Source organism: Pituophis catenifer, unplaced genomic scaffold, assembly GCF_029215685.1.
Source record: "Pituophis catenifer annectens isolate HBS135680 unplaced genomic scaffold, rPitCat1.0.hap2 SCAF_2, whole genome shotgun sequence".
Taxonomy (NCBI): domain Eukaryota; kingdom Metazoa; phylum Chordata; class Lepidosauria; order Squamata; family Colubridae; genus Pituophis; species Pituophis catenifer.
In genome coordinates, this window is record NW_027256882.1 from 184,137,741 (window position 1) to 184,408,551 (window position 270,811).

General features: G+C 41.8%; 2 protein-coding genes across 13 annotated transcripts; both read left to right on the plus strand.

Annotated features, from left to right (window-relative positions):
• The first annotated feature begins 25,449 nt into the window (after positions 1–25,449).
• Positions 25,450–149,208, plus strand: SLC44A2 (solute carrier family 44 member 2 (CTL2 blood group)). Of its 6 annotated transcripts, none has more exons than XM_070938303.1 (22): positions 25,450–25,521; positions 53,765–53,813; positions 55,491–55,564; positions 62,550–62,634; positions 66,745–66,829; positions 110,431–110,559; positions 110,671–110,731; positions 112,842–112,965; positions 115,228–115,311; positions 116,867–116,979; positions 117,479–117,610; positions 117,826–117,925; positions 118,418–118,510; positions 118,673–118,757; positions 119,575–119,837; positions 122,693–122,787; positions 123,058–123,161; positions 124,117–124,190; positions 127,955–128,025; positions 128,619–128,707; positions 136,596–136,680; positions 148,172–149,208. In XM_070938303.1, the coding sequence occupies exons 1-22, from the start codon at positions 25,485–25,487 to the stop codon at positions 148,273–148,275; spliced, it is 2,136 nt and encodes a 711-aa protein (XP_070794404.1). In that variant the 5' UTR covers positions 25,450–25,484; the 3' UTR covers positions 148,276–149,208. The 6 variants fall into 6 exon arrangements, with proteins under 6 accessions (XP_070794404.1, XP_070794403.1, XP_070794406.1 ...); XM_070938302.1 differs by having other exon boundaries at positions 146,605–148,264; XM_070938305.1 differs by lacking the exon at positions 136,596–136,680.
• A 15,992-nt stretch (positions 149,209–165,200) lies between these two features.
• ILF3 (interleukin enhancer binding factor 3) lies at positions 165,201–208,839 on the plus strand. 7 transcript variants are annotated; one of them, XM_070938308.1, is made up of 20 exons: positions 165,201–165,328; positions 166,683–166,762; positions 166,839–167,065; positions 176,995–177,175; positions 178,532–178,679; positions 180,043–180,134; positions 180,497–180,592; positions 183,164–183,275; positions 183,619–183,716; positions 184,002–184,113; positions 184,196–184,324; positions 184,532–184,731; positions 186,136–186,294; positions 200,012–200,149; positions 200,245–200,418; positions 200,598–200,748; positions 201,065–201,118; positions 205,179–205,526; positions 207,638–207,760; positions 208,204–208,839. In XM_070938308.1, exons 2-20 carry the CDS (start codon positions 166,760–166,762, stop codon positions 208,332–208,334), a joined length of 2,676 nt encoding a protein of 891 aa, XP_070794409.1. In that variant the 5' UTR covers positions 165,201–165,328; positions 166,683–166,759; the 3' UTR covers positions 208,335–208,839. The 7 variants fall into 7 exon arrangements, with proteins under 7 accessions (XP_070794409.1, XP_070794410.1, XP_070794411.1 ...); XM_070938309.1 differs by having other exon boundaries at positions 207,638–207,751; XM_070938310.1 differs by having other exon boundaries at positions 205,179–205,517.
• The last annotated feature ends 61,972 nt before the right edge of the window (positions 208,840–270,811 follow it).

Consider the following 270,811-nt stretch of genomic DNA (forward strand, 5'->3'; position numbering starts at 1 on the left):
GAAGGCATCCCTGGCATCAACAAGTGTAAAAACCCGTGCCTTAGGCAGCTTGTGCAAAACATCCTCTAACGTTGGCATTGGGTAATGCGATCGTTTCAAAGCCATATTCAAAAACTTGGGATCGATGCAAATTCGGATCTTTTCCAACTTCCTAATCACCACCATATTACTTATCCAGTCGGTTGGCTCGGCTACTGAAACAATATGTCCCTCTGCTTCATATTTATCCAACTGTGCTTTAACCTGTGCCTTAATGGCTATAGGGACATTGCGTGGGGCACTTTGTACTGGAAGGACAGCAGGATCAAGTTGAAAGTGAACCTCTCCTGGAACGGATGCAATAGGGCCCTCAAACACCTCCCTATAAACTTGGAGGACTTAATGCTTTATCAATGGTCTCCCCAAGGCTTTGGAGGAATAGGTTTCAACATTATGCAACTCCCTTGGAATGGTAAATCGCATCAGTCCCAAACGCTCACACGTTGAGCCTGACAGTAACGGCTTTTGATCTACATCCACAATTTCAAATTCCAATTTGTGAGTAACCCCACGTATGTTACACTCTATATAAAATAAGCCTAGTGACTCCATCAGTTCCCCCGAATATAACTTTAATGTGGCACTACTAGGCTGAAGGGGTGCCTCAGGTGCCAATTTCCTTTTATCCTTTAGGCTCATCACATCTCATGTTGCCCCCAAGTCCAACTGACAAGATTGAGTTATATTATTAAATTGAAGATTAACAAACCGCTTTTTGCCTTTTGAATGTACTGCACCAATGCATTCTTTCGTATAGATCGCATCTGTGGTAAACAGTGATACATCCTCTAAATCCGGCGTTTGCTTGACCATATGCAACTTCCTTGCTGCCAGACACACCCCACAAAATGGTTCAGCCTCCCACACACCCTACAGATTTTACCATACGCTGGACCATACGATCTTTCCCACGTGCATGCACATTGTCACAGTATTTACACGGTGTGTGGTTGTCTGCTGACAAATTGCGAGGCTTCTGTTTAAACTGCTGCTGTTGCTGACGATTCCTCACATTTGGCTGGTGCCTGGAAGCTACATTAACACAGTTGGTCTGTTTATCTCGCTCCAATGCCATCAGCAGTTTATCTGTAAGTTCAGTAGTCCGACATATTTCTATGGCTAATTGCAAAGTTAAACCATGTTCCCTTAATAAACGGCAGCGTGTACTTTCCTTGGCAACACCCAAAACTATTTGTCTCGGATTAGTTCGTCTTTTAGGGAACCGTAATCACAGCTCGCCGCTCTTTCCTTTAAGTGTGTTACAAAGGCGTCTATCATCTCCCCTTCTTCCTGTGTGCAGCTGCCAAAAAGATATCTTTCATATATAACATTCTTTTTTTTTAATTTTAATTTTATTTCCCCCCCCTTTCCCTCCCTAACCCTCCCTTACCCTCCCCTCCCCCCATGGCTTCCCCAGGCTGAAATCCAAATCCAAATCGCATTATATAATACTTTACCGCCCATCTACTCTACCCCCTGTGTAGTATACATTTCGTCCTGACATTCTAGTATTCTATCCCCTATATACTATACATTTCTACACAACATTCAACTAAAAGTTATCTGATACTTCCTAATTTAATATTTATTCTGCACATAATCTATCCATTTCCTCTACTCCCATACATAAATCTCTTGGGTCCAGTCTTTAATGTATGCTGATATCTTCGCCTTTTCTGCGAAACTGGCCACTTTCAGAATCCATTCTTCTATAATAAACATAACATCCCTTTTCCAATATTGAACAATCAGTAATCTAGCCTATCACCATATACCATATCAATTTTGTTTCATCCACTTTCCCGCAGCATATATAGTAATTTGTAACATCTAAACAATTACATCAAATCCTTCGTCCAACAGTGTATTTAATGTCTTTAGTTGCTATGCTCTTGTTCTAGGAGGCGGGTAAATGCTTCCAGGCTACCAGGTATTGCGTGGAGCTGTGATGTGTGCGGGACTCTAGGATTTCTTTAATCTCAAAATGCTGACCCCCTTCACCATAACAGGCATAGGAGGGGTGGCTGCTGGTGGCCTTAGAGGGGAGGTAATTTCTGGTTTCAGTAAGCTGCAGTGAAACACTGAGTGGACTTATCTAAGTCCACTGAGTGGACTTAGGGAGTAGTAACTCTACTGTTACTGGATTGATGACTGGTGATAGGGAAAGGTTCTATGAATTTGGGTCCCAATTTCTTTGAGGGTTCTAGGGACTGTAGGAATTTAGTGGATAAATAGATCTTATCTCCTATTTTGAAAAGCTTTGTCTCTGCCCTTTTCTTGTCAGTTTGAGCTTTAAAGGCAGCCCTAGCCTCACTTAGAGCCAGTTTTACTACTGGCCACGTGTTTTGCAGGTTTTGTATCCACTCCTTAATGAAGGGTATGGTTGGTTCTTCTACTGGTAGTTCTGGCATTTGGGTGAAATCTTGACCTGTTGCCACTCGAAATGGGGTGTACACCACTTCTGCAAAAGCCAGGAGGTCAGTCCAGTTATCTTGCTGATAGTTAATAAAGCATCTTAAGTATTGTTCTAGAACACCATTGGTTCTCTCTGCTGATCAGTTACTAGCTGGATCGTGAGAGGAGCTTAAGCCCTGGGCGGTCCCCAGTACGCTGAGGAATGCCCTCCAGAACTTTGAAGTTAATTGGACCCCCCAGTCAGATATTATCCTTTGCAAGGGCCCATGTAGTTGGTAGATTTGTTGTAGAAATGTTTTGGCAAGTGCCTTGGCTGTGGGGATTTTATCCCTTTTTGGCAAGGGATAAAATGGGACTGTTTGGAAAACAGGTCCGTTACAACCCAAATGACAGTATTTCCCCCCCACCCCCACTTTCTGGCAGCTCAACAATAAAACCCATAGAGATCTCTCTCCAGGGTGCTGAAGGCTCAACTACTGTCTATAAGAGTCCAGGGGTTTTTCCCTGTCTTCTTTTTGCTGCTGCGCAGATGGGGCAGCTAGTCACGTAGCTTTCTATGTCTTTTTTTGAGGGATGGCCACTAGAACTGACGTTTGATGAGGTGCAGAGTTTTCACAAGGCCAAAGTGGCCAGTAGCTTGGAGTTGTGGCACACTTTCATGAGAGGAAGTTTCTGGCTGGCAGGGACATACAGTTTCCCTCCCACCCAAGCCAAGTCATCTTTAAGGAAGCAGGTGTTTTTGTGAGCTTGGAACCATTCATCATTAAGCAGGGTTTGCTTAAATGCTTGAGTGGTGGCATTGTCCGTGGGGAGGTCTTGTTTAGCTTGCGCTCTTGTTATCACCTTGGCTCCCAGCTGGGAGGCTGGGAGCAGGGGTTTGATTACTTAGGATTTTTTGCTATTGTATTGTGGTTTTCTAGATAGTGCATCTGTCAAAAGGTTTTTCCCCCCAGAAAAATATTTGAGGGTGAAATCAAATTGTTTGAAGTATTGAGCCCAGCATACTTGTTTTGGGGAGAGTTTCTGTGGGGTCTTAAGGGCCTCCAGGTTTTTGTGATCAGTCCAAACTTCAAAAGGGATTTTATTTCCCTCTAGGAAGTGTCTCCAAGTGAGGACAGCCCAACGCACTGCATATGCCTCCCTTTCCCAGAGAGCCCATCTCTGTTCAGTGTTGGTTAATTTTTTAGATGTGTATGCACAGGGCTGGAGTTGGTCCTGCTCATTTTCTTGGAGTAAAATGGTGCCAATGGCCACATTACTGGCATCTGCTTGTATGATAAAAGGTTTTTCTGGGTCTGGGTATTTTAGGATGGGCTCGGCTGAGAACAGTCGCTTCAATTTATCGAATGCCACTTGGCATTCCATGGTCCAGTTTAGTGGGTGTTCGGGTTTTGGCTTGTCTCCCCTCTTTTCGTTTTCAAAAGATTAGTTATGGGCAAACGCTGGGATAAATTGGTGGTAGAAATTTGCAAACCCCAGGAAGCTTTGCAGTTGTGTGCGGGGAGGGGCCCAATCGATCACTGCTTGCACTTTCTGTGGGTCCATCTCCATGTCCTCATGGGATATCTGGTATCCCAGGTAGTCTTATTTTTTCTTGGTGGAATTCGCGTTTAGAAAGTTTTGCGTAAAGCTTTGCTGCATGGAGTTTATTTAGGATCTCCCAGATCAGTTTCATGTGTTCATTTTTCGTTTCGATGTATATTAAAATGTCATCTAAGTACACCAAACCTCCTTTGTATAGGTGCTCATGGAGCACCTCGTATATTAGTTGCATGAAGACAACGGGGGCGCCTTGTAGTCCAAATGGGAGCACTTTGAATTGGTAGCATCCCAAAGGCGTGTTAAAAGCAATTTTCCATTTGTCCCCTTCCCTAATTCTGATTCAGTAATAAGACTCCCTCAAGTCCAGTTTTGAAAAGATTTTTCCTTTAGAGAGGTGGGCTAACATATCTTTCATGAGGGGAAGGGGGTACACATTCTCTACACTTACAGTGTTTAAATTTCTATAGTCCACACATAGGCGCAAGGATCCATTTTTTCTCTCTCAGAATAGCACTGGGGGAGCGATTTTTGGTCGGGTTGGTTCAATGAACCCCCTCGACAGGTTTTTATCTATGAAAGCTCTCAGTTCCTCGAGTTCCCTGGGTGACATGCTATACATCTTGGGTTTTGATAGTTTAGCCCCTGGGAGAATTTCAATAGCACAGTCTGTGGGACGGTGCGTGTGGGGGAAACTCGTCAGAGCCTTCTTCGCTGAAGACTTCAGCTAGGTCTTTGTACTCCTTAGGGATGCCCTGGGTTGATGTGGCCCTTACAACCAGGGTGGATAAAAATCAATGATTTTTTTAAAAAAAATCAAAAAAATCAGTTTTTTTTATTTAAATCGGATTTTTTGATTTAAATCAGTTTTTTTTTTTATCGAATTTATTTTAATAAAAAACTTTTGGGGTAAAAATCTATCGTAAGATAGCTTTCTATTTAAGATACATAAATAATGTAGTTTGTTCAGCATGAAATGGAGCTTAGTTATGTAGCATAAGGCTGTATATTCTGCAACACTGGGACTATCGGTGATTCAACAGTGGGTCAAAGGAGTAGCAGAGATGACAGTTGCTCTTTAAAAATTATGATTTAAATCGAGTTGATTTAAATCAAGCCTTTTTACTAGTGATTTAAATCATGATTTAAATTGTGATTTAAATCAACTCAATTTAAATCAAATCCACCCTGCTTGCAACCGCTGCTGTTTCTTTGTTTGGGTCATCCCCAGTTCCTCCCTTCGGCCGTCTGGTCCAGTCACTCCCCACTGAAATCTTAGGGTCTCCTGCTTCCAGTTTACGCTGGGGTTCCATTTTCTCAATCATGTGAGTCCTAGAACTAGCAGCCATTCCATTCCAGGTGCCACAATAAATGTGAGTCTTTCATCATTGGTCCCCATGGCTATATCTAGGGGTTCTGTGGCAAAAATGGCCAGCTCTCCCTCACAACTGATCCATCTAACTGGCAGAATACAATGGGATTTTTTAGTTTTTGTAGGTGGATGCCCCATTTCCCCACCAGGTTTGGGCTAATTAAACACCGGGTGCACCCTGAGTCCAAAAGGGCTGAGTTTTACTCTTTTCCCCTGATTGGGGATGAACAGTCTTAGGGGCAGGGTAAGTGATTCGATCGGATCACTTACCAGTGGGTCATCTTCAAGGTCGCTTTCAGACTGCCCCTGTTCCTCTCTTGGCGGTGCCAGAGTTCCTTTCCCCGGTGTTGCAGGGACGGGGACTCTACTGCCTCTCTACTTCTAAGTGTTCTGTCTTTCCCCTGGGAGGTTGTTTTCACAGGCTTCCCACTTGACAGGCGCTCCAGCTTTCATGTGGGGGTTTTCGAATGGCACTCAGCTGCATGGTGCCCGTCCCTTCTGCACTTGAAGCAGGCAGATGATTTCAGCGTGAGGGCCGTCTGACTTGGATGGCTCTTGCTTCCCCTGGGGTGGGGATCTCTTCCACACTCTCCCCACCCAATACTGGTTTTTGGCCATGTCCATCTCCAGCTCTTCAGCCAGGACGTACCAATCATGCAGGCGGTTTGGGGCCTCTTGGGCTAGGCAGACATTGTAGAGATCATCATTCAGCCCATCTTTAAACCAGCTCACCAGGATATCTTCTGGCCAGTCTGTGCGGCAGGCAAGGTCTCGGCCACAGGTCAGTGGCTCTGCTTCACGGTTCTTAATGTGGTTGCGGGCTTTGCGATCTGCCAGGGGGTCTTCAAAACACCGGCACAGAGTCATCATGAAACGGTTGAAGTTCTGCAGCTCGATTGCGTCAACATTGTGGAGGGTCACCATCCACCGGGCAGCTGCCCCTTCCAGGGCTAAGATGATGACTCAGACCCGGGTGCACTGGGTTTGGAGATCCTGCCCATATTCTTACATGTAGGTGAGGACGTGCTTCAGGAAGAACCCCAACTGCTGTGGGTCACCATCATACTTCTCTCCAAGGAGGGTGGGGTTCCTCTCCAGTTGCGGGGCTCTGGGTTGGCCGGGGACTTTCGCAGGGGCCTGCGCTGCGCAGGGCAGGTTTGCCAGGATGGCTGCTGCTCCCATTTGGTCGGTGGCTGCTGGATCTGGAGTGGTGGCCTTCCTTCCTCTCGGGCGACAGTCCAATTCTCCTGTGCGCTGCTTGGTGAGTCCAAGCATGGGCATTCAAAGCATCTGATTGGCCAGAGACTGAGTTGGAAAATCTTTGGCCATGCCGCTTTCTGCTGGCCAAGCCTCAGTTTTTTCAACTCAGTTGGCGTAGAGAGACATAGCTGAGTTGTTCTGAGTGGAAAAATTACAATAATTACCAGAAATATTACAATTAAATATTGGATTGTTGGCAATTCATTTTGGAGCTTGCTGGGGAGCCATAGAGAGCGCGCCTTGGTGTAGGCGACACAGGCGGCCAGGTGAAGGTGATCTTGGTGCCAGAGCTTATTTCCTAACAGAAACAACGATTGGCATTTCCAGCAGGCCGCCCCAATTGGAAGCACCGCAGGACCACAGAAAGACGGAGGCTTCGGTCTATCGTGAGTGGGGGCAGCCGGTCAGAGTGCAGAGGAGCTGTGTTGTTGGTTCCGCACTGTTTGGAGGCATTGTCGCATTCTGTGACCATGTTTGTCAGTCTCATGTGTGCAGATAGTTTTGGTGATTTGAAAGAAAGTGCAGAGAAACCATATTGTTGGATTTGCACCAAATTGGCTGGGCAGCTGCTGCGAAGTCTTACTTGCCCATTTTCAAACCATTTTACCGGTTTTGAGGGCTATTTTTCTCTGCTGAGACTTGGAGCTTTATTCCCTTGTAGGACAGCAGCTCAAAGTGGGAGTGTGATCCCACACTCCCACTTGGAATTATTATATTGTTATTAGCAGTCTCCTGATTGCAGCAACAAGAAAAAATGGTGGAGTGTTCTGGCTCACACAGTGGTGATTCAGCCAGTTCTTCCCCCTTAAGGAGATCAGGGGCTTCTGATCCTAGGGGTGCTTGATCTGCTTCTAAAATGCCTATTACCAGAGCCTTGGTAGTACAGTGGTCTAAAGCACCCTGTTATTAAGACCAGCTGCCTGCAATTACTGCAGGTTCGAATCTCGCCAGGCTCAAGGTTGACTCAGCCTTCCATCCTTTCTAAGGTAGGTTAAATGAGGACCCAGATTGTAGGGGCAATAAGCTGACTTTGTATAAATATACAAAAGTATGAAGGCTATTCCTTAACGCATTGTAAGCCGCCCTGAGTCTCCGGAGAAGGGCGGCATATAAATCAAATTTAAAAAAAAAATAAAAAAAAATCTAAGTCTCAATCCCCTAGATCTACATCTGCTGCAGGTGAGAAGGATGCCCAAAGGGGGCAAAGGGCTTTGGAGAAGCAGTTTTCAAAGGCTCAACAGCGAGCAGAGGCAGCTGGAGCTCTACCAATCTCAATATCCAGCAACGTGGCTATTACCTCCAAAATTTTTTCCCTTTGGCACTTCAGCAGGACCAGCTAAATTGGTCTCCTAATGCGGATATAGCATTGCAAAGCCTTAATGCTGCACCACTTGGGGGGGATTTTGTCTCCCTTCCCCGTGTGAACAATTCTGGAGGGTATATTGTTCATAGGCCTTCAGCTCCATCAGCCACCTTTATGCCTACAGCAGCAGGGCTGCGCCCTGACCAAGGCTTGAATCCTGGTTTGTCTCAGGAGTTATCTACTCTGATTGCACAAACTATTTCACAAGGCATAGATTTTGCCCTTCAACAAAGGGGCATTACAGCTCCATTGTCATTAAGATCTTCTCATTTAACAACGCCTCTTCCACAGTTACATTCTGAAGTTAGCCTTGTTCAGGAACCTCCTTCCCCACTTCCTTCCCTACATAGCAAAGTTTCGTTGGGGGGTGAGGACGAAGTGATGGACTATGAATTGTCAGAGGAGGAAGAAGCCTCCCAGGACAAACCAACTTATTCAGGGCTATTGAGACCTAACTTGTTCCAGCCCTTGCTGATAAAAGCAAAAAATACAGCAAATATGGGAGTCACAGGTGATGTAGCGGGGGATCCTTCAGAGCCTCGGTACCCTCAAATCTGTTTATTTACAGAACCAGTGACAAAGCAGGAGGTGATTCCATCCCCTAATTTTTTTCTGGATGTAATTCACAGGCAGTGGAACCAACCAGGGGCCATTCCAGCTCCTAGTGGAATGGATAGAAGGATGTACACTGGAGAACAGGAATTGGAGGATCTTTTGAGGGTTCCATCACTTGATACTCCCTTGGCCAACTTCGCTTCGGCAGCACTTATTCCTTCTGATGCGGCTGAAGGCCTTAAGGCCAAGGACAGGAAAGCAGAACTTTCAGCTCATAAGACCCATCAAGCAGCAGCCTGGGCTATTAGATCAACCATAGCTGCATCCTTTTTTACTAGAACATCACTAATTTGGCTGCATCAACTGCAGGCTAGAGTAGCCCCTGAGGATACCAGACTTCATCAGGATATCTGTAAATTGATCGCCGCAGCAGACGCGACTTTAAACATGGCCAAATTTGCTTCAAGGGCACTGGCATCCAATGTCACCTCTCTAAGACTTTTATGGCTTCACCAATGGCAAGCCGATATGAAGTCAAAGTGTTGTCTGCCTTCTGCTCCATTCAAAGGCGGTAATCTTTTTGGGGAAGTCCTTGACTCTATCCTGGTGGAAAGTAAAGATAAGAGGAAATTCCTCCCCTATGTTTACAGAAGGGTGGAAAGGAGATATACCCCTTTCTATAGAAGGCAGTCCTTTTGGAGTCAGGATGCGGGGTTTGCTTTCCCACCCTACCAAAGACTCTATTCCCAGGGCATGGATATTTCACAGGATAGATCTGCCTTTCAGGACAGGACTAGACTGCCTCAATCAAGATGACCCTTTCGAGGGGCCAGCATCTGGCCTTATCACCATAGCAAGTGATCCTTTTTTGGGGATTCCCATTGCCAGCTGTTTAAGCAGTTTTGCCAGCCAGTGGCAAGAGACCGCTACAGATGCTTGGCCATTACAAACAGGCTTGGGCTCACTTTAGAATTTTGTTCCAATTCCCCTCACATATTCATTCAATGTCCGGTTCCCAGGGACTTCACCAAGTGGTCCCTCATGTAGGCCGAGATCCAGCACTTGCTAGGCGTCAATGTAATAGAGCCAGTGCCTTTAGGCCAAAGGGGTCTTTGATTTTATTCCATCCTTTTTTTCTAGTTTCCAAAAGATCGGGGGGGGGGGCAGAGAGCCATTTTAAATTTCAAGGAGCTCAATCTGCATATTACTTATAAAAGATTCAAAATGCAATCCCTACATAACATCTTAGGTTGCATTAGAAGGGGAGATCTTTTAACATCTATAGATCTCAAGGAGGCATATCTCCATGTTCCCATTAGATTGTCACACAGGAGGTATCTCAGATTCTCATATGCAGGGCTCCTTTGGCAACATAGGGCTCTGCCTTTTGGCCTTTCCTTGGCCCCAAGAACATTTACCAAGTTACCGGACATTGTAGCAGCTCATCTGAGGGTGACGCCCATGAGGCGGCAATGTTATTTAGATGACATTTTAATCCAGTCGTCGTCCATGCAACAGGCTCAACTAGACCTGCAGTTTACGATCTGAGCTCTCCAGGACCACGGATTCTCTGTGAACTGGGAGACAAGCCAACTGACACCAGTTACCAGGATCACGCACTTAGGGGCAGTCATAAATACTTAGACATCTCAGGTTTTCCTTTCTCAGGAGCGCAACACCAGCATAAAGTGATGCAGGTCAAAACCTTAAAATCAATTCCCTATTGGGAAAGATGATCTCCTGCCTGTCTCTCATCCCTTGGGCCCGATTCCATTCTCGACCCCTTCAATAGCTTCTGTTGCCCTTACAGCAGTCAGAGCACAACAATTCGGATGCCAAGATCAGGGTGCCCGGCCGGGTGCTCCAGTCTCTGGCCTGGTGGACGTCAGGGGCCATAGAAAAAGGCTGCCTCTTCAAGGAACCTACTCACCTGGTGTTGACCTCGGACGCCAGTCTGTTTGGCTGAGATGCCAACTCCTCTCACAAGTGACCCGTGGCTAGTGGTCTCAAGCGGAGCTGCTCAACGATATCAACTGGCTGGAGCTGAGAGCAGCGCACTTGGCCACCGCCATTTCCAAACCGCATTGGTTCTATTACTGACAGAGAATATTACAGCCAAGGCTCATGTGAACTGACAGGGCAGTCCCCGTTCCAGGGCTTTAATGTGAGAGCCGACAGGATTCTTAAGAAGGATTTTAATCAAATCCCAAACAAAGATATAAGTGAAGAGGAGGCGGAAGAAAAAAATCCTTTTATTGTGCCTTTGGAAAATGAAATAGAGGTTCTTCAAATTGGGAAGGAGTGTAACCAGGAAATATTGAAAGATATTCCCCCAAAGGTTTTGATACAGATAAATGGAAAATTGTCAGGAGGTGTTGGGATTTTTTATACAAAAAGGAAGATTCGAAGTGGAACTTTACAACTTTGTTACAAAAATGGATTCTCAATCGTAGTTGAAGAGGTGTTTTTGCCGGGGGGAATTACTTTGCGAAGAGAATGGGATTGTGGCGGAGGAATGAGACTGAAGAAGAAAGAAAGAAAGAAGAGGGTTTGCAAAGAAGCCAGAGAAAAATGGAGAAGGGAAAAATTCTCGAAAATAAAAGCAGGGGGAGGAGCAATGCTGAAGAAGAAAGTATTATTGAAAAAGAAGGACTGGAAAAAATATAGAAAGGAAGAATGGAAGATTAATTTCTTTTAATGTTTTATTGAGATAAAAAGACTTATTAAAACTGGATAGCTTTTTAAAATTTATTGAAGTATTAAAATGGTTAATTTAAAATTTAATGGATAGCTTTTTTGTTCTGAAACTTATATTTTGAAGAATGTTATATTGATGTATTAAGAGATTTTAAAATGTTTAATCTAAGATTATGGTATTTTTAAAAGCTATATGTGACGAAATGTTTAGAAATTGGCAAGTGGTTTATGAATGACTAAAGAGGATAAATGTTTAATTTAGAATTTTACTAGGGAGTAATGCTGAAAAAGAAGGTATGGAAAGGATTTTAGTAACAAATGTGAAATGTGATAAAAGAATTTATGAAAGGAAGGTTGATGAATAACTTTTAAAAGGGGAGTTAAAGAACTTGAGGGAGTTTTGAATCTTGTAGTAAGTTAGCATATTTTAGCTTAGGTTTGTTAAATGTTATACCCTGTTTTTGCTCTGGGAAGTCGGGGGTGTGTGGGGAGGGGGGTTGAAGGTTGTGTGGGGATAAAATTGTTGTAAAATTTTTAATAAAATAAAAAGATAGAGAAATGTATTAATAGAGAAGTAAGAAATGTGGGGGAAATGTCATAATAAATGAAATGATAATATTAAGATATGATAAATTGGAGGAGTAAGAAGAAGACACAAAAGATGTACTTAGATGACACAATGAATGATTGATTATGTACTGTTTGTTTGTTTATAAAATAAAAACTTTTGTTAAGGATATTGGTGTTGTGTTACCAACCAGCAGAGTAAATGCACAAGGAAACGTTGATGAGAGCAATGAATAAGAGATATGCAAACTGGTTTATTAAAAGCTTACTTTATAGTAGAAAAACAGTCTCATAGTCTTTAAACAAATTCCAAGTCTTTGCCAGTAAATCAGTCCAGTAGTTACAGAATCTTCTTACCCAACAAACAGTAGTTGGTTAGAATAACAAACTCACTCTGGTTCACAAACCACGATAGTTGCAGATCCATCAAACCGATGATTAGCAGATAGCATCAATGGTAGCGTATCATATCAGCTTCATCATCAAACTGAATACGTTACAGTACCTTTCTTAAATAGTCTCACAACAAGTCATTACCTAATTACAGCATGACTCAGCATTACAATGAAAACCTTTAAAGTAACATAATACATTTACAGATTAAAGTTACAGTATATTATATTGCCTGGACAACTGTTAGGCTCAAACCATATCCTAACAACTTTTTTTATAAAAAAAAAAAAAAAAAGAACAGTGATATCTCCATTTTAGGCCTGCAGCTTCAGCTAAGTGGCGATTTACACGTTACACAAATTCTGGGCCATTGTGAGAACTAATGGTAGATGGACATCCAAATCTAGGGATTATTTCTTTTAAAAGAAAGCGTGCCACTTGTATAGCTAACTTATTTCGAGTGGGGAAGGCCTCAATCCATCCAGAGTAAGTGTCAATGAAAATGAGCAATGCTTTATAACCATTGCATTTAGGCATATCAGTAAAGTCCACAACTAAGTAATCCATGGGCAAGAAGGAGATAGGCTGCTGTCCTGACGGTAAACGCGGTCCTTGCTTAGCATTCACTTGAGCGCAAATAGAACATTGAGAAGTTAATTTGGCAACCAGGCTCTGTAAATTGGGTATGTAGAATGCTGCCTGCAACTGTTGGGCCAAAGCAGTCTTGCCTATATGTGAGGTTTGGTGTGCCTCTGATACGAGAGGCCAGGCGAGTGAAACTGGCACCACTGGGCGATTATCAGGAAGGGTATACCATCCCTTCACAAGAGTGGCTTTCAAATCTCCTTCGGTCTTCTCCTTCTCCACAGGGGTATATGTGGGATGTGATCTTTCAATGTAGGATTCTATTTCTTGTGCCATATAGAGATAATAATCATTCTTATCTAGGGGCTGGTGTGCTGCCAGTTTGGCCTATCAGCAAATCGTTTGCCTTGTGCAACGAAGGTGTCCGTCTTCTGATGACCCGGACAATGGATGACAGCTAAGGATTTGGGAAATTGTGCAGCAAAAACCAACCTTTTAATTAAAGGGGCATGTTGGATTAATTTGCCTGTAGAGTCAGTGAAGCCCCTTTCCTTGTAAATAGCTGCATGTGCTTGAATAGTCAAAAAGGCATATTTACTGTCCGTGTACACATTAATAGTCTTGTCTGTGGCTAATTCTAATGCTCGGATGAGTCCCCACAACTCAGCTGCTTGGGCACTTGTACCTACTGGAAGAGGAGCATTTTCAATGACTGCATGTTGGCTAACTATAGCATATCCTGCATATCGAGCTCCATTTTCCACAAAGCTGCAGCCATCAGTAAACCAAGTAAGCTGGGCATTTGGAAGAGGGGTGTCAGTCAAGTCTGGTCTACAGGAATACTGATGATCTAACACATGTAGGCAGTCATGCAATGGGAGGGATGCATCAGGTACAGGCATGAGGATAGCTGGATTAATAGTGGCACATTGGTGAAGACTTATCTGGGGGTTTTCTAACAGCAGAACCTGATATTTATGCAACCTCTGGTTACTTATCCACAAATGTCCTTTGTTTTCTAGGATAGTTTGCAACGCATGGGATGTGTAGACTGCTACTTCTGAGGTAAAAGTCAGTTTGTTTGTGTCTCTCATAAATTCTGCCACAGCGGCCAGAATTTTAAGACAGCGTGGCCAGCCTTGGGCAGGGCTGTCCAACTGTTTGGATAAGTAAGCCACCGGCCGTTGCCATGATCCTTGCTGTTTTCTTTTTTTTTATTTGATTTATATGCCGCTATATATATTCAAATGCTGTTGAGTCAATACCCCTAATGCCACATTTTGACGAACATCTACATAAAGGCGAAAGGGCTTGGTAAGGTCTGGCAACCCTAATGCTGGAGAGGATGTGAGTGCTTCCTTTAAATGGCCTAATGAATTTGCTTGTTCCTTGCCCCATTGAAAAGGGTCTGTTTCTGCCCCCCCCCGGGTTGCTGCATACAAAGGTTTGGCAAGGAAGGCAAAATTGGGAATCCATAAACGGCAAAAGCCCATGAACTCCCAAAATGCCTCACAGTTCTTTTCTATTTTTCAGCAGGGGCAGTTGCAAGATTGCCTGTTTCCGAGGTAAGCCTAAATTTCTCTGACCTTGAGACAAAGTGTATCCCAAATATGTAACTTCTTTCTTTACTAATTGAGCCTTCTTCCTTGAAGCTCTGTATCCACAGTCTCTCAGTAATTCAAGGAGGGTTTGGGTATTTTTGAAACAGTTATCCTGAGTGGTTCCTGTTACTAATACATCATCTATATATTGGAGGAGACAGTCTCCTTCCTGAACTGGTTGAAAGTGCTGCAAGTCCAAGGCAAGGGCATGACCAAAAAGGGTTGGTGATGTGTTCTCGAGCAGATGATGAATTACAGAGTGGATTATAACGGTAAGTATTTATTTACCTCACAGCTACAGCTCTAACACAATTCAGAAGAAGTACAATACGAAGAACCTTGAACTCAGCTTGACAGCTCTTTTATACCAACTGTCAGACGGCTTAACCAATAGGAACATCCAACGTTACAAAGTATCCCAACAGGGGCCAATTCTCTTGAGCATGCTCAGAACACAACACCCCTTTCCCCTGGAATGGTGCATGCATAATCCTCGAGGTATGCGGGTCGATGTCGGAGATGCCCTGAGTGCCTCAGACTTGCCCTAGGCAGGTGTTCTGGCTGGACAGGGACATTCCTACCCCTAGGACTTTCCACAGACCGATCTTCAACTGGATCAACATGCGCTGGCCCTGGACTGTCTTCCTGTACCCTGGGTGAGTATTCTTGAACTGCCTCTCTGCTACTGGTAGGTGTTGGATTGCACGGTTCATTATTCCAATCGGGAGAATGGGTGTCCCCAAACCCTGGCTCAACCCTATCCATACCCCTGTCCGTCTGTTCACTAAGCTCGGTAGGCGGCACCTTCCTAGCCCTGATTTGATCCTGGTGCCGACGCCAGACTCTACCTTGACCCATATCTATTTTATAAGAACACGGCCCAGTTACATCTATCACCCGTCCGGGAATCCACAACGGTGAACCCCCATAATTCCTGGCATAAACTGAATCCCCCACCCCGAAGGGTCTGGTTGTACTATGGGAGTCCAGAGGTTTACTAGGGGCATATAGAGGATGCAAGCGATCCAAAACAATCCATAAACGCCGGCCCATAAGTAACTCTGCGGGGCTCCGGTTCGTGACCGGGCAGGGTGTCGTGTGCTGCACTATCATATACTTAACCAAATGCTCTGGCCACGCACCCGGGCCCATACAGCCAAGCGTGTCCTTTGCTGAGCAAACAGCCCTTTCTGCAAGGCCGTTAGCCGCTGGGTGGTAAGGCAAGATGAGGCAATGCCGAATGCCCAGCCTTGCCAGGAACAGCTCGAACACTGATGCCGTCAGTTGAGGACCATTATCCGACACCAGAAGGTCGGGCAACCCATGTGTGGCAAAAAATGCGCGCAAAGCCCTTATGACAGCGTCGGATATGGTGGAGTGCATTAGCACCAATTCCACCCATTTCGAATATGCATCTACGACCACTAAGAACATCTGCCCATGGAAAGGGTCAGCAAAATCTAAATGTATGCGGGACCACGGACCCATAGGTTCCTCCCACTCATGGGCTTTTTCTTTAGGGGGCAGTGGTCATGACTCCTGACAATGCTGACAAGAGGCCACCCAATCTGTGATGTTTTTATCTAGGCCGGGCCACCAGACATAACTCCTTCCCATAGCTTTCATCTGGACAATACCGGGGTGACCGGCATGTAGTGAGACAAGGACGGTCTTTCGAAGTGGCTGTGGGACCACCACCCGGTGACCCCAGAGTAAACAACCCCCTTGGGCTGATAATTCCAGTTTCCTGGAAACATACGGTTGCCAGAGGGACCCCAATTTCCCCGAAGGCCACCCCTTTTAACCCAGTCCAGGACTTGAGAGAGTTCAGGGTCACGAGCGGAGTGGCGGGCAATGTCAGCAGCAGTTAAGGCAAAAGAAGAACTGTCAATCAAAAACACAGCCGAAGCAGGTGCTGGGTCACATAAGAAGGTGGTCACGGGGCAACGACTCAGAGCGTCTGCATGGGCCAGATGCTTCCCAGGCACGTATGTAAGTGTATATTGGTAAGCAGCCAAAAAAACGGACCAATGGGTAAACCTGGGGGACAGGATTTGTGGGGTTTGTCGATCACCTGCAAGCAAACCTAGTAAAGGCTGATGGTCCGTAGCTAAGGTAAACGGGTGACCATAAAGGTAGTAATGAAAATGCTTTACCCCCGCCACAAGTGCCAAAGCCTCTTTGTCCAGTTGTGAGTAATTCCATTCAGCGGGAGCCAAGGTACGGGAAAAAAATGCCACAGGGGCTTTGGACCCATTCGGAAACCTGTGGCTAAGGATGGCGCTGACCCCATACGGGGAGGCATCACAAGCTAGAATAAGTGGAAGATTTTCACAATACTGAGTTAGAACAGAATTTGACACAAGTAATTGTTTGACCACTCGAAAGGCAGCAGCGGCTTTCGCGGTCCAGTTCCATGGAGCACCCCGGTCCAACAGCTGGTGGAGGGACTCTGCCACGGATGCCTTATGGGGTAGAAAAACAGCATAAAAGTTTAAAAGGCCGAGGAAGGCTTGAAGTTCAGATTTGCACGTAGGAACGGGAGCGTCCAGGATAGCTTTAGTTTTCGCTTCCGTAGGATGAATTCCTTTGCTATCGATTAAGAACCCCAAAAATTCAACTTGAGGTACAGCAATGCTACACTTAAGACTTCTTAACTTTGAGTCCTACACTCCTAAATTTGACACAATGAAGGCGGTCCATCAGCTGAGATGTGCTGGTTGCAGAGACCAGCATATCGTCAAAATACGGTAGCACTCCGGGAATTCCATGGAGGAGCCTCTCCATCAAACTTTGGAAAATTCCCAGGGCTACACTCACGCCGAATTGCAAGTGGCGGCATCGGAAGGCTCCCCGATGCGTGACAATGGTCTGTGCAGTGGCCGTCTCTTCATCCACAGGCAACTGCTGGTATGCCTGTGCTAAATCTAACTTGGCAAAGACTGACCCGCTTCCCAAGGAATGTAGCAAATGCTGCACTACCGGAACGGGATAAGCATGTGACAACAATGCCTGATTAATAGTAGCCCGGTAGTCTGCACAGATTCGGATTGAACCATCCGCCTTAATGGCGATGACGGTTGGGGTCTCCCAGGGGTCGTAATCAACAGGTTCTAGGACCCCCTGTGCAATGAGTTTGTCCAATTCTGCGTCCACCTTTGGATGCAACGCCAAGGGAACACGGCGTGGTTTTAGTCTTCGCGGTTGGACCTGGGGATCCAAACTAAAAGAAACAGGGGTGCCTGTATATTTTCCCAACTGGTCATCAAATACCCCTGGGAATTCCTTACATAATCCATCAAGTTCAGTAGACCTAATGGCATTTACGCCCTGAACGGTGAGACCTAAGGCATCGAACCAATTAAGCCCTAGGAGGCTTGGTAGGGGCCCATCCACAACCACCAATGATAAATATCCAGCAAATCCCTTAAAACGAACCCTGAAAGAACCAGAGCCCACCACGGGAATTGCCCCCCCTTGGTAATCTTGCAGAATCACATTGCAAGGGTCTAGCCTCCTTTTTTAAATCTTCGGAACAAAACGTTTTATGGTGGCCCAGGATATGATGGAGGTGGCTGACCCTGTGTCCACCTCCATGTGGCACAGCCTTCCCTCGATGTACACAGTGAGGTGGATTTTATTTTTAATGAGCCCTTCATCTGGAAATGACCATATGAACTGTGGAGAAGCTCCGGGCATCGCGGCTGCGCTCTGTCGTCGGGCAGAATCGCCGTTGTCCTTCCTGGTTACTAGGAACCCTCGCTCTAGACTGGGGCTGCGCGGACCGGCAGGCTCTTGCTATGTGGCCTTGCCGGCCACAGCGGTGGCAGACGGCGTCTTTAAACCTGCACGAGGCACATAGATGGTCCCCTCCGCAAGTATAACACTCAGTGACTGCTCCTCTCGGTGACTTAGCCACGAACGTTTTAGCTCTCGCCTCATGTACTCTGCAGACATCCAGCTCGCCATCTGAGTCGGATAGGCCGCCCTCACTTGTCTCATTCACTAATAAAGCTTCCCTATTCGGCTTGGGTGGGCTTTGTCCCCGGGGCAGCTCCGCAATTGATAGATTAGCCAATTCTGCCGCGTAGGCCTCGTCAAACGCCATTTGGAACGTCAGTTCATGGTTCACAATTAAACACCTTTTAAGGTTCTGATCTCTCACTCCGCTCACTAGCCTAAGAGATAGTCATCCAGGTTCATGAACTCGCAATGGCGCGCAAGCTTCCTTAACACGGCGACATATTGGTTTATTGTCTCCCCAGGGGCTTGATCCCTATGGTAGAATTGCTGTCTGCGGGCAATCCTAGAAGGCGCAGGGGCATAATGGCGTTTCAATTTATTCATAAAAGCCTCCCACGTTCCAGCATGTATGGATTGAGGGGCCATCAACGTCATAGTGGTATCAAACATTTTGGCCCCACAGAAACTGAGGAAATATGCGCGTTTGCGCTCAGCAGACAAGTTCGTGTAGTCGTTTGCGATTAAAAAACAGTCAAAATGGGTCACATATGCCTCCCAAGTCTCAGTAGCCGGATTGAATGGAGGAAATGTCTGTGAGGACGCCATTACGTTGTGTCTTAAGACTCACGCCTCTCCTCACCTCAGGCTGTCAGTTTACCTCAGGCTCAACTCACACCTACTATTGTTAATTTGGCAGATTCAACATCCCACCTTGGTCGCCAGTGGTGTGTTCTCGAGCAGACGATGAATTACAGAGGTGGATTATAAAGGTAAGTATTTATTTACCTCACAGCTACAGCTCTAACACAATTCAGAAGAAGTACAATACGAAGAACCTCGAACTCAGCTTGACAGCTCTTTTATACCAACTGTCAGACAGCTTAACCAATAGGAACATCCAACGTTACAAAGTATCCCAACAGGGGCCAATTCTCTTGAGCATGCTCAGAACACAACAGTTGGAGAATTCTTAAAACCTTGGGGCAGTCTTGTCCATGTATATTGACAATGTCTATGCAATTTAGAGTCTTTCCACTCAAAGGCGAACAAGTTTTGGCTATCAGGGTGCAAGGGTATAGTGAAGAAAGCATCTTTCAGGTCTATGACTGAGAACCATGCGGCTGAATGAGGGATGGTCCCCATCAAAAGATAGGGGTTCGGGACTATCGCATGGAGTGAGACCACCGCCTTATTCACGGGTCTCAGATCTTGTGCCGGCCTCCAACCCCCATCTGGTTTCCTTATGGGCAAAATTGCGGTATTCCATGGGAATTGAGTTTCTTTAAGTATCTCCGTGGCTAAGTATTTGTCAATTAAAACTTGAATGGCTTCTGCTGCTTCTTGAGGGACATAATACTGGGGCACTCGGATGGGCTTGTATCCCAATTTCAATTTGACTTCTACTGGGGAGGCAAATTTAGCTAGCCCAGGGGGATTGTCCTCTGCCCACAGGGTAGGAACATTAAATTCTTCCCATGTACTTTCCTGAATTGAGTCTTGCATTAACATTAATCGCCAAGTTTCCTCCACTGGATGTGACACTTGTCAAGTACTGTTCATTATCATTGAAGGAAATGGTGGCTCTCATTTTAAAAAGTAGATCTCTTCCTAACAGCGGAACTGGGCATTCAGGCATATACAAGAATTGGTGTTCTACTAGGCCGTTCCCAACCTTGCATTTAACTGGTTTCAGGAGGCTGTGTGTGGCTGGTGTACCTGACACTCCTTGAACTCTGACTTTCTTATTTGACAAGGGGGCCACTTGTTTATTAATTACTGATCGACTGGCTCCGGTATCAATCATCATACGGACTTGACGTCCTCCCACCCATAAATCCATCATGGGCTCCGGGGGTGGGTCCATGGGGCCCTGGCCTCTTCAGTTGTCCTATTCCATCTCGGCTAGGCCGATTACTTCCTCATCCTGATACGACTGGCTGGGTTGTCGTCTGTCAGTGCCTCTTCTTCCTCTAAAAGCTCCTCTCGGGGTTCCTCTCAAACTTCTTCCCCTAAGCATAGGTCGCCCACGCCCTCAGGATACTTCTCTTGATTCCATCCTTCTACGGGGGCACTCTCTCTGCCAATGTCCTTCTTCTTTACAGATGGCACATTGGTTGGCTCCTAAGGTAACTCTTCCCAGAGCCAAAGCTAACATTTCAGTCCTTTTTTTCTCTCTAATAACTTGCCTTTTTTCCTCTTCTCTATCTCTACTCAGGTAGACTTTTCTGGCAACTTCTAGGAGTTCACTGGTATTTTTTCCTAGAGCTCTGTCCAATTTCTGTAATTTTCTCCTGATATCCATGGCATTTTGACTGATAAATCGTTCATTCAACAGGTATCTATTTGCCGGATTTTCTATGTCTATCCCAGTATGGATTTTATAGGATTCTACTAATCTAGTCAAAAAGGTCTCAGGACTCTCATCTTTTTCTTGGAGTATAGTGGCGGTTTTGGCATAATTAACAGGACCTTTTGCTGCCTCTCGTAAAATGTTTATGCATAAGAGGCGGTAGGCATCTAATAGAATCTGGTGTTGGTTATTATTGGGATCCCAATTGGGATCAACTTCTGCAGCTGCGGCTGCTTTTTGCACTGCATTTCCATTACCTGGATACATTCGGGTTAAGACCTTTTCCTTAGCGATTTTGAATTTTTCTCGGTCCTCCAGGGAGAGTAAGGTGTTTAATAATTGCTGGATGTCTCCCCATGTGGGTCTATGAGTTTGCATTATTGTACTGAATAGATCCACTATTTCATTGGGCTTCTTGTAAACGGGCCATATTGTTTTTTTTTTTTTTTGAAAAAGTTTTATTTTAGATTAAAAAAAAACACACAACAACAATAACATAAAAATATCATCCTTACAAACAATTATAGACAGCATCTCAATCGGTTAAAATCATTTCGTGCTTACAATTCTCCAAATCTCCTCATATAGCAATTATTCTTTACTTAAACTGAAGATAAATATTTAAACATTTCATATATGCTATCTCATCTCCATACTTTTTTGTCAAACCATTGATAAAATATCTCCCATATCAAATAGTATTGTTTATCTTCCTGTTCTCTTATTTCAAATGTCAATCTACTCATTTCAGCACAGTCCAACATTTTCATAATAATTTCTTCATCGGTAATTATCTTCTCTCCTTTCCAGTTTTTGGCAAATACAATTCTGGCCGCTGTTAAAATGTTCACAATTAAGTATTGTAATTCTTTATTAATGGGCCATATTGTTGTTTCCAATTAAGTAGATCTGTAGTTGTGAAAGGCTGATATTGGAACAAGGGACGAATGATGGGCTGTCCCTGGGCATCAGTTCCATGACTCAAAAGTTCCCTCAAGGGGGCCAGAGTTTCTGCCTTCTTCAAACTCATCTGGCTTCGAGTTCGAGAACTAATAGGTTTAGATTCTTCTTCTGTTTCTTCTTCCCCCTCACTCTTAACTTCCCATTTGACTTGCAGTTGGCGTCTCCAAGGCTGGATGGTTCTCGGCACCATATCCACTGGCAAGGGTGGATAGGGTTTCGTTTTGGTGGCACGGGATGTGGTGCATATGGGGGAGGGCGACTAACTTCTTCCTCATCCTCTTGACTGAAAACTTTGGTTTTAACTATCTTTCTGTTGGTCCTACTTTTCTCTTTCATCCAACACACTCTCACACATTCCATCTGACATTTCTTAAGCCAAGGGGGAGCTGCCTTCTGAGTGATCTGCCACTGGTCTATGTATGGATATTGATCCCAACGGCCACCCCGCGTAATGATCTGGTGCACCTTGGATATCACTATTGGATCCAACGATCCTTCTTCTGGCCACCTTATGCCAAAGGTAGGCCATACATTTATACAAAACATCTTCAAGGTATCCGGATCACACAGGGGACCACCATAGTCTTCACTAAAGGCACTCTTAAAATTGGCTAACATGCATTGTAACGGTGTCCTGGGAACACTATTACGACCACCCATCCTAACAACACTACCACTGACCCACGGTGCCTGAAACTCAAAGGTCACCAGTGGAAACTGCAGCGGTTTAACCACCCACACAATCCTAACAGGAGACTTCAACTCCTGAGACTTCAGGACACCGCCTTGTCTCCTAGGAGGGTAATCAAACCCCCTCTTCCACCGGAAAGTCGGTGGGCTACCCCTTTTACATATACTTGCCTGCAGGCTTCCTTCCTGGCCACTCGTGGAGATTTCTGGATCTGGTCTGACTTGAGGATCCTTTGACTGGTCTGTTTCGCCAGCGGGTTCATGGCACCTCCTCACCGAAAGATTCTGTAGACTTCAATGGAGTCTTGGTGGCCGGCCAGTGGATTTTCCTTGGGAAGGCATCGGTCCTGCTGGGACAGCCGTCAGGCAGAACAATGGTCTCTGTTCCTCAGTCCCTTCGTGCAAGTTGCCAGAAAATGTTATGGAATGAAAGACTGAAAAACATTCCTGGGTCAGCCAGATACAGTTTATTGCGCAGGTTCAGAGGCAGATTTGTACCTGAAATTCTGAACCCTGGAAAGCTCTGATACAACTGCTTATATATGTTTCCAAGACAAAGGGTTTGGTGAGCACATGCATTTTTCCATATATGGTTAACATACACTTGTTATATGATAATTGACACTTCCTAATTACTAAACCATATATAGATATATTACCAATAATGGGATTTAGCTGATTTTTAATATAATCTCCAAACAAGCACATTTCTCCCTTATAATAATGTGAATAGAGAGGGTCCTTTAGTGTTCATGTAACTGACCCTGTATGATTCCTACTTTATTCACGTTAAGAGCAGCTATTGGCTATATTCAGACATCACAGAAAACAATGAAGTCAGTTAAATACAGATAGTCCTCAATTTAGGACCACAATTCAGCCCAAAATTTATGTTGTTAAGTGAGAAATTTGTCAAGTAAGTTTTGCCCCATTTTACGACTTTTCTTGCCACATTTATTAAATGAGTCGGTGCAGTTGTTAAATTAGTAACCTGATTGTTCAGTGAATCTGATTTGCCCATTGATTTAGCTTCTCAAAAGGTTGCAAAAGGTGATCACATGACCCAAGAACACTGCAACTGTCATAAACGTGAGTCAGTTGTTAAGCATCTGAATGTAAATCATATGACCATGGGGATGCTGCAACAGTCATAAGTCTGAAAAATGGTCATAAGCAGGGGTGAAATGCTCCCGGTTCGGACTGGCTCGGGCGAGTAGGTAGCGATGGCAGAGGGCAGTTCGGAGAACCGGTAGCAAAAATCCCTCCCCCCACCCAGCCTCCAGTTTGCTTACCTTAGCTGCTGGTCGCAATGCTTGCCTTGCTTCGCTTGCTGTAATCCCTGCAATCCATTGCATCAGCAAGCAACTGAATCTCCCTGCCTGCAATCAAGCTCATCGGTGAGCAGCTCTTTCTGCCTGCCTGCCTCCCTGTAAGTTTTTTTCCCCTTTGGGAGCTTTAAAAAAATAGTTAATTGGGGTTTTTTTTAGTTGTTCTTTTTTTAGACCTAGCCATTTAAAGTTTAGGAATTTTTAAATTTAGCTGCTTTTATTCTTCAAATATATATATATAACTTCAAATATATAAAAAAAATATTTCTGCAGCTTTCTGAGATTTTGTGTGTTTTTACACAAACACACAAAATCTCACAAAGCTGTATGTGGAATTTTGTGTGTGTAAAGTGTGAAAGTTGGGTTTTTGGACTTTTTGTGGCTGTGTGAGGTTCCTGCTTGTTGCAGGGACCATTTTGGGTCTAGTACAGCTGCTTTTACATTGTGGGTGAGCCAGTTGTGTTGTGTTGTGTTGTGTGTGTGTAAAGTGTGAAAGTTGGTTTTTTGGGGCTTTTTGGGGCTGTGTGAGGTTCCTGCTTGTTGCAGGAGCCATTTTGAGTCTAGCACAGCTGCTTTTACCCTGTGGGTGAGCCAGTTGTGTTGTGTTGTGTTTTGTAGGTTAAAAAGGGCAAAAAAGTGACGTCAACTTGGCCATGCCCACCTGACCAACAAGCCATGCCCACCCAGTCACCTGACCACCAAGCCCCACCCACTAATTAAGTTGGAGGCCATAGAACCGGTAGCAAACATTTTTAGATTTCACCCCTGGTCGTAAGTCACTGTTTTTAATGCTGTTGTAACTTCAAATAGTCTTTAAGTGAACTGTTGTAAATTGTGGATTACTTGTACTGCATAATCAATTTTTGGTTTAATGTGATATATGGATCCAGAAAAGGATGTGGAGTAATTATGTCTTAGTAACAGTAATTATTTGTGAATGTAGCCAAGGATGTAACAATGTGAGAATGACAGGCAGTAGAACATTTGCTCAAGACAAAATTGGGGCTCATGGGTGGGGGGGGCAGGTCAGATGGAGCCACTTGGCACTTTCTAGATGTGATGTCATTCTTTAAACTTCCATGGATCTTGGGAATTCTGAACATTGTAACCCTGGAATGCTGGAAAGCATCAACTTGAGCAAGGCTAGGTGTAACTGAGTGAAAAAAGAAGAGAGCTGGTTGCAGGCTCCTCTGTTTACACCAGCAGGTAGCCGAAGGATAACCAAATTTGTTCATTGAATTAACTATGCTTAACTCAGGATTCACACAACACATCAAACTGAACTGCAGCTGAGCATTTGTAACTCAGGCTACCTTGCAAACACAAAGTTCCAACGAATTTAGGAGCCCTGAAATACAGATGGAAACCCAAGTTCACTTCACCACAGTTGCTGCCCTCTTGTTTTGAAAACTACATCCCATGGTGGGGAGAGGTGGGGTAATTTCTTTTCGTGACCGAGATTTTTGGGGTTGCATTTGGTTCAGAAAATCGAGCGTCGAAGTCTCTCTTTGGAAAAAGACCGGCGTGGAAGACTAAACCAGGACTCTCACGAAGTCCTAAGGCTGTTTCTGTAGATGGCTGTTCGAGCGCAGGCAGGCGCCAGTCAAGGACCATTGGTCGAGCCGGCTCTTGGAAAGGCAACGCCGCCGCCTCTTCTTCTTCCCCCATCTTCTGCTGATTTGGTTAGTTCGGCCCCCGAAAGATCCAAGGCGCCTCATTGGGTAAACGCAGCAGCTGACTGGGAAGGAGGGTGGGGAGGGGAGAAAACGAGAACGCGAGCAAGGAAACCCAGAAGGCGGATGGGATGGCGAGGGAAGAGGAGATTTACTATGGCAAGCACGGTAAGCCCCAATAGAGCGCATTTGTTCCCCGCCCTCTTCTACTCTGGGCGAGGGACAGCAGCAGGTGGTCTTGGCCGGGTACGGATCTGGGAAGCGGTGGGCCAGGTACCTAGTTTAGGCTTAGCCGCGGGTCGCCTCTGGGCCAAAGGAAAGAATCTTGGCGATCTCTTAGGCTGACGCAGTCACTGGTTTTGCTTCGCAGCCGTGTAGCAGCTTTCCTCAGATCTGTCTTGGCTCTCAAGGCGGATTCGGAAGATATTGCAAAAAAATATCTACTGTGGAAAAGCACGCCTGCTTTTTGCTTGACTTTAGCCACTAGGAAAGTAGTAGGAGGGTAAAAGAAATAAACAAACCAAACAGGCTTACAATCAACGCAAAGGAAAACCCTTCTGTTCCGGTCAATTCGCATTCCACCACTCTCGTTTCCGCCATTCCCGATTTAATGTCTGAGTTTACAAGTGCCTGAGACTATGCGAAAATTGGAGTGGATCGTTTATGGTTCAGCAAGTTGTAAGGCAATCTCTTGGCATATTACACAAACAGATTTACAATAACTGCCCAGAATCACTATGAGTTTGGGTCATATAAATTTAAGTTATTAATTATTATTAAAGCTAAAGTACTGTAGTTCTCTTATTTGGGCATATTCCGCATTTTGTGTTCTGCCTATTTCAAAGGGTCTGGGTGATTTGTAACAATCATACATTTATACATCATACATTTATAATATACATTTATAATCATACAATTATACATCAACATATAATGAATGCCACAGTCCCCTGATGTAATAAAACCAACTTTTGCAAAATGGCCCGGTAAAAAAGCTCATCCCCACCAAGTGCTCCCTGGAACAGGATGTTGTCTTCTGCCTCATGAATGCCTGGGGCTACCTTGAGAAAAAACTATAGGGCTATGTGAATATAGCTGTTAGATTTTAACTTGGACTTTTTTTTCCTGAGTGTTGTGATAATCAAGTCTATCTCAGAAGTGGTAGGAAAAAAGATTAATCAAATCAGGATTATGTGGTCATCCCTGTTGATTTGTGTACTTGTGGGATCTTAAATATGATTGAAAGACAAAAAACAAAACGGGGGCCTAGATTTGAAATATGTTGTAAATATATATTTAAGGCTTAAATATAATAGACTATATATATATCCTAGACCACGGTCTGCATTACCTACAACAAGGGCTTCTGGTAAGGAATGGGGTAAGAATACGAACCAGGAAGAATCTATTCAAAAAAAGACTGGCTGAGCTTATCCAAAAGGCTTTAAACTAAAATTGTGGGAGGGGATGACCAATCTTTAGACTCTTTAGGACCTACCGGTAATCCCAAGCATAAATCCCAAAACAACTAATCAAAGAAGGAGGCAGAGAGGGATGGGAGGAAAGAAAAATTCAGATACAAACTAGGACAGTGATCACCAACCAGTGATCCGTGGATCACTGGTGGTCTGCGAGAAAATGTTGGTGATCTGTAGAGAAATCTTTGCATTTCTCTTGAGGAGCTGGCCGAAGTTCCCACGCCGCTCACACTTTAGCGCTTTTACTCCCAGGGACAGGATGGGAGAGAAGTGCCCGGGGTCAAGCTGTCCATTGCTGTCCATTGCAGCTAGAAATCTCAAATATGGCCGAGAATAAACATTTCTCTTGTAGCCAGCCCGGACGCTATATCGCCTTCCTGCAAACTCTTGTCTCTCAAGAAGTGCGCTCTGAAGTGGCACGGGAAACTTCGATCGGGCTCCTCAAGAGACGAGAGTTTGCAGGGGGCTGATCTAGTGTTCGCAATGGACAGCAAAGCTAGGCTTGACTCCGGCTGCTTCTCTCTGTTGTAGTGCTTATCAGACATGGATTACCGCTCCAAGCTCCAAGCAGCAGGAGACAAAGGCTACCTTTGCGCCACCAGCTAGCATAAATATACCACAGCGAAGGCGGAATGCTGATGCCACACAAATGCAAGTAGCGCTTTGCTCCCACACCTTCCAGCCATCGCTACCGCTGCTTCAGTCCGCTTGAGCTGCTCCCCCTCTACAACAGCATCATTATCTCGTTCCATCCAGCGAAGGCTGCACTGCATTTTGCACGTTGCACCACCTGCAAAGTTGTACATTGCACGTGCCACCCCCTATGGTGGAGATTTCCAGCCCCACCACAGGCCAGTCCCATATGCCAGAGGTGTAGTAGTCATAGGACTGGCCCTTTGGTCATCCCAGAGCAGCTCCTCCACCCAGGTGCAGTGGCCTGTCAGGGAACAGGCAGCTCCCCTGCAGGCCGGTGCACCTGGGTGGAAGAGCTGCTTCGGGATGACCAAAGGGCCAGTCCTGTGACTACTACACCTCTGGCATATGGGACCGACTTTCCCACCAATGTCAGCAAGCCACCGTCAGTCTGCCCATCTTTGTTTTCCTTCATACAGATTGACCAAGCTTCTTGACAGAAGGAACATAAAAGAGGTTTCCAGGCTGTGTGCCTGAACAGGCACTTTCTCTTGGGCCTCCCACCCGCAGGCCTCGCAGAAACAGACAGGTAGGCCCAAAAGGCGGCTGAGCCTCCACCCCCCCCCAGTGGTCTGCAGGATTTAAAATTATGAATTTGGTGGTCCAAAAGATTGGAGACCTCTGAACTAGCAGATGTGGGAAGTATACCTAGGGTCAGCCATAAAAGACTGAGATGCTGTACACTAACGCTTAAAAGTTTGGGGAACGAACAGGATGAACTTGAAGTATTAGTACACAAGGGCAAGTGTAATATAGTTGTCATTACTGAAACTTGGTGGAATGAAACTCACAACTGAAATTACTGATGGAAGGATATAAACGAACAAGGGCGATGACGAGGGCCGGATAAAACCCCGGGCCAGGTTTTTGTCCACAAATTCTCTTAATGCAGCCAATTCAGGGTCCGACATAAAATACAACCTCGCTACAGGGAACAGTGAGTCCGGGATTAAGTCAATGGGACAATAGTACGACCGGTGTTGGGGCAATTGGTCTGCCTCTTTCTCGCTAAAAACGTCCACAAAGTCTGAGAGATCAGCCGGCAAAGATACCGCAGGTGGACCCTGCACCTGGCCTGCGCAGACTTGACGAGTATGATCCACACATTGCAGGCTCGGGAACGACATAAAATTCTGGGACCAAAGGATGTGTGGATCATGAGTCCGAAGCCACGCCAGCCCTAAAACCAAAGGAAAATGTAATCTGGATGTGATATAAAATTGGATGGCCTCCTCATGCTTACTGATGGTCAGACGCATGGGTTGAGTGGCGGCCTTAATCGGTCCGGACAGAAGCACCCGACCATCAATGGTCTCCACGACCATGGGAGGATCCACTGGACACGAGGGAATGGCAAAGTGATTGGCAAATGCCTCATCCATGAAATTGGTCGTCGCACCGGAGTCCACCAAAGCATGAGCCGGTATCCCTTGGGGGTTATTGGCAATGAAAACTTTGGTGTTTAAAATCAAATGACGAGGGGGGTCCAGAATCCACCTCCGCAGGGCATGAGCCGGTGTTGGTATGTGCCTGACCCAGGGTCTCCCCTAGATCAGGCTCCGGCCGTTTCCCAACAGGGTAGACTGTGACTGTGGTATAGGACCAGGAGCCGATGCCCTCGGTCACTTCTTGGGGCAAGAGGCAGCAAAGTGTCCAGGCTCCCCACAATATAAGCACAACCCCCCTGCCCGTCGTCTGTCCTTCTCAGCTATGGACAGGCGGGGTGTGGCTGCACCGATTTCCATGGGCTCCTCCCTTGGAGCCAGAGCCTCACGTACAACTGGGTTCACATGGGGTTCCTGATGGGCACGACGAGAGGGCTGGCGCTGTAACCTCGCATCAATTCTGAGGCACAGACAAAACAGCTCGCTAAGAGTCAGAGGAATGTCCACTCTAGCCAACTCATCCTGTAATGCCTCCGACAAACCCTCCTGGAATACATCAAAAAGTGCTGCCTCATTCCAGGCTGAATCCTGGCTTAACAAACGAAATTCACTCATGTATTCCTGTAGGGGTAGCCGACCTTGCTTCAAGGACTTCAACCATCTGGTGAATATTTGTTCTTTGATAGGGTCCTCGTACATTTGCTGCAAGTGCTCACAAAACCCCCAAAAGTCATTAAGCAATGGACTGTTCTGGACCACGGGCGTGGCCCACTGAGCTGCAGGGCCAGAGAGCAGGCTGATAATGAAACCGACTTTGTCTCAGTCATTGGGAAAATCTTCAGCTCGCAAATTCATAAATTGCATTGTCCAAGGAAAGCTGGGAACATTTCCAAATTACCAGCAAACTTATCTGGCACAGCTACTGGGCAGTTTCTCCGAGGAGGAGGAGGAGATGAAGCCATTTGGGCTGAACCAGCCGGCCAGCCATCGCAGTTAACAGCTGCCGAAGCTGCACATTCTCTTCCCTCAGCTGCTCCATCTTAATCAAAGTTTGTGTGTGTTTTTTTTCAGGTAGGGAACAAACTGTTCTGCCCCAGCTACAGACCCCAAAGAACACAGCACACACAAAGTTTGTACAAAGCTTAATTTACTAAAATAACAGTCTTTCTCAAAACAAAGGCTGTTAATAAACTTTCTTGACAGCCTACAAGAAACCAAAGATAAAGTAATCACAATCTTACTAAGGTTGGCAGAAAGCCCAGAAGCAATTTTGCAGAGAATCTAGACGCGAAGTAGAGTGAAATAAAGTTGTTCCCTACAAATTACTTCAGTCAGGGTTCCTCCTTAAATAGGCTAAGGGAGTGGCCAAGCCTTACTCTCGAGGAGATCTCCTCCTGAGGAGCCACTCCTGCCTTTTGGCAGCTCTGCGCGCCCGTGCATCGAGAAGAGGCTCCTCCTCTTCGTCCTCTTCACTTAAAGGAGCTTCTGGGAGTTCTGAAGGCCCTGGCTGAATCCCTGCCTCTGGCATCACATCTTCTCCAGCCTCCTCATTGTCTGACTCGAGTGCCAGCTGCACAGGCTGCTGGCACAGCACCACACCAGCCCCCTTGCTGTCAGAATCAGCTACAATCCGCACAGGCCGCTGACGGGCCACAACAGGGAGAGGGAGCTGGTCTCAGGGTAGATGTCACTTCAGGTTTTAGCAAACTGCCATGGAAAATGGGGTGGACCTGCTTTAGAAACTTAGGTAATTGCAGTTCCACTGCCATCGGGTTCATAATTCGAATGATGGGGAAAGGTCCCACAAACTTGGATCCTAGCTTTTGGGATGGTTGGAGGGATTGCAAGAAACAAGTGGAAGATATATTCTATCTCCAACTTTAAACTGTTTAGATTCCACCCTCTTTTTGTCAGCTTGGGCTTTGTAAGCTGCTCTGGCTTCATCGAATGCTTTGTGTACTACTGGCCATGTTGTTTTCAACTGTTTCATCCACTCTTTTAAAGAGAGGGTAGTGTGTTCATTAGTGGGTAGTTCTGGCATAGCATTAAATTCTTGTCCTGTAGCTACTCTGAATGGTGTGAACTCTGTGCTGGTGTGGACCGCATTATTATAGACAAGCTCCGGAAATGGCAGGAGGTCAGTCCAGTTATCTAGTTGATAGTTAATAAAGCACCTAAGGCAGTGATGGTGAACATTTTAGGCACCAAGTGTCCAAACTATATGCACACATGTGTGAAAAGTGTGCATGCATGCACAGCAGAGACCTGAAGACCAACTGGCTGGTGGGAGGAGGGGCATCCCAATACCTGCAACTCTGCCAAAGGTGAGATCTTTTTCTTTTGGGAGCTTCTGTTTCATCATTTGCAGGGAAACAGAAGTTCACAAAAGAAATGCCACAGAGAGCTGAGCTGTGGCAATGGTGCGCGTGCCCACAGACAGGGCTCTGTGTGCCACCTGTGGCACACATGCCATAGGTTCGCCATCATGGACCTAAGGCCGTGACGGCGAACCTATGGCACGCGTGCCACAGGTGGCACGCGGAGCCATATTAGTGGGCACGCCAGCTCAGCTCTGGGGCGCATGTGCGCGCCGGCCAGCTGATTTTCAGGCCTTCTGGGCCCACCAGAAGTAGGGAAACAGGCTGTTTCCTGCCTCTGGGGGGGTGGGGAAGGCCCATTTTTCTTTCTTACCTGGCTCCAGATCCTCTCTGTGTATCTGGGAACGGTGGAAACAGCCTTTCCCACTCCCTTGGAGGCCCTACGGAGGCTGAAAGGGCCCATTTCCCCACTCCCAGTGGGACAGGAAGTGACGTTTTTTCCTGTCCCCAGCTTCCAGAGACTCCTAGAGAGACTCCTAGAGACTCCTAGAGAGACTCCTAGAGACTCCTAGAGAGGTTCTGGAGGCTGGGGACAGCAAAAAATGTCACTTCCTGTCCCACCGGGAGTTGGGAAATGGGCCCTTTCAGCCTCCGTAGGGCCTCCAAAGGAGTGGGAAAGGCTGTTTTCACCATTCCCAGATATACAGGATTTGGAACCAGGTAAGAAAGAAAAACGGGCCTACCAGGCCATCATGTGCCAGGAGGAGGGGGAGGGGGTTGCACATGCATGTGCGTGGGCATGTGCGCGCGCGACCCCCGCCTCCCCTCTCCTGGCACGCGATGGCAAAAAGGTTAGCCATCACTGACCTAAAGTATTGCTCCAGAATTAAATCGCAAGCCTGAATCTGATCGGGGTGTGGGATTGTTTATATCCTTGTTTACTCTAACATGAATTCAGTTTGACACAGTTTGGAGCTGAGGAGAATGGAGTCTTCAGCCAGAACAGCATAGCTAGCCGATGAGCCAATGGTTGGCTGGCCAGAGGAGGAGGAGAGAAGTCGCCAAGCAACCAGTTCTCATCTTGGTTGGACAATGTGACAGATTGTTTTGGAAAATTGAGAAATTCTTACTTATACTGCGGTGGAAAGCACGGGAACTTTCAGTACAGGCTTTCTACCAGTTCGTGCCAAGATGATGTATCTAAATAAATTTGTTCTTTGAGGAAACGGAATGCCTCGGAGTTCAATTCGTGATGGGTGCATTACTTGGAACCTGACACTGAATTAATTCTTTATGTTGCCCCATTCGTTTGAGGATGGTGACTAGAACTAAGGCCCTGCTCAGTTCCAAGAAGGTCCAGAAAGGGTTTCCAGAACTTCGATATGAATTGGTCTGATATAATCCGATGTGGGGCACCACGTAACCGATATATATGCACAAAGAACAGTTTTGCCAGGGTCCTAGCAGTGGGGATCTTTGAGCATGATATGAAATGGACCTGCTTGGAAAAAAGATCTGCAACAACCCAAATCACTGTGTTTCTGGAATACTCGAGCATTTCCATAATAAAATCCATAGAGATCTCTCTCCAAGATGCTGAAGGGTCTGCAACTGGCTGTAAAAGTCTAAGTGTTTTTCCCTTCTGCTGTTTGGCTGCAGGGAAAGCTAGCAACAGGGCAGCTAGCAACATAACTTTCTATGTCCTTGTTCAGAGAAGGCCACCAAAATTGTCTTTTCACCAAAAGCAGTTTTTATGAATCTGAAATGATCCACCAATTTGGAATCATGGCTAGCTTGCATAATTTTCCTAATTCCTCTCACTGGCAGGAACATATAGTTTGTGGAAACCCAGGGTAGGTTATCTCTTATTGTGCAGCTGGTTTTGTGGGTCTGGAACCACTAGTCCTTGCCCAACGCGTGTTTGAATGCTAAAATAGTTATGTTGTCCAGGGGAGAGGGATGCAGTTTCCCTTGTGACCTGGTGGTGACTTAGGCCGCTAACTGCAATGCAGTCAGCATTAGTTTCACTATCTCAGCTTTTATACTGTTATACTCTGGTAATCTAGACAAAGTATCTGCTAGGAAATCCCCCCACCCCACCCGGGGTAGGTATTAAAGAGTGATGTTGAAATGCTGGAAGTACTGTGCCCAGCAGGCTTGTTTAGGGGACATTTACTGTGGGGTTGTCAGGGCTTCTGGGTTCTTGTGATCATACTTGGAAAGTGATTTTGTTCCCCTCCAGAAAATGCCACCAGGTCAACAGAGCCCATCTAACTGCGAAAGCCTCCTTTTCCCATACTGTTCACTTCTGTTCTGTGTCAGTCAGCTTTTTGGAGGTATAGGCACAGAGTTGGAGTTTCCCCTTCTCATCTTCCTGGAGGAGGACTGCGCCCACTGCCACATTGCTGGCATCAGCTTGAATCACAAAAGGCTTTTCTGGATCCGGGTACTTAACTACCGGTTTGGCCGAAAAAAATCTTTTTAGTTTTTCAAATGCAGCTTGGCATTCCATAGTCCATTTTAGCGGCTGACTTGGTTTGGGCTTGTCCACCTCCCTCATTTTCAGCAAATTAGTGATAGGGAGGGTGATTTGTGCAAAGGAGGGGATAAACCGGGTAAAAATTTGCAAAGCCCGGGAAGCTTTGCAGTTGCTTTCTGATTCAAGGAGTTTCCCACTCAAGTACCGCTTACACCTTTTCAGGGTCCATCTCCACACTTGGTGAGATATTCAGTACCCTAAGCAATCAATCATATCTTGATGGAATTCGCACTTGGAAAGCTTGGCGTAGAGTTTGGCAGCCCTGAGTTTTTTCAGGACTGCCCTCACTAGTTTTATATCAGGGATCCCCAAACTACAGTTCACAGGCTGGATACGGCCCACCAAAGCGATTAATCTGGCCTGTGCAGCAACATGAGTTTGCCCCACCCACCTGACGGCCCCTGTCCTTTGGCTAAGTGCAGGCCTTACTTTTGCCGGCAGCTGCGGTGAGCAGAGCAGTGCAAGTCCTGCAGGATGGAACTGGAAGGTTAAGCCAATAGTGGGGGAGGGAAATCCACCCTGGACCTGCTGCGCTAGGCTGAAGGGCCACCTCGGGGGTGGGGAGCTGTGGCTGGTGAGCCTCAACCGCCTTTCAGGCCTGCCTCTTGGCTTCTGTGGGGGATGCGTCACCCAGTGCAGCACTCTTCCCTGAGGGCTGCCTACTCGCCCATCCACTGGCAGGACTGGTGCGGAAACAGTGCATCACCTTGCGCCCGTACTTGGCCTCTTCCCGCCTGGCCGCCGGCTTCTTGATATGAGCAGAGGCTGCTAGTTGGAGTGAGGGGAACTACAGTGCTGGGCTCCTGCAGCTGCGAGTGCCAAGGCATAGCTAGAATTGGAAAAAGGCTGCACGGCCGTGGTGGAAAGAACTGGAGCAACACCCAGCAGCTTGGATGAGAGGGTGTGAGCAAGGCGGTGGCTGTTCTCAATGGTAACGGAGCCCACTTCACCAATTCGCGCCTTACTACAATTGGCTGGGACAGGGCAGGTGGTTGTCCAATGCATCCAGCCTGTGGGACCACATTCCTCTCCCCTGTGCCTCTGCCTTCGGCTACTGCTCCCACTGCAGGCAAAGACAAGGTGAGGACAGTGTGGGGTGGCTGCTGCCTACTTATTCCCATCTCTTTTGCCGTGCTGTTGGAGAACAGGTCACCGCTGGTCATCTCCTTGGCCCCCTGGCAAGTCTTGCCCTTGGCCTGCATGTGAAGCATGTTTCCCTTGCGCACCTGACTGCAGAGGTGGGTGCAAGAGAGGGGTGCTTTGCCAGCAGGCCCTGCAGGAAATAGAGGAAAGTGTGTTATTTCCCTGTCTGCTTCCAGACTCAATACACGGCACCCAGCTGGGCTTCTCTGAAGTGTTGTGGGGGATGGGGTAGGAAGTGAAAAAGAAGTGATAAAAAAAAACACCACTTGGGGGGGCCGAAAGCCCTACTAAGCAGGTATATACAAAAGTATGAAGGCTATTGTTTAACGCATTGTAAGCCGCCCTGAGTCTTCGGAGAAGGGCGGCATATAAATTGAACCAATAAATAAACAATAAATAAATAAATGGCAGAAGAAGGCATTTGAGCCCCAGGCACTGGTTTGGGTAGCGCCCGGCCAACTTGCCCACTCGCACGGAAGGAAGCCTGGCTATGCACGAGCCACACCTTCCTGGAATTTGGCTGCAACCCTCCACTCAGAACGGAGATGCAGCGGAGTGGTGGTGGCTGCAAGGCAGAAGGCTGTCTTAAGTCCAGGGAAGGATCCTCAGCCTTGGGGCTCCATCTGAAGAAACTGCATTGCTCAGGCAGCGCCCTGAAAGCGCTGTGGAGCTCATGCAGGTCCATTAGGCCAGTGCTGTCGCCAAGGCAAAATGGCCAGCTAGAAAGGCTGAGTAGAGGTGGTTAAAATAGCCCATTCCCAGCACGCAAAAGGCAGCCACCATGAGCGGGGAAAGCTTAGCCTCCATCGGCGCTATGGCTGCCCAAGGCCAGCAGGGATTGCGTGCCTCCCTCCATTTCTACTGGGTCTGGGCAGCCAGGGCTCCGATGGAGATCTGGTTTTCCCCACTCCTGGTGGCCGTTTTTTGCCTACCGGGCCTGGGCATGATTTGTCACCTCTACTTGGCTTTTCTAGTTGGCTGCTTTGCCTCCTTCAAGCTGCGCAGGTCTGCCAAGCGGCGGTGGAGTTGCCACCCAGGAGCTGCCAGGTAGAAACCCCCGATGATACGCCTCCTTCACTGGGCTGTTCAACAGGGAGAGCAGAGCCCTGCCCTGATCTGCGAGGCAGCAGCTCCAGAGTGCTTTTGGGGCACTGCCCTTCAGATGGAGTCCCGAGGCTGCAGTCCCTTCCCTGGACTGAAGGCAGCCTTCTGCCTTGCAGCCCCCCCCTCCCCAGCTGCATCTCTGTTCCAAGATGAGGGTTGCAGCCAAATTAGGGGAAGACACAGCTCGTGTGCCAGTTGGCAAAGCAGGGCTGGCGAGACATGAGTGAGCTAGGGAGTGGGGGCCGCAACAGCGTTTTCACTCCCCCCCCCCGCTGTTTGGCTGCCTGTCGTTCTCCCGCTCAGCTGCCTGCTTCTGAAGGAAGACAGCCGTCTCTGCCACTGGAGAGGGAAGCAGGAAGGGCTGGCTGGCCAGTGGATCAGCGCTGCTGAACCCCCGTCTTGGGGTTTCCTCCCTGGGGCAGCCAGGGATTCCAAAAGAGGATTGAAACCACCATGATGCAAATGGAATGGAATTCAGCAAGGTTTCTCTCCCCCACCCCATTTGCTCTTCTAGTACACTTTTCTTTCCTGAGAAAGAAATAAGAGAGAGAGAGGTTGGAATGGAATGGAATTCAGCAAGGTTTCTCTCCCCAATCCCCATTTGCTTTTCTAGCATATTTTTCTTTCCTGAGAGAGAAATGAGAGAGAGAGAGAATAGAACGGAATGGAATTTAGCAAGGTTTCTCTTCCCTGCCCCCATTTGCTTTTCTAGGACACTTCTTTTCTGAGAGACAGATGAGAGAGGGAGGGAGAGAGAGAGAGAGAGAGAAAGAGAGAGAGATGTTGATTGTAACCTTGGGGCTGAGAAGAATTGCTGCAAAACTTGAGTTTTCTGAAGTGGAGCACTAGACTTGTAAACAACTTTAAAAATGATCTAGTAAAAAGGAAAGTCAAACAAAAGCAAATAAAACACCCCCAGGAGCAAAACAAATTAAAGTTTAATTTGTGTGTATTATTTAATGGACTGCTAAATTGGCAAAATAGACTGCTAAATTGGCCACGCCCACCCAGCCATGCCCACCTAGTCACATGACCCTAGCCATGCCCACCTAGTCACATGACCACCTAGCCATGCCCCCGTCGCATGATCACCTAGCCACACCCAGCCAGCCAGTCTGGCCCTCCAACAGCCTGAGGGACCGTGAAGTAGCCCCCTGTTCAAAAAGTTTGAGGCCCCCTGTTTTATATGCTCTGCCATCATTTCAGTCAAACGGTGTCATCAAGATACACTAGGACACCTTATACAGGTGCTCATGCAGTACTTCATTTATTAGCCGCATGAACACCATGGGAGCCCCTTGAAGCCCTAAGGTCAACACTTTAAACTGAAAGGACCCCAGCGGGCAATTAACAGCAGTTTTCTACTCATCCCCCTCCCTAATTTGGATCCAGTAATATGCCTCCCTCAATTCCAGCTTAGAAAAAATCTTTCCTTTCGAAAGGTGAGCCAGCATGTCCTTCATGAGTTGGGCTTGGTCTCTGGGTGTTATGTGAATTTCATTGTATGGGTATATGTACAATGACAATAAACTTTATATTTATTAAAAAATGAGAGGGAGGGGGTACACATTTTCCATGCAGACAGCATTCAGATTTCTATAGTCCATGCATAAATGAAGAGAGGCATCCTTCTCACAAAATAGGACTGGTGCAGTCACTTTGGATCTAGCAGATTGGATGAATCCACATTCTACACTTTTGTCTATGAATGTGCACAGTTCATCTAGCTCCTGAGGCGTCATTGAGTAGAGTTTTGGCTTTGGCAATTTTTCAATGGATTTTGATGGCACAGTCTGTGGGCCAGTGAGGGGGAAGCTCATCTGAGCCTGCTTCACTGAATACATCTGCCAGGTCCTGGTATTCCCTGGGAATGTCCTGCCCTGGCCCTTCCTGAGTGGCCATGGCTACTTGCCCTTTCCAGCCTCTCCCTTGATTTGGGAATCTGAGAGCCCCCTTAGTTCAGTCCACCCTTGGATTCCATTTCTTCTGTCAGGTTAGTCCCAACACTAAAGGCCACTCCATGCCAGGGGTCACTATAAAAGCAATAGTCTCAGAGTGACCCTCTGCCACGAGCTGCAAAAATTTGGTGACAAACATATCCAGAGTTCTTCCCACACTGGACCTGTCAAGTTGGCAAAAGGAAACTGGGGTTTTTAGCTGTCTGAGGCAGATTCCCAGTTCCCCCACTAAGGTCGGGCTGATCAGGCAGCGGGTGCACCTCAAGTCCAGTAAAGCCGTCAGCTTGACTTTTCTCCCTGTTATTGGGATCAACAGTTCAATGGGGGAAGGTGATGGGTTCGATTGTCCCACTTACCAGGAGGTCATCGTAGTAGCTGTCCGATTGATCCAGCACGTCTGCTGATTGGGTCAGAGTTCCCGGTTCTGGCTAGGAACTCTATGACCTTGCGGCTCTTAAGGACTTTGTCCCTTGGGCACTGCGATGGTTTTGCTGGCCTCCCCCTTGCTGGTTTCTCTCCCTTTCAGGTTGGGGTCTAGGCACAGCAGTCAGGGGCGTGATGCCCTTCTTTCCCACATCTGAAGCAAGCTGTTGATTGTGGTGGGGCAGAATGAGGCTTGGGAACTTCCCTTTTCCTCTCAGGTGGTGATCGTCTCCAAATGCAGCTCGTGCGGTACTGGTTCTAAACTTGGTAAATCTCCGCTTCTGCTAGAACAGCGGTTCTCAGCCTGGGGGTCGCGACCCCTTTGGGGGTCGAACGGCCATTTCACAGGGGTCGCCAAAGCCCTCTCTCGCCCCCCCCCCCCATGCCTTCACTCACCCTCACCCTCTGCTCTGTTGGATCGCCGGCCGTTCGCTTACCCCGCCCACTCCCAATCTATTGCTGCCTCCTGAGTCCCAGCTGGTGGCTAGAGGAAAAAAAATGGTTTAAATTCTTGCCGCGGGGCTTCAAAGGGCCGCCCTATAGCCAGTGGTGGGATTCTGCTGGTTCCACCCCGCCCCTTGCCCTGCCCCTCCGCACCACTATTTATTGCCAATAAATAGTGGTGGGCGAGGGGCGGGCGAACCAGCAATTTAACAAATGGTTTGGGTTTTTTTGTAATTTTATTGGCCCCTGGAGCTTCAGCATAGGCTAATTAGCCCTTGATTAGACCGGCTCCCGACTCTCAGCTGATTTGCTCTCAGCTGTTTTGCTCAGGGCTCTGCTGCTTGTTGGAGAGTTTTTTTTCCCCCAGCTATGCTGAAAAACGAAACTGAAACTGCTTTGCTGTTGCTGCAACGTTGGAAAATTAGGCAGTCAGATTTCTTTTCTTTTTCCTCACCAAAAAAGGTAGGTGCAAACAACGGGAAATTTAGGGGAAAAGAGAAGTTTTTAAAACACAAAAGAAAAAAAGGTCTATTTAACTAGGGAATTGTAATAATTGAGATACTATTAATTGTATATTTCTGAAAGCAGAAATGGTTAAGTTGTGGTTTGGAGGAATATATGGGGGAAATTATTTGGTTTATTATTATTGGTAAATATAATTAATTGATTTGTAAGAAATTGGATTGCATGGAAATAATTGGAATATTCATGTTCATATTGATTAATATACAAAAAAGGTAGTTATATAACTAATTGATTTATATTAAAATGTTGAATTTATATTAAACAACTGTAATATTACATAATTAACCAATGTGAGGATGGGTATAAAAATAGATGACAATGGGAAGGGGTATAATATAGAATAGAAGGGAAAAATTAAATTTGATTAAGATTAGAGATGAGGATGAAGGGTAATATTGGCTTTTTACAAAAATAGATGAGGAATAAATATGGCAAAAAGGAAATAAAGAAATTGTAAATTTAATTGAAATGACTAAACACTGTTTAAATTTATGAACCGGCCAAATACTCTGTTCAAAGAAAATACATTGTATGTTTGTATGTGTGTTTCTAATTATTGTTATTTATTTATATTTGTTCTCTTTTATTCTTTAAAGTTTAACAATTCATTCTTTATCTTAATATCTTTATATTTGTTTGGGGTTGGCTTTCTTCCCTTTCATTTTTTTTATTGTACAGCAATCTTTCTCCTCAAACCTACCACCTCTCTCTTTTCTTTCCTTCTTACTTTCTCTTCCTCCCCCTCTTCTTCTTCTCCCTACTTCCTCTTCCTTTCTCCTTCTCCTCCTCTCTTCCTCCCTCTCTTACCCTCACTCCTACTCTAATTTCCCTTCCCTTCCATCATCCCTCTCTATTGCTGTATCCTTTTATGCATATGGACTATTCAGAGAGCTGAAAAAGTTATTTCTGACTGGTCCTCGCACTTTTGACCAGTCCTCGAACTTACGACTGTCCTCACATTTTACGTTTTTGCCCTATCTTGTCACCATGGTGAAGAGAAGCAGTTGTGAAATGAGTGGTGGTTGTTAAGAATGCTACAATGGGCATAAATGATGACCAGTCATAAGTGCAAAGACCGGTCAAAAGTGCGAGGACCTGTCAGAAATCACTTTTTTCAGCCCTCTGGGTAGTCCCTATACACATAGCCATGGCCATCCGGTCACATGACCAGCTAGCCACGCCCACCCAGTCACATGACCTCCAAGCCACGCTCACAAAATAAGCCACGCCCACAGAACCGGTAGTAAAAAAATTTAGAACCCACCCCTAGTTGGGTGTCACCACAACATGAGGAACTGTATTAAAGGGTTGCGGCATTAGGAAGGTTGAGAACCACTGTGCTAGAACATACCAGTCGTGCAGGCTAGATGGGGCCTTGTGGGCAACACAGGCATTGTACAGGTCATCGTTAAGCCCGTACTCGAACCAGCTCACTAGGATCTCTTCTGGCCAATCCATGCAGCAAGCCAGATCTCAGAACCTCTTGGTGTATTCGCCAACCAATCTGCAACCTTGCCTTATGTTCCGGATGCGGTCCTTGGCTTTTCGGTCTGCCAGGGGTCTTCAAACCTCCACTTCAGGGCCATCATGAAGTGGTTGAAGTTTCAGAGTTCGGTGGCGTCCGCGTTGTGGAGAGTCACCATCCAGTGGGCAGCTGCCCCCTCCAGGGCCAGAGTGATGACCCTGACTCTTGCTCCTTCAGTGGGGAGGTCCCTCCCATATTCTTGCAGGTATGTGAGCACATGTACTAGGAAGAATCCTAATTGTTGGGGATCCCCATTGAACTTAATGCCAAGTGGGGGTGCCTTCTGCTTCATGGGGGGCAATCTCCTGCCAGTTCGGGCAGTGCACCCTAGGCCAGGGTCCCTTCGCAGCGAGTTTGCTGGGGTGATGACAGCATCGTCATTCCCTGCAGCCTCAGTAGATGTCCCTGCCACTGGGGATTCCATTCCCCTGTGGTTTTCTCTGGCCCTGTGTCAGGCCTGCCTCCAGGGACCCAGGCTGAATGTCCAGTCCACATCCCGCATAGTGTCATGTGGGGTACATCTTCAGGTGTTTTCATCTATCTGGAGTTCTAGGATGGTTGGCCTTGACTAGGAGTAAACAAATCCATTCAGTAGCACAGTAATTCTTGAAAGCAAACCTTCCTTTAGTTCACATGAGCCTTCATCACACCAGCACACTTCCCAAATCCCAATGCCATGCCCCCCTCCCCATTATTATGGCAGTCGATACCAAGCAAGCATCAAAGGGAAAACACATGCTGGAGATCCAGCTGATACCCCGTCTCCTCGCCTCTTTTGTAGAAAATTTTACACTTGGTCTTTGAGAGGAATGTTGGAGGCCACATTCTAAACCATATTGGCTGGTGTTGGAACACAGACACATTTGATTTCATTTCAACAATATTTAAATGAATTAAGACAGGAGTCCACAACCAGACCACATAGCTGGAAATGAGCAACGGGTGAGCGAGCAAAGCTTCCCCAGTGCTAGTATCACCAACTCAGTGTCACGTCAGATCATCAGGCATTAGATTTTCATAGGAATGTGAACCATACTCTAAACTGTGCATGCAGGAATCTAGGTTGCATGCTCTTCCTCCCCCCTCCCCAATATACATGGGAAAATTGTCTTCCAGGAAAGTGGTCCTTGGTGCCAAAATGAAACATAGACATGAATAAAAAGTTATGTTAAAAAATTACAGTAATTGCTTAGAAACTCTATGGTGCTTCAAAATTTGGAGAAAAGTTACAGGGTTATGAGCATTTCCTTAGCAAATGTTTAAAGTTACATGAGAAGTGCCTCCTAGTCTTTAGGAACAGGTTCCGAAACTAGGAATCTTGTAGCACCAAGGCAGTTGTTCACCCTTATGAACAACCGCAGAAGCTCTGCAACATTTGTTCTGCATGTTGCATGTCAAAATGGAGCTTCTAAGGGGCAGATCCACCCCTCCAATGCTCTGGGCTTCTGCTGGCCTCCCCCAGCACATTGCAGGCTGAAATGGAACTTCCAAGGAGAGGATCCGCCCCTTGAAAGCTCTGTTTGGGCCTCCGGGGACCTCCCCTGGCACGTTGCAGGTTAAAATGGATCTGGCCCTCAGAAGCTCCCTTTCAGCCTGCAATGTGCTAGGGGAGGCCCGCAAAGGCCCGAACTGAGTGTCAGAGGGGCTGAGAGGCTGGAGAGGAGACAGCCTACTAGATCTTCCCAAGGTAAATGACACAGCAGGGCAGGTTGGGTGGGGGTGAAAGCAATTGTGAGGAGCATGACGTTTTTCAATGGGTTGGGGAGGCCTTGGGTGGTCTTAGGCAGATGGCCTGTTCCATCACTAGCCCCCCATGACCTTACCCACCCTGAAATACCTCATGTGCACTTAACGAGCCTCACATTCGATTAGAGAATGCGTGGGCGAAAGGAGGGAGTGATCCCATTCAAGGTACGAGGTTCTTGATTACTTGACTTTGAGTATTAATTTCCAAATCTTTTTCTTGTATCTTAGTAAGGTTTTTGGTTATTAGTTTTGATTTGTTTTTTTTTATCTTAAGTCCGGCTACTTCTCCAAATTCTTCTAATTTCTTAATTAATTTTGGTCCTGATTCTAGCGGTTCTTCTACTATGAACACCATGTCATCGGCAAAGGCCTGAACCTTGTATTCTTCATTTTTTATTCTTAGACCTTTTATTTCTTGATTCTGTCTAACATTTTTCAGGAGCATCTCCAACGTTAATATATACAAAAGTGGAGAGGGTGGGCATCCCTGTCTTACCCCTTTTGTTATACTAAATTGTTCTGTTGTATCGTCGTTCATGATTACTCTTGCTGTTCGTTTTGTATAAATTTTCCCTATCATTTTTTCAAATTTTGTCCCAAATTGCATAAATTTTAGTTATTTTGTTAAAAATTTCCAATTCAGATTGTCAAATGCCTTTTGGGCATCAAGGAAAACCAATGACACTTGTTTTTCCGGGTGTGCTTCGTAGAATTCTAATGTATTTATTATTATTCTCATGTTGTTTTTGATTTGTTGCCCAGGAAGAATCCATTTTGATCTGGGTGTATATAGTTATTCAAAAATTTTTTGCATATAGTTATTCAACATTTTTAAAATTAATTCAGCTATAATTGCTGCAAATATCTTGTAGTCTGTGTTTAATAAGGAAATTGGTCTGTAATTCTGTATTAAATGCTGGTCCGTATCATCTTTAGGAATAATGGTTATTATCGCCTCCGTCCAAGTTTTTGGGATTTTTGCATTTTCCACAGCATCATTGTATAATTCTAACATTATTTCTCCCAGTTTTTCCTGTAAATTTTTATATAATTCCACCAGTATCCCATCCGGACCAGGTGTTTTGTTATTTTTGTTATTTTTGTTTTTTCAGTGCCAATTCTATTTCCAGTTTAGTTATTGGTCTATTTAGTATTTCTTTTTGTTCTTCTGTGATTTTATTCATTTCTGATCCTTCTATATATTGTTTAATTTTTTCTTCCTCTATTTCTTCCTGGTGATATAAATTTGAAAAAAATGTTTGAATGATTTTCTTTTTAGCTTCTCTTCTGAACTGCATAACCCCATTCTCATCTTTGAGTTGGTATATCATTCTTTTATCTTTTTCTTTTTTCAGTTTGTATGCCAGCCATCTACCAGTTTTGTTCGCGAATTCAAAATAATTTTGTTCTGCCATTTTTATTCTCTGGGCTACTTCTTTTTATGTTATTAGATTTATTTTATGTTTAATTATGTTCCTTTCCTCTTTTACTTTTTTGTTTTGGAGATCTTCCTGTAATTTGTATTCTACTTTCTTTAGTTCGTCATATAGTTTTTCTTGCTGTTGTCTTCTTTCCTTATTTTTTCTCCCTATATACGCAATCGTCAGTCCTCGTATATATGCCTTTGCCGTGTCCCAAATATTTTGTAAGGAGGTTTCTTCTTTTTTGTTTATTGTAAAGAATACGTCCAATTCATTTTCTAACATTTGTTTGTACTCTTTATCTCTACATATATTTTGGTTCATTGTCCATCTCCTAAATCTTTTTTCTCCCTTCCATTTAATAATTATTGGGTTGTGATCCGCCCATTCGTTTACCCCTACCTCTGTTGTTTCTAAGCCAGTCCGAATATCTGCAGTCATCCAGGCCATATCTATTCTGGACCAAGATTGGGCAAGAATAGAATATGCATTGGTTTTCATCTTCATGTATATCTCTTCATACGTCTCTCAATTTTAATTCCGATACCATATTAAAAAATTCTTTTGGTAGTGTTTCTTCTTTTTTTTATTTTTCTTGTTGCTCCTATAATCTTTTTTAACATCTACTGTGGCATTATAATCTCCAATTAGACAAACATTTTCATACTCCAGATCTATTACTTTGCTGTGTATTTTTTTTTAAGAATTCGTGTTGGTTTTTATTAGGGGCATATATTACTATTAATAATGATTTTTTTTCCTTCCATTTCTAATTCCACCATTACAATTCTACCTCTTCGTCTGCATAGATTAACTTTGATTTTATCTTTTCTTTTACATATACCGCTATTCCTCTTTTCTTTTTTTGTATCAGTGATGTGTATAGTTTTCCTATTTTTGGATTCTCTAATAGTTTTTGATATTCTTTTTTGATGTGTACCTCTTGAAGACATATCACATCTGCTTCTAATTTTCATAATTTTATAAATGTTTCTGTTCTTTTCTTTGGTACATTTAATTCGTTTGTTTACTGAAAAAAGTTTAATTGCCTTTTCCATTGCCTACTGTTGTTGTTTTTTAGTATTTCTTGTCTCCATCCGCATTCTTGCTTTCGCCCCTTCTCTTTCCTCTCATTCTTTTTCCTGGGTTTTTCTTATTTCTCTTTCTCGCTCTATTTCTTCTATTTGTTCTTCTTGCTGGCTTTTGCTCTCTGATTCCTCTTTGCTTTCCAGTTCTTCCTGTGTGAAATGTAGTTTATAAAATTCTCTTTCCTTCTCTAATGTATCTACTTTATATTTTTTATCTTGCCATGTAATTAAAATGCCATCTGGTGTCAGCCATCTAAACATTACTTTGTACCTAATCAGTTGTGTTGTTAAAAATTGATAATGTTGGCGTTGATTTCTAATCCTTTGTGGTATTTGTTTTAAAATTATAATTTCTTTACCTATGTAAGTCAAGGTTTCTTCTCGTGATTTCTTATATACTTCATCTCTGGTTGTTCGCTTTGTAAATCTAATATATACTTCCCTCGCCAATCGATGTCTTCTTATATAATTAGTATTTACCCGGTAAATTTCATCAATCTGTCCTCTTATTTCTCTCTTATCCCGCTGTATTATTTCTGACACTATTTCTGCCATCTTTTCTCCCAGGTTTTCTTTTCTCTTTCTCTTCAACTATGTTTTGAAAATACAGGAAATACGAAGCTTTCTCCCATTCCAACATTACTGTTGAATCTGATAGTTCCTTATTTAATTGTTGAGATTTCTGCTCCAATGTGTCCATTTTTGTCTCTACTTGGTCTATTTTTGTTCTGCCCCAGCTACGGATCCCAAAAAACACAGCACACACAAACTCTGAACAAAACTTAGTTTACTCAAATAACACAGTTTTAGCAAATGCCGGCTGTTAATATGCGTTCTTAACAGCTTGCCAGAATTCCATAGATAAGATAGTCAGAGTCTTACTGGAGTTGGCAGAAAGCCCAGAAGCAAGGTTGAGGAGACATCCCAACGCGATGATTAGCGAACTAAAGTTGTTTCCTGCAGCTTGTTACAAGCTGCGTAATTTCTTAAATAGGCTAAGGGCGTGGCCAATTAGCCCAAGCTTTACTCTCGAGGAGACCTCTTCCTGAGGAACCACTCCTGCCTTTTGGAAGCTCTGCGTGCCCGTGCATTGAGAAGAGGCTCCTCCTCTTCACCCTCTTCACTTAAAGGAGCCTCTGGAGGTTCCGAAGGCCCTGACTGAATCCCTGCCTTTGGCACCACATCTTCTTCAGCCTCCTCACTGTCTGACTCAAGCCCCGGCTGCACAGGCTGCTGGCGCAGCACCACATCTGCCTCCTCGTCAGGATCAGCAACAATCTGCGCAGGCCGCTGGTGGGCCACAACAATTTTTGTTTCCATGTTTTTGATTCTTTGTTCATTTTCTGTTATTGTTTGTTGAATGTCCCCAATTTTATCATTCATATTCTTAATGTCCTTTTTTACTTCTCCAATTTCATTTTTAATTTCTGTATGAAGCGTTTTCATTTCTTCATGATTGTCCGCAATTTTCTCTTGTGTTTTTAATAAGGTTTCTTGAATCATCTGGAACATATTTTGCATGGTATTTACTGTCATTTCCAGTTTTTCCTTTTCTTTTCCTATCATGTTAAATATTGTTCTCTGCTGTAGGGGTGATACCACTGTTGGTGTAGGGTTTATAGTTGATTTTTTTCCTGTTTTGGCTATAGTTGTTGTCGTTGACATTTTTAAAGCTCTTGTAGAGTTTTTCCACACTATCATATAATTATTTTTCCTTAATCCTTAATCACTTTTTTTGGTGGGGTACATGTATTTCTGTAAGTTTTTCTTATACAAAAACAATTTTAAATACACACACCTTTGCTTATATTCTGTATAAATTTCAACTTAATTTAAATTCATCCAGTATACAATATAATCAGGTTTTACTTCGCAGTATATCTAATCAGTACAATTTATTTAATTTACTTCTCTTCTGCTTCTCTATTATTTTTTCTTCTATTTTTTATACCCTCTGTATATTACTATACCTCACTTAATATCTTATTTATTCATTAATACTTTATACTCAATAACATTCCTCTCTTTCAAACTGTAGATTAACAATGCAATAATTACTTCTAACTTTAATACGATAATATTAAATAATTCTTACTTTACTACTTATATATATATATATTTGTATATAGAAAATATATTATATTCTTCTTTTGTTGTTCTTTGTCACCCCTTCTCTAGTTTTTAGTTGTAGTTGTAGTTGTAGTTTTCTGTCATGCTATTGCATCAATCCTCTTTCAAGTCTTAGTCTCTCCCCTCAAATCCGTCTATATGGTCTCGTCTTTTTTTTTTAGCTTTTAGTTTTTATATCTCCCTTTTACAGTCACCAGTCACAATTTAAATTCCATGGATTTTTCAAAATTAAACTCTTTAGCTTCTTCTTTACCTCATAAAGTCATTTAGCTTCTCTGGTTTTTCACCTTCTCCAGTTCTCTCTGTCGCAGGGGTCTTAACTCTGTTGCTATTCCTCCCGTTCTGCTGTCTCACTCTCTGGGCTCCTCCTTCCCTCGCACTGACCTCTTTTTCTATTTCATGCTTCTCTCCTAATCCGTCACCACTTGTTGGACTTAACTTGTCCATCTCTTTTGCGTCCTCCTCACCCCGCGCTTCCGATTTCAGTTTTTTCCAATTTCCTTCTTCTGGGTCTGTTTGGTCTGTCACTAGAAACTGTTTTCTTCATTCTTTGCTTCCTTTCTATATGGCCACCAACACTCCTAATCTGCCTTGCAGGCCAACTTCCTCTCCACCACTTTTAAAGGGATTAGTCCTTTGTCCTCCCGGGCTATAGCGTGTCTCTGAGGGGCTTCGGAACTTCCCCTTTTATTTCCCGATCTCTACGAGATCGAGAGTGCTCTGTAAGGGTTCCTGATACAGAGTTTTTGGATTTTGGATACAGCGTCCCGTTTCCTCACCCTCTCCACGATGATGTTACCGCCAGAAGCCTCGCAAACCTTCCTTTTAGTTCACATGGACCTTCATCACACCAGCACACTTCCCAAACCCGAGTGCCATGCCCCCCTCCCCATTACTATGGCAGTCAATACCAAGCAAACATCAAAGGGAAAATCCATGCTGGAAATCTGGCTGACACCCGGTCTCCTCGCCTCCAGCACAGGCGGTGTCACCTTGCTGTGGAGGGCTTCCCTTATGAGGCTCATGACATACTTCATGAGGTGATCTGACCAAGTTGTGGACTCCTTCTTGTAGTCATCATATAGAGTCTCCAGCTCTCACATCCATCTTGTTGTCGGCTGCCTTGGGTGAAGGTGAGTCCCCTGGTCTGTCCTTCCCAGTCTTCCTTCCCATGCCGGTAGACCAGCGTGGCTTTGTGGAGCTGCATGAGGTGAGGTTTCCTTGACCCATGCCCCATTGAAGCATCTCCCTAACATTAGCTTCTTCATGATCGCTGACTTGGTTAGACATTGTATGTATAGTCCCCATGGTAGGGCTGAAGTCTCTCCAGGTTGACTAAATTGCAGATCCTGCCTAATGTAAGGTCCCACTTCGTCAATCTTCTCAAGAAAGTAGAATTCTTTGAAACACTTAGCATTTCAAAAGGAACTTTTATTGAAAGATAGCAAAGGAGATCTAGGCAGGATCTGAGGTTTCCTGCTCAAAGTGCTAAATTAAACTATTGCAAGCAAAGCCCCTCCCATTGTCCAGTTCATCATCGAGCCAATCACAGGCGGCAAAGATGTTTTGAGAACCTCAGGCACAGAAGGTGATATCTGTCATTCAGCCGCTTTGGTTTTGCTTTCTCCGTTGCCGAGATAGCGCAAATGGCTCCAATCACATTCCATTCCTCCTCCCTAGGATGACCCAAGGCACATTCCTTCCCCCTCCCTATTTCTCTCAAGGTCCTGTACAACAAATCAAGTGAAAGCCTGCAAAAATTCCCCCTCAAGCCTCCCCCCTCCCAATATGGCAGAATCCCAATAGCTTTCTAAGGGACCTGACACATACAACTACTGTAGTCTCTGGATTGTTGTTTTTTGTAGCTTGGAAATTAGGGAGGGAGAGAACGCAGTAGAACTTCTTTACAGTTAGATTCTTTGCAGTAGATTTTCTTTGATGTGGAGGATAATTATGAAGGTTAATCTTGTTATAAGCAAACATCTTGTCAATTAAAAGAGGGTGGTGGTTTTCTTCTTCTCCAAGTATTAATTATGCAAAGGACTCAGCAGCTCTCCAGTCTCTTCAGAAGAAAACTTGGAATCTTTGTATTTTTGTAGTGAGACATTAAAGTTTGGATGAGTGCAGTAAATATACAAATTTCAATTTCTTTAGGGTAGTTTCTTTTATTTATTTCTTTTATTATTTATTTACTTTATTTAAGTCGCTTACTACCAAGATCTCTTAGTAGCTTACAATAAAAACAAATGTAAAACTGAATGATAAAAATAGTCAAATAGCATTTGAAACAAGTAGAACTTATATTAAAATTAACAGTTGAGGGTCAGAACAAAAGAGAGATGTTTTAATGGCCATTTACAAAACTGATAAAAATGAAGACTTTGCATTCTAAAAGAATTGGGTGGGCAATAGAAAGAGCTAAGTCCAGATTTACTGCCAGATGATCTTGCAATAACTGAGCAAACTGAGTTCCTAGTAAGTGTGGAGGTTCATATGGAAAAAGGAAAGAGCCTGGAACTAAGATTTTAAAGGTAATGATCAGCGCTGGGTATTTTACCCTGAAACAAATTGCTAATTTATGTGGTGCCCTAAGCCAGCAGCCCCCAACCTTTGGGGCACCAGGGACTGGTTCCGTGGAGAGAGGTTTTTCCATGGACCAGAGGTGTGTGGTTTCGTGTAGCTCCTCTTCACTTTCTGTCATTATGGTGCTATCTTCTGCATATCTGAAGTTATTGATGTTTCTCCTAGCAATCTTAATTCCAGTTTGTGATTTATCCAGCTCACCATTTTGTATGATGTACTCTGCATAGAAGTTAAATAAGCAGGGTGACAATATACAGCCTTGTTGTGCTCCTTTCCCTATTTTGAGCCAATAGGTTTGATGTTCAGTTCTAATTGTTGCTCCTTGACCCGCATACAGTTTCTCAGAAGACAGGTAAAGTGGTCTAGAACTCCCATCTCTTTAAGAATTTGCCCCCGTTTGTTGTAATCTACCCAATCAAAGGCTTTAGGATAGTCAATGAAGCAGAAGTAAATGTTTTCTAGAACTCCCTTGCTTTTTCCATAATCCCATGAATGTTGGCAATTTGATCTCTAGTTCCTCTGCCTCTTTAAAACCCAGTTTGTACTTCTGGTAGTTCTTGGTTCACATACTGCTGAAGCCTAGCTTGTTGGATTTTGAATATGACCTTGCTAATATGTGAAATGAATGCAATTGTATGGTAATTAGAACATTCTTTGGCATTGCCCTTCTTTGGATTGGAACATAAACTGACATTTTCCAATTCTGTGACAATTGTTGAGTTGTCCGAATTTGCTGGCATTTTGAGTGCAGCACTTTAACAGCACTCATCTATACTAAAGAGCCTGTTAATGAGGTTGAAAGAAGAGAGTGCAAAAGTTGGGTTGAAATTCAATATTAAAAAACAAAGATCATGGTATCTGGTCCCAGCATTTCCTGGCAAATAGAAAGGGAAGAAATGGAAGCAGTGACAGATTTTATTTTCTTAGGCTCCAAGATCAGTGCAGACAATGACTGCAGCCATGAAATTAAAAGGTGCTTGCTCCTTGGGAGGAAAGCTATGGCAAACCTAGACAGCATATTAAAAAGTAGAGATATCACCTTGCCAACAAAGGTTTGCGATTTGTGCAATATGGGCTTTGTGTTTCAAAAAAGATGTTGGGCAATTCCTATTCTGGCTAATGTCCTGTGTTGGATTTTGGGTGAGGGGCTGCTTGTTCTTATCCTACCATTCTGCTTTTGCTAGCTGTCAAACTTTGCGGCAAGGAGTTTGAAATATCCTGTCGAATGGATTTCTGGCTGCAGGGGGAGGTGTTTGCTTATGAATGGAGCCATCTAGATAATTGGCGTCCTCTTTCATTAAGCTCTTTATCTCCTTAAGTGCTGGCATCTACTGTGGGCTATTAAGAAAGACTGGTGGTTGCTTTCTGCCCCTAAAAACATTTTTCTCCATTTCTCCTTTAGAGAAATATAATATTCTGCCTTTTTAAATATTTCCCAAAATATTTCATTCTTCTGGGGAGGGGGAGTTTCCCACAAGTCCATGCACATCTTTGCACAAAACATTCCCTTGAGATCTCCAATTTTCTTGAAGAGATCTCTAATCTTTCCCATTCTGTTGTTTCCCCCTTTTCTTTGCCTTGTTCATTTATGAAGGCCTTCTTATCTTTCCTTGCTATCCTCTGGAAATCAGACTTTGAGCCAGAGGAGGGATAAATGAAATATACAGAGAAAATGGATTTGAATTGAAGAAGGAAAGAGATCTATTGATTGCAATGTCTGGGGTTGATTACAGTTTGTATTTCAGCACTTTTGAAAGGCAGCAAGTTGGTGAAGAGTGGCAAAATTGCTTTTTGTGGAGGCAAAGCAGCATGACAGAAGGAAAGTTTATAATGGAGATGAATAAGTAAACATTTTGGCAACAGCAGTAATTCTCATCTTTAGTATTATGATTCTACTGAAATGTACAGAATAATCATAGGTGTAGGAACTCAAACTTCTCTATTTCCAGGTAATTTGTCAAAATACTGCTGGAAACTACCGTATTTTCCGGCGTAAAAGACGACTTTTTAACACATGAAAATCTTCTCAAAAGTCGGGGGTCATCTTATACGCCGGGTGTCATTCTCCTGTAACCAGGCAGACCAGTCTGAAAGGCTCTAACGAGCCTTAAATGGCTCTGGTGATCCAAGCTCTGACGATCCCAGCTTTGCCTGCTAATCAGGCAACTCAGCTGGGATCGCCAGAGCCATGTAAAAGAAAAAAACTTTTTTCTTTTACATGACTCTGGCGATCCAAGCTCTGATGATCCCAGCTGAGTTGCCTGCTTATCAGGCAACGCAGCTGGGATCACCAGAGCCATGTAAAAGGAAAAAAGTTTTCCCCTCCAGCTTGCTTACCTTAGCTGCTAGTCGCAATGCTTGCCTTGCTTCGCTTGCCTGAATCCATTCCATCAGTAAGCCACTCCCTGCCTGCAATCAAGCAGTCAGGGAGTTGTGGACTTCAACTCCCAGAATTCCTCAGCCAGCAAAACAAAGCTGGCTGAGGAATTCTGGGAGTTGAAGTCTACAAGTCTTAAAGTTGCCAAGGTTGGAGACCCCTGTTCTATTGGGTAAGTTTTTTTCCCCTTTGGGAGCTTTAAAAAAAATAGTTAATTGGGGTTTTTTTAGTTGTTCTTTTTTAGACCTAGCCATTTAAAGTTTAGGAAGTTTTACATTTAGTTTTCATATAAAAATAAAATAAAATAATATTTGTGCAGCTTTCTGAGATTTAGTGTGTTTCTGTAGTGTTTCACTCTAACTACACAAACACACAAAATCTCACAAAGCTGTATGTGGAATTTTGTGTGTGTAAAGTGTGAAAGTTGTGTTTTTGGGCTTTTTGTGGCTGTGTGAGGTTCCCTGCTTGTTGCAGGGGCCATTTTGGGTCTAGCACAGCTGTTTTTACATTGTGGGTGAGCCAGTTGTGTTGTGTTGTGTGTGTGTAAAGTGTGAAAGTTGTTTTTTGGGGGGCTTTTTGTGGCTGTGTGAGGTTCCTGCTTGTTGCAGGAGCCATTTTGGGTCTAGCACAGCTGCTTTTACATTGTGGGTGAGCCAGTTGATGTTTTTTAATTTTTATTTGGTGTGCGTTGGAAGAGGGGTAGTCTTATACGGCGAGTATAGCCCAAACCATATATTTTAACAGGAAAAGTCGGGGGTCGTCTTATACGCCCAGTCGTCTTATACGCCGGAAAATACGGTAAAATGGATCAGAGTTCTGGTTATATACAGTATCTTTGTAGCTTTAAAGTTATACACTGATAATAGCTCTCCAAGTGTAGGTTTCTCAATTATTTGTCAATCATGGGATGGGGGAAAGTAATAATCCAGTGCTCAAGTTGCACAAATGATGCTTCTGTACTTGCAAAAAAAAAACAGGCATTTTGAGAAAAAGAAACCCTTCTATTGTAAACTTGAAATAATGTGACCATAATTTTGCCCTTCACTCAAATTTTCTCAAAAGAGAAAAATAGAAGACACAATCTATCAAGTTGTCCCTCCCCAAGACTAGCACAAAATTAGTAGAAATTCTCCAGAGACTTGGATAAACATGTTAGGAACTGGAACCTTTTGTTATATTGGAATTAATTTCAGTCATAACAAACAGATCATATCCTATGAGCAAATAGAAAAATGGTACAAACTTATGCACAGTGATACTTCAAATCCTGATTTTCTACTACAGAACCCCACTACCACCATCCTTTTTTCATATTCTGTTATCCCACCCCTCCTGCTTGCTTATATTTTCTGCATTCCTGTTTTGTGTAGGAAATTTCTACAAATTAAGCTGAGAATTGTCATGCCATTATTGAACATTGACAAAGAATTTCCCAGTGATATTTATCTTATTGGAATAGTGAAAATAAAATACCCAGTTTACATATTCTTGAGTTATATAAGTTGTCTAACTCAACAATCTCATTTTTTAGGGACACCACATAAATATGACCCAACTTTCAAAGGCCCCATTTACGACAGGTAAGACCACCCTATTGGTAAAAGATTTGAGATTTTTGCTGTTATTTTTCAGTGCACTATGGTATGTCTAGAGTGACCATTTATTACCATCTGTTGATTTCCCCCCCCCTTTGGAAAGTAATGAAAAGATAACTCTATTGAAAATCCAGGAGTTTAGGGGTCTTGATTATTTCTTTGGAATGCATCGGGTGGGTTTAGTAGCTCTTATTCTAGTTTCACTTCTTGCTTTGTGCATGGACATAGTTTGTTTTCCAGCTATAGTATTATTTAATTATAGTAGGATGATAATATAATTTTACTGACATTACTGACATATGATCAGAGGTTTACATTTCAATTTGTATCTGATATTACAACAATTCATAAATAATTTTATCAGCCAATTTTATTTTTATGGGGTTACATTAGTTGCCTTATTCTGATGATCAGATAAATATTTGTTTTGTAGGTTCTTAACGAATTATTATGCTAACTCATGACTAGCTATTGAATGGAGATTGCTCTTATTCTCTGATAATATGTATTTATCTGTTAGTTTAAATGTTAAATGTTGCCAGTATAATTCAGATTTATGGTAGCTTACAAACAAAAATTAGAATAACCATCCAACACCACTCTGAGCGATTGTTGTTTTTTTCTGACTGAAATTCAAACGTTAATAACTTCAGGAAAATGCTTCAGCAATTACCGTGCAGGAAAAAACATTATTTTTATACTAGAATACCTTAGATTAGCTTTTCTTTAGCCTACCCCAGCAGTGGGAGGTCTATAGAATGGAAGCTTTGTTTTAAAGATATCTCACTAAATGGTAAATTTTGTGTCATGGTAAGCAGAATAGGTGGATGAATCCTTTATTTCATACTGAAATAATTCTTTTTAAATGAAGGAATCACAAGATAGTTTTCATAAAGATATATATCATGATAGTAGCCATAAAGTTATGTATCATGATAGCAGTCTTCCAATATATGAGGTGCTGTCACCAAGAGGAGGGGGTCAGCCAATTTTTCAAAGCACCTAAAGGCAGGATAAGAAGCAATGGATGGAAGACTATTAAAGAGATATCCACCTAGAATTAATGAGAAATTTCCTGACAATGAGAACAGTTAATCAGTAGAATGGCTTGCCTCCAGAAATTGTGAGGACTCCATCTCACAATTACGGGAGGTTTTTAGGAAGAGAATGGACATCCACTTGTCCAGAATGGTATAGGGTCTCCTGCTTGAGCAGGGGATTGGACTAGAAGACCGCTAAGGTCTTCTCCCATTCTGTAATTCTGTTATTCTGTAAACCCAATAAGGTTATTTGATCTTAGATCTGGATTACTTTGTTTCCTATTAACTTTTTTGTGTGTAAGATTAACAGACTTGGGTTTAACATACCATCTTCTCTGAATTGTAGTAGTTAGTAATCAGCATCATAGTATCCCTGTGTACATCTCTAAAAGCTAGAGATGGTGGTTTACTACTTCTGAGGAATTAATGTCCACTCCCCATCTTCACTATAGGTTGAAGGAGGAATGTGTTGGTTATATTTGCCTGTCCATTATTCTTGAGATGGACTATAGTTTATTTGTCATTTGATTAGAGAGTTTTCAAGCTTTTCTTTTTATCACTACTGTGTGCCAGAGACAAATATATTGTTACTTACTCTCACTTAGCTTGTTTCTTCTTCCAGGGGCTGCACAGATATCATCTGCTGTATCTTGCTGCTGGTTGCAATTGGGGGCTATGTTGCAGTGGGTATTGTGGGTATGTATTCTACTGTTTATTATTTTTCTCTGCCTTGAGATATTATTTTTGTTACTGAAAGTTGGATATCAAAGTTAGATGGAGAAGGAGAATTATGACAGCCAAGAAGTAAATAAGTAGGATTCAACTAATGGTATCAAATCTTAAATAATGGTTTGTTCTTTAATCATATTGCTAATGTCTGCTGCCCCAAGGGTTTGACCCAGGGGTGAAATGCTATCGGTTTGGGCCGGTTCGCCCAAACTGGTAGTAACAAATGTGACTGGTTCGCCGAACCGGTATTAAAAATGCTTTAAAAAGTTTAAAAAAAGTTCTGAAGATGGTGCGGCACAGCTGATCGTCTGAACTTTTTTTTTTTTTTTTTACTTTTTTTAAAGCATTTTTTTTACTACCCATTCGGGCAATAGGTAGTAAAAAAATGCTTTAAAAAGTTTTTTTAAAAAAGGTTCTGACAGCTGTGACAATCAGCTGTGCGGTGCAATCCTCGGAACTTTTTTTTTTACTTTTTAAAGCATTTTTACTACTTATTGGGGGAAGTCCTTTTTTGTTCCCAGGAGGCTTCCCTGAGACCTACTAGGCCAAAAATGGGGGTTGGGGTCCATTTTTGCTCCCAGGAGGCTTCCCTGAAGCCTGTTAGGCCAAAAACGGGGGGTGGGTGGGGGGTGCTGCAGAAGGAAGGAAGGAAGGAAGGAGGGAAGAAAGAAAAAGAAAAGGTGGGAGGGAGGGAGAGAAAAAGGAGAGGAAGGAAGGACCACAAACCTGGCACTAGACGCAGCTTCAGAGGATACCTTGAAAGAGCACAGCAATCAATCCAGGGCTGGAAGGGACCTGGAGGTCATCTAGTCTAACCCCCTGCTCCAGCAGGACATTGTTAAACTGAGTTTCTGTCTTTTAACCCCCGTCACATGACTACATAGCCACGCCCACCCAGTCACATGACCCCCCCCCACCAAGTCACGCCTATCAAGCCACGCCCACAGAACCGGTAGGAAAAAAATTTAGATTTCACCACTGGTTTGACCCTTTTTTTTTTATTGAAAAGTTTTAAAAGTTTACATATATATCCCCCCCTTCCCTCCACCCTCCCCAACCCTCCCCCTCCCACCCACCCCCCTCCCTACTTCCCAGAGCAAAATACAGGGTATAACATTCAACAATCATAATCTAACATAGTCTAATTAATTATAACCTCTTACATCTCTCTAATACTTTAACTCCCCATTTACTAAACTAAATTTGAATACATAATAACATCTCTCTATCTATTCGTAAGCTATTTGAAATTTTTTAGTCCGGTATTTATTTTGAATATAATCTATCCATTTTCTCCATTCTATCATATATTTCTCATTTGAATAGTCCTTCAAATACGCTGAGATCTTTGCCATCTCTGCTAAATTTGCTACTTTTAATATCCATTCTTGAGTAGTAGGCAAATCTTCCTTCTTCCAGTACTGCGCCACCAACAATCTTGCTGCAGTTATTAAATTCAGGATCAAATTAGTCTCTATAACCTATAACCTCTATAACCTCTATTACAATCTGTGATTATACCCAACAAAAATAACTGTGGAGTAAACTTTATCCTCTTTTTAAGAATATTTTGAATAATCCACCAAATTTTTATCCAAAATGCTTTAACCTTTTTACAAGTCCACCATACATGAAAATAAGTAGCGTCGTCACAATCACATCTCCAACATTTAGATTGTACATTCGGATACATACAAGCTAACTTTTTGGGATCTAAATGCCATCTATAAAACATTTTGTAAAAGTTTTTTCTCAAATTTTGCGGTTGTGTAAATTTTACATTTCTTACCCATATCTTTTCCCATGTTTCCATCATTATTGGTTGTTCAAAGTTTTGTGCCCATTTTATCATACAATCCTTAACTAACTCTGTTTCCGAGTCTGTTTCTATCAATATATTACACAACCTTTTTATATGCATTTGACTCTGGTCTCTAATTTGTTTTACCAAATTTTCTTCACTTTGTATGATACCAATGTTCTGATCTTTTCTCCATCTAGCTTGTAATTGTACATACTGAAACCAAGTTTGGATTACCCTTTCTTCCTTTAGTACCCTCAAGGGCTTTAACTTTAATATACCTCTCTCTGTGTTAAGAATTTCTTTATATGTAATTACATCCTGTCTTTGTTCTATACTTATATTCTCTATCGCGTGTCTGGGTACTGTCCATATAGGTATCTTGTCATTTAATTTATATTTATATTTCTTCCAGACACGCAATAAAGCATTCCTTAATATATGTCTTTTCAAAGTCCTATCAACCTTCTTGTCATACACTAAATAAGCATGCCAGCCGAAAACCAAATCATATCCTTCTATATTCAGTATTCTTTCATTTGTTAAATTAATCCAATCACTAATTGCTGATAAAACAGCTGCTTCATAATGTAATTTTAAGTTGGGCATTTTCAAACCTCCTCTTTCACGTATATCTTGCATTATTTTTAATTTAACCCTTGGTTTCTTCCCTGCCAAAACAAAATTATTAATGCCCTTCTGCCATTCTTCCAAGTTCGCATCCTTTTTAAGTATTGGTATCATTTGAAAAAGGAATAAAAACTTAGGCAAAACATTCATTTTTACTACTGCTATTCTACCCAACAAAGACAATTTGCCTTACATTATTTTTCATTTGTCTCCCATGTATAAAACCAGATTGATCATTATGGATCATTTGTTGCATAACTGACATTAACCTATTTGCTAATATTTTAGCAAAAATCTTATAAAAATCTGTATTAAGTAATGATATGGGCCTATAATTTTTTGGCTGGGTATGATCTTGATCTTCCTTCGGAATCAGAGAGATAAAGGCTGTTCTTCAAGATGGTGGTACCTCTCCTCCCAATTGTATTCTAGTAAATAATTCCCTAAGGGGTTCTACCATTTCCAATTGTAAATTTTTGTAATAAGCCGCTGTCAATCCGTCTGTACCAGGGGCCTTACCAACTTTTAACTGCTTAATTGCCAGTAGAATTTCCTCCTCGGATATCAGTTGATTCAATCTTTCCCTTTGCTCACCTGTAACTGTAAGAGTATTCTCCTTCTCCAGGTATCTATCTATATCTATACCTTGTATTTTATCATCAACATACAATCTTGTATAAAACTCTAAAAAAGCCTTTTTAATCATATTTTGTTGATACACCTCTTTACCTTTCTAGTCTATTTTCTCTATAGTACGAGAGTTTTGTTTTTTCCTCAACATATATGCTAACCATCTACCTGGCTTATTTGCATTACAAAAGGTATTATGTTTCGCATATTGCAAATTAGTTGCAACCTGATCTGATATCAATATATTAAACTGCTTCTTTTGTTTTCTTATCATCTGGGTTATTTATTAGCACCTGCTCTTTCTTCTTTATTTCCTCTTCTAATTCCCTCCGTTTTTTCCCCTATCTACGTCTATATGCATTATTCAAATTTATTAAGACACCTCTCATATATGCTTTGCTTGCATCCCAAACCATTTCCATGGATGTTTCCTTATGCATATTTAAAACAAAGAATTCTTTCATTAATTTTTTACATTCTCTCACATTTCCCTCATATCTAAATAAATTTTCGTTTAAGCGCCAAGATCTCTTAGACACCTCTCCATGTTCCAATTCCATCCACACCGGATTATGATCTGTTAGAGTTCTTGGACATATCTTCGTCTTCTTCACCCTAGAAAAAAAATCATTTGTAATTAATATAAAATCAATTCTAGAAAAAGATTGGTGCCTATCTGAGAAAAATGTAAAGTCTTGTTCTTTAAAATTCCGTTCACGCCAAATGTCTCTCAGCTCCATATCCTCCATCATGTCAAAAAAGGATTTAGGCAATCTTGCTCGCATTTGAGTATTTTGCAAAAGTCTCTTCTTGTCCATTCTAGTATCCAATACTCCATTCCAGTCACTCAACATTATACAAGATTTATAGTCCCAGTTTATCAATTTTGTATGTAGCAACTTGTAAAATCTGTCTTGTTGTTGATTGGGTGCATATATTCCCACTAAAAGTACTTTCTTTCCTTCGATTAATAATTCAATTGCAATGTATCTACCTTGCAGGTCTGCTTCAATTAATTTAGCAATTAAGTCTTTCTTTAGATATATAACTATACCATTTTTCTTCTTTGGCGCAGATGCCACAAAATGTGTTCCCAGTCTCGCATTTATCAAATATTTTTGATCATTTGCCTTAATATGTGTTTCTTGCAAACAAATTACATCATTTTTAAATTGTTTTAAATAATGAAATATTTTCTTCCTTTTTTGCGGTGAGTTTAAGCCATTAACATTCCAAGTTAAAAATCTAGTTGCCATCTTTGGCCCCCTGAAGCCTTTTGAGCACCGACTGGAAATCCTCCTGGAATTTCTTCTTCGGTCTTGCCCCCCCACAGCTTCTGTATTTATGTTTGTACTTCCTTGGGTTGTTATCTGGGTTTGTTGCATCTTTAATTCTTGTTCCTTTTGTTTAGTTGCCGCTCATGTTTGGGGCTTCTTCTGTTTTTTCAAATAACTCCAAGGCTTGCACAGCCCCCGAAAGTTGCACTAATTCTTCTTGGGTACTCCAAGCCTCTCCCTGGGCTTGTGCTTGCAAGCCTTCCTTTCTAGCGTCTCCTGCTTTTCTTTTTCTGGCTCCTGGAAATGGTGGGTATCCAGCCTTTAATACATTGACATAAAAATCTCTTGCCTTCCAAATTGTATTGAGACGATATCGTTCTCCTGAATAAGTCACCACCAATCCGGCTGGAACCTCCCATCTATACTGTATCTTGACGATTTCTCAATTCATCCACTAGAAATGCATAGTCTTTTTTAGCTCTCAACATTTTAGGGAGAATTTCCTTGAATACTGCAACCTCCTGTCCTGCCACTTGTAGTTTGTTTTTGTAAGAAGCTTGTAAGATCCCATTTCTTATCTTCCTGGTAACAAAGTAGATCACAATATCTCTTGGTAGTTGTCTTTGCCTGGCAATCCATGAATTAACATGATAAATTTTATCAATTTGCCAGTCACACTCTGCTTTGGACTCTCCAGTTAACAGTGCAAGAGCTTCTGCAAAAATCTCTTTCAAATTTTCCTGATTATTTTCTTTTAAGCCTCTTACCCTCAAAGCAAATTCCATCACCCTATATTGTGTCATTATAAGTTCTGCCTCTGTCTTGTCGATCTTGATTTGAGTTTCATCCACTTTAACCTCCAAATTCACATTAGATTGATTAATTTCTTCAACCTCTTCCTCCAACGATGTAACATGACCCACCAAACCCTGAAATGCTTCCATAATGTCTTCTCTTATTTCTTGATTACGGGTTTGGATTAGGTCCTTAATTGCTGCCATTTCCTCAGAGACATCTTTAAATGCAGATGTGATTTTTTCTTGCAATTCAGAGGCTTGTATCTTTAAGATGCCTTGAAGAGCCTCCAGTGTCAATACTTGTGTTTGCATTTGTGCTTGTGCTTGTGTATCCACTGGGGCCAGCAAAGACTGCAATTTAGGAGTTTGAGCAGGAGAACTTCCAGCACTTTTTGGAATGCCTGTTTTTGTCTGCTTTGAAGCCATTCCCAAATTGTAATTTTCAACAACCAGCCCACTAAGTCAGTAAATATTTTAATCTTGATCTTTAACCAATAATATGGCTTATTAGTAAGTCAATACTTTATTCTTTTAGTCCCAGAGTCTTAATTCTTTAAAATAATGTCCATTAGAGTTAAACGGGGCTGACAGCTTTAACAAGTTAACAAGCACTTTCTTCTTTAACTTTCACTTTCTATGCCCTTAACAAGCCAGTGCCATTTTCTTTCAACTTTTTCCCGTTCTCATCAGACCCAGAAAGAAACAGTATTCAGCTGGAGTTAAAATTTGTTACTTGCAGTTATAATGTCTCCTGTCTTTGCTCTGCTTGCTTTAGTCCAAATGTTGTTACAAAGTTGCTTGCAGGGATGGTCGCGGCGTCTTGTTCTGCATGGAGCAGACACGTCTCGGATTCGGAGCTCTACCAGGTTCCTGGGGAGCTCTCACCCTTCGAGCTACAGGATTATTCCTGGAGCTCTTGGGGAGCTCTACCTGCACCCGGCTGCTCTCTTTCCCCTCTTTTCCCGAGGGGAAAGTTTCCAAGCCGCTAGAGAGCTGATTTTCGCTGTTCTAGCGGCTTAACGAAGTCTCGGGGCTAGCGCTCCCAAAGGAGCGACCGCCGATGCCTGCGGAGCCACTGGAAGTCCTGGTTTGACCCTTTTGTAGAAAATTTTATACTTGGTCTTTGAGAGGAATGTTGGAGGCCACATTCTAAACCATATTGGCTGGTGTTGGAACACAGACACATTTGATTTCATTTCAACAATATTTAAATGAATTAAGACAGGAGTCCACAACCAGACCACATAGCTGGAAATGAGCAACGGGTGAGTGAGCAAAGCTTCCCCAGTGCTAGAATCACCAACTCAGCTTCACGTCAGATCATCAGGCATTAGATTCTCATAGGATTGTGAACCATACTCTAATCCAACTCTGATTCCTCCAAATTGAAACCATATTGTTTCGAGTCTTTATCATATCTTGATTGTATATGCAGCAGATGGCCTGTTCCATCACTAGGCCCCCCATGGCCTTACCCACCCTGAAATACCTCATGTGCACTTAACGAGCCTCACATTCGATTAGAGAATGCGTGGGTGAAATGAGAGAGTGATCCCATTCAAGGTACGAGATTCACTCCCATGAATCTTCGGGTTACGAATGGAGTGGGCAGGCTCCATTACATTTGTAACTCGAGGACTATCTGTATTTTGGAATTGGGCAATGCCTAAAATAAATGACTTAATTTAATTTAATTTAATTTAATTTAATTTAATTTAATTTAATTTAATAATTTAATTTAATTTAATTTAATTTAATTTAATTTAATTTAATTATTTAATTTAATTTAATTTAATTTAATTTAATGTTCTTTTCAGCATGGACACAAGGAGACCCTCGCAAGGTGATTTATCCAACAGATAGTCGTGGTCAATTCTGTGGCCAAAAGGGCACACCCAATGAGTAAGTATCAAGGAGAAATTCTCTAGTTTTCTGCATGAAATCTGTGACAAGAAATTGGTGAATCTGAAAGGCTTCTCGTAGTTTTTAAGGATCTCATTGGTTGAAGCTCTTATTACTCTAAAACAATAAAATAATTGAGGGTTGATGTTATCCCTTTCTGATATGTGACTGGGTTGCCAGGTTCCAGGTGAATTGGAATAGGATGATTCTCTGAATTTGAACGAAGATGGCACTAAACATATCCAACCAAACAAAGGCTAAAATATATTTGAAGCCCCCACTTAATGATGATTATATTTTAACATTTCCATTGTAACTTTGCATTAGACATCTTGGGGGGAGGAAGGTCTTGATCCGAGGGAGGCCACTGTACCTCAGATAGCCGGATGTGAGTCTCTCCTGGTGAAGTGGGACCATGGGATGCAGGTGGGCCTGCTGATTGTGTACCTGGCTCCCTGCCACTTGACAGCGGCCCTGCCCGAGCTTCTCAACATTATTGCCGGGGTGGCGGTTGATACCCCCAGACTTTTGGTCATGGGGGATTTCAACCTGCTGTCTGCCAGTGAGGCGTCTGGGATGGCTCGGGAGTTTATGGCTTCCATGACAGCCATGGACCTGACACAATTAATTCATGGCCCCACTCACGCAGGAGGACACACTCTGGACTTGGTTTTTATCTCTGGTCAGTGGCTGAGTGGTCTGGATATAGTTACTGAACCCCTGTCATGGTCGGACCATTCTCTCCTGAGGCTGGACTTTTTGACCGCTGCACCCCACTGCAGGGAGGCGGAACCGACCAGGTGGTTCCGCCCCAGGCACCTGATGGATCCTGATAGGTTCCAGAGGGAACTTGGGCCAGTTCCTGAAACTCTGGCTCACGACTCGGCTGAAGACCTGGTGGCTGCCTGGGATAGGACGGCCTCCGGTGCTCTGGACCGAGTCGTGCCTTTGCGGCCTCTGACCCGACGCCGAACCTGCCCGGCCCCTTGGTTCTCCAAGGAGCTGAGGGAGATGAAGCGCCGGAAAAGACGCCTAGAGAGTGGTTGGAGGGCTAGTCGCTCCGAATCCGACCGAACACTAGTTAGGTCTCATATTAAGACCTATCTAGTGGCGATAAAAGCGGCAAAGCATAACCACTTTTCTGCTCTTATTGCATCGGCAGATAATCGCCCAGCCGCCTTGTTTAGGGTGACTCGCTCCCTCCTCCATCAGGGAGCGCGGGAAGACCCCTTGCAAGGGCAGGCTGAGGATTTTGCACAGTATCTGCACGATAAAATCGCTCAGATTCGGGAAGGCTTGGACTCTGACTGGGTAGATCCTGGCAGGGTGACTGAGGCTGGTCTTGAGAATGTTATCTGGGACGAGTTCGACCCTGTGACTCCTGAGGACGTGGACAGGATTCTGGGGAGGTTAAACGCAACCACATGTTTATTGGACCCGTGCCCCTCATGGCTGGTACTGGCCACCCGGGAGGTAACATGAGGCTGACTCCAGAGGATTATAAATGCTTCTTTGAGAGAGGGTTTCTTGCCTCCCACCTTGAAAGAGGCGGTGGTGAGGCCCCTCCTCAAGAAGCCTTCTCTGGACCTGGCCGTTTTGGCAAACTACCGTCCAGTCTCCAACCTTCGCTTTGTTGCGAAGGTTGTGGAGAGTGTGGTTGCGCGACAGCTCCCACAGTACCTGGATGAAACCGTCTATCTAGATCCGTGGCAGTCCGGCTTCAGGCCTGGGTACAGCACGGAGACGGCATTGGTCGCATTGGTGGATGATCTCTGGAGGGCTCAGGACAGGGGTTGTTCCTCTGTTCTGGTCCTGTTAGACCTCTCAGCGGCTTTTGATACCATCGACCATGGTATCATGCTGCGCCGGCTGGAGGGATTGGGGGTGGGAGGCACCGTGTTGCGGTGGTTCTCCTCCTATCTCTCTGACCGGTCGCAGTCTGTGTTGGCAGGGGGGCAGAGGTCGACCTCGAGGTGCCTTGCTTGCGGGGTGCCGCAAGGGTCGGTCCTCTCGCCGCTCCTGTTCAACATTTATGTGAAGCCGCTGGGTGAGATCATCCGTGGTTTTGGGGTGCGATGCCATCTGTACGCTGATGACACTCAGCTGTACATCTCCACCCCAGACCACCCCAATGATGCCCTCGAAGTGATGTCCCAGTGTCTGGAGGCCGTGCGGGTCTGGATGGGGAGGAACAGGCTTCGACTCAACCCTTCCAAGACCGAGTGGCTGTGGATACCGGCGTCCCGATATAGCCAGCTGGTGCCATCGCTGGCTATTGGGGGCAAGTCATTGACCCCCACAGAGAGGGCTCGCAACTTGGGCGTCCTCCTGGACACACGTCTGTCTTTAGAAGAGCATATGACGGCCGTGGCCAGGGGGGCTTTATATCAGGTCCGCCTGATACGCCAGTTGCGCCCCTTTCTGGATCGGGACTCCTTGTGCACGGTCACTCATGCCCTGGTCACGTCACGCCTGGACTACTGCAACGCTCTCTACATGGGGCTCCCCTTGAGGAGCACCCGGAGGCTCCAGCTGGTGCAGAATGCGGCCACGTGGGTGATTTTGGGAGCGATGTGGCGCTCTCACGTAACACCTCTCCTGCGCGAGCTACATTGGCTCCCGGTGGTCTTCCGGGTGCGCTTTAAGGTTTTGGTTCTCATCTTTAAAGCGCTCCATGGCTTAGGGCCAGGATATTTGCGAGACTGCCTACTGCTACCGATAACCTCCCACCAGCCAATACGCTCTCACAGAGAGGGCCTCCTCAGGGTGCCGTCGGTCAGGCAATGTTGGCTGGCGGCCCCCAGGGGGAGAGCCTTCTCTGTGGGGGCACCCGCCCTATGGAACGAGCTGCCTCCTGGAATACGATTGATCCCGGACCTCCGGACCTTCCGTAAATCCCTGAAGACATTTTTATTCCACCAAGCCGGCCTAGCTTAAATGGTTTTTAATTGGGATTTTAAATTTTATGAATTTGGGGGTTTTAAATTGGGAAGCTAATGATTTAATTCTTTTTTAATTATCTTAACTTTTGTATTTGTATGTTTTTTAATTTTGGCTGTTCACCGCCCTGAGTCCCCTCTGGGAGAAGGGCGGTATACAAAATAAATAAATAAATAAATAAATAAATAAATAAATAATAAATAAATAAATAAATAAATAAATAAATAAATAAATAAATAAAAAATAAATATTTTATGAAGATTTCATGATAGCATATTATAATCATTTTGGAAAACAGTTTGCCAAATTGTGCACAATCCTCCATAGACTAAGAGATTTTAACAATCTAATAATCTCTTTGCCAAGCCAGAAAAATGTGCCTTCGATTTGCAACAACTAGACTTCTTGGGTTACCATATTTCTGCAAAAGGCATCCAGATGGACACCCAGAAGGTCCAAGCTGTCCTAGACTGGCAAGTCCTTCACACAGCCAAAGATATCCAACGCTTCCTAGGCTTTATTAACTTCTACAGGAAATTTATAACAGGATTTGTTCCTAAAGCCAAGCCACTGACCTAATTGTCTAAGAAAGGAGTTTACATCTTGTATTCTGTTCTCCCTCTACTATGACTCACCTTTCCACCCACCCCCTTGCTACTGAAAGAGATAGTAGAGATCAATGAAGAGACCGCAGCAGGATACAGCCTAAATTTCAAGGCATTTCTTAAAATAGTTGGGTTTTGGGGTTTGCTTTTTTTGCAGGATAATTGCATTAAGCTTCTACATCAAAGTTCATACAGAATGTTATGAAGATAGGTTTACACTTAGGTCTCTCATTTTGAAGATACACTTCATTTATAGCTTACTTTTTCATTCATGCAAGCGGATGAGGTTTATGACAATAACCTAAACTACCAATTGGTAATAATCATACAATTAAAAGAAATACATTATCGCTCAAATCCATTAGCAGGATTAGCCCTGGTAAAAGCAAGAAAAATGCTTAAAATCAACTTGATTGTAATTCATTTAGAAATGATATCCAGCCTTTTCCAAAGGATTAGAGGAAACACCTTCCATTTTTTTTTGAAGTTTTATGTATCATATGGTATCACAATATGGATAGGAACAAATAGAAGAACAGTTTGTAATATTTTGTTCTGTTTCCAGGCAGAAGCCTTACTTGTTTTACTTCAACATCATGAAATGTGCTAGCCCTTTGGTGTTGCTGGAATTTCAGTGTCCTACTACACAGGTGAGGTTTTCTCTGATTTCATCCTTAATGTTTTCTGCAAGGGTGTCAAACTAGAAGAGTGTTGTGCCACTTTGTTTGGATGGATTTGTTGTGGCCCTGCCCTCTGAGCCTGTCCCATCGGAGGAAGAAAGCTCCGAGCATGAGAGGAGTCAGCCAGGCCTCCCTCTCCAGGCCCCTCCCCTCTGGCACTGTCTCAGGTGCCGGCTGAGGGAGAGGAGATTAGCAGGGAGACAGGTGGCTCGGATGAGAGCGAAGGAGAAACATCATTCCTGGACGCACGCCTCCGAAGGCGTGATAAACGATTGCAGCAGCTCAGGAGGCGTGCTAGGGATTAGAACTGAGTCACTGGACCACACCCCAGAGACTATATAATAGAGGGTGGTGGCCAGTGATCCTTGTGACGAACAAAACTAAACCTTGGATAGTCACTAAAGCCTCGTCCGGAACTGCTGGGAGGAATATTTATTGTTGTTGGACTTTTGGACGCTGAGTATATTATCTTTCTGTTTCTGTGGAAATAAAGCACTTGGCAGAGGGTGTGTATATCGCTGCCAAGTTGGAGATAAAGACCTGGGTGTGTTCCAAGTGCTTCCTTAACCCTCGGCTGGCTGTGTTTGTGTGTGTGTGTGGACGGGGACAGATCAGGATTCATGAACAGGTAAATACATAGAATTTGATATTGCTGTTTGATTTTTGGAATATATCTCAGGGGTGCAGCATCAATCTTGGCGTGACCTGAGAAGCTAAATTGAATTGGACCTGATTAATACTTAGATGGAAGATCACCAGAGAATATCAGAGTTATAGGCTATTCTGGTGTGAGGAAACGTAGTTGCAATACCCTCCAGCCTGTAGGAATAACTCATGCTTATTGGTGGGAAAAGCATATTTGACTTTGCTTCAAGTAGTTTCATAAGAATTCAGAAGCCGGGATTTGCTGTCACAGAGCTTCTTCACCAATAGCTTATCAGACTTTCAGTTTATTAGACTTTTGTTTATTGATTTGTTAGATTTTCTCCAAAAAGAAAAGTATTCCTTTCCTCAATTGTACTCCACAAGAACAACTTTGTAAAATAGCTTAATCTGAGGGAGTGGGAAAGAGTGTAGAAGGCATAAGGAATGGCCTTGAAAGAAGGTAGGAAGATCCATTACTAAGACAATGATCAGACAAATGCAGCTTGAACCCATTCCAAGAAATAGACTTAGGAAAAAGCCTCCGGCAAGCCTCTCCCCAATTCACACAAAGATAAAGTGAAGGAGGAGGAAAGCATATTCAGATTTGGAAGATAGCTATTTTATTAGGATATTTTTAGATCCATATGGCATCTGTTTCTTAATCTAGTCTATTTTATAAGGCTGACAGAGAGAGACTGGTCCAAATTCACACCATAAACTTCCATTGATGAGTCTGAACTTGAATTTGCAGTCCTCATCCAATATTTTAATCTGTATACCACACATCAAAGCAGGATATTTTGTATGTATTTGAAGAAGTAACATTCTTTTGATTTTATCACAGTAAAAGTTTGGTCAGTAAGCCTTTACTATTAAATTCCAAAATTAGTCAACTAGCTCTCTGTATGGTAAATTAAATTCCAGGTATCTGGCATGAATCAGGATGATATATTGAGGGTTGCATTCTACACAGGTAATCCTTGATTTAACAACAGTTCATTTAGTGACACACTTAGGACTGTTGCAGCATCCCCATAGTCATATGATCAACATTCAGATACTTGACACCTGATTCATATTTATGATGGTTGTAGTGTCATGGAGTCATATGATTAGTTTTTGTGACCTTCTGACAAGCAAAGTCAATGAGGAAGCCAGATTCACTTAATAACCATGTTACTAGTTTAACAATTGCAGTGATTCAACAACAGTGGCGAGAAAGATCATAAATTGGGGCAAAACTCACTGTCTCACTTAGCGACAGAAATTTGGGCTCAATTATGGTTGTAAGTTGAAGATGTAAATTTTTAGATATAGAGGATTCTAAGAAATACCTGCTAGAACTATTATTGGATTTCATTTTCTGACTTTTCTTTTTCCCTTTTTTTGCTTCTTGCTTAAATGCATGAGGAAAAAATAATCAAATAAGAAAAAGATATTAAATTTAAGAATTTCCAAATATCAAATCATATAGTTCAGGAAGATGGTGTCTTCCCCGCCGCCTTGAAAGAGGCGGTGGTGAGACCTCTCCTCAAGAAGCCTTCCCTGGACCCGGCAGTGTTGGCTAATTATTGTCCAGTCTCCAACCTTCGCTTCATTGCAAAGGTTGTTGAGAGTGTGGTAGCGTGACAGCTCCCTCATACCTGGATGAATCATCATATCTAGATCCGTTCCAGTCGGGCTTCAGGCCTCGGTACAGCACGGAAATGGCATTGGTCGCGTTGGTTGATGATCTCTGGAGGGCTCGGGACAGGGGTTGTTCCTCTGTCCTACTCCTATTAGACCTCTCAGCGGCTTTTGATACCATCGACTATGGTATCATGCTGCACCGGCTAGAGGAGTTAGGGGTGGGGGGCACCGTCCTACGGTGGTTCTCCTCCTTTCTCTCTGACTGGTCGCAGTCCGTGTTGACAGGGGCAGAGGTCGACCCTGAGGCCCCTTGTATGTGGGGTGCCACAAGGGTCGGTCCTCTCGCCCCTTCTGTTCAACATTTATGTGAAGCCGCTGGGTGAGATCATCCGTGGTTTCGGGGTGAAGTACCATCTACACTGACGACACTCAGCTGTACATCTCCACCCCGGACCACCCCAATGATGCCCTTGAAGTGATGTCCCGGTGCCTGGAGGCTGTGCGGATCTGGATGGGGAGAAACAGACTCAGGCTCAACCCATCCAAGACCGAGTGGCTGTAGTTTCCGACATCCCGATATAGTCAATTGGTGCCATCACTGACTATTGGGGGCGAGTCATTGGCCCCCACGGAGAGGGCTCGCAACTTGGGCGTCCTCCTGGATTCACGGCTGTCTTTGGAAGAGCACTTGACGGCTGTGGCCAGGGGGACTTTTTATCAGGTCCGCCTGATTCGCCAGTTGCGTCCTTTTCTGGATCAGGACTCGTTAAATACGGTCACTCGTGCTCTCGTTACTTCCCGCTGGACTACTGCAATGCTCTCTACATGGGGCTCCCCTTGAGGAGCACCCGGAGGCTCCAGCGGGTCCAGAATGTGGCCGCGCGAGTGGTTATGGGAGCGGCGTGGCGCTCCCATGTGACTCCCTTCCTGCGCGAGCTGCATTGGCTCCCAGTGGTCTTCCGGGTGCGCTTTAAGGTTTTGGTTGCCACCTTTAGAGCGCTCCATCGCATCGGACTGGGGTATTTACGAGACCACCTTCTGCTACCAATAGCCTCTCACCGACCAGTACGCTCCCATAGAGAGGGGCTTCTCAGGGTGCCGTCGGCCAAACAGTGTCGACTGGCGGCTCCCAGGGGAAGAGCCTTCTCTGTGGGGGCACCTACCATCTGGAACGAGGTCCCCTCGGAGATGCGGAGGATCCCGGACCTGCACACGTTTCGTCGTGCTCTCAAAACATTTTTATTTCAGCAGGCTGGCTGGGCCTAACTCTCCTTTTTAAATTTTTAAATCGTTAAATTTGTTTATAAATTGGGTGTTTTAAATTTGTTTTGGCCAAAAAATTTAATAATTTTAATGGATTTTTAATATTTGTATTATCTGTATTTTATCTTGGCTATTCACCGCACTGAGTCCTTTGGGAGTAGGGCGGTATAGAAATTTGAAAATAAATAAAATAAATATATAATTTGAAATTTTTCAAAAAGAGTAAAAATATTTGAACATCACAAATAAAGGCAAATTTGATCGATCTCACATTTTTTAACATGTCTATCATAAAAAGTGAAATTTGATTTGATTGCTTGGAAGTCCCCTTGTTCTTCCATTCAGTAATATTCCAGATATCCAAAATCTACAAGCCAGTGATCCATTGCAGCTGAACCCTTCTTTTCATTGTACATTGTACATGAACACCTGCAAATTCCAAAGCTAGGTATTTAAATAATTTAACAACTGCTTCTTCCTAATGACCGGCTGAGTGGGCGTGGCTGGGTGGGTCGTGTGATTGAGTGGGCATGGCCAACTCTACATCACTCGCGTGGGTGGTGCCTGTATGGGCCAGGTGGGGTTGGGGAGGGAATCTAGGGGTCCCTAGTGGGTGGGGCGGGAGGGGATGGGAGGAAAGAAAGAAAGATCCAACCTGTGTGCATTTGTGTGTGTGTGAGAGAGAGAGAGAGAGACAGGGAGAGGGAGCACCGCTGCCAGCCCTGATGTAGCTCTCTGAGATTGGATCAGATCTCTTTCTCTTTCTCCCTCCCTGCTTTATCAGGCTTAGAAAGTCTGCCAGGCTGAGGGAAAGTGCATGTGCTATAGCATCCTGCGGATGCCCCTCACTTGCCCCTTTGCCTGGCTTCCCTCCTCCCACGGTCTCTTCAGTGCTTGCTCAATCATTTGTGCTCTCTCTCCCCAGTGTAGCTTGATGCAAGAGGCAGCTCACAATTACTCTTTGCAAGCCCACTGTCGATGAAGCTGGGTGTTGGTAAGGGCTGGCTTTTCCTCCCGACAGCCAGACAAACCTAGGCAAAAAGGCAGCCATCACTGGCGTCTTGCGTGTACCGGCCGTCGCAGCCAGCATTTAAAGAAAAAAGGATGTTTTTGGCACCCAGAGGTGTTGTCATTGGGAGGGTGAATCACCCGCAACGTCACGAGGGGCGGGGGCTCCCGGACTCCAAATAAGGTTCCTTTTAAACCAAAACCCTTTTTCCTCAAATGTCACTCCTCTCATGCTTGTCCTTCATACAACCCCGCCCACCTCTCAGGCTCACCCACCCTCAAGCGCCCGTTGCTTCCAGTACCACTGTTGGGGCTTCTAGCTTCTTCACCGTCTCCAGTGGAGCACTCCATCGCACTCCGAAGCTTGCTGCCATTGCTTCCGCCCTCTCGGAGAGGCTGAGATGCGGGCAGAGGGTAATATTGTACATGTTTTTCCCCCAGTGCCATGGGTAGACCATGAAGTCACTGAAGCCTGGGCTGATAGGGATGAGTGGCGGCACGGCCACGTGGGTGGGATCCTCACTGCTGTCGAGTGGCGGCTTCACTGGGGTGGTTTCAATGACCAAGACGCGGTTCGGGGAGCTTCTCAGATGCACAATAATGGGGGAGATGGTCTGAGAGAAAGCACCAAGTTGCGCTCAGCCGAAGGGAGCAGGCCGCCTCAGGGGGGACGGTGAGGCTGGGGCCCATGCACCCTCCCATCTGCCTCGAGTCCTGCATCCAGCCCGTGACGGGGACATACCATTTCTGAGCCAGCCCAACTGATGGGTGGACGAGCGGGCAACCCTCGGGCGAGGGAGAAAAATGGGAGAACAGCTGACCTACGGGCGTGAGGATGAGCATGAAACAGGCAAGTGGCAAACGGGGAGGGAAGGCAAACATCCAAGGGAGACAAGCTGCTGAGGGAAGCAAATGGGGAGGGAGGCAAATGAGTGAAGAACAGCTGAGCCACAGGCATGAGGACCAGCATGAAGGCAGGCAAGGGAGGAAAACGGGTGAAGAGCAGTTAGGCCACGTGCGTGATGACGACCACGAAGGCAGACGAGATGAGAAAAGGAGTGGCTGGGAGAGGTGGGACAGGACCAGCCAGTGGTGGGATCAGCCGGTTCACTGAACTGCGCAAGAAGTTAACAACCAGTTCGGCTGAACCGGTGTGAACTGGTTGAATATCACCACTGGATATAGCCACGGAAAACGTATTTTATTGAACAGACATATTGACAATTCACTGTATCTCAGATTAAAATATGACAATGATAGAAAAAACTCAAGTGGATCCATATTGAAAACCAACGAAAAGAATAACGAAGGACTAGAGCGACAAGAAGGACTATCAGGAGAAGACAAGTAATTTTCGGAAATTTAAGATACAAAGAGACAGAAGAAGCACAAATTGGTGAAATTGGAACATTATTTTTCCCCCACCTTAGCATTTATAACCGAAGATACTGTAGAGACTAAGAACAGCCAAGTAACTAACCATATTCATATAAGTCTCTTATTACTACTGGTACATTAACTTTCTTATATTTGTTTTATTGTCTGCCAGTTGTTTATCTGTGCACATTTACAGCGAGGAGGAGGTTGTGGGGTTTTTTAGTTAAATTTTCATCTTGTATTTTAAAAGGGTCTGGGAGGGGGGAGGGGTTTTTAAGGGGACCCAGAAGGGGGGAGGGGGTTGTAGAGATGGACTGGGGGGGGTCCATATAGCTACTGTGCGGGGTGGTGGGTTGGTTGGGCGCAGCGGAGGAGGCGAGAAGGGCAATCTGACCGGGGCTCCGGGTGGCGAAAAAAAGGGCAGTTCCATCAATGTGATAAGTGGGAGGGGCAGGTATGGCGGACGGAGGGGGCCACATCAAGTGTCGGGGGTGCGCATGCGCTGTCTTTGAGCGATTGCGCACTCCGGCCCCCAGTGCGCAACTCGTGTCCTGGGTTGCACAGAGTTTCAGGCCCAGGGTCCGCGGCTGATGTTGTGTAATGCCAGGTCGGTGGTTAATAAAGCCCCCCTCATTTGTGATCTTATTTCGGAGGGGGGTGCGGACCTGGCAGGTATTACGGAGACCTGGTTGGGCCAAGAGGGGGGTCCCCCTTGTTGAAATGTGCCCACCAGGTTTCCGTGCATTTCATCAGCCAAGGGCCCAGGGGAGGGGTGGGGGAGTGGCGGTGATTATTAGGGAAAGTCTTTGTCCGAGGGAGACCACTGTTCCTCAGATAGCCGGATGTGAGTCCCTTTGTGTGAAGTGGGGCCGTGGGGTGCAGATGGGTTTGCTGACCACGTACCTGGCTCCCTGCCACGTGGCAGCGACCCTGCCCGAGCTACTCGACGTCATTGCCGGGGTGGCGGTTGATACCCCCAGACTTATTATCATGGGGGATTTCAACCTTCCATCTGTGGGTGAGGCGTCAGAGGTGGCTCGGGAGTTCATGGCTTCCATGACGGCCATGGACCTGACCCAGGTAGTTCAAGGCCCCACTCACATAGGGGGACACACTCTGGACTTGATATTTATCTCTGGTCAGTGGTTGAATGATCTTGGTAGAGGGGACCTAGACATCAAACCCCTGTCATGGACAGATCATTCGCTCCTCCACTTGGACTTTCCTACCGCTTTCCCCCACCGCAGGGAGATGGAACCGACCAGATGGTTCCATCCCAGGCGCCTGATGGACCCCGAAAGGTTCCTGACGGAGCTTGGGCCGTTTCCTGAGACTCTGACACACGACTCGACTGAAGAGCTGGTGGCCACCTGGGAAAGGGCGGCCGCTGGAGCTTTGGACTGCGTCGTGCCTTTGCGGCCTCTGACCCGATGCCGATCTCAATTGGCTCCTTGGTTCTCTGAGGAGCTGAGAGAGATGAAGCGTCGGAAAAAACGCCTAGAGAGCATTTGGAGGACTAGTCAATCCGATTCCGACCGGACACAGGTGAGGTCTTATATCAAGACCTACCTAGTGGCGATAAAAGTGGCAAAATCTAACCATTTTTCCGCTCTTATTGCATCTGCAGAGAACCGCCCAGCCGCCCTGTTTAGGGTGACCCACTCCCTTCTTTGGGGGGGAGTGTGGGAAGATCCCTTGCAGGGTCGTGCTGAGGATTTTGTGCAATTCCTGCACGATAAAGTCGCTCGGATTTGGGATGGCTTGGACTCCGATTGGATGAGTCCACTGGAGGAGACGAGGGCAGATCTTGAGAATGTTATCTGGGAGGAGTTTGATCCTGTGGCTCCCGAGGATGTGGACAGGGTTCTGGGTAAGATTAGTGCCGCCATGTGTTTATTGGACCCGTGTCCCTCCTGGTTGGTACTGGCCTCCCAGGAGGTTACACGAGGCTGGCTCCAGGGGATTATAACTGCTTCTCTGAGCGAGGGTGCCTTTCCTGCCGCCTTGAAAGAGGCGGTAGTGAGGCCCCTCCTCAAGAAGCCTTCCCTGGATTAGCCAACTACCATCGTTTTGTGGCGAAGGTTGTTGAGAGCGTGGTGGCACGACAGCTTCCCCGACACCTGGATGAAGCTATCTATCTGGACCCGTGCCAGTCGGGCTTCAGGCAGGGGTACAGCACAGAAACAGCATTGGTCGCGTTGGTGGATGATCTCTGGAGGGCTTGGGACAGGGGTTGCTCCTCTGTCTTAGTCCTATTAGATCTCTCAGCGGCTTTTGATACCATCGACCATGGTATCATGCTGCAGTGGTTGAGGGGGTTAGGAATGGGGGGCACTGTTCTGCGGTGGTTCTTCTCCTTCCTCTCCAACCGCTCGCAGTTTGTGTTGGCAGGGGGACAGAGGTCGACCTCGAGGCATCTCGCATGGGGAGTGCCGCAAGGGTCGGTTCTCTCGCCCCTCCTGTTCAACATTTATGTGAAGCCGCTGGGTGAGATCATCCGTGGTTTTGGGGTGAAGTGTCATCTGTACGCTGACGACACTCAGCTGTACATCTCCACCCCAGACCACCCCAAGGATGCCCTTGATGTGATGTCTCACTGCCTGGAGGCCGTGCGGATCTGGATGGGGAGGAACAGGCTCAGACTCAACCCTTCCAAGACCGAGTGGTTGTGGCTTCTGGCGTCCTGATATAGTCAGCAGGTGCCATCGCTGACTATTGGGGGTGAATCTTTGCTCCCCACAGAGAGGGCTCGCAATCTGGGTGTCCTCCTGGATGCACGGCTGTCTTTAGAAGAGCATATGACGGCCGTGGCCAGGAGGGCCTTTTATCAGGTTCGCCTGATTCGCCAGTTGCAGCCCTTTCTGGACCGGGACGCCCTGCGCACAGTCACTCACGCCTTTGTTACCTCCTGGTTGGACTATTGTAATGCTCTCTACATGGGGCTCCCCTTAAAGAGCACTCGGAGGCTCCAACTGGTCCAGAATGCGGCCGCGCGGGTGGTTATGGGTGCAACCCGTTGCGCCCACGTGACACCCCTCCTGCGCGAGCTGTACTGGCTCCCAGTGGTCTTCCGGGTGCAATTCAAGATGTTGGTCACCACCTTTAAAGCGCTCCATGGCACAGGACCCGGGTACCTTCAAGACCGTCTTCTGCCACCGATAGCCTCCCACCAACCAGTCCGCTCCCACAGAGAGGGTCTCCTCAGGGTGCCATCGGCCAAGTCATGTCGGCTGGCGACACCCAGGGGGAGGGCCTTCTCTGTGGGAGCCCCAGCCCTGTGGAATGAACTGCCCCCGGAAATTCGTAAGATTTCTGACCTCCGGGTATTTCGCTGCACACTCAAGACCCTGTTGTTCCGCCAGGCTGGGTTAGCAACATAATTTTAAATTGGAAGTTTTAAGTTTTGGGGGTTTTAAATTAAGCCAAATTTATTTAATATTTTTAAATTATTTTAAATTGATGTTGATTCCGTTTTTAAATAGGCTGTACACCGCCCTGAGTCCTTCGAGAGAAGGGCGGTATAGAAATATAATAATAATAATAATAATAATAATAATAATAATAATAATAATAATAATTATTATTATTATTATTATTATTATTATTATTGGAAGAACCTATTTAAATAATTGTGTATAAGCTTGATTATTTTTTTAATATTTAAATTATTGTAACTATTTGCATTTATAGTTAAGGCATATACTCTTTTACAAACTGATATACTATTTAGCATAATTACTGATAAATACTTGAGTCAGGGACTGATTAATTGACTGACTAATTAACTGATTTCTTATTTAATTACGTATATATACTAATGATTGTGTATAAATTTATTTATATTTATATTTAGGGAACTAATATAAACAAGAATACATTCAATTGTTATGTGAAATTAGTTAAACTAAGTATCACTATTTGTTATATTTGATTAAGTATTAATAGAATTATAACTGATTTAAATGACTGAATGCTATAGGATATAGGATTAATTATTAGTAGAATTGTATTTGATTGAAGAGAGAGACATATATCAACTGGATTAGTGAAAAGAGATCAGTATTTAAATAGAGAAAACTGGACTTAGATAGAAGAGACCAATAGACTTGATTAAATCATCATGAGATTAAGTTAAGGAATAGATAAAGGAGGCAGAGTAGACAAGAAATAATCAAGACTTATAGAGACCCTAGTAGAAGATAGATCAAACAAAAGGGAAAAATAAATAAATAACAACTAGTGGATGACCACCTGGAGAAACATAGAAAAGATAGTTAAAGACCAGGCAAGAGTGTTGAAGGAGATGACAAGCCTCTCATCTACAGTGATAAAAACTGGGGAAAAAAACAACTCAAAACCTATCTAATCCCACGATCACGATGTCATCACCAACAATGCAAAAGTCAACAGAAGGCTTATCAAAGACTGAAAAATCAGCCATGATCCCCACCATGCAAGCAATGCAGTCGACTCTTACGATGATACAAGAGACAATGCTCATGATGCAGGAAAAGATGACTAGCAATCATCTTGAATTAAAAACGGACATTAAAGTTATAGATCAAAAAATGAGTGATATACAGCAGACGATACAAATGAATGAACAGAAAATAAATAAGATGGAGTCCAAAATGGAGCAACAAGAAAAGAACCTGGAAGTTGTAGACCAAAAGCTAATGGCGCAAAACAGGGAGCTGGAGGTCTCGATTACGCAATTAGAGATGGACCGAGCTTCCTTCTATCTGCGCTTTCAAAACATCTCTGAGGATAAGGATGAAAATCTGGGCCAGGTTATGGCTGAATTAATAGCCGAGGTCTTACAACAAGACACAGATGAGATAATAAAAGAGTTAGATGAGGTATACAGGGTTCAAACTAATTATGCCAGACGAAATAAACTGCCTAGGGAAGTCCATATAAGGTTTGCGCGAAAAAAAGTCAAGGACATCTTCTACAATATGGTGAGAGAGGAACCAGTTAGCTACAAAGGAAAGGAGGTGATTGTATTGAAGCAAGTTCCGAGGAGGGTGAGAGAACTAAGAAGAGATTATAGATTCCTAGCTGTTCAATTAAGTAAGAGGAGCATACTCTTTAGGTGGATTCTACCGGAGGGTATGATGATAACATGGCAAGGGAAGAAAATTAAAATAGGAAGTCTGTTAGAGGCCCAGGAGTTCTTAGATCAACTGAGAGGTTCAGAGGAAGATCAGAGCAGCAAAGAGGAATTGGAAGTGATCAACACAGAAGAAGAACTCACCCAACTAAGAAGATCCAAAGAAGGAACCCCGGAAGAGACAGAAGAAAAGGAAAGCAAGGAAGTAAGGAAGAAACAAAGACCACAGAGAGCTACACGCGCGAACAAGAACTAAAACAACACCAGGTTACAAGAATGGACGATTGGAAACTTCTATCGATAAATGTAAATGGCTTGAATGACTATAAAAAAAGAAAAATATTCTTTACTAAATTAGTCCAGCAAAATGCGGATATAGTATGCCTCCAAGAGGTGCATATAAAAAAAGATGACGGAAAATTTCTGGAATTCAAAAAACTCGGAAACCTCTACACCTCCTTAGCAGAAAAAAAAAAGAGAAGGGTGGCCTTATATATTAAGAAATAAATAAAGGCAGAGCTGAAATATGCAGATTCAAAGGGTAGGATCCTGGCGGTTGAAGTTAAGAGAGGTAATTCTTCAATATTAATAACAGCTATTTATGCCCCAAACAAAAATCTGAGAGTATTCTACCACAAAGTGCGAGAAATATTATGTAAAATGGATAATAACAATATATGTTTAATTGGAGACTTCAATGGAGTGGTAGACCCAAATAAAGACTATAAAAGATTTAAAGGCCAAAAGAAAAAGAGGAAAACCTTACCAAAATCCTTCTTCGAGCTGGTGGACGAATTGAACTTGGTAGACATCTGGCGAACCTTACACCCATATAAAAGACAATATACTTTTTACTCAAGCCCCAAAAAATCCTGGTCCAGAATTGACATGATGTGGGCAAGTAGGAATGTAGGAATGGATATCATGTCAGCCGAGATTCTACCCAATATATGGGTGGACCACAACCCATTGGAGATCAAATGGAGGAGCGGATATAAAAAGAGTAATACACGATGGAGATTAAACATGCAATTCCTTCAGGATAAACAAAATATTGAGAGAATCAAGGGAGAATTAAAGGCCTTCTTTGAAGAAAACGAAAAGGAACCAACCGATCGAGGAATAATTTGGGATACAATGAAGGCATGCCTAAGAGGATTGGCAATGGCTTATGGAGCACATAAAAATAAAGAAAAAAGGGAGATCCAGAGGAAACTGTTGGAAGAATTGCAGAAAGCAGAGAAGGAAGTACAACAGAATCCGGACAACGAAACGGCGAAAGAAAATTGGATGATCATACAGCACAGAATAAATATAATTGATCAGGAAAAATTGGCATATGAAATCAAATGATCTAAACAATACCACTTTGAAAATGCCAATAAGTCGGGCAGATGGCTGTCCTATAGAATCAAAAAAAAAAAAAGAAAAAGAGAAAGGGATCATTTACCAATTAGAAGACCAAGAGGGCCATATCATAAATACAGAAGAAGAGAAATTAGAGATTATTCGTGATTACTATTCTACTCTGTATAAGGAAGAAGACATCCCCAAAGAAAAAGTAGTGCAATACTTATTGGAAAAAGAACTTCCAGTGATTGGGGAGGCAGAAAGAGAGATGTTAAACAAAGAAATTACAAAGACAGAGTTGAAGACTGCGATAGCTAAATTGAAAAAGAACAAATCACCGGGACCGGATGGACTCCCAGGGGAACTATACCAAAATTTAGACTTAGAGGATATCCTCCTACCGAAATTTTTAGATATTTTTAATGAGGCTTTGATAAAATCCAAAATACCAGAATCATGGAGGGAGGCATATGTTACACTTCTGCAAAAAGAAGGAACAGATGTTAAATTGATAAAAAACTATAGACCGATCTCCCTCCTTAACACTGACTATAAAATCTATATGAGTATCATGGCAGATAGGTTAAAGGGAATTTTAAACAAGATAATACACGGCGACCAAAATGGATTCCTGCCAGGGAGGCAAATAAGAAAAAACATAAGAACAGTTTTAGATGTGTTAGAGTACTATGAGGAACACCCAGATAAAGAATTGGCGCTGGTCTTTTTAGATGCCAAAAAGGCGTTTGATAATTTGAACTGGGAATTTATGAAGCAACAAATTAACAAAATGGGATTCGGACAAAATTTTATGAATACAATAAATGCGATCTATGAGAAACAAAGGGCCAACATATTAGTGAACGGAAAACTAACAAAAACTTTCCAAATCAGAAAAGGGATGAGACAGGGATGCCCCTTATCACCGCTTTTGTTTATCTTGGCATTAGAAGTGTTATTAAAAAGGATCAGAGAAAATAAGCAAATTAAGGGACTTAAAATCAGAAAGGAAACACTTCCGGTTGGTGACTCGTGGTGTCATGGCGTGGTGAGAGTGATCGCTCTCTCCCACTGCCACTTAGCGCAACGTTTTGGGGACCGTTCGAGGTGTGGAAGCCTGGAGGGCTTCGTGGACAATAGTGGGGCTTCGGTGAGTCGAGTGGTGGAGCGCAAACCCACCCGGCGCGACCGATTTCCACTGTCAAGCTAACGGGGCGCGTCTGCCTCTTAATGGCAGACTCGAAGCCACGATAGCCAACAAGAGGGGAAGCAAAGATTCCAGGAAAGAGAGGTGAGCGCACTCGTAACCACTTTCTTCAGAGCGCGCCTGAGATCGGCAAAACTTCGCTGGCTGGGTCGGAGTGGAAGGACTCATAAGAGGAAAAAAGTGGCGATTGAAAGAGAGGAGGAGGTTTGACAGCTAAAAAGATCGCAGACAGGCCGGCAAGAAAGAAGGAGGAAAGATCGGCAAGCGGAACAGCGGCACTACCTTTTTGGATCTAACTTGCTGTATAGATCGAGCGCTGAGGACGTGGGAAAGAGATTCTGTTGACTGGAGAGGAGAACGACCGGAAATTTAGGACCAGAAGTGCAACCATACTTAATACCAACGAGAAGAACAACGAAGAGCTAGAGAGGAAAGAAGGAGCATCAGGAAGAGATAAACGGAACAATCAAACTTACTTTTACAAGGTGTTGGAGATCTTGAAGAAGCGAGAAGTAGAAGGGTGATATTAAATTAATGTACCTTTCTGCATAGACTCTAGCAAGTGTGGTACTTGAAGGGACTAAGGAGAGCTGAATTTAAATTTATATTTATATTAACACATATTGTTATTAGTTTAAAAATAGTCTAAAATTATAATATATACATATTTATTCTTCTTTCTTTTGCTTCTCTATACATTTAAAGTATTTAAAATATTTATATAAGTATTCAAAATATTTAAAGTACCTATATATTCAAAGTATTAAAAGTAGTAATACAACATAGCTAATTAATATATTTAAATATCTGTATAGACATATTAGAATCTACTCTCTTCTATTTATCTATCTATTTATATACCCATTTATTTACATATTTATATATTTATATTTATATATCTACTTATCTTTATTTTTATATTAAATAAATATTTATCTATTTATATATCACTTATTCATTAGATACTTTTTTGTCTTGTTTTTCTATTTTCCATTGCATAGAGTGGCTATTGACTGATCACTGTGTTTAATATTACCAAGGATTAATTTTTATAAAATAGTGATTTATTCTATAACTTCAATTAATTAAGTGCTTACTGATTGGACACTGAGTATTAATTTATTGATTATATATATTTGTACTGAAAGGATTTATCATTATTATTACCTTTTTTTCTGTTTAAGAATTGAGAATCTAATTAATTAATATCAGGAGTTAAACTAAATAAGAAACACAGTTCCTAAATATTGATTAGTCAACAAAGCTAAGTAGTGGGAAGCATAGCGGAGAAAAGGTCGACTGTATTATTACTACCTGTTTTGTAAATTGGGAATACCCCAAAAAATTCTCTTCTTAGTCCTGGTAAATTAAGCAAGGGAAGTCAATTAGTGGATGACTGTTTGGAGAAACATAGAAAGGATAGTCAAAGAACAGGTGAAAGCGCTGAGGGAGATGACAAGTTTTGCATCCACTGTGGCAAAAACAGGAAAGAAAGTAACTCCCAGCGTATCAAGTCCCACAATTATAATGTCGTCCCCTGCAACCCAAAAATCGATAGAGGGGCTACCAAAAATCGAGAAATCATCAGTGATTCCAACAATGCAAGCGATGCAGTCGTCATTAGCAATGATCCAAGAGACAATGCTCTTAATGCAAGAGAAAATGTCTAATAACCATCAGGAAATGAAAACAGACATACAAGGCATTGACCAAAAAATGAGTGACATACAACAAGCCATACAAAAGAACGAACAGAGAATACAAAAAATAGAATCCAAGGTGGAACAACAAGAGAAAGATCTAGAGACAGTAGATCAAAAATTAATGGCCCAGAACAGAGATTTGGAGGACTCGATTACGCAGTTGGAAATGGATAGAGCTTCTTTCTATCTGCGTTTCCAAAACGTTACAGAAGACAAGGACGAAAATTTAGGCCAAGTAATGGCTGAATTAATAGCGGAGGTGCTCCAACAGGATACAGACGATATAATAAAAGAATTGGACGAGGTGTACAGAGTACAGACGAACTACGCTAGACGGAATAAACTACCCAGAGAGGTACGTATAAGGTTCGCAAGAAAAAAAGTTAAGGATATCTTTTATAAAATGGTAAAAGAAGAACCGATCAATTATAAGGAAAAGGAGGTGGTTGTCCTGAAGCAAGTGCCGAGGAGGGTGAGAGAACAACGAAGAGACTACAGATTCCTTGCCACACAGCTGAACAAAAGGAATATACTTTTCAGATGGAGCTTGCCGGAGGGTATGCTGATCACTTGGCAAGGGAGGAGAATTAAAATAAACAGTTTGGTGGAGGCTCAAGAATTCCTTGACCAACTGAGAGGGTCAGAAGACGAACAAAGTAGCAAAGAGGAATTGGAAGCTGTGATCACAGAAGAAGAACTCACCCAAAGAAGATCCCAAGAAGAGGTCCCGACGGGGAAAGAGAGCTCAGAGGAGAAAGAAAAGGAAGAGAAAGAAAGTAGAGAAGCAAGGAAGAAACAAAGACCTCAAAGAGCAGTCCGAGCAAACACCAACCTCAAATTTAAGTAAATTAACACAAGGCAAAAAGGATGAATGATTGGAAAATCCTATCGATTAATGTAAATGGACTTAATGATCATAAAAAAAGAAAAACCTTCTTTAACAAATTAGTCACACAAAATGCAGACATAGTCTGCCTTCAGGAGGTACACATTAAACAAGAACACAAAAAATATTTGGAATATAAAAAATTGGGGAATCTCTACACCTCCTTAGCCATGAAGGAAAAGAGAGGGGTGGCATTATATATTAAAAAAGAAATGAAGACAGAACTGAAATATGTAGACCCCAAAGGGAGATTACTAATTGTTGAAATTGAGAGAGGCAATTTGGCAATATTAATAGCAGCGATTTATGCACCAAATAAAAATCTGAAAGAGTTTTTCAATAAGACACGAGAAATAATAAGAGGATTAGATAACAACAATATTTGCATCATTGGGGATTTCAACGGAGTGGTCGACGTGAACAAAGATCACAAAAGACCCAGAGGTCAAAAGAAAAAAAGGAAAAATTTACCAAAAACCTTCTTCGACTTAGTGGATGAACTAAACCTTGTAGATATTTGGCGAACACTACACCCCAATAAAAGACAATACACCTTTTATTCTAACCCCAATAAATCATGGTCTAGAATAGACATGATGTGGATAAGCAGGAACTTGGGTATGGACATTGTATCAGCAGAAATCTTACCCAATACCTGGGCAGACCACAATCCATTGGAAATCAGATGGAAAAGTAGATATAAGAGAAAGAACACAAGATGGAGAATGAATACACAATTTTTGAGAGACAAAAAAAATATTGACAAAGTTAGGGGGGAGTTAGCAATTTTTTTTGAAGAAAATGAAAAAGAATTAATGGACCGGGGAATAATCTGGGACACGATGAAGGCCTATTTAAGAGGCCTAATGATATCATATGGAGCATATAGAAATAAAGAGAGGAGAGAAGTTCAAAGAACATTGCTAGAAGAACTGGCAAAGGCAGAGAAAGAGGCGCAACAAAACCCTGACAATGAAATAATAAAAGAAAATTGGATGAATATTCGTCATAAATTAAATATAATTGATCAAAAAAAATTAGCATATAATATTAAGAGAACAAAACAATATTACTTCGAGAACGCCAATAAGCCAGGAAGGTGGTTATCCTACAGAATTAAAAAAGAGAGAGAGAAAGGAATTATTCTCCAATTAGAAGACACCGAAGGCCATATCACAACTAAGGAAGAAGAAAAACAGGAAATAGCACGCGAATTCTATGCGTCTTTATATAAAGAAGAAGATATACCCAAAGAGAAAGTAAAACAATATTTATTGGAGAAGGGAATGCCACAGATTGGAGAGGAGGAAAAAGAGATGTTGAACAAAGAGATCACATTAACAGAGTTAAAGACTGCAATTGCCAAATTGAAAAAAAAACAAATCTCCGGGCCCGGATGGATTCCCAGGGGAATTATATAAAAATTTAGAATTAGAAGACATTTTACTCCCAAGAATGCTTGAAATTTTTAATGAGGCCTTAATGAAAAACAAAATACCAGAATCTTGGAGAGAGGCCTATATTACACTCCTACCAAAAGAAGGATCGGATACCAAATTGATACAGAATTATAGGCCAATTTCCCTTCTTAATATTGATTATAAAATATACATGAACATATTAGCGGAAAGATTAAAAAGAATCCTCAATAAGATAATACATAGCGATCAGAATGGATTCCTCCCAGGGAGGCTAATTAGGAATAATACAAGGACGATTCCGGATGTGATAGAATATTACGAGGAACACCCGGAAAAAGAGGTGGCATTAGTATTTTTAGACGCACAGAAGGCCTTCGACAATTTGAACTGGGAGTTTATAAAGCAACAACTGAATATAATGGGATTTGGACAAAATTTTACAAACACAATAAACACGATTTATGAGAAACGAAGGGCCAATATTTTAGTAAACGGTGAACTCACCAAAACATTTCAGATCAGCAAAGGAGTAAGACAGGGATGCCCAATGTCACCACTTTTGTACATATTGGCACTAGAAGTACTATTGAAGAAGATTAGAGAGAGTGATCAAATTAAAGGGCTTAAAATTAGGAAAGAAACATATAAAGTTCAAGCGTTCGCGGACGATGTCGTTTTAATCATGGAAGAACCGGTGGAAACAGGTATACAAATATTGGAAATACTTGATAAATATGGAGAAGTAGCGGGGCTCAAATTAAATAAATCTAAAACCAAAATGCTCACCAAAAATATGACGAAAAACCAGAAGGAAACCTTGGAGAAATCTATGGGAATCCAAATTGTGAAAAAAGTTAAATATCTGGGAGTATGGATTTCAACAAAGTACCTGGCCCACAAAGAGGATAACTATGTCCCCTTGGTAAAAAGCATTAAACAAGACTTAGAGAAGTGGGGGAAACTGCAAATTTCCTTCCTTGGGAGGATAGCGACAATTAAAATGAGCATCCTACCCAAACTGTTGTATTTGTTCCAAACAGCGCCAATTAAATTAGACAAAAAAAATTTCAGCGAATTTAATGCCACTATCAGGAAATTTATTTGGGGAGGAAAAAAACCAAGAATAGCAATCAGGAGTTTACAAGATAAAAAAAATGGAGGAGGGCTTGGATTACCTATATGGGAAACATATTATAAAGCAGCAATTCTTGTTTGGCTAAAAGAATGGGCGACTTTAGCGAACAAAAGAATCCTAACGCTAGAAGGGCATGATCTCCAGATGGGTTGGCATGCCTATTTATGGGAAACGGGGAAAAAAACCAAAACACATTTCAATAAACATAAATTGAGGGATATATTGAAGTCAACGTGGGAAGAAATAAGACGAAAACACTACTCCAAAATTCCCTGCTGGCTTTCAACCATGGAGGCGATAATTTACCCAAACGTTTTGGATCATGGTAAAACTGTAAAATATAAAGAAATTCTAGATGAAGCAGGGAATCTCAAAACAATAGAACAATTAAAAGAACAAGGCACTTTTGTTGAATGGTGGACATACGCACAGATAAAATCAAGATACAAAAAAGATAAAGAACAATATGGTATAGAAATGGGTAGCAAAGATTTTGATAAGATTTGGATGAGTACAGATAATAAATTATTAGCTAAATTGTATAACTACTTAGTAGAATATGACCTGATGGAAGAAGTGGTTAAAGACCCAATGTTAGCATGGGCCAAAAATATTGGGAAGAATATAAATCTGGAAGAATGGGATCAAATATGGAACAACAATATAAGATTTACTAAGGCAACCACTTACAAGGAGAACCAGTACAAGATGATTTATAGGTGGCACCTAGCACCAGCTAGGATTGCCAAGATTTACCCTAACTCAAACCCAAAGTGCTGGAAGTGTGGACACCAGCAAGGTACTTTTTACCACTGCTGGTGGACCTGCTCTCAAGCAAAAAAATATTGGAAGATGATTTGCAATTGGCTTTCAGAAATAATAGGTGAAACCTTTGAATTAGATCCTAAAATACTTCTCCTGGGAATTCTTAAGACGGAAATGGCAAAAAAGAAGAAATACTTGGCAGTGCATATAATAACAGCAGCAAGAATCGCTTTCGCTCAACAATGGAAAGAGGAAAAAATACCAACTAAGGAACAAGTAATTGGCAAAATAATGGAATGTGCCGAGATGAATAAATTAACATTAGAAATTAATGACAGAGAAGATTCTGATTATTATAGCGTATGGGACAAGTGGTACGGGTGGTTAGAGAAGAGGAAGTTGAAATAAAAAAAAAAGGAAAAAGACCAGAGCAAGTACAACGAATAGTTAAATGAAAAAGAAAGAGAAGATGTACTGCAGATGGTAGGAAATATAATAAGGCAAGGAAAGGTTACATGGGTAAGGAAAAGACGTGATTTATGTATTTACTAATTTATCGTAAAAGATTATTATATAAATATACACTAAGAATGATATGAGAACACAATTTCTTTGATACCATGTAACTGGTCTGCAGAGATTATTTATATATGTACAATATGTAATTTGTATTTATTTCTTTTTCCATACTATGTAACCGGATGGATAAAAATTGTATTATTATAATTTCTTAATAAAACATTAAAACCAAAAAAAAAAAAAAAGAAAGAAAGAAACATATAAAACCCAAGCCTTTGTGGATGATGTGGCATTAATCATGGAGGAACCATTAGAAACAGGTATTCAAACTTTGGAAGAAATTGGTAAGTACGGAGAGGTGGCAGGGTTCAAGTTAAATAAATCGAAAACTAAAATGTTAACTAAAAATATGACCGAAGATCAAAAGAAATTGTTGGAGGAGTCAATGGGGATACAAATTGTAAAGAAAATAAAATATCTGGGAGTATGGATCTCAACAAAATGTTCGGCCATCAAAGAGGACAATTACATACCGCTAGTTAAAAATATTAAACAAGATTTAGAAAAATGGGAAAAGCTCCAGATATCCTTTCTAGGGAGGATTGCTGCAATCAAAATGAGCATCTTACCAAAGATGTTATATTTATTCCAAACTGCCCCAGTTAAATTAGACAGAAAATTTTTCCAGGAACTAAACTCTATTATTAGGAAATTTATTTGGGGAGGGAAGAAACCTAGAATTGCAATTAGAAATTTACAAGATAAAAAAGACAGGGGGGGCCTTGGACTACCAATTTGGGAAATATATCAAAAAGCAGCAAATTTAGTATGGCTAAAAGAATGGGCAACGTTGGGAGAAACAAGAATCCTGACACTGGAGGGGCATGACCTCCAGAAGGGATGGCATGCTCATTTATGGGAAACAGAGAAAAGAAAAGGAACATATTTTTACAAACATAAAATTAGGGATACTCTAATGTCAACATGGGCAGAAATAAGGCGAAAACAATATACCCAAGTTCCCAGATGGTTATCTACGATGGAGGCAATAATCTATCCCAGTGGTCCCCAACCCCCGGTCCGCGGACCGGTGCCGGGCCGTGGAGTACCTGGCACCGGGCCGCGCAGCGGCCGGGGGACATGAACGCTGCAGCGCAAAGGCTTCTGGGCCGTGCGCAAAAGCTCCAGGGAAGAGAGCCCCACGCAGGTACGCACGTGTGGCCCAAAGCCCCCACCCCTGCGCGCGCTCAGCGGGCCACGGTAAAATTATCAAAGGCTGATTGGTCCGCGGCGATAAAAAGGTTGGGGACCACTGATCTATCCAAACGTACTCGAATTGGGCAAAACAGCAAAATACAAAGAGATATTAGATGGGGCAGGGAATCTTAAAACGATGGAAGAATTAAAAGAACAGGGCACGCATATAGATTGGTGGACATACGCACAAATCAAATCACGATACAAAAAAGATAAAGAAGAGCATGGCATAGAAATAGGTATCAGTGGTTTTGATAAAATATGGATGGGCACGGATAATAAAATTTTGGCCAAACTCTACAACTATCTGGTAGACTATGATCTGATGGAGGAAGTAGTTAAGGATCCTATGATAGCCTGGGCTAAAAATTTTGGACAAACAATAAATTTGAACGAGTGGGACCAAATTTGGAATAATAATTTAAAAATGACCAGGGCAACAATTTATAGGGAAAACCAATACAAGATGATATACAGATGGCACCTAGCACCGGCCAGGATTGCTAAAATATACCCAAACATGGCCTCAAATTGTTGGAAGTGCGACCATCAGCAAGGTACTTATTATTGTTGGTTGACATGCCCACAAGCTAAAAAATTTTGGAGGAGAATACATAAATGGGTGTCAGAAATAATAGGAGAAACAATTGAATTAGAACCAAAAATCTTTCTCCTGGGAATCTTAAAGAAATTGCAAGAAAGAAGAAATACCTCATTACACATATAATAAAAGCAGCGAGAATCTCTTTTGCTCAACACTGGAAGGAGAAAAAGTTACCATCTGAAGAGCACATAATTAGAAAAATACTGGAATGTGCCGAAATGAACAAACTGACACTAGAAATTAATGACAGAGAAGAAACTGACTACTATAGTGTTTGGGATATGTGGTACGAGTGGCTGAAGAAAAGAAAAGTGAAGTGAATTCAAGAGAACTAAAGGAGTTTAGAAGGGTGATTAACTAAATGGGTATACGGATAGGAGTTATACTACCGTAGGAGGATATAAAAGGGAATAAAGATGTAATTTCATGAAAAAGAGACGTAATATTATGTATCAAAACTGTCACAAGTAAATGCCTTATTCTTCATTATGTAAATAGTACATGACCAGGGTATCAGGGGTTAACTTATTCTTCACTACTTAATATATTCATATTTCACCACTCCCATATCTAGCTCCACCCCTTGTATATATAAGGAGCTGTATGCATTCCTTCTGTGCTTCTATCTGTGATTATTCAGTGAATATAGAATGCCTTCTGTAAATAAACAGTGCTTTATTTGAACATCTAATTCTCAACTTATTTATTGAGTCTGATCCTGAAAATATCGTAACAATCTGGTAGCAGAGGATGGTTGAATTGACTCAATAAAATTTTAAATATGTCTGAGAGAGAAAACTCCAGAAACAAAAGAGATAGGCCCAACACCAGGGCATACAGCAAAGAAATGGAAGCAGATCAAGAAATAATCGATGAGTCCACGAATGCAATATCGAGAGAATCTGAAGACTGCACTACAGACAACGAAGAAATAATGGATGAAACTGATGACCAAGAAGAAAACGAAATAGAAAACAACAAACTCAGGTCAGAGATACTAAAACTCTTAAAAAGCCAAAAGAACGATGAAAATCTCATCGCGAACCTCCAAGACATATTAAAAAACAACGGAGCAGCGAGAGAGAAGCACATCGTTACTGATAAATCTAAAGACTCAAAAACGGTGAGCGATCTGCCTGCAGATAAAAATACAGCAAAAAAGAAAACTAACAGTCCCGCGCAAAATTTCGAATGGCAGCCATCTTGGTTTCAACAGACCCCTAAGATGAGCGAAGCAGAGCCAATCAGAAAGCAGGATTCAAAATATCTGGTGCGAAAAGCCTTACTCAATGCAAGAAATGAAAGGGAGAAAATTTACACCTCAGAAGAATCAGACACAGAGATCGAAGAAGCTTCAATAGATATGCGAGTAAAGTCAGCAATGAAAACGCTCTTTGCAGCATTTGGACCAAAATTGAAAATCACTAAAGAATCAACGAAAAGACAAGCAAGCAAGCAAACATCTCAAAATCTACCCGCTTCTATCCAAACGACGAGAGCGCCGACGCCTGAACCCAGAGAGCCCTGCAGATACCACCCCACGCCACAGACGATCCCAAGGACCAGCGTCCTCAATGAAAGAAAGTGAGCGCCCGCTATCACCAGTACTCCCAAGATCGAGCCGGAGACCGATTCCTCGGAAGAAGAGCAATGCGAGGGAGCTGCAGCAGCGAGAACCTCTCACGACGGCTTCAGGAACGAAATGAACAACGCGCATGTGCAAGACTACGCAGACAGCTTCGGAGGACATGAGGAACAGAGAGAACCATTCAGACTCGTTGCAAGCATTCCCACGCCATTTTGCAACTTTCAACATTTACAAGATCACGGACTACCCCCAGTTGTAAGTAATGGATCCAACAATATTGGGAATTTGCCCAATGACTTCCCAAAACTGAGAATAGATGGTATTAATTTGCAAGAATGGTGTCAGCAGCTCCAGGTTGTCTTTCTAAAAGAAAACTTATTATTTTTTATTACTAACCCCCCAAAAAGACCTTGGACTCTAAAATTGGACTGCCTACACCATAGAGCATTTTTCTTATTAATTTCCAGTATATCTCCTGCCATGTATCACAGTATTAAGCAAAATCTGACTGTCTCAGAAATTATTCAATGCATGTTTAAATTGTTTCACAGTGAAAGTGTAGCCACTACAACAAGAATGTCTAAAGATTTCTTCTCATCTAGGATAAAGCCAGGGGTTACCATAAGTGAACATTTAATATCTTTAAACAAAATTAGAGCAGAACTGCATTTAAGGGGGGAGATAATTTCAGATCAAACAATGAAGAGTGTTATCATTAACTCACTAGACCCATCGTGGGATAACTATATATCACATTTAGACACAATCAATTTAGGATATTTATCCATAGAAAATCTATCTAATAAGCTAATAGCTGAAGACAATTCAAGGAGGAGTCGTTGTAACAATCACATGGAACATAAACAATATAAGAAGGTAGCATTTCAAGAAAGATATCATGAACCAATTGGATGCCACAACTGTGGATCCAAGGAACATAATAGGAGAGGTTGTCCTAAACTCCTAAGAGAAAGACAAAAATCAGACTATAGAAATAGATACCAAAACAGACAGTCATCCATTGATAGACATAGATATAGAAGTCCACCCAACCATAGAGAACATAGAGGGGGCAGGGATAATTCAAAGGATAGAAGGTCTGGTTCACTGAATGGGTTAAACAAACATGACAACACTAACATACAACAGCCAGAGAACAACGATTGGCTTATCGATTCTGGAGCAACTAATCACACTACAAATAATAAAAATATATTATCTTCATTTGTAGAAGATAAATTTGTAATTAAAGTAGCTAATCAAGAAAAGGTCCAAGTCATAGGTAGAGGGAATATAACCTTACCTGGCCTAGGAAAAATAGAGGGGGTATTGTTAATACCTGAAATACCTCATAACATACTTAGTGCAATAAAACTAAGCAGAGATTCTGACATAAATATTGTGTTCTCAAAAGGAAGAGCAACATCAGAGAAAAACAGAATAAGCATAGGTACTGTGGTTATCAAAGGAGGTCTACCTTATTTAATGACAAAAGAGAGATGGTTACACAACATTGATTCCAACATGGAAGATAACAATGACATAGATAATGGAGACAATAGTAATAGTGACAATGAGGAACATGAGGTAATTCATAATCTCAAAGACACACCCAATGACAAAAAACCTAAAATTGGTAAACCAATTCATGATGAGTGTGCTCATGTCTTACATAGGAAATTAGGACATGCCAGTTTTCCTGTAGTACAAAAGATGACTGAACATGCTGAAGGTGTTAAAATAAAAAATTGTGAAAACTATTTGGAATGCTCAGTATGTAAATCTACAAAACTCAAAACTAGTCCCAAACCCAGAAAGTCAACAAGATCAACCAACAAAATTTTTGACTTGGTACACATGGATCTAGTTGGTCCATTAACACCATCAATCACATATAGAAAACGTTATTTTCTAACCATTGTGGATGACTATAGTTGTTATGGGTTTGTCTATACATTAAAGCACAAAGATGAAACTTTTCAGAAATTTAAGGAGTTTTACAAACGTGTAGAAACGCAACATAATATTAGAATAAAACAAATTATGACAGATAGGGGATGTGAATTCATGTCAAAGGAATTCTCCCAATGGCTAAAAGACAAAGGAATGTTACATTACACATCTAGCCCTTTCTCTGCATTCCAAAATGGAGTGGCAGAGAGAAAGAACTCAACATTACAAACCATGATTAGATGCACACTAGAAGATGCTGGCTTAGGTAAACAATTCTGGTCAGAAGCTTTACAATATTCCAATTATACACAAAATAGAACTTGGTCCAGCATTGTAAACAAGACACCATATGAAGTAATGTATAGTAGGAAACCAAAAATAGCACACATGCACATATTTGGAGTCACTGCAGACGTACACATACCTAAGCAATTGAGACGTAAAGGTGAGAACGTATCCAGAAGACTTAGGTTCATGGGATACGAAACAGGCACAAAAGGGTACAGATTTATCGATAATAATAACAAATTTATAGTTTCCAGAACGGCTGTGTTCCATGAACAGGCCAACTGGTCTAAAATACATCTTAATGAAATATTCCCAAACACTAATCCAGACACTAAACATCAAGAAAAAAAGACTAGAGAAGAATACAATCACAACTCACATAAAAACAAAATCAAAACATGGACAAACAGTCAACACAAAATAAAGACAGATTCATTAACTAAAAAGGAAGCAAGTTATTTACATGACAATGATAGTAAACCAGAAAGAACGATCAGAAGTAACAGAAATCAAGTGCCAAACAAATACAAAGATTATGTAATGTATATGGATGGAGAAACATCAACACCAAACACATATGAGGAAGTGTTAAAGCTTCTCCCCGAAGAAAAGAAAAAGTGGGAATCAGCCATGACTAAAGAGATGGATAGTTTACGAGAACTAAATGTATTCACACCTACACCTGCACCTAAAGACAAAACTGTTATTGGCACTAGGTGGATATATAAAATCAAAAACTTAGAGGGAGGCAACACCTTATACAAAGCTAGACTAGTTGCACAAGGTTATGCACAAAAATATCCCGAGGATTATACAGACACATACTCTCCCACAGTAAGAACTGAGAGTGTTAAGACAGCTCTGGTTATAGCATCAGCACTCAACCTTGATGTATTCCAATACGACATACAGACTGCATATCTACATGCAAAATTAGATAAAGAAATATATGTAAGAGCACCTCATAGTCAATACACAAACAAAAATGAAACTTGGTTGCTAAACAAAAGTTTATACGGGTTGAAACAATCTGGCAAACGATGGTATGAATGTTTAGTAAAAGTACTCAAAACTATGAATTTCAATGCTACTACTGCTGATAACTGTTTCTTTGTCAAAAAAGAGGGTGATTCTCTAGAATTTGTATTAATTTATGTGGATTATATTTTGTATATAGGTAAACACAAAGGGAGGAGAGAGACATTTGTAACAAAACTAAATGAACATTTCTCTTTGAAATCATTAGGTAAAGTAAATAAGTATCTTGGAGTTCAAATCAGTAAAACAAAAAGGGGATTCAAACTTTCTCAAAGAGACAAGATTATAGAACTTCTGAACAAATGTAATTTAAATAATGCTAAGCCCTGTGACACTCCCATGCAAACTGATTTTTTGAAGAACACAGACGAGTCATCCCCTGAATTTAAAGATAATACACTTTGCAGATCAGTCATAGGTTCCCTTCTATATATTTCCAATTGGACTAGACCTGATATTGCTTTGCCTCTCAACTTGTTGTCTAGGCACGTCAGCAAACCATTACTATATCATTGGGAAGCTGTCAAAAGAATATTAAGATATTTAAAGAATAGTTTAGACTTCTGTTTACTATTGGAACCTAATAATGTCAAAGAGCCCATCCTCACATGTTACGCCGATGCGGACTGGGCTGGCGATACCACATGTAGAAAAAGCACATCTGGCTATATATTTTTCCTTAACGATTGTCCAGTTTACTGGTATACTGGTAAACAAGATTTAGTAGCCACCTCAACGACTGAGGCAGAATATGTTTGTCTGTCTAAGGCCTCAAATAACCTTATATGGTTTAATGACTTATTATCAAACACTTGGAAGAAACCTACATTACCATTTATCATGCATGAAGATAACAAGGCTGCTATTGAAATATCTAGATCTGATGCTATTGGACAAAGGTCCAGACATATAGATATAAAATTCAAACATGTGAGGCAGTTATCTCAGGATGGATTTATTAAAGCAGTTCATTGCGAAACATCAGAGCAAATAGCTGACATATTGACAAAGCCTTTGCCTTCTAAGCAGCATAAATACTTGACTTCTAAGTTACAAGTTTTATATTGTTCTGAATCTGAATGTAATTATTGTAATATATCGAATCGGCATTTAGAGGGGGATTTGTCACAAGTAAATGCCTTATTCTTCATTATGTAAATAGTACATGACCAGGGTATCAGGGGTTAACTTATTCTTCACTACTTAATATATTCATATTTCACCACTCCCATATCTAGCTCCACCCCTTGTATATATAAGGAGCTGTATGCATTCCTTCTGTGCTTCTATCTGTGATTATTCAGTGAATATAGAATGCCTTCTGTAAATAAACAGTGCTTTATTTGAACATCTAATTCTCAACTTATTTATTGAGTCTGATCCTGAAAATATCGTAACAAAAACTATAACAGTAAGAAATCCTATGGGTAGTATTCTTGAATTGAGATAATGAATTAATACCATGTAAATAACAATGTAAATAAAGTAAAGGTATAACTGTATATGTATATTAACACCATGTAACTGGAAATAATGAAATTGTACCGTAATTCTTAAACAATAAAAATTAAAAAAAAAAAACTCACATTATATTAATGTCATAGTTCTTTTCTTTTTCTTTTCTTTTTTTTTAATTACTACATGCAAAATTAAATATGTATTTCCTTTAATATATTGTTCTGGTAATATCCCCAGCAGGAATATTTCTGGTTTCAAATCTATGTGTTGTTTTATCATTTTTTCTAACCAAGTATCAACCAAGTATTAAGTCCAGTATTTTTTTGCCTTTGGGCATGTCCACCACATATGATAATATGAACCAGGTATCTGATTACACTTCCAACATTTAGCTGATAAGTTTTCAAACCTCGCTGGTGGTAAATGCCATCTATAATACATTTTGTGTAGATTTTCCTTATAGGCCGTTGACATTGTTAATTTACAGTTTCTATCTCACAATTTCTGCACATTTATCTACAGTAGTTCTATTGAATAACCAAAGTTTTGAGCCCATCTTATCATTGTTTCTTTCCCTTCCTCTTCTTCCATTTTAATACTCAGTAAGTAGCTATAAAAAATTTTAATTAATTTTTCATCTGTCCCTTTTCATCTGGTCTAATTCTTGTAAAAAAGTTTTTTTATTTTCAATTACAAAGATAAACATTCCATCTTTCCTTAAGCAGTGTGTTGTCTGGGTACAAGCATCTCTGTGCAACTTCTTTCACCATTTGCAATCTCATTTGCATTCACATTAACATTATTTCTCTAAATTTAATGTTATAATATATTAAACAATTAAAGATTGTAAAGCTCCTCATTTTCTTTTTAATATCTTCTAGTGATAATACCATATTAACATTAAACATCATTATTATATTCTGTTTGTTCTTTCTCTTTAATTGCTAATGTTAATCTGTTCATTTCTGCATATTCTAATACTTTCCTAATCACCTTCTCATCAATGGGAATCTCTTCACTTTTCCAATGTTGTGCAAATACAATTCTAGCTGCAGTTAATACATGAATAATTAAATATACATTCTCTTTATTATAAGTTTCAGGTAGAATTCCCAGCAGAAATATTTCTGGTTTCAACTCAATACGTTGTTCTATCATCTCTTCCAACCATAACTTAATTTTTGTCCAATACTTCTTTACTTTTCCACATGTCCACCACATATGATAGTAAGATCCAGGTATTTGGTGGCACTTCCAGCATTTAGGTGATTTATCTTTAAACATCTTTGCCAACCTCGCTCTGGTGCAAGATGCCATCTGTAAAACATCTTGTACAAATTCTCTTTAGACATCTATCTACTAATGATGTCTACTGTCTACTTTAGACAGTAATTAATTTATAATTAATTTATAATTCCTGTCCCACAATTAATTTATAATTCCTGTCCCACAATTTCTGTCATTTATCTAGTTCTATCATATAACCAAAGTTTTTTGCCCATGCTATCATTGTCTCTTTTACTTGTTTCTCTTCCAATTTTATACCCAGTAAGTAACTATACAGTTTCTTTATTAACCTTTCTTCTGTTCCTGTTAAGATTTTATCTAACTCCGTTAATTCTTTGTATTTAGCAAATTACTGTAATTTAGCATGTTTCTCATATCTAGACCGTATCTGCACTTGTGAATACCACATTATATCGATCCCTTGCTCATTCATTTCTTCTTTCATTTTAAGTTCCCCTTCTTCATTCAAAATGTCTTTATATCTGACAGTATTTCACATATTAATAATATTTGGGTGAATCAATGCTTCCACTGTTGAAAGCCAAACTGGTATCCTCAAATAGTGTTGTTCTTTAGTTTTCTCCCACACCAACATTAGTGCATTCCTTATATAATGTCTCTGAAAATATTCATCTATCTTATTTTTCCCATAGTATAGGAAGGTGTGCCAGCCCAATTTCCCATAGTATAGGAAGGCGTGCCAGCCCAAGGCGTGCCAGCCCAAATCATGTCCTTCCAAAGTCAATAATCTCATATTCCTCAATACAATCCACTCTTTCATCCATGAAACCAGTACTGCTCATCTGGTCTAATTCTGTTGATTCTTTATAGAAACCATACATTCTTGCATCTTTCCCATATCTTGATTGTATTTGCACATATGGCTCCCATACTAGATCGATCCATTGATTCTTGTTTGGATTTGAATTCCCCTTTATCATTTAAAATATCCTTATACCTTACTATTTTTTCCATATTAATCACATGGCTTGGAAAGGGAGTAAGATTTACGTGTCCCGCTGCATGAGACGGTGCTAAAGCGTAGTCATGATTCTCGACTAGGGGGCCACTTTGGATTTTTAAAAGCCCTCCATTTGGCTAGAAGACAAAGAGGGGGTTAAACAGTTTGATGTACAATGCATTAACCCTTTTGTGTTTTGTCTATTTTATTTCCCAGAGTGTGTTTTTTTTTCTTCGGGGGGGGGACGCCTGTCAGCTTTGGAAGCCATATTAGATCACAAGCTTCCACGCTGCCATCTTTTTATGTGTGGGAAAGTAGGAGGGGGAATTTAGTAGAGGGAATGAGGTTAGACAGAATAGCATTCTTCCTTTCAGTCAAGGTCAGGACAATCCTGCATCTGGAGAAGGAGTGGTTGGAGTGATGTCTCGAGATGGGACGGATGGTGATTGGACCATGTGATAGACTGATGAGTGAGGGGTTGGTTTTGGAAATTTTTATTTACTGAGGGTGTTATGTATGTATTTTGTGCGGGAAATTCAAATGCAAGAATGCTTGTGATTGGTTAACGGTTATTTCTGAACTGCATATAAGGAGGGCTGTTGCCTGTGTTGCTTTGCTGAAGTCTCACCCTGAATTAAAGAGCTGTTGTCACTAGCTTGCTTGTGCCTCTCGTTATTCCCACGCTACAACATTGGCAACGAAGGTGGGATTGAGGCCACAAAAAACAAAGCAAAAAGAGCTTTGAGTTTCAGCCAGGGTGACGAGCGGACTACAGAGACATACTGCGATGTCTGCCTACATTCCGCCAAAACCCTTCGACCTGACCCGAGAGAAGTGGGGGTCGTATCTGACTAGGTTTGAGTGTTCCCTGGAAGCCAGTGAGATGCAAGGTCTCTCCGTGAACCGAAAAAGAGCTCTCTTCCTGAGCCACTGCGGGCCAGACGTTTTCGAGATGGCCGAATCCCTCTGCGAACCTACACCGGTTCAGACAGTCCCCTGGGACATCCTGCAAGCGAACCTGAGAGCCCACTATGCTCCCATTCCTTCGAAGTTTGTACAACGCTACGAGCTCCGGCAACAAGTACAAAGAGAAAGAGAACCGGTCAGCGCATATGTGGCTGCCCTTCGAAAAGCCGCAACGCATTGCGACTACTGGTATCTAGACGACGCACTCCTTGAACAGTTGATTTGTGGCGTGAGAGACACTCGTTTACAGAGGCGCCTACTCACGAAGTCAGACTTGACATTAGCCGGCGCGCTCGATGAAGCAAGAGCACACGAAGCGTCCACTAAGGCTTCCGAAGCACTACAATGTCCACAGTCGGGCAAAGACGGCCCAAAGTCAACTCCTGTTCATCGAGAGGAGACGCAGACCAGTACGGAAGAAGAGTCAGACGAGGATGTCTTCCACACTGACAAAAAGAAGGGCGAGCAAAGTTGTCGCCGAGAAAACTGCTCAAGTTGTGGGGGAGCTCACGAGAGACAGTCCTGCAAATACCAAGACACCATTTGCAGGCGATGTGAAAAGAAGGGCCATTTGGCTAGAGTCTGTAGAGCTCAATTTCCCAGAAAAAACAAGTCACGTGACCATCACGACCAACCAGAACTGACACGTTCAAATCAGCCAACCAGAGATGGCGGCGCGAGAAAACGGCGCGAGAATCAAAAGCGAGACACCTACAGCACGAAAATCGGCCAAGCCAGCATGTCTGTAGAGGAAAAGGTCTACACGAGAGTAGAAATTGAAGGGAGACCATGCTACATGGAAATCGACACCGGGTCTACAATGTCAATCATGTCCTGGGCAACGCTGAAATCACTACTACCGAAGTTCCAGAGAAACCAGCTCTCACAACAACGAATTCGCCTCCTCGACTACCAAGGAAACCGAGTTCCTCTGGAAGGCGTGGGCACGTTCCGGGTCACCTACGGCGAGTTCCAGAAAGAACTTCCCCTGACAATTGTCAGCAAGCCGCTGCCAAGCCTTCTGGGCCTAGCTTGGTTTTGAGCCCTCGGCATGGGCTTCTCCTCTCGATGAACAGGAGTTGACTTTGGGCCTTGGCGGACCATCTCTAAAGGATAGCCTCCTGCACAAGTTCCAGGACGTTTTTGAAGAGACGCTAGGCAAGTACGTGGGGACCCCTATTTCTTTTAATCCAAACCCTAATGTAGCCCAGATCAGGTTAAAGGCAAGACGAGTACCATTTGCCTTAAAACCAAAAATAGACGCAGAACTTGACAAACTGATCAAGCAAGGGGTGCTAGTCCCTGTAGATGACGCTAAGTGGGAAACCCCAATAGTCACGCCAATCAAGTCAGACGGATCAATCAGAATCTGCGCTGATTATAAATGCACAATCAATAAGGCGTTCCAACAGAGCGCGTACCCCGTCCCGATCGTCCAACATTTGCTTCATTCCCTGGGCCCTGGCAAGATATTTGCAAAGTTAGACCATGCGCAGGCGTACCAGCAGCTGCCGGTAGATGACGCTACCGCAGAATCGCAAACTATAGTAACGCACAGAGGTGCGTTCAAATGCACCAGACTGCAGTTTGGGGTTAGCATTGCACCAGGACTCTTCCAAAGCACTATGGAGCGCCTTCTACAAGGACTCCCGGGGGTTGTACCCTATTTTGACGATGTCCTCATTAGTGGCCAGAATGAGGCTCAGCTTGGAGAAAGAGTTAGACTAGTGCTCACCAAATTTAGAGAAGCGGGACTTAAGCTCAAAAATTCCAAATGTAAAATTGCGGTACCCTCCGTAGAATTTTTGGGTACCGAATTGACGGCATGGGCATTCCCCTCACAGAAAGCAAAGTAAGGGCCATCCAAAATGCACCCACTCTGAAGTCGAAGGCCAACTTGCAAGCCTTCCTGGGACTTTTGAACTTCTATACCATGTTCCTCAGAGACAAGGCCACCATTGCGGAACCATTACACAGGTTGCTAGGGAAAAACGTTCCTTGGGTTTGGGGCAAGACTGAAGCGGCGTTTAAGGCTGTCAAAAAACTTTTGTCAGAAGACAGCTTTCTTATCCAGTACAACTCAGAATTGCCGCTTGTGCTTGTCTGCGATGCGTCCCCTTTTGGAGTGGGCACTGTGTTGAGCCATAGACTACCGAGTGGGCTAGAGGCGCCCGTTGCTTATTACTCTCGCACCCTGTCCAGTGCAGAACGAAATTACAGCCAGCTGGACAGGGAAGCCTTAGCGGCTGTGGCGGGGGTAAAAAAATTTCACGAATATTTGTTTGGCCGGACTTTTGAACTTATAACGGACCATCAGCCATTGTTGGGACTTTTGGCTGGCGACAAACCAACCCCGGCCGCTCTCTCCCCCTGGATGACCATGTGGTCTATTTTCCTGGCCGCTTACTCGTATCGCCTAATCCACTGACCGGGCCAGACTCTGGGCCATGCTGACACCCTCAGCCGATGCCCCTTGCCCAAACTGTTGGAAAACCCAACTCCAGAAGCCCCTGTCTTGTTGATCGATGTTGTATCCTTGAGGCCCCTCTCGTCTAGCGAGGTGGCAAGGGCATCTACCAAAGACACTGTTTTACAAACTGTTATGGGCTGGGTCATGAGGGGTTGGCCAACTAAGGTGGACAGTGGGGATTTTCAAGTGTTCTTTAACAAAAAGAATGAGTTGTCTATGTTGGGGGGCTGTTCATTGTGGGGCGATAGGGTGATTATTCCCTCATGGTTACGGCATTGGGTGTTGGAATTGCTACATGAGGGGCACCCTGGTATAGTCAGAATGAAGAGTCTGGCTCGGAGTTATGTGTGGTGGCCACAACTTGACCGGGACGTCACAGAGTGGGTAGGGAAATGCAGGCCTTGCCAGGAGTCCCAGCCAGATCCCCCTGTAGCTCCCATTAGAGAGTGGGAAAAGCCTAAGGGACCATATAGATTTTGCAGGGCCCTTCCACGGGCAGAATTTCCTAATAATTTTCGATGCCTTTTCCAAATGGCTGGAAATAGCCTTAATGCTATCAACCACTTCCGAGGCAGTAATTAAGGTCCTCAGGAAGCTATTCGCAACCCACGGGTTACCAGACACCCTGGTATCAGATAACGGGCCCCAATTCACGACGACTCAATTTGAAAGCTACCTGGCCAAGTTAGGAATACGACACGCATTATCTGCCCTGTTCCCTCTGGCTTCAAATGGCCTTGCAGAGAGATTAGTATTTCCCGGGGGATGCGGGGGACTGGCAAGCCAGGATTGATCAATTCTTAGCCATACAGCATGCAACCCCGTGCACTGCCATAGGGCGCAGTCCAGCAGAACTTTTAATGGGTCGGAAACTTAGGTGCACTCTCGATCGCTTACATCCGAACTATTCCCAAGAGAATTTCAAGGGGGAAGAGGGAGGATTAAGACAATTCCAAATCGAAACCCCAGTATTCACAAGAAATTATGCTAGCAGTCCACTATGGACAGGGGGAATTATTGTTGGAATCACCAGCCCGAGATCATACACAGTGGATGTGGGGCAGGTAAAATTTGGAGAAGGCACATAGACCAATTGCGTAAACGTTTGAATTGTGAAACCTGTGAAAGTCCCGATATTGTTAAACCTAACTTCCAAAGTTTCCCCAAAACAGCTATCTCAAGCCCGAGTAAACCGGATTACTTATCGGGTAAGCCTGAGTTCCAGCGCCACCCCAACGAGTTGACACTCCCAGCCGGGGATGGCCACGCCTCTGGAGAAATCCAGGAGGTTCCATTGGCGGAGCCAGGAGAGGCGGGGGGTCCCTCTGACTGGCTCGACGCCTCACCAACAACTGAGTTGCGCAGGTCAACCAGAGTGAAGTCATGCCATGGTCACCTGCGTGATTTTGTATGTAAATATGTAAATAGATAGGATAAGTGCCTTCTGGGAATGGAGGGGTGTTATGTACATATCTATTTTGTGCAGGAAATTCAAATGCAAGAATGCTTGTGATTGGTTAACGGTTATTTCTGAACTGTATATAAGGAGGGCTATTGCCTGTGTTGCTTTGCTGAAGTCTCACCCTGAATTAAAGAGCTGTTGTCACTAGCTTGCTTGTGCCTCTTGTTATTCCCGTGCTACAACAGAGGGAAAACCCGGAACTCTCATATTCGGGTTTTCCCAGATGCGCCAGTATACCTACTTTAATAAATGGAACTTTGAAAAAATGCTTGCCTCAGAGTTTTTAATTGGAGTTGGGTTTTTCTGGAACACTGACACACTGTTTCTTTCACCTCTCCCAACTCACTCTTCATCTCATTATGATTCTTTGTTATTGCCTCCTGTAAAGATTGGAACATCGTCAATGTCACAGTTCCTGAATTGCTTTGCTAACACTGAGACCTGTAATCTTTCTTAAGCATTTCCTGAAGTGTTCAAACAATGCCATTTTATGCCATTAAAATATTAATCATATTTTAGGCTCAAAATATACAGTGGTACCTTGGTTCTCATCACTTCATGTAAAATTCCATTTCAAAAATAATGTATTGACTGAATACCATAAATACCTTTTCTTTGATTTTCTTTGTTCTTTGTCAGGTACATAAATTTTGCCACTATATTAAATGTCAATTCCTTCTGATCTGTAGAGGAAGAATTTAAAAATAATAACTTGATGGGTGAATAAAAAACCAAATCCATTCTAAATATCTGACTTACTGGGTGATCAACAATAATTTATTAAATTTATACGCCACCCAATGATTCTGACTGGTTTATAGTTGTTAAAACATGTAAAAAAAAAAAAGCAATACAAAAAAATTCCCTCAAAAAAGCAGAAGCAAAGGAACAATGATATTATATTATATTTGTATATTATATCATATTATTTCAATTTATATACCGCCCTACTCCCGAAGGACTCAGGGCGGTGAACAGCCATAGAATAAAACATATAAATACAAAATTTAAAATAAAGTAAAATGAAATAAATAATTTGGCTGAAAATTTAAAACCCCAATAATTTAAAACCAAATTTAAAATTTCCATTTAAAAAGGGGAAAAAAAACTTAGGTCAGGCCAGCTTAATGAAATAAGAATGTCTTGAGCGCGTGACGGAAGGTACGCAGATCCGGGATCCTCCGTATCTCCAGGGGGAGCTTGTTCCAGATAGTAGGTGCCCCCACAGAGAAGGCTCTCCCCCTGGGGGCCACCAGTCGACATTGTTTGGCCGACGGCACCCGGAGGAGCCCCTCTCAATGGGAGCGTACTGGTCAGTGGGAGGCTATTGGTGGTAGCAGGCGGTCCCGTAAATAACCAGGTCCTAAGCCATGGAGCGCTCTAAAGGTGATAACCAAGACCTTGAAGCGCACTTGGAAGATCACCGGGAGCCAGTGCAGCTCGCGCAGGAGAGGTGTTACATGAAAGCGCCACGTCGCTCCCATTATCACCCGTGCGGCCGCACTCTGCGCCAGTTGGAGCCTCCGAGTGCTCCTCAAGGGGAGCCCCATGTAGAGAGCGTTACAATAGTCCAGACGGGAGGTGACGAGGGCATGAGTGACCGTGCATAGGGAGTCCCAATCTAGAAAGGGATGCAACTGGCGGATCAGGCGAACCTGATGAAAAATCCTCCCGGTCACGGCCATCAAGTGCTCTTCTAAAGACAGTCGTGAATCCAGGAGGATGCCCAAGTTGCGAGCCCTTTCTGTGGGGGCCAATGATTCGCCCCCAATAGTCAGTGATGGCACCAGCTGACTATATCGGGACGTCGGAAACCACAGCCACTTGGTCTTGGATGGGTTGAGTCTGAGCCTGTTTCTCCCCATCCAGATCCGTACGGCCTCCAGGCACCGGGACATCACTTCAAGGGCATCGTTGGGATGGTCTGGGGTGGAGATGTACAGCTGGGTGTCGTCAGCGTACTGATGGTACTCCACCCCGAAACCACGGATGTTCTCGCCCAGCGGCTTTACATAAATGTTGAACAAAAGGGGCGAGAGGACCGATCCTTGTGGCACCCCACATATAAGGGGCCTCGGGGTCGACCTCTGCCCCCCTGTCAACACAGACTGTGACCGGTCGGAGAGAAAGGAGGAGAACCACCGTAATACAGTGCCTCCCACCCCCAACTCTTCCAACCAGTGCAGCATGATACCATGGTCGATGGTATCAAAAGCTGCTGAGAGATCTAACAGGACCAGGACAGAGGAGCACCCCCTGTCCCGAGCCCTCCAGAGATCATCCACCAACACGACCAGTGCTGTTTCCATGCTGTACCCAGGCCTGAAGCCCGACTGGAACGGATCTAGATACGTCGTTTCATCCAGGTACTGGGGAAGCTGTCACGCAACCACGCTCTCAACAACCTTCGCCACAAAGCGAAGGTTGGAGACTGGACGATAATTAGCCAATACTGCCGGGTCCAGGGAAGGCTTCTTGAGGAGAGGTCTCACCACCGCCTCTTTCAAGGTGGCGGGAAAGACACCCTCGCCCAGTGAAGCATTTATAATCCCCTGGAGCCAGCCTCGCGTCACCTCCCGGGAAGCCAGCACTAACCAGGAGGGGCACGGGTCCAACAAACATGTGGTCATGTTCAGTCTACCCAGAATCCTGTCCACGTCCTCAGGGGTCACAGGATCAAACTCATCCCAGATAACATTCACAGGACCTGCCTCCGTCATCCCCGCTGGATCTACCCAGTCGGAGTCCAGATCTTCCCGAATCTGAGTGATTTTGTCATACAGATACTGAACAAAATCCTCGGCTTTTCCCTCCAAGGGGTCCTCCCTCGCTTCCTGGTGGAGCAGGGAGCGGGTCACCCTAAACAGGGCGGCTGGGCGATTATCTGATGATGCAATAAGAGCAGCGAAATGAGTACATTTTGCTGCTTTTATTGCCACTAGGTAATTCTTAATATGAGATCTTACCAGTGTCCGGTCAGATTCAGCATGACTGGCCCTCCAACTAATCTCTAGGCGTCTTTTCCAGCGCTTCATCTCCCTCAGCTCCTCAGTGAACCAAGGAGCCAGGTGAGATCGGTGCCAGGTCAGAGGCTGCAAAGGCACAACTCGATCCAGAGCTCCAGCAGCTGCCCTATCCCAGGCGGCCACTAGGTCTCCAGTCGAGGCATGAGCCAGAACCTCAGGGATTGGCCCAAGCTCCACCTGGAACCTATCAGGTTCCATCAGGCGCCTGGGGCGGTACCATCTTATCGGTTCCGCCTCCCTGTGGCAGGGTGCAGCGGTTTGAAGGTCAAGGCGAAGGAGAGAGTGATCCGACCATGACAAGGGCTCGATGACTATATCCCCTATCTCAAGATCACTCAGCCACTGTCCAGAGACAAAAACCAAGTCCAGTGTGTTTCCCCCCGTGTGCGTAGGGCCATGAATTAGCTGGGTCAGGTCCATAGCCGTCATGGAAGCCGTGAACTCCCGAGCCACCTCAGACGCCGCACCCATGGACGGCAGGTTAAAATCCCCCATGACCATAAGTCTGGGGGTATCAACCGCCACCGCGGCGATAACGTTGAGTAGCTCGGGCAGGGCTGCTGCCACGTGGCAGGGAGCCAGGTACGTGATCAGCAAACCCATCTGAACCCCATGACCCCACTTCACAAGGAGGGTCTCACAACCGTCTGAGGAACAGTGGCCTCCCTCGGCCTAAGGCCTTCTCTAATAATAACTGCTACTCCCCCGCCCCTCCCCTGTGACCTCAGCTGATGGAATGCGTGGAAGCCTGGTGGGCATATTTCTACCAGAGGGACCCCTCCCTCCAGGCCCAACCAGGTCTCCGTAATACCCGCCAGGTCCGCTCCCCCCTCCTGAACAAGATCACAAATGAGGAGGGCTTTATTTACTACGGACCTGGCGTTGCACAACATCAGTCGAAGGCCCGGGCCCTGAGGGTCTGTGCAACCTGGAGAACAAGTGGAGCCTTGGGGGCCGGAGCACGCTACCGCTTGAAGACAGCGGATGCGCACTCCCTTAACATGATATGGCCCCCTGCTCCAGCCATATCTACCCCTCCCCCTCACAGTACCGATGGTAAAAACACAATCTGGACAAGCTCGACCCCCGCCCATTTCCTCCGGATCTCCCCCCCTCCGCCGCACATAGTGGCCAGGCCCGACCTTCCCCTTGGTGGGTTATCCCCCAAACCCACAACCCTAGTTCCAATTTTTCCCTCCCCCCCCAGGACCCCTTAAAAATTTATCCAAAAATTTACATAAAAAAACCCTCAACCCCCTCTTCGCCGCATGCCACCTCTCTGGGTTCCAAGACCCGTCATTGAGGTAGGCCCTCGATAACATGGCGGGCCAGGCTTGCAAGAGGGGGGACTCTCGCAATGCAAGAAGCTGTGCCGTTAAGTACATCTAAGCTCTGAGGTAGTGATAAGGTATGGCCAAGGGCTCCATGATAGTCCAAATTGTCCTGAAAAAAAGGCAGGTTGACCATAAATGGGAGAATCTCCACAAAAGAAGCAAACAGAGAGGAACAAAAACAAGGAAATGGGCATCAATCACCCTCTTGAAAGGCCTGGGTAAAATACCAGTAGGGTGAAAGCTGTTTGAATTTCAGAGGCCAGGCATTGCTACAAAGAAGGCATGCCTCCGGGGTGCTGATAGGTAGCAGTATTTAATTGATCGATCCCAGAGTGCACCCATTTTGGCAGATTAAATCAGTTTAGCAGATTCTATGGGAGACTCAAGACTCTTCAATATAAGGAATAAGAAAATTTCCTTTATTGTAATATTACTTTATATAATAAACAGGATGCAGTGGCTCAGTGACTAAAATGCTGAGCTTGTCAATCAAAAGCTTGACAGTTCAGCAGTTCGAGTCCCTAGTGTCGCGTAATGGGGTGAGCTCCTGTTACTTGTCCCAGCTTCTGCCAACCTAGCAGTTCAAAAACACGTAAAAAATGCAAGTAGAAAAATAGGGACCACCTTTGGTGAGAAGGTAACAGTATTCCGTGCGCCTTTGGCATTTAGTCATGCTGGCCTCATGACCACAGAGATGTCTTTGGACAGCGCTGGCTCTTCGGCTTTGAAATGGAGATGAGCACCACCCTCTAGAGTTGGGAACGACTAGCACATATGTGTGAGGGGAACCTTTACCTTTTACTAATATTACTTTACAATATTAGTGACTTAGAGGGTAGAGAGAAGATCCCCATCCCATGTTACTTAGCCTCTTGATTTTTAGTTTCTTATTTAATCTTAGTTTTAAACATTTTTATTATCTTTTTTTACCTTTATATCATTTTGTAAACCGCCTGGAGTCATTGCAACAGTGTGATGGACAGCATATAAATTTAATTAATAAATAAATTGTAATAATCATAGAATCATAGGGCTCGAAGGAACTTGGGGGTCTTCTAGTCCAATCTCCTGCCCAAGGCCAGAGATTGCATTCCAAACAAATGGCTGTCCAGTCATTTCTTGAAGACCTCCAGGGATGGAGCACCCACAACTATGGGAGTATGTTCCATTGTTCTGTCAGAAACATTCTTCCTATTTCCAGATTGGATATCTGTAATTCAATAATAATATTTAGGATCTGGAGGGAAGATGTTTTCTGTAATTTTAGATATATGATCCACGATCTGTATCCAGTCCCTTGGCCTTTTTTATATTCTTAAAAAAATAAGAATTCCTCTACAGTTTGCCTATGCTTTTAAAAATTATTTCAGGATTTACATACTAAATTTTTGGCAACAATACACTGCAAAGCTCACTATAAACAGAGGCTGATTTTTTAAAAAATAAAACCCATGTACTTTTGATGCAATAGAATGTCAGTTATGTTGCAAAGGAACAAGTTTGTGGCAGTATATTAATGAATTTTAGGGAAAGATAAATGGCTAGAACAAATTCATTATTTGAGACAATCTTGAGGAAAATCAGAAAATGGGGAAATCATTGCAGGATAATATATACTTATGAAATCAAAATGAAAGCAGTTTATTTTTTCAGGTGGTTATAATAGTTTTTTTTACAGTTTTAACGTTTTATTAGTTTATAGAATAAAATACAAATATACAAAAGGAAATAGTAGGACACAGAGGGGAAGAGGAGGGGAAAAGTGAGGAGGGGGGGGAGAGAAAAAGGTGTTGACTTCTGACTCCCTCTGTTGGGGGTAAAATAAAGCATTAACATCGAACCACAACTTTTTACTTTTCCATAATACTATAAACTAGCCATTTCTATAACACCAAATCAATCTAATCAGTAAAACCCAAAATCAAAGTTTTATTTTTTTCTATCTCAAGCACAAAGTCCAGAAGCGATCTCCAAGTAGGAACAAAAGTACTTATATTCTTTTCTTTAATCAAAATGGTCAATTTAGCCATCTCTGCCAACTCCATCAACTTCTGTAACCATTCGTCCATGGTAGGAATCGAAATGTCCTTCAATTTTTGTGCCTACAGTAGTCTTGCTACCGTCAACATATATAAGATCAGAGTTCTAATTTTTTTTCCAAGTCTTTTATCATTAAGCCCGAAAGAAAAGTTTCTGGTTTCATTTTTATCTTCACTTTAAGAATTTTCTGTATTAAGATACGAATCCTACTCCAATATTTCTTTGCTTTGTCGCATGTTCATCATAAATGATAAAAGGTCCCTTCTTTACACTTACATTTCCAACATTCATTTGAAATACCTGTATACACAGTTCCTTAACCTTTCCGGGTTGGTGACCCTGGGGGTGGGAAGAGGAGATGGTTTTGCATGCTCAAGTACCCATTGCTCGCACAAATGGGGTCATGAATGTGTGATGCTTACGCAAATGGGGCTGCAAGCACCAGAAATGCTTGTGCGAGAGGGGCACAAGTGCCTGCAACACTCTCATGATGGGGCTGTGAGTGCCAGAGATGCGCAAGTGGGGCCATAAGCATTAGAGATGCTCATGCAAGTGAGGCTCTGAGTGCGCACGCAGCCCAGTTACAAATATAACTTGGAAATATCCCTCTGCCATTGTTTAAATGGAATATCAGTCGCAAGTATTGGTAATGCCTGAAAAAAAGAGCATCTTTAGTAAGATACACATCTTAATTACAGAAATTCTACCCAATAGTGATTAATGCAATTTTCCCCATCTTTGTAAGTCCTTTTTAATATCATTCCAAAAAGGCACATAATTACTTTGAAACAGTTTTATATTTGTGTTTGTCAACATAACCCCCAAATATTTCACCTTTTTCTCGACCTTAAAACCCGACTTTTTAATCAATATATCACTGTCCTGAGATGACATGTTCTTAATCAATATTGTTTCGTTTTGTTCATTTTAAAACCCCCAAATTCATTTAATTTCCTCATCAAATGTTTTATGTTATTTTTTGGATCTTACAAGAATATAATAAGATCATCAGCAAATGCCCTCAATTTATAAGCTTTTTTATGTTTATACCCATTATTTTCTCATCTTGCCTAATATCTCTATTCAAAACTCCCAACACCAAGATAAACAGCAGAGGAGACAAGGGGCATCCTTTTGAATTTCATATGAGTTAGTTAAGTCACCATTAATAACAATTTTTGCTTGCTGTGACATGTAAACCACTTTGACTCCTTGAATAAAGTTCTCTCCAAAGTCAATTTCTTCCAGCACTTTAAACATAAAAGCCCAATTTAGATTGTCAAAGGCGGTTATAGTAGTTTTTAAAAATTATAATACTATAACATAAATCTTACAGGATTAGTCTCTGCTGAAATTCAGAAGAGGGTAGCCAGTTAAAACAGCAATTATCCAAATAAATTTAATCAGTTTGTTTTCTTCTATGCACTTAGCCCTCATAACTTCATCAGTTCCCAGTTTATCTGTGTGGGGGAAAGGCAAATTAACATAATTCCAGACAAAGCATGAAGTGCTAAGAATGTAGAATCCAAGAAAAGAATTTCATGGACATTTTTCAGGATAGCACTTTATTTTAAGGATGACATTCTTTAAATTTTACTTAGAATAATTTTAAAATGAATAATGATGGGATCTTGCAGGCACCAAGGATGGCATCCATAAGCAGATTGATGCCCATGAATACATTTTTTTGGGGGGGGGCAGGGATTTTTCAGATAAATCTTGGATTGCAAACCAGAGAAGTTGTACAGTATTATGCTACACTGCAGTGCTTAAATTCAATCAGTAATCGAATTTAATAATTCTTTGGGATTTTTTCAGATCTGTGTGAAAGAGTGTCCAGATAGGTATATCACTTTTCTACAGGCCTCCAGTATCGACCACACAGCAACCCAGGAACTAAAATATTATCACCAGTTTTGTGTCCCAGAGTTTACCGATCTGAAGAAGGTAAGTGAGCTGAATTGTTGGATTCTTGCTGTGTTCTTTCTGAAAGAGAATATCCTTTTCTAGACGGAAATTAATCTTTGATGCACCCGTGTCTTTCAATCTCTGTTCCAGAGTGCACCTGAAGTGTTGAAAGATGGTGAATGCCCAGCCATGCTTATACCAAGCAAGCCCTGTAAGTGTGGAATTGGTATCGTAGAAACACCCAGGAGCATAGAAGAGTTCAGAGACAGATGCATAAATAAATGTCTTAAACGTATTTATTCATATGATAAATCATATTAACTATGTACAACAGAGATCAAGTCTCATGAGGAACAAACATGAAGAGAGAGAGATGGAGAGAGCAAGGTGGAAAAGGTTGGAGGGGGTTTTATACTCAGTGTAAGCCCCTCCTTTCCATATAGGCGTGGAGACACTCTCTGCCTCCACTGGTGTCTATATGACACATGTGCCAATGGCTTGCAAATACTTGACAGTAAGTCCTTCTGGAAAACAAGGCTGGTAGCAGAAACTCTGGGGATTTTATTCTAGTTTCAAGAGCAGCTGAACCACCTTAACACAACCAACAAGGGCTGTGACTGCCAACTTCCATAGTCATTCCATATACAAACTCTAGATTTGATGCTGATTTTGCTTGTTACTCAAGGATAAATCTCTGTGAATTACATAGCCTAGTTTTTCCTTACTCTAAGGTTTAAAATATCCAAATAATTAATACATAAACTCTGTAGCTGCTTGGACTTAGTAGCTAATTCTTAATCACCTAAACTTTATGACACTATTATTATGTAGCTTCAGTGATTGAAATTTGGAATAGAAAGTAAAACCTGTGATAATTTCCAGATTCTTAAGATATTTTTTTTATTTTCAAAACTTGGCAACATGGTTTGATTATGCAGAGCAGAGTTTGGTCTCTGCTTGTTGTTTTAAAGACCAATATATTAGATAGGAAGATCAAGGTTGTTGTTTTTAGCTATTCCCATCTATTGAATAGATGACTATGATTCCTGTAACTTGAAATGAGTATTTTTCTGTGTGCCAAGGGTGTGTGCCCTTTTTCAATTTTTTTGTTTTTGAGCCAATTCATTTTTGAACATTCAATAGTGAGTGAACTTCTTTCAGCCAGATGTTTGTAACACATGTAATTCTAATAAATTCACCATTTCACCGGAAGCTTTAATACAGCCTCTATTAGTAGTCACAATTGGATAGGTCAGAATGATGGGTATAAATCAGCTATATTAATAGTAATAGGAGTAATAATAGTTGGCATTTCTAAGATAGAAAACAAGTGGAAACAATAGAGTAATTACAAAAATTTCATCAATAAAAACAGTGTATTAATAAAAGTAATTTTAAATACCCCTTAAAAACCTTCAGACTCTTCCCAAAGGGTAAAGAGGAAACTAATTCTAGAGTTCTTAAAAGCTTAGAACCTAGAGATTACAATTCTGGATAGGGAACAGAAAGGAAGTCCTTCCCAGAAAATATAAAATATGAACAAGATTGTCAGAGGACATACAGTTATATACTGGGAGGGGAGGAGATGAGGTACTGGGAGGCTACTGGGAAGAACCAGTAGTTTAGTTTGCTCAAATAGAGAATGTGAAGGCCCTGCAACATTTATTAAACATGAGAATAAAACTGTATTTTTCGGACTATAAGACGCACCAGTGTATGAGACGTACCAAGATTTCAAAGAGGTAAGTAAGAAAAAAAAGGTTTTTGCCCTCATCTGCCCCCAGGAGCATTCTCCAGGTCTCCCAAACCCTCTGTGCGAAAAACGGGGTGCATAGAGAGTTTGAGAGGCCTGCAGAGTGCTCCTGGGGGCTGGGGGAGGGCAAAAACATCCCCATTTTTGCAAAAAAAACAGGGTCCACAGAGGATTTGGGAGGCCTGCAGAGTACTCCTGGGGACTGGAGGAGGGCAAAAACGGGCCTGTTTTTGCAAAAAAACAGCACGCAGAGGTTTGGGAGGCCTGCAGAGTGCTCCTGGGGGCTGGGGGAGGGCAAAAATGGGTGTTTTTGGCCTCCCCAACCCCTAGGAGCACTCTGCAGGCCTCCCAAAACCTCTGCGCATCCTGTTTTTGTGAAAAATGGGCCCATTTTTTGCAAAAATGGGACAAGCGGGATGGGGCTTTGGGAGGCCAAAAATGGCACATTTCCACCCTCTTTTGGGGGGGGGGAAGTGCGTCTTATACTCTGAAAAATACGGTATTTGCTCTAATGAGGCAGAGGAAATCACTGGGGTTAAGTGTTTAAATCTCTCTGATGTTTAAACAGTGGCTCGTAGATGTTTACCTGCAATCAATAGTAAGAAAGGTGTTATCATGGTTGGAAACGCAACAACTTTTGATGATGGAAGTGGGAAGAAAAGGAATGTGACAGAACTTCTGGAAGGGGCCAAGTGAGTTTTATTTGCCTGTTATGATAAATTTATTTATTTATTTGGTTTACATGGACAATAAGCAAAAAGTGACTCTGGGTAGGAGCATAAAAACCAAGTATTAGAAAATCAAATAATAATCTGGAATTGAAAAGAGGACAGGACATTTTATGGTGATACAGTTTTCTTTCTTTTTTTTTTTATTAAAAAGTTTTATCAAATATTACAACAATTTTTTCCACGTCCCCCCTCCCCCCTCTCCCTCCAACCCCCCTCCTCCCAATATTTCAAAAGCAGGGTGGGAAAATGAAGGGGCATAAAAATGCGTTTATCACGTTTTTCTTAGAACAATTAGCTGAACTCTGCCTTGTTTATCATTATTTTAGATAGTAAAACCTCAATATTCAGGGTAAATTGCTGTGTTGGCACTTTGCGATAAATAAGTGGGTTGCAGTTTGGGCACTCAGTCTCTAAAAGGTTCGCCATCACTGGCCTAGTCTCATCAAAACTACACTCTGCAGAGCTGTCTGAAAACCACCAGGTCCCCCAAATAATGTCCAAAATAACCAGTCGTGCCTGTCTCTGCTTATTTTCCAACTTTTACATTGAAGTCTCCAAGAATGTAATGTCTTTTTTGAGCACTTGTTTCAGAGTTTCTTGAGCATGGCATAAAAGCCCTCTTTTCAAGCTCTGCTGCAGCAGTTGTTAGGGCATAGACTTGGATAATTGTCATGTTGAGGGGCTTGGTACGAATTCTGATTGTCATAATTTGGTCACTTACAGTTGAGAAACTTTCCACTCCTCTAGCAAGTTTCTTGTTTACAATAAACACTCCATTTGTTTTCCTGATATCATGTCCTGAATAATAAACAGTGAAGTCCTCAAACTTGAAAAAGCCATTGTCTGACCTGACATCATGAGATCATTTCCCAGCCTGTTCATCATTTGATAATATCTAATTTACCCTGATTTATTCCTCTGACATTCCATGTGGCTGATGTATCTTTGTACAATGCAGACATTTGTTTCCGCCACCGGCTGCCTCAGCAACTCGAATTCCTGTTGCCCTGTCATTGGGTGTCCTATCTGACACATTTGAGATTTTTTCCATAGAATTTTCTTGGTGAGTTTTTTTGCGGACTAGGTCGTCAGGTCTTTCTCCAACCTTGTAACTTTAGTTTCAACAGCTGCTCAGGGACAGCAACTGCCATGGTCCTTGTTAACCCAGGTCAATCTAGTATTGGGTATTTTTTCTGTTGTCTTATTCTGGTTAATGGGTTTCTGGATATTCTTAATCTGGCTCCTCAACTGAGACCTGTCTGGCTTGAGTGATCCTTCTGGTATACTTTTTGGTGGCATATCTCCAGCATAGCTCTGAACCTTAAAAGAACATGCAATATCCCCCAACAAGAGGGTATCCACACGGAGGGGAAAATGCTCATTAGCCTCAGCCATGAGTGAGTGAAGCTCCTGCAGTGCTGATAAACAGATACAGTAACAGCAGGTGAAAGAGGATATCTTGATATGGATTGGACATCCTTTCTTCCATTTTCAATACTTGCTCTGTAACAGCTTTGCCTATGTCACATAGCTTCTAGGGATCAGCAGTACTCTTCATTTGGTCACCAAAAGGTGCTTTGCAGCATATATTAATTCAGTGGTGAAATCTAAAATTTGTTACTACCGGTTCTGTGGGCGTGGCTTAGTGGGGGCATAATGTGACTGGGTGGGCATGGCCATTTTTTTTTACTTTTAAAACCATTTTTTACATGTAAAACCATGTAAAAAAATGCTTTCAAAAGGCTCTGACAATCCAAGCTGAGTTGCCTGATCGGCAGGCAACTCAGCTTGGATCGTCAGAGCTTGGCTCGTCAGAGGCAGTTAAAAGAAAAAAAGCCTCTGATGATCGCCCGGCTCAACTGGGCATGGGGGCGGGGGCAGGGATTTTTGCTACCGGTTCTCCGTACTGCCCGCCACCATCGCTACCTACTCGCCTGAGCCAGTCCGAACCAGGAGCATTTCACCCCTGTATTAATTCCTAATTCCTGTTTGCAAAGGCTTGACTGCAATTCTGTTTTCTCTGAATGATGAGGAGACAGTTGGGAGCAACTTTCAAAGCTCCACAAGCCTTGGGTAAAAATGTGTGATTTATCAATATAAAAATAGGTGCTCAAAAGGGCTCCTGTGCATTCTAAAGCATCCTTTTAGATAGATTTACACATTTATAGAAATTGCATTTTCTTTCCTCCTGTTATTTTCACTTTATGCTGCTTTTAATTACAGAAAGGCAAATGTCCTTCTGGAGACAAGACAAGTAGCTATGAAAATCTTTGAGGATTACACCGTTTCCTGGTACTGGATAATAATGTAAGCATAGGACTGAGTAACCCAGCTAATCTATAGAATGAATTCCCTCAGTTTTGGGGAGCATTCTGCATTCATTTCTTTTACATAATTGACATTGTTTATCCATATCCATCCATATTGGCTTGTTTCACAATAAAATGTTTTTTAACACTTTTATTGAGTTATAAAGTAACGTAAAATACAAAGTAGATTCAAAAGTAATGGGGAGGAAAAGGGGAAGGTGGGGTGAGGAAAGGTAAGAAAAGAAAAAGAAAAGGAAGCATTAACTTCCGACTCTCTCTGTTACAGTAAAATAAGGCATTAACATCAAATCACAACCTTTTGCTTTTTCATTATTTATTTATTTATTTATTTATTTATTTATTTATTTATTTATTTATTTATTTATTTATTTTAAATTTATATACCGCCCTTCTCCCTGAGGACTCAGGGCGGTGTACAGCCAGAATTAAAAAACATGAAATACAAATATTAAAAACAATTAAAATATATATAAATTTGGCCCAAAATTAAAAATACAAACCAATAATGATAGGAACAAGCCATTTCTATAAAGATCTATCAGTATAATCAGTAAAACCCAAGGTCAGAATTTAATTCTTCTCCACATCAAGCATGAAGTTCAGAAGCGGTCTCCATGTGGAAACAAAAATACTTATGTTCTTTTCTTTAATCAAAGTGGTCAATTTTGCCATTTTGGCCAACTACATCAATTTCTGCAACCATTCATCCATAGTGGGAATTGAAGTGTCCTTCAATTTTTGTGCATACAATAGTCTTTTTGCTGTCAACATATATAATAACAAAGTTCCAAATTTTTTCTTTAGTTCTTTTTCCATTAAACCCAAGAGGAAAATTTCTGATTTCATTTTTATCTCCATTTTCAAAAAAAATTGTATTAAAATATGAATCATACTCCAAAATTGTTTTGCTTTATCACATGTTCACCATAGATCCCCTCTTTACTTGTACACTTCCAGCATTCATTTGACAACAAAATGTTTTAATTTATTTGGGGTTAGTATGACATGTAAATCAGACTACTCTAGTTTATTCAACAAATCATGCTTTTAAAAATCATGGTTTAGCATTAGGAGTGACTAGCTATTTTGTTAATTGATTCATGTAATCATAATTGTAAACAGCTGCATGGTAAAGTAGTATTTTTGGCCTCCTGATAGCCCTGCCCCAGATAAATGGGCCCGTTTTTCACAAAAACAGGGCACACAGAAGGTTTGGGAGAGTGCTCCTGGGGGCTGGGAAGGGCAAAAACGCCCCTGTTTTTCACAGAAACGGGGGAGTTTTTGCCCTCATCGGCCCCCAGGTGCACTCTGCAGGCCTCCCAAACCCTCTGCATGCCCCGTTTTTTGCAAAAAACGGGGCATGCAGAGGGTTTGGGAGGCCTGCAGAGTGCTCTTGGGGGCTGATGAGGGCAAAAACCTTTTTTTTCTTCAAAATCTTGGTGTGTCTTATACACAGTGCGCCTTATAGTCTGAAAAATACGGTAGTTTTCAATGCAAGAACTATTTCAAGACTTTTTGTCTTCCATATACAGAGGTCTCGTGATTTCCATGGTAGTCAGCCTTGTATTTATTGTTCTGCTCCGGTTCCTGGCAGGGATCATGATTTGGGTGATGATTGTACTGGTGATTCTGGTGCTTGGATATGGTGAGTTAAATCAAGTCTTGAATCTGATGGATTATGGCAAAAGCCTACTAGAAATTCTCATTCTCATTCTGGAGATTTAGTTTAGAGGTGCATAGTAATTAGACTTCCAAATATAGATTTCTAAAATATTCCAAATCCTCACAATTGTGAGCTAACCATGATGAGCTGCTGGGGGCTGGAGTTAACAGTATTTAGAAGACTATACATTAGTGTGGTACCCATGGCTGACTCTACAGTTAAGTCTTCAGCTGTACTAGCAGAGAATTCTGTGAGTTGTAACACAACATATCTGAAAATGTCAGATTGGGGAAGATTCTGCTAAGCCTTTATATGCTATGTCTGTATGAATTTGTTTTCTGTATCTTTTAATCACCACTCCACATTGAGGCTGCAATACTGTGGATATACAGTAATGAGAATGTTAAACCAATCCTTTTGGTTGCCAATCCTTTGGCAATCCTTTTCTGTGTCTTTTCCAAGTCCTGTTTTTGACTTTCAGGAATATTTCATTGTTATATGGAATATGCTCATCTGAAAGGACAGACTGGTTCTGATGTCTCCTTGATGGAACTTGGATTCCAGACAGATTTTCATGTCTATCTCCACCTGAAGCAAACCTGGCTAGCTTTCAGTGAGTTCCTGTTCAAATATACTACCTAGTGACATGGCCTTTTTATTGAGCAGTCCTAGAAGCTATTTAAAAATTGGAGACAATGTCTTCAAACCTCCAAACAGATGAAAGTATATTCTGAATAGTTCTAATAATTTTTCTAATTTATGTTTTTATTTTGCTCAGTAAAATCTGGAATCATGTCATTTCCTTTTCTTTCTTTCTTTTTGATCCAGTGATCATCCTGTGCATTATGGAAGTTATCATTATTCTACTGCTTATTTTCTTGCGCAAGAGAATCCTCATTGCCATTGCACTGATCAAGGAAGCTAGCAGGTGAGGCTAACTTGGACTCTTCTTGGAAATGTCATCCACAACCATCCCCTCAGTTTTGTAGTTCTCAAGAATTGGCTTGCTATTCTTGTCTAAATCTATTGCTGCTGGAAAATTGAGCAGATCTGTAGAGCATCAACAAACAGAGAAAACACTAAATTGAAAATAATTCTCTCTTTTTGCAAAGGAATAAACTGGTTGTCCATCTCAAATACTGTATAAAATATTCTTTTTATTCATTTCTTGCAGAACTGTTGGGGTAGAAAGAGTTAAAAGTATGCAGATACAATATGTAGTCCTTGAATAGAAACTATCTTGGATATACCATAGGTTAACTATGGCTTTACTATATACTATAGATAAATATAATATAAGTGAAACCAAGTCCCAATGTGGCCAAAGAACAAACAAGACTTTATTGTGGCTGGCTGTACTAAGGCACTGGAACAGAATCATGTGCTTTTTCTTTCTCCCCATTTCCCATCCCTGTTGCAGGGCTATTGGACACATCATGACATCCCTTCTGTTTCCCCTGTGTACTTTCTTTCTGGTGTGTCTCTGCATTGCTTACTGGGCTAGTACTGCTGTGTATCCTTCCATAATTTTTCTTTCTTTCCTGGGTGAAGGGGATGGGTGAAGGGGATGGGTAGCAATAACACCAAATAACCTAGTTCTCAGATGTTCATCTCAGGCAAGGAAAAATGGCATTTTTATTATTATTATAATTAAGAGTTCCTTGACTGCTTCTAGTTTCTTGTCTACGTCTAATGAAGCTGTCTACAAGGTGTTTAATGATACAGAATGCCAATATGCTGGAACAACTTGCAAACCAGAGGTAAGGAACTTAAAATAATTAACTAGTGAAAATATATTCAGTCAAGCTCTTTAGAAACCACAAGAAAATAGCAATCCGCTTCCTGCTGAATGTGTGACAGATCTTGCAAGGACCACAGATGAAGCTCATTCCTTCTAGTCAGAGGTGGTATTCAGCTGGTTCTAAGTGGTTCTGGAGAACCGGTAGCGGAAATTTTGAGTAGTTCAGAGAACCGGCAAATACCACCTCTGACTGGCCCCACCCCCATCTATTTGCTGCCTCCCGAGTCCCAGTTGATCAAGTTCCAGCTGATCAGCTGGGTCTACTTTTGTTGCCCTGCACACAGAGCTGAAAAGCAGGTTAGTGGAGTGGGGAGGGAATGGAGATTTTATAGTATCCTTCCCTTCCCCTGGAGTGGGGTGGGGAGGGAATGGAGATTTTACAGTATCCTTCCTCTGCCACACCCACCAAGTCATGCCATACCCACAGAACCGGTAGTAAATATTTTTGAATCCCACCACTGCTTCTAGTCCTTTCTTTGAAGAGTCTGAATCAAGCAGGTTTCCCTCCTATTCCAGAAAATGGGATGTTCAAAGACTATGTTTGTACTTTCTCCCAGGGAAAGAAACAATTTCTCTAGTTATATTAATTATTGGCACATTCTGGACATTCTAGAAGCCAAATTCTGGAAATTCACAAGGCAAAATTTCTGTTCTGCCTGGATTTTTGGAAGCCTGCATATATACTTAGAGAAAAAAAAATAGAAAAGCAATATTATTTTCAAGTAAGACATTTTAATGGAACTTTAACAAATAAACAATTCTCTTCCTTCTTTTAGACCTTCAGTACTTCCAATGTCACAAAGCTGTGCCCAGGAGCACGTTGCCTCTTTGCCTTCTATGGTGGTGAGACTGCCTACCACAAGTATCTCATCATCTTTCAGATTTTCAATATTTTCATGTTCTTTTGGCTGGCCAACTTTGTCATTGCCTTGGGCCAAGTCACACTTGCTGGGGCCTTTGCATCATACTACTGGGCTTTTAAAAAACCTGATGATATGCCAGCGTTTCCCCTCTTCTCCTCCTTTGGCCGAGCACTCAGGTAAAGGGACTGGAGTGCAGAGGAAAAAAACTCCATTTGCCTTGATATCAGCAATGTTTACCTTTTGAAGGAATAGGAAATTGTTATTAGGGACCACTAAATTCACAAAAAAGATTATTCTGAGCTTAGTATAATATTCTTTGCAATTTGGATAAGATGAGATAGCAAAATGTTCTTTGTTTTGTGGTTTGGAAAAGAGAGCTGATTTCTGAGTAGCTAGTATTACAACTGAAGTTGATATTAGGCTTATTCAAGGCCATTTAGATTCCCTTGGATGAAAAGTGCTGCAGTTTTCTTTGTGAGAGCATAGTCAACATGACGATGTTGTTTTGAGACTACATCACAGGTAGTTTCAAAAACTTTGAAAGTCTGAAGAGGCTTCTGCAAAAGCATAGTCCTACAAAGAAATCTCTCCTGGGCCTGGCAAGTCACTACCTCAGAATTACAGGGTTCTATGTGTGTTGCGACCATTTTTGGGGAAATGAGCCTTAAACATTTGAAAAATTGTACTGCTTACCCCATTGTACGTAGAAAGAAAAATTTTGGTATGTGAGCCTACTAACAAATAGTGCATGCAAGGAAAAAAAATGAGGCAGATGGTGACTCATCTTGGGGTTATACTGGAGTAGGGGTTTGCAACCTTAAACACTCAAAGAGCTATTTGGACCCATTTCCCACAGAAAAGAAAACACTAGGAGCCACAAAATCCCTCCCATGCCTCACTATTTCTTGCACAGCCACAAAACTAGCATATGTAGTTGAATTAAACATTGTTTTCTTCTGAAACTTTTCTTTTCTTGGATTTATCCATGGTTGGTCTGCCGCGGGTTGAAATGCTCAATAAATTGCGTGCCAGCGGGTGTTGCACATTGGCGGTTGTGATGCATATTTTAAGTGACAGGGAACCGCAGCAGAGGGGTGAAAGAGCCACATACGGCTCCAGAGCCGCAGGTTGCTGACCCCTGTACTGGAGGCTCCGAACATCAGATAGAACCTTGTCAGACTAAGTTACACCATAAAAATGAGAATTACAAAGTTTAATAAAAACTTTTTTTAAAAAAGCACTGAATTCAACTTGATATTAACTCAAATTTGTTTTTGTGACCATAAAATGCTTGTAAATTACTATTTGAAGGTTCAGCATTAAATGTAAGAATGTAAATGTGTGTCTTAATACCGAGAATTATTATTTAACCCCAGTTTTGCATAACAGTTTCTTCAAAATGGTGCAGTTATAGTCATTATTGACTTTAGGCATCCATTTGAGCATACTTTCTATGTCATCTTGTTTTGCTTTGGATAGTGTGTGTACCTGTAACTCTTGTCAGGCACAGGCAATGTAACAGATGCGGCAGGCGGTGTTGGCGAAGCAAGTTTTCTGCAAATACTCCTCGTCTTTTCAAAGGCATGGATGGTGACCATGTTCCAATTTTCCACAGCGAAGGTTGTCTTGAACCTTATTGTTGAATGGGTCTGGGTGAATTTTAGTTGTGAAACTTTACCATACGGCACATTACTGTACTGAAACTGCTTTGAACACATGGAGTGGCAATTTTATGTTCCTCGCAAAGGTCACAAAGATCTTTTTTGGGTACGTGGAATGTCAGGTTAAATTCATAGTTGAATACAGTTTGATAGTAAGAGAGTTCGGTTCAGTTCCTGTTTCGCTGCTTTTTTCTTTATACAGCTTGTACATGTTGCTTACGTTCAGTGAAGATTGAGGTACTCTTTTTTAGTTCTAGTACAACAATAATATGACTCCACCCTCGGAAATGAATTAATATGGTCAATTTCTGTTTGTCTGGCTGTAGCAAAGAATTGCTTATGAGGCTGTTTCCCCCTCTTATCTGTAGGTGGGGTATCTGTTACTAAAGCTTTCTGGCTATAGTCGTTGTACAATGGCTTTGGACTGATAGCCAATGTTCCTAGATAAAAATCCTTGCAAACACGAATTGCCCTGATTCACTGTATTCAGAAATCAGTGCCCTGAAACATGTATATTTGAGTGTGACTCATAGCCATATTTATTACTAGAATCAAAATGCAGGGCTCCAGGCCTGCATTTTTTTTTTTTTTTTTTTTTGCTTTAATTTATATGCCGCCCTTCTCCGGAGACTCAGGGCGGCTTACAATGCGTTAAGCAATAGCCTTCATACTTTTGTATATTTATACAAAGTCAGCTTATTGCCCCCACAATCTGGGTCCTCATTTCACCTACCTTTGAAAGGATGGAAGGCTGAGCCAACCTTGAGCATTGCATTGCAATAGTGTTAGTGAATGGTATAGTCTTAAAGCACAGACTACTCACTCTGGAACATACTCAGATCCACTCGGTTCATATAAGTCTGAACTTGTTACCATATTGTGGAAAAGAAACTTTATTTTGGTATTCACATGTCCAGAAATGGAGACAATGATAGACGCTGCAGGCTCCATCCTTGCTCCGTCATATGGGAGCAGCCAAGCACGACAATTGGCTGCTGCAAATAGAACCCTGTAGTTCTGAGTTTTTGTGTGATAGTGTCGATAGAACCTTGTAATTTTGCTATTTGTGGCAAATCTATTTAGAAATTTTACAAAATAAGTTGTTAAAAAATTAAGTCATGGTAGATAGGACCATGTCACACTCTTAACTCATTTTCGACAAAAATGTCAGTCAGAACCCTGTAATTCTGAGGTAGCAAAGTGCAGCTTGAGAAGACTCAGTCCTGTGTTCTTCAGTATAGTAGCTCCCACAGCCAGAAGAGACTCCAGTGAAGAACTATGTTATCCTCCCTCTTTCTTTAAGAAAAAATATACAGGTGTGTTGCAGCCTTCACCAGTGCAATTTCTCTGTCGCTGTTTTCTCCCTGCAGGTATCACACAGGTTCACTGGCCTTTGGATCCATGATTCTTGCCATTGTCCAGATCATTCGAGTCATTCTGGAGTACTTGGATCATAAACTAAAAGGTATTGACTCTTTCTACTGGCTAAAACTTTCAGGCATTTCTTTTGTAACCCTTCTCCCAAGGGATGGTGCTGTTGTGGTTTGTGGGGTGTTAGATTTTTTACATTTTTATTTTGATCTTTGTTGTGTCATTCTATAGCAGCTTAAGACCTATAGGAATTTTGCACTGCAGGAGCATAATTAAATAAATAATCAGAGGGATACATGACTCTTTCTAATGTGATAGAGAGAATAATAAGAACTTTCTCCTGTCCTGTTTTGCAATCCATTAGATTCTGAGAATATGTTTGCCAAGTTCCTTTTGACCTGTTTCAAATGCTGCTTCTGGTGCCTGGAGAAGTTCATCAAGTTTTTGAATAGAAATGCATACATTATGGTGAGGAATTCAAGCATCTGTTACTTATTTAGGACATTAATGCAGATTTCTGGATGCTCTGCACAGCAAGGGAACTGTTCTAAATACCTAGCCATACCTTTGGCAGAAGTTGAAAGTTTTCCTTTAGATTCTTCATTACTTGTTAAAACGTTTAAAGCAGACTTGGCTGCCAAATGCACTCATCCTGATCATTTGTGTAGTGTATTTACTTGTCCTGATGATGCCATGTCAATGCTGCAGCAGTTATTCATCATGCTAATTACCCATTCACGTTCATGTATTGATTGTTATTGTGAAGTTGGTTGTGAATCATGAAGTCCTTGGAAATTCCAGGAACTGAATAAGGGGAGAGGCATCTTTTTTTTTTTTTTTTTTTTTTAAATTTGATTTATATGCCGCCCTTCTCCGGAGACTCAGGGCGGCTTACAATGTGCTCAGCAATAGCCTTCATACTTTTGTATATTTTATACAAAGTCAGCTTATTGCCCCCACAAACTGGGTCCTCATTTAACCTACCTTAGAAAGGATGGAAGGCTGAGTCAACCTTGAGCCTTGGAGAGATTCGAACCAGCAGTAAATTGCAGGCAGCTGTGTTAATAACAGGGTGCTTTAAACCACTGTAGTACCAAGGCTCTGAAGGAATAGTAGGAGCCCCTTGATACCAGGATTATTAAATAAAGATCTTTTTTTTAAAGCTAGCTGCGCTTGGGGGGGGGGCATGATAACAAACAAGATAAGAGGGATCCAGGCAAGTACAATGTATTTTCCTTCTTATTCCCTTCACTTCATATCCCCAAAAGTCATGTAAAAATTGTGTTTGTTTGTTATGTTTTATCATGGCACTAATACTGTCTTAATATCTAAATTTGCCTTTTTCTGGCTCTAAGTAATCATGTCTTTGAAAAAAAATAATGTTCTTAAATAGATTTTTTTCCCCCTTTGGCAATTTGCCCAGATTGCTATTTACGGTACCAATTTCTGCACTTCTGCCAGGAATGCCTTTTCCTTGCTCATGAGGAACATAATCAGGTGAGGGCCTGGAAGCTTCTTTTGGTTTTATTATTCTGTTTGGAAGAGCTCGGCTAAGTTCTTTATTGTTAGATTTACTAGCTGAAAACTCCATGATAAACTGGTACAATGATTATCATTTAAATGTGCTGTGGCAGTGGGCATTCTGTGTGGTAGTGCTCACCTTGTGGAACAAACTGGACTTCCAGCTGGGAAAGAGTACAGAAATATGAATACCTGCGTATATGAATGCATCCAAGTTCTCTGGATTGTCACTTGGCAGAATGAGATTGGTGGCATATAAATATAATACATAAATAAATAGTATCATCTCTAATTATGAAAGAACCCCGAAATAGTTTTAAAGGGGACTTGGGTTAATGTCAGGGTTCCAAAAAACACCCCCAATGAAATAAAACTCCAAGGCAATAAATTCCTCAAAGTTTATTAGAGATGTCATGTTGGCACATCTGGGCAAACCCGAATCTGAAAGCTTCCAGGTTTTCCCCACCCAGTTGAAAGTTCACAACCCTGCTCCACACCCACAAGTTCATCACATGATTCAATCCATTCTTCAGACTCAACTGGAGACAATCCCCAGTCACTCCCATCCAGGTGTAGGCAAATGTCCTTGACTCCCAGAGCAAGGAATGTTGTTATGGCTATTTTTCCACCTCTCCAACAAAAAAACCCTCCCAATTTTCCAGGTTAAAATATGTGGCAGTCAGGAAGCTAAAAAAAAAAAAAAAATGGCTTCCAAAACTGACACCGCCCCAGAGAAAATTGCCTGGGCATTGAAAAAAGTGACTTATGACCATTTTTCACATTTAACAAGCATTGCAATTGTCAGGTTTCGAGGTCGTTTCAAATAAATTGTATTTCAAACAAAGTCTTTGATGAAAAACTCCCATTTATTAAGCACGACATTCTAACTCCGACTCCATCGCAGCCAACACTGACTTCCAGACCCAAAACCCTCCCTTTCCGTTCCCCACTCCTCTGCACTCATTGGCCATCTTCCAAGTCACTCTACCCCTATCTACTGCTACGGCTCAAAGGAATTTCCCCCCTCCCATCCCATCTCCTAGGGCAGTGGTTCTCAACCTTCCTAATGCCGCGACCCTTTAATACAGTTCCTCATGTTGTGGTGACCCCCAACCAGGGGTGGGTTCTAATTTTTTTTATTACCGGTTCTGTGGGCGTGGCTTATTTTGTGGGCATGGCTTGGAGGTCATGTGACTGGGTGGGTGTGGCTAGCTAGTCATGTGACCGGGTGGCCATAGCTATGTGTATAGGGACTTCTCAGAGGGCTGAAAAAAATTATTTCTGACAGGTCCTCACACTTTTGACTGGTCCTCACACTTATGACCATCCTCACATTTATGACCGTGCAGCATTCTTAACAACCATGTCACTCATTTCACAACTGCTTCTCTTCACCATGGTGACAAGATAGGGCAAAAACGTAAAATGTGAGGACAGTCGTAAGTTCGAGGACTGGTCAAAAGTGCGAGGACCAGTCAAAAATAACTTTTTCAGCCCTCTGAGTAGTCCATATTCATAAAAGGACTACCCAGAGGGCTGAAAAAAGTGATTTCTGACAGGTCCTCGCACTTTTGACCGGTCTTCGCACTTATGACTGGTCATCATTTATGCCCATTGTAGCGTTCTTAACAATGTGTCACTCATTTCACAACTGCTTCTCTTCATCATGGTGACAAGATAGGGCAAAAACGTAAAATGTGAGGACAGTCATAAGTTCAAAGACTGGTCAAAAGTGCGAGGACCAGTCAGAAATAACTTTTTCAGCCCTCTGAGTAGTCCATATGCATAAAAGGATACAACAATAGAGAGGGATGAAGGAAGGGAAGGGAAATTAGAGTAGGAGTGAGGGTGAGAGAGGGAGGAAGAGAGGAGGAGAAGGAGAAAGGAAGAGGAAGTAGGGAGGAGAAGAGGGTGAGGAAGAGAAAGTAAGAAGGAAAGAAAAGAGAGAGGTGGTAGGTTTGAGGAGAAAGATTGCTGTACAATAAAAAAGATGAAAGGGAAGAAAGCCAACCCCAAACAAATATAAAGATATTAAGATAAAGAATGAATTGTTAAACTTTAAAGAATAAAAGAGAACAAATATGAATAAATAACAATAATTAGAAACACACATACAAACATACAATGTATTTTCTTTGAACAGAGTATTTGGCTGGTTCATAAATTTAAACAGTGTTTAGTCATTTCAATTAAATTTACAATTTCTATATTTCCTTTTTGCCATATTTATTCCTCATCCATTTTTGTAAAAAAACAATATTACCCTTCATCCTCATCTCTAATCTTAATCAAATTCAATTTTTCCCTTCTATTCTATATTATACCCCTTCCCATTGTCATCTATTTTTATATCCATCCTCACATTGGTTAATTATGTAATATTACAGTTGTTTAATATAAATTCAACATTTTAATATAAATCAATTAGTTATATAACTATCTTTTTTGTATATTAATCAATATGAACATGAATATTCCAATTATTTCCATGCAATCCAATTTCTTACAAATCAATTAATTATATTTACCAATAATAATAAGCCAAATAATTTCCCCCATATATTCCTCCAAACCACAACTTAACCATTTCTGCTTTCAACACAATATACAATTAATAGTATCTCAATTATTACAATTCCCTAGTTAAATAGAGCTTTTTTTCTTTTGTGTTTTAAAATCTCCTCTTTTCCCCTAAATTTCCCGTTGTTTGCACCTACCTTTTTTGGTGAGGAAAAAGAAAAGAAATCTGCCTGCCTAATTTTCCAACGTGCAAAGCCAACAGACTGCTTTACTTTCTCTTTCGTTTTTCAGCATAGATAGGGGGAAAAAAATCAGCACTCTTTCCAAGCAAGCAGCAGAGCCCTGAGCAAAACAGCTGAGAGGAAATCAGCTGGGGGTCGGGAGCCGATCTAAGCAAGGGCTAATTAGCCTATGCTGAAGCTCCGTGGGCCAATAAAATTACAAAAAAACACCGAACCGTTTGTTAAATTGCTGGTTCGCCTGCCCCTCACCCACCACTATTTATTGGCAATATATAGTGGTGCGGAGGGGCAGGGCAAGCCAGCAATTTAACAAAGGGTTCGGCTGCACCACTGGCTATAGGTCAGCCCTTTGAAGCCCCGCGGCAAGAATTTAAACAGTTTTTTTCCTCTAGCCGTCGGAGGCAGCAATAGATGGGGAGTGGGCGGGGTAAACGAACGGCCGGCGATCCAACAGAGCAGAGTGAGGGTGAGTGAAGGCGTGGGGGGGGGGAAGAGGGCTTTGGCGACCCCTGTGAAATGGCCGTTCGACCCCCAAAGGGGTCGCGACCCCCAGGTTGAGAACCGCTGTCCTAGGGGATATTATCTCCAGGGAAAATAAGTAGGTGAAAAGTCAAACGTCCCTTTCCAGACACCTCCGCTTCTCCTTCTTATGTCAGCACTAGAGTAAATGCAGCTTGAAGTGTTGACAGCAGTATTCTCACAGTCACATGATCAAAATTTGGATGCTTGGCAACTATTTATGATGGTTGCAATGTCCGGGGCCATGTGATCACTTTTTGTAACCTTCTGACAAACAGATTCAATGAGGAAGCCAAATTTACTTTACAACCATGTTATTAACTTAACAACTACAGTAATTCACTTAACAACTGTGGCAAAAAAAGGTTGCAAAATAGGGCAAAACTCACAACAGTCTTAGCAATGGAAATAGTGGTCAAGGACTATCTGTAACTGTAATGGTTTCCTCTTTGTATTCAGAGTGGCTGTTTTGGACAAAGTCACTGATTTCCTGTTTTTCCTTGGAAAAATCCTAATTGTGGGAAGTGTTGGTAAGACATTCATGATATTTTGGGTTTTCTCTTAAGTTTGGTTACTATTGGTCTTCTTTTTGGTGCTTCTATGAAGATTTCACTTAGGTTTTAGCATTTGCTTTTGAATGAAATCGTATTTACAATAAAGAATATATTTAAAGCAGGGATCAAAGCCTTTTTTTTTGCATAACAGGAATGGAACTCTAATATAGCTGGAGGTAAAGTTTTTATTTTCCTGAGTATTATTTCTGTACCTTTCCATGTTTTGCTCTACTTCAGTCCTACTTTTGCTCTTCCAAAAATTTCTACTTGCAAGTCACTAGTCATCAGCTTGCCTCAAATTTTAAGATATCAAAAGTTGTAATCCAGTATATGTACAGGACATAAAGCTAGGGAAGACCTTTTCCACCTCTCTTGCATGTTACTACAGCTCATTTTCATAATAGGTAGAAACAAGTACAAAATCTAAACCCCATTTGGGAGGCGGAAAGAAATTGGTTAAAATATGTATGGGTCAAAGTCAAACTCATTTGTAAAAATGATGGGATTTCCATATTGGAAATAAGATACAGAGAAAAATGTGAAATTTAATTATTTTCATTTCTTTTTAGGTATCCTTGCTTTCTTTTTTTTCACCCACAGAATAAAATTGATTCAAGACACAGCACCAACTCTCAATTACTACTGGGTCCCCATTCTGGTTAGTATTTTTAAAAATATGGATGTATTTTTTTTTCTCCAATTGCAGTTGTATTGCTTGGCAGCTGTTTTCTGTTCGTTTAATCTACTTTTATAGCATTGAAGTCTGCCTTGATAGTTGTGTTGCCTGGAGGGGGGTTTGAGAAAGAGTCACTACTACGTTACTGAAGTATTATATGTATTCTGTTATTAATCATTGATTATATTTCATTTCCATCTTATTTCAAAGGAAAAAGTATATAGGTTTTATGCTACCCATGTTATCTTATACTAGCTGTGAGTTAAATTTTGAAGAAAATTAGTTAATACATTGCACTAAGCTGAAATGTGGTTGGCATAGGGTGTTTGTAATCTAATGAGTTTATCCATTGCAGTTTATAAACCATGGTTTAATCTGTTGTGTCAATCCAATTAACTGGTTCCTTCAACCATATTAAAACTAACCTTGACTTAGAATGATCCACGAACAATATGTGTATTTGCATGTAGTTCTCAAATGCTTGGAAGAGAGTTCTGATTCCCACCAGACCCAATATTTATGTATCTATCTATCTATCTATCTATCTATCTATCTATCTATCAATTAATTAATTAATTAATTAATTAATTAAATTTGCTTTCCACCCATCTCACCACGAGGTATCTCTGGGTGGTTTATAATGCTAAAAAGAATAAAACTATACAAATAATAACAATAAAATACTATAAAATCCTAATTCTCCCTAGAGCTGGATCGAGAGCATCCAGAGTGGGCTCTATGTTCTGCATGTAGACTGAGCACGTGATCTTCATTTGCATCTGTGATCACTCCCTCTTCGTCTGGTGATTCCCCAGTTCAGCTCAGTCTTCATCACAGACAGACGTGGTTGAACAAACAGCTTCGCCTTTCATTCTGATGGACTAAGCGTGAGCTTGGAAACAATTGCTTTTATTTGGAGGATCGCTTTGGCGATTAGGCTGCTAGCTGGGCTAGCAGTCTTGTTCCAGCTTCCACTGCCGAGGTCCCCGCCAACCAGGTTTAGCGGTAGGGCCTTTGTAAACCAGCATCCATTAGTGTCGGGGCCCAGGCATTCCCCCTGGAGGGGGAATCAGTAGCTACCCAGTTTGTCTAGGCACAGTTTGTCTAGGTGAGGTGGGAGGAGCACGTGGGAGTGTGATTGGCGCCGCGGCAGCTTCAGCCCTTCGCGGGCCGGCTTCCCTTCATTGCGGGGGTAAATGGCGTCACGCATGCCTTCCACCAGCCAGCAGGCCCAGAAAGGGGACAAGAGGGCTTGCCCTACTTCCTCCCCAGTCCAGAAACATGGCGCCGCCAGCCAGAGAGCTTCAGCTAAGGGTACAACAACCAGGAGCCAGGCAGCCGCAAGCGGGGCTCCAAATCAGCCAAAAAAGATGCAAAAAGGCGTCAAAAGGCCTTGGAGAAAGAACTGGCCAAGCTCCAGAAAGCTAAACAGAGCCAGGAGCAAAGCGACCTCCCCAGAGGAGGAGTGGAATTTTCCCGCCCTCAAGGAGTGGAGCCATTGGATCCCATTAATGATCCGGCTCATTTGCAGCCTGCCACTTGCAGTGCCTGGTTGCCAGATGGGGCCAGGGAGTCGTCCTCCCCCACTTTAGGAGATGTTATGGATAGATTTGCATTTGCAACCCTAGTTTGCCTGCAGCACGTTTTGCAGAGTCACACCTGCATTTCACTTCAGGACCCACTGCTTTATTTACTCTGACTGCAGCGGGGATCCGCCTACAGGAGGAAACTGTGTGCCTGATCATTTGCAGCAACTGATTTCTTAGGCCTAAGCCTATGGCTAAACCCAAGGTTTAGCCATAGGCTTACAGCAAAGGAACCAACCTTCTCCAGGGGTTCCACTCCAGCAGCCTCCAGTGTTGCAGCCTGTACTTCAAGAGGCTTGGATGGGGCCTCAGAGTCTTACATCTGTGGCCCATTCAATCAGAAGCGGAGACTCCTCAGCTGAGGAGGAGAATATGATGGCCTTTTCTGAGGATGAAGGGAGGGATTCAGAACCATCCCCCTTCACAGGCCTTTTCAAATTGGATCATTTTAAACCCTTGATTCGCAAGGACAAGTCCATTATGAATTTGGAATCTGAAACTGTTCCAGACCCTGCTCCCAGCCCGGGGGGTTCTGGTCATGTGTTCTTTACTGAGCCAGCAGTTGAGGCTGGGGTGGTTCCATCACCCAAATTATTTTTAGATGTAGTCAAACATCAATGGAACAACCCTGAGGCAGGGCTTCTGCCTTCCAAAACTGAGCAGAAGCTCTAAAATGTGGCTCCAGATCTGGCTGAAATTCTACAAGTACCCACGGTGGACAAGCCGGTGGCAGTATTGACATTGGTTGCTCTACTTCCAACTGATGCAATGGATTGCCTGAGACCTAATGACAAGAAAGCTGAATTATCATTGCATAAGTCCCATCAGGTGGCTGCCTAGGCGGTGAAGGCTGCCACTTGAGCTTCATTCTTCAACCGGGTTCCCTGCTCTGGCTTCACCAACTGCAGGAATGCATTTCACCGGAAGATCTGAGGATACACCAAGATATTAATAAATTAATTGTTGCTGCTGAATTTTCAGTGGATGCCACATTGAATGCAGCTAAGTTCACTTCACGGTCCATAATATCTTCAATTACTACCTGTCACCTGTTTTGGCTTAAGCACTGGCAGGCCGACAATAAAAACAAATGGAAATTGGCTTCGGCTCCCTTTACAGGCAACAAATTATTTGGAGACATTCTGGAACCTATTCTGTTAGAGACCAAGGGCAAGGCCATGCCTTCCCTTTTCAGATGGGGGGACCACCAGCCCTCTCCTTATTACAGGAGGCAGTCCTTTTGGGACCCGGACCCGGGACCCAACTATCAGCAATTTCAATGACAGTACCCTAGTCACCAGGAAAGGGATCTGGACAGGTCAAATTTCAGGAGTCGATCTCAACCCCAGGGCAAATGGCCCTTTCGAGAGGCTGGAAGTTGCCTTTACCGCTGTGCAAAATGACTGCAGGACCGCGCCACCAATCGGTAGCCAGCTCAGCCTCCATTTCCATCAGTGGGAGGCCACAACCTCAGACACATGGGTACTCACCACAGTGAGATCAGGGTTGGTGCTGGAATTTCTCTCCGCTCCCCCAAAATTTTTTCTCAGATGCCCTGTCTCCAGGGACGCTGCCAAATGGCGCCTGATGGAGGCAGCGATCCAGCACTTGCTGGAGATCCAGGCTATCGAACCTGTCCCTCAAGAACATCAGGGACAAGGGTTCTATTCGATTCTATTTGTGATCCAAAAGAATTCCAGAGGGTTTTTATTTTATTTTATTTTTTATTTTTTAAATTTGATTTATATGCCGCCCTTCTCCGGAGACTCAGGGTGGCTTACAATGTGTTAAGCAATAGCCTTCATACTTTTGTATATTTATACAAAGTCAGTTAATTGCCCCCATAATCTGGGTCCTCATTTTACCTACCTTAGAAAGGATGGAAGGCTGAGTCAACCTTGAGCCTGGTGAGATTTGAACTTGCAGTAATTGCAGGCAGCAGATGTAAGTGGATATTAATTAGTCTCCTGAGCCACCAGAGTTCCCTCTGGTGGCTCAGGGCAATCTTAGATTTAAAGCACCTAAACCAGTGTTTGTAGTTCGAACAATTCAAAATGCAGTCTCTCAAGTCAATATTGGACAGCACGCGCGAGGGTGACTTCCTCACCTCTATAGACTTAACAGAAGCATATCTTCATGTTCCGATCAAACCAGCACACAGGCAGTTCCTTCAATTCGCCTATTTGGACAGACATTATCAGTACAGAGCCATGCCATTCAGCCTCTCATCTGCACCGAGGGCCTTCACATGTTGGCTGCTCTGGCGGCCCATCTGCACTCAGTCCCAATCAGAGTCCAATGCTATCTGGACAATACTTTGATCCAGTCCCCTTCAGCCAGACAGGCGGAGCCACAATGAAGGCGCTTCTCCATAAACCACAAGATAAGTCACTTTTCTCCAATGATCAAATTGCTCCATCTGGGAGCCTTGATAGACACAGCTACATGCCAAGTCTCCCTATCTCCGGAGAGGCAAGATAATCTTCAACAACTAGCCAGGCACATCATGGCTATGAGAACAGTTCCTCTATCACTCCTGTCACAGCTCCTCGGCAAAATGATGTTGTGCATCTCTATAGTTCCGTGGGCACGACTACATGCCAGGACGCTGCAATGGTTCCTCCTGCTGTACCAAAGATCAGGCAGGAGCAACTCACAGGACAAGGTAAGACTCCCATTAAACGTGTGGCATTCCTTCCAGTGGTGGACATCACCATCCCTCTGCAAGAGTTGCCTGTTCAAGGAACCTTCCTGAGTTACCATCATGACAGACGGCAGCCTCTTTGGTTGGGGACCCCACAGCCAAAATCTGCTAGCCCAGGGCAGGTGGACTCAGGAGGACCTGTCACACAACATCAATTGGCTGGAGCTCAGAGCGGTCCATCTGGCGTTCAAGGCCTTCAAGGGCTCCATCTCTGGCCACCACGTATTAGTCCTAACAGACAATGCGACGGCCAAAGTGCACATCAACCAACAAGGGGGGACACATTCCAGGTCCCTCATGGTGGAAGCGAGTCAGCTGGGTCACTGGACAGAGCGACACCTGTCGTTGAGGGCACAGCACATCTCAGGGGCTCTAAATGTGCAGGCAGGCAGTCTCAGCAGGGTGACGGTGGATCATGCGGAATGGTGCCTGCATCCTCTCCCTATTCCAGCTACTGTCAGATCAATACGGGACTCCTATCTTGGATCTGTTTGCATCCCCAGAGAATTCCCAGCTACCACACTTCTTCAGCAGGTACCAGACGGAGGGAATGGAAGGGACAGATGCCCTCCGCATTCCGTGGCCTCCGGGTCTTCTCTACGCCTTTCCTCCTCTTCCCCTGGTCCCAGCATTCATCAGGAAGGTGAACCTTTTGGTGGAGGTGATCCTGCTGGCTCCTCATTGGCCCAGGAGACCATGGTTCGCTGACCTGATGAGCCTATCAATGGAGCGACCCCGGAGGATTCCAGACGACAGGATCCATCTCAGCCAGGGGGCCTTGATCCACCTGGAGCCCCAGTGGCTACATTTGACTGCCTGGTGGTTGAGTGGCAGGCCCTGGGGCGCAAACATTTCTCTCCCAGAGTCATCCAAACTATTCAGGCCTCCAGATGCCAATCCACATTTAGAATATAGAATGCGACTTGGAGGTCCTTCTGCACCTGGTGCTCCAGGTCACAGATTAATCCATCAGTGGCTTCAGTGACTCAGGTCCTGGAGTTCCTCCAGGATGGGTTGGATAGGGGATTGACACCCAGTACTATCAAGAGACAGGTTGCAGCATTGTCTTCAGTTTTGTCTCTTGGGACACGGGAATCCCTTTCCAGACATCCCACAGTACGCAAATTCCTTAGGGAGGCTACTAATTTGTGCCCACCAGTCGTTCACAGGTATCCCACCTGGGACTTCACTAAGGTTTTGAAAGCTCTTATGGGCATCCCCTTTTAACCTTTAAGGTCGGCCACACTGTGTTTTCTGACACATAAAGTGGCGTTCCTCATTGCCATCACTTCGGTGTGGAGGATTTCAGAACTGGCGGCCCTATCCATCAGACAGGACTTATGCATCTTTCACCAGGACAGGGTCATCCTGAGGCTGGACCCTTCTTTCATTCCCAAGGTTAACACCTGGTTTCATAGGGCATAAGTGTTGGTCCTACCAAACTTCTGCCCAGAACCACGGCATGCCCTTGAACACAGGTGGCATACCTTGGATGTCAGAAGGGCCCTCTGTATTTATATCAAGCGTACATCTTCCTTCAGGAGGACTGAGTCCTCATTTGTTTCATTCCAACCATCAACATTAGGCAACAAGGTCACTCCTTCAACGGTGGGACAGTGGCTGAGGGCCTGCATAGCTAAGGCATATGAGGTTCAGGTCCTTCCAACACCTGGCCGAATAACAGCTCACTCTACCAGGAGTGTGGCCACCACAGTGGCATGGGCAACGCAGGGCTCCATTGAGGAGGTGTGTTGAGCAGCCACATGGTCCTCCCCCTCACCATTCATTCGGCACTATAAGTTGAACACCTTCGCTTTGGCTGAAGCAGCCTTTGGGAGGAGAGTCCTCCAGAGGGTCCATGATGCCGGGGAGACTTAGGACCAGACGCTACCTACCCGTTAAGGAGACAGGCCAGCTTTGGTATGTCCTACTCTGGATGCTCTCGATCCAGCTCTAGGGAAAATGGACATTGGTCCTACCTGAACACCATTTTTAGTAGAGCGGGTAGAGAGTATCCAGCCCCACCCTTACTAATGTCTGGTCTACAGTCAGGGAAGGGCTACTATTTTACAGGTCACAAGTCTATGCATCGCTTGACCTTTGCTGAACTGGGGAATCACCAGATGAGGAGGGAGTGACCAGAGATGCAAATGAAGATTTCGTGCTCAGTCTACATGCAGAACATAGAGCTACTACCCACTCTGGATGCTCTCTACCAGCTCTACTAGAAATGGCATTCAGGTAGGACCAATGCCCATTATCAGCTATAATTAAAAGTTGGGGAGGGAAGAAGTAGGATGAGCGGGAGCGGGAGATCTGTTGATGAATCTATCAACCACATCCAAGATGATGCTCCCCCATTGGAACACCAAGCCAGCTGATTGAGTCAGGTCTTCAATTTCTTATGGAAGGTCAAAAGGGTGGGAGCTCACTTCACTCCCTGGGACAAGATATTCCAAAGGGCAGGAGCAGCAGCAGAGAAGGCTCTTCTCCTAAATCCTGCCAGCTGCAATTCCCTGGCTAATGGGGCCTTCAGTGTGTCTCCTCTATCAGCACAGGTGGAGTGGGCCAATCCCATTGAGATGAGATATTCCTCAAGCAACCTGGAGCCATGAAGGGCTTTAAAGGTGATAACAAACACTTTGAATTGCATCTGCAAGCAAATGGTAGCCAGTGCAGCTTGTAGTATAGCAGTGGAGCCCCCAAAAGCTGCCCACACTGCCTCATTCTGTAGCAGCTCTATCTTCCAAATGCTCTTCAAGGGTAGCCCAATGTAAAGTGTGTTGAAATAGTCCAAATACATGATAACTAGGGCTTGAATGACTGAGCACAGGGACTCCTGATTGAGGAAAAGCTACAACCCACAGTTGTACAAAGGGTCTCCTAGCTGCAACTGCCACCTGTTCTTTGTGCAGGACTCGTGAGTCCAGATGAACCACCAAGTTCCGGACCAGATCTGTCTGGAGTAGTGCCACCCCATCCAGAACTAAGGATTCAAAGTCCTGGATCTTTGGGATCCATACACCAAAGCCATTTGGTCTTGCCATGGTGGTGCAGTGGTTAGAATGCAATACTGCTGATTACCAGCTGCCTGCAGTTAGGCAGTTCAATTGTCACTGGCTCAAGGTTGACTCAGCCTTCCATCCTTCTAAGGTTGGTAAAATGAGGACCCAGATTGTTGGGGGCAATATGCTGACTCTATAAACTGCTTAGAGAGGGCTGTAAAGCACTGTGAAGCAGTATATAAGTTTAAGTGCTAGTGCTATTGCTTGCCAGGGTTCAGCCAAAGCCTAGAGTACCCCAACCAGGTCCCAATAGCCCCCAGACACAGCAACAGCATCACATAGGTCACCAGGGATGGACATATAAAGTTGATTATCATCAATTTAGACAATAAAGAGAAAAATTTCCTCAAAGATTGGGCGTTTGGAAATTCATTTATTTGGAGATAACAACGAAGCTTGACAACATTATTGTTATTGTCATAGATATGATATCACACTGAGATGACTCTCTCTCTCTCTCTCTCTCTCTCTCTCTCTCTCTCTCTCTCTCTCTCTCTCCCCCCCCCTCTCTCTAGACAGTGATTGTGGGTTCCTACCTCATTGCACATGGATTTTTCAGTGTATATGCCATGTGTGTGGACACACTTTTCCTTTGCTTCTGTAAGTATCTTGTTAAACTGCTAAACGGTGCCAGCAACTGTTGCTATACTTATGCTTTATCCAAAAGTAGATGGTTCTTTATTGACTCCAAAGCTACTCCCCAGTTACTGTAGCATTAAGCCTGGAATTCAATCCTGATGAGGCTCCAGGTTGTCTCAGCCTTCCATAGCACTAGCAGCATAGCACTTAGATTTATATACCACTTCATAGTGATTTACAGCCCTCTCTAAGAGGTTTACAGAGTCAGCATATTGCCCCTAACAATCTGGGATCTCATTTTACTGACTTCAGAAGGATAGAAAGCTGAGCAGTGAAAATTGAACTCTGCAAAATTAGACTGCAATACTGCATTCTAACCACTGGGCCACCACACCATCCTTTGAAGGTTGGTAAAAGGAGGATCCAGATTGCTGTGGGCAATATGCAAATAATGCTTCTGCCATGTAAATCGTGCAGAGAGTACTGTAAAGCACTATGGGGCAATATTATAAGCCTAAATGCTAATGCTAATGCATTAAATTAGGAGATACATTGCAAGGGCCTTCTCCTATATCTTCTTCATCCACAAAATAATGAATTCTCAAAGGTTGCACTGGTTAATGCTTTTAGGCAACTTGGAGATCAGAAAGGGATGGTCGTAACTAAATTGATCCTCCCTTTGCCAGGAAACTGCATTCTAGTGCTATTCCAAAGATAGCACATTAGTCTGTTGTAGTATAAGCAAACGGCAATATTACAAGAAAGGTTGTCTTTGTTCAGCAGCCACTCATTCCACAACTATTCTATGTTGTGATGCACTGAAGAGTTATAATGGGTCCTTGTAGTTGTAGTCATTGCAACATTCCTGTGGTGAATGTAATTCAGGCGCTTGGCTACCAGCTTGCAATTACAATAGTTGCAGCATCCTACAGTCACTTGATCACAATTTGTGGCTTTCACTGCTGGCTTCCAATAAGCAAAATCAAGGGGGAAAGTCAACAGTAGGCTACAAATGGGGTTCATGTAATGTCACACCTAAAAATAGCCACTTGGTTTGCCAGAATTGTCATTGTAAGTTAGTGCAGTCATATGACATTGCACTTTATAACTACATCATTTAGTGATGGAATTCCCAGTTACAATGACAATAGTTAACTAAAGACGTCTTGTACTTCAAAGTAAGGTTTACTGTGTTTCCATGTCATCATTCCTATCAGATAGGAATTTCTCTGACTCAGGGATATTAGAGTGGCCAGATGCAAAAGATATAGAATATGTATATAATGTTAATCATTTTATAAACATAAAAACAGGCTTAACAGTGTCACTAAAGGGAAACAGCATAGCAATAAAAAAATGGACTCTTAGCTTCTGCCCATAATTCTGCTTCTACATTTCTCGTCTGTTATTTAAAAGATGCAAAATTTCATAGCTATATTCATCAGCAAACATGAGAAGGCAATTTTTTACTTCTGAAACTGACAAGAGTCTCTTTATATTAGAGACTATTCTATATTTTGTTGAAATGGCAGGGACAGAAGATAACAAATTAGTCATTTATAGTATAGGGTGAATTATATTGAACGTTAGTCATACTAACACTCTTTCTTTCCCTTGCTATTGATCTGCTAGGAAGTCTTTGGTTATAAAGCAGAGTTGCTAATCCAGTGTTTTTCTAGATGAGCATTCCTCCAGTAAGGCAGGATATGACACTTAGCCCAGATACCAGACTTGAAAGGTGAGAGATTTATGGTCTCTGTTTTTAATTAGAAATGCTATCATGGCTGCTATCATCATTTTCCTGGCTGGCAGCAGATCTAAGTCCACAATCCATAAACTAGGTCCTTTAGAGCCAGGCATTGAATATTCCAGAGAACTGCACTAAATGTTTCCTTATTGTATCAGATGTTTCAATTGTAAAAGCAGTTACCATTGTTCTCCAGAATTGATGGACTCAGTACTTATAAATCAAAAAGGAAAAATTGAAGAAAGAGAGAAATGTTTTTATGTTCTTTTTTATGAGATAAAAGAACATTTGAGAAATGTAATAGGACATTCAGATTAATGGTGATGATAGTTTTTATTAACTGGATAAGCTAGCTGGAGGAATCTCAGCTTTTTCAATTAATTAGGTAGTATCATCTTGGGCTTGGTTTCTAGTGACTTCCTGAACAATATTCATAACCATGAAGTGCCTCTAGTAATACTTCCAAAATTGATCCTATAATCTCTTTGACATTGCCCATGCATCCTACATTTGTTGTCTCCTACACCCATCAAGCACAGTAATTTTCCCAATCTGTCACCTTTTTATATCATATGTCCAAAGTAAGGTAAACTTCTGCTTGTTCTTTATCACCTCAGTCTTATTTGATTCTTCTTAAAATCATTCACCAAATCCATAATTCAAACTTTTTCTTAGTGTCCATTTTTTACATTTGCACTGAAATGTACTGTACAAGAAGTTGCTGTGCTTCTTTCTTGTCTTAGAAGATTCTTTCACGATTTTGTCTTAAGTTTGTTATTGCCTTCTTCCTGAGGATTCATTTCCTCACTTTTTCTCCAGTTTAGTGTCTATTGACTTTGCTTGTGAGAAAATGGTAGGAAAGGTCACAAATGGTTAATATGTAACTCTGGGATGCTGCAACTGTCATGGTTGACAAGTGCCTGAATCACATTCATATGATTGTAGGGATGCTGCAGTGGCTGCAACTTCATGGACTGGTTGTAAGTCCCCTTGTTCAGTGCCAACTTTGAATGGTCACTGAACAAGTGGTAATCAAAGGACTACCTGAATTTCAATATGACAGTATTCCAACTGTCATCTCTTTTAGTCTTGCTATTCTGCTAATATATTTGCTGTATAACTGAGTACAATATGCATCTTTCTCAAGCCTTTCTTTATTTTCACCTCCCTATTTCTGAATTTGGTCTTAAAACAAAAACCAAATTTGGACTCCTTCATTGCAAAAGTCCCTCAGCTGCCTTAGAACAGTAATAAATGTTCCTGAACACTCATTAGATTTAACATATACATAATCTACACCAGAGGTCCCCAGCACCTGGGCAGCAGACGACTACCAGGCTGTGGCCCATTGGGAACCGGGTTGCACAAGTGGCAAGTGCACAAATCTTTATTTGTGCATGTGTGGGATTAGGATGAGCACACAAAACCATTCCCTGCTGCCACATGCCACCACTGGTCTGTGTAACCAAAAAGGACTGTTCTACACAATTAAGCCCTTTTTTAAAAAATAAAGGGAGCAAAATAACTCTTATATTCTTTTATTATCTCAATTATTCATTTTATATTGGTTCACTTTTGTAGGTTTACATTTTTGTTTGATGTTGTATTTACCACTTTTTGCAATTTTGTCATGGAATTCCTCATTATTTTCCTCCATTTCATCTGTAGTAGGTGCATACAGTTATACATATTCACTTGATATTCATTAATTCTGAAGGTATGAGTTTATCTTTTGCTGAGTTATAGCTGAGCACATACTTAGCCATGAGTTATTTAAATTGGCTCATCCTAAGGTCTAGACTTTAGTTTCAGTCTAGGTTCTAAAATATACCATTCAATATTTATTCTGCTTTGTGATGGTTTCAAATTTTCTTTAGTTTATGTTTGTCCTGTTCCATATTCCAATTCTATGCGTGAAACAAGGAACTCTACTTTCAGTGCCAGCATCATTAGTGATTTGCTTATTCCTTAATTTTGTTGTGTTGTCACTTTCAGATCCATTCACAAAAATTCAGTGTTTTCTCCAGTAACTTCAGTAACTAGGGAAGGGCCTTCCAACCTTGGAATTAACATTCAGCATCCAGATTTATTATAATATTTTGGCCATTTACATACAGTTTTCTTGGCCGTAATACCAAAGTATTTTGCCTTCTTCTAGGTTTGATTTTTTGAATTTCTCCTCCTGAGTAGGTTATCTTGCCTCATATCTGTAGAGTCCTACCTGCCCTCCCCACTTGTACATTTGTATTTTAGAAAATTTTGTAGTATTCCCATTTTGGTTACTTATTAAGACACAATTGCAACCACTTAATTAATAGCATTAATCTAAAAGCATTTGAAAAGTGAATTACAGTATAAAAAGTTAGTTGTGGCTGGATCTTTTCAAACTTTTCTGCTTTAACAAACTAAGAATACATGTTTCGTTCTGTGAGGGAAAAGAGCCATAGAATAACACAGATAATAAAAAGCATAAATAAGAATATGACAGCTTGAGAGAAGATGTAAAACATTTTCTGCAGTGAAGAATCATGCAGAATGTTACGAGATCAGTCTTCATTTAGAAAAAGATACGACTAAGACTGAACAGCTGAATCATGGACTTGGAGGAGTAGGATCAACATAAGGTGATCCTACATAGGTGTACTTTACATAGTACAAAATTAACATGAAAGTGACAGTGCTGATAGTAACTAACAGTAACTGACAGCTTTCCTTAAAAAGATGTCTCTCATTAGTTGTTTGCTCTTATAGCTGAATATAGCTATATAGTTGTTACGTAACTATTACTGAGTACCAGTGGTGGGTTCCTCCCGGTTTGGCCCTGTTTGGCCGAGCCGGTAGCGGTGACGATATGACGTCACCGAACCGGTTCTCTTTGTTCGGGAGCTGGGCCCTCCCGCCCCCCACATTATTCTTACCTTTTATTTGGCCCCACCCCCAATCTATTTGCTGCCTCCCGAGTCCCAGCTAATCGGTAGAAGGGAAAAAACTGTTTAAACTTTTGCTGTGGGGCTTCAAAGGGCCGCCCTACAGCTGATCAATGTTGAAAGGCAGTGTGGTGGTAGACCAGTGCCTCCAAAAACAAATGAGAGTAGACTGGTGCCTCCAAAAACAAATGGGTAGACCGGTACAGCTCTGCAAGCAGTTAAAAGCCTGGTAGACCAGTACCTCTGCTAAATCCTAAAGAATTGTCACATGACCATCAAACCATGCCCACAAAATAAGCCACACCCACAGAACAGGTAGTAAAAAAATTTAGAACCCATCCCTGCTGAGTACCTAAAACAGAAGAAGAATGTTGTTGCTGGGTTCTGTATTTTGGCTTCCGAAAGACAACTGTCTTGCTGCTATTAGAACTCTGATCAGAATAATGTCTTGATATAAACAGCAGGGCCGCTCTTCTCATGGAGGCAAAAGAAATAAGGAGAGCAAGAGTGATATATTAGCTGCATTTGCACAACATATTAGGCTAAATTTGGGAGGGGTGGTTTTAGTTGTCACCTTCATATGGTGGGAAAACAATCTACTTTAAGTCATAATACTACTCTTTTTTTTGCCTAAGCATAGTATATTATGTGAACCCAACAATTTTCTTTCACTAAGTGAGTTTATATAATATGTGAATCCAGCCACAATATAGTTGGTTACATAATTAAAGGCTACATTGAGAAAAATAATTAAGACTTGCATTTAAGAATCCCATCTTTTATTGTTTCTAACCAAAAATAACTGCTTAAAGCAGAAATTTTAATTCTGGCAAAAACAGAACATAAGCTTTCTCGTTTTTTGCTCAACTTTTTTATTTTTATTCACAAAATTAAAATATAGACTCCATTTTTTTCAATAAAAAAATAAACAGAACATTAAAATGTACATAAAAATACAAAACATATACACATACATATATACATATACACACACACAAATACGCACATATGTATATTATCCCCCCTAGTTGAATACTGATAATTATATTGCAACAATGTTAGTTTCCCACTCCCTTGTGAAACAGGCCGAAAATTTTTAAATGTCTAACTCTATTTGCAACTTATTTTACCTGTCATCTATCTATTATATTAATAATAAAATGGTCAACATGTGGAGCAACAGCAAAATCAAAGTTTCAAAACCCTCTGTAAACAATCTAATATTGTATTTAACTTGTAGAAAGTTAACCACAACTTATCTATCCGAAATTACCATGGTAGTTATCTTGGTTTGGTAATATCTTGGTTTGCTTGTGAATAACATGTTATCAATTGTTGTCTTATTGAATATAGTAAATCCATTCTCCAAAATCAATCTATCTTTCCGAAAAAGTCCAGCTGAAATTGTTTTCCAGTTGAATATAGTATGCCCATTTCCCAATCTCTATCAATCTTCTTTTAAAAGCTAATTTATCACTCATCAATTCTGTTGAAATTCCCACAATTTCTTTACGGAGAAAGCAAAAGTTATTCAGAGCAGCAGAGTAGAACAAAGGAAAGATACAAAAATAATCATATAAAATCCAGCAAGCAGTTAGACTAAATCAATATTCGACCGTTCAGTTAACTTTTTAAAGTAAAAAAACAAAGTAAAATAGAAACTTCAAAGAGTGCAGTTAAAATCCAGACGTGCTTAAAAAAATCAATCAGCTGAGAGGAAGAGCTAGAGGCTTGATTTTCTGGCTGCTCCTACAGGAACTTTAGTCTTTATGTCTTCACAGATGGGTCCACGATCATCCAAAATTCTTCTTGGGTCATTCCTAGGTACACCTATTCAAATCCAGGAAGCAGCCCCACCAAAGAAGCAGTTTTGACAGAAAAATCAGCTGATCGTGGGCAGAGAAAAAGATTGCCCTACCACAGGGCCGTCTTAACAGCATTATGGGACCTGGGCAAAGCAGTGTACTGGGTCCCCAACAACAACTATTCACAGGAATAAAAATGTAAATGGTCGATAAAATTAAACATATATTTATTTTATTGGCATATTCCAACAAAATTGGTGTTGGTATGGGACCCCTATGCCTGTGAGGCCCATCAGGTCCATGCATTAAGACAGCCCTTCCCCCTACCATCTTAGGGGAAGTTCCCGAACATAAGTTTTCTCTTGACCTTTTGCTAAGGAAAACTTTTGGGTATCTGTAGCTTAGTTTTCATCTCCATATTTTATATCTGGCAGTTCTGGAATAAGGAGTAATTTACAGATTGACTAAAAGTATAAAAATAATACTAAGTTTTTAATATGAGTGGGTCAAATTTAGCTTTTTCAAGCCTAGAAAAATGTAACTTTTTTTCCTCCATGGTTTCTTTTTAATAGAAAGAAGGATTATAAATGTTTGTAATATTTTCATTTCAAATAACATAAAATGATTTAAGATGTGGAAAAAAAATCTGTTTGGAAATACATTAAAGAAATAAAGTAAACTAGTGCCTTGTTTCCCCCAAAATATGACCTACCCTGAAAACAAGCCCTAGCCTGATTTTCACACCTGCACCTAAAATAAGTCCTCCCCCAAAAGTAAGCCCTAGCTAAGCCCTGCCTATCGTCTGGTTGTATGGGATGGGGTGAGGCACAGGCTTAAAAATCAAGCTGGGGGAGTGGGGAGGGGCTGCCCAAAGTGCCCCACACCCACTTACCTTAGGAATGCCACAGCCAGGCCTTCCACACCCCAACACCTGTCACGCCGCTGCCCAACATCTTCTGCAGCTGCTCACAGCCACTCACACCAGGACGTGAGTGTCCACTTCTATCTGCTTTAGCTTTGGCTTCAGTCAGGAGCGGGTGCTGGTGTGAGGCTCTTCGCGCTGGTACAACCCCTTGCAGCAGGATGATGCAAGGCTCATGGCATTGCATATGCAAACAGTACCACCACTGTCAGGTTCATCACACTGGTGCAGCTGCTTGCAGCAGGATGCCACAAGGCTCATTCCAATGGTGCCACTGCATGCATGCAACAATACAAGCCTTGTAGCATCCTGCCATGAGAGGCTTCCCTGGCACAACAAGCCTCGCGAAGACCCATTTCTGGCAGCGTTTGGGGAAGAGAAACAAGCCAGTGTCTCTGCTTTCCTTGCGTGCAGCCAAAAGTTCACAAAAGGCAGGTAGGTGAAATGCCAAGCTCAACCCATACCAACACCTCGCATATTAACCCCACTTTCTCAGCCTACTATCCAAGTAAAGAGCCGAGGTGGCGCAGTGGTTAGGGTGCAGTACTGCAGCTACTTCAGCTGACTGCTAGTTCAGCAGATCAGCGGATCAAATCTCACTGGCTCAAGGTTGACTCAGCCTTCCATCCTTCCGAGGTGGGTAAAATGAGGACCCAGATTGTTGGGGATAATATGCTATTTAGTATACTGTCTTTGGTGTAAGCCGCCCAGAGTCCTCGGAGAGTGGGCGGCATAAAAATATGAATAATAAAAAATAATAAGTGACCATCCCCTCTTACTGAGGCTTTAGGAATACTTCACAAGTGAATTCAGTCACCATTTTGCCATGAACCACCCACTCATGACTGAGGGCAAAGCTAAAGCAGGAAGAAGCTGCAGCTGTGGCTCCAACCACGCCTGCTCGCTGGCCTCAAGCATGCTCAGAGAACGCCAGCAATGCCTTTTGTGGCAGGAGAGGCCGGAGCCAAAGCGCTATTTTTGGCTTCTTTAGGACACTTAGCTGCCCTGAAGGGTAGGGCAAAAAAAATTAAGAGAGCCCCGAAATAAGCCCCAGTGCTTATTTCGAAGGTCAAAAGAAAATAAGACCGGGTCTTATTTTCAGGGAAACACGATATGTAAAATGGTAGAGATGTTTGCCTCAGTATAGATAAATTTTAAGATTCAAAATGATCATAAATAAAGAACTGGAAATTGCTGTTAGTGATAGTGATTCAGATTTGGAAAATGAGAATGATTATCAGTTTCCTGTAGCCAAACCTGTATCCTGAGCCTTGACTCTTTTTTCTTTTTGCCCCCCCCCAGCTTGTCATTAGGGCAGAGAACCGGTTGTTAAAAAATTTGGAGCCCACCACTGCCTAGAAGTAATGGACTTAATCCTTTTCTGTAGAACTTTTTCAAGGGATAGAAATTACTATAAAGTAAATACAAGTACTATTCATTATATTTCAGCAACTCCTTATAGCAAAATTTAAAAATACTTAATTCAATACAACAAATATTGTCTGCATAAATCATACTTTTTAGTTTAGTTTGTTGTACAAGCAAACCAAGTTATAAAATAACACAGTGGTTTTGTATCTGTAAGTTTTAAAAATTAAACACTGCACATATTTTTGCAATGTTGGGAGTGGTGCAATGGCCTAGAAGTGAAGCTCCTGCCTCACTATCAGGAGGCTGTGGGTTTGATCCTAGGTAGAGGAAGGCATTTCTCTCTCTGGGCACAATGAGAACAAAACTCCACATTGGCGACAGGAAGGGCCATTAAACACTCTGCTAGCTTCATTCAGTTGCTCAGACTCAGCCCACAAGGGATTATGGGGTCGTTAAAAGATGATGATGATATATTTTTGCAGTTTTTAAAAATTAAACACTGCATATATTTTTGTTGTTCTACAAATGTTTTCTTTTTGAGCGAACCCTAAAGAGAAAAAAACTGTCTTTTAAATTAACTCAAAATTTGTGAAAATATTCCATCTTGAATTAATTTGTTATCAATCCAGGAACAGGATCAGAAACATAGTATTTGCTTGCTGTTTTGCTTGTCAATTAATTGATTATAAGCTTTTAGAAGATCACAAGAAATTGCTGGATGGTATTGGTCTCAAAGCCACTAGCCACCCGAAATAGCAAATTAATGTGAAGTGGATGCATCTTCATTGGTTAGAATGTATATTCAATTTTAAAGCAGCCTTTTTCCTATTGTAGTGTAGTTTTAGTTTTATTGTAGCATGATGAAAAGCTAATTTCTTTTGTGATTTTGCAACCAGTAACTTTTCATCCTTTCCACATCCATTAATTTACAGCAATTCCCTTCTGCTATACTTGCAAGATTGTGCTATAATATAGCATAGAACTAGGCGACTGTCTAAGCTATCTTGTTCTTTTCTTGGTGGAGGAATCTTAATTGCAATTAACTTCAACATTTCCTTTTTTCTCTCCTCTTTTGCTTTGTATCTCTTTGCCTTGTTTATTTTTTGCTTTGCTTTGCTTCTCTTGTTCATTCTTTTATGGATGCTTTCTCTGTCTTGTTTGGGATTCCAAAAGGCGAAGATCTGGAAAGGAACGATGGAACTCCTGAGCGGCCTTATTACATGTCCTCTGCCTTGAGTGAAATCCTCCTGAAGGGAAGCCTAAAATCTTCCAAAAGTGCTGAGAGTCAAGAATAGGGACAATGCACCAAATGTGAAAGATGTATGCAGGTGTCCCACTGCAAGCCTTCTGTGTGCAGATGCTCTACCTTCATGGGCAAATTTTGATATTTTGAGAAATGATGGGTGCTCTTGACTTGCATCAAACAAGTCACTATTGATGGTATATACTGTAATCTGTTTCTGTCCAGGAGATTTTCCAATACCAAAAAGGACTTGAAATTGGAGGGTGAATGTGTTTAAAGTTGAAAAAAATGCCTCAGTATGATTGTGCTGTTGTGTATGGTTGCTTTTGGCACAGATATCCTATCAAGTGCACAAAGAATAACACCAGAACAATTTAATATGAAGTAAAATTAATATCAATAGCAGTATATTAACAATTTCCATTACAATAAAAATGTGTTCAAATATTGGACCTTTCCAAATATCCAAATACAGGGGTATTCCCTGTGCAACTATCCATATGAAAAATAGTCCAGAATAGCAATATTTTGAGGCTTAAGAAAGCAGCTGCTTGGAAATAAATGAAAATGCTTTGACAAAGGTTTGCTTACTTGTATATCTTCTATTGGTTGAACAGATTTTGAATTAGTATATAACTGCAATTGTAGGTGTATACAAACAGAAGTAAATAGTGGGATGAAGATAACCAGGATGAGCACTATTTCAGATTAGTTTCAGCTCTTTAGAAATCTCTTGCTTCAGTACAAGTGCTCTGTTGCTGCCTAAAACTCTAGTAGCAAACCCCTCCAGGTAGGAAGTTCTTTGAGAGGCTTTTTCTGTCGTTTCCGTGCATTATATAGGGATGCAATCAACAAAAGGCATAAAAGATGAACACAATTGTTCTAAAGGCTGTTTTAGAAAAACTGCTCTAAATAATGAAAGATAAAAAAGCCAGATTCTTATCTGCTATTTGCATATTTCACCTGTAACACTTGGTGTTTTCCTACTTATGAGTAGGAAATTTTTATTTAGGGAAGTTTAATTTCAGAAAAGAATAATAATTTTCAAATGTGAATAGTGAATAGGAAAATAACTCCATTTTTGCTTTGCTAATAACAGTTTCTATTATCCAATTTCTTTGTATCCCATGGGAGAAAAAAAGATGACAAATTTCATGTATGTGCCTGGAATCTTTGAGAATGGCAAGATTTATCCGCTTACTTTAAGACAAGGTTTTAAAAAATCCCTAAGCAGATCTTTTTGGGTGGAAAACTCTAACATCCTTTTTGTTGAATACCAGAAGAGAAAAATTCTCAAATCAGAATAATTTTCAGTCTAATTATGAATATCTGTCATATGTACTTATCTGCTCATGGTGAGATCTAATCTCGACTGGTCAGGTTTCCCTTAGTTTCCATAAACCAGGATTACTCCTATGTAGTACTAGTCCCTTGTGCTAGTCCCGAAAAGATGTTTTCACATTCCTTTGCTTGGGGGGGATTTGTGTTTCTTTGCAGTGGAAGACCTGGAGCGTAATGATGGCTCTACTGAGAAGCCTTACTTCATGTCATCTAACCTGAGAAAACTCCTGAAGAAGACTAATAAAGAGACAGACACATGATTTGGCAAGCCTGGTCTTTCCATGAGGCAGAATAAAAATGTACCAACTTGACTTTTGTCAAGATAGAGCAGCTTCTGTGAGATTACAATATCTGCTACCCCTAGCTGTGCCATATAACTAGAACTTGGCAAAATTAGAAACTTCTCTTCTTGTATCCTTTGGTTTTTGAGTGTAGAGGTTTTTGTTTCTTTTGCCTTTTAAAGTGATAAATTAGCCACAGGTAGCTACATAGCTGTAGTTTAGGAATACACCATAATAAATCAGACTGAGATCTGTTAAGATTGAGACCAGTTAAGAAAACCATCCACCCTATTGGACCTGGACTGTTTAAACATTGGGTCAGCAATTCTTGCTTGCTAATACAGGTAGAGTAAATTGTACAGACAGTGCTAGGTATAAGTGATCCAATGAAGCTGCATTTGATCCAGTTTAGTTATTAAAGTTTTTTTTCTTGTAATGGCATTTATTTCATGTAATCAATAATTGATCACTTAAAAAGGTCACTTTAAAGGTCTCAATGATCCCAGGATATTATATATTAATGTTTATGGGAAAATCTATTTTCTAAAATTTATTTCACTGCCACTGCACATCCCCAAGACAATTTAATAATGACACCAAGCACAATTAATAAATAGTAAATCCAGGCAAGAAAAGTATATCCTAGGAAAAGATTGTTAAAACTGGGAAGGAAAGTTTGACAATAGCTTTATATTTTTAATGAAAATGGTCAGAATCATGTAAAACAATAACATGAAATATGAAATAAATCAATACATGACAAGAAAGAAGCCATAATAATAGAAAAGATTCAAAATTATGTACTATATACTCAGCAATTTACTTTGAAATTTCTTCTAAAAAGCCATATTTTTTTGAGTTGCCCAAGTAAATTTAGCTTAATTTTTGCTTTTTTATATTTTATTTCCTTTATTGCTGTACTCTTCACAGAAAATATGAAATATTAAACATTTTGTTTTGTAAATTTGTTTAGCATCCTTTTTTAATTACACACAGTACTATAATGAATATAGATTCCTGCAAATTGCCATTAAAAAGTTTGTCTCTTCTTTCTGTCCCTAAATCTAGTCTTCTAACTTTAAGATTGTGGAAGATGTAAAGATTGTCTTTCAAAATTATTTCTTTCTTTTAACTGAAACCTATTATGTATTTCTTGCAAAATTGGCAAGGTGTATCAGATAAGTGGCATAATTGTCACTTCAGGAACTCAAACATACAATAATCTTTGGGTAAAATAAACACATTAGCAAACTTCATAAAAACTCCCACAAAACTCTCCTTATTGTTAGCCAGTTGTGATATGAGATCTAGGTGCCATTAGTACACCAAGGAACTAGCTTTCTTTTAAAGAACTGTTAGGGAATATTGTATACTATTGTTGGATTTATTAAAGCTATTTATTAAAGCTAAACATCTCTGCACAGAGATGTTCAAGAACTAAGTGATATTCTTGTGATACCATTCTTCTGACTGTATTCTCTGTGACTCCTATACAAGCATTTCATAATATAATAGAGGATGAGATTGGCACAGACTAGTTTTTGGATGAAATACCTGGTAGGTCTAATCAAATCCCAATAATGGAAATCATATTAAAGCTCATTAATGCACATAAACACAGACAGCAGATGGTGATACTGTATATTTGGAGTTAAGTACTGTGCAGAATATGTGCTAATGTGATGCTCATAAAGTCTGGGCATCTATCCAGTTTTATTTCTCCTGCTCTCCTCTGAGAAGACAGTGTACATATCAATGAAGCAGCATCGAGATCATGATTGTCCTAATATTTGGCTTGCCTGGCTACATTTAGTGAAGAGGAATTGTTTCGGGCAGGATATAAAATATATAATATAGTCAATAATAAATAAATAACGAACTTGCTTTTTTATATTTATTATCTTATAGGGCCACACTACTAGCTGTCCAAGGCCACATGCAGCCTCTGGACCTCAGATTGAACCCACCTGCTCTAGATAATACCTGAATTCATTTCTTGACTGTAACATAGCAATCTGGATTTATGCAGCCTATTCGCAGCCACTGCATGAACCTGGAGTTCAAGAATGATTTAGTATGAGAAACGTTACTAATTATTTTGACCTGTTAACTAGTCAGCTTATTGATGTTAACAAAAAGTGTTTATCTTTTGGGTATCATCTAATGCCATGATGGCAAACCTATGGCACATGTGCAGGAAGTGGCACACAGAGCCATTTGTCCAGGCATGCGGACCTGTCGCCCGTTGCTCTTCCGGGTTCCGGTGTGCCGGCCAGCTGGGTTTCATGTGCACCAGCAGGCCAGAAACTGGAAGAGCAGCCACCCATTGCACATGCATGCTTCAGGAAGATGATCTTCCTGTTTCCAGAGTGCACATGCGCACCAGCCAGCTGGTCTGGTTTCTGGCGCGTATGCAAAAACCAGCAACAGATGCACGTGCCAAAAGACGTGGAGGGGGGATCCTGGTGGTCGCTCCTAAGGGAGCAGAGCACAGTAAGCCGGGGCTTCCATGCCTGCCTGCCTGCCTGTGTGGACTTCTTGCACGGCCCCAGGCGGTCTGGACCAGCAGCCAGTGAGGGCAGGGTGGTGGTGCTGGGCTGCCTGCACAGATGACCCCATGGCCTGGTCTCCTCACTGGGAGCCACCGTTCCCTGGCTGATGGCTGTACTCTCGGCCCCACTGGGGGAAGTTCCGAATGCACGGCTTGCCTGGGCTCCTTCCCACTGGGAGCCGCCATTCCCTGGCTGATGCTGCGTGCTCGGCCCTGCCGGGAAAGGTCTGAACGCACGGCTTGCCTGGGCTCCTTCCTGCTGGAAGCCACCGTTCCCTGGCTGATGGCCATGCTCTCGGCCCGCCAGGGAAGCTCTGAACACACAGCTTGTCTGGGCTCCTTCCCAGGCCGAAAGCCCAAAATGGGGCATCCCGGACGCACATACTCCCCCCTGCTCTTGCCCTTCCCCTGCAGCTGCCAAAGCCCGCTCCCAGCAGGGAGGAGCCCAAGCGAGCCGTGCATTCGGAGCTTCCCCGTTGGGGCCGAGAGCACTTCTGCAAACCAGGAAAGGTGGCTCCCAGTGGGGAGGAGCCCAGGCAAAAGTACCTTGAGTGGTATGTTTCATGAAAAGGTGAGATTCAGACAGCACGACACAGCCATCCTACCACTTCCACGCTCTTGTCCTGCCCTCTGGTGCTTTGAAGGATCATCCCCTCCTCTCTGTGGCAGCCACTCAAGTACTGGAAGACAGCTATCATGTCACCCTTAACCCTTGATTGTCTACTTTGATAAAGAAGACCACAACCTACTTCTTGGTATGTTAGAAAAATGTGGGATAGATAGCATCACCAGCAGATGGATTTATAACTGGCTGCCTGTATTCCTCAATGGAACTACATCTACATGGAAGGAAGGATACAGTGGGGTACCTCAAGGTTCCATTTTAGGCCCAGTACTCTTCAATACATTCATAAAAAAATTAGATGAGGGAATAGGAGAGGGAACTCATCAAATTTGCAGATGACATTTAAACTGGCTGCAATACCCAACACCCCAGACAATGCACCCAAGATCCAGATGGATCTCGATAGACTTGAACACTCGGGCCAATCCAACAAAATGATTTTCAATGTGCAGAAAATGTCTTACACTTAGGCAAGAAAAACCAAATATATAGATACAGATTAGGTGAAACCTGGCTCATTAGCTGTAACTGTGAGAGGGATCTTGGAGTCCTCATGGACAAACACTTAAATATGAGTCAGCAGTGTATGGCAGCAAGCCAAATAAAACAATCCTAGATTGCAATAAGAGGGATAAAATCAAGATCACATCAAGTACTAGTACTGTTTTACTAGTAAGAGCACACATGGAATACTGTTACATATTTTATATGTTATGAATATATCACAAATATAAGTTATGAATATAGAGGGTCTGCAATACAATCATAGCTAGCCTTTTCATGAACTCACTGGGAAACTCACATTGCTGGAATGTGTGTACTACCAATAAGGAAAGATTCTGATGCATGTATGAATGATTTATTGTTGGTGATACCAGGTAGAACATTAGTGGCGTAAGGAATGTACTGGAGTCTTTGAACAAATAATGAGGATATAAAGTTCCTGATGTAGATGGGGCAAGTTGTACCATACACATGGATTCTGAATAAACACATTGGGTATAAAGAGAAGACTGGAATGAACCCAGACCCTGAAGTTCGGAACAACTCTTCTTGGAGCAAGGGATGTTCCAACCCACTCTTAAAGCAGCCTGATCACCTGTGTTAAGAGTGTGAGTATTGTGTGAATGAGTAGCCTAGTTTGAATAGGCTTGTTGGGCACAGTAACCTGAACAGCCTTGTGGCATAATTTATTGTAGTAAGATAACTTTGAAATTAGACAAGTATATGTACAAATATAAAAACTAATCAAGCTTAATTGCACACTTGCTTTGCTTTTTGTCCAAATAACACAAAAATAAAAGAACTATCGAAAAACTACACTTTGAGCTACTTGAACTCAATTTTATAACAATACTGCATCCAGTTTTGGTCACCACATAAAAAAGAGATGTTGAGACTGGAAAAAGTACAGAGGGGTACAAAAGTACAAAAACGATTAAGAGTCTGGAGGCTAAAACATGAAGAACAGTTGCAGGAATTGGGTATGGCTAGTCAAGTGAAAAGAACTATGGGTGACATGATATAACATTCCAATATTTGAGGAGCTGCCACAAAGAAGAGGGGGTCAACCTATTTTTCAAAGCACCTGAAGGAAAGACAAACGATGAAAATTAATCAAGGAGAGAAATAACCTAGAACTAAGAAGAAATTTCCTACAGAACAATTAATCAGTGGAACAGCTAGCCTTCAGAGGTTGTGGGTGCTCCATCACTGGAGGCTTTTAAAAAGAGACTGGACAGCCACTTCTCTGAAATGGTACAAGGTCTCCTGCTTGAGCAGGTAGTTGGACTAAAACAGGGGTTCTCAAACTATGGTCCATGGGCCGCATACAGCCCACCCAAGCCATTAATCCGGCCCATGGGGGACCCAGAGGCTGTCCCGCCCACCCCCCTGCCAGCCCCCACCCTTCGGCTGAGCGCAGGACTTAATTTAGCAAGCCCTGTGGACTTTAACTGGAAGATAAGGCCAACAGAGTGCTTCTGGGGATGGGGGAGGGAAAAACAGGCCACGCAGAGATCCTGGGAGGCCTTCACGCACCTCATTTTTGGCCATCACCGTGCTTCTGGGGACGGGGGAGGGAAAAAAATGGCCCAGGAATAGGATGCCTGGCCTCTCCTCGCCTCAAAGGCCTCAACAAGATACAATTTCCCTGTTCATTTACTGAACATCCAAAATTAACATCCATTAATCCTATGCCATACGTGCAGTGGTGGGATTCAATAATTTTAACAACCGGTTCTGTGGGCGTGGCTTAGTTGGGGGTGTGGCTTGATGGTCATGTGACCGGGTGGGCATGGCTATGTGCATAGGAACTACTCAGAGGGCTGAAAAAAGTCATTTCTGACTGGTCCTCGCACTTATGACCATCCTCACATTTATGCCCATTGTGGCGTTCTTAACAACCGTGTCAGTCATTTCACCACTACTTCTTCACCATGGTGACAAGATAGGGCGCAAAACATAAAATGTGAGTACAGTCGTAAGTGCGAGGACTGGTCAAAAGTGCGAGGACCGGTCAAAAATAACTTTCAGCCCTCTGAGTAATCCATATGCACAAAAGGATACAGCAATAGAGAGGGATGAAGGAAGGAGAAGAGAGATGGAAGAAAGAAGGAGAGACAGGGAAGGAAGAGAAGGGAGGAAGGGAAGGGAAATTAGAGTAAGAGTGAGGGTAAGAGAGGGAGGAAGAGGGGGAGAAGAAGAGGGGGGAAGAGAAAGTAAGAAAGAAAGAAAAGAGAGAGGTGGTAGGTTTGAGGAGAAAGATTGCTGTACAGTAAAAAAGATGAAATGGAAGAAAGGCAACCCCAAACAAATATAAAGATATTAAGATATTAAGTTAAACTTTAAAGAATAAAAGAGAATAAATATGAATAAATAGCAGTAATTAGAAACACACATACAAACATACAATGTATTTTCTTTGAACAGAGTATTTGGCCAGTTCACAAATTTAAACAATGTTTAGTCATTTCAATTAAATTTACAATTTCTATATTTCCTTTTTGCCATATTTATTCCTTATCTATTTTTTTTAAAAAAACAATATTACCCTTCATCCTCATCTCTAATCTTAATCAAATTCAATTTTTCCCTTCTATTCTATATTATACCCCTTCTCATTGTCATCTATTTTTATATCCATCCTCACATTGGTTAATAATGTAATATTACAGTTGTTTAATATAAATTCAACATTTTAATATAAATCAATTAGTTATATAACTATCTTTTTTGTATATTAATCAATATGAACATGAATATTCCAATTATTTCCATGCAATCCAATTTCTTACAAATCAATTAATTATATTTGCCAATAATAATAAACCAAATAATTTCCCCCATATATTCCTCCAAACCACAATTTAACCATTTCTGCTTTCAACACAATATACAATTAATAGTATCTCAATTATTACAATTCTCTATTTAAATAGAGCTTTTTTTCTTTTGTGTTTTAAAATCTTGAACTCTCCTCTTTTTCCTTAAAGAGGAACTACCTCTTTAGGGAAAATTACCTTTTTTGGTGAAGAAAAAGAAAAGAAATCTGCCTGCCTAATTTTCCAACGTTGCAGCAACAGTAAAGCAGGCTTTTACTTTCAGTTTCGTTTTTCAGCATAGATAGGGGGGAAAAAATCTGCACTCTTTGCAAGCAAGCAGCAGAGCCCTGAGCAAAACAGCTGAGAGCAAATCAGCTGAGAGTCGGGGGCTAATTAGCCTATGCTGAAGCTCCGCGGGCCAATAAAATTACACAAAAACACCGAACCATTTGTTAAATTGCTGGCTCGCCCGCCCCTCGCCCACCACTATTTATTGGCAATAAATAGTGGTGCGGACGGGCGGGGCAAGGGGCGGGGTGAGCCAGCAATTTAACAAAGGGTTCAGCCGAACCCCCTAGAACCGGCAGAATCCCACCACTGCATATGTGTACATACATATTACATAGTATAGAATGTGTATAGGCACACAAAAAGATACATTCTACTATATATACTGTATGTGTATGTACACACACACACACAGCTCTTCTAAAACTATACACATTCAACCTCACTTACTACATTTGGAAAAACACACCCAGAGTCCACTTTCTGCCACACATTTAACTATAAATTCTGTACATTAGAACATTACACACACCTTCAGATGTTCTTCCCTAGCTTGCACATAACGGTTAGAACCAGGAGAGGTCATGGATTGAATAAAATGTGGTGAAACTTACTTAACAACACTCTTGCTTAGCAGCCAAAATGTTGGGCTCAAATGTCAAGGACAATCTCTGCCTTCCTCTGCATGGCAGCCTTATCCTAGTAAATGCTTTCTCCTTTCTGGCAATTTTCCTCTCTGTTAGCGGCACCAAAATAATCCAGACAATGTAAGGTTTCCTCCTGCAGCAGGGGGTTGGACTAGATGACCTCCGAGATCCCTTCCAGCCCTAGATTGCTGTGCTGTTTCAAAACATCTTTTTTTTTTTAATTTGATTTATATGCCGCCCTTCTCCGAAGACTCAGGGCGGCTTACAATGTGCTCAGCAATAGCCTTCATCCTTTTGTATATTTATACAAAGTCAGTTTATTGCCCCCACAACTGGGTCCTCAATTTACCTACCTTAGAAAGGATGGAAGGCTGAGTCAACCTTGAGCCTTGGCGAGATTCGAACCCTGCAGTAATTGCAGGCAGCTGGTCTTAATAACCAGCTTAATAACACGGTGCCTTAAACCCCTGTACTACCAAGGCTCTTCTGAAGCTACGTCTAGTTCCAGAGTTTGTAGTGCTTCCTTCCTCTTTTCTTTCTTTCTCTCTCTCTCTCTCTCCCTTCCTTCCTTTTTCTTTCTCTTTCTTTCTTTCTCTTTCACAATCTGCATCATAAGACCACAGCCTGAATCGTAAGACTTTGCTTTGCAGATCAAAAACTTCACTTATATTTAAATACTGAATATAGTCTGCTCTTTATATCTTTGAAGATGTTTCACTTCTCATCCAAGCTTCTTCAGTTCTGAAGAAGCTTCTTGGATGAGAAACGAAAGGTCTTCAAAAAACAAAACAAAACTAGGAAGTGCAGTTGCCTCTTGAAAAAGCACTTTTGGGACAACCATGACCTGGAAGACCGAGAATCTCCATAGATACTCTGCTCTTTAGACATATATTTCATTTTATCCTGAAATGATCATAATTTTTTTTGCTGCCTTCATCTAATTACCTTACTTTACCCTTTATTGTTGGCATATTATGAAACACTATTTACCACATTTTTTAGACCCTACAGAATAGTAGTGTCCAGTTATTTGGCCCGATTCCTCTATCTTGAGCCTCCCAAACTTTAAAACCTTCAGTAAGAGCATCTTGCAGGTAGCACTGCTGAATATGAAACATCAGCAAAACCCACCGCTTTGTTCCTAAAGTAGCCTAGGCCAGGGGTCTCCTCCCCAGAACTGTGCTCATCCCTGCTGAGCCAGCATCATGCAAAGCAAATTAAAGGCAGCCCGCCTATCTCACCAACATTGCTTCTCGGCCTGAGCAGCAAAGCTCCCCCCACCAGAACTTTGGTCTCTGCAGCCCTCCGGGTCACTGGATCCAGCCAACAGCCCCTCCGACCACCGCTGTGCCCCCCCCCCGGAATTTCACCTGAGAGCCAAGCAGCAGGGAAGGCAACCCCATTCCCCACCAGAGGGGCGAAAGGAAGCCTCTTGAGTGAGAGGCTCTCTGAAGCCTCGAGAGAGAGATGACCGCTGCTGCTGCTGCCACCACCTCTGCCTCTTCCTTCTCTCTGCTAACAAAAGTTGGAGAGGAAAAGGCAATTGCTTCACTGGGCGTTTCTCCATGTTTCCATCCCAAGTCAGCAACAGCTGCCACCTCCCATCTGCTGTTGGGAAGGTGATGCTTGTGGCAGATGAGAGAGAGAGAGAGAGAGAGAGAGAGAGAGAGAGAGAGAGAGAGAGAGAGAGAGAGAGAGAGAGAGAGAAGGAGGGAGGGAAAAAGAGAGAGAGAAAAGGAGGGAGGGAGAAAGAGAGAGAGAGAGAGAGAGAGAGAGAGAGAGAGAGAGAGAGAACAGAATGGAATGAAATGGAACTCAGCAATAGCAATAGCGCTTAGACTTATTGTCAGGCATGCCTCCTTTCAAAACTCAAGAAAGAAAAACCCCGACTCCATTTTCATAGAGAAAGGTACTTTTACTGAGTATGAACTGAATGTAACCAAAGAAAAGCAAGATCTGAAGCAAAAGGCATGAAAATTACATATAGAAAGCATACCCAAAGACTTCCCACAACTGTCCAACATAAATCATCCAATTCACAATTCCCCAGGGGTCATGTGGGTGCGACGTTGGTGGTGCCATCCTCCGCTATGCCATGGCAGTTGACCTAGACTTGTTATCAGCTTCAAAGAAACGCTGAAGCAAAGTTTCTCTCTTCTCCACCAGCTCACTTTCCCCCTCGCAAAAATTCCAATAGCTCCCTGCTCCCCCCGTTTCATGGCAGCCGAGCAAGCAATGAAAAAGTGGAGGCTGACATTCGGCCCTCCTGCAGAAGAGATATTATTCCTACAAGAAAACCAAAATGACAGAAAACAGATAATTACAGAATTAAAAGCATGACAATAAGAAATAGATTTAGGTTTATCAGGGTTTTGGAGTGAAACAATTGCAGTTGTTTTGGAGCTCGAACGTCCCACTTATTTACCCATTCAGCTTTAGATAACAGAAAATGTTTCCAGGCCACCAAATACTGCACCTTACCATGATGCTTTCTAGAGTCCAATATTTCCTTGACCTCAAAATGCTGTTCCCCCTCAATTATTATGGGGACAGGGGGAGGTTCTTGGTCCAGACGTAAAGGGGACGAACACTCTGGTTTTAGCAAACTGACATGAAACACCGGATAAATCCTTCGCAAGTTTTTGGGTAATTCCAATTGCACCATGACTGGGTTAACGATACGGACTATCGGAAAAGGACCCACATACTTCGATCCAAGTTTTTTCGACTTTTGGGTAGTTTGATAGTACTTGGTGGAAAGGAAAACCATATCACCAACTTTATAATTCCAACCCTGAATCCTTTTCTTATCGGCTTGGGTTTTATGAACTCGATGGGCTTCATCCAGAGCCTTACGTGTTACTGACCAAGTGTCACGTAACTGTTCAATCCACTCAACCAAGGAGGGTATCTGTGGGTTCTCCTGAGGCAACTCCGGAATGAGTACGAAATCTTGGCTGGAGGCCACCTTAAAAGAAGTAAACCCGATACTGCTATGTATGGAGTTATTATAGGCCACCTCTGCAAACGGCAGCAAATCTGCCCAGTTATCTTGTTGATAATTTATGTAACATCTCAGGTATTGTTCTAACACGGGATTGGTTCTCTCACAAGCCCCATTGGTCTGAGGGTGATGGGCGGAGCTTAACCCTTGGGCGGAGCCTAACAACCCCAGGAACTCTTTCCAAAAGTGGGTGGTGAACTGAACTCCTCTGTCCGAGATTATCCGCTCTGGAGCCCCATGTAATTGATATACATGTTGGACAAACAATTTTGCAAGCGTTTTAGCGGAAGGGATCTTGGGACATGGGATAAAATGCACTTGTTTAGAAAACAAATAACTGTACCCACTCAAAATAACCACCCAAATAACTGTATTCCCCCCCCCCACTTTCGGGTAACTCAACAATAAAATCCATGGAAATTTCCTTCCATGGAGCTTCCAGTCTGGCAACACTCTGAAGCAATCTGGGTGGCTTCCCAGGAGGTCTCTTTGCAGCAGCACATACGGGACAACTTGCTACATATGCTCCTATGTCCTTCTTTAGTGCGGGCCACCAGAACTGTTGTTTAAGTAAATGTAATGTTTTCACGAACCCAAAATGGCCGGCAACTTTGGAATCATGGGCGTGTTATAATACTGTCACTCTTAGACTGGCGGGAACATACAGCTTAGCTCCCATCCAGGTGAGTCCTTCTTGAAGCGTACACTCATTTATATGGGCCAAAAACCACTTGTCAGTTTTTAGAGTGTCCCTTAGCTGCTTGCTCAAGTCGCCCAACAAAGTCCAAAGCCCAAAAAGAGCCTTGATAGTACAGTGGTTTAGTGCACCCTGTCATTAACACAGCTGCCTGCAATTTCTGCTGGTTCGAATCTCTCCAAGGCTCAAGGTTGACTCAGCCTTCCATCCTTTCTAAGGTAGGTGAAATGAGGACCCAGTTTGTGGGGGCAATAAGCTGACTTTGTATAAAATATACAAAAGAATGAAGGCTATTGCTTAACGCATTGTAAGCCGCCCTGAGTCTCTGGAGAAGGGCGGCATATAAATCAAATTAAAAAAAAAAAAAAAGTTGGATCTGCTTTCGCCTGGGCTCTAGTAACTACTGGTGACGCCAGCTGTTTTGAGGGGATAATCAGACAAATTACTTCCTCTCTAACACTATTGTATTGCGGAAGTCTCGAAAGGGCATCTGCCATGAAGTTTTTCCCTCCAGGAAGGTAGCGCAGGGAAAAATTGAATCGTTTGAAGTGCTGAGCCCAACGGACTTGTTTTGGGGACAGCTTTCATAGCATTTTCAAAACTTCTAAGTTCTTGTGGTCAGTCCACACCTCAGACGGTTGCTTAGCCCCTTCAAGGAAATGTCTCTACGTTAACAGTGCCCAACGAACAGCAAAAGCCTCTTTCTCCCATATGGCCCATCTCCTCTTGGTCTCCGATAATTTCCTAGAGGTATAGGTACAGGGTTGCAGCTTTCTTTCTGCGTTCGCTTGAAGTAACATTGCCCCAATGGCTACATCGCTGGCGTCAGCCTGTACAACAAAAGGGGCTTCCATGTCAGGATGTTTAAGGACCAGATTGGCAGCAAACAGTTGTTTTAGTTTCTCAAACGCTGCCTGACAGTCCATAGTCCACTTGAGAGGCCGGAAGGGCTTTGGCCTCTCTTCTCCTTTCGTTTTCAGAAGATTAGTAATAGGTAGTGCAATTTTTGCGAACGACAGGATGAATTGTCAATAGAAGTTAGCAAACCCCAGGAAACTCTGTAGTTGTTTGCGGGTATGTGTGAGGGCCCATTCCAACACGGCCCGGACCTTTTCTGGATCCATTTCTATCCCCTCATGTGAGATGCGATACCCCAGATAGTCAATTTTAGTTTGGTGGAATTCACATTTTGATAGTTTGACATACAGTTCAGCAGCTCTAAGTTTTTTCAGGACAGCCCTCACTAATTTTACGTGGTCGTCCATGGTCTCGGTGTAGATAAGAATATCATCCAGGTAGACCAGCACCCCCTTGTACAGGTGTTCCTGCAGCACTTCGTTAATTAGCTGCATGAATACAGCAGGGGCTTCTTGCAGTCCAAAAGGGAGCACCCGAAACTGGAAACATCCCAGCGGGCAGTTGAAAGCAGTTTTCCATTCATCTCTTTCTCTAATTCGAACTCTATAATATGCCTCCCCTAAATCCAGCTTTGTAAAAATCTTTCCTTTGCCTAGGTGGGCTAACATGTCCTTCATGAGAGGGGGGGGGGTAGACATTTTCTATGCAAATTGCATTTAAATATCTATAATCGACCACCAGACGAAAGGACCTATCCTTTTCCTGGAAGTGGTGCTGCCACCCGTGGCCTAGCCAGTTAGATAAACCTGCATTTTAAGTTTTTATCAATAAAGTCCCGTAGTTCCCCCAGCTCCCAGGGGGTCATGGGGTAGATTTTTGGTTTAGGGAGTTTTACCCCAGGGAGGATTTCAATGGTACAGTCTGTTGGTCGGTGGGGGGGCAGCACGTCTGACACCTTCTCGCTGAACACTTCCCGGAGATCCCAGTACTCTTTTGGATCTTCTCCTCCCCCACAATGTGGTCTGTCACCATCACTGCACCCTCGTTCTCCACTTCGCCCACGCAATGGGGTTCCTCCCCTTTCATCCCTGGTTGTTTGGAGCGGATGTGCAACACTCCCATCTTCCAGTTTATGCGCTTCCATTTATTCCATTTACGGAGCCAAGGCAGTCCAAGTAGGAGGGGCCATTCCATGCCCGGGGCCACAATAAAACTCAGAGTCTCTAGGTGATCCCCCATCCTCATCTCGATTGGCTCAGTTACAAAATGGGCTGGGCCCCCTCCAGCCACCGATCCGTCTATCTGACAGAATGTGATGGGCCTTTTCATCATTTTTAGTCTTAGGCCCATCTGTTCTACAACGTCCAGGCTGATGACGCACCTGGTGCATCCCGAATTTAGGAGGGCTGGCATCTGGACATGGGCCCCGGTGGATGGTACTTTTAATTCTACTGGGATGGTCATGGGGCCCCCTTTGACTTACCAGGAAGTCGTCGTCGGAGTCGGTTTCACTGTTGGTGATGATCGGAGTTCCCAACTCATGTTTCAAGGGAGCGAACTCAACAACTTCTCCCTTCAGGGCGGTTTCGCGGGCTCTCGCGGGTGTTTTCTCAGCTTTCTTTCCTCTGGTAGAGGTTGCCTTGGGCGCCGGCTTGGAGAAACACTCAGCGACTCGGTGCCCTTCTTTCCCACATTTGAAACACGCAGAGGATTTTGGTTTGGACCCTGCTGTCCCCATTGTGGCCTTTGGCACCCCCTTGCAGAATGAGGAGGGTGGCTGATCCCAGGTGCGCCCACCACAGAGACTACCCCGGGCCAAGTCGATCTCCATGTCCGCTGCCAACACGTACCAGCTCTGCAGGTCGTTGGGAGCCTCTCGGGAACGATAATCCTTGTAAAAATCCTCATTTAGCCCATCTTTATAGTTCTCCAGAAAGGCCATCTCTGACCACCCTCTCATGTAGGATGCCAGCTCGCGGAACTCCTGGGTATATTCCACCACCGATCTCCGCCCCTGGTGGATGGCCTTCATTCTAATTCTCGCCCTTCGCTCAGCTAAGGGGTCCTCAAAATGCGTTCTGAGGGTTGCCATGAATTGATCATAATTCTTCAGCAAGGGGGAATTTTCATTGTGGAGTCCTACCATCCATCCAGCTGCTACCCCCTCCAGGGCCTTAGTAACGCACCTCATTCATGCAGCATCTGAGAGGAAATCCTTCCCCCAGTCCTGCATGTGGTTCCAAACTTGGGTCAGAAAAAATCCCAACTTCTTCGGGTCTCCCCCGAATTTTTCTGATATCGGGGAAATTTTGGCTTTCTTTGCCTCTGGGGCAGTGCCTGTCTTGCCGGGGGTCCCTATGCTGCCGCAGCAGCTGCTTGAGTTCCGGAGGCTTGAACTGTTCCTTCCCCAGCTTGGTCTCTCTCTTCCACACAAGCAGTAGCCTCCGCTCTATCCCTGGGGCGTTCATCCTCCCTCCCAGTGGAGTATGCATATCTTTCCCAGCTTTTTCGGCTTTCTTCTGCCTCTTTCAAAAGTTGCAGGGCCTGTGCGACCAGGAAATTTTCTTTCTGCTCCTGCAGCCAGCCAGCTTCTGCCCCTCAGGGTCTGGTACTTGTTACACCTTGGGGGGTCTTCTCCAGCTCCAGCAACCTCCCCACGCCCAGCAACCATTTGGCTTTCTCCAGATCTTCCTCCAGCTGTAAATTAGCCATCCAGTCCAATGCCTCCCAGGCAGGGTGTGATGATGAAGCTGCTGAGCTGGCAGCTCCCATCTGGTCCTGGTCACTGTCTTGATCAGACATTGTTTGCTCAGCCCCCACAGTAGTTCTTCTGGGATGGCTATAAATGCAGACCTTGCTTAATGTCAGGCATACCTCCCTTCAAAACTCAAGAAAGAAAAACCCCGACTCCATTTTCATAGAGAAAGGTACTTTTACTGAGTATGAACTGAATGCAACCAAAGAAAAGCAAGGTCTGAAGCAAAAGGCGTGAAAATTACATATAGAAAGCATACCCAAAGCCTTCCCCCAACTGTCCAGCATAAAATAATCCAATCCACAATTCCCCAGAGGACATGTGGGTGCGACGTCTGGTGGTGCCATCCTCCTGCTATGCCACGGCTGTTGACCTTGACTTGTTATCAGCTTCAAAGAAACGCTGAAGCAAAGTTTCTCTCTTCTTCTCCACCAGCTCACTTCCCCACTCCCAAGAATTCCAATAGCTCCCCCTTCCCCCGTTTCATGGCAGCTGAGCAAGCAATGAAAAAGCGGAGGCTGACACTTATATACCGTTTCATAGAGCTTCACAGCCCTCTCTAAGCGGTTTACAGAGTTAGCATATTGCCCCCAACAATCTGGGTCCTCATTTTACCCACCTCAGAAGGATGGAAGGCTGAGTCAACCTTGAGCCAGTGAGATTCGATCTGCTGAACTGCAGCTAGCAGTCAGCTGAAGTAGTCTGCAGTAACAACGTTTCTCTTGCCTACCCCCATTTGCACTTCTAGCACACTTTTCTTGAGAGAGGGAGAGAGGGAGGGAGGGAGAGGCAGAGACAGAGAGAGAGAAGACAGAGAGAGAGACAGAGGCAGAGACAGAGAGATTATGATGATTGTAACCTTCTTGTGGCTAAGAATTGCTGCAAATCTGAGTTTTCTGAAGTGGACCACTAGACTCATAAACAACTTAAAAACTTTCTTTTTCTAGTAAAAAGAAAAGTCAAATAAAAGCAAATAAAACACCCCCAGGAGAAAAACAAATTAAAGTTTAATTTGTATTATTTAATGGACGGCTAAGTTGGCCATGCCAACCCAGTCACATGGCCACTGAGACACACCCACCTAGCCAATCTGGGCCCTCAATAGTCTGAGGACCCCTGCCTTAAAGGGAGGTAGAAACCAGCCTGTTACCCTGACCCAAGCAGAAACTGAAGCGGCTAGCTTTTAGAAATGCAGATTTAGTAATAGGTTCAGAAATACTGGGTCATGACAAAAACTCAGATAAGCAACAAACAAAAGATTGACAAAATTACTTCAAACACCTAGGATTTGCATTTCCTTTTGCCTATACAGCCAGCCATGACCCCTACATGGTCCCATAGGAATCCAAAGAATCACAAACCCTGGTGGTTCTGTTCATCAAAAAATGGACCTTCTTGCTAATCAGCAATTTTATTTCCAGCGCCTTTCTCCCAGCTTTGAACCGAACTAGATGGATTTTTCTTCCAAGTCAGAAGTATAGGTCAGCAAATCCAGAGGTAAATGGGTTGGAAAATTGGCTTCTGTAAGAACTTTTATACACAGCCTTCAGCCTATTTTACTTTTTTAAAGTTTGTTAGTTCTTACACTTTTTAGTCTAAACTTCGATTACTAAAACATTTTTAATACAGCCTCCGAAGATGAGTTATAAATATCAATTGCTGCTGCTTGTTAATCGACCAGCATACTAACTGGAGTTGTATTCTCTGTTTCGCTTCCAAGTATATTTCGGGTTAATGCTTTTAACTTTGAAGGCTCTTTTATGAGGGAGACAGAATAGTATTTCCTCCAATTAGAGTGTAACTTATTTCTGAGTTAGCGCGCACAAGCTCGCAACAAATGCGTCACATCTGATCTTTTTACTCTCTTTGTGACTGTTTCTCTTTGCATCAAAACAACTCCGGGAAAAGACCACCCACCATTCAGCACGGAATGTTTGAAATCAGCGCAGTCCCACAGCAGCACAACCACGCTTCGAAACGGGAAATAAAATGGAGGCAGAAAAGAGGGCGGAGAAAAAAAGGAGAGACTCGCTTTCTTAACCCTCTAGCGTGCGAGGTTTAGTTCACGCCTCCTTTCTTCGCTCTGATTGGAGGAGAAGACTATCTCCGGATCACGTGGGAGACCGATCTCACTTTCTCCTTCGTGCCACCCCTCCCCCCACGCTGCAGTTAGAGCCGAACGAAGTCGACGGTGTCGCCGCTTCTGCTGTCGCCGAACGGCTGATCGACGAAACGCTTCGCGTGGAGATACTACCGGTCAACCTCGACGGGCCTTGCCCGGTCGGTAAGTAGACGACCGCGTAGCGTAGGGAGGCAGTACTAAATCCGAGGATTTCCTCAGGGGAATAGGTTGGTCGGACCGGGCGTGAAACACGCGTGTCAATGGGGTGGCGTAGTGGATGGATGGATGGGTCTACGGGTCGCGGAGAACCGCCTCCCCCTCTTGCTCTGTACTCGCGCGCGCGCGCTCCATTGTGTGGAGAAAACAAAATGGCGGCGGATGGGCCAGGAGACAAGGGGTGGTGAGCGAGCGGGGAGGACAGTAATGGCGCGTGAGCGGTTTAACGGGTAGCGGCCAATATTTGGAACTGGGCGCGCTTATTTGATTTTCGAAAACTTGAATCGGTGTTGGAGTGGCATCTCACAATGACGCCTTTACTCCTCCTGATTACCGCAGCCTCCCCCTCCCCCCCCGGACATCTTTTTCCGGGGAGCTGCTTTTGCTCTCAAGTTTCCCTTGAAGGAAGAGTGGTTTGTGGTTTACAGTTGGTTTAGGTATCTGGAAAGAGTGGGACGCTTTCCAGGTACCTGATGACTTAATCGACCCTCCAGATTCGTATGTTTGCTCTCCTGGGGTTTGTTGCTTCTCGCCTCCCTCGGAAGCCTTTGCCTTTCTGCGGAGAGTACGCGGTATTTTCTCGGCTCCGTATTCCGTAAAGTTCCCATGTGTGTCCTTTGCCACCCTCCTTCTGGAAAGCCACCTTTAAAGATTTAAGGCTCCAAACGCGTGGTGAAAAATTGCGGCATGAACTCTTCTCTTGAGAACACATCGTCTAGGCCCTGACGGATGTATAACGGCTGGCAGGAATAATCTTCAGATCGGAAGGTTTTGCCAGTAACCCCAGCTCCCTCGTGGGGCAACGACAGGGCTGGAATTTCCTCTTGCATAATGTTTGCTAATAATTATCAATCGAATGATCAGGTAGATTGTTTCGGGCTTATTAATATATATAGTGTGAGATTTTAATATAGTATGAGTATTTTCTCAGCTAGCGTTCCACTTTGTTTTAACCTTGGCCAGATTTCTCAATTTACAAATAGTATACTACAGGGTATTAAAAGTTGAGACTTAACGGAGGATATAGTGGTTATGTTTGATCTTCATAAATTCAGTGTGTTTTGTTGAAGTAAGTATATATTTAATTGTGTGGTAGAAATTCAACTATTGGTCGGGGATGCAATCCTTTTTAGTAAACTCCATATTTTAAATGGTTCTAATGTGCTACTTGTCAAGAGTTCTATTAGAAACCACTTTATTCTTAGGTTGATGTGCAGTCATATCTTTAAGGAATATAAATGTTTGATTCTCTACCAAACCTTGTTCAATGAAGTTGGTGTTTTTTAAAAAATCATTTCAGAGTACCTGAACACAGTGCTGGTACAGCTTAGAAGAAACATTTTCTTTGGAGAAAATTCATCAAGGATCTGAAGCAAAATGGTAAGAATTTGCCATTCATAAATGAAATGAAATGCCATGTATTTTTGTTTTACTTATTTTATGTTTTAAATTTCAGCGGCCAATGCGCATTTTTGTAAATGATGATCGCCATGTCATGGCAAAGCATTCTGCAGTTTATCCAACTCAAGAAGAACTGACAGCAGTTCAAAACATGGTCTCTCACACTGAACGTGCTCTCAAAGCTGTTTCTGACTGGATTAATGAGCAGGAGAAAGGTAATAATGAGCAGCCAGAACCTGACACCATGGAGACTGTAGCTGAAGAAGAGAACAAAGAAGGAAGGTTTGTAACTATTCATAACTTGCTCTTAGGTTCACAACTTCTGAAAAGAATTTTCTCCTGCTTATGATGCCAATTTTTGCAGTTTACATGAATTTTAAAAAACATTACAATTAAAAAGATAAAGACTAATAAAATTAAGAGACTAAAAAGAGAAGAAAAGGAAAAAAATGAAATATTAAAAAGTTGACTTTCTCCATATAAACAATTTTAATGGCTGATCAATTTCATGTAAAATACAACAAATGATTTCTTTCCATATTTCATCTCATGTCTAGAAATAAATCTTTATAAAGCCTTGTCATTCAGTCCTAGTTTAGCAATCTTAATCTTTAATCACCTCAAGTAATGTTCTAGAACTTGATTTCTTATTTTTTCTTTGTCCTTTCTCATAAAATTCTTCCAAGCCTTAAGAGATATAAAGGTCACTCTTTTGCTTTGTTAAAACATCAGCTAATTTCATATGGATATACAGTGCATCTCCTTCCACATTCCCATAGCCCATCATTTTTAGATCTACTTTCAAATCAGTCTTATTTGGTAAATTTTGTTCCTTTTCCATATCTATAATGGCAGACACTCTTAAAATTAAAATCCCTTGTTCATAAATATCTTTAAATACATCCAATGTTGTTTTGTTCCATTTTGTGTTCGGAAATCAAATTTGAGTGCTCATCTCCTTTAATATATTTAGTACCATTGCCTGCCTAAATGCAGGACCTTATTTTTCTCATCACTTAACTGCATCTTACTGAATAAGGCTCAATGCTCAAATCTGTCAAGATACTTCTGAATCTTGAGTTTATTTTTCAAAACAATTCCCCCCAGCTTGGTGTCATCTGCAAATTAGATGAGTTCCCTTTCTACCACCTCATCTAGATCGGGTTCCCCAACCCCTGGGCTGCAGATAGTTACCAATCCATGGCCTGTCAGGAACCAGGCCACACAAATGGCAGGCGAGTAAAGCTTCATCTGCACATGCACATGGATCTAGGTTGCATGCAAAACCAACCCCCTGGACCATGGAAAAATTGTCTTCCATGAAACCGGTACCTTATGTCAGAAAGGTTGGGGACCGCTGGTCTAGATGATTTATGAAGCTGTTGAAGATTATTAGGCCTAAGGAAGAATCTTGAGGTATGCTTCCTCCATGTAGATGTAGTTTCATTAAGAACTAGATACTGGGTGTGGTTAGCCAATTCTAAATCCATCTGGTGCTGGTTTATCCCAATTTTTTCTAACTTAGCAAGAAGTAGATTCATTTTATTACAGTCATTTTTTCTAACTTAGCAAGAAGTAGATTCAATTTATTACAGTCATAGCTCAGAGACCAGAACAAATAAAAACACTCAGTAAATGCATAATTAAAAATGCTAGCATAAAATAATAAATAACAGCTAAAATCTATGATAAAATCCAGTCTGTCAATTATACATGGTCTAACTATACTAAAATTACGATCAATAAACTGTGTGGCCCATAGTCAGTTTAATACTAATGTTTTGCTGACGTCCAAGTATATTACATCCACAGCATTTGCAGGTCCACTAATTTAGTCATTTTATCAGAATATAAGATTTGTCTGGCATCTGTTTTTAAAAAAACACATGCTGGCTTGTGATATAGTAATCACCTTGTTCATTTTTAGGTGTTCATAAATCTTCCATTTGATTATCTTTTCCAGGATTTTCCCAGGTATTGATTTCAAGGTGATTGACCTGTAATTTCCTGGATCCATTTTCCCCTTTTTGTAAATTAGTACTGTTACCATATCAGCTCTTTCCCAGCCCTCTGGTATAGTTTCCTTGCGTTTCAGGAGCTCCTTCAGAGAACCCTGGGATGCAAACCATCTGGTCCAGGTGATTTGTACTTGTCCAGGGTGAATAGATATTCTCTTACTATTTCCTTGCTTATTTCGGTGTTTGGCAGCTCACTTTTATTTTTTTAAAATATGATTGTTATTAAGCATTTTAATCACAATAGTAAGCACTAATCCAAACAAAACTTAGAGAACAAAAAGAAAGATTAAAAGGTGCAAGAAGAGAGAAAAATGCAAGCAGAAGTAATTTCCATCCAATATAATCAGATTTAATAACTTCACTCCCTATAGGATTAAAAAAATCCTTATTGTTTGTTTGTTTGTTTGTTTGTTTATTTATTTATTGGTTTGATTTATATGCCTTCCGGAGTCTTCTCTGGAGACTCAGGGCAGCTTACAATGCGTTAAGCCATAGCCTTCATACTTTTGTACATATTCATTCATATTACATCCCTTATCTATAACCAGTCCGTAATCCACAAAAATCCATAAAAATCATTTTTTCAATACTGGTGTCAACAAAAAAATCCATAAAGGGTTGCTAGAACATTGGGAAAAAAGCCTCATTTCAACCATAATAAATAAATAAAATAAAACTATTCATTCCTTTCACTTTTAATAGTTTTAATCATAGAAATGGATTTCTCTTCACTTCTTAATCTATCACACAGGTTTCTTCAACGTTTTAACAAGGCTGTTTTGAAAAATCTAATAAAATATTTTCCAGATCTAAAATCTAATAAACATTTCCCTATTGATTTATTATTTGTATTTTCTTCCTTTTGAAAACTTGAAGTTTCATTTGTATATCCAGTAAAGCATCCTTTTCTAAAATGTTCTTTTGGCCTGTCATTTAGAGTTCCACTTTTGATGCTTTACCTTATCAGATAGTCATTCCTTCATTAACATCTTCTGGACATAGTCTGTACATAGAAGTAGACATAATTCCTCACGTGGGAGGACACACTCTGGACTTGGTTTTTATCTCTGGTCAGTGGCTGAGTGGTCTAGATATAGGGGATATAGTTATTGAACCCCTGTCATGGTCGGACCATTCTCTCCTGAGACTGGACCTTTTGACCGCTGCACCCCACTGCAGGGAGGCGGAACCGACCAGGTGGTTCCGCCCCAGGCACCTGATGGATCCTGATAGGTTCCAGAGGGAGCTTGGGCCAGTTCCTGAAACTGGCTCACGACTCGGCTGAAGATCTGGTGGCTGCCTGGGATAGGACGGCCGCCGGTGCTCTGGACCGAGTCGTGCCTTTGTGGCCTCTGACCCGACGCCGAACCTGCCCGGCCCCTTGGTTTTCCGAGGAGCTGAGGGAGATGAAGCGCCGGAAAAGACGCCTAGAGAGTGGTTGGAGGGCTAGTTGCTCCGAATCCGACTGAACACTAGTTAGGTCTCATATTAAGATCTATCTAGTGGCAATAAAAGCGGCAAAGCGTAACCACTTTTCCGTTCTTATTGCATTAGCAGATAACCGCCCAGCCGCCTTGTTTAGGGTGACTCGCTCCCTCCTCCATCAGGGAGCGCGGGAAGACCCCTTGCAAGGGCAGGCTGAGGATTTTGCACAGTATCTGCACGATAAAATGGCTCAGATTCGGGAAGGCTTGGACTCTGACTGGGTAGATCCTGGCGGGGTGACTGAGGCTGGTCTTGAGAATGTTACCTGGGATGAGTTCGACCCTGTGACTCCTGAGGACGTGGACAGGATCCTGGGGAGGTTAAACGCAACCACGTTTATTGGACCCGTGCCCCTCCTGGCTGGTACTGGCCACCCGGGAGGTAACACGAGGCTGGCTCCAGAGGATTATAAATGCTTCTCTGAGAGAGGGTTTCTTGCCTCCCGCCTTGAAAGAGGCGGTGGTGAGGCCCCTCCTCAAGAAGCCTTCTCTGGACCTGGCCGTTTTGGCAAACTACCATCCGGTCTCCAACCTTCGCTTTGTTGCGAAGGTTGTGGAGAGTGTGGTTGCGCGACAGCTCCCACAGTTCCTGGATGAAACAGTCTATCTAGATCCGTGCCAGTCCGGCTTCAGGCCTGGGTACAGCACGGAGATGGCATTGGTCGCATTGGTGGATGATCTCTGGAGGGCTCGGGACGGGTTGTTCCTCTGTTCTGGTTCTGTTAGACCTCTCAGCGGCTTTTGATACCATCAACCATGGTATCATGCTGCGCCGGCTGGAGGGATTGGGGGTGGGAGGCACCGTGCTGCGGTGGTTCTCCTATCTCTCTGACCGGTCACAGTCTGTGTTGGCAGGGGGGCAGAGGTCGACCTCGAGGCGCCTTGCTTGCGGGGTGCCGCAAGGGTCGGTCCTCTCACCGCTCCTGTTCAACATTTATGTGAAGCCGCTGAGTGAGATCATCCGTGGTTTTGGGGTGCGATGCCATCTGTACGCTGATGACACTCAGCTGTACATTTCCACCCCAGACCACCCCAATGATGCCCTCGAAGTGATGTCCCAGTGTCTGGAGGCCGTGCGGGTCTGGATGGGGAGGAACAGGCTTCGGCTCAACCCTTCCAAGACCGAGTGGCTGTGGATGCCGGCGTCCCGGTATAGCCAGCTGGTGCCATCGCTGGCTATTGGGGGCGAGTCACTGACCCCCACAGAGGGGGCTCACAACTTGGGCGTCCTCCTGGACACACAGCTGTCTTTAGAAGAGCATATGACGGCCGTGGCCAGGGGGGCTTTTTATCAGGTTCGCCTGATACGCCAGTTGCGCCCCTTTCTGGATCGGGACTCCTTGTGCACAGTCACTCATGCCTTGGTTACGTCACGCCTGGACTACTGCAACGCTCTCTACATGGGGCTCCCCCTGAGGAGCACCCGGAGGCTCCAGCTGGTGCAGAATGTGGCCGTGTGGGTGATTATGGGAGTGACGTGGTGCTCCCACGTAACACCTCTCCTGCGCGAGCTGCATTGGCTCCTGGTGGTCTTCCGGGTGCGCTTTAAGGTGTTGGTTCTCATCTTTAAAGCGCTCCATGGCTTAGGGCCAGGGTATTTGCGAGACCGCCTGCTGCTACCGATAATCTCCCACCGGCCAATAAGCTCTCACAGAGAGGGCCTCTTCGGGGTGCTGTCTGTCAGGCAATGTCGGCTGGCGGCCCCCAGGGAGCGAGCCTTCTCTGTGGGGGCACCCGCCCTGTGGAATGAGCTGCCTCCTGGAATACGATTAATCCCGGACCTCCGGACCTTCCGTAAAGCCCTGAAGACGTTTTTATTTCATCAAGCCGGCCTAGCCTAAATGGTTTTTAATTGGGATTTTAAATTTTATGGATTTGGGGTTTTAAATTGGGTAGCCAGTGATTTAATTTTTTTTAATTATCTTAACTTTTGCATTTGTATGTTTTTTAATTTTGGCTGTTCACCGCCCTGAGTCCCTTCTGGGAGAAGGGTGGTATACAAAATAAATAAATAATAAATAAATAAATAAATAAATAAACAAACAAACAAACAAACAAACAAAGATAGATAGATAGATAGATAGATAGATAGATAGATAGATAGATAATGTTAATATTGTATTACTAAACTCTGGCTCCATTCTTAAAATATCTTCCTTAATTTTTAAAATATTACATAATATTTTGTGCCATTTTATAAGTCAAATATTAACTGACCACACATGTCTTCTTTTTTCCTGCTTTAAAAGCTTTAGTATCCCCTAAAGTCCAGTTTCTAAAATTATCACATATCATCTTAGGACTTGCAGTAACCAGATAATGAATCTGTTTTCTAAGAAAAGCTTAATTTTTATAGTTAATTCCAAAATCTTAGTGTAAAAGTCAATATTCCAAATTCATCTGGACCTTTATAACTTTCTTGGAATCAAAATCTTTTTTAATTCAGAGTAATTAACCAGTGAAGACTTTTCAAACATACTTCTTTATTCAATTTCTGTAGCTTTATTGTCCTGAAGAGCTTTAATAGCTTTAAGATGGTGAGTAAGCAATTTCTAAAAAGTGATTGGAAAGGGGGGTTTGCAAACTTAAGTGTCCTTTAAAATGCTCTGCTAAGGTTGTAACCTAGATGGTTGATTGCATCGTATCCTAGCATTCAAGCGTGCAAAACCTGTCTTGTAGCCATCCAGAGCACGCGTGGGTGATCTTCTGACTTCCTTATGTGGAGACGGTCCTTGGTCATTGACATGGTCTTTAGTTCCACTTTCATAGAACCCTTTTTAGTTTGCTGTATCTCCCTCAGAAATCCAGAATTGCCTGCACTTAATGATCACAGGGATATTTCAGGTCCTCTCACCTGCCTGTCTCCCCATTTCTATCCTTTTGGGCATCCTGGGCTCTGCTTAGCCTGCTGGCCCTGCCGTCTTTTGCTGCAGACCAGGTGCATCGGGCCTTTGTGCTGCTGACTGTTCTTCCTGAATTCATGTGTAGCCTTGTTCAAATTGCATGTGGCTTTTTCATAAGGTTTTGAAGCCTTCCAAAGCTTTGCGAAAAAGCAAATATGTGTAAGGAACTGCCTCAGTCCTTCAGGAAAGCAAGGAAATCCATTAAGTTGAATTGAAAGAACTTTTATTGAGAGAGAAGTGATTCCATAAGGTGAAAATTGAAAAGGCCCGAGCAAAGCAAACAGCTTTTTTTCAGTTCCCCCAGCCCAGCCCAACGCCCCTCCCCCAGTCCACCAACATCCAAAGTGATGCTGAAAGGTTCTTTTGAGAATCTCTGAGGTGCTAGGTGATAACAGTTCACCCTCAGGGCAATACAGCCTTGGAGTCAGGCTGGGAGAGAGTATGCTCTGTCTCCGAAGATTCCCCGCCCCATCCGACCCCCATCCCCAAGCAGTTATAACAAAAGCAAAAAGCAAGCTAATAATGCCTCCCCCCCCCCCTTTCCAACAGAATGGCAGGACACCATGGTGGACCTGACAGTATGGCCTTGAGAAGAAGATTTGGGGTGGCCAGCAACTGCCTTGTTGAGTCAGTCTGGGTGCACTTTTTCAGCAGTGGAAAGGAGATGGCAAAGGTCAGCTGGGAGCAGTATGGCCAATATAGCCCACATCTGGCAGGTGCAGGGTAGCTAAAAGGTTGTAGATGAGTAAATGGTGGGAGTTAAAAGGGAGGCAGTCCCTTATCTTACCAGAGTTGGGGGAAGCTGGGAGGGACCAAGCCAGGAATGGCTTGTATGGGTCCTTGCCTAATGGCTGGACATCATTGATAAATTACATTCATTTATATCATTTCATTATTTGTATAAGTAACTCAAGGTGATGAACATACTTAATCCTCCTCCTCCAACAACAACCCATATTTACTCAAAGTCACTCAATTGGCTTTCATGACTAAAATGAGATTAGAACTCACCGTCTTCTGGTTTCTAGCCTGGTGCCTTAACCACATATAGGCCATCCATCAATGGGAAGTGCCAGAATTGCTGTTGGTAAGTGATGCAATCATACGATGTGAAGCTTTACAGTGGCATTGCATAATGAGAAATTCTGGTCCCAATTACCATTAACTGCCTATATATGGCTTTAGGTAAATCATCTTTTCTCTCAGCTTTACTTGATCTCCAGATGTGACAAAATGCTTGACATGCATTTTGCAATGGAAGTGGATCATTGAAGTACATCCAGTATCACAAGAGTATCCCTTTAATCTCTGCCAACATGCCTTTTAAAACAAATATAGGCAAAAAGAATTTTGAACTTTAACAAGTGGAATATATCTGCTTATCTGTTTCTAGGACTGAACACTATCCCTTTTGCTTTGATGATACCCAGAAATCACACTAATAACTTGAGTGAGAAATAGTAGTGTAATTTCTAACTTTCAACATAAGAAGACGGAGATGTTATTGGGGTGGGGGGCATTCAGTGGACTGCATATGCACTGCCCTCCCCCTGTTTGAAAGAACCCATATTTAATAGCATATTTTTTATTTGTTTTTGATTAGGTGGATGTAATAATTTTGCTTTATGGACTAGTTTGCTCCTTAATATTTCAAGAAAAAAAAACAAGCTAAGCATTTTAGGAAATGTCCCATCCATTGGCAGCTGCAATCTTTCATTTTTAGGAATGAAAAATAAAATACTGAAACCCAAAGGTACACCCCACCACTGCAGAAATGTTTGCCCCAATTTAGATAGATAAATAAGTTTTCCCACCTTTGATCCCTGATATCACACAACAACAGTGGCATTGGCTTTTAGCTGTACAAAACAACATGGGAAAGAAGTGTGGCTCTTGATGACAAAAAAAATAATAATAACCATCCCTGTGCTAATAATGTCAACACAGTTGCTTCGTAAAAGTTGAAACTGGACAGGGCACCAACTTTCTGGAAAACTAAAATAAATGTATTTATACATACAAACTAAATTTTACTAGTTGGGCAGGAAATCCTCTCTGTTATTCCAGAGAGATCTAATGTTGGAACTTCTAAAATGACCAAAAGCCTGCTGGTGCAAGTTCTGGCAAGGCAGAAGGTGGGTATTCATAATTTTGTCATGTTCTTCTCTTCAGTTGATTTAAATACCTGTACCACATGCCATTGTGATTTCTAGCCAACAAGATCCAGTTCAGTGATGAGAAAACTAAGATCCTACACTTAGGCAGGAAAAACCAAATGCATAGTTATAGAATAGGTAGTACCTGGCTCAACAGTATCTCTGGATCTAGATGTCCTAATGGACCACCACTTAAGTATGAACCAGCAGTGTGATGCAACTGTCAAAAAAGGTAATACAGTCCTAGATTGCATGAACAGGAATAATTTCAAGATCACATGAAGTGATAGTACTACTTTATACCACAGTGGTGGGGCCACACTAAGAATACTGCATTGAATTCTAGTCACTATCATAGGAAAAAGATGTTGAGACCCTGGAAAGTGTGCAGAGAAGAGCAACAAAGATGATAAAAAGTCTGGAGGCTAAATTGTATGATGAACAGTTGATGGAGCTAGGTATGTCTGACCTATCAAACAAGGAATGGGGGGCCATGATAACTGTCTTCCAGTATTTGAGGGGCTGTCACAAAGAGGGAATTTACTTATTCTAGGGCACCAAAGGCCAGACAAGTAATGGATTGAAGCTTATCAAAGAGAGATCCAACGTAGAAGTAAGGAGAAATTTTCTGACAGCAACTAAACAATTTTACCTCCTGTATTGTGGGTGCTTAATCATCAGGTTTTTTTGGAATAGATTGGACAACCATTTGTCTGGGATTATATAAGGTTTTTGTCTTGAGCAGGAGGTTGGACTAGAAAGATCTCCAAAGTCCCTTCCAGCTCTATGATTCATGATGGGTTGCAATATTATGAATGAAAATTATGTACCTCTGAGGCTAACATTAAAATTCCCCTAGGTATATCTAAAGATGATGTTGCTTTTGGAAAATTGCTTTTGATTTTGAGAGAGTTAGAGAGAAAAAGAACTAAACAAATTCAACAGGATACATAAATATGGTATCCTGTTTAGATGTTTCTCTAGCTTTGGAGTAGGAAGTCTTGTAATTATTTGATTATTTGAAATCATGGATCTCTGTTGCAACATATAATACTGTATTTTTTTTAAATGGACGTTTCTTTTTTCAAGCAGCACTGAACGAATGAACCTGTGCTAGAGATGAAGCTACAGTCAAGGGTGCCTGATCATAGCTTCCAGCCATTTGGGAAAATATTTTGCAATTTAAAATGTTGCTCTAGTAAAATAGATGGCTTATTGGTATAATCAAATAAAAAATAAATAAATAAATAAATAAATAAATAAATAAATAAATAAATATTGGTGCTGGAAATATTACATGATTATTCTACTTGAACATTATTGAACAATACAAAACTTAGCATTGCATAAAGTTTCAGTTGTGTTTCTTTTTAGTATAGAAAGTCAGTAGTTACTAGACAAAATAATTTTACTATAATCAATGTGCAGGATAATTAACAGGAAAAATATCTGGTTGATAATATATTGAGTCATGGTCTGATTCTAAATGAATGAGCTTGCAAGAACCAATACACACTAATATTGCAGCCTTGCAACTTAATCAATTTAGTATCTTTCCTGTTCATTGAAAATTTGGTTGAACAATATATAAAGGAAGAGTTGGTTTATTTTGGCAAACATACATATACATATATATATATATATTTATAGTGAGCAGAAGACTACAGAGCACTTGACTAGGACACTTCGTGGAGTGATGCGTGTTGGTCTTGTAGCAAAAGGCCTCTTGCTGAAGGGAGACTTGGATCTTGAGCTGGTTCTGTTATGTAAAGAGAAACCTACTATTGGTCTTTTGGAAAAAGTAGCCGACAATCTCAGCACACAGCTTGCTGTGAGTATAAAAATAGGCTAACGTGTACTGTCCTAATATTTTTAATATGTATATTATGAACTGCTGGTTCTATGTTACTGGACTAACTTTGAAGTTTGGTATTCCAGCAAGCTTGCAGTGTTCGTATAGTTCATAAATTAACCTCTTCAAGGTGTTGTGATACCTCCTACAGCTATTTAGAGTACTCCTAGTAGTGCTGTAATGTCTTCATGATTAAAGCTTTCTAGGCATTGAATCATTTACCATCTGCTTTTTAAATATAGGTAGTCCACATCTTATGACCACAATTGAGTCCAAAATTTCTGTTGCAAAGTGAAACATTTGTTAAGTGAGTTTTGTTCCATTTTATACCTTTCTTGCCAGCTGTTAAGTGAATCACTGCAGTTGGTAAATTAGTAACACAGTTAAGTGAAACTGGTTTCCCCATTGACTTCACTTGTCAGAAGTTCACAAAAGGGAATCACATGACTCCTGGACACTGCAATCATGATAAGTATGAGTCAGTTGCCAAGTATCTGAATTTTGATAATGTGACCATGTGGAGGCTACAATGGTTATAAGCGTGAAAAACTCATAAATCACCTTTTTCAGTGAGTTAACTTTGGACGGTCACTAAATGAACTGTTGTAAGTCTAGGACTACCTGTATACTGTTTAAGAAATTGGCCGCTTGTGTTGTCTCTCCTGACAATTATGCAGATGTGATGCCATGTTATACTAAACAAATGAATTTATAATGTGTATGCAAAATGTATATATATGTGTTTGTGCTTCTTCACTATTTGGATATTTAAATCAGATCATTCAAGTTACTCGAACCCAATTGGGGGATTCAGTGTCTGCATAAATAACACTGTTAACATTGTTTTAAAACAATACATACTGCAAAATAGTTTTAGATTGCTTGGAAAATATTCTTTCACGGTTCTCAATAATGGTTGATTTACTACTGTGAATATAAATACAGTGTAAATCAGCAGTGAAAACAGTTTTTCCAAGTACCTCCTCTTCAGTATTCATTCCACATCTGGAAGGTACTTAAAAACCAGAAAAAAAGATTTTAGTCAGTTTTTCAATGTTGGCCTATCCTCAAAACCAACAGGTGTCCCGTCCCGTCCCCCCTCCGCCCCCCCGCAGGGAGGAGACTTTTTTTACTAAGATGGTAAAGTCACAAAGAGTATACTACTTTGAAGATTTGGCTGCTATAGAAGGTGGACATCCCTGAAGTATAATTGATCCTAAATTACTATTGATTATATTAATTATTCTGAAAGGACTGTTTTTGTCCCTGAACCTTAAATTGAATGTTTGGAAGAGAGAAAAAGCTAAGAATATAAAGTATTTTCTTGTGTTTCAGGCTATTACTGAAGACAAATATGAAATTATTCAATCTGTCAGTGATGCTGCAATTACAATTAAGAATACAAAAGAACCTCCACTGACACTTACTATTCACTTGACATCCCCTGTTGTCAGAGAAGAAATGGAAAAAATGTTAGCTGGAGGTATGGAAGACTGAAAATTGCTAGCAGCCCCAGAATGAGTTTCCAGACTGACTTTGCTACTTATTATGGTGTTCAGTTTCTTGATTAGGCAGAGCAATTTCATGCAAGTCAATTTGTGTCACAGTGTTGTGCAGTTTCTTGATTATGGATCATCTGACACAGGCTTCTAGAATTGGAGTGATATTTCCAAATGAAATGCCTTTTTAAACATTTAGGCCTTTTGCTCTAGCCTTTCTACAAGTGTGTTATTTCACTTGTGCATAATACTGTTTTTTTTTTAATTAAATGTGAATAATGATTATAGATGATACATGTGCAAACCAAAATCTCTTAAAATATTGACATTTTACTTTTAAAAACTTTTGCATGTTCATGAAATTGAGTGTATTACATAAAGCAGTTTGTGTTGCAGCAAAAATGTTTATCTTTCTATGTTTTTTGTCCTTAATTTTGGAGTATTCAATTGAATTTTAAAATACAATGCAGAGTTTTGAATAAAGTTACTATATTTTTTGTTTTATTTAAATAGGGGCTAATTAATTCATATTTAATTATAACCAATTTACAGCTGAGTCACAGAAAGCAGTTCACATTTAGTATTCGATGCTACAATATGTCTAGCATATTACATAGTTGTTATTCTCATACATGACTTTTACACAGTTTAATTGCTGGATCATACGAGGTGGAATTCACACTGATATTTTGATGTGTAATTTAATTGAATTTTTCAATAGCCAGAAGAGCAGTATGCTAAAACATTGACATATTTTAAATGATTGAACTTGCCTTATCTAAAACCCAGACTTCTTCCCTATACTTTTGCTGCAGCACAGACTTATTATTTGTTCCCTGATTGTTTGTGGTTTGATATCTGACACATCTACCAAGCCTTCTAGTTTGTCAATTTTAGGGACGCTGGACCTTTGACCAACAGGACGCATTCTGTCATGGGCTGGGGCCAGGGCAGTCAAGCCTTGTGGGCGGAGGGAGTTCCTTGTAGAAAAGCTCTTAGTTATGTACTACTACTGGATTTAGAGTGGGAATCTAATTTTAACCTTCCATTTTGTTGGTTAGTCTAGTTCTATAGCTTGGTTGCAATAGTCTAAAAGCTATCCTTTTCTATAAGGTTTCTTTCCCTGTATAAAAATGAGTTAATGCCTCACATTGTTCTCCTTACTTAGTTGTTACTTCATAAGGATGAAAAAAATAATGTATTGAGGCTATACTTTCAGGTACAGGGCTTTAGATCAGAGTTCGGGGGGCCTCAGCTGCCCTTTAGGAAACTGCCTCATCCCCTCTCCACCCGACAGAACCCCCTTGGTCAAACTGTACCTTGTCTTCTTATTCCACCCACGAATAGAAACGCTATCAGTCAACGACTCACCGGACGTTCTGGACAGGCAGAAATGCCTTGCTGCCTTGGCGTCACTCCGACACGCCAAGTGGTTCCAGGTTTGCATTTTGTTCTTATATTTGTCTTTAAGTAGAAAACTTGTAAGTTGTAATTGCCTAACTTTGTTAAAATGTTTTAATGTGAGTTGTAGATGTGCAGAACTTAGCATCTGTTAAATGCACAGTTGCTAAAGAAGCACTTGATGAATTTAGTTTTTCAGAAATGGCATAGTTCCTAGTTGCTGCTTTGTGCTAAGAGTAAGTTTTCATACACAGTAACAAAACATTATAGAAATAAAAAGCTATGGAAATGTATACATAGTTTACCCTTGACAAAGTAGCACTACAAAAATGTATGTTTTGTCTCAGATTGATTTTCACATTCATTACTGACCCCCTTCTTGCTTATTAATTTGTTCTAGGCCAGGGCAAATGGCTTGAAATCATGTGTCATAGTCATCAGAGTGCTGAGAGATCTCTGTACCCGTGTTCCTACTTGGGCTCCACTTAGAGGATGGGTAATCTAATAAATTAAATTTCCTTTATAGTTTACAAATGTTAAAAGTGGAAAAGTGTATGTATGGAAAAGTGTTCCATACATAATGGCAGACTGTTCTAATTTTTTAAATAATAAAAGAATCCCTGTAAAGTTGGTCAATCTTAAAATGTCCCCATCTTTTCAGAGTTCATGTGAATTGACTAATGTGGTCTCTGTCAACAAGTTCTTGTGCAGCGCAAGCTTCTATAGATGATGGAAGTTAGGAATTTTTTTCTAGATTTTGTCTTGAGTGTTTAGAATTACATTGCTTAACTTAACCAGTCTCAAATATTATTGAACCTTTCTAATAAGTGATTAAGTTCTAAACCTGAAGTCCTATGCTTTTAGAAGTGGACAGTCAATAATAACTGTCAATAATAATAATAACTACAATAGAACTACATTCTATTGTAGTTATTGTTATTATTGACAGTTATTATTGACTGTCCACTTCTAAAAGCATTGGACTTCAGGTTTAGAACTTAATCACTTATTAGAAAGGTTCAATAATTATAGAATGTAGAATTCTATTGTAGAATGTTTTTTATTTCTTAATAAAAGTGTTGAATGCCTATTATATTACTGTGATTCTATCTGATACTGTACATAATGACAGTGGATGCTGTTAGACTTTTTCCCTTTTCCATTTACATACATATTGCTTACCTACAAGCAAGCTGGTCTGTCGCTGCCAAATAAATTCACAAGTAATAACTTAAACCCTAATGTTGTTTGCAACAAAATGAGTTTGATTTGAAGACCATGCACTCATGGTCTTCACCACTTAATACTGTCAATCTGTTTTTGCTATTTCCTTGCAGTTATAAGGAAAATGTCTGTTAAAGAGATTGAATAAAACTCACATACCTATCAGTGATAGGCAGAGCGGTCCAAGACATAATAATAAATTCTGCAACAGTTTGCGGTTCTGCATTTCTCAGATTCTATTTGATAAATGTCTCAACTTTTACTCTGGTAAAATTTAGGCTTTTCTAAAAGTAGCTTTGCAATCATGGGAAAATAAATTATTTTGGTACTTATGAATAGAATTTAAACAATATTAGATATTGCATTCATACATCCCTATCTGAATATTATTTCAAATAACTTATTTGGAAATAGAAATACTATTAACATACATTTTGCACATCTGACATTTTGTTTCTTTCCTAATCTATAATCGGCAAACATCTTAAGAGTACTTAAATAGCAGTGCTGGTTTAAGAAAAGATCCTGATAGAATTATTATAGTTTGTTTCTATCTGCAATCACATGCTTTTCTAAGTAAATAAAAACAAAACATTGCCATAGAAAAGCAGCACTGTTTAGCCACAGCCTCCCAAGCCTTTTGGAAATGTGGGATTATAGGAAGTTTCTCCGTAACTATTCTTAACTCTTACTGATAATGGTTGAATCAGATAGTTCTGAAGATCGCATGATAACCCATATCCACATGATAAGTCATGGATCAGTACCAGCACCTTAAGTTGTACCTAGAATCTAATCAGTCTAAGTGCAGTACAATTACTGCAATCTGATGTGAGCAATAGCAAACACATTTTTAAAAAATCCCTGCAGTTTTCTTGGCAATATTTTTCAGAAGTAGTTTGTCATTGCCTTCTTCCTGGAGTTGAGAAAAAGTGACTGGGCCAAGGCCATTCAGTTGGCTTTGTGCCTAAGGTGGGACTAACAGTTACAGTCCTCCAGTTTCTACTCTGATGCTTTAACCACACTAAACTGGCTCTAGCAAACACGTAGACCACCACATTTTTGAATAGTTGCAGTTTCCAAGTAGACATTAAGAACAGCCCTTGAAGCACAATAGTCAAGGCAGATGGTGATTATGGCATGAGTACTGTAGCCAAGAACCCTTGCCAAAGGTACAGCCTCAGTTACAGTTAGTATGTCAGCTGAAGCTAGGCATAGGCCCCTCTAGTTACAGCTAGATGTAGCAAGAACTGTCAATCCAGGAAAACCCCGGAGTAACAAATCTTCCTTTCTAATCCTTTCTAATTGAAGCCTGATTGTGGGAAAATCTGAAACTTTGCTTAATGTGAAATAAAAATGAACATATTAAGTCAATACCAATTTTCTGTTCTAAATGGCACAGGTTCTTATCTCAGACAAAAACTTGCAAAATTAGCAGAGAAGAAAATAGCATTTAATAGTATGGGAAAAGTCTTCATTTCCTAACTTTAAATTAGAAATAGTCCTTATTTAAGCAACCATAATTAGCACTGGCAACTTGGTCATTATGCAGAGTAATTGCTAAGTAATATCACACCTGTGTTTATGAACTTCAGCTTTCCTTTGCTTTATAGACCTTATATGAAATAAATAAGTGCAAGGACAGATTGCAAAGTTAGTTTTTCATAACTGTTGTAACTGCAAACCATAGCTAAACAAGGCAGCTGCTGAATGAGGACTGCCTGTATATTTTGCAACTGCCTATCATAGAAAACAGAAAGCTATGATCAAAAAGATCTGTATTTGTATTATAGATTTTGATAATTGTTCTGCTATTTTCATTGTTTCGGAAATTTCTTTTCAGCCTCTAGAGTTGCTTTGTGAGAAATCAATTGGAACAGCCAATCGGCCCATGGGAGCTGGTGAGGCACTGAGAAGAGTTCTTGAATGCCTTGCATCTGGAATAGTTATGCCAGGTTAGATGGTCCTTGGCTGTTGAGAATTTCAATGGATATTTGTTCTCTTAACTAGTACAAGTTAGAATTGATCATCTGTTTCATTTAAAATCCTGTATTTAGAATATAATGATAAATTGAGTAGATGTTCTTTGGACCCACTATTTCCGATTTCATTTTGGAACATTTTTATGCATCAGCAAGTTTGCCACATTGTTGGGCTTAATGGTCTGCAATTTAGAGTAGATCAGATTATCAACCATACTTACAATATTGAGTGTTAGGTGATACTAAGGGAATATTCAGGTTTACATAGAGATCCTAGGATAATTCTCTGCATATCTTCCTTGTTTCCTGCCTTCAGATGGTTCTGGTATTTATGATCCTTGTGAAAAAGAAGCCACTGATGCTATTGGGCATCTAGACAGACAACAAAGGGAAGATATCACACAGAGTGCTCAGGTATAGTTTTGATTACAGATGTTACAAAACCGCAATGAGTTCTTACTGGTAGCTAGTAACCTCCATGAGGCTGGCTTTTATTAGAAAAGGGTCCTATTTCACTAATATAGGAGGCTTTTATTGATTGCCAGAAATAAGGTATCAGGTTTTTAACTCTTTAAGTTCTAGAGTACTTAACTATGATTTTTAAAAGAAGATGTTTATATGAAATACTGGGACTGGGTGTTATTTTAATAGATGTTGGGACAGAGTGACTTCTCAATAACATCCATTATATCTTTCTAGCATGCTCTAAGGCTTGCTGCTTTTGGCCAGCTTCACAAAGTCTTGGGGATGGATCCATTGCCATCAAAGATGCCCAAGAAACCCAAAAATGAAAATCCAGTTGACTACACTGGTATGCTTTGAAACTTGCGGACTTTATTTCTCAGAGATTTATTAGCCAGCATACTGAAATTTTGAACTTTTTATCTTACCAGTCCAGATCCCCCCTAGCACAACATATGCCATCACTCCTTTAAAACGTCCTATGGAAGAAGATGGAGAGGAGAAATCTCCAAGCAAAAAGAAAAAGAAGATTCAGAAAAAAGGTATTGAGTTGACAAGAGGTAGGTTTGCTTAGTTTTTAGGTGTTCACTAAGATGGTTATTTGGTTACAGCGTTATATGCAACTAGATGAATAGTATATCTCATAAATTGATGGGCTTTACGCTTTTGCTTGATAGCAATAAAGACTGCATTTAGCAGTTGGCAGTAATAATGCATAAGCACTCATATGAAGTTGTTGTAATCTAAAAATAATTTCTTTTCTTCAGAGGAAAAGTCAGATCCTCCACAAGCTATGAATGCTCTTATGAAGCTGAATCAGCTAAAACCTGGACTTCAATATAAACTAGTATCTCAGACAGGTCCAGTTCATGCTCCTATATTTACTATGTCTGTGGAAGTTGATGGCATCACTTATGAAGCTTCAGGACCTTCCAAAAAAACAGCCAAGTTGCATGTAGCAGTCAAGGTAAAGAGTAATTGTAATAAGTGCCTTTGCTTTTAAACATCGGTTAATTTATTCTCAGAAGATTAATTGGTATCTACTTATTTGTTTGATTCGTATCCCAGCTTTATTTTTGGCAACTCAGGGATGCATACATACTTTACATTTTTCCTGTTCCCCTGTTTTCTTTGGACTAAGAAAAAGTGATTGGTCCATAACACCCAGCCAGCTTTTATGTCTAAGGGAAGATGTAGTTTCCCCGTTCTAGCCCAGCACCTTAGCTAGTGGAGCTAGATCATTCTGGCTCTCAAAGTTCACAAAAACATAATGGCAAGAAGCCAGAATTTTAAAAAATGTGTTGTGTGTGTGTGTATGTATCCAGTATATGTTTGTGTTTATTATGATTTGGCATTAGTTGGATTAACAAACTGGTTCCAACTTGGGTCTTGCCTGGGAGGCAATTTTGTAAAAGGAGCCTTTTTAGAATCCCTGTAACTTTTGCTATTAAATTGAATTAATTTTATTGGAAGTGATTACAGGTAGTCCTCGACTTGCGTTCAGTTAGTGACTGTTTGAAGTTACATCACTGAAAAAAGTGACATTACTTATTTTTCACACGACCGTTGCAACATCCCCTTGGTCACATAATCAAAATTCAGATGCTTGGCTATAAACTCAGATTTATAATAGTTGCAGTGTCCAGGGTTCATGTGATCACCTTTTGGGACTTTGACAAGCAAAGTCAACGGGGAACGCAAATTCACTTTAACAACTGTGTTACTAATTTAACATCTGCAATGATTCACTTAACAACGGTGGCAATAAAAGTTGCAAAATGGGGTAAAATTCACTTAACTGTCTCCCTTAGCAACTGAAATTTTGGGCTCAGTTGTCATAATTCAAGGATATTAAGCATTTAATTCAGCTGTCGCCAATATTTCTGGTTTTGCAGACCAGCTGGGGGAATAAGGGGATGGTTCTGCACAAACATGAGCAGCAGGCACATGCGCCTTCCCCTTGCACAAATGGAGCTTCACAAGTGTACACTTACCTGCAGCTCATGCAAGTGGAGCTGCACATGTGCACTTGCCAGCCATTTCTGCAGCTTGGTTCTGAATGGGCCATGGCCCTGTACTGTGGCACAATCCAGGGGTTGGGAATCCCTGATTTAATTTACTTTCAATAAAATTTAAATATAAATTAAATCAGACTTTTTTATTTGCTCCCTTCAACATCTGGATTTACCATGTAGAAATTAAATACAAGCTCTTAAAGTCAAGTGCTGAACAGCCAACAAATGAAAGATGGATTACTTCTGTTTTGAGTGAGTGTGGGCTATTCTTTCAAGATAGGTAATAGGATAGTTTAAAGTTGACAAGCTGTACAATAGACAGTACTAGAACAATTATAGCTAATTTCTTGTTTTAGGTTCTGCAAGACATGGGACTGCCTACAGGTGTGGAAGGCAAAGAGAGAGGTGATGAATCAGCAGAAGAAACTGATCAGAAACCAGTTGCAGTTGCTGTTCCTCCTGTAGTGGAAATTATTTGTACTCCTAGTGCTGCTTCTCCTTCAGAGCAAACAGAGGTGAACATGACTTATTATGCTTTTAGCTGCTTCATATCTAAGTGTTACATTTCTACTTCATTTTATAAATTTTAAAACTATTATCTTTTTGTGTGCTTTGCTTCATTCCACTTAGCTCTCCTATCACTAACATTTCTTTTTTATATATATATATATTATTTTATACACAAACACTTAATACATCAGTCAGTCCTTCCATATGTCATCTCAGTGTTTCTTCAGCGACTTCATCTTGTTGTTCCTCCTGTCTTCATTCTCTCTTAATCTATTACAACATCTCTCCAAAAATACAGTATTTTAATTATACCATTTTCTTGTATAACTATTAATTTGTTTATATCTCTTTTCTAGCCAATGGTAAAATTGACCCCATATCTTAAAGTATTCTGAATCCTCTCTTTCTTTAATTATCAAAGTTAATCTATTCATTTCTGCACAGTCTAAAATTTTCTTAATTATTTCCCCTTCCAGGGGGATTTTCTCTGCTTTCCAATTTTGTGCAAATACAATCCTCACTGCTATTATTACATGTATAATCAAATATATTTCTTTATTAATTTTCTCTGGAAGGATACCCAATAGGAACAGCTCCAGTTTTAAATCATTTTTTGTTGTGTCATTTCTTCTAGTCATATCTTAATTTTATTCCAACAATTTTTAGCTTATGAACATGTCTACCACATATGATAATAAGATCCTGGTAAATGGTGACATTTCCAACATTTAGCTGATTTAACTTGAAACATTTTTGCCAATTTTTCAGGAGGCATATGCCATCTGTAGAACATTTTATATTGATTTTCTTTATATGCAGTGGACATTGTTAATTTATAATTCCTTTCCCATAACTGTTGCCATTTATCTAAATCGATTGAATATACAAAATTTTTTGCCCAAGCTATTATTGTTTTCTTTACTTGTTCTTCCTCTAGTTCAATGCCAAGTAAAAAATTATATATATTTTTAATTATTTTGTCCTCTGTTCCTATAAGTATCCTGTCCAACTCTGTCATTTCTAAGTAAAAACCATATAGTTTAACATCTTTTTCATATCTTGTTTGTATTTGCATATACATATACCAATCTATCTCAATCCCCTGTTCTTCCAATTCTCGTTTCCCTTTCAATTCCCTCTTATCTGTTAATAATTCTTTATATCTAACAATATTTCTAAAATTAATAATATTTGGGTGTGTTAATGCTTCCATTCTTGATAACCATGTTGGTATTTTCAAATAGTATTTATCTCTAACCTTCTCCCACATCAATAACAATGCATTTCTTATATAATGTCTATGAAAGTATGTATGCATCTTACTTCTACCATACCATAAAAATGCATGCAGTTGTAAATCGTGTCCTTCCAAAGTTAATAATCTTGTATTTCTTAATTCAATCCATTCCCTCACCCAAGTCAATACTGCTGCCTGGTAATATAATTCCCAATTCGGCAGTCCAAATCCTCCACGTAATCTCGCATCTTGTAGCATTTTTATATTTATTCTTGCTTTTTTCCCTTGCCATATAAATTTCCTTATTATCTTGTTAAGATGTTGAAAATAAGTCTCTTCAATTTTTATTGGTACTGTCTGAAATAAAAACAATAGTCTTGGCAGTATATTCTTCTTGATTGTTGCGATCTTTCCCATAAATGATAATTGTAAGTTTTTCCATTTCTCCAGTTCTTTCTCAGTTGGTCCTTTTCATTTATAATAATTATCCTCTTTTATTTTTACACATCTTGAGGTTAAATATATTCATAGATATTTGACTTTTTTCACAATTTGTATTTCTCTTTTTTGCTTTTCTGTGATATTTTTCACCAATATTTTTGTTTTTTCTTTGTTTATTTTTAGGCCAGCCACCTTTCCATAATTCTCTATTTGTTCTAATAGTTTGGGGTCTGTTGTTTGGAGCTCCTCAAGATGAATACTAAATCATCTGCAAAGGCTTGCAATTTATATTCTTTTTTAATTTTCATCCCTCTTATCTCTTCATTCCGTCTAATATTTCTATTTAAAACTTTTAAGGTCAAGACAAATAACAGTGGGGATAAAGGACATCCTTGCCTGTACCTTTTGTTATATTGACTTTTCCTGTCATTTCTCCATTCATCATTATCTTAGCTGATTGTCTATTATAAATTGTTTTTATAACATTTATAAATCTCCCCAAAATCCATTATCTGCAATTGTTTTATCATAAATTGCCAGTTGACATTGTCAAAAGCTTTCTGAGCATCTAAAAATATCGCCAATTGTTTTTCTGAATGGGTCTCATAATATTCCAAAGTGTTCAAAATTATCCTCATATTGTCTCTAATTTGTCTTTTAGATAAAAAGCCATTTTGGTCCATATGAATGAATTCATTTAATAATCTTTTTAACCTATTCGCCATTATTGAAGCAAAAATCTTACAGTCCACATTTAATAATGAGATTGGTCTATAATTTTTTATCAGTTGTAAATCTGCATCTTCTTTGGGTATAAGTGTTATGTAGATCTCCATTCATGAGTCTGGCATTTTTGCTTTCATTAAAAGTTCATTAAATAATTCCAACATTACTTAACACCTCTTGCAATATTTTACATAATTCCACTGGTAAACTATCCGGCCCTGGTGTTTTCCCACTTTTTTGTCTTTTAATCTCTTCTGTTAATTCCATCTTGCTCCTTAGCATTCTTTCTTCCTGTTCCTTTGCACTTTCTTCTTTTACTTCATCTTTGTGTTTGTGTTTTGTCTCTCTTGCTGCTCCCAATTCCTCTTCTAATGGTCCACAAAATTGTTCATAAAATAGGTTCGCTTTTTCAATAGAATCTAATCTATATCTTTGTTCTTGCCATGTCACCAAGATTCCTTCTGGTATTAACCATCTGAAACTCACTCCTTTTGTTATTAAGAGTTTTGTTAAAGCCCCACTTCTGGTGACGTCATAGCAGCTGGAGCAAGCAAGGGATTCTCTCCCGAAGCTGACAGCTCCGTTTGCTGTGTCTGGCGGCTGATTAAAGCCATTCTCGAGCGGGAAAAGCTCGGAGAAAGTGAGGGGAGCATTAGAGTAGAGGTGCAAGCTACTGGAAGAAGCTGAGGAACTCCCCAGGGCCGACGCATCAAGAAGATGCCTGGAATGGCATCCCAAAGCTGTGACAAGCAGGAAGTCAAGACATCCCGGTAATCGCATTTAACTTGATTCGGTTTTAAATCGGAAGAAAATCAAGGGAACTCTGAAAGGCATTTCTACTACGAACTTTGATTTTTCTCAGCGTATTTAAGCTAAAATTAAGGGTGGCAAAAGGGTTTTGGAGGCGGACTGAAAGAGAGTGACAATGTCTTGGATAAGATCGTAAAAGAGGAAGATTGGACTTTGTTATTCTTAATAAAACAATCTCTCTGCTGGACTCTGAAGATCCAGTGAAGGGGAATAATGATTCATTCAAGCTATTTTTGAAATTGACCCTGGAAGCTACAAGTACGACGCCATTTGCATGAGCTGTCAATTTGGAACAGCTTTCTGAATGCGAAAATGAACATACAGTGCTCTTTGATTGCCATCTAGTGGTCAATCCTGGGATTTACTCTATAATTAACTTTTCTTTTTGAGAAATTATTTATTGTGATTGGTCTGGTAATTATTATCTAAGAGTTATTATTATTGAGTATTTGATAGATATTAAATGAGAATTGTTAATTATTGATTATTCACCTCTTAATTGTAAAACTACAGCTTATTTGCCTTAATTGCTTTTCATACTTATTATATCAAAGACAGATACACTTTTAGAGTTATTAATTGATTATTTACTAATTAATTGTAAAATTACAGTTTATTTGTCTTAATTAATCGCTCTTCACATTTATTATATTAGAGATTGATAGACTTTTAGAGTTATTGATTTCAATTCAAATATTGAGATAAAGTAGTCTTACTACCATGAAACTGAACGATATTGACAAAGATACGTGGCAGTGCATGATTGATTGAAGAGATCTTTTAGGCCTATCCAAAATGGCTACAACCACGACAACACTTAAGAAGAAGACATTTACATCCTCCTCCTCCCCATCTCCGTTAACAATTCCGCAGATGCTAAGGAAATCAGCAGAAGATGTCTCACCCTCGGGTAAATCCCCAGCCTTATCCCGAGAACTGCAAGACATTCTTAAATCCATACAGGATATGGTACTCAAGAATCAAGATACACTAGTTAATAATCAAGAAAGTACTTCTAAAGTACTTGAGGAATTAAAATCGGATGTGACAACATTCACAAACGAGACAAGGCAATTCCACACAAGATTTGAAGAGATCCAGAATATCTTAATTAACCATGAGCGACTACAAACTATAGAGACGAAAACAGCCAAAACGGATAACAGACTAGAAAAAATGGACTCTCACTATGCAATGATCAATAAAAAGATGGAAAACGAAATAGTGATGCTTGAGATGGACAGGTCTGGGTATTTTTTACGTTTTTACGTGGAGGAAAAAAGAATGTCTCAAAAAAGTGATGGGAGAAATAATTGCGGGAATTCTAGGACGGGACCAACTTGATGCAACGAGGGAGGTTGATGAAATTTACTGCATTTACACTAGTTACGCCAGGCGACATAATCTCCCAAGAGAAATCCACATTCGTTTCTCTAAGAAGGCAGTTCGGGAGGAGGTACTTTAGAAAACTAGGGATCAAACATTCACTTACAAAGGGAAGCGGATTACAGTATTACCACAATTATCAAGACGTGTGCGGGACTCTAGAAGACAATTCGACTTTCTTACAACTAACTTAAGAAAATACGGAATTCGGTATCGCTGGTTAATGCTAGAGGGGTTATTGTTCACATGGCAGAGTCAGGATTAGACTTGAAACCCCACAAGACGCACAGGAATTTTATGAATCTCAATTTACTCACTTTGATCGAGAAAGTGAAGGGGAACCAGAGAGCAGGAGCTTGGAGGATATTATACAGGAGACAAGGATGGAAAGTCATGATGAACAGGAGAAGAAGATGAACGGAAAAGAAAAGGTCGGGGATGGACTTGGATTGCAAGTGGAAACTAGATCACAAAAACAGAAGGCCACAGGTAAGTGAGGATATGGAAGAGGGGCTACACCTGTTTTTGGTGAATATTAATGATCTAAATGGCCCAAATAAAAGAAAGTTTGGCTTAACCTATAAAAACAAAATTATGATCTTGGAAATTGTATCCCTGGCCGACCAGAAAAAAATGAGGTATTGCGATGTATAACCGTAAAGGATTAGTGACTCAACAATTACATGCAAATGAAGAGGGAAGAACATTATGTTTGGAGATTAAAATAGGTTTAAAATTGGCTTTACTAGTAATTATGCTCCCAATATTGATCAAAAAAACTTTTTAAAAAAACTATAAGAAGATAGCTGATCTCGATTATGAAAATGTATGTATTATGGGAGATTTTAATGCAATCTCAGACGTAGGTAAGGATTATGAACCAGGGAGGGGATCCCAACAATATGCAAAAGGACAGAGAAAAACACTACCAAAAACTTGGGGCAAATTGGCAACTGAAATAGGACTGTCAGATGTATGGCGAGATTTACACCCTAAAGAAAAACAATACACCTACTTCTCCCCCAGACATGTCACGGATTGACATGTTTTGGTCAACATCAGATTAAAGAGGCGATTAAAGAATTGGAGATAGGTACAAATGTATGGGCAGACCACCATCCTATAATAATCAAATGGGTAGGGGTAAAAAAAAAAAAGAGCGAGATGGTCCATGAGAGCTGAATTAATGAAGGACAAGGATTTTGTTAATATGATAAAAATGGAACTCCATTTTTTTTATGGAAAACAAAAGAGAGGACACTTCTTTACAAAATACTTGGGACACTGCTAAGGCCGTAGTACGAGGATTGGTAATAAAATACTTAGCCCGCAAGTGGAAAGAAGAAAGGTCAAAAAGGGTGGAGCTAATATCAGAGTTAGAAAAAGTGGAAGAGGTGTTGCGATTAGACCCACGAAATCTTAAGTCCAAAGAGAAAATAGAGTTAATTAGACACGAAATTTCATTAATAAACCAAAAGGAGTTGGCAGACAAAATTAGGAAAAGCAAACAAAGACAATTTGAACATGCAAACAAAACTGGGAAATGGTTAAGTTATAGACTAAAGAAAGAGGCAGAAGCAAGAAAAATAGAATACCTACAGAATAAAAATGGAAATTTGGCAGTTAATAGGGATCAAAAAGTAAAAATAGCCCACGAATTTTACGGCGCCCTACATGGAGAAGAAAGATGTCAAGAAAATAAACTTGGGGAATATCTCCAGGGACTTCAATTGGAACCGATCCCCGACTCTTTTAAACACACTTTAAATAAAGAGATTACTATTGGCGAAATTGAGAGAGCTATTAAGAAGCAAGCGGGGGGAAAGACCCCTGGGCCTGATGGTCTCCCAAATGAATTATACAAAGGTATTATTGACTTGCTGAGTCCTCAACTAAATGATGTATTTAACGAGGCCTTAACAGATGCCAAGATACCTCAATCCTGGAGGGAAGCTTATATTTCGTTGGTCTCAAAGCCCAACTCAGACCAATCATTAATTCAGAACTACAGATTAATCTCGCTCTTAAATGTCGATTATAAGATCTTTACGACAGTACTAGCAGAAAGACTCAAAATATTTCTTTCCCACTTCATCCATCAGGACCAAAATGGCTTTCTACCTTATAGACAACTTCGAGACAATGTAAGAGTAATTTTAAATGCAATGGAGTATTATGAAAGGTATTCAGACAAAGATATGGCAATGGTATTCGTAGACGCCCAAAAGGGCTTTGATAGGGTCAACTGGAGTTTTATTACACAACAATTAAAAATTATGGAATTTGGCTCTAAATTTATAAATGCAATTCAGGCTATATATACTAAACAGTTGGCCAGGTTGCTATTTAATGGAACAATCTCCGATGAGATTAAAATCTCCAAAGGTACTAGACAGGGTTGCCCTCTCTCACCATTATTATTCATTTTAACTTTGGAACCACTTCTCAATATAATCAGGCAAGACAAGGTTATTAGAGGCCTAAGGATTAGGGGAGAATTATACAAGCTCCAAGCATTCACTGATGATTTTGTATTCATCTTGGAAGACCCTCTAACTTCAGGTCCAATACTGCTAAGGAGAATTGAAGAATATGGAGAAGTAGTAGGATTAAAAATTAACAAAGATAAAACTGAAATGATATCCAAAAACTTAACAGAGGATCAAAAAAATAAGGTGCAGGAAGCCATGGGACTTAAATTTACTAAGAAGGTAAAATATCTAGGGATTTGGCTGACAAACAAATGCTCTAATATTAAAGAGACCAATTACTTCTAACTATTGGCTGATACAGTAGAGGACCTAGATAGATGGAAGAATATACAGTTTTCACTTTTGGGCAGGGTTGTTGCAATCAAAGCCCATATCCTCCCACAGTGGATTTTTCTATTTCAAATGGCTCCTGTAAATTTGGATAAAAATTTCTTTAGGAAATAGGATCAGGCAATAAGCAAAATTATCTGGCAAGGGAAAAAACCACTAATTAAGAGAAAAATGTTACAGGAACACAAAACGGGGGGGGGGGCTTGGGGCTCCCAAATTGGGAGTTATATTACCAAGCCTCGTCCCTTCTTTGGATAAGAGACTGGGTATCCCTCTCGAGAAAACACATATTAACGATTGAGGGATTTGATCTTCACCAAGGCTGGTACTCAGCTTTGTGGGCACAACAAGGAAAACAATCTTAAATATTTTACTAACCACTATATTAGAAGAATTTTAATAAAAATATGGGAAAACCTGCCGCAGGGAGGCGGAACCGACCAGGTGGTTCCGCCCCAGGCGCCTGATGGATCCTGAGAGATTCCAGATGGAGCTTGGGCCATTTCCTGAGGTTCTGGCACACGACTCGGCTGAGGACTTAGTGGCCGCCTGGGATAGGGCGGCGGCTGGGGCTTTAGACCGAGTTGTGCCTTTGCGGCCTCTGACCCGGCGCCGGTCTCACCTGGCTCCTTGGTATACTGAGGAGCTGAGGGAGATGAAGCGCTGGAAAAGACGCCTAGAGAGCAGTTGGAGGGCTAGTCGTTCTGAATCCGACCGGACACTGGTAAGATCTCATATTAAGAATTACTTAGTGGCGATAAGAGTAGAGAAGAGTAACTACTTTTCTGCTCTTATTGCATCATCAGATAATCGCCCAGCTGCACTGTTTAGGGTGACCCGCTCCCTGCTCCATCAAGGGGCGCGGGAAGACCCCTTTGAGGGTAGAGCTGAGGAGTTTGTACAATATCTGTATGACAAAATCGCTCAGATTCGGAAACAGCTGGACTCTGACTGGGTTGATCCAGGGGAGATGACAAGGGCAGGTCCTGAGAATATTATTTGGGAAGAGTTTGATCCTGTGACTCCCGAAAGTGTGGACAGGATACTGAACAGACTAAATGCGACCACATGTTTATTGGACCCGTGTCCCTCCTGGTTGGTACTGGCCTCCCGGGAGGTGACGCGAGGCTGGCTCCAGGAGATTATAAATGCTTCTTTGAGTGAGGGTGTCTTTCCCGCCGCCTTGAAAGAGGCGGTGGTGAGGCCCCTCCTCAAGAAGCCCTCCCTGGACCCAGCTGTGTTAGCAAATTATCGTCCTGTCTCCAACCTTCGCTTTGTTGCGAAGGTTGTTGAGAGTGTGGTTGCACGACAACTGCCTCAGTACCTGGATGAATCGAATTATCTAGATCCGTTCCAGTCGGGCTTCAGGCCCGAGTACAGCACAGACAGCATTGGTCGCATTGGTTGATGATCTCTGGAGGGCTCGGGACAGGGGTTGCTCCTCTGTCCTGGTCCTATTAGACCTCTCAGCGGCTTTTGATACCATTGACCATGATATCATGCTGCACCGGTTGGAAGGGTTGGGGGTGGGGGGCACTGTTTTACAGTGGTTCTCCTCCTTTCTCTCTGACCGGTCGCAGTCTGTGTTGACGGGGGCAGAGGTCGACCCCGAGGCCCCTTATATGTGGGGTGCCGCAAGGATCGGTCCTCTCGCCCCTTCTGTTCAACATTTATGTGAAGCCGCTGGGTGAGATCATCCGTGGTTTTGGGGTGAAGTACCATCAGTACGCTGATGACACCAGGCTGTACATCTCCACCCCAGACCACCCCAATGATGCCCTCGAGGTGATGTCCCGGTGCCTGGAGGCCGTACGGATCTGGATGAGGAGGAACAGACTCAGACTCAACTCATCCAAGACCGAGTGGCTGTGGTTTCCGTCGTCCCGATATAGTCAGTTGGCGCCATCTCTGACTATTGGGGGCGAGTCGTTGGCCCCCACAGATGGGGTTCGCAACTTGGGCGTCCTCCTGGACTCGCGGCTGTCTGTAGAAGAGCATATGACGGCCGTGGCCAGGAGGACTTTTTATCAGGTTCGCCTGATTCGCCAGTTGCGTCCCTTTCTGGATCGGGACTCGTTACGCACGGTCACGCCCTTGTCACCTCACGCCTGGATTATTGTAATGCTCTCTACATGGGGCTCCCCTTGAGAAGCACCCGGAGGCTCCAACTGGTCCAGAATGCGGCCGCGTGGGTGGTGACGGGAGCAATGTGGCGCTCTCATGTGACCCCCCTCCTGCGCGAGCTACACTGGCTCCCAGTGGTCTTCCGGGTGCGCTTCAAGGTTTTGGTTACTATCTTTAGAGCGCTCCATGGCTCAGGACCAGGGTACTTACGAGACCGCCTCCTGCCACCAATAGCCTCTCACCGACCAGTTCGCTCCCATAGAGAGGGGCTCCTCGGGGTGCCGTTGGCCAAACAATGTCGACTGGCGGCCCCCAGGGGGAGAGCCTTTTCTGTGGGGGCACCTACCATCTGGAACGGGCTTCCCCCGGAGTTACGAAACATCCAAGACTTACGCATATTCCGCCGTGCCCTGAAAACATTTCTATTCCAACAGGCTGGTCTGGCCTAACTCCCTTTTAAATTGGCTTTTAAATTGGCTTTTTAATTTGGGTTTTAAATCTCTTTTAGATAAATTTGGATGTTTTAATCTTTGAGCCTAAATTATTTAATCTGTTTTTTAATAGTTTTTAACTTTTGTATGTCTTTGTATTTTATTTATGGCTGTTCACCGCCCTGAGTCCTTCGGGAGTAGGGCGGTATACAAATATGAAAAATAAATAAAAATAAATAAATAAAAGGTGAAGAAACAAACTTATATCCTAGTTCCTAAATGGGTGGTCCCATTGGAGATGGCAACCTACCCGACGTTTTATAATATAAAAAGAAATTGGACCTACAACATCCTGATGGATGGAGGAAGGAACTTAATATCAAGAAAGGAACTTCAAGTAAAAGGAATAGATATAGATTGGTGGTCATATGCCCAAATTCAAGCTAGATTCAGAAAAGACAAACGAGTATGGTATTTACCAAACGACACAACCGCTAAATAGACACCTTCTGGGTTTTGAAACAAAATTTATATCTCAGACCTATAATCTTTTATTATCAAGCTATACAGCTGAGGAGATAGTAAAAGATACGATGATTGCCTGGGGAAGAAACTTAGGAAGACGGATGCAACTTGAAGAATGGCAGGGAATATGGAATAGATCAATGAAATTGACATTATCAGCAGCATTTAAGGAGAACTTTGATAAAATGATCTATGGGTGGTACCTCCCACCAGATAGGATAGCTAAAATGTTCCCTGGATCCTCAGATAAATGTTGGAAGTGCAATTCGGCCAGGGGTACTTTCTTTCACCAGTGGTGGACCTGCCCTCAGATCAGGAAATTTTGGGAAAAGATTCAAAAATGGTTGAACGAGATAACAGGTGCAAGTTTCCCCCTAACTCCAGATTTTTACTTACTTACTTGGAATCAAACTAAAAGATGTGGGCAAACAAGACTGGCACTTATTCATCCATATTACAACAGCTGCGAGAATGGCACTTGCCCAGCATTGGAAAAATGTAAATACACCATCAGATCAACTTATAATAAATAAGATATTGAATTGTGTCGAATTGGACAAATTAATGTATATCCTAAGAGACAAAAAAAGAATCCATATACTACAGCAACTGGGAACGCTGGTATTTATGGCTAAAGAAGTGGGCAAATATAGAATAAATAACATAATATTAAATATATACTTAATTATAATGATATCTCATTTTGGTTTGGTATTTAAATACGCGTTTGGTAATTAAAATAGTCAACGCTAATTGAACAAAAGGATTTACCGGGATGTAACTATGAATAAGTGTTTGGGGGTTCGACACGACACCCAGTTAGTCCTTCTTTGTGGTTGTCTTTATGTGTTGTGTTGTGTTGTGTTGTATACCCATATATAACTTATATTTGTTTGAAAATTACACTTGTTTTTTTATCTGTAAATAAATAATAAAGATCTATTTTTAAAAAAAGTTTTGTTAAAAAATTGTATTCTCTCCTCAAATCTCTAACTCTTCTGGGTATTTGTCTCAGTACTACAATTTCTTTATCTTTGTATTTCAATGTTGTACTTCTTGCTATTTGTAATATCTCTGTTTTCAATGCTTTCTTTGTAAATCTTACATGTACTTCTCTCGGTAATTTATTTCTCATTGCGTATCTCATTGACCTTGTCAATCTCATTTAGAATCTTTTCCTTAGGTTGTTCCATGACTTCTGCAAGTATTTCAACAATCACCTCAGGCAAATTTTCTCCTTTTTCTTTTTCTATGTTTTGAAATCTTAGATAATAATCAGAATGTTCCATTTCCAACGGGATAATTGTTTTTTCTTGAATTTTGTCAGCTGATACGAGCTTTTCTTCTAATTCCTCAACTTTCTTTTCTGTCATCTCTGCTTTTTCTTCTACTTTTTGAATTCTTTCTTCATTTTTCCCAGTCAACTCTCATTTCTTTTAAATCCTGCTTCAAATCATCATGAAAGGATTGTATAAGATTTTTTAACTCCATCGTCTCTGAAGTTTTCTGTGTTTCTGTTGATGAGGGGCTTGCTGTTGAGTGTCAATGTGCTGTAAATTTCTTCATTTCCATACTTTAAAATAGATTTGTAATCCACGTATGGTTCCAAGTATCTAATCCTTCCCGATGGTTGGATTAGAAAAAATCAAAAATAGAAAAATAAAAATCGATCACTCCCCCAAAAATAAAATGCCTAAACTGTTATCAATACAGCATTAAAATAGAAGGAAGGGAAAAAAATCAAAAAGCCCAAAAAAGAAAAAAAAATAGTTAAAATAAATCTTTAACACTAGAGAAAAAAAAGATAAAAGTAAAAAATAAAAATCCAAACAAAACTTTTCTTCTGACTCTTCTTGTCTTAATCCAAATTCTAACCAATCTAGCTCTCTTCCAATCCAATAGTAAGAGAGCATATATTGAAAAAAAGCACCAACGAGAAGAAAAAAAAAGAAGAACAAAATGTAGAGCAAAATATCTTCTTTTTATCCACCACAGCAGAGCTCAAACAATACTTCAAAGTATTCATAAATAAAAAACTAAGCACAAAAAAAATAGAGATTTAAAAGCCAAAAATAAAATTCAGAATCCAATCTTTCTCTCTTACACATCTGTTTTCTTATCATTCAGTCAAAGTTGTCAAGGTCAGCCTTAGCTAGAATTTCTTCAGTATAAGTCAAATCCTTTTTCCCCCCTTCTGCCACTAGATGGCAGAAGGGAAAAGGCTAGTTCATTCAGTAAGGCAAAGCGCTTTCAATATCCTTTACTGTTTTTAGTTAAAACTGTTCAAAGTTTGATTCATAATCAATTACCACCATTCCATCACATTAGAAAAAAAGTGGGATTCAATCTTCACAGGTTGGTTGATCCTGATTTTTAAGGTTTCCCAAATCATTCCCTTTTCTTAATCAGAAGGGGGAAAAAATCTTTTTACTTTCGCTTTCCTTGCCGCCAAAATGCCGGAAGTGAGAGCAAATACACACCCGCTCCCACTTGTTACTCTCAGCTACTCTTTTCCACACTATTTTGTTACCAGTGGGTATGAAGAGAAAAACTTTTTTCAAAAAATCAAATCTTTTCTCACCTCGATGTCACACGCTGTCTCCTTTTCCTCTCTTCCATTGCGGCCGCCCCAGCTTCCTAGCGACTTCTCTGCAGCCTGATTTAAGGAGCTTCTTCCGATCCAGCCAGGAAGTTTGCAGTCTCCCTGTGGTGGTTGGTCCGTGCTCCTCTTGTTCCCTACAGAACGACTTAGGTCACTTTGGACCCCCGGACAACAGAGATATCGACGGCTCTTCAAGGGGTCTCAAAGAGCCCATCGTATTGCCGCAACCCTGGCCACGCCTCTCTTATCACTAACACTTCTAAGGGTGTTCCTCATAGAATCATATTTTCTAGAAAACACCTTTCTGGTCTGTTTAAGGAAATAATTACTAAACTATGTTATCACTGTGCAAATCTTAGTGATTTGCATATTAGCTTCTGTCCAGAGCATGTTGCTATGCATTGAGGATATTTCTAACAAACTGGCTAAAAATCAATAGGTCTGTGCTGGCTTATTTAGATACTTTATAAATTTAGGGCCAGGATAATGTAAGTAATTGGTTTGGTGTGCACTTAACCTTTCTTTAACTTGTAAGTTATAGTTTTGAAATATTGGAGGAAATATTAGTGCTTTTTAACATTTAATTAGACATATTTTCATTGTGATGTTTTTACTTAGAATGTGAAACAGCAGGGACCAATACTGACCAAGCATGGAAAAAACCCAGTTATGGAACTCAATGAGAAACGGCGTGGCTTAAAATATGAGCTGATTTCAGAAACTGGTGGCAGCCATGACAAACGGTTTGTGATGGAGGTAAGATGACTTGGTCCACAAAACTATACTCATAATTTCTGTTATATTTTGTCAAAGTTATAGTTCTGTTCCTGAAATCATTTCTCATTTCGAAGGTTGAGGTTGATAGCCAGAAGTTCCAAGGAGCTGGTTCAAATAAAAAGGTGGCAAAAGCTTATGCTGCACTGGCTGCATTAGAAAAGCTTTTTCCAGATGCTCCCCTTCCAGTGGAGCAGAAGAAGAAAAGAGCCCCTATGCCAGCACGAGGTGGACCCAAATTTCCTGTAAAGGTGGGCATAAGCACTACAGTTTATGATTATATTGGAAATAACCCGTGCATTTCTTTAAAAACTGAGGCTTAAAAGTTTGATAGATATTTTAAAGCACATTTGAATATGCAGTTTTCAGGTGCTTTAAATGGCCAGAGCCAGAAATAAACACTTTTCTTACATTTTTCTGATTTCAACAGCATAATCCAGGCTATGGTATGGCAGGGCCTATGCATGCTGAAGTACCTCCTCCTCCAAACATGCGGGGACGGGGTAGAGGAAATATCCGGGGACGGGGACGGGGCAGAGGTGGATTTGGTGGTGCCAATCATGGAGGTTATATGAATGCTGGTGAGTTACATTACTTTTATTTAGCACTATGACATTTAGAAACAATATTATGTTGCCTTATGCAACTTAATTTACCTTTGAAATGTTATATCTTAAGTTTGAGCTTATTCTATTTGTAACATTTGGAATTTGGCTACTCTATTTGGGTTAGCTCCATTTGGGTAGCCAAATGTTGCTGGGTTTGGGAAATACTGAATAGACTAGATTCTCTAGAATCCACTTTGTATGTGTCAAAATATTTAGATATTGTGCAAGCATAAAAACTCAATTCATTTAACATACTTCAAATTGTATAATGTTTTTGGTATTTTTCTAGGGGCTGGATATGGAAGTTATGGCTATGGTGGCAACTCTGCAACAGCAGGCTATAGTAAGTGTTTAATGGGAAAAAAATAGACAACACTCTGGGGTAACAAACTCAGTATTATTTTGCATAATGAAATGACCAAATATCTCTTTAAAGTTGATTTTAAATTTCTCTGCTTTAAGCCAAGTGAAGCAATACACCATTTTTGTAAAACAGTTCTCCCTAAAATACACAATTTTGCTTTGAAAGGCCTTTGATGGGGAGGGGGATGACGGGAGCAGAGAAATAAAAAATAATTTTTAAAAATGTGGCACATTTTGCCATTTTCAAAAATTCTAATTTTTTTTCCTCTGCTCTGTCTCCCCCTTTTGTAGGTGACTTTTTCACAGACTGCTACGGCTATCATGATTTTGGGTCTTCCTAGATCATCTAAAAGTATTGCACATAAAACAACTTTTTACTCCAATTTTCTCGAACTCCAAAACCAATGTGTTCGTGCTGTGTCCCTGTGCTTCACTGGGTTTCTCAAGAGGCTTTTCACCGCAGCTTTCTGAAACTTAGCCTACAAACAGTGGCAGTTTTAATTGTGACTTGCCTTTGATCATATGGATGTACACTATTGGGGAGCAAAGGTTTAAGGAATGTCCTTGCATTGTGCACAATAAGAGCCAACTCTGTTCTGCTTACAAGCAAAAGGCCTTTGCTTTTTATGGAAAGCATTTTATTTAAACAAAATTTGCAAAAAATATGCTACCTTTTTGTCTTAAATTTTCAAGAGATTTTGTACAGATTTCAGTCCCAAAAAGTGGGTAAATGCTTGTAATAAGGCGAAATTCCTTTTAATAATTCTGAAACTACAACAGCTTAAATTTTGAGCATGCATATTCTTGATTTATATGTGCTGATTTTAATCTCTACATCCATTGGTTTCTTACATTAATATAACGTGCAAGTCTGAGTTACACTTGTTGGGTTGTATTATCTTTAACATTTCAATGGTTTGGTTAACTGCAGTGGGTTTGTTGCAGTTCTTATAGGATGTGGCTCTTTTTTCTTGTTCTCCGGTACATGTCCCCAGAAGATAAATGTAGTATCACAAGACATGAAAACTACTGAACATTGAAAAGCACAGGGAATGAACTAATTATTAACATTTTTAATAAATGGATTGTTTGGTTCTCTTTGCTTTAGTAGTCATATTAAATGTGCTCAGTCTGATTGTTGTCTTAGGATCAATGTTAAATGTACTAAATTAGTAATTAATGAAATAAGTGGAAGTACAATGGAGATATGAATTTGAAAAAAGGCTCTAAACATAAAAATGACATTTGGTATCAATTTAAAAACAAAACTAAGTAAAAAATTCTTTCTTAAAAGCAGTTGTTCTGAATGTGTTTTAGGAATAATTTGGATTAAGAAGTAAAATTACTCCAAGTAACCAGGTTTATGTTTCTTTGTATATGACCTTGCTGAACCACAACTGAGTTCACTTATAACTTTTCCCACTTTTTAAGCATGTAGCTTTATGATTTTATTAAGCATAATAATTGATAACTTGTATACTAATTATGTGTCAGAACTGATGTAGTGTTTTGTGTTCCTTTAACAAAAAAATCTCTGGTTGTACATAACTTGAGACATAAACTTCAAATTGAATTCTAAGTAGAGAGCCAAACCCTTTAAAATGAATAGCACTATGCATTAAATGAATTTTTCCCCAAAGACAAAATGAGTATGCAATGGCTCAGAAGACATTTTTATTTTTTTCAGGTTTTGATCACAATCTAGAGCACTGGTGTCAAACTTGCTGTATCATGTTGCTGTCACAGGACGTTTCACGATGGTTTTCCCATTCGTGGAGCTGGGGTGTGTGTGGCATGCACGTGATGCATCTGGCCTGCGGGCCGCCAGTTTGACACCCCTGATCTAAAGGGATCTTATGGGAAAGGCTAGAACATCCAAGTCCTTTCCTCTAGATAGCTTGTGCTCTAAGCCCACCTGCCAATCTTTCTGTTCATTCCTTCCTGTTACTTTTGTACATTTCTTCTTGTGTATTACTTCCCATTAGTGGCTTTGACTTTGCTCTGCTCTCACCGTACACCAAGAATGCATGTGTTTCTGCCTGTGCCATGCAGGGAACATTTTGTGCAGAGTATATATACTGTGCACATTGTTGTTAGTACTTTGATTTTGTTTCCAGCTATCACCATTTCTATTTTGCATTCTGTCACCAACTAAAATATATTTAATATTTGGAATAATTTTTAATTCTAACGTGGAAAATTGCTATTTACAAAAAGCTGACATTGTGCAAAATGCTGTATTAGATTATTTTGAATTACATGCATCTCAACATGGTAGGACTAATTAATGTAATGTGTATGATATATTGCATAATTATTAGGCAAGTGAGTATTTTGACCATATCATTTTTATGTATATTTTCCACCCCCAAGCTGTATAAACTTGAATGCTTATTATCCAATAATTATATATCCATAAGGATATCAGGTGATGTTTATTTCTGTAATGAGGGTGTGGCCTAAGCGATCAACATCCTATATTAAAGTGTGCATAATTATTAGGCAGCTTCTTTTCTCAGGCAAAATGGGTCAAAAAGATTTAACTGAGTCTGAAAAGTCAAAGTCTTTCAGAGGGATGCAGCACTCTTGAAATTGCTAAGATATTGGGGCATGATCACAGAACCATCAAATGTTTTGTTGCAAATAGTCAACAGGGTCGCAAGAAACGTGTTGAGAACAAAAGACGCACATTAACTGACAAATATTTGAGAAGAATCACATGTGAAGCTACCACACTATCTCCAGTGCTGTTATATTCCAGAACTGCAACTACCTCGAGTGCCCAGAAGTACATGATGTTCAGTGCTCAGAGACATGGCCAAGTTAAGGAAGGCTGAAACCCAACCACCACTGAATAAAACCAAATAAATTGAAATGGCAAGACTGGGCCAAGAAATATCTGAAGACAGATTTTTCAAAGGTTTTATGGATTTATGAGATGAGAGTGACTCTTGACAGACCAGATGGATCTGGATCAGTAACAGGCGACAGACCATGGCTGGATCAGTAACAGACACAGAGCTCCACTTCAACTCAGACATGAGCAAGGTGGAGATGGGGTCCTGGTATGGGCTGGTATTAAAGTTGAGCTAGTTGGACCTTTTCAGATCAAAGATGGACTCAAAGTCAGTTCCCAAACTTACTGCCAGTTTTTAAAATACACTTTCTTCAAGCAGTACCGGAAGAAGTCTGCATCTTTCAAGAAGACCATGATTTTTATGCAGGACAATGCTCCATCTCATGCATCGAAGTACTCCACTGCATGGTTAGCCAGTAAAGGCCTTAAATAATGACATGGCCCCCTTCCTCATGTGATCCTATGGAGAACTTGTGGGCCCTTAAAGGGAAGATTTATGGTGAAGGAAAATAGTACAACTCTCTGAACAGTGTCTGGGAGGCTGTGGTTCCTGCTGCACAAAAAGTTGATTGTCAACAGATCAAGAAACTGACAGACTCCATGAATGGAAGGCTTGTGACTGTTATTGAAAAGGGTGGCTATATTGGTCACTTAATTTTTTTTTAAATGTCAGAAATGTTTGTAACTTTTTTAGTTGTTGATTATTCTCACTTTAACAGATGAAAATAAACAAGCGAGGGGAAACAATTTTCAATTTTCATTTAGTTGCATAATCTGGATATTAATAATTGCCCAATAATTGTGCACAAATAGATATTCCCTGAAGAAAGCCAAAACCTTAAATATTCAAGTTTGAGATTTATTAACATTTTGGAGTGACCAAGAGCACTGTAGGTGTTCAATAATAAAATTAATCCTAAAAAAACCCTTGCCTAATAGTGCACATGGTGTATACTTCATGGCAGAACTATATACTGTAGTCAGTCCTTACAATTGTCAACAGGAATTAGGGCATTTCATTTGGCAATTATTTTTGTTTTTTATTTTGCAGACAGCCTACTTAATGTTCCTTAATTGAGAAGAGATCAGTTCAGAACAATTTCACACTGTCACATTCATGAATATGGTATATTGAACATGAGTATTGCCTTCATAGTGGTTGACCCTGCTCTCTTCTCTTTAGGCCAGTTTTACAGTAATGGTGGCCATTCGGGCAATACAGGAGGAGGAGGTGGTTCTTCTGGCTATGGTTCCTATTATCAAGGTGGTGACTACAGCACTCCTGCTCCTCCTAAGCATGCTGGGAAAAAACAACATGGTGGACAGCAGAAACCTTCTTATGGCTCAGGGTATCAGTCTCATCAAGGCCAACAGCAACAATCATATAACCAAAACCAATATGGCAATTATGGTCCGCCACAAGGCAAGCAGAAGGGTTATAACCAAGGCAACTATGCTGCTTACTCAAATTCCTACAACTCTCCTGGTGGCAGTGGCGGAGGATCAGACTACAATTATGAAAGTAAATTCAGTGAGTTTCTTGTGGATGGTGGGGTGGGAGTTGAGAAATATTCAAATAGATACTGCATAAGCTTAGTTCTGGTTTATGGTAAATAAATATGCTTAAAGACATGACAGAAAAGCTGGGAATAGTTCAAAAAATAATTACTGGCTTAAGCACCGCTACCATGTTTCCCCAAAAATAAAACCCGGTCTTATATTTTTGGGGCTCCAAAATAAGCACTAGGGCTTACTTTTGGGGAAACATGATTTCAGGATGATCAGCCCAGCTGGGTGCTTCTCCCCACCCCCCTCCCCAGCCTGGCGCTTGTGTAAGAGGCAAGCGCATAGGGACCGATGGTATGCGGCGGCAGCAGCCCACTGGTCCCTTGGCAGCCCGTGCAATGCAGGTGAGTTGATTCCCTGTCCAGGCAGGGGCGGGTGAGGCATGCGATCTGGAAAGGCTGTGGGAAAGCCAAGAGTTGATCTGGAACAGGCAGCTGACTGGGAAGTTTGTCTTTGTGCAGAGGTGCAGGGTGGAAGGCATGTGATCCTGACATGCTGCACAGGCTGCAGGCAAGCAGAGAGACACGAAGATGAGCCTCCCACGGACCACTGGTTTGGCTTTCCTGTGGCCTGTGTGGCACATCCAGATCTTGTGCCTCCCTCCCTCCTCTGCTGCTGCTTGGACAGGGAATCAACTCAACTGCTGTGCAGGCGCACAGACACTTGGCCTGCATGCGCTCGCTGCCTCGTGCTGACCACATCCACTAGGGATTATTTTTGCGGTAGGGTTTATATTGGGCGTGCACTTAAAATTGGGCTAGGCTTTATTTTCAGGGTAGGTCTTATTTTGGGGGAAATAGTATTTATGAGTAGTTGTGTTGTCGTGTCAGTTGAGGTGGACTACAATTGAGCCCAAATTTTTGTTCCTTTGTGAGACATTTGTTAAGTGAATTTAGCTCCACTTAACTATCTTTCTTGCCACATTAGTTGAGTGAATCACTGCACTTGTTAGTTAGTTAGTAACCATGCTAACGAACAAATCTAACCAGATTTACTTAACATGGTTATAAGTAAATCTGGCTTTCCCATTGACTTTGCTTGTCAGAAGATTGCAAAAGGTGGTCACATGACTTTGGGAACTGTTACCATCATAAATATGAGCCAGTTGCAAGCATTTGAGTTTTGATTACATGACCATGGGGCTGCTGCAACAGCAATAAGTGTGAAAAATGCTGAAGTGACTTTTTAATGCTTTTGTAACTGATCAGTCACTAGACAAACTTGTAAATTGAGGACTGCCTGTAATTGTTTGGAAGTTGTCTAATATTGCAGTGAACAAAACGCAATTTGAAACTTGTGAAACAATTTAAAACTCAAAGAGCAATTTAAACTTGTGAACTAACAGATATTGAGCTGAGAACTAGATGAAGTAATTTAGAATAATATTTTGATAGTTTATTTTAAACAACTTGACAAGTTGAATTGAAATGTGGCAATATGATAGTCTGGTTCTCCTCACCCGGGTTCACCTGTGAATCTCAAAATTGCCTGAATAAACATAAACAAAATCTAGATAGCATCATTTGGAGAAAGGCAGAAGATGGCCTGAACAGAATAGAAATAGTTCTTGACCTATGATAGACCCCCCACAACGTACTTACAATCCAGATTTGAAGTTCCAATGAGGGGGCCTGCAGTCACATGACCACATTTTATGGTCGTTTGCAGCATCTCACAGTCACATGACAGCAATTTATTATTTTTTGCTGGAAACCAGTGTTCACTTCCTGTTTCCGCAAAAAAAAATCTGCCCATGCAGACAGTGGGTTAATGCCTGCCATGTTTGTTTTACAGCTACCACAAAAATGTTAAATTGGGTCAGTCAGTTTGATATAGCAACATACAACCATCATGTTATGGAAATTCTGGGCCCCATACTAGCCATTCATCGAGAAATACCTATAATAGAAAAGTATTCATGCATTGCAGTTTTTGGCATCTAGGTGCAGAATAGTTTTTTGTTGCAGCTTTTAGGACTGCACAGAAAGAAGTGGTGAGCATCTTCTATATAGAAAGTGGAGACATACGTTCAAAGTAGTTTATATAGGAGGCTTAATATGCATTCTTTGATTTCAGATTATGGTGGTGGACGTGGAGGGGGTGGTGCAAACAGCTATGGTTCAGGAGGTGCCTCCTACAATGCTGGTGGCTATGGGGGAGGAGTAGGTGGAGGAGGATCATCTTACCAAGGTAAGCAAGGTCAGTATAGAGTTAGACATGCAAATACTTTTGTGTTAGTGAAATGTTGTATTGGCTGAATGGCCAACTGTTATCTATGGTAAGTGTCAATACTCTTTGCATCCCTAACTCTTAATGAATGTAATCTATGAATGTAATGAATAAAACTCAAGAGGAAAGATATTTTTTTCACTCTAGGCATTAGAAAAGAAGGAGGGAAGAGGAATGGGATGCTTTGAAAACATCAGAGCTTGAAGCTGAGAGGTCCTGTTCTCCAAATGTGCATATATGCCAGAGCACTTAGTCAAGAAGCAATAGTAAAATATTAAGTGATCTGAAATAAAGCCTACATGTTGCAATGTTTATGTTTAGTTCTGTGTTCTAAATATTCTTATGCATAATAATGGGAAATAACTGAAGTAGCTTTTACAATGGTATATTAATGTAACTTTCAATTTTTCTAGGTGGATATTCTCAATCAAATTATAATTCTCCTGCTTCAAATCAGAATTACAGTGGACCTCCCAATTCCTACCAACCTCCGCAAGCTGGATATGGCAGAAATGACCACAGCATGAACTATCAGTATAGATAAACTAGTTTGTTCTTGATGGGTCTGTATCTTTGTTTCTCCTAAATTTGCATAACCTTTGAATATTAAGTTTTATTGCATCACAGTAAACATGTAAACCCTGTTTCCATGTTGCAGTGCTCTTTGTGATATCAGTCACTAATGGTTGAGTACATTGTGATTCCATAATTAGCTGTATTTTGGACATTTAATGGTGTATTTAATGGTTTGTTAGTTTGCCATTTCAGTTTTTTTGTCTAAATAGAATTTGAGTTCAACATCCCTCTTTCGTTTAAATTAAATTCAGGTATTAACATACAGGATTGCTTTAAATGGATAAGGGATGTCTTCTGCTTTTGTGAAGTGAGTTTAAAAAAGCTTTCTGTATTTTAATGCTTTAGTGTTTTTCAGTTTTATAAGTGATTTATTTTTAAAATTTGTGGGAAAGAGTGGGTTTGTATGTCTGGGTCATTCAGACAGTTCCTGGATTATGCTGAATGTAGACAAATAAACATAAACTCTTCATGTGTCTGTCTAGAATGTTATTCTGCCCCAAAACTATTTCTTAAAAAGTAAAAGAATAACACCAATAATATTTTTTAATTTTAAAGAAATGTTACTATGTTATATTTTTATTAATTTTATTAAAATACCCTTCACTTACCCTAACTATTATGCCAGTAATACTCATGTGCATTTGATTTTTTTATTAACTGAAATTATCATAAGTCTAATTTCTTTAAAAGGATTAGTAAGAAATGAGGCAGTGTGGAATTATGGGGTTCCTTGATTGTGCATGCTTTTTCTACTGTGATGGCATCCTGGATTCTGTATTATGTGCAGTATATATTGTGGCTTGAAAAGATATACCATGTTCCCCTGAAAATACGACCTAGCTGAAAAATAAGTCCTAGCCTAGTTTTTTGGGGTGGGCCTAATATAAACCCTAGTGAAGGAGATGGGCATGGCCAGCACAGGAGGCAGCCCTTCGCTAGTCACCTCATGGCTGCTTGATCCCTTAATCGCGGCCCATGGATCAGCTGAGCCAGCGAGGGTTGGGAGTTCTGTCTCATTGGGCTCCTGGAGATGTTTCCAGTGCACTCTTGATATCCCCAGCCCTGCCTATGCCACCAGGCAACCTTGCAGCCAAGGGCCCCTCTCTTCCGCAGTTTACCTTGTGGCTCTGGAGCAGGCGGTGACCACAGTTTGCGCTCCACCAGGCCTGGAGCTCAGGCTGCTGCTAAAATGAGGCAGAAAGTCATGCGTCCCGTCAGAATTGGCTCCCCCCCCCCCCCGCACCTCTACCCAGCTGCTGCTGCTTGAGAAAGGGGTGATCAGCAGGCAAGTCTGGAAGATTGTGGAAAGAATGTGCTTATGGTAGAAGCAAAGCACAGGCTGTTCCTTTCAAGCAATCAAATGTCTGTGTGTTTGTGTGTGTGTGTGTGAGAGAGAGAGAGAGATAGAGAAAGAAACGGCAGAGGGGAGTAACAAGAATTGCAGACAACACTGTTTGAAAGGGTTTCCTCTCCACCATTTCTATTTCCCTCCCTCCCTCCCTCCCTCTCTCTCTCTCTCTCTCTCTCTCTCTCTCACACACACACACACACACACACACACACACACACACACACACTTGATGAGAAGCGGTGGAGGGCAATTGGGTAAGGGACTGAGCCTCCCCCGCCCAGAAGCAATGTGCAGCCTCTCACAGTAATGGGAATTGCAGGCAATTCTGGAAGATTGTGGAAACCGCGTGCTTATGGTAGAAGCAAAGCGCAGCCTGTCCCTTTCATGTTGCTTGAGAAAAAGGGTGATGGGCAAGAAAATGGGGAGGGGGATTTTCCTGCCTATCGACCTTTTCTCAAGTCCAGCACAGATGTACATCCCAAAAAGGCTCCATCCCAAGCCTTCAGCATTGCAATCCTGGGATGTGCATCTGTGCTGGGCTTGAGAAAAGGACGATAGGCAGGAAAATCCCCCTCTCCATTTTCCTGTGGATCGCCAAAAAGGCTCCATCCCAAGCACTGCAATCCTGGGATGTGCATCCTGCACCTCAAAAAAATTAAGACATCCCCCAAAAAGAAGCCCTAGTTGTTTATTCAGTAGTCAAAAGAAAATAAGACTGGGTCTTATTTTTGGGGAAACATGGGTAGGTTAATACTAACAAGGGAAATTATATTAAGTTGTGTACCCCAAAATTTAGCATGTAAATTTGTTGGCATTATCGCTTAGAAATCTCAAAGCAAGCATATTTAAGGTTTGTGACATTTGTCATGAAACTTCAGAAACAGTGGGTATATCAAACTGATGACAAATAAGCCTGTTGATAATGCATCATCAAAAAAAGCAATTGTTTTGAAAAATTTGAAGAAAAATACATTTTTTTTGAAAAAGATCAATGATTTAAATCTCCTGTATCAGTTGGAAAAAATAGTTTTCAAGTATAAAAAACTACAATTCAAAAATGCTTAAATAGTACTTTTAATAGTTATTTGGATCCCTAAAAGTTACATTTTTAAAAAAGTGAGTATGAATGATTAATTTTAAGACATAAGTATTGTAGTTCTGGAATTGTGAATTTAAATTTTACTGATCCATAGCCAAGCTACTAGATAAAATATCTACATTGCCTAATCGAAGTATGAGCCAGATTCTGCAATTCTCAAAAAACCTAATGCAGTCCTAGGCTGCATGAATAGGGATAGTTTTAAGACTACATGAAGTGATAGTACTGCTTTATACTGCACTGGTGAGACTAGTAATACTGAATCCAATTCTGGTTATCACAATACAAAAAGATTTACAAAAAAAGACTGGACAGACATTTGAGACAAAAAAGACAGGACTTTTTCACCATACTTTTCTTTCTTTTTAACTTTTGTCTTCTACATCAATTAGATATTTGGCAATACATTTCAGATTGCCCTTACTTTTAAGGTTTTAAAGTAAGAGTATTATGCCTAGCAAATCTACTAGCAATTCCCAGTCCCCATCAACCTGGTAACCATTTTTTGTTGTCTTGCCTTTCTGATAGTTAACAGGTTTATGTTTATTTTGAACAAATGAGGAGAAAAGAGTAATTTCTCCCCTTGCTCTTTTTAAAGATAGTCCCTCAATAAATGTGGGATTATTTGGAGAAGTTCTATTTTGTGTCTGCTCCTTTCACATTAATCTGGCTTCATGTGTAGGAATTAGGCATTTTGAGTTCTGTTTTATTATTCATGTAGTATAATCATATAGCACAATTAACAGGAATGCAGGATGTTTTCTTCTTTTTTTTTGAAAAGTTTTTTCATTTTTATTTCTCACACATACATAAATGTACGATCACTTATCCATTACTAATCATACATATTATTTTTTGACTTTCATATTAGTTCTTTCTTCATTCTAGAAAATTGAAATATACTCAAGGTTGCTCCATATACTCCATCTCCCTTATTTTACAACAACCCTTCCTCTCCTTCTCCCCTCTTTCCCTTCCCTCCCTTCTTCTATCCTTTTCTCTTCTTTCCTCCTTCCTTTCCCCCACTCCTCCCCTCTTCCTTCCTTTCTAACCATCTCTCCTACTCTTATTTCCTTCCCTTTCTTCCTCTCCTTTTCCCTTTCTTCTGTCCCTCTCTCTCCTTTCTCCCCTCTTCCTATCTATCCCTCTACTCGTCTCTCCATTCCCTCTCCGTTGTGTTTATTTTCAATTCAGTATATTTTCAAGATGGTGTTCGAGCAACCCTGATTCTCTATTTACATACATTTTCATTTTTATTTCTTTTCTATTTTGCTATATATATATGTCATCATTAACATACATTTATATAATAACACTTTTTCCGTTTTCTCCCTCCTTCCCCTTTTTCATTTACTCAGGTGTCGTCTGGGTTTTTATTCGTTTTTTGTCTTTTCTCTCATTCACTTTTGTCCTATCTAATTTGTTATTCTCTAATTTTTTATTCATATTCCTTTTCTAACCAATCATAAAACCATCCTCATGTCTTAAAATATACCGATTCCTCTTTATCTTTTATTCTTAATGTTAATCTGTTCATTTCTGCACATTCTAAAATTTTCTTTATTATCTCTCCTGATGGGAATTTCTCTGCTTTCCAATTTTGTGCAAATACTATTCTAGCCGCTGTTACTATATGGATGATCAAATATGTATCTTCTTTACCATATTTCTCTGGTAAAATACCCAACAAGTATGTCTCTGGTCTTAACTCCATACGCTGGTGTAGCATTCCCTCTAACCATGTTTGTATTTTAACCCAATAATACTTTGCTTCTTTACATGACCACCACATATCATAATATGATCCTGGCTATAACTGACATTTCCAACATTTGGCTGATTTATCTTTAAACATTTTTGCTAATCTTTTTGGTGGCATATGCCATCTATAAAAAATTTCATATAAATTTTCTTTATATGCTGTTGCCATTCTTAATTTATAATTCCTTTCTCATAATTGTTGCCATTTCTCTAATTAAATCGTATAACCAAAGTTTTTTGCCCATGCTATCATTGTTTCTTTTACTCTTCATTTTCTAATCTGACTTGCAATAAATAATTATATAATTTCTTAATCATTTTTTCATCTGTTCCCATCAGTATCTCATCCAATTCTGATTTCCCCAAATTAAAACCATACTGTTTAAGGTCTTTTTCATATCTTGATTGTATCTGGAATTGTGTAAACCAATCTCTCAATCCCTTGTTTTTCTAACTCTTGTTTTTGTTTTAGTTCTCCCCTTTCTGTTAAAATATCCATATTTTATTTATCCACACTGTTAACAATCCATTTTTTACATAATGTCTCTGGAAATATCCATGTATCCTGTTTTTCCCATACCATAAGAAAGCATGCCAACCTAGTTGCAGATCATGTCAATAGTCTTGTATTTCTCAATAAAATCCATTCTTTAATCCACGTTAGCACTGCCGCTTGATAGTATAATTCCCAATTCGGTAGTCCAAACCCCACCTCTAGTTCTTGCATCTTGTAACATTTTTATATTAATTCTTGCTTTTTTCCCTTGCCACATTATTTCCACATTGTTCTATTCAGAATTTCTCAAGCTTTATTGCTATCGTTTGGAAAAGAAATAAGATTCTTAGTAGTATGTTCATCTTAATTAACACTATCCCTCCCATTAATGATAATTGCAGATTTTTTCATTTCTCCTATTGTCTAGGACAGTGATGGCTAACCTTTTTGCTGTCGCGTGGCAAAAGTGGGGGGGAGCGCGGGGGAAGTTGTGCGTGCATGTGCCGATACCCATAATTCAATGTGCCCCGCCCCCCATACATTCGTGCATGACCTGCATTCCCACAGCTTTTGGCACATGATAGCATGGTGGGCCCGGTAGGCCCATTTTTCGCCCTCCCCAGGCTCCAGAGCCTTTCTAGGGACCTGGGGAGGGCAAAAACTGCCTTCCCCCCCCCCACTCCGCCGAGGCCCTCCGGAGGCCGGAAACAGCCGGTTTTCCGACTTCCAGTCCCACCGGAGCTGAGCTAGGGCAACGCTCGCGTGCCCACCGATACGGCTTCGCATGCCACCTGTAGCACGCGTGCCATAGGTTTGCCATCACGGGTCTAGGACAATAGACAATAGTCTATTTCAATTTGGTTTCTCCGTTTATAGTAATTATCTTCCTTGACAGTTACACATCTTGAAGTTAATTGAATACCCAAATATTTCACTTTCTTCACTATTTGGATGTCTAGCTTTTCCATTATTTCTTCTTTTTGTTTTTCTCTCATTTTTAACTAGGATTTTTGTCTTATCCTTATACTTCTCCATATTCCTCTATTTGTTCTAGTAGTTTTTGACCTGATTCTATAGGATCTTCCATAATAAACACTAAGTCATCCGCAAATGGTTGCAGTTTATATTCTTCTCTTTTAATTTTAATTCTTTTTATTTCCTTATCCTATCTCACCTTACTATTTAAGATCTCTAGTGTCAGTATAAATAACAATTTATAACAGACATCCTTGTCTGGTTCCTTTTCTAATATCCACTTTCTCTGTCATTTCACCATTTACAATGACCTTTGCCGATTGGTCTTTATATATAGTTTTAATCATATTTATAAACCTATCCCCAAAATCCATCATTTGTAATTGTGTTATCATAAATTGCCAATTCACGTTATCAAATGCTTTTTGTGCATCTAAAAATAACGCTATTTGCTTCTCTGAATGTGCTTCATAATATTCCAGTGTATTCAATATGATTCGCATATTGTCTCTAATTTGCCTTTTAGGTAAAAAGCCATTCTGATCTGGGTGTATAAATTCATTTAATAATCTCTTCAATCTTTCAGCCATAATTGATGCAAAAACTTTATAGTCCGCATTTAATAGAAAAATTGGTCTATAATTCTTTATTTGTTGTAAGTCTGACTGTTGGTATCAGAGTTATATACGCCTCCATCCACGAGTCTAGAAACTTAGCTTCTGATAATAGGTCATTAAATACCTGTAACATTACATTACTTAATACATCTTGTAACGTTTTATATAACTCCACTGGTAATCCATCCGGTCCTGGTGTTTTACCATTCTTTTGTCTTTTAATTCCCTCCATTAATTCCATCATTGATATTCTTTCTTCTAATGCTTTTTTAAATTTTTCTGAAATCTTAAGTATTTCAGCTTTTTCTAAATATTGTTCTATCTTTCCCTCCGTAACTGTCTCTTCTTGATATAATTTTTTATAATATTTCTCAATTATTATTTTTTTCCCCCCTCGTTTTGGTAACGTATTTTTCCATCTTGGTTTATTAACTTTTTCTCTTTCTCCTTTTTTATTTTATATGCCAACCATTGTCCCGGTTTATTTGCATTTTCAAAAAATTTTTTGCTTTGTTGACTGTATTTTATTTGCCAAATCTTCATTTTCCATTAAATTCAATTTATGTTTTTGCAAGTCCATCAAATTCTTAATCTTTTTGTTTTGTGGATTTTTCTGCAGTTCCATCTCTAACTTCTTATTCTCCTCCAGTTTCTTTTGTGTTTGTCTATTCTGTTTGTTCAGTTTTCCTAAATATGTCATTGTCAGTCTTCTAATATATGCTTTGCTAGTATCCCACACGTTTTGTAATGTCTATCCTCTTTTTTATTTTCTTTAAAGAAAAAAGTTAATTCTTTTTCCATATACTGTTGGAAGTTCTTTTCATTTAATAATTTTTGCTTCAATGTCCACCTCATTCTTTTCTTCTGTCCCTTCCATATCATTGTTATTGGGTTGTGGTCTGCCCATCTACTTGTTTCTATATCAATCTTACGTATTTTAGATATTAATTCTGTTGACATCCAGCTATTTTATTTGAATAAAATGTGCACAGTTTTTCTTTCGGATATCTTCTCCAGACATATCCTGTAAGCTTAGTTCATTGTAAAAAATGCTCCAGGAAGAGTCTTTTTAAACTTATTTGTTTTTGTGGACTTGTAATCTAGCTCATTATTTACAATCGCATTAAAGTCTCCTATTATAAATACATCTTTATCTTCTACTTTTTTTTTTTTTTTTTTTGCTTTAATTTATATGCCGCCCTTCTCCGGAGACTCAGGGCGGTTTACAATGCATTAAGCAACGCGTAAAGCAATTTTCTGTGTAGTTTCGCAAAGAATTCTTGGTTTTTATTTGGAGCATATATCGCTACTAACAATATTTTCTTTTGGTTCATTACTATTTCAACCATTAATACTCTTCCTTCCTCATCCTCAAACATTTGTTTAGATTGAATTGTCTTTAATATATAGTGCCACTCCTCTTTTACTTCGGCAAGCAAGCGTTATATAATCTATCTAGACCCGCTCCAGTCCGGCTTCCGGCCTGGGCACAGCACGGAAACGGCATTGGTCGCGTTGGTGGATGATCTCTGGAGGGCTCGGGATGGGGGTTGCTCCTCTATCCTGGTCCTGTTAGACCTCTCAGCGGCTTTTGATACCATCGACCATGGTATCATGTTGCACCGGTTGGCGGGGTTGGGGGTGGGGGGCACCGTTTTGCGGTGGTTCTCCTCCTACCTCTCTGACCGGTCGCAATCTGTGTTGACAGGGGGGCAGCGGTCGACCCCGAGGCACCTTGCTTGTGGGGTGCCACAAGGGTCGGTCCTCTCGCCCCTTCTGTTCAACATTTATGTAAAGCTGCTGGGTGAGATCATCCGTGGCTTCGGGGTGGAGTTCCATCAGTACGCTGATGATACCCAGCTGTACATCTCCACCCCAGGCCACCCCAATGATGCCCTTGAAGTGATGTCCCAGTGCCTGGAGGCCGTGCGGGCCTGGATGGGGAGAAACAGGCTCCAACTCAACCCCTCCAAGACCGAGTGGTTGTGGCTTCCGGCGTCCCGATATAGCCAGCTGACGCCATCGCTGGCTATTGGGGGCGAATCACTCGCCCCCACGGAGAGGGCTCGTAACTTGGGCGTCCTCCTGGATGCACGGCTGTCATTAGAAGATCATTTGACGGACGTGGCCAGGGGAGCTTTTTATCAGGTCCGCCTGATACGCCAGTTGCGCCCCTTTCTAGATCGGGACTCCCTACGCACAGTCACTCAGGCACTCGTCACTTCCCGCCTGGACTACTGCAACGCTCTCTACATGGGGCTCCCCCTGGGGTGCACCCGGAGGCTCCAGCTGGTCCAGAACGCGGCCGCGCGGGGGATTATGGGGGCGACGAGGCGCTCCCACGTAACACCTCTCCTGCGCGAGCTGCACTGGCTCCCGGTGGTCTTCCGGGTGCGCTTCAAGGTGTTGGTGACCACCTTTAAAGCGCTCCATGGCTTAGGGCCGGGGTACTTACGAGACCGCCTTCTGCCACCAATAGCCTCCCACCGGCCAGTACGCTCGCACAGAGTGGGCCTCCTCAGGGTGCCGTCCGCCAGACAATGTCGGCTGACGACCCCCAGGGGGAGAGCCTTCTCTGTGGCGGCGCCCACCCTCTGGAACAACCTCCCCCCAGAGATACGTACAATAACAGACCTCCGGATTTTTCGTCGGGCCCTGAAAACCCATTTATTTCAACTAGCGGGGCTGGCTTGAGTTAATTTTAAATTGATTTTAAATTGGGTTATTTTAATTTACGGCCAATAATATTTAATTATTTTAAATTGTTTTTAAATTTTGTATGTATTGTTTTTTTACTTCGGCTGTTCACCGCCCTGAGTCCTATTCTGGAGAAGGGCGGTATAGAAATTTAAATAATAAATAAATAAATAAATAAATAAATAATGTATATAATGTCCCCAATTTTATCTGCTCCAAAAACTTTTTATGCTGTTTTCTAATATGAACTTCTTGCAAGCATATAATCTAATTTTAACTTCTCTAATTTGTTAAATGTTTTTCTTCTTCTTATTGCCAAATTTAGTCCATTTATATTTATTGGTATCATTTTTATTTCTTCTTCCATGTCTTACTTATTTATGTGCTTAGTGGATCTGGATCTGGCTCCCTTTGTTCTTTTGCTTCTTTTGCTCTTGCTCCTCTTATTGCTCTTCTTGTTCTTTAGTTGTCTCTTTTGGTTGTTCCTTTTCCTCTTCCAGCCCCTCTTTCTTCTCTCGATCTCTCTTCCTCTTGAAATCCTATATATTCACAAATAATTCTGCCTTCTCTATTGTATTTAATCTATGTCTTTGTTCCTGCCAGTTCACCAAGATTCCTTCTGGTACCATCCATCTAAAACTCACTCCTCTTTCAATCAAACATTTAGTCAGAAATGGATATTCTTTTCCTAGAGATTTTCTAACCCTTCTTGGAACTTGCTTCAGTGCCTCTCTCTGTTTTATCATCGTGTTTCTCATCAGCTGTAAAATCTCTGTTCTTAGTGTTTTCTTGGTAAATCTGACATGTATTTCTCTAGGCAAGTTATTTCTCATTGCATATCTTGTATGTACTCTAAAGATCTTGACGATCCCATTTAGTATCTTTCTTTGCTCTCTTCCATTGCTTCTGCTAATATCTCCGCAATTTTTTCAGGTAGATTCTCTCCTTTTTTTTCTTCAATGTTTTGAAATCATAAATAATAATCAGTCTTATCCATTTCCAACGTTATAATTGTCCTTTCCTGATTTTTGTCAGATTGTAAGTCTATGATCCATCTCTTCCACTTTTTTCTCTCTTGATTCTGCTTTTTCTTCCACTATCTTCAGTCGTTGTTCACTTTTTCCCATCATCTCTTTTGACCTCTTTTAATTCTTCATCTACTTTGTTTATTTGTTCCTTAAGATCTTCATGTATGGCTTGTAGCATATTTTTTAATTCCATATTGGTTTTATCTTGTTGTGTTGTAGTATCTACTGCCTTTTGTGCCGTGGATAAATGTGCTGTTATTTTCTTCATCTTGTTCTTTGTGTTCAAACCACAAAATTTGTAATCCAAATGTCAAGTATAATCCACGTTTAGAATCTTGAAATCATCCCACCTCCACTCTGTTCCACCACCAGGCAATCAAATTCCACTTCTAATTTAAACCCAAGTTAAAAATCAAAATTAAAATCAAAATCTTCGGGTTCTTGTTACCCTAATCCACATAAATTTAAAGGGAACAAAAAAAGGGGAAGAAAAATCCCCCCCCAAAAAAAGTCTATCAAGGATAAAAAAGAGTGAGCAAAAAATAAGACATTAGAAAAAAGAGAAAGCAAAAAAAGAGAAGGGGATATAAAAAGTATTTAATCCCCATTAATACAAAGATAAACCCTCAGCACAAAAAAAAAGGAAATAAGGATTAAAAATATATATATTCAAAAATTTAATTCCAAGAAGTTCCAGATCCAGCTTATAAAAAGGAATCCAAAAATCCAAAATTATACGTCCAAAAAGTAGAAAGAAAACAGCTAAGAATTTAATGAGTTATCTAGCTGGTTCTATTTTCTTTTCCAGTTATTAGTTATTATCAGAACTCTGTCACCAAGTTTAAAAAACTTGGTCATTTGGTCCAAGGTCATTTCATTTCATATCTTCTTTGTTCTTTCACTTAGTTAATTTGTCAATATTTAATATTGTCTTTATTTATGGCCTCCACTTTTTCACCGCTGTTTACTGAAATGGGGAGGTAGTCATACATTCGCTCCCTCCCCTTTCCACTTTTGCTGTTCTTCAACTTAAAGTTTTTAAACAGGGAGTACAATAAAAAGAAGGAATCTTGTTTCCAAGACAACAGTTCAGTCTCACCCAGACGATCCATCTCGCTTTCTTCTCTCTGTGTGGCCACCCCAGCTTTGAGGCAGCTCCCGATGGTTGTCTTCCCAATCATTGGGTCGGAGGCTATTTGCCTGTGCGTCAGGGAATTTGCAATTTCCCTGTTGACACAAGCCCGTGCCTCCGTTCTTCAATGTCCCTACAAGATGGCTATGATCCTCTATGGATCCCCAAAACGGTTGAGATATCAACGCTTCTCGGGAGCCCTGAAGTTCACGTCGTGTCTCCGCGACACTGGCCACACAAGCAACATATTTAACAGAAGCAAAGAGCAAAGATTAGATTGATTCGTATCAATATGGCCTTTCATTTTCCTTCCTTTTCTTATGACAGGATGCTTCCTGTCAATGGTGGACTAGGGGGAGCATTTAAGGACCATGAGTTTTACTGATCTAAGGGGAGAGGGTCAGTGGACACTGAGGAGGCCAAGATTGCCATCCCAGTGATAGGAGATGATCCATATGCTGGATCAGAGGGATAAAACGGGAGGAGAAGGAGATCTGCAAAGGCTAAAAACACTAGAAACCCAATCCTTTTCCAGTGGGGGAAGATACTGCCAAACCCAATTGAAGTCAACTGCCCCAGTCCAAGTCTGCACGGGATGTGGGCAGTTCTCCCCATCTTGGCAGCAATCTCCATAACTTTTTCTGGACCATTTATCTATAAACAATTTGTGAAATAAAATTTTCAACACACACACCTCCTGTTTCTGACAAAAAGTGTAAAGCAAGTCTATACTTGTGTGTGTGTGTGTGTGTGTGTGTGTGTGTGTGTGTGTGTGTGTGTGTGTAAACTGAGCCTGCCTCCATTTTCTTTAACTCATAACATTAAATATTCAATTCCTCCTACCACTGTCATCTTGACTTCCAAGTCAGCTAAATTATTGCCTCAAGCTTCAAAGGAATTCAAAGCTTGATTTAAGGCATACAATTCACAAGCCTGTGCAGACCACCTTAAAGGTAACTTCCTAGCTAGATAGACCAAAACTCCATCTTTTCCTTCTACTACTTTCTCTTCCCATCTGTAAACAAATTAATCCTTCCCCCCAAGGGAACATCCATTAAATCAAGTCTAACCCTAGGCTACAATACAACTACTCCAACACAATATTGTTCAAGATCCAATCCTCAACTCCTTCAGGTGCTATTTTTTTACTACTTTCATTAATCAAATGTCCTACGTATTTTATCTCTCTTTCTACATATTGTAATTGCTAACCCATCTGTAACAATTCCTAAAAGGGCAACAACTTGTGCTGCTAACAAACAAACAATGCCATAGGATGGAGCACCTAAGCATTCAAACTGCACACAGACATAAAGACATTTTAAAAAAATGGAGGTAAGAAGAACAGCTTCAAAAAACAAAAACAAACAATCTAAATGAAGTATTTTGGATCAACGCTCTGAAATATATTTGGATCAAACTTTAGTGAGTCAGATTCAGATTCCATTCAGATGGAAGCAAATTCTCATTGAGTAGGTTAAAACATTTACAAATAGAAGCAAAATATTTCAGAATTTATATATTTCTTTTATATAGGTTTAATTAAGCATTTTAAACATCAAAAATTTCCAGAAAAAAATAAAATCAAAATTGTATTCAGAGCAGAAAAGAAAGTAGAATAGAATAGAATAACAGAGTTGGAAGGGACCTTGCATGTCTTCTAGCCCAAGCCCCTGCCCAGGCAGGAAACCCTACACCACTTCAGACAAATAGTTATCCAACTTCTTAAAAATTTCCAGTGTTGGAGCATTCACAACTTCTGCAGGCAAGTTGTTCCACTTATTAATTGTTCTAACTGTCAGGAAATTTCTCCTTAGTTGCTTCTCTCCTTGATTAGTTTCCACTCATTGCTTCTTGTTCTACCCTCAGGTGCTTTGGAGAATAGTTTGACTCCCTCTTCTTCGTGACAACCCCTGAGATATGGGAATACTGCTATCATGTCTCCCCTAGTCCTTCTTTTCATTAAACTAGACATACCCAGTTCCTGCAACCATTCTTCATATGTTTTATCTTTGAGTCCCCTAATCATCTTTTTTGCTCTTCTCTGCACTCTTTCTAGGGTCTCAACATTTTTTTACATTGTGGCGACCAAAACTGAATGCAATATTCTAAATGCCTTACCATTATAAAGTGGTATTAACACTTCACGTGATCTTGATTCTGTTTATGCAGCCCAGAACTGTGTTGGCTTTTTTGGCAGCTGCTGCACATTGCTGGCTCATATCTAAATGGTTGTCCACTAGGACTCCAAGATCCCTCTCACAGTTACTACTATTGAGCAAGGTACCACATATACGGTACCTGTGCATTTTGTTTTTCTTCCCTAAATGTAGAACCTTACTTTTTTCACTGTTGAATTTCATTTTGTTAGATAGCGCCCAATGTTCAAGACTGTCAATATCCTTCTGTATCTTGAGCCTATCTTCTGGAGTGTTGGCTATTCGTGTCAGCTTGGTGTCATCTGCAAATTTGATGAGTTCCCCATCTATCCCCTTGTCCAATGATGTTTATCAACATCATTGATAAAGATGTTGAAGTGTACTGGATAGGGGATCCAGTAGATGGGATAGATGGGGAACTCATCAAATTTGCAGATGACACCAAGCTGACAGGAATAGCCAACACTCCAGAAGATAGGCTCAAGATACAGAAGGATATTGACAGTCTTGAACATTGGGCGCTATCTAACAAAATGAAATTCAACAATGAAAAAAGTAAGGACCTAAAACACAGCCTTGGGGTACCTCACTGCATACTTCCCTCCATGTAGATGCAGTTCCATTGAGGACTACATGTTGAGTGTGGTTGGTCAGCCAGTTAACGAATCCATCTGGTGGTGATGCTGTTTAACCCACATTTTTCTACTTTATCTAGTAGTAGGTTATGGTCTACTTTATCAAATGCTTTATTGAAGTCCAAGTAAATTATATCGACAGCATTCCTCTGGTCCACTAATTTTGTCACTTTGTCAAAGAATGCATTAAGATCTGTTTTTGATAAACCCATGTTGGCTTTTGGTTATTACTTTGTTTGCTTCTAGGTGTTTGGTGATTCGCTGCTTGATTATTTTTTCCAGAATCTTCCCTGGTATTGAGGTCAGGCTGATAGGTCTGTAGTTTCCTGGATCTGTTCTTTTTTTTTTTTTTTTCCTTTTTTGAAGATCAGCTCTTTTCCAGTCCTCTGGCAGTTCCCAGGATCTTTGAAAGATAAAGTTCAGTGGTTCTGAGATCTCTCAATTCTTTCAGAACCTTGGGGTGTAATCCATCTGGTCCTGGTAATTTGAACTCATCTAGGGTAGACAGGTGTTCACTTACCATTTTCTTTCTTAATTTTAACTTGCGTTCCTAATCTGTTTTTTGTGGTGCTGTTTTTGATAGGTTGGACTGTTTTTTCCTTTTGTATAAAGACAGATGCAAAAAATGAGTTAAGTAGTTCTGCATAGATAGATAGATATAAATATATCTACATAGCTTTTATATGCAGATGAAAGAGACCAAAACAGTGAAAGGCAAGGCTGCATGAGGAGGTTACCCATTTGCCCCGCCTTTCTCAGACAGGCTCGGCAGAGAGGGGAGGGTAAGAGAAAGGGAAAAAAATATTTAAAATGAGCAGGAAAAACGGGGGGGGGGGGGGGAGTTTCCTGCTTCTCTCGCTCTTCCAAGGCAAAAAAAAAAGTCCTTGAGTTAACAACCAGCGAAGACAAGGAAAAAAATTTAAAAGACTACACAGAAATCTCACTCCTTTTCTCCACTTGGCATTCTCTCAACAAAATAATTTTCTCCGTTTCTCCCCTTCTCTCTAGCTTTAGTAAATCACACACATTTCCCCACTCCTCTTTCACAAATTTCTTTTCCACATTCTCCATGGGATCTTTCTCATTTCTTTTCCTTGCAACTTACTGTTTCTTTATACATACGAAAGGGAATCAAAGTACATTCACACCTACTTTTACCTTCCATATGCTCACATTTGCACTTCAGTGAGACTGCTTGTGTAAACTAATTTCACATGCAAAAATCCCATTTCATGCAAACCAATCATTACAATTATTTCAGGGAGCTTTTTCACAAGCCAATGAGTCCATTTTCTAGATAATTTTGTGTACTATTAGATGATTTCATCCTCCATTCAGGTCTGGAAATGATTACACACATACACATACACACATATATATCATTAAACAACATTTCCAGACCTGTGGAGGTTCTTTTTTTCTTTCCTTGGTCAATCTGTAGCTTATTCTTCAAGCAGTGGGAAAACTCAGGAAGTAGTTTTAATCAAAAATGTGATTTTAAGCCCTAACCACTGCCTGTTTCCCACAGCTGTAAGGTCAAGCTGAGAAATTTATTTAGTTTGCCGGCCAACCAAACATCACAATCAATTCAATCCCATTCAATTGTACATGCTATTATTATAGATGCACATCTAAGAATTTTTAACAGAAATCACATCAAATTGATCAAGTCAAATTATCTGAGTCTTCCCATTTAGACAGGCTTTACCTTTTTGTCACCTGCTAAACCACGGGTGGGAATAAATATTTTCTTCTTCTTAGTTCTTTCAGAGTTTTCTGGCTCTTTTGAGAATGGTAAATTCTCGAGATCTTTATAACACTGCAGTGTTTCTTTTCTTCTGTCATGTATGGTCTTCCTACCATACATAACAGCATAAACTAACCATATCTTCTTTGGTCAACCCCAACATCTGAATCATCTTATTGTATGGAGGGGCTCCCCAACTTCTAAATATCTTTTCCCTAAAGGACTAGTCTGGTCTATTTACAATTTGGGATTCTTCCTAATAGTTTTAGTGAACTTCTCACTTTTACTCAAAGTTACACCCATTTGTCTTTCTCCTGAAGCACTGGATTGTTACTACCTGCCTCTGTCCTTTCTAGCTTGAATCTCCCAGCAGACACTGGCTTATTTTTAAAGATCCAAATTCTTCTCTATCTTTGAATCTCCCAGCAGACTCCGGCTTATTTTTAAAGATCCAAATGTATAGAGACCTTTATACCCACATCATTTGCATCTTGCCATGACTCTCATGAGTAAGTTTGAACTCCACTTTTCTTTTTCACTGGTTCCAGACAGACCACCAACCTGATTCCTAAGGGATTTCTCGGACCTTTCCATCGATATCCGGAGCCTGATCAGACACCCTCCCTTGTATCTGGAATCCCTGACCTCCCCCACCCCCCTCCCCACTTATCCTGACTTTTCCATCGGCAAATTATTCCAATAGTCACACTCCTTTCAAAGTGTAGGCAAACCTCTAGTACAGTGGTTCTCAACCTTCCTAATGCCGCGACCCTTTAATACAGTTCCTCATGTTGTGGTGACCCCCAACCAGGGGTGGGTTCTAAATTTTTTTTACTAACGGTTCTGTGGGCGTGGCTTGGAGGTCATGTGACTGGGTGGGTGTGGCTAGCTGGTCATGTGACTGGGTGGGCGTGGCTATGTGTATAGGGACTACTCAGAGGGCTGAAAAAAGTCATTTCTGACAGGTCCTCACACTTTTGATTGGTCCTCACACTTATGACCATCCTCACATTTATGCCTGTGCAGCATTCTTAACAACCATGTCACTCATTTCACAACTGCTTCTCTTCAACATGGTATAAGATAGGGCAAAAAACGTAAAATGTGAGGACAGTCGTAAATTCGAGGACTGGTCAAAAGTGCGAGGACCAGTCAAAAATAACTTTTTCAGCCCTCTGAGTAGTCCCTGTGCACAAAAGGACTACCCAGAGGGCTGAAAAATGTGATTTCTGACAGGTCCTCGCACTTTTGACCGGTCTTCGCACTTATGACTGGTCATCATTTATGCCCATTGTACCATTCTTAACAACCGTGTCACTCATTTCACAACTGCTTCTCTTCACCATGGTGACAAGATAGGGCAAAAACATAAATTGTGAGGACAGTCGTAAGTTTGAGGACTGGTCAAAAGTGCGAGGACCAGTCAAAAATAACTTTTTCAGCCCTCTGAGTAGTCCATATGCATAAAAGGATACAGCAATAGAGAGGGATGAAGGAAGGGAAGGGAAATTAGAGTAGGAGTGAGGGTAAGAGAGGGAGGAAGAGAGGAGGGGAAGGAGAAAGGAAGAGGAAGTAGGGAGAAGAAGAAGGGGGGAAGAGAAAGTAAGAAGGAAAGAAAAGACAGGTGGTAGGTTTGAGGAGAAAGATTGCTGTACAATAAAAAAGATGAAAGGGAAGAAAGCCAACCCCAAACAAATATAAAGATATTAAGATAAAGAATGAATTGTTAAACTTTAAAGAATAAAAGAGAACAAATAGGAATAAATAGCAATAATTAGAAACACACATACAAACATATAATGTATTTTCTTTGAATAGAGTATTTGGCCGGTCCACAAATTTAAACAGTTGTAGGAGGTTAGCACCCACCCCTTTCCTAGAAGAATGAAATATTTTGGGAAATATTAAAAAGGCAGAATATTATATTTCCCTGGATGAGAAATGGAGAAGCATATTTTACAGACAAAGCAGCTCCCACCTTCCTGCCCCCCATCCTTTGTTAATGGGCCAGAGGCAGAAAGTCAATCCTTTGTCAAAGGACATTTGCAACATAATAGCAAGAGAAACTAACACAATGGGCCCCATCAAGCCATGTAATCCTGTCCACCATTAAAACATCTTTCCAAACAGTCTCCATGTTTCCAGTCTCTTTTTCCCCACTTGGAGCAGAACCCAGAAGGATATTTCTTCCAACACAATATTTAGTCATTTCAATTAAATTTACAATTTCTATATTTCCTTTTTACCATATTTATTCCTCTATTTTTTAAAAAAACCAATATTACTCTTCATCCTCATCTCTAATCTTAATCAAATTCAATTTTTCCCTTCTATTCTATATTATACCCCTTCCCATTGTCATCTATTTTCATATTCATCCTCACATTGGTTAATTATGTAATACAGTTGTTCAATACAAATTCAACATTTTAATATAAATCAATTAGTTATATAACTATCTTTTTTGTATATTAATCAATATGAACATGAATATTCCAATTATTTCCATGCAATCCAATTTCTTACAAATCAATTAATGATATTTACCAATAATAATAAACCAAATAATTTCCCCCATATATTCCTCCAACTACAACTTAACCGTTTCTGCTTTCAACACAATATACAATTAATAGTATCTCAATTATTACAATTCCCTAGTTAAATAGAGCTTTTTTTCTTTCGTGTTTTAAAATCTTGAACCTCCTCTTGCCCTAAATTTCCCTTTGTTTGCAGTTTTGTACCTACCTTTTTTGGTGAGGAAAAAGAAAAAGAAATCTCTCTGTCTCATTTTGTCACGTTGCAGCTAAGACCCTGCTTTCGCTTTCTCTTTTCAGCATAGCTAGGGGGAAAAAAACTTGCTCCAGGAATTTACCTCTTTGCAGCTAGCTCTTTGAAGCCCCGCGGCAAGAATTTAAAGTTTTTTTTCCCTCTAGCCATCAGCTGGGACTCCGGAGGCAGCAATAGATTGGGAGTGGGCGGGGTAAGCGAACGGCGACCCCTGTGAAATGGCCGTTCGACCCCCAAAGGGATCGCGACCCCCAGGTTGAGAACCGCTGCTCTAGTAGGTATTTCCCACATTTCAAACACACACATACACACAAGACAACACTCCCCTTAACCCTCCCCTTCCCAAAATAATGGATTTCTTTTTTTTCTTTTTTTTTTTAAGTTTTTATTGTTAGAAAATTATAATACAATTCCACCTTTCCAGTGTCATGGTGTTAATAAAACGCATACATATACATATACATAATATTTACATATTATTTACATTTCGTATAAATCTTTTGCCTTTTACAAAATAATGGATTTCTACTCACCTAGAGGGTACAATTCCACAACCCTCTGCGCAAGCCTTTTAGGCGTTCAAGATAGGCAGAATCAGAGCTTGCCAGCAAATGACCAGGGCAAAGTCACTGGATAAAAATTTCCAGGAGTGCTTTTGATGTTGCCACTGGTCTCAGCTGGTTTCTTCCGTTTGCCATAGTGAAGGCCACTGAACCACAAATGGGTCCAGCTTGTACCTTGAAGGAACGATGCCTTCGAGCCGCACGTTGGGGCGCCAGAAAACGTAAGGTCCCAGATGTTTCCCCGAGCCACTGAAATGCCAAAGAGAGTGAGACTTGAGACGAGGCTTGCAAAAAAAATCAGCTTTTTATTCTTTGGCCAAAATAAAAAGTCTGTGTGATACTATTTTCAAAACACAGACAAAAGCATGTAAGGAATAGACACACACTGCAAGAGTGGCTCAGAGTATTTGCACCGATAGAAACAAAGTTTATCCAACCAGACAAAGGTTTGTCACCAACGTGAACTTTCTTTGTTCAGGTTTCTGTCTCTGCCCATGCTTTGCTATCTTACAGAGTATCCCTTGTCCTTGTGTGTTTGGGCTCCTAGGCAGCCCACCCCCACCCCCATCTATGGAGCAGGATGTTCCTGGGAACTGTCTCCAAGGATGTGCCTAGCTTCTGAAACAAATGACAGAAGCGAGAAACCAGATAGAAAAGGATACAATTCTCTTACAGAATGAATTCCTAACAAATGATTCCCAACCATAGCAAAATAGTACAAGCAACTTCTTTAACAGAAGCAAAGAGCAAAGGTTAGATTGATTCGTATCAATATTTATTTTATTTTATTTCTATTTATTTCTAATATGGCCTTTCAATGCAGTAACATGGCTTTCAGAAATAAAACGGCATTCTGGTAGTTTACACTTACATTTCTGTGAAACCATGAGACTGAGTTCCAGTCCTACCTTAGAAATGAAAGCAAGTTATTTAACTTTAAGCTAGTCACATACTCTCAATCCATCTTGCCTCATGGGAGTTATGGAGAAAACAGGAGAGAGTATTAGGTAAGTTTGCCACTTCGTGTTATTTATGAAAATGGCTAAAAAAAAATAAAAATTAACATGCAAGCTATCATTTTTCCTCTGTGTGGGTCTAGATGAGTATTACTCCTATAAAAATCAGATGTAGCTTTGGTTGTACACTTAAAAATAAAGTTGAAAGATACAAAATGCAAACACAGTTAAAACTCTAGGACCCAAATGTCACAATGAATGTTAGGGAAGCTTCCATCCCTAATTAGCAAATTACATATCAATATTGGAAGGAATGGAGAAGTAGAATAATACCACTTGGAAAGGGCCATTTAGATCATGGAGTCAAAATTAAAACTTTGATTACTTCATAGCTTTTGCTTGAAATAGCTCACTATCTTCACTAGATAATTTTTTTCAATGTCTATCCTAATAAAAAGTTTTTACATAGCTTAAGTAGAACTACATGTATTCCTCAAGTCACAACAGTTCAATTAGCGACTGTTCAAAATTACAACCCCCTCTCCCAAAAAAAAGTATGACCTGATCCCAAAATTATGCATGTTACAGCATCACCGCAGTCGTTCAATGACCGACTGCAGAGACGCTGCAACATGCCCCTGCTATCCCCCCCATCCCCCAATCCTGGGTGGGGGATCTTAGAGGTGCTTTTGGAGGCAGGTTACCTGTGATCATTACTTTAAAACATTTGACCCACAGAGAACTGGAGATGGCACAACAAAGAACTAAAAACGACCAACCTATTGCTGGAGCCAAACCAAATTAGAGGGCATGAAATTTCCTATAGCAAAAAAGGGCAAATACAAGAACCATATGCAATACAAAGAAAAATTCCAACTGATATTGGAGATAAGACAGGTATTTCCTCCAGTTCTTCGGGTCGTAAAAATACAACGCATTTGTATTTCCTTCATTAACATACCATGAAGCCTTAGGAGAGGCAATTCCTCCTCTTCCCCTTCCCATCTTCCTCTGTTTTCTTCCTCCCCTTCCCTAATGAGAATATTTGTAGTTCAGGGTTGACAGGTTTCCTTGGTCAGAATAGGATGTTTAGGCACCGACCCTCGGCTTTGCCCCCAGTTGCCTGCCTCAGCCGAAAGCTGTAAAAGCCAGCTTTCCTCCTCTCCTGGCCCTCCCCTGGCCATTCTCCACGGCCAATGGGGCCCTGGCCCTTTGTCCCTGCACACCTTTTGACTCGCACCTTTGACTGCACGGGACAAATAGCCCCCAGTCAATCGGGTGGTGGGTGACAGCAATAGCACTGGGGGAGTGACCAAGGGGGCAGTGGGCAATATGATCAGTGACAGGCTGGGGGAGAGAGCAAGAGTTGCAGTGATGTGCACCTGCTGGCATGGCAGGTGAACAGCAATGACGTGACTTCTGGCATTGTGCCATTGCCTCTGCACTTGGACTCTGGCCTGATGTTCGGCTGCCCACCCCACTGCGCTACCACCATTCCCCAACCCCCGCAATGCCAGAAGCTGTGGTCCATGACTGTTCGAACTATATCAAGCCAGAGGCGGGTAGCTGTGAACAAAGGGGGCACAGTGAAGGGTTGATGCCTAAACGTCCCATTCCAACCAAGGAACCCTCATGTCAACCCTGAGCTACAAATATTCTCCATTATTAGGAAAGGAAAGGGGAGGGAGAAAACGGGGGAAGAAGGGGAGAAGGAGTCACCCGTCCTAAGACTTTGTGGTGTGTTAGTAATGGGAATACAAGTGTACTGTATGTTTTTATGACCCGAGGAACTGGAGGAAATAACTGTCTTGCCTCCTATCACAGTTTTTTCTTTTTAATGCATATGGTTCTTGTACTTGTCCTCCTTTGTTACAGGAAATATAGGCATAAGTATAAAATCTTACGCCCTCTAATTTGCTTTGACTCCAGCGATTAGTCTCTGTTGAAGAAGTAGCAAGGTTCCTGAGTGGAATTAGACAGTGCAAGGGACATCCCAAGTTATTAACACCTGTTTGGCCAATGTGAACCCAGTGGTCTACGTTGGCAATATTTGAAACTTCATCGTTGCAAAAAAAATATCCGGAGACAGTGAAACCAAGCAGCATCTTCAGACCCATGCAGCCTTGATTACCTTGTATTACCTGAAGAATACAAGATCTCACCAGCACTGGGCATAGAAGAGCCATTCTTACTGGACGATTATGGAGATGGACCTAGGAGGATCCTAATACTTGGTTTACATTCTGCAGTCATCTGACATCTGGTTTATGGTTGGGACTTTTGCTCTCAATCTTTTTGCTCAGGTTTATGTCATCCTAGCAAAGAAGTATTTTGTACACATTTCTGCCAAACAAACAGCACATTACATATAAAAGACTGCAGGTAGTCCTCGACTTATAACCACAATTGAGCCCAAAATTTCTGTTGCTAAGCGGAACATTTGTTAAGTGAATTCTGCCCCTTTTATGACCTTTCTACAGTTGTTATGTGAATCATTGCAGTTCAGTTAATAATAGGGTTAAGTGAATCTGGGTTTCCCATTGACTTTACTTGTCAGAATGATGTAAAAGGCAATCACATGACTGGGACACTGCAACAGTCATGAGCTAGCATATCTTTCACTAAGGGGAAAATTTTTCTCAAAGCTGGACTTACTATCGAATCAGAATTAAGGAGGGGGGAAAGTGAAAAATGGCATTTAACGCCCCCCTTGGATGCTACCAATTCAAAGTGCTCCCTTTTGGACTACAAGGGGCCCCCCGCAGTATTTATGCAATTACTTGCCTCTTTTTCTGGCCCTTATTGGGAGATGTGCAACTTTTCTCTGAGTTACTGGCCAATGCTCCGTGTCGTAATGCACTCCAGGAGGAGGAGAAGGTTAAGCCTTGGTAGTACAAGGGTTTAAGGCACCCTGTTATTAAGCTGGTTATTAAGACTAGCTGCCTGCAATTACTGCAGGGTTCGAATCTCGCCAAGGCTCAAGGTTGACTCAGCCTTCCATCCTTTCTAAGGTAGGTGAAATGAGGACCCAGTTTGTGGGGGCAATAAGCTGACTTTGTATAAATATACAAAAGGATGAAGGCTATTGCTGAGCACATTGTAAGCCGCCCTGAGTCTTCGGAGAAGGGCGGCATATAAATAAAATTAAAAAAAAAAAAAGCATGCTGAGTTTTAAGTGTGCTGCGTGTGGCGCTGCAAGAGCAACGAGCAGCCATGGAGGCAGTGAGAGGAATATGGGGAGACACGTGACTTTCCTCCCCAAAACACCGGCTGGGGCGTGTCTCCCATATTCCTCTCGCCACTTCCATGGTTGCTGTCCCCTCCTCCTCCTGGAGCCCATTATGACGCGGAGTATCGGCTGCAGTCAGGCTGTGTTTCAGGGTGGAGAAAAGCCACGCGGCTCCCCCAGCAGCCAAGGTGTGCACAGTACCAACAAGGGCCAGAAAAAGAGGCAAGTAGAAGGGCGCTTCGCTCCTGCTCTGGAATACGTATCCGTACAACGTATCTTGATCTGTCACCTCATCCTCTCCGACGAGGAACAGGAAGCAGGCATCCGGCTGGGTGATGGTTGATGTCTCCCTGTAGCATTTGGCTTCTCCGTGCTCACTGTTTTGCTCAGACATGGTTTGCAGGGTCCCCTCGGTAGAGCAAAGATTGCTTCTCTGGGTTGACCATTTTGCAGATGCTGCTTTCTGTAAGGATTGCCTCTCCTAACTTAAGAATGTGAAGACTCTTTGAAACGGAGTATTTCAAAAGGAACCTTTTATTAAGCAGAAGTGACAGAAATGGATTCAAAGCAGCATCTGAATACTGTTAGGCAAGACAAGTAGAATTAGAGACCCCTCCCTTTAGCCAGAATGCAGCCAATCCACAGGTGTGAAGTCATTTTACCAGCTGCCCTGAGAACCGGATAAGCATACATTCTCATGGCTACCTTCCATTGGCTATCAAAGTGAAACAACCCACATGGCCATCCCTCCTATACTTCCCCAAGAGGTGAGAAGATCTCAGGATGCTTTGGCACCAGGATACAAGTGATAAAATACTAGTTGTCACAGGCAATACTAATGAATCGAATCCAAGCCCCCCCCCTCCTCCTCCCCCCCCCTTCTCCCAATTGAATGGCAGTATCACTTAGGGATCTGACAGGTTATCCAATCTCTTCTTTAAAATTTCCAGTGTTGGAGCATTCACAACTTCTGGAAGTACATTGTTCCACTGATTATTGTTCTAACTGTCAGGAAACTTCTCCTTAGTTCTAGGTTGCTTCTTTCCTTAATTCGTTTCCATCCAATAGCTTGACTCCCTCTTCTTTGTGGCAACCTCTGAAATATTGGAACACTGCTATCATGTTATCCCTAGTCATTCTCTTCATTAAACTAAACAGATCCAATTCCAGCAACCATTCTTTATATGTTTTTAGCCTCCAGTCCTGTAATCATCTTTATTGCTTTTCGCTGCACTCCTTCTAGAGTGTCAACATCTGTTTTACATTGTGGCAACCAAAACTGGGTGCAGTACTCCAAGTGTGGTCTTACCAAGGCATTATAAAGTGGTATTAATACTATACATGAGCTTGATTGTATCCTCTGTTAAGGCAGCCTAGAGCTGTGTTGGCTTTATTGGCAGCTACCACACACGGCTGGTTTATATTTAAGTGATTGTCCAAGATCCCTCTCACAATTACTACTATGGAACCAGATACCACCTATACCAGGGGTCTGCAACCTTAAACACTCGAGCTATTTGGACCTGTTTCCCACAGAAAAGAAAACACTGGGAGCCACAAAACCTAGGTGGGTGCGGCCAATGTGACATCACGCACTCCCACTCAGTCACATGACCACCACCACCCAGCCACTCCTATCCAGGTTTTGTGGCTCCCAGTATTTTCTTTTAAACAGGTATCTCTCTCACATCACTCTCTCATTTCTCTTTCTTCCTCTCTCTCTCTCATCTCTTTCATCTCTTTCTCTCTTTCTCATTTCTCTTTCATCTCCTTTCACTCATCTCCCTCTCATCTCTTTCTTTCTCCCCCTCCCTTTCATATCTCTTTCTCATCTGCCTCTCTCTCTCTCATCTCTTTTTCCCCTCTTTCTCTCTCTCTCTCATCTCCTCTCTCTCTTTTTCTTTCTCCCTCTCTCTCTCTTTCTCCCACTCTCTCTCTCTCATCTCCTCTCTTTTTCTTTCTCCCTATCTCATCTCTCTCCCTCTCTTTCTCATCTCTCTTTCTCTCTTTCTCTCTCTCTCTCTGTTTCTCATCTCTTTCTCCCTCCCTCTCTCTTTCTCATCTCTCTCATCGTTTTCATTCTCCCTCTCTCATTCATCTCTCCCTATATCTCTCTTTCTCATCCCTCTTTCTCATCTCTCTCTTTCTCTCTCATCTCTCTTTCCCTCTCTCCCCCTCTCTCTTGTGTGGGTTCCCTCTTGAACCATTTCCAAAAACAGGTGAGAGGTTTTTTTTTTTGGGTGCTTTTTACCATGGAGGCGATGAGAGAAATATGGGGACGCATATGACTTTTTCTCCGCCCTGAGACACCAACTCGGGCATGTCTCCCATATTCCTCTCGCCACCTCCATGGCTGCTATCCCCTCCTCCTCCTCCTGGAGCCTATTACAATGCAGAGCATCAGCTGCAGTCAGGCTGTGTCTCACGGTGGAAAAAAGTCATGCGGCTCCCCCAGCAGCTGAGGTGTGCACAGCACCAACAAGGGCTGGAAAAAGAGGCAAGTAGAGGGGCCCTTTGCTCCTACTCTGGAATACGTATTTGTACAACATATCTTGGTGGGGCCAGCCAGTGGTGGGATCATCCGACGGTGCCGCAGGAGAGGGCCCAAAGAGCTGCATGCGGCTCTGGAGCCACACGTTACTGACCCCCGACCTATGCTATACCTGTGCATTTGGTTTTTCTTGCTTATATGTAGAACCTTACTTTTTTCATAAATGAATTTCATATTGTTAGATAGCATCCAATGTTCATGTCTGTCAAGAACTTTCTATATCTTAAGCCGATCTTCTGTAGTGGTGACCAGCTTGGTGTCATCTGCAAATTTGATAAGTTCCCCATCTATCCACTCATCCAAATCATTCATGAAGATGTTGAAGAGTACTGGGCTGAAACAGAGCCTGGGGTTACCCAACTGCTTACTTCCCTGCATGTAGTCCCCATTAAGGACTACGTATTGAGTGCGGTTTGTCAGTTTGTTACAAATCTATCTGGTGGTGATGCTGTCTAACCCACATTTTTCTATCTTATGAAGTAATAGGTTGCAGTCTAGTTTATCAAATGCATTATGAAGTCCAAGTAAATTATATCCACAGCATTCCTCTGGTCCACTAATTTTGTCATGTTGTCAAAGAATGCATTAAGATTTGTCTGGCATGATCTGTTTTTCACAAACCCATATTGGCTTTTGGTTATGACTGTTTCCTCTAGATGGTTGCTGATTTATTGCTTGGTTATCTTTCCCAGGTATTGAGGTCAGGCTAATAGGTCGGTTATTTCCTGGATCTATTTTTTCTTCTTTTTTGAGCTTTTTTGATGACATTTTTGATGTTAGCGGTCCATTTTAGATCTTGCGATATGGTAGAACCTAGAAATTTGAAGGTCTCTACTGTTGATACTGTGTTGTCTAGTAACTGTTCTTGTGTCTAGTAGTTCTGGTGTGCAGTGCTCTATAGCGTCGATTTGAAGATAGGAGTTGAAACAGTTTATGTCCAGGGTGTGAGGGGTCTGTAAATATTTTCACAGCCCTCTTTTTGACTCGTGGAGTATACAGGTACTCAGTGGAAGACAGGTTGGTAGCAATTGTTTTTTCTGCAGTTCTAATTATCCTCTGAAGTCTATGTCTCTCTTATTGGGTTGCAGAGCCAAACCAGACAGTTATAGAGGTGCAGATGACAGACTCAGTAATTCCTCTGTAGAACTGTATCAGCAGCTCCTTGGGCAGTTTGAGCTTTCTGAGTTGGCGCAGAAAGAACATTCTATGTTGTGCTTTTTTGATGACATTTTTGATGTTAGCAGTCCATTTTAGATCTTGTGATATGGTAGAACCTAGAAATTTGAAGGTCTCTACTGTTGATACTGTGTTGTCTAGTATTGTGAGAGGCGGAAGTATGAAAGGGTTTCTCCTAAAGTCTACCACCATTTCTTTGGTTTTGAGTGTGTTCAGTTCCAGATTGTTCCGGTTGCACCATGAGGCTAGTTGTTCAACCTCCCATCTGTATGCAGATTCATCATTGTCTCGAATGAGACCGATCACTGTTGTGTTATCTGCAAACTTCAGTAGTTTAACAGATGGTTCGTTAGAGATGCAGTCATTGGTATACAGAGAGAAGAGAAGTGGGGTTATGATCCACTTGCAAGTGTGTTCAGGTACCTGTAGCTGGTTTAGCATAGTTAGAAATGTGTCTGGAATGATGGTATTGAATGCTGAACTAAAGTCTACAAAGAGGACCCTTGCATAGGTCTTTGGAGATTCAAGATGTTGTAGGATGTAGTGCAGAGCCATATTAACAGCATCATCTGTCGATCTATTTGCTTGGTATGCAGATTTCAAGGGGTCTAACAGTGAATCCGTGATAGTTTTCAAGTGGGACAGCACTAGCTTTTCAAAGGTTTTCATAATTACAGATGTTAGAGCAACTGGTCTGTAGTTGTTCAGTTCCTTGATGGTGGACTTCTTCGGCACTGGGATGATAGATTTGAAGCAAGAAGGAACATAGCACATCTCTAGATATTTATTGAAGATACGGGTGAAGATGGGGGCCAATTGGTCAGCACAAACTTTTAAGCAAGAAGGAGTTATCTTGTCTGGGCCTGGAACTTTTCCTGTTTTTGTCTGTGAAATAGGTCTTGTTCTTCCTTTTTTGTGATCACTAGGGGTTGTGAACCCAATGGGATGGGGTCAGTTGTAGGAGGCTTGGCTGTTGTTGGTGTGTCTGAGATGGGGGTTGTAGAGATAGGTGCCTATAGTTTCCTTTCAAACCTACAGTAAAACACGTTCAGGTCATCTGCCAGTTGCTGATTTCCTTCAGCCTGGGAAGGAGGTTTGCCATAGCTGGTGATATTTTTAAGAGTTTTCCATATGTTTGCTTGTTCATTTGTTGAGAACTGATTCCTTAGCTTTTCAGAGTAGCTTCTTTTTGCTGTCTGATCTCCCTTGTTAATACATTTCTGGCCTGATTGTACAGCATTTTATCACCTTTTCTGTAGGCTTCCTCTTTGGAACGACATAGCTGCTTAAGTTTAGCTGTGAAGCAAGATTTGTTGTTACTGTATATTCGCAAGTTCCTGGTGAGTACACATAGGTCTTCACAGAAGCTGACATATGATGTTACAGTCTCTGTGAGTTCATCTAAGTCTGCAGAGGTACTTTCAAAAACATTCCAATCAGTGCAGTGCAGTCGAGGCAGGCCTGTAGCTTTAACTTTGCCTCCGTCCAGGTCTTCACTGATTTAATTGTTGGTTTTGTGGTTTTAAGTCTTTGCCTGTAAGCAGGTACAAGGTGAATCATGCAATGATCAGAGTGTCCCATAGCTGCTCGTGGTAGGGACTGATAAGCATCTTTTAGTGTTGTGTAGCATTGGTCTAAAGTATTCTTGCCTCTAGTGGGACAATTGACATGCTGAAAGTATTTTGGTAGCTCTTTCCTTAAGTTTGCCTTGTTTAGATCTCCCAAAATAATGGCCAGTGAATCAGGGTATTTGGCTTAATACTAATACCTAATTTATAATACATAATTTGGTCAGCTAGAGTTCGTAATGCCTTGTTTGTCAGACTTCAATGCTATCTCAAAATAAATGAATTTCCGAACTGCCAATCTTTAAGGAAATCTTATCTTTATTCGAGCACAGCAACCGGATCATGACTCAATGCGGACAAGACTGACTTTTGCCCCCCAATCCCTCCCTTTCCGATCCCCAATTATCTGCTTCTCATTGGCTATCTTCCAAGTCACTCTCCTGATTTCTTGTCTCGTCATTTCACAGGAATGTCCCCCCTCCCTTCATTTCCACGGTGACCGAGCTTCAAAGGGATTTAGCAGGCAAAAGTCCAGGGCTTATCTTGTAATTGCAATTGTACAATCTTCCTTTCTATGTCAGCGGTGAGACGCTGACAGTTTACACAGGCTTGTGGTGGGACATAAACAGCAATTAGAAGAAATTAGGAAAATTCACAAGGCGAATAGTACGGTTTGCAGTTGATAATTAATGCCTCTAAGTTTTCGTCACAGAATTTATATATTATAGTTATATCCTGAGACCAGCTGTTGATATATAAGCATAAGCCTCCTCCCTTCTTTTTACCAGATGTTTCTGCAATTCTGTTTGATCGTTGAATCTGCAGGCTGCTATCTTCAATTGATTCATTTAACCAGGTTTCAGAGAAGCATAGGACTGCTGAATTGTAAAAGTCAGATTGTATCTGTTTAAAAGGAGTATTTCATCCATCTTATTAGCAAGTGAATGTATGTTCATTAGGAAAATTGAAGGGAGAGGAGTTTTATTTCTCCTATTCCTTAATCTGTGGATTACAGATTCCATTTTTTTTGGTAATCCATGGCTCCGGGGAGATGCATTTGTAAAGACGGGGGGGGAGAGATCACAGATCACAAAGCTGCTCCTTAAAAAAACATTGCTTAATTTTTAGCAGATAGTCTCGTGAGTAAGAAATCTGTAGTGAGTTGCAGAGAATAATTAAAAATAAAGAAACCATTAGAGAGCATTTCACAAAGCAGCCTTTGGTGGCGCCATCTTGGTTCTAGCTAAGTGCAAAGAAAGACAACTTTAACATTAGTATAATATAATCCATATTTTATCAATTTATTAAGGACAATATTATGAGATTTAGTTGAAGGTTTTGTTGAGATCCAGGTGCCCCTTATCTAAAAAACTCCCTAACGTACCAAGCAACAAGGAGGAGATAAACCAAGCCCTATGAGGACTGTTCAAAGAATCTGGGTATATTAGTCTACCAAAGACTGGTTCACTGAAAAGGCGAAATAAGAAAGCCATTTTAAACGTCAAAGGATTATCACATGTTATAGGTATTGGTTTTATTCTCTATTGCCTCAAAAGACATCAACCATCAACCACAACCATCAGGTTAAAATCTCAAGAGTAACTTCCTGACTGTGTAAGTTATTGATCGGTGGAACAGAGTGACAAGTAAGTCACACTTAGGCAGGAAAAAAATGCATGGATGAACAATAGCAACTGTGACAGGGATCTAGGTGTCCTGGGTGTCACAGGTATGAGCCAGCAATGTGCTGCACCTGCCAAAACTCCCAATGCTGCACCTGCCAAAACTCCTAATCCTAGGCTGCATCTACACAATCAAGATTATGTGAAGTGATACCATGTTTCCCCCAAAATAAGACCCTGACTTTTATTTTTTTTTCCACCAAAAAAGGCACCAGGTCTTATTTTCGGGGGGTGTGTGATCCAATGACTCACTTCACTTGCGTGCATCACCCCCGGCCTCCTATCAGAGGCCTTCAGGAACTTCTTCGGCTTCGGATAGTTGCAGCCAGGCATCACGCACTTCGGCCATTTCTTCTGCAGCCAGCAAGGATTTCCTGAAGGCCTCTGTAGCCGATAACAGAGCTCCGGATCTGGAGCTCTGTTATCGGCTACAGAGGCCTTCAGGAAAGCCTTGCTGGCTGCAGAAGAAATGGGCCAAGGTGTGTGAGGCCTGGCTGCAACTGTCCAAAGGTAAGTAGTAGGGCAGCTCAGCCCCCCCATCCCCACCTTAGTTTAATTTTTACCTGTGCAACCTGGAGTGGGTGGGGTCTTAATCAGGGTTTATTTTGGGGGTAGGGCTTATATTGGGCATACATGTAAAAATTAAGCTAGAGTAGGTCATATTTTCAGGGAAACAAGGGAGTATCTCCACAACATGCACCAAGTCTTGAAAAAAACTCCTAGTGACTAAACTATATGTGAAGCTGTCAGAATGCGAGTTCCACAAGACCTCCCTAGATTACCTGGGCTACCAAGAATCAAACGAGGGAATTGAGATGGACCCAGGAAAAGTAAAAGCGGTGCTGGAGTGGCAACCCACACACACTCGTAAACAACTTTAGAGCTTCCTTGGGTTCACCAACCTTTACAGATAGTTCATCCCCGCTTTTGCCAAGGTGGCACTGCCCCTGACCGAACTATTGAAAACAGGAGGGAGGCCAAACGGTGACCCAGCCAGTCAGTGGCTTGGACCCTGGACTGCCAATGGGCATTCGAAAAATGAAAAAAACTGTTCATGGAGGACCCCATCCTCAAACACCCCGACCTTGAACAGCCATTCAAGGTCCAGGCAGACGCCAGTGACATCACCATAGTGACAGTGCTATTGCAACCCAATAGCCAGGCCTGTATCTCCAACTCACCGACATGGAAAGGTGGGAAAGGGAAGCCTATGCCATCCAATGGGCCCTCCTCACCTGGAGACACTTCCTAGAGGGGAGCCGGGCACTGTTCAAAGTTTGGACTGACCACAAAAACCTAGAAGCCTTAAAGACTCCTCAGAAACTCTCCCCCAAACAAGTCCGTTGGGCACAGTACTTCAAATGGTTCAACTTCAAGTTAAAATACATCCCAGGGGGAAAGAATCTGCTCGCAGACGCTTGTCCAGGAAACCACAGTTCAATAGTCAGCGCGAAGACATAGTCCACACCATCATCCCTCCCTCTCAGCCAGTGGCTCAAGCCACCACCAGAGCCAAGCCAGGTGCTGAGACACCCCCGGAGGAGACCCAATGACAGGAACCTTGAAGGCAGCTCTCCCAACAGACCAGTGGTTCAACAACAACAAAGACATTTTGACCCTCAAGGATAGAGTAGCCTGGAAAGGGACCAAGCTATACATCCCCACCAGCCTGAGACTTCAGATCCTGCAGTGCAGCCATGACTCCAAGCTTCCTGGACATTTTGGATACTTAAAAACACTACACCTAACCAGGAGGCAGTTCTGGTCACCAAAGATGAAAGCAGATGTGGAGGACTATGTAAAGAGCTGTGCCACCTGCGCTTCCAAGAAGAAGCAGCCAGGGAAGCCCCCCGGCCTCCTCCAACAAATGGCAGGCCCAAGCCAACACTGGGAAGAGATCTCTATGGATTTTATAATTGAGCTCCCAGAAAGTGGCGGGAACACAGTCATTTGGACCATGATTGACTTATTTTCAAAGCAAGCCCACTTTACAGTCTGCTTGGGGCTACCGTCAGCCAAGAAGTTAGCTAGAATATTCGTAAGACAAATATATAGGCTACATGGGGTGGCCCGCAGAATTATCTCTGACAGGGAGGTGCAATTCACTGCAAAATTCTGGAGGGAATTCCTGAAAGTGATAGGGTCCACCCAGGGGCTCAGCTTGGATTTCATCCGAGTACAAATGGGGCGGTGGAACATGAGAACACCATGGTAGAACAGTACCTGAGATGTTAACGTAGACTACCAGCAATCCACCTGGGCAGACTTGCTACCTTTCACGGAGGTAGCCTACAATAATGTGGTGCATAGTAATACTGGGCTGATTCCATTCCAGGTCACCAGTGGCACAGAGTTCATCCCCATGCCAGTGTTACCTAGGGAACCACCCTCCTCCATGTCCTTGGATGGACCTTTTGAGACGGGGTGGGAAAATACAAAGTAGAAGCAGCAAAAAACTATAAAAAGCAAGTCAACAAACGCCTCTTCCCCGAACCTCCTTTCCATGTTGGAGACCAAATATACTTGTCAACGAAGTATGACTTTTAGAAAAGTTAACAAGCAAGAACTGGGTCCAAAGTTCATAGGGCTCTTCCCAATAGTAAAAGTGATAAACCCTGTAACTGTTCAGCCTAGACTCCCACGCTTGCTAGGAAAAGTGCATCCAGAATTCCATAGAAGCCTGTTAAACCCGGTCGTAGGCTCTCAACTAAGGCCAGTAGACCGGGCAGCCCCGAAGCCCATTGTAGTACAGGAAGAGACTCACTGTGAGGTAAAATAGATCTTTGACTTGCACCTGCATGGGGACTGCTACAGTATCTAGACAACTGGAAGGCATACTCCCTCTCCGAGGCCACCTGGGTCAAAAGTTGGGATGTGAAAGTTGATCAAGCAGTTTCACGACAATCACCCTTATAAGCCCAAAGGACCACCTGAGGGGGGAGGGGAGGTTGATGTGGATGTGGATTAACCTCCCTTTGATTTTCTCTTGCAGGAGGTCCTTCTCAACTGAGTGGGGGAAGCCTGTCAGCCCTGAAGCCATTTTGGGAGCATCTTCAGGGCAGCCACAGCCAGACCTGTTGTAGCAGTGGAAACGTGAGGGGGGAGATAGAGATAGCTGAGGGGTATGTGTAGCCAAAATAACATTTTTTCCTGTGGGAGCCAAGGACGCTCTACCAGGTGTTGGAGAAGCGTGGACAAGAGCCAGCCGGAGCTGAGACTACGACCTGTTTGGGCCATGTGATGGCCTTGTGACTGGGGTGTGTATGTGTGTGATTTGGGTGGGGAAAACTCCAGGTCCTTCAGATTTGGGTTTTCACCAACTGTGCCAATGTGACATTCCTAATAAATTCAAACTTTGAGGAAACTCTAGGCATCAGAGTTTTGATTGCTTTGGGTCTGTTACTTGGAACCCTGACAGAAGGATTAGGGGTGACATAATTGTCTTTGAGTAAGTGAGGGGTTATCACAGAGAAGATGGGTTTGACTTACCTGGAACTAGGGAGAAATTTGCTGACAATGACAACAATTAATGAATGGATTTTTTAAAATTTCTTTTAAATTAAATTAATTAATAGCCTTGGTGGCACAGCAGACTATAGTTCTTTTAACTAGCACCAGCTGCCTGCAATTACTGCAAGTTCGAATCTCACCAGGCTTAAGGTTGACTCAGCCTTCCATCCTTTCGAGGTAGGTAAAATGAGGACCCGGATTGTGGGGACAATAAGCTGACTTTGTATAAAAAAGAATACCGCTTGGGGGGCCCCGAAAGCCTTACTAAGCAGGTATATACAAAAAGTATGACGGCTATTGCTTAACGCATTGTAAGCCGCCCTGAGTCTCCGGAGAAGGGCAGCATATAAATTGAACCAATAAATAAATAAATTGAATTGAATTGAATTGTTAAATTATCCTGCAACGAGTTGCCTCACGGCGAGTTGGCTGTGGCAAGTTGGCTGCAGAGAATTGTTCCATTCCAGCTGGGGGGAATAGTCAACACTTTAGAAGATAAACTCAAGGTCCAGAAGGATCGTGACAGACTTGAACACTGGGCAATATCCAACAAAATGCAATTCAGTGGTGAGAAAAATAAGGTTTTACACTTAGGCAAGAAAAACCAAATGTGAAGATATAGAATAGGTGGCTCAACAGCAGTAACTGTGAGAGGGATCTTGGAATCTTAGTGAACAACCATGAGGCAGCAGTGTACTGCAACTGCCAAAAAACAAAACAAAAGCAGTCCTAAGATTGCATCAACAGAGAGATAATATCAACACCACATAAAGTGTTTGTACTGCTTTGCGAGAAACACACTTGGAAAGATTGAAGTCAAAAGGAGAAGGGGACAGGAGAAGATGAGGATCACAAACATGAGTTTAGGCAAGTTCCAGGACACTCTGGAGGATAGGGTGGGCTGCAGTAGTGGGTTGCTACCAGTTCGACCCGGTTCGACCACAGGGCGCCAAAAAATCCTTTAGCCAGTGAGAAGAAAGCTGCGCATGCACCAAGATGGCAGCAGTGAACGGAGGTCTTTCTGGCGCTATGCGCCAGCAGCTGGGTGGAAAAGAAGCTTCTCAGCTTCCAAGTTTAACAGCAGGCTCAATCCCTTCACAGGGTTGCTTTTCTCCACGCCCGAGAAAGATCAAAAGGAGTGGAGCCTTTAATGACAAAGTCGGCGTAGCTGCCCAGACGAGGTAAAAGAAAACGAGCCACTGAGGGAAGGAGCCCCCCAAAGCTGCCGGTGTTGCAGCCACCCCCCACTCCCTGCAGCTTGGAGGTCCAAGCGGAAGAGGTCCTCGGCTGTTGCAAAGAAGCGGCAGCTCTGGGTGTGCCACACCTGCTTCTTTCTCTTTGAGAGCCGCTTTGCAAACAAGGTGCAAAGCAGCTGTCAAAGAGAATAAAGCGGGTGTGGAGCACCCAGAGCTGCCGCTTCTTCACGACAGCCGAGGATGGAAGAGTTTGCTCAGGAGCGATGCCGGTGAGGAAGGTGGCCGGGTCGGAGGGAGGCGTAGCCCGAGCTCTCTGGGACAGCCCGGTAGCAGCCATGAGCCGTGCTTTCCTCTAAGTGCTGTAGGCGGCAGAGGGAAACAGGTGCTTCTCTCTGCACAGAGCTTTCCGGATGAGACTTGGAGGAAAGCACAGCTCATGGCTGCTAAATTTCACTGTGCTGCGCCAAATGTTTTCCCATAAAGAGCAACGAAGAAGAGAAACAGCCGCTGACCTGGAGAACACATGGACTGGAGCAGCTCTGTGTGCTCTCCGCTGGCTGTTTCTTCCCCTTCACTAGTGCAGCACAACGAAATGTAGCAGCCATGACCTGCACTTTCCTCCAAGTCTCATCCGGAAAGCTCTGTGCAGAGAGAAGCACTTGTTTCCCTCTGCTGCCCACAGCTCTTAGAGGAAAGCACGCTCATGGCAGCTATACCACCTCTGATTTCTTCACCTTTGCTTGTGCAGCACAGCGAAATGTAGCAGCCATGAGCTGAGCCTCTAAGTCAAATCCAGAAAGATCTGGCTGGGGAGGGGTGCCTCCGTCCACCAGCTCAGGGCAGTGGGCTCAACTGCAGCCCAGATGAGCCGAGGAACTGTGGGGAGCCTCCCGTGTTTTGCACCCCCCTCCCAGCCTTCGCCTGTGCCTCTGTGCCACCAGCATCTCCCGAAGCCACTGCCGTTGGAGCCACGACAGTGACGGGCTGTAAGGATTGCCTCTCCTCCCAACTTAAGAAAGTAAAAACTCTTGAAACGTAGTATTTCAAAAGGACCCTTTTATTAAGCAGATGTGACAGCAATGGATTCAAAGCAACGTCTGAATACCCTTAGGCAAGACAAGTAGGATTAACTAGTAGAGACTCCTTCCTTAAGCCAGAATGCAGATTTTAGCCAATACACAAGTGTGAAGATGTTTTCTTTACCAGCTGCCCTGAGAACCGGATAAGTATGTATTCACATCGTTTCTCCTTTATCCTTTAAAGTGAAACAGCCCACATGGCTGTCATAAACATTCCTCAACGTTAAGGGGATCTCAGGGCTCTTTGGCGCCAGGATATAGGTTGTAAAGTATCTAGCAATGCAATGTAAAGTACTAGCAATGCTAGTAAATCGAACTCAAGTTTCCCCTTTCTCTCAATTGAATGGCAGTATCACTTTTAGGGATCTGACATGCTACCTTCCTTAGAAAACGAAAGGGTCCACCTGTGAAAAAATATAAACAAAAAATTCATGATAGTATATTAACAAAGTATTGGGAGTGAAATTTTCTCAGTAAGGTTGGAGCCCTAACATGGTGTTTAGCGAACCATTCATTATGGGCTGAGGGTAAATGTTTCCAAGCAACTAAGTATTGGATTTTCCCTCTGTGGATCCTAGAATCAAGGATTTCCTTGATTTCAAAGTGTTGTTCACCTTCAATCATGATGGGAACAGGTGGTGTAGATGCAGGTGGTCTGAGGGATGAGATTACTTCTCGTTTGAGTAAACTGATATGGAATACTGGGTGGATCTGCCTGAGTGTCTTTGGAAGAAGTAGTTCAACTGCTACTGGATTGATGATTCTAGTGATGGGGAAAGGTCCAATGAACTTTGGCCCTAGTTTCTTTGATGGTTGTAATGATTTCAAGAATTTTGTAGATAAGTATACTCTGTCTCCAATATGAAAAGTTTGGGTTCCATCCTTTTCTTGTCAGCTTGAATCTTAAAAGCTTCTCTAGCTTCCTGTAAGGCTAATCTAACCACTGGCCACGTGTTTTGCAAATTATCCATCCACTCCTTAAGTGAGGGGATGGTGGGTTCTTCTGTGGGTAGTTCAGGCATGGGGCTGAAATCCTGGCCTGTTGCTACTCTAAAAGGGGTAAAACCAGTTTTTGAGTGTACAGAATTATTAAATGCAACTTCAGCAAAAGGTAAAAGTTTGGTCCAGTTATCCTGTTGAAAATTAATAAAACATCTTAAATATTGTTCTAGCACTGAGTTTAATCTCTCAGAATTGCCGTTAGTACATGCGTGATGTGACAAGCTCAACCCCTGGCCAATACCAAGTAAGTCCAAAAATGCCCTCCAAAATTTGGAGGTGAATTGAATCCCCTCTGTCAGAGATGATCCTTTGTGGAGCTCCATGAAGCCGATAAATGTGTATTAGGAATAATTTGGCTAAGCTTTTAGAAGTTGGGATCTTTTGGCAATGTATAAAATGTTCCTGTTTTGAAAACAGGTCTGTCATGACCCAAATAACACTATTTCCCGCACTGTCTGGCAATTCTACAATGAAATCCATAGCAATCTCTTTCCATGGCGCTGAAGGCTCAGCTACTTTCTACCAGAGACCTAGGGTTTTCTCCTGACGTCTTTTTGCTGCTGCACAAATGGGGCTAGTTGATGGGTTTGATTATGTCTGACTTCGCACTATTGTATTGCGGTTTTCTGGATAGCACATCCACCAGAAAGTTTTTTTCCCCAGTGAGGTATTTTAGAGTAAAATCAAACTGTTTAAAGTACTGAGCCCATTGTACTTGTTTTGGGGAGAGTTTTCTTGAGGTCTTTAGGGCTTCTAAATTTTTATGATCAGTCCAGACTTCAAAAGGGGTCTTACTCCCTTATTGGAAATGCCTCCAGGTTAACAATGCCCAACGAACTGCATAAGCCTCTTTCTCCCAAATGGCCCACCTTTGCTCAGTCTCATTCAACTTTTTGGATGTGTAAGCGCATGGTTGTAGTTGGTCTTGCTCATTTTTCTGAAGCAGGACCGCTCCTATTGCCACATTGCTGGCATCTGCTTCTATGACAAATGGTTTTTCTGTGTCCGGGTGTTTTAGAATTGGTTCTGCTGAGAACAGCCATTTAAGTTTTTCAAATGCCGTTTGGCATTCCATAGTCTAGTTCAAAGGCTGCTTTTAGCATTGCCCTCCCCTTCATTTTTAAGAGCTTGGTAATGGGGAGGGCAATCTGAGCGAAAGCAGGGATAAACTGACAGTAAAAATTGGCAAAACGCAGGAAGCTTTGTAACTGTTTACGCATGCGTGGTGGTTCCCAATCAAGTACAGCCTGCACTTTTTGAGGGTCCATTTCTATGCCCTGGTGTGAAATGCGGTACCTCAAATCTTATCTTGGTGGAATTCACATTTAGAAAGTTTAGCATAAAGTGTCAGATCCCTAAAAGTGATACTGCCATTCAAGTGAAGGAAGGGGGGACGTGGATTCGATTTACTAGCATGGCCTGTGTCATCATATATTTTACAACCTATATCCTGGCACCAAGGAAGCCTGAGATTCCCTTTACCTGCAGGAATTTATATGATAGCCATGTGGGTTGTCTCACTTTAAAGGGAAGTGGTGGGAATGCATGTTTGTTCGGGTTCTCAAAGGAAATAGTAAAGAAAACATCTTCACACTTGTGTATTGGCTGAAATCTGCATTCTGACCTGAAGGGAGGGGTCTCTACCATTTAATCCTACTGCTTTGCCTAAGGGCATTCAGATTGTGCTTTAACTGGATGGTTTTCACTTCTGCTTAATAAAAGAATCCTTTTGAACAACTACGTTTCAAGAGTTCGTACTTTCTTAAGTTGGAAGGAGAGGCGATCCTTACAGAAAGCACAATCTGCAAAACGGTCAACCCAGAGAAGCAATCTTTGCTCTACTGAGGGGACCTCGCAAACCATGTCTGAACAAAGCAGAGAGCTGGGAGAAACCGATTGCTGGAGAGAGACAGCAACCACCACCCAGTCGGATGCCTGCCTTGTGCAACCCATCGGAGAGGATGAGGTAACCCTGGAGAATCCTGAAAAGCCCCGCTGGTCGATTGGCATCGGGAAGAAAGATGGCTGGGATGAGAGAACCAAAGGAGTCACCCTCAACCGTGGCAACCGAAAACCGGGGTGGAAACTGGAACTAGAAGCCCTTACTGACCAAGGGGGGCTGACCGAAGCACCCCTGAGGGAGGACTATCTGAAGAGGCATATAACCCAATTGGTGATGGAGACTTTGGAAAATCTTAACATCCGAAGGGAGCCAGGACAACAACCAAAGAGCACTGAAAGGGCAGCAGTCATGGATGATGCCAGGGGAGGCACCCCCCTCCTGGAGGCCGCCTATCGAGCAGATGGTGCAGCAGCTACGGGAGAAGACCCAGCAAACCCTCCCCCCCAGGCAGCACGCACACCGGCGCCCATTCCCAATCAACCCCGGGCTCCTCAGCTGGAAAGAGAAACTCCCCCTCTTGGGGTGAAGTTTGATGGGAATCCGCAACAATTAGGATTCTTTGTGGCACATGTGCTCACCTACATGCAAGAGTATGGGCGTGATTTCCAAACCCAAGGCTCCCTAGTGCGAGTTGTGACCCTAGCCCTAGAGGGTGCCGCAGCCAGATGGATGGTGACCCTACATAATGCCAACGCACCAGAACTGCGGAATTTCGACCATTTCACGATGGCCCTGCGACGTCGGTTCGAGGACCCACTGGCAGATCGCAAAGCACGTGACTGCATTAAGGTGGTGAGGCAGGGGAGACGGCCAGTAGCAGAGTATACTGAAGAATTCCGGGACCTCGCGTGTCGTGTGCACTGGCCGGAAGATATTTTGGTGAGCTGTTTTAAGGACGGACTGAGTGATGATCTATACAATGCCTGCATGGCCCGAGGGGCACCGAATGACCTACATGAATGGTATGTCACTGCCGAAGAAGCTGAGATCGATATGGCCAGAAACCAGTATTGAGCGGGGCGAGCATGGAAGAAATCCTCACCCCAATGGAAGCAAGAGCCCCACAAACCACAAACTGCATTCTCCCCGAGATCTTCAGCCTGTTTCAAGTGTGGAAAAGAAGGGCACCGAGCTGCAGAGTGTCGTTCGCAAACACCCGCCCGGAACCACCCACCGGGGGAGGGTCCTGGAAAACCGGGTCGGCGTGGGAAGGAGACTGCTCTGAGGAGCAGGGAGGCCATAGAAGTCCCATCCCCTCCCCTCTTTGGGGAAGAAACCCTGGCATCTGAACAGGAGGAATCACACTCGTTTGGAAGCGATCCAGATGATGAGCCACTGGTAAGCAAACCAATTAAACCGCTTACCCTCCCCTTAAGACTATTTATCCCAAACCAGGACAGGGAGATAAGTATCCCCACCCTAGTCGATTCGGGGTGCACCCGTTGTTTGATCAGCCCAACCTTAGTAGGGAAGTTAGGGATTAACGTAAGAAAGCTGAAAACCCCCATTGCTTTCTGCCAACTAGATGGGTCAATAGCAGGAGGGGAGCCAGCTTCTCTGGCCACCGTGCCTTTACATATAGGCATTGGAAGCCATGAGGAAAGGCTTACCTTTATAGTGGCACCTGGCATGGAATGGCCGTTGGTTCTGGGCCTTGTGTGGCTAAAAAGATGGAACCCACAAATCAATTGGAAACAAGGCATCATAAAATTTCAGAGGAAGGTGACTTTTGCTGAATATCCACATAAAGGACTTGAGGGGGCAGAGAATCGAGAAACAGCCATGCCTGGTCGTGCCACACCAACTGAGGGCATACCCATAGAATACAAGGATTTAGCTGAGGTTTTTAGCGAAAAAGCCTCAGATGAGCTCCCCCCCCACCGTGCCACTGACTGTGCAATAGAAATCCTACCCGGCGCGAAACTCCCTAAACCCAAGATGTACAGCATGTCACCGAGGGAGTTGGAAGAGCTGAGAACATTCATTGAGAAAAACCTAGCAAGGGGTTTCATCGAGCCAGCCCGACCAAAAATTGCAGCCCCAGTGTTGTTTAGAGAGAAAAAAGATGGTTCAAAACGCTTATGTGTTGACTACTGAAACCTTAATACTATCAGTGTGCAGAACGTGTATCCTCTCCCCCTTATGAAAGATATGTTAGCACACCTCGCTAAAGGGAAAATTTTTTCAAAGCTGGACTTAAGGGAGGCTTACTACCGTGTCAGAATTAAGGAAGGGGATGAGTGGAAAACGGCATTTAACACCCCCCTCGGCTGCTACCAATTCAAGATGCTCCCCTTTGGGTTACAAGGAGTTCCTGCAGTGTTTATGCAGTTAATAAATGAAGTGCTGCATCAGCATTTATATAAGGGGGTCCTGGTCTATTTGGACGACATTTTAATCTATACCGAGACCAAAGCAGAACATGTAAAACTAGTCAGGGCAGTTTTAAACAAACTCCGTGCTGCCAAACTTTATGCCAAACTTTCCAAATGTGAATTCCATCAAGAGAAGATTGACTATTTGGGATACCGCATTTCACACCAGGGGGTTAAGATGGATCCTCTAAAAGTGCAGGCTGTACTTGATTGGGACCCTCCACGCACACGTAAACAGTTACAGAGCTTCCTGGGGTTTGCCAACGCAGTTTATCCCTGCGTTCGCTCAGATTGCCCTCCCCATCACCAAGCTCTTAAAAACAAAGGGGGAGGACAACCCTAAACCAAAGCAACCATTGAACTGGACTATGGAATGCCAGGCAGCATTTGAAGAACTTAAACAGCTGTTCTCAGCAGAACCAATTCTACAACACCCGGACACGGAGAAACCATTTGTCATACAAGCAGATGCCAGTGATGTGGCAATAGGAGCGGTCCTGCTTCAGAAGAATGAGCAAGACCAACTACAACCCTGCGCTTACACATCGAAAAAGTTGAATGAGACTGAGCAAAGGTGGGCTATTTGGGAGAAAGAGGTGTATGCAGTTCGTTGGGCATTGTTAACTTGGCGGCACTTCCTAGAAGGCAGTAAGACCCCTTTTGAAGTCTGGACTGATCATAAAAATCTAGAAGCCCTAAAGACCCCAAGGAAACTCTCCCCAAAACAAGTACGATGGGCTCAGTACTTTAAACGGTTTGATTTTACTCTAAAATACCTCCCGGGGGGGAAAAACTTTCTGGCGGATGCACTATCCAGAAAACCGCAATACATTCGTGCAAGGTCAGACATAATCAAACCTATAGTACAAAACAGTCCACTAGCCGCTAAAGTAGTCACCAGATCCCAGGAAAAACAAGAAACAGTGACAGACAATGACACCACCCAAAATTTAAAACAAGCATTGGCCACTGATGAATGGTTTTTGAACAACAAATCCAGCTGTCTGATGAAAGAAGACTTGGCTTGGGTGGGGGGGAAGTTGTATGTCCCTGCAAGCCAAAGACTATGCTTAATGGTACGGTGCCATGACTCCAAATTAGCTGGACATTTTGGGTTTGTGAAAACTTTACACCTGATTAAAAGACAATTTTGGTGGCCATCACTAAAAAAGGACATAGAAAGCTATGTAGCTAGCTGCCCCATTTGTGCAGCAGCAAAAAGACGCCAGGGGAAAACCCCAGGTCTATTGCAGAAGGTAGCTGAACCTTCAGCGCCTTGGAGAGAGATTGCTATGGATTTCATTGTGGAATTGCCAAACAGTGAGGGAAATACTGTTATTTGGGTTGTGACAGACCTATTTTCAAAACAGGTACATTTTATACCCTGCCAAAAGATCCCAACTGCTAAAAGTTTAGCCAAATTATTCCTAATACACATTTATCGACTTCATGGTGCTCCACAAAGGATCATCTCCGACAGAGGGGCTCAATTCACCTCCAACTTTTGGAGGGCGTTTTTGGGCTTACTTGGTACTGGCCAGGGGTTGAGCACATCTTTTCATCCGTGTACTAATGGCAATTCTGAAATTTTGAACTCGGTACTAGAACAATATTTAAGATGTTTCATTAATTTTCAACAGGATAACTGAACCGAACTTTTGCCTTTTGCTGAAGTTGCGTTTAATAATGCTGTCCATTCAAGCACTGGTTTTACCCCTTTTAGAGTAGCAACAGGCCAGGATTTCAGCCCCATGCCTGAACTACCCACAGAAGAACCCACCATCCCCTCACTTAAGGAGTGGATGGATAATTTGCAAAACACGTGGCCAGTGGTTAGATTAGCCTTACAGGAAGCTAGAGAAGCTTTTAAGATTCAAGCTGACAAGAAAAGGATGGAACCCAAACTTTTCATATTGGAGACAGAGTATACTTATCTACAAAATTCTTGAAATCATTACAACCATCAAAGAAATTAGGGCCAAAGTTCATTGGACCTTTCCCCATCACTAGAATCATCAATCCAGTAGCAGTTGAACTACTTCTTCCAAAGACACTCAGGCAGATCCACCCAGTATTCCATATCAGTTTACTCAAACGAGAAGTAATCTCATCCCTCAGACCACCTGCATCTACACCACCTGTTCCCATCATGATTGAAGGTGAACAACACTTTGAAATCAAGGAAATCCTTGATTCTAGGATCCACAGAGGGAAAGTCCAATACTTAGTTGCTTGGAAACATTTACCATCAGCACACAATGAATGGGTCGCTAAACACCACGTTAGGGCTCCAATCTTACTGAGAAAATTTCACTCCCAATACCCTAACAAACCTTGTTGATCTACTATCATGAAATCTTGTGTATATTTGTTTTTCTTTTGTTTTTTTTACAGGTGGACCCTTTTGTTTTCTAAGGAGGGTATGTTACAGATGAAAATACCTAACCTGATATCTGTAAATATGTGTGCTTGTGTATATGTCATTGTGTGATGTCATTGTGTCACTTACCATTGGTTACTACTTACCATTAGCCCCGCCTCCTCTGTATATAAGTTCTCACTCCTCCCAGATTAGCCGTTCTCTAATTGTGTTCCTGAGGAAGAAAAGAAATAAATATTACTATTACAAGAAAGTCTGCAGTCTCTTATATATGGGCCTAACCAGGATAACCAAACTAGCAACAAATTGGTAGCAAGAGGATGGTTTGGTAGGCCCAACCAAACATAAAGATGCAAGACTCACAAAAAGAAAAAAGAAGACCTGCCACCAGATACATAACAAAAAGAATGGCAGCCCAGCTGACTCCTGACATATATACACCAATTGAAAACATGAAGAAACAAACGCAATCACAAGAATATGAACAGCTAACTCAAAACGAACAACCACTAGCTGAAGCAGAAGAACCCTTCTCAACGCCAAACAAAGAAGATGAAGTAAAAAGAAAAATACTACAATTAATAGAAACAACTACAACTGAATCAAATCTGCTTGTGAAAATCCGCAGCATGATAAAAGACCACGGAACAGCAGCAGATAACGAAAATAACAAACAAGAAAACTACGAGGTAAGAAACTCAACCCCTAACTTCAAAAACGACACCAAAGATGGCGACAGCTTCCCGCCTTTTTTATGGCAGCCATCTTACCCACCTCTAAAATGCCCGACCAATTACTAAAAGAATCCCAAACCTCAAAATACGAAATGAAAAACAAAAACTACCAAGAAGATGACTACCTGAGCCCAAAAACAAATAAAAAACAATTATTTAAACAAAGCAAAGCTCAACCTACTGAAGTAGAAATAGACAACGCTATACAAGTGCTGACTGCAGCACTCGGGACTAAACTAAAAATACCAAACGAACTATCAGAAAATAAAATAGAAAAATCTAAACTACCATCAGCAAAAAGCCAAAAAGAAACAGACTGTCTAAACAAAGACCTAGCCACCCGAAGAAAGACGCGCTGGCAATCATACTCACCTACCGAAGAGCGACTAGCAGAGCAACCCGGCTCCATCGGCAATAGCAGCAGAGAAAATGGCCGACAAACCTCCAGTGTCTTCTCCCCCGATCCTCGCGACTCCGGAGACTCCACGACGAGCAGAGCAGCATCCCAGGCATTTTCCAGCCACCAGAGGCCCTCCGGAGACAAAACAGAACAACAGAAGGCCGTCTGGGACATCACCCCGGGAGCTGCAAACAAAGGAACCTCCCTCGCCGACTGCTGGAAGAAAATGAAGACTGAGCATGCCCAGAACGAGCCTGCAGAAAAGGAAAAAGGAAACATAGATACAAGTCAAGACAACATAGAGATAAGTAAATACAGACATACATCTACCATCCCCAGACCTTATTGCGAGTATGCTAAGGTCTTAAACCATGGACAACTACTAAACATGAATAACACCTCACTACACTCAGGGACAATACCTCCAGACTTTATAAAATTGAAATTAGATGGAAGCAACTTAATGGAATGGGATCAGTGTTTACAGATTGTATATTTGAAAGAAAATGTTTTATTTTTTATTGATAACCCACCAAATAAGCCTTGGACCTATGAAATAGACTGCCTCCATCACAAAGCATATTATATATTAATTGTTTCTATTTCCCAAAGTATACTCCCCAGTATAGAGCATAATTTAACTGTATTTGAAGTATATCAAAAATTATTCAGACTGTTCTATAGCAAAACTGTAGCCACCACCACAAAAATCTCTAGGGAATTCTATTCTGCCAAACTAAAACATGATACATCCATGAGTGAACATATCTTGAATCTAAACGCTGTAAGAGCAGACCTTATTCAAAGGGGAGAAACCATTTCTGACAACACCATGAAAAGCATTATAATTAACTCATTAGATCACAGCTGGGATAACTACATTACCTTGATAGATAACCTAAGTATAGAGCAAATTACTTTAGAAAACCTTACCAATAAGCTTATTACTGAAGATAGACTTAGAAGAGAGCGATATACACAACAAAGAGAAGGTAGAAATCAAAGAAGGACTGATTTCAGGGCCAGAGACAGATACCCACATGAATGTCTCACATGTGGATCTGAAAGACATCAGAGTAGAGACTGCCCCAAGAATATAGGATACAGTGACTCATATAAACACAAGGATAGGAGAATACACTTTTTAGACAGAACTTCCCCAGATTATAGGTATAAGAGAAGAGAATCACCACACTCTAGAGAAAGACAAACATACAGAAATAACCCTAAAGAAAATAAGAAAGGATCACTATATGGAATAAGAAACAATAACACTTTGATGTCTGATTCACTCAACACCTGGCTCATAGATTCAGGAGCCACATGCCATACAACTCATAATAGAGAAATATTAAGCAACTTCACTGAAAAGAAATATTATATTAATGTAGCAAACCAAAATAAAGTCCTAGTGAGAGGAATAGGAGACACGCATATAAAGGGTATAGGAAAAATAGAGGGGGTACTATTTGTGCCCGAAATTCCAAATAACATATTGGCAACCCTAAAATTAAGCATAGAGAATGCAATAGAAACCACTTTCAGAGGGGGAAAGGTATTTATGACTAAGAACAACAGAAACATAGGTAAACTATTTACAAATGATGGACTAACATACCTACTGCCACAAGATAACGAACTAGTCTATGCAAACTATCAATTAAGAAATGAAAAGCCAAATTCAGATAGCCATGATGAAAGTAATAATAAGAATGCATCAACCACTGATACTAATATGTCTGAAAATTTAAACAATGGAAAACCTATTCACGATAATTGTAGTCACTTACTCCACAGAAAGCTAGGACACGCGAGCTTTCCAGTCATACGAAAAATGTTAGAGTGTTCCGAAGATTTAAAAATAAAGAACTGTAAAAATTACTTAGAATGCTCTGTGTGCAATTCATCCAAAATTAAAAACAAACCAAAACCCAAAAAAGCCACTCGCACCACACAATCAACCTTTCAACTAATTCATATGGATGTAGTAGGCCCATTAAAACCTTCAATTAAATATAAAAAAAGATACTTCCTGACCATAGTCGATGACTATAGTAGATTTGGTTTTGTATACACCCTTAATCACAAAAGTGAGGTTTTCAAAAAATTTAAGGAGTTCTTTAAAATGGTAGAAACGCAACACAATACCAAAATTAAACAAATAATGACTGACAGGGGGTCGGAATTCCTATCCAACGAATTTTCAACTTGGCTAAAATCACAAGGAATATTGCACTTTAAATCTTGTCCATTTTCCCCATTCCAAAATGGAGTTTCTGAAAGGAAAAATGGTTGCTACAAACCATGGTTAAATGTGTGTTAGATGATGCTGGCTTAAACCAGTCATTCTGGGCTGAAGCCCTTACTTATTCCAATTACACTATAAATCGCTTATGGTCCAGTACAATCAACAAGACCCCATACGAACTCATGTATGGAAGGAAACCAAAAATTGGGCATTTGCATGTATTTGGTGTATCTGCTGATGTATATGTGCCCTCACAGTTAAGGCGCAAAGGAGAGAAAGTATCCAAAAGACTGATATTTATGGGGTACGAATCAGGAACCAAGGGATATCGCTTCATTGATAAAAATAACCACTTCATTGTATCCAGATCTGCCGTGTTTCATGAACACATGAACTGGTCAAAATTACATCTCAATGAAATTTACCCAGAATCAAAAAATATTACACACACGCATGCAAAACATCACACATCAGATACGAACCCCAAATCCACATCTACAAACAGAATCAAATGCCCAGTAATAGTTAATGATGAATGGAAAAAAGGACACCCCACTTTGAAGGTAGATCAATTAACCGAAAAAGAAGCTAAGTATATGCATAGCGATGAACATCCCCAGAATAGGCCCATTAGATCCAATAGGGGCATAATCCCTAAAAGATTAGATGATTACGTACTGTCTATCCAAGCTAAACACCTGACTCCTAACACATATGATGACATACTTAAGCTACCCCTAGAAGAAAAAAGTAAGTGGGAGGAAGCAATGAAAAAAGAGATGGACAGTTTGAGAGAACTAAATGTATATACACCAACAGACCTGCCCACTGAGAAATCCCCTATTGGCACTAGGTGGATCTATAAAATCAAGGAGCTAGAGGATGGTAAATTCCTATACAAAGCCAGGTTAGTGGCTCAAGGCTTTGCCCAAAGATTTCCGGATGACTATGAAGACACTTACTCCCCAACCGTTAGATCAGAAAGTGTGAAAACAGCACTAGTGTTAGCTTCTATCTTAAATCTGGAAGTATATCAATTTGATGTGCAGACAGCCTATCTGCACGCTGATCTAGATAAAGAAATTTATGTGAAAGCACCCCCAGGAAAGGATACAAAAAAGGGAGAAATTTGGCTATTAAATAAGAGCCTTTATGGACTAAAACAGTCCGGTAAGCGGTGGTATGAGTGCTTATCAAAGATACTTAAAAATATAGGCTTTGTGGCTACTTCATCTGATTTTTGCTTTTTCACAAAAAAAAATAATGATTCTATTGAATATGTTTTGATTTATGTTGATGATATATTGTATTTTGGACATGACAAAATTAAATGTGATAATTTCGCTGAACAACTAGGCAAAAATTTCAACTTAAAAATATTAGGAAAGGTAAATAAGTATCTAGGAGTCCAAATTGACAAAACAGATAAGGGATTCAAATTATCTCAGAAAGACAAGATTATGGAACTCATACAAAAATGTAACTTAATTAACTCAAAAATTTGTGATACTCCTATGTCAACTGATTTTTATAGGAATGTGTATAATGAGTACGAACCATTCAAGGATAACACTTTATATCGATCAATTATTGGGTCCTTATTATACATATCTAATTGGACCAGGCCTGATATCACCCTTGCCGTAAATTTGTTGTCAAGACATGTAAGCAATCCTAACTCATACCACTGGGAGGGAATTAAAAGGATTCTAAAATATCTAAAATATAGCATTGATATGTGCTTATTCTTAGAACCATTCATTTCTGAAAAACCAACTTTGACCTGCTACGCTGATGCTGATTGGGCTACTGATTCAAAAACCAGAAAAAGCACTTCTGGATATGTTTTTCTTATAAATGGCTGTGCGGTGCACTGGTACACAGGCAAACAGAATTTAATTGCCACTTCTACAGCGGAAGCCGAATATGTTTGCTTATCCAAAGCGGTCAACAATCTAACTTGGTTCGATTATTTGTTATCCAATGTATGGGATGAACCTGTTTATCCAATTATTATCAATGAGGACAATAAGGCAGCAATTGATATATCAGCTTCCGAAGCAATAGGTCAACGATCTCGACATATCGATATCAAGTATAAACATGTGAGACAACTGTCAAGTATAGGATTTATTAAAGCTGTCCATTGCGATACTAGTGAACAAATTGCTGATATCCTCACTAAGCCATTGCCAACCAAACAACATATGTATTTGACTTCCAAACTTAATGTACATATATAATCTTAATAACTCACCATTAGTTAGGTATTTTAGAGGGGGATTTGTTACAGATGAAAATACCTAACCTGATATCTGTAAATATGTGTGCTTGTGTATATGTCATTGTGTGATGTCATTGTGTCACTTACCATTGGTTACTACTTACCATTAGCCCCGCCTCCTCTGTATATAAATTCTCGCTCCTCCCAGATTAGCCGTTCTCTAATTGTGTTCCTGAGGAAGAAAAGAAATAAATATTACTATTACAAGAAAGTCTGCAGTCTCTTATATATGGGCCAAACCAGGATAACCAAACTAGCAACAGGGTAGCATGTCAGATCCCTAAAAGTGATACTGCCATTCAAGTGAAGGAAGGGGGGACGTGGATTCGATTTACTAGCATGGCCTGTGTCATCATATATTTTACAACCTATATCCTGTCACCAAGGAAGCCTGAGATTCCCTTTACCTGCAGGAATTTATATGATAGCCATGTGGGTTGTCTCACTTTAAAGGGAAGTGGTGGGAATGCATGTTTGTTCGGGTTCTCAAAGGAAATAGTAAAGAAAACATCTTCACACTTGTGTATTGGCTGAAATCTGCATTCTGACCTGAAGGGAGGGGTCTCTACCATTTAATCCTACTGCTTTGCCTAAGGGTATTCAGATTGTGCTTTAACTGGATGGTTTTCACTTCTGCTTAATAAAAGAATCCTTTTGAACAACTACGTTTCAAGAGTTCGTACTTTCTTATGTTGGAAGGAGAGGCGATCCTTACATAAAGTTTGGCTGAGCGGAGTTTGTTTAAAACAGCCCTGATTAGTTTTACATGTTCTGCTTTGGTCTCAGTATATATTAAAATGTTGTCCAAATAGACCAGGACCCCCTTATACAAATGCTGATGTAGCACTTCATGCTTTAATTGCATAAACACTGTGGGGGCTCCTTGTAACCCAAAGGGGAGCACCTTGAATTGGTAGTACCCATGGGGGGTGTTAAATGCCGTTTTCCACTCATCCCCCTCCTTAATTCTCACATGGTAGTAAGCCTCCCTTAAGTCCAGCTTTGAAAAAAATTTCCCTTTAGCAAGGTGTGCTAGCATATCTTTCATAAGGGGGAGGGTGTATATGTTCTCCACATTGATCGTATTCAAATTTCTAAAATCAACATAAAGTTGTTTTGAGCAATCTTTTTTCTCTCTAAATAGCACTGGAGCTGCGATTTTTGGTTGGGCTGGCTCAATGAAACCCCTTGCTAGGTTTTTCTCAATAAATGTTCTCAGCTCTTCCAACTCCCTCGGGGACATGCTGTATATCTTGGGTTTAGGGAGTTTAGCACTGGGTAAGATTTCTATCACACAGTCGGTGGCGCGGTAGGGAGGGAGCTCGTCTGAGGCTTTTTTGCTAAAAACTTCAGCCAATTCCTTGTATTCTATGGGTATGCCCTCAGTTGGCATGGCATGACCAGGCATGGCTGTTTCTCGGTGCTCTACCCCCTCAGTTTCTTTATGTGGATTCTTGGCAAAAGTCACATGCATCTGAAATTTTATGATGCCTTGTTTCCAATTAATTTTGGGGTTCCATTTTTTCAGCCATGCAAGGCCCAAGACTAACGGCCATTCCATGCCAGGTGCCATTATAAATGTCAGTATTTCCTCGTGGCTTTCGATGTCTATATGTAGAGGCTCAGTGGCAAAAGAAGCTGGCTCCCTCCCTGCTATTGACCCATCTAGTTAGTAGAAACCGATGGGTTTTTTTAAGCTTTCTTACGTTAATCCCCAACTTCCCTACTAGGGTTGGGCTGATCAAACAGCGGGTGCACTCTGAGTCCACTAGAGCAGAGATATTTATCTCCCTGTCCTGGTTTGGGATAGTCTTAAGGGAAGGGTAAGTGGTTTAATTGGTTTGCTTACCAGTGGTTCATCTTCTGGATTGCTTCCGAATGAGTGTGATTCCTCCTGCTGATGCCACAGTTTCTTCCCCAAAGAGAGGGGTGTGTGGAAATTTTACAATCTCCTGTCCTCAGGGCAGTCTCCTTCTCGCGCTGGCCAGGTTTTGCAAATTCCCCCCCTCCCGGTGGGTGGTTCCGGGCAGATGTTTGTGAACCACACTCTGCAGCTTGGTGCCCTTCTTTTCCACAGTTGAAACAGGCTGAGGATTTTGGAGAAAATGCGGTTTCTGGTTTGAAGGACTCTTGCTTCCATTGGGGTGGGGATTTCTTCCATGCTTGCCCCGCTCAACACTGATTTCTGGCCATATAAATCTTGGCTTCTTCGGCAGTGATTCGGTGCACCTCGGGTCACGCAGGCATTGTGTAGATCATCACTCAGCCCATCTTTGAAACAGCTCACCAAAATATCCTCTGGCAAGGTCACACAACACTCAAGGTCCCAGAATTCTTCAGTATACTCTGCTACTGGCCGTCTCCCCTGCCTCACCACCTTAATGCGGTCACGTGCTTTGCGATCTGCAAAGGGGTCCTTAAACCATTGTCGCAGGGCCATCATGAAATGGTCGAAATCCCGTAATTCTGGTGCACTGGCATTATACAGGGTCACCATCCATCTGGCAGCAGCACCCTCTAAGGCTAAAATTAATTTAACACAACAAGAAGCAATGATATAGAATATAAAAATGACAAAACAAAATTATTTTGAAACAGCCAATAAGCCTGGAAGATGGCTGGCCCATAAATTGAAGAAGGAAAAAACCAAAAAGTTGATACAGCTCCTACAGGACGAACATGGGAATTTGCATCATAAGATAGAGGGAAAAAATATTATCCATAACTACTTTCAAACTTTAAACAGCCAAGAAAATATCTTAGAAGAAAATATTAAAAAGTACTTACAAGAGAAGAACCTGCCTAACATATCAGAGGAAGCTAGAGAAATGTTAAATGATAAAATAACTTTAATAGAGATGAAGGAGGCAATTAAGAAACAAAAAAACAATAAAACACCAGGGCCAGATGGGATCCCCATGGAAATATATATAAAGTTTCAAGAATTATTGGAGGAAACTCTGCTAGAAATGTATAATGAAATATTAGCGCAAGCTACAATGCCAAACTAAAGGCATTCATAACACTAATTCTGAAAGAAGATACAGATAATCAATTTATTAAAAATTATAGGGCAATCTTGCTGCTGAATGCCGACTATAAAATTTTTGCAACGATTATAGCGGAAAGATTAAAAAAATACTAAATAAGATTATTCATTTGGATCAAAACAGATTTTTGGTCCCAAGACCAAAAGACAAATAAGAAATAACACAAGAATCATAATAAACAATGATTATTTGAAGAAGTGTTATCTTTGTTTTGAGAAGCCAAGTTTGTTTTGTTTTACTACAAGTAAAGACTGTTTATTTTTCTTTAAATGTTTAGAACCGTGATGGCGAACCTATGGCACGCATGCCACAGGTGGCACGTGGAGCCATATTAGTGGGCACGTCAGCTCAGCTCTGGGGCGCATGTGCGCGCCGGCCAGCTGATTTTCGGGCCTTCTGGGCCCACCAGAAGTAGGGAAACAGGCTGTTTCCTGCCTCTGGAGGGCCTTGGGGGGGGGGAAAGGCCCGTTTTTCTTTCTTACCTGGCTCCAGATCCTCTCTGTGTATCTGGGAACGGCAAAAACAGCCTTTCCCACTCCCTTAGAGGCCCTACGGAGGCTGAAAGGCCCCATTTTCCCACTCCCGGTGGGACAGGAAGTGACATTTTTTCCTGTCCCCAGCCTCCAGAGACTCCTAGAGAGGCTCCTACAGGCTCCTAGAGAGGCTCCTAGAGACTCCTAGAGAGGTTCTGGAGGCTGGGGACAGCAAAAAAATGTCACTTCCTGTCCCACCGGGAGTTGGGAAATGGGCCCTTTCAGCCTCCGTAGGGCCTCCAAGGGAGTGGGAAAGGCTGTTTTCGCTGTTCCCAGATACACAGAGAGGATCTGGAACCAGGTAAGAAAGAAAAACGGGCCTACCAGGCCATCCTGTGCCAGCAGGATGGGGGGGAGGGGGGAGGGGGTTGGGCACACATGTGCGTGGGCACGTGTGCACGCGACCCTCCCCCACCCCACCCCCTCTCCTGGCACGCGATGGCAAAAAGGTTAGCCATCACTGGTTTAGAGTCTGTGAGTATCTGTGTGTTTTGCTAAGCAACGTATCTATTCGCTGTCTGGTCCGTTGCACCACTTTGCAGAGGGCAGTCTTACCTTCAACACTGGTTCTGGGCCCAGGACCAGAGTGTGTGTACCAGTTACAGCAATAAGAGAGTTGCGACACACATTATTGCTCCAGATGTTCTGATACGTATTTAATATCCTGGTGAGGATGGCACAAGGTCAAGCTCCCAACTTATCGCTGGTTACCCGGCTGGATGGCACCAATTACAAATCCTGGTCCACCAAGTGCAGTCTCCTGTTGCACAAAGAAGGGCTATGGGATGTAGTGCAGAATCCACCAGATGTGACCTCCTGGAATGCTGACGATACCGAGGATGCCAGGAAGATAGCCGAGTTCAAGAGGAAGAATGAGAGTGCATTGTGTATAATTGGTTTGTCTCTAGACGATACCCAGCTTGTTCACATCGAGGGTGAACAGTCTGCTGCAAGATGCTGGGGCAATTTGAAACGTCTTTATGCTCGTGACACTGTGGGGGCGCAAATTAACATTACACGAAGGTTGTTTCGCACACGACTCCTTAAGGGTGGTGACATGTTAACACACCTGACTTGCATAAAAAGCATTTTCCGAGAGCTACATCAGAAGGAGGTGTTTTTTTCCGAGCAGCAACAGGTTTATATACTGTTATCATCGCTAGATGAGAGCTACGATGACGTAGTAACATCATTTGAAGTTCTCACACAGCAGGAACTAACTTTGGCCAATGTAACCTCGTGACTACTAGAAGAGGCCAGAAGGAGAGAAGAAAGAAAACAACTAAGGGAAGAACCTGGGTCGACTAATGTAAATGTAAAGGCAAATAACCATGTATATGCTGTAAAACATTGTTTAATTGTAGCAAGAAGGATCATATAGCCAGGTTTTGCAGAAGGCTGAAACAAAAAAACCATGGTTACAGATAAAAAACAATGTAATGTAACTATGTCTGATAAGAAACTGGTTAACCACAATTTGTGGGTTATTGATAGCGTGGCCTCGCTATGCATGGCAGAACACAAAACTATTTTGTGAAAATGTTGCCTAGTAATAATAGGGTTTCTTTAGCAAATGGGTGGAAGCTAAAGGCGTGTGGTGAGGGAACGGCAATATGTAAAAGAAAAAATGCGTATATTATATGTTCCAAATCTAAACTTTAATTTGATTTTGGTTATCTTTGTTTTGAGAAGCCAAGTTTGTTTTGTTTTACTACAAGTAAAGACTGTTTATTTTTATTTAAACGTTTCGAGTTTGTGAGTATCTGTGTGTTTTGCTAAGCAACGTATCTATTCACTGTCTGGTCCGTTGCACCACTTTGCAGAGGGCAGTTTTACCCTCAACAGTCTGGCAAATCTACAATGAAATCTATGGCAATCTCTTTCCATGGCGCTGAAGGTTCAGCTACCTTCTGCAATAGACCTGGGAATTTCCCCTGACGTCTTTTTGCTGCTGCACAAATGGGGCAGCTAGCTACATAGCTTTCTATGTCCTTTTTCAGCGATGGCCACCAAAATTGTCTTTTAAACAGGTGTAAAGTTTTCACAAACCCAAAATGTCCAGCTAATTTGGAGTCGTGGCACCTTACCATTAAGCATAGTCTTTGGCTGGCAGGAACATACAACTTCCCCCCCCCACCCAAGCCAAGTCTTCTTTCATCAGACAGCTGGATTTGTTGTTCAAAAACCATTCATCAGTGGCCAATGCTTGTTTAAAATTTTGGGTGGTGTCATTGCCCGTCAATGTATCTTGTTTTTCCTGGGACCTGGTGACTACTTTGGCCGCTAGTTGATTGTTTTGTACTATGGGTTTGATTACGTCTGGTTTTGCACTATTGTATTGCGGTTTTCTGGATAGCGCATCCACCAGAAAGTTTTTTTCCCCCAGGAAATATTTTAGAGTAAAATCAAACCGTTTAAAGTACTGAGCCCATCGTACTTGTTTTGGGGAGAGTTTCCTTGGGGTCTTTAGGGCTTCTAGATTTTTATGATCTTCAAAAGGAGTCTTACTACCTTCTAGGAAGTGCCTCCAGGTTAACAATGCCCAACGAACTGCATAAGCCTCTTTCTCCCAAATAGCCCATCTTTGCTCAGTCTCATTCAACTTTCTGGATGTGTAAGCGCATGGTTGTAGTTAGTCTTGCTCATTCTTCTGAAGCAGGACCGCTCCTATTGCCACATCCCTGGCATATGCTTGTATGACAAATGGTTTCTCCGTGTCTGGAGATTTTAGAATTTTAGAATTGGTTCTGCCGAGAACAGCCGTTTAAGTTTTTCAAATGCCACCTAGCAGTCCAGTTCAATGGCTGCTTTGGTTTAGGATTGTCCTCCCCCTTCGTTTTTAAGAGCTTGGTAATGGGGAGGGCAATCTGAGCAAAAGCGAGTATAAAAGTTGGCAAAACCCAGGAAGCTCTGTAACGTGTGCATGGAGGGTTCCAATCAAGTACAGCCTGCATTTTTAGAGGATCCATCTCAACCCCCTGGTGTGAAATGCGGTACCAAAAATAGTCAATCTTCTCTTGGTGGAATTCACATTTGGAAAGTTTAGTATAAAGTTTGGCAGAGCGGAGTTTGTTTAAAACTGCCCTGACTAGTTTTACATATTCTGCTTTGGTCTCGGTATAGATTAAAATGTTGTCCAAATAGACCAGGACCCCCTTATATAAATGCTGATGCAGTACTTCATTTATTAACTGCATAAACACCGCAGGGGCTCCTTGCAACCCAAAGGGAAGCACCTTGAATTGGTAGCAGCCAAGAGGTGTGTTAAATGCCGTTTTCCACTCATCCCCCTCCTTAATTCTGACACGATAGTAAGCCTCCCTTAAGTCCAGCTTTGAAATAATTTTCCCTTTAACGAGGTGTGCTAACATATCTTTCATAAGGGGGAGGGGATACGTGTTCTCTAAACTGATAGCATTCAGCGTACGAAAATCAATGCAGAAACATTTAGAGCCATCTTTTTTCTTTTTAAAAAGCACTGGAGCTGCGATTTTCATCGGGCTGGCTCGATGAAACCCCTTGCTAGGTTTTTCTCAATAAATGTTCTCAGCTCTTCCAATTCCCTCGGTGACATGCTGTACATTTTGGGTTTAGGGAGTTTCACGCCGGGTAAGATTTCTATTGCACAGTCAGTGGTGCTGTGGGGGGGAGCTCATCTGAGGCTTTTTCGCTAAAAACCTCAGCTAAATCCTTGTATTCTATGGATATGCGCTCAGTTGGTATGGTGTGACCCAGCATGGCTGTTTCTCGATTCTCTGTCCCCTCAAGTCCTTTATGTGGATTCTCAGCAAAAGTCACATTCTTCTGGAATTTTATGATGCCTTGTTTCCAATTGATTCTTGGGTTCCATTTTTTCAGCCATGCAAGGCCCAGAACTAATGTCCATTCCTTGCCAGGTGCCACTATAAATGTAAGCCTTTCCTCGTGGCTTCCAATGCCTATATGTAGAGACTCAGTGGCAAAAGAAGCTGGCTCCCCTCCTGCTATTGACCCATCTAGTTGGCAGAAAGCAATGGGGGTTTTCAGCTTTCTTACGTTAATCCCTAACTTCCCTACTAAGGTTGGGCTGATCAAACAACAGGTGCACCCTGAATCCACTTGGGTGGAGATACTTATCTCCCTGTCCTGATTTGGGATAAATAGTCTTAAGGGGAGGGTAAGCGGTTTAATTGGTTTGCTTACCAGTGGTTCATCATCTAGATCGCTTCCGAATGAGTGTGATTCCTCCTGTTCAGATGCCAGGGTTTCCTCCCCAAAGAGGGGAGGGGATGGAACTTCTGTAGTCTGCCTGCTCCTCAGGGCAGTCTCTTTCCCATGCCGACCCGGTTTTGCAGGGTCCTCCCCCGGTGGGTGGTTCTGGGCGGGTTTTTGCGAATGACACTCTGCAGCTTGGTGCCCCTCTTTTCCACACTTGAAACAGGCGGAAGATCTCGGAGAGAATGCGGTTTGTGGTTTGGGGGGCCATTGCTTCCATTGGGGCGGGGATTTCTTCCATGCTCGCCCTGCTCGATACTGGTTTCTGGCCATAACGATCTCAGCTTCTTCGGCGGTGTCATACCATTCATGTAGGTCATTTGGTGCCCCTCGGGCCACGCAGGCATTGTATAGATCATCACTCAGTCTGTCCTTGAAACAGCTGACCAAAATATCTTCCAGCCAGTGCACACGACACGTGAGGTCCCGGAATTCTTCAGTATACTCTGCTATTGGCTGTCGCCCCTGCTTCACCACCTTAATGCGGTCGCGTGCTTTGCGATCTGCCAACATGCATTCCCACCATTATACTTTAAAGTGAGATAACCCACATGGCTATCATAAAAATTCCTTCAGGTAAAGGAGATCTCAGGGCTCTTTGGCGCCAGGATATAGGTTGTAAAGTATCTGTTGACACAGGCAATGCTAAGGAATCGAATCCAAGTGTTCCCCCTCCTCCGACCGAATGGCAGTATCACTTTTAGGGATCTGACATAATGATAATTTGGGCTAAAACTATGGGTATAATATTGAATTGGAGCATTGGGAAAAATTATGGGAAAAAAATATAAAATGACAATGTCAGCCACATACTAGGAGAATATTTACAAAATGTTTTATAGATTTACCCCCGGCCAGATTGGCCAAAATGTTTTCCAATAGACCACCAAACTGCTGAAAATGTAACCAACAAGGGACCTACTACAGTGGTGGGTTCCTCCCGGTTTTGCCCGGTTCCACCGAGCCAGTAGCGGTGACAATCTGATGTCACCAAACCGGTTCTGCCCCCCGCCCCTCCTGCATTATTCTTACCTTTTATTTGGCCCCATCCCCAATCTATTGCTGCCTCCTGAGTCCCAGCTGATCAGCTAGAGGGAAAAATCTGTTTAAATGCTTGCCGCGGGGCTTCAAAAAGCCACCCTACAGCTGATCAGTGTTAAAAGAAAACAAATGAGTAGACCGGTGCCTGCAAAAAATAAATGGGTAGACCAGTGCCTGCAAAAATAAATGAGTAGACCGGTGCCTGCAAAAATAAATGGGTAGACCAGTGCCTCCAAAAACAAATGAGTAGACCAGTGCCTGCAAAAATTAATAGATAGACCAGTGCCTCCAAAAACAAATGAGTAGACTGGTACAGCTCTGCAAGCAGTTAAAAGCCTGGTAGACCAGTACCTCTGCTAAATCCTAAAGAATTGTCACATGACCATCAAGCCACGCCCACAAAATAAGCCATGCCCACAGAACCAGTAGTAAAAAATTTTAGAACTCACCCCTGATCTACTACCACATGTGGTGGACATGTCCCAAAGCCAGGGAATATTGGACAAAATTCAAAAAATGGTTGGAGGAAATTATTGAACAAAAAATTGATATGAAGCCAGAATTATTTCTTTTGGGTATAATAAAAGGTAATATAAGCAAAGAAATCCAATACATCATGCTCCATATAATTACCGCAGCCAGAATTACATTTGTCCAAAATTGGAAGCAAGAAAACACTCCATCAAATGCAACAATTATAAAAAAGGTGCTAGAATACGCAGAAATGGAAAAATTAACAATGGAATTAAGGGACAGAGAGGAAACAGTGTATTATAAGATGTGGAACAGATGGTATAATTGGCTTGAAAAGTCTAAAATTCATGTATAATGAATATATAGGAAAGATAATAAATGGAAAAAATGAATATTTTAGATTTTTAGAGTGTAGTAGACATGTAAATATTGTATATATTATATAAATACGTTAAGAATGTATATGTATAAAATAATAGGCCTGTAGATAAGTTGCAATTAAGAAAAAAATCCGATAACGGAAAGCTTAATAGTGTAATTGTGATTTTAAAGGTTAAAAATGTTGAATAAAAATTATTAAAAAAAAATAACTCCACTCCCCACCCTCACTCCCCAACCCACACACTCAGGGAATAACTGTAAGGAAATTCAGCCACGTTCTGTCTCTGGAAAGATACAAAAATAAACCTTGCGTTGCAAAAGGAGTGACTGTCAGGCTGTTACATCACAGCACCACGATGTTGCCGCCTTAGATCGCTGCACACACTTCAGGGAAGCATCATCCTAAACAGCAGCACACTCATTCAAGCAGGCATATGCAGCCTGCAACTTGGTCCAAAGTGGCTGGAAAATATAGTCCCTGGGCGCCCACGAAAACACTTGGCAGGCAAAATACAGGATGACACCCCCCACCCCCAATCACCAAGGCAGTGTCCGCTGAATCCTTGCAAAATTGGGCAAAGGTAGAGAGAAGGGAGCAGACAGAGCCGAATTAAGCCAAATCTGTCTCTGTACTGCTGCCCAACTGCAGTAGGAAACAGTGGGCAACTATTTACAGCCTTGGTGCTGGAGAGAGAGAGAGAGTTACCAGGGGCAAGTTGGGTAGGGTCGCATTGTGGCTCTGCATCATAATGGGCTCCAGGAGTAGGGGACACAGTCTCCCCCATTATGAAGTGTGCTTTTACTGTGCTGTGCAAGGTGCTGCGAGAGCAGCGGGCAGGCAATGGACCCAAGACCATTGGGTCTTCCCCTCATCACACATCGAAAGAAAAGCCAGCTGGGCTTTTCCTTGTAGAAGACCACCTACTAATGTGGGAGTAAGGTGGGAAAGTAACAAATAAAGTAATAAATAAAGTAAAAGCGGGTCCAACTAGATGATCACGAAGGGCCCTCTCTGTTCTTAATATTGTAAAAGAGAAAATGCTTGTAATTGTATCCAGCACATAGGCAGGCACATTCCTTTCAAGTAGGATTTCTACTTCAAGGCCTCTCAGTTGTCACAGATAAGGACAGTCTAGGTGATTTACATTTTAAGGTCGGAGAGAGGAGATACCATATTATGCTTCAGTAACTTCTTAGAAGAATTATAACTGTTTTGCAAAGATAGTAACAAACTCAGTAATTAGGAAATGTCAATTAAAAATGACAAATGTATATGACCATATGAATTGCTGACTTCACAGAATCCTTTGTTTGAAACTGTATAAATGCTTTGAGCTGAAAATCATACTTCAGTCAGACCTCCATTTTTATGGTAGCGATACCAAGGTTTGATCCTTTATTGCAATAAATAAATAAACTGATTCTGTCTACCCTAAAAGGGATGTTTCTTTAATTCCACAACACTACCCTTATCCCTGCTCCCTTTCCCCTACCCCCCACTCAATCCCACTTCAGGACAGAGGAGTGTGCACTGGAAACACGTGTTGGGGCAAGGTTGGAGCACACCTTCTGACCCTCCAGCATTCGGCCCACAACCCTCTGCGTTCCTCCAGGCCCAGCTTGCTGAGGAGGGGGAAGCAGCCCTGACACCTCTGCTGCTACCCCCCACAGCTCCAGCCATTGCTGCCCAGCTTCCTCAAAGGCACGGTATATTTCAAAAGCGGCAGCTCTCATTGGAGGTGCCAAAGTGTCCCGCTGTGAGAGTTGGGCCAGGCATCTCCACCATCCGACTCACCAAAGGGGGCGTTTCTGCCAGGCCAGCCGCCCCCGCTCCTGCTGGGCTTTTGTGTTCGGCGCTCGGCATGGGGAGGGGAGCGCTTCCCCATGCTGCTCCCTTCTTTCTCTTGGCCCCGCCAACGAGGGAGGAGGAAGGCCAGGCTTGGGGGAATGGTCCCCACCCTGCAAGTTCTACCCCTGCTGCTCTTTCCCAGCCCTCTTTGCTGGTGACAACAACAAATGTACCAGATGGAATCCTGTTGCCATGCATTAAGGCTCTGCCCACCACCACCACCACAACAGCTTTCATCCCTCTGCTGTGACAGGGTGACAGGGAGCCACAGCAGAGGGGTGAAAGCTGCATGCGGCTCTGGAGTTGTGGGTTGCCGACACCCAGTCTAGGCAGCCACTTGTCTGAAATGGTATAGGTTCTTCTGTTTGAGCAGTGGGCTGAAGTAGACCTCCAATGTCCCTTCCAGCTCTGCTCTGCTCTGCTCTGCTCTGCTCTACTCTAATTATTTATTCTATTTCTATTCTATTCTAAAAAAAAAAAAAAATAGCAGGGAAAGCTGATTACAGGACCTGGCAATGGCTAAGAGCAGGAAAGAGATCCAGGGCTAATTTTGGCTGCACAACACCAAGCCTTAAGGACAAATGCATAGAAAGCCAGAATTGAGAAGTCAGCAATAAATGCCATCTATGCAAAAAAGCTGAAGAAACAATGGACCGGTGGTCCACTGTTTCTTCAGCTTCTTTGCATAGATGGTACCTACTGGTAAGCTGGTGCATGATCACAAACCCTGAATACAAGCAATGTCATGACAAAGTATGGTGGATTGGAAGATCCGCAAGAAATATCATTTGTGTGCAAGCAAGAACTGGTGGGATCATAAAATAGAGAAACCCATAGAAAACAAAGATGTTAACTTGCTCTAAGAAAGCAAAAAAGTCTGGATAGTCGATGTGGCAGTGCCTGCAGACAGCAGAATAGAAGAGAAAGAATTGGAGAAGATAACAAAATATAAAGACCTACAAATAAAAATAGAATGACTGTGGCAAAGGCAAGCAAGAGTAGTACCGATAGTAATAGGTGCCTTGGGTGCAGTCCCAAAACAACTGGAGCACCATTTGAACACCATTGTTAGTGGCAAATTTGCCATCAGTCCATTGCAAAAGTTGGCTTTACTGGGAACAGCTTTCATTCTGCAACGCTATCTATAACACTATCAAACATCCAGATCTGCCTATCCTAGGTCCTTGGTAAGGACTTGATAGGTAGACAAAAAAGCCAAATCCAGTCTGAACATCTGGCTGACTTTGCAATGAATAATAACAGCAGCAACAACAAGTGACTGTGGAGGAAGAAATCAATGGTTGTACCAATAGTACTAGGAGCCCTTGAAGCAATACCCAAAGGGTTGCCTAGATACACAGAAATTTTGAACTTAGCCAAAACCACCTTATTCGGAACCTGCCTATATATTCAGATGTTATCTTAACAGCTCTGAGGTCCTTTGTTAGGACTTGAACTGTTACCAGTCCCAGACTATGAATTGAAGATTAAATCTATAACATTTCCCCCTTATTTTCTTATATTTTTCTTTTCGGTAGGT

Bases quoted from the DNA above. Each gene is read 5' to 3' on its own strand.
- SLC44A2 (XM_070938302.1), top strand. From the start codon at position 25,485: ATGGCGAGGGAAGAGGAGATTTACTATGGCAAGCACG. The intron at 66,830-110,430 runs GTGAGGTTTTCT...GGATTTTTTCAG, and splicing joins TTCAGTGTCCTACTACACAG to ATCTGTGTGAAAGAGTGTCC. The intron at 112,966-115,227 runs GTGAGTTTTATT...TTTTAATTACAG, and splicing joins GAACTTCTGGAAGGGGCCAA to AAAGGCAAATGTCCTTCTGG.
- ILF3 (XM_070938308.1), top strand. The intron at 178,680-180,042 runs GTATGGAAGACT...ACCCACGAATAG, and splicing joins GGAAAAAATGTTAGCTGGAG to AAACGCTATCAGTCAACGAC. The intron at 207,761-208,203 runs GTCAGTATAGAG...CAATTTTTCTAG, and splicing joins ATCTTACCAAGGTAAGCAAG to GTGGATATTCTCAATCAAAT.